Genomic DNA, 288,358 nt, shown 5'->3' on the forward strand with positions numbered 1-288,358 from the left:
CTGAAGAACCATTCTAAACATTAGCATGTCCAACAAACTTGATTCCTCACCATCACTGGGTGAGGTATTCTCCAAAATAATTACCTGATAACAAACTTTTTGGACTTATTCCATAAATGTAAATATTACATGGATCAGAAGGTCAATTCTTCATGAGGAATGTTTAGGTCTAAAAATGGCCTAAAATGAATACTTTAATGTGATAGAAATTTAGAAGGTGACAATTGTGTGTGAATTTGCCAGAACAATGAGATACCAAAAATATTTTATGTCCAAACTCACGTGGAATCGCCCTTATTATTTAAAGGGACAATCAGCAGTTGCTACATACATTTGGGGATTTATAAAAGAACGATATGTACCCATTTGATTGTTGAAGAATATAACTTAAATGTCTCATGAGCTTAGTTCAACTGTTGTACCCTATCAGAACACAATATGTACGGTTGTTTCACTCTGTTTGTAAAAAATGTAATGGGAGAAGTTAAAGGTCAGCAACACGTTGTATTATTCAGAGCCAATGACACCTTACTGAGTACTCACAACCCCACTTTTATATTGGCACAAAGAATCATATACACTGCTCAAAAAAATAAAGGGAACACATCCTAGATCTGAATGAATGAAATATTCTTATTAGTTACATTGTAACATTGTGTTGTTTAAGTGTTCCCTTTATTTTTTTGAGCAGTGTATACTTTTTCTATATATAATCTCAATATGGTCAACATACCAGTCTGAACATGTTTCTTAAACAAAAAATGTCGAGATCAGCCGAGACCAGCTGATTAAAAAAGGACAGCAACAGTAATACCAGCACACTCATGTACAGTGAGGGGGAAAAGTATTTGATCCCCTGCTGATTTTGTACGTTTAATCGCACCAACTGTTGTCACCTTCTCACCAAGCTGCTTGGCGATGGTCTTGTAGCCCATTCCAGCCTTGTGTTGGTCTACAATCTTGTCCCTGACATCCTTGGAGAGCTCTTTGGTCTTGGCCATGGTGGAGAGTTTGGAATCTGATTGATTGATTGCTTCTGTGGACAGGTGTATTTTATACAGGTAACAAGCTGAGATTAGGAGCACTCCCTTTAAGAGTGTGCTCCTAACCTCCGCTAATTACCTGTATAAAAGACACCTGGGAGACAGAAATCTTTCTGATTGAAAGGGGATCAAATACTGATTTCCCTCGTTAAAATGCAAATCAATTTATAACATTTTTGACATGCGTTTTTCTGGATTTTGTTGTTGTTATTCTGTCTCTCACTGTTCAAATAAACCTACCAATAAATTATAGACTGATCATTTCTTTGTCAGTGTGCAAACATACAAAATCAGTAGGGGATCAAATACTTTTTTCCCTCACTGTAGGAGGGGAAACACAAAGGGCCAGTGGTGTAGTGGAGGGTAAACACTAAGGGTCAGTGGTGTAGTGGAGGGTAAACACTAAGGGCCAGTGGTGTAGTGGTGTAGTGGAGGGTAAACACTAAGGGTCAATGGTGTAGTGGAGGGTAAACACTAAGGGCCAGTAGTGTAGTGGAGGGTAAACACTAAGGGCCAGTGGTGTAGTGGTGTAGTGGAGGGTAAACACTAAGGGCCAGTGGGGTAGTGGTGTAGTGGAGGGTAAACACTAAGGGCCAGTGGGGTAGTGGAGGGTAAACACTAAGGGTCAGTGGTGTAGTGGAGGGTAAACACTAAGGGTCAGTGGTGTAGTGGAGGGTAAACACTAAGGGCCAGTAGTGTAGTGGAGGGTAAACACTAAGGGCCAGTGGAGTAGTGGAGGGTAAACACTAAGGGTCAGTGGTGTAGTGGAGGGTAAACACTAAGGGCCAGTAGTGTAGTGGAGGGTAAACACTAAGGGCCAGTAGTGTAGTGGTGTAGTGGAGGTTAAACACTAAGGGTCAGTAGTGTAGTGGTGTAGTGGAGGGTAAACACTAAGGGCCAGTGGTGTAGTGGAGGGTAAACACAAAGGGCCAGTGGTGTAGTGGAGGGTAAACACAAAGGGCCAGTGGTGTAGTGGTGTAGTGGAGGGTAAACACTAAGGGCCAGTAGTGTGGTGGTGTAGTGGAGGGTAAACACTAAGGGCCAGTAGTGTAGTGGAGGGTAAACACTAAGGGCCAGTAGTGTAGTGGAGGGTAAACACTAAGGGTCAGTGGTGTAGTGGAGGGTAAACACTAATGGCCAGTGGAGTAGTGGAGGGTAAACACTAAGGGCCAGTAGTGTAGTGGAGGGTAAACACTAAGGGCCAGTAGTGTAGTGGAGGGTAAACACTAAGGGCCAGTAGTGTAGTGGAGGGTAAACACTAAGGGCCAGTGGTGTAGTGGTGTAGTGGAGGGTAAACACTAAGGGCCAGTAGTGTGGTGGTGTAGTGGAGGGTAAACACTAAGGGCCAGTAGTGTAGTGGAGGGTAAACACTAAGGGCCAGTAGTATAGTGGAGGGTAAACACTAAGGGCCAGTAGTATAGTGGTGTAGTAGAGGGTAAACACTAAGGGCCAGTGGTGTAGTGGTGTAGTGGAGGGTAAACACTAAGGGCCAGTAGTGTAGTGGAGGGTAAACACTAATGGCCAGTGGTGTAGTGGAGGGTAAACACTAAGGGCCAGTGGTGTAGTGGTGTAGTGGAGGGTAAACACTAAGGGCCAGTGGTGTAGTGGAGGTTAAACACTAAGGGCCAGTAGTGTAGTGGAGGGTAAACACTAAGGGCCAGTAGTGTAGTGGTGTAGTGGAGGTTAAACACTAAGGGCCAGTAGTGTAGTGGTGTAGTGGAGGTTAAACACTAAGGGCCAGTAGTGTAGTGGAGGGTAAACACTAAGGGTCAGTAGTGTAGTGGAGGGTAAACACTAAGGGCCAGTAGTGTAGTGGAGGGTAAACACTAAGGGTCAGTAGTGTAGTGGTGTAGTGGAGGGTAAACACTAAGGGCCAGTGGTGTAGTGGAGGGTAAACACTAAGGGCCAGTAGTGTAGTGGAGGGCAAACACTAAGGGCCAGTAGTGTAGTGGAGGATAAACACTAAGGGCCAGTAGTGTAGTGGTGTAGTGGAGGTTAAACACTAAGGGCCAGTAGTGTAGGAGGGTAAACACTAAGGGCCAGTAGTGTAGTGGAGGGTAAACACTAAGGGCCAGTAGTGTAGTGGAGGGTAAACACTAAGGGCCAGTAGTGTAGTGGTGTAGTGGAGGTTAAACACTAAGGGTCAGTAGTGTAGTGGTGTAGTGGAGGGTAAACACTAAGGGCCAGTGGTGTAGTGGAGGGTAAACACAAAGGGCCAGTGGTGTAGTGGAGGGTAAACACTAAGGGCCAGTGGTGTAGTGGTGTAGTGGAGGGTAAACACTAAGGGCCAGTAGTGTAGTGGAGGGTGAACACTAAGGGCCAGTAGTGTAGTGGAGGGTAAACACTAAGGGCCAGTAGTGTAGTGGTGTAGTAGAGGGTAAACACTAAGGGCCAGTGGTGTAGTGGTGTAGTGGAGGGTAAACACTAAGGGCCAGTAGTGTAGTGGTGTAGTGGAGGGTAAATACTAAGGGCCAGTGGTGTAGTGGTGTAGTGGAGGGTAAACACTAAGGGCCAGTAGTGTAGTGGAGGGTAAACACTAAGGGCCAGTAGTGTAGTGGAGGGTAAACCCTAAGGGCCAGTAGTGTAGTGGAGGGTAAACCCTAAGGGCCAGTAGTGTAGTGGAGGGTAAACCCTAAGGGCCAGTAGTGTAGTGGAGGGTAAACACTAAGGGCCAGTAGTGTAGTGGAGGGTAAACACTAAGGGTCAGTAGTGTAGTGGTGTAGTGGAGGGTAAACACTAAGGGCCAGTGGTGTAGTGGAGGGTAAACACTAAGGGCCAGTAGTGTAGTGGAGGGCAAACACTAAGGGCCAGTAGTGTAGTGGAGGATAAACACTAAGGGCCAGTAGTGTAGTGGTGTAGTGGAGGTTAAACACTAAGGGCCAGTAGTGTAGGAGGGTAAACACTAAGGGCCAGTAGTGTAGTGGAGGGTAAACACTAAGGGCCAGTAGTGTAGTGGAGGGTAAACACTAAGGGCCAGTAGTGTAGTGGTGTAGTGGAGGTTAAACACTAAGGGTCAGTAGTGTAGTGGTGGGTAAACACTAAGGGCCAGTGGTGTAGTGGAGGGTAAACACAAAGGGCCAGTGGTGTAGTGGAGGGTAAACACTAAGGGCCAGTGGTGTAGTGGTGTAGTGGAGGGTAAACACTAAGGGCCAGTAGTGTAGTGGAGGGTGAACACTAAGGGCCAGTAGTGTAGTGGTGTAGTAGAGGGTAAACACTAAGGGCCAGTGGTGTAGTGGTGTAGTGGAGGGTAAACACTAAGGGCCAGTAGTGTAGTGGTGTAGTGGAGGGTAAATACTAAGGGCCAGTGGTGTAGTGGTGTAGTGGAGGGTAAACACTAAGGGCCAGTAGTGTAGTGGAGGGTAAACACTAAGGGCCAGTGGTGTAGTGGAGGGTAAACACTAAGGGCCAGTAGTGTAGTGGAGGGTAAACACTAAGGGCCAGTAGTGTAGTGGAGGGTAAACCCTAAGGGCCAGTAGTGTAGTGGAGGGTAAACCCTAAGGGCCAGTAGTGTAGTGGAGGGTAAACACTAAGGGCCAGTAGTGTAGTGGAGGGTAAACCCTAAGGGCCAGTAGTGTAGTGGAGGGTAAACACTAAGGGCCAGTAGTATAGTGGAGGGTAAACACTAAGGGCCAGTAGTGTAGTGGTGTAGTAGAGGGTAAACACTAAGGGCCAGTGGTGTAGTGGAGGGTAAACACTAAGGGCCAGTGGTGTAGTGGAGGGTAAACACTAAGGGCCAGTAGTGTAGTGGTGTAGTGGAGGGTAAACACTAAGGGTCAGTGGTGTAGTGGAGGGTAAACACTAAGGGCCAGTGGTGTAGTGGAGGGTAAACACTAAGGGCCAGTAGTATAGTGGAGGGTAAACACTAAGGGCCAGTAGTGTAGTGGTGTAGTAGAGGGTAAACACTAAGGGCCAGTGGTGTAGTGGAGGGTAAACACTAAGGGCCAGTGGTGTAGTGGAGGGTAAACACTAAGGGCCAGTAGTGTAGTGGTGTAGTGGAGGGTAAACACTAAGGGTCAGTGGTGTAGTGGAGGGTAAACACTAAGGGCCAGTGGTGTAGTGGAGGGTAAACACTAAGGGCCAGTAGTGTAGTGGAGGGTAAACACTAAGGGCCAGTAGTGTAGTAGGGTAAACCCTAAGGGCCAGTATTTCTTGTCCAAACACAAGGACTCTTTCCCACTCTGTATTGCGATAGAATTTTCACAAATGCTTTACTATACATCATTCTCAAACATCAGAATTTAAGAAAATGTGAAAATGACCGTAAATAAGTGGTCAAGTATCAGATGTTTCTATTTTTTAAGAGTCACATTCTTCCTGGCGGTGTAAATGAACAGATTTGAATAAGATGTCATGTTGCTGAAATGCTGTCAGTTCCACTTTAAATGTAACAATGTTTCACACACAAGTTATTTTCAAAGAGATGGCTGACAGCAGCACTGCAGTAAGAATCAATCTCACCTTAAGTGGTTTCTGACACAACACTGTTCACCATAGTACCCTCAAAACGCATCACTAAGCTAAGGACCCTGGGACTAAACACCTCCCTCTGCAACTGGATCCTGGACTTCCTGATGGGCCACCCCCAGGTGGTGAGAGTAGGCAACAACACATCCGCCACACTGATCCTCAACACGGGGGTCTCTCAGGGGTGCGTGCTCTGTCCCCTCCTGTACTCCCTTTTCACCCACGACTGCATGGCCAAACATGACTCCAACACCATCATTAAGTTTGTTGACGACACAACAGTGGTAGGCCTGATCACCAACAACGATGAGACAGCCTATAGGGAGGAGGTCAGAGACCTGGGAGTGTGATGCCAGAATAACAACCTATCCCTCAACGTAACCAAGACTAAGGAGATGATTGTGGACTACAGGAAAAGGAGGACCGAGCACGCCCCCATTCACATCAACAGGTCTGTAGGGGAGCAGGTTGAGAGCTTCAAGTTCCTTGGTGTCCACATCCCCAACAAACTATCATTGTCCAAAGGCACTACAGAGGGTAATGGGTACAGCCCAGTACATCACTGGGGCCAAGCTTTCTGCCATCCAGGAACTCTATACCAGGCGGTGTCAGAGGAAGGCCCTATAGAGGGTAATGGGTACAGCCCAGTACATCACTGGGGCCAAGCTTTCTGCCATCCAGGAACTCTATACCAGGCGGTGTCAGAGGAAGGCCCTATAGAGGGTGGTACGTACAGCCCAGTACATCACTGGGGCCAAGCTTTCTGCCATCCAGGACCTCTATACCAGGCGGTGTCAGAGGAAGGCCCTAAAAATTGTCAAAGACTCCAGCCACCCTAGTCATAGACAATTTCTCTGCTACCGCACAGCAAGCGGTACTGGAGCACCTAGTCTAGGTCCAAAAGGCAGCTTCTTCTTACAGCTTCTATCCCCAAGCCATAAGACTGCTGAACAGTTATTCAAATAATTACCCAGACTATTTGCATTGACACCCCTCCCCCCCCTTTTTTTTACGCTGCTGCTACTCGCCGTTTATTATCTATGCAAAGTCACTTTACCCCTACCTACACCTACCATAGTGCCCTCAAAGCTCATCACAAAGTTAAGGACCTTGGGACTAAACACCTCCCTCTGCAACTGGATCCTGGACTTCCTGGTCATCCCACTATTCACATCGACGGAACAGCAGTGGAGAAGGTGGAAAGTTTTAAGTTCCTCTGCATACACATCACGGACAAACTGAAATGGTCCACCCACACAGACAGTGTGGTGAAGAAGGAGCAACAGTGCCTCGACATTTGGCTTGTCACCTTAAACCCTCACAAACCTTTACAGATGCACAATTGAGAGCATCCTGTCGGGCTGTATCACCGCCTGGCAAACTACCTGCCCCCCAGGACACCCACAAAACCCAATGTCACAGGAAGGCCAAAACGATCATCAAGGATCAACAACCACCCGAGCCACTGCCTGTTCACCCCGAGGTCAGTACAGGTGCATCAAAGCGGGGACCGAGAGACTGAAAAACAGCTTCTATGAAGGCCATCCAACTGTTAAACAGCCATCATCAACCCTGGCGTGCTGGCTAAATTCCCAAATTCCCAATACCATCATGGCCACCTAATCATCCCCAGTATACAAATGGCTCATTCATCCCCCCTCCTCTCCCCTGTAACTATTCCCCAGGTCGTTGCTGTAAATGAGAATGTGTTCTCAGTTGATTTACCTGGTAAAATACAAAATAAAAATCCATATATTTATATGTACATATTCTCCTTCCATCCCTTTAGATTTGTGTGTATAAGGCAGTTGTTGTGGAATTGTTAGATTACTTGTTAGATATTACTGCACTGTTGGAACAAGAAGCACAAGCATTTCGCTACACTCCATTAACATCTGCTAACCATGTGTATGTGACCATTAAAATTTAATTTGATGATTTAATTTGACATTTTACCTCAATTACCTTGACTAACCTGTACCCCCGCACATTGACTCGGTACCGGGGTGTATAGCCTTGTTATTGTCATTCAAAGACTCAATCATGGACACTCTTACTGACAGTTGTGGCTGCTTCATGTGATGTATTGTTGCCTTTACCTTCTTGCCCTTTGTGCTGCTACCATGTTGTGTTGCTACCATGCTGTGTTTATGTGTTGCTGCCTTGCTATGTTGTTGTCTTATGTCTCTCTTTAGGTGGTGTCTCTTGTCATGTGTGTTTCTCCTATATTTTTATTACATAAAAAAAATACCAGACCCCATCCCTGCACAAGTCCTTTTGTATTCTGGTAGGCCGTCATTGTAAATAAGAATGTCTTCTTAACTGACTTGCCCAGTTTTTTTTTTCATGTTTTGAAATACGGGCTTTTATTTTGAAGGTTTTCTCATTACCATAGGACAGTGACGTCATCGTTAGCGTTGCTAGTAGTCGAGAAGTTGTTGCATGAAGATTGCTAGCTATCATAATAAACAGTAACGGCAGAGAGCTAAAACAAATTAATTCATTGCAACGTCTTCTGATGCATGCAACGATTTCATTTCTCTAGTTTAGTATCATAACTTCAAGGGACGTGTTTTTAGGCCTTTACTCGTTGCTAACGCGTAGCTAGCTAGCTTCCACTGTTTCCACAGAATGAATTTCAACGCAACGGCCAGCTAATAAGCTGGCTAGCTAATTGAAAAAGATTTAGCTGGCACTATCCGACGATACAGCATCAAGAGTCCAGCTATCAATACATGCAGTTTCTTCGTTGGTGAATTTTACAGCACAGTGAATGTATTAGCTTGCTAACTAGCTAACGCTAGCCAAATTGGTCACAACAATGTCACAGGCGCACTGGACCAAATTCGAAAAGGAGACCGAGGAAGAGGTGAAGAACCTGGTCAAACACATCAGTGGGATTCAAGATGAAGAAGAGCAGAACTTTCAACTGGCACTGAAATTTACCTGGTCCAATTTCAGGTAAGGATGCCACATTTTAATTATGATTACACAGCTGCTTTAGAAAAGGTGATATGGTCAAAGATGAACTGTCAAGATGGTCATCGTGGGTTTGTCTCTGTGTTGGCAGGTTTCACCGTTTCCTAGATGCCAATAGTCATAAAGTTCAACGCAGTGTAAATGGGTGAGTTGGCAAACAGGTTCAACGCAGTGTGAATGGGTGAGTTGGCAAACAGGTTCAACGCAGTGTAAATGGGTGAGTTGGCAAACAGGTTCAACGCAGTGTGAATGGGTGAGTTGGCAAACAGGTTCAACGCAGTGTGAATGGGTGAGTTGGCAAACAGGTTCAACGCAGTGTGAATGGGTGAGTTGGCAAACAGGTTCAACGCAGTGTGAATGGGTGAGTTGGCAAACAGGTTCAACGCAGTGTAAATGGGTGAGTTGGCAAACAGGTTCAACGCAGTGTGAATGGGTGAGTTGGCAAACAGGTTCAACGCAGTGTGAATGGGTGAGTTGGCAAACAGGTTCAACGCAGTGTGAATGGGTGAGTTGGCAAACAGGTTCAACGCAGTGTAAATGGGTGAGTTGGCAAACAGGTTCAACGCAGTGTGAATGGGTGAGTTGGCAAACAGGTTCAACGCAGTGTGAATGGGTGAGTTGGCAAACAGGTTCAACGCAGTGTAAATGGGTGAGTTGGCAAACAGGTTCAACGCAGTGTGAATGGGTGAGTTGGCAAACAGGTTCAACGCAGTGTGAATGGGTGAGTTGGCAAACAGGTTCAACGCAGTGTGAATGGGTGAGTTGGCAAACAGGTTCAACGCAGTGTAAATGGGTGAGTTGGCAAACAGGTTCAACGCAGTGTGAATGGGTGAGTTGGCAAACAGGTTCAACGCAGTGTGAATGGGTGAGTTGGCAAACAGGTTCAACGCAGTGTGAATGGGTGAGTTGGCAAACAGGTTCAACGCAGTGTAAATGGGTGAGTTGGCAAACAGGTTCAACGCAGTGTGAATGGGTGAGTTGGCAAACAGGTTCAACGCAGTGTGAATGGGTGAGTTGGCAAACAGGTTCAACGCAGTGTGAATGGGTGAGTTGGCAAACAGGTTCAACGCAGTGTGAATGGGTGAGTTGGCAAACAGGTTCAACGCAGTGTGAATGGGTGAGTTGGCAAACAGGTTCAACGCAGTGTGAATGGGTGAGTTGGCAAACAGGTTCAACGCAGTGTAAATGGGTGAGTTGGCAAACAGGTTCAACGCAGTGTGAATGGGTGAGTTGGCAAACAGGTTCAACGCAGTGTAAATGGGTGAGTTGGCAAACAGGTTCAACGCAGTGTGAATGGGTGAGTTGGCAAACAGGTTCAACGCAGTGTGAATGGGTGAGTTGGCAAACAGGTTCAACGCAGTGTGAATGGGTGAGTTGGCAAACAGGTTCAACGCAGTGTGAATGGGTGAGTTGGCAAACAGGTTCAACGCAGTGTGAATGGGTGAGTTGGCAAACAGGTTCAACGCAGTGTGAATGGGTGAGTTGGCAAACAGGTTCAACGCAGTGTAAATGGGTGAGTTGGCAAACAGGTTCAACGCAGTGTAAATGGGTGAGTTGGCAAACAGGTTCAACGCAGTGTAAATGGGTGAGTTGGCAAACAGGTTCAACGCAGTGTAAATGGGTGAGTTGGCAAACAGGTTCAACGCAGTGTAAATGGGTGAGTTGGCAAACAGGTTCAACGCAGTGTAAATGGGTGAGTTGGCAAACAGGTTCAACGCAGTGTAAATGGGTGAGTTGGCAAACAGGTTCAACGCAGTGTAAATGTGATTTGTGTATGTAGAATTAACGTTACCTGTTCATTATGAGCATGATGAAATACCACTGTTTCAGGATCTATGAGAAACTGATGGTGCATTCAGACCTGAGTAAAGCAGAGAGCTGGGTCAGACTGACAGAAGAGTTCCTCAACTCACCTCTACCCAACACAGATGGAACTAAGGTATGGTTGGACAAGAAACATACTGCACACAGACTGTATAATTACAAGTGAGGTGGGGGGGCAGGAAGCATAGTGTGGCACCAGTTACTGAAAGGTCAACGTAAATAGTCTGGGTGGGCATTTGATTGGCTGTTCAGCAGTCTTCTGTCTTGGGGGTAGAAGCTGTTTAGGAACATTTTGATCTTAGACTTGGGGCTCCGGTACCACTTGCTGTGCGGTTGTAGAGAGAACAGTTTTTGACTTGCGTGACTGGAGTTTTTTGGGGCCTTCCTCTGACACTGCCTGGTATAGAGGTCCTGGATGTCAGGAAGCTTGGCCCCGGTTATGTACTGGGCCGTACGCACTACCCTCTGTAGAGCCTTGCGGACGGAGGCCAAGCAGTTGCCATACCAGGCAGTGATGCAACCAGTCAGGATGCTCTCGATGTTGCAGCTGTAGATTTTTTTTGAGGATCTGAGGACCCATGCCAAATTTTTTCAGTCTCCTGAGGGGGAAACGGTGTTGTCGTGCCCTCTTCATGACGGTCTTTGTGTGTTTGGAACATGACAGTTTGTGGTGTAAAAATGTCAGGGAAGACACTTGCTGGTTGGTCTGTGCTCTCAGTACACGTCCTGGTAATCTGACTGGCCCCGCGGCTTTGTGAATGTTGACCTGTTTAAAAGTCTTGCTCACATCGGCTACGGAGAGCGTGATCACACAGTCGTCTGGAACAGCTAGTGCTCTCATGCATGCTTCAGTGTTTCTTGCCTCAAAGCTAGCGTAAAAGGCATTTAACTCGTCTGGCAGGCCCGCATATGATCAACATAATGCACACAGCCTGTATCATAAAATGAACCTGTACGCTTAGTTTGCAGTGTAGTGAATGACCTACCTTGTGTCCTCCTATGTTTTGTTACAGACGGATGTTCATCACAGTCTCCTGGACCTTCTCCTACACCTCTCCGACTCTCCCCTTAACTCCAACTACAGCGAGACACCCAGACTGAAGGAGACTGGTGAGTACATAACCCCTTCCTTCCTCTGATGTTCCTCTTACTCCTGATGTGTTCTCAGTCTGGACTACATGATCTCCTGTGTCTGTGTAGAGAAAGAAGACGACTTTGACTGGTGTGGATATTTACAGGAAGGAGAGCTAGATACAGATCCATATCCTGACACCCCAGTGAGTAAAACTTGCTTCAACTCTTTCTTCTGCTTATTTTCCATTTCAAACATGTTCCGTGATGTTCAGCCCTTCATTTATATTATTACCAGAATCTACTGTACTGTTTTGAAACCGTGGTGCCGTCCAAATGCCACCCTTATTGACCAGAGCCATCTCTCTCCAAGCCCTCTGTCTGATTCAGGCAGTTCTAATGGGATGGCTGATTTGCTGTAGTGTGTAGTCCTTCCTCTTCCTGGCCTTGTTTTGATGCTAACTGTTAACTGTCTCTAACAGGAGTCTCTCTCTCTTACTACTGAGTGATTAGTGCTTTTTGAGGTCGGTTTGGTTTCAGTTCCAATATTAAAAAATTATAGATTTTTTTTACAACACCAAATGCATTATAAAATGACGACATTAAAATGATTTCAGAGCTTTTTAATTGAAATTTCAAAGCCAAAAATAGTGGAAGAAAATATCCCATTGTCTTTGTCAGGTCCACATTGGTTAGACATCAATTGAAAAATTGGAAATTCCTATGAAATAATACAATATTTCAGTTGTGTATATTGCATTTTGTATTTGATGACTTTATTATTTTTCATTCCTTAAAGTCATCATCTAATCTCTGCTAAGGCAGTAGCAGCCAGCCAGACCATCTAACGTTATCTCTGAAGACAGCACGGGGAGAACAGTCATCCTATTTAGCTAGCCTGCCTCAGTACGCTTCATAGCTGTCTGACCAAATTATTTGACTAGTTCTTCAAAGTAGATATGGCATACTTCCACGAACTGTCTCTATTCCTCGTCCTGGTGTACATTCCTCTCATGCGGTCTGTGTTCATCTACCTCTTTACCATAGGAGCGGTCTGTTAAACATCTCTACCATAGGAGTGGTCTGTTAAACATCTCTCTACCATAGGAGCTGTCTGTTAAACGTCTCTCTATCTAGGAGCGGTCTGTTAAACATCTCTATATCTAGGAGTGGTCTGTTAAACATCTCTACCATAGGAGCGGTCTGTTAAACATCTCTCTATCTAGGAGTGGTCTGAGGAGGAGAGCGAGGACGAGGACAGTCAGCAGCCGCTCAGCAGAGAGGATTCTGGGATACAGGTGGACCGTACCCCCCAGGAGGACCAGGAGAAGACGGTCCCTGTTACCTGGACAGGTACAGATCATATACTCTCAATACCTGAAGCCCAATCTTGTGATTACAGTGGGTTTATTGTGTTGTGGTTATAGCGGGTTTATTGTGATTACAGTGGGTTTATTGTGATTACAGTGGGTTTATTGTGACTACAGTGGGTTTATTGTGACTACAGTGGGTTTATTGTGATTACAGTGGGTTTATTGTATTGTGACTACAGTGGGTTTATTGTGATTACAGTGGGTTTATTGTATTGTGACTACAGTGGGTTTATTGTGGTTACAGTGGGTTTATTGTGATTACAGTGGGTTTATTGTGGTTACAGTGGGTTTATTGTCTTGTGATTACAGTGGGTTTATTGTCTTGTGACTACAGTGGGTTTATTGTGACTACAGTTGGTTTATTGTGATTACAGTGGGTTTATTGTATTGTGATTACAGTGGGTTTATTGTGACTACAGTGGGTTTATTGTGACTACAGTGGGTTTATTGTGATTACAGTGGGTTTATTGTGATTACAGTGGGTTTATTGTGACTACAGTGGGTTTATTGTGACTACAGTGGGTTTATTGTGACTACAGTGGGTTTATTGTGACTACAGTGGGTTTATTGTGACTACAGTGGGTTTATTGTGACTACAGTGGGTTTGTGATTTACAGTGGGTTTATTGTGGTTACAGTGGGTTTATTGTGATTACAGTGGGTTTATTGTGTTGTGATTACAGTGGGTTTGTGATTTACAGTGGGTTTGTGATTTACAGTGGGTTTATTGTGATTACATTGGGTTTATTGTCTTGTGACTACAGTGGGTTTATTGTGGTTACAGTGGGTTTGTGATTACTGTGGGTTTATTGTGTTGTGACTACAGTGGGTTTATTGTGTTGTGGCTACAGTGGGTTTGTGGTTACAGTGGGTTTATTGTGACTACAGTGGTTTATTGTGACTACAGTGGGTTTATTGTGACTACAGTGGGTTTATTGTGGTTACAGTGGGTTTATTGTGTTGTGACTACAGCGGGTTTATTGTGACTACAGTGGGTTTATTGTGTTGTGACTGCAGTGGGTTTATGGTCTTGTGGGTTTATTGTGGTTACAGTGGGTTTATTGTATTGTGATTACAGTGGGTTTATTGTGACTACAGTGGGTTTGTGACTACAGTGGGTTTATTGTGGTTACAGTGGGTTTATTGTATTGTGATTACAGTGGGTTTATTGTGACTACAGTGGGTTTATTGTGACTACAGTGGGTTTATTGTGGTTACAGTGGGTTTATTGTCTTGTGATTACAGTGGGTTTATTGTCTTGTGGGTTTATTGTGGTTACAGTGGGTTTATTGTCTTGTGACTACAGTGGGTTTATTTTGATTACAGCGGATTTATTGTTTTGTGATTACAGTGGGTTTATTGTGATTACAGTGGGTTTATTGTCTTGTGACTACAGTGGGTTTATTGTGTTGTGGTTATAATGGGTTTATTGTGATTACAGTGGGTTTATTGTGTTGTGGTTATAGTGGGTTTATTGTGATTACAGTGGGTTTATTGTCTTGTGACTACAGTGGGTTTATTGTGTTGTGGTTATAGCAGGTTTATTGTCTTGTGATTACAGTGGGTTTATTGTGGTTACAGTGGGTTTATTGTGGTTACAGTGGGTTTATTGTCTTGTGATTACAGTGGGTTTATTGTGGTTACAGTGGGTTTATTGTGGTTACAGTGGGTTTATTGTGTTGTGACTACAGTGGGTTTATTGTGTTGTGGCTACAGTGGGTTTGTGGTTACAGTGGGTTTATTGTGACTACAGTGGTTTATTGTGACTACAGTGGGTTTATTGTGACTACAGTGGGTTTATTGTGGTTACAGTGGGTTTATTGTGTTGTGACTACAGCGGGTTTATTGTGACTACAGTGGGTTTATTGTGTTGTGACTGCAGTGGGTTTATGGTCTTGTGGGTTTATTGTGGTTACAGTGGGTTTATTGTATTGTGATTACAGTGGGTTTATTGTGACTACAGTGGGTTTGTGACTACAGTGGGTTTATTGTGGTTACAGTGGGTTTATTGTATTGTGATTACAGTGGGTTTATTGTGACTACAGTGGGTTTATTGTGGTTACAGTGGGTTTATTGTCTTGTGATTACAGTGGGTTTATTGTCTTGTGGGTTTATTGTGGTTACAGTGGGTTTATTGTCTTGTGACTACAGTGGGTTTATTTTGATTACAGCGGATTTATTGTTTTGTGATTACAGTGGGTTTATTGTGATTACAGTGGGTTTATTGTGATTACAGTGGGTTTATTGTGATTACAGTGGGTTTATTGTATTGTGATTACAGTGGGTTTATTGTATTGTGATTACAGTGGGTTTATTGTGACTACAGTGGGTTTATTGTGACTACAGTGGGTTTATTGTGACTACAGTGGGTTTATTGTGACTACAGTGGGTTTATTGTGGTTACAGTGGGTTTATTGTCTTGTGACTACAGTGGGTTTATTGTCTTGTGACTACAGTGGGTTTATTGTGTTGTGGTTATAATGGGTTTATTGTGATTACAGTGGGTTTATTGTCTTGTGACTACAGTGGGTTTATTGTGTTGTGGTTATAGCAGGTTTATTGTCTTGTGATTACAGTGGGTTTATTGTGGTTACAGTGGGTTTATTGTCTTGTGATTACAGTGGGTTTATTGTGGTTACAGTGGGTTTATTGTGACTACAGTGGGTTTATTGTGATTACAGTGGGTTTATTGTAGGTTTATTGTCTTGTGATTACAGTGGGTTTATTGTGATTACAGTGGGTTTATTGTCTTGTGACTACAGTGGGTTTATTGTGTTGTGGTTATAGCAGGTTTATTGTCTTGTGATTACAGTGGGTTTATTGTGGTTACAGTGGGTTTATTGTGGTTACAGTGGGTTTATTGTGGTTACAGTGGGTATATTGTGACTACAGTGGGTTTATTGTGATTACAGTGGGTTTATTGTAGGTTTATTGTCTTGTGATTACAGTGGGTTTATTGTGGTTACAGTGGGTTTATTGTGGTTACAGTGGGTTTATTGTGGTTACGGTGGGTTTATTGTGGTTACGGTGGGTTTATTGTGACTACGGTGGGTTTATTGTGGTTACAGTGGGTTTATTGTGGTTACAGTGGGTTTATTGTGGTTACAGTGGGTTTATTGTGGTTACAGTGGGTTTATTGTGATTACAGTGGGTTTATTGTGACTACAGTGGGTTTATTGTGACTACAGTGGGTTTATTGTGACTACAGTGGGTTTATTGTGACTACAGTGGGTTTATTGTGACTACAGTGGGTTTATTGTGGTTACAGTGGGTTTATTGTGGTTACAGTGGGTTTATTGTGATTACAGTGGGTTTATTGTGACTACAGTGGGTTTATTGTGACTACAGTGGGTTTATTGTGACTACAGTGGGTTTATTGTGACTACAGTGGGTTTATTGTGGTTACAGTGGGTTTATTGTGGTTACAGTGGGTTTATTGTGATTACAGTGGGTTTATTGTGACTACAGTGGGTTTATTGTGACTACAGTGGGTTTATTGTGACTACAGTGGGTTTATTGTGACTACAGTGGGTTTATTGTGGTTACAGTGGGTTTATTGTGATTACAGTGGGTTTATTGTGGTTACAGTGGGTTTATTGTCTTGTGATTACAGTGGGTGAGCCTGATGCCAGGTCCTGGTTAGAGCAACATGTGGTTACTCCGTACTGGCAGGGCCACACTCCCCGCTTCCCTCACAGTCTCCATCTACACTCCAACCTGCTCAACGTCTGGTATGACCCCTGAACCCAGAATGCAACCTGGGTTACAGTCCAACCATGAAAACCTGAGTCCCAAATAGAACATGATTCCCTATATAGTACACTACTTTTGACCTGGCCCAAATGGCTCTGGGCAGACATGGTTATCTGTGCATGCTGTGTTGATGTTTGTGAAGAGGTTGTAATTGAAATCCTAAAGCTCTATTGCGTTGTTTTTTCTCCACAGGGACCAACACGTGTACAACACTGACCCATTGTATCTGCCTGAAGAGAAAGCCTTTGTCACCGAGACGCAAGTGATCCGGGAGACACTGTGGTAAGATGGGATGGGTGATCCGGGAGACACTGTGGTAAGATGGGATGGTTGATCCGGGAGACACTGTAGTAAGATGGGATGGTTGATCCGGGAGACACTGTGGTAAGATGGGATGGTTCTCTTGGTAGCGACTGTCGACATTTCCGTGCTGGCAGGTTGTGTAATTCCACTGAGACTTTTTGTTGTCATCGTGGTCCAATTTCCATGCTGATGCTCTCAGGCGTGACTCAGGATAGTCTTTGCCATGGTAACCTTCTTAGACAATGAGCTGTGGACTTCTCCTCCTTCAGCCTTTATACTGGATAGAATATTTTCTTTCTGGACTATATGAGCGGGAAAAAACTAATGATCAGGTGAATGGCCGATATAGTGGGGGCTGGTGAATGGCCGATATAGTGGGGGCTGGTGAATGGCCGATATAGTGGGGGCTGGTGAATGGCCGATATAGTGGGGGCTGGTGAATGGTCGATATAGTGGGGGCTGGTGAATGGCCGATATAGTGGGGGCTGGTGAATGGCCGATATAGTGGGGGCTGGTGAATGGCCGATATAGTGGGGGCTGGTGAATGGCCGATATAGTGGGGGCTGGTGAATGGCCGATATAGTGGGGGCTGGTGAATGGCCGATATAGTGGGGGCTGGTGAATGGCCGATATAGTGCGGGCTGGTGAATTGTCTATATAGTGGGGGCTGGTAAATGGCCGATATAGTGGGGGCTGGTGAATGGACGATATAGTGGGGGCTGGTGAATTGTCTATATAGTGGGGGCTGGTGAATGGCCGATATAGTGGGGGCTGGTGAATGGCCGATATAGTGGGGGCTGGTGAAAGGCCGATATAGTGGGGGCTGGTGAATGGCCGATTTATAGTGGGGGCTGGTGAATGGCCGATTATAGTGGGGGCTTGTGAATGGCCGATTATAGTGGGGGCTGGTGAATGGCCGATTATAGTGGGGGCTGGTGAAGGGCCTATAATGACTTCAACTGTAGCTAGACATCAGTCAGAGCTGTCTGTCAGAGCTGTCGGTCAGAGCTGTCTGTCAGAGTTGTCGGTCAGAGCTGTCTGCTGACAGAATGCCTGTTCTGAATTTTCACCCAAGTTTAGAAGTGCTACTGAAGAACAAAACGAGTCTGAAGCCGAGCAGAAATGACATTAAGAAGCTTTTTAGATCTGTGTTTACTAAACACAGCAAGATATTCGTTTTGCGGTTTTTATCTTTATCTCCTGCTTGAAAAACACGACCCCTCAGTTGAAGTTGCTATGTAAGTGGCTGAATTAATAAGGGGATGGGGCATCATCTTGTGTTCGCTTCCTGCCATGTTTGAGAAGTCAAAGCCCTTTGGATCAGTTATTTTACAATACTATGTAAATAGCCAGGAAACACCAGGACTGTCACTCTGGACTGGCAGGTAAATTAGACTTCTATGCCTGTGTGCTTCTAAAAATTCATCTTTCAGCACTTCACTCGCAGTTCACACAGGGCAGTACACACAGGGCAGTACACACAGGGCAGTTCGCACAGGGCAGTTTGCACAGGGCAGTTTGCACAGGGCAGTTTGCACAGGGCAGTTTGCACAGGGCAGTTTGCACAGGGCAGTTTGCACAGGGCAGTTTGCACAGGGCAGTTTGCACAGGGCAGTTTGCACAGGGCAGTTTGCACAGGGCAGTTTGCACAGGGCAGTTCACACAGAACAGTTCACACAGCGCAGTTCGCACAGGGCAGTTCGCACAGGGCAGTTCACACAGTCACACACCTGTTTTTAGTCACATGCGTTTAATATGGTCGCACTAGAGCCCTGGCTCCAGAACTTTGGCGTCTACGTAAGTATTTTTTAAAAACCTCACGCTTTGGGCTGGATATATCAATGTGTAGTTCATACATGCAGAATCTATGAACAGAATTACGGTTTTACCTTAATTAGCCACTAAATCCTTTGTTTGAAAGTGACTGTTTTCTGAAAGCAGTGCCGTTTCCCCCTCGTAAGCCAGCCCCCTAGCAATGCGAGTTCCAGCCAATGAGCTTCAGCCCCTCGCCATTTGAGTGACAGCTAGCAAGATGCACACACAGCAGAGAAAGAGGGAGCCGACGACGTAGTACTCCCGTTTTGGCTCATGAGCGCTATGGTCAGAGCTACTGGTTAAAAATGATGCAAATCTTACGGAAAGTCTCTTTTAGGGCTTCAGTTGATCCATGATTGTTTGTCCCCAGGCTGCTCTCTGGGGTGAAGAAACACTTTATATTCCAGCATCAGGATGGAAAAGTGGTGGTCAGGAATGATGTGGTGGTCACTCACCTGACTAACGTAAGACTACAGTCTAATCATTACATGTGTATATTAACAATCTGGAACAAATTGGTCTCATAAATTGGAATTCCCTGTCTAACCCCATCTCTCTCTCCTCTCTATCTGTCCTTCTTTCTCTCCTCTTTCTCGTGTCTCGGTCTCTCTCCTCTTTCTTCTCTCTCTCTCTCCTCTTTCTCCTCTCCTCTTTCTCCTCTCTCTCTCCTCTTTCTACTCTCTGTCTCTTTCTGTTTCTTTCTGTCTCTCTGTCTCTTTCTCTGCTCTCTCTCTCTCTTTCTCTGCTCTCTCTTTCTCTCTGTCTTTCTCTCCTCTCTTTCTCCTCTCTCTCTCTTTCTCCTCTCTCTCCTCTTTCTTCTCTCTCTCTGTCTCTCTCCCTGCTAGAACTGCCTACGGTCCGTGTTGGAGCACATAGCAGTCTATGGCCAGGCAGTGTTCCGGCTGCAGAGGTTTATAGACGAGGTAACGGGGTACGACACTGAGCCCTGCCCTCCAGGCTCCTACTCCTCCAAGCAGGGCACCGAGCCTCCCTTCAGGACTTACCAGGCTTTTGTCTGGGCTCTCTACAAATACTTCACCTCCTTCAAACAGGAGCTCACCACCATAGAGAGAGACCTCATAGGGAAAGGCAGGTTTACCTTTCATCGTTATACGTTGATGAGTTTCTTGTGGCTTTTGTCTGATGTATACTGTTATTACAGTTGCAAAATTCAGCTAACTTCCATGCCGTGGTCGGAGGTGACGCTGTTATAACCTCTAGATGAGACTGTGACCCTGTTATAACCTCTAGATGAGACGGTGACCCTGTTATAACCTACCTCTCTGTAGATGAGACGGTGACCCTGTTATAACCTCTAGATGAGACGGTGACCCTGTTATAACCTCTAGATGAGACGGTAACCCTGTTATAACCTACCTCTCTGTAGATGAGACGGTGACCCTGTTATAACCTCTAGATGAGACGGTAACCCTGTTATAACCTACCTCTCTGTAGATGAGACGGGGACCCTGTCATAACCTCTAGATGAGACTGTGACCCTGTCATAACCTCTGTAGAGGAGACTGTGACCCTGTTATAACCTCTAGATGAGACGGTGACCCTGTTATAACCTCTAGATGAGACGGTAACCCTGTTATAACCTACCTCTCTGTAGATGAGACGGTGACCCTGTTATAACCTCTAGATGAGACGGTAACCCTGTTATAACCTACCTCTCTGTAGATGAGACGGGGACCCTGTCATAACCTCTAGATGAGACTGTGACCCTGTCATAACCTCTGTAGAGGAGACTGTGACCCTGTTATAACCTCTGTAGATGAGACTGTGACCCTGTTATAACCTCTAGATGAGTCTGTGACCCTGTTATAACCTCTAGATGAGATGGTGACCCTGTTATAACCTACCTCTCTGTAGATGAGACGGTGACCCTGTCATAACCTCTAGATGAGACTGTGACCATGTTATAACCTCTGTAGATGAGACGGTGACCCTGTTATAACCTCTAGATGAGACGGTGACCCTGTTATAACCTCTAGATGAGACGGTGACCCTGTTATAACCTCTAGATGAGACGGTGACCCTGTTATAACCTCTAGATGAGACGGTGACCCTGTTATAACCTCTAGATGAGACGGTAACCCTGTTATAACCTACCTCTCTGTAGATGAGACGGGGACCCTGTCATAACCTCTAGATGAGACTGTGACCCTGTCATAACCACTGTAGAGGAGACTGTGACCCTGTTATAACCTCTGTAGATGAGACTGTGACCCTGTTATAACCTCTAGATGAGACTGTGACCCTGTTATAACCTCTAGATGAGACTGTGACCCTGTTATAACCTCTAGATGAGATGGTGACCCTGTTATAACCTACATCTCTGTAGATGAGCCGGTGACCCTGTTATAACCTCTAGATGAGACGGTGACCCTGTTATAACCTCTAGATGAGACGGTAACCATGTTATAACCTCTAGATGAGACGGTGACCCTGTTATAACCTCTAGATGAGCCGGTGACCCTGTTATAACCTCTAGATGAGACGGTGACCCTGTTATAACCTCTAGATGAGACGGTGACCCTGTTAAAACCTCTAGATGAGACGGTGACCCTGTTATAACCTCTGTAGATGAGACGGTGACCCTGTTATAACCTCTAGATGAGACGGTGACCCTGTTACAACCTTTGTAGATGAGACAGTGACCCTGTTATAACCTCTAGATGAGACGGTGACCCTGTTATAACCTCTAAATGAGACGGTGACCCTGTCATAACCTCTAGATGAGACGGTGACCCTGTTATAACCTCTAGATGAGACGGTGACCCTGTTATAACCTCTAGATGAGACGGTGACCCTGTTATAACCTCTAGATGAGACGGTGACCCTGTTATAACCTCTAGATGAGACGGTGACCCTGTTATAACCTCTAGATGAGACGGTGACCCTGTTATAACCTCTAGATGAGACGGTGACCCTGTTATAACCTCTAGATGAGACGGTGACCCTGTTATAACCTCTAGATGAGACGGTGACCCTGTTATAACCTCTAGATGAGACGGTAACCCTGTTATAACCTACCTCTCTGTAGATGAGACGGGGACCCTGTCATAACCTCTAGATGAGACTGTGACCCTGTCATAACCACTGTAGAGGAGACTGTGACCCTGTTATAACCTCTGTAGATGAGACTGTGACCCTGTTATAACCTCTAGATGAGACTGTGACCCTGTTATAACCTCTAGATGAGACTGTGACCCTGTTATAACCTCTAGATGAGATGGTGACCCTGTTATAACCTACATCTCTGTAGATGAGACGGTGACCCTGTTATAACCTCTAGATGAGACGGTGACCCTGTTATAACCTCTAGATGAGACGGTAACCATGTTATAACCTCTAGATGAGACGGTGACCCTGTTATAACCTCTAGATGAGCCGGTGACCCTGTTATAACCTCTAGATGAGACGGTGACCCTGTTATAACCTCTAGATGAGACGGTGACCCTGTTAAAACCTCTAGATGAGACGGTGACCCTGTTATAACCTCTGTAGATGAGACGGTGACCCTGTTATAACCTCTAGATGAGACTGTGACCCTGTTACAACCTTTGTAGATGAGACAGTGACCCTGTTATAACCTCTAGATGAGACGGTGACCCTGTTATAACCTCTAAATGAGACGGTGACCCTGTCATAACCTCTAGATGAGACGGTGACCCTGTTATAACCTCTAGATGAGACGGTGACCCTGTTATAACTTTTGTAGATGAGACAGTGACCCTGTTATAACCTCTAGATGAGACGGTGACCCTGTTATAACCTCTAGATGAGACGGTGATCCTGTTATAACCTCTAGATGAGACAGTGACCCTGTTATAACCTCTAGATGAGACGGTGACCCTGTTATAACCTCTAGATGAGACGGTGACCCTGTTATAACCTCTAGATGAGACGGTGACCCTGTTATAACCCCTAGATGAGACGGTGACCCTGTTATAACCTCTAGATGAGACGGTGACCCTGTTATAACCTCTGTAGATGAGACGGTGACCCTGGCAGGGGTGCTGGACAGACTGACCCCTCACCTGGCCCAGATCAAGGTGCTCCACAAGGTGTTCTGTACGGGTGTGGCAGAGGTCCCCCCTGAGACCCCTAACGTGGTGCGGGCCTCACACCTGCTCAACACACTGTACAAGGCTATCATAGAGTACGACAGCGTGGGAGAGGCATCCCAACAGGCCGTGAGTGTTTGTGTTTACGTGTCTGTGAGTGTGACCGTGTCTGTGAGTGTGACCGTGTCTGTGAGTGTGACCGTGTCTGTGAGTGTGACCGTGTCTGTGAGTGTGACCGTGTCTGTGAGTGTGACCGTGTCTGTGAGTGTGACCGTGTCTGTGAGTGTGACCGTGTCTGTGAGTGTGACCGTGTCTGTGAGTGTGACCGTGTCTGTGAGTGTGACCGTGTCTGTGAGTGTGACCGTGTCTGTGAGTGTGACCGTGTCCGTGAGTGTGACCGTGAGTGTGACCGTGAGTGTGACCGTGAGTGTGACCGTGACCGTGTCTGTGAGTGTGACCGTGTCTGTGAGTGTGACCGTGTCTGTGAGTGTGACCGTGTCTGTGAGTGTGTGTGTCTGTGACCGTGTCTGTGTGTGTGTTTGGTTTCGTGCATGTCTTTGAGTGAGAGTTAATCGACTCCAAACAGCCAGGTGTGTAACTGTCTAACTACCCTGACCTCTGACCTAGGTGGCTCTGTTATTCTCTCTGTGGACAGAGACAGTCAGACCATACCTAGAGATCGTGGATGAATGGATTGTTCATGGTCACCTGTTTGACCCCGCTAAAGAGTTCATCATTCAGAGGTATGGAACAAGCCTCGCTTCTGGCCATGTCATGAAAATATTTAGGCACTCAGGGTACATGGGCCGTTGATGAAGGCTCTCTTTTCATGTCCTGACAGTGTTGGGTGTCATCTGTCGTCACCCTATTCGCTATATAGTGCACTACTTTAGACCAGAGCCCTATTCCCTATATAGTGCACTACTTTAGACCAGAGCCCTATTCCCTATATAGTGCACTACTTTAGTACAGAGCCCTATTCCCTATATAGTGCACTATATACCAGAGCCCATAGGGAATAGTGCACTACTTTAGACCATAACCCATAGGGAATAGTGCACTACTTTAGACCAGAGCCCATAGGGAATAGTGCACTACTTTAGACCAGAGCCCATAGGGAATAGTGCACTACTTTAGACCAGAGCCCATAGGGAATAGTGCACTACTTTAGACCAGAGCCCATAGGGAATAGTGCACTACTTTAGACCAGAGCCCATAGGGAATAGTGCACTACTTTAGACCAGAGCCCATAGGGAATAGTGCACTTCAGGGAATAGGGTGCCATTTTAGAGACTTATTATATGTCTGTTAGTTGATCCTATTTTAACACTGAAAAGGCTTTTTCCAAAATGAGAATATCCATGTGACATGGCTATCATTGGGTTTACTTGATATCCACCTACACAAATAGCTCGCTAGAACAAAGTGTTAATAAGATAAATTCATTTAAAAAGATTAAAAGCAATACAAATAAGTTCTCCAGTAGGCATCTACTGAGGGAGCTAAGAGCTGTGTTGTCAGTCATTTATTCTGAATTAAATAAAACAACCAGGTTTTTAATGTGGTATTTATGATGTGATTTGTATATAAAAGCTCACATAGTATAATGTACAGTGTCTGTAATAGAATAAACATGGTATAAATGAATGTAGACCTTCATAAAGTGGGGAGGGTACCAAGATGGAGGCGTGTTCGCTTCAACACAGCACCCCCTATATTAGTCCTCTAGTGTGTATATATAAATGGTCCTGACCCCTACCTTGTCTGTATCTCCCAACCCAGGAACAAAGACGTACCAGTGAATCACAGAGACTTTTGGTACGCCACCTACACCTTGTACAGTATCTCCGAGACGGTGGAGAGCGAGGACAAGCTGAGTGACGCGGCCAGCGGGAGCAGCACAGGGGAGCAGGGATCGAAGTCTCAGCTCACCATGGTGTCCTTCCTCAAGCCGGTCCTCAAACAGATCATCATGGCTGGGAAGAGCATGCAGCTCCTCAAGAACCTGGACTGTAAAGAGGCAGAGCAGACCGATGGCTGCACTAGAGGTCAGTGTTGGTCTGTAGAGGCTGAGCAGACCGATGGCTCCACTAGAGGTCAGTGTTGGTCTAGAGGCTGAGCAGACCGATGGCTCCACTAGAGGTCAGTGTTGGTCTAGAGGCTGAGCAGACCGATGGCTCCACTAGAGGTCAGTGTTGGTCTGTAGAGGCTGAGCAGACCGATGGCTGCACTAGAGGTCAGTGTTGGTCTAGAGGCTGAGCAGACCGATGGCTCCACTAGAGGTCAATGTTCGTCTAGAGGCTGAGTAGACCGATAGCTCCACTAGAGGTCAGTGTTCGTCTGTAGAGGCTGAGCAGACCGATAGCTCCACTAGAGGTCAGTGTTCGTCTAGAGGCTGAGCAGACCGATGGCTCCACTAGAGGTCAGTGTTCGTCTAGAGGCTGAGCAGACCGATGGCTCCACTAGAGGTCAGTGTTGGTCTGTAGAGGCTGAGCAGACCGATGGCTGCACTAGAGGTCAGTGTTGGTCTGTAGAGGCTGAGCAGACCGATGGCTGCACTAGAGGTCAGTGTTGGTCTGTAGAGGCTGAGCAGACCGATGGCTCCACTAGAGGTCAGTGTTGGTCTGTAGAGGCTGAGCAGACCGATGGCTGCACTAGAGGTCAGTGTTGGTCTGTAGAGGCTGAGCAGACCGATAGCTCCACTAGAGGTCAGTGTTGGTCTAGAGGCTGAGCAGACCGATGGCTCCACTAAAGGTCAGTGTTGGTCTAGAGGCTGAGCAGACCGATGGCTCCACTAGAGGTCTGTGTTGGTCTGTAGAGGCTGAGCAGACCGATGGCTCCACTAGAGGTCTGTGTTGGTCTGTAGAGGCTGAGCAGACCGATGGCTGCACTAGAGGTCAGTGTTCGTCTGTAGAGGCTGAGCAGACCGATGGCTCCACTAGAGGTCAATGTTCGTCTAGAGGCTGAGTAGACCGATAGCTCCACTAGAGGTCAGTGTTCGTCTGTAGAGGCTGAGCAGACCGATAGCTCCACTAGAGGTCAGTGTTCGTCTAGAGGCTGAGCAGACCGATGGCTCCACTAGAGGTCAGTGTTCGTCTAGAGGCTGAGCAGACCGATGGCTCCACTAGAGGTCAGTGTTGGTCTGTAGAGGCTGAGCAGACCGATGGCTGCACTAGAGGTCAGTGTTGGTCTGTAGAGGCTGAGCAGACCGATGGCTGCACTAGAGGTCAGTGTTGGTCTGTAGAGGCTGAGCAGACCGATGGCTCCACTAGAGGTCAGTGTTGGTCTGTAGAGGCTGAGCAGACCGATGGCTGCACTAGAGGTCAGTGTTGGTCTGTAGAGGCTGAGCAGACCGATAGCTCCACTAGAGGTCAGTGTTGGTCTAGAGGCTGAGCAGACCGATGGCTCCACTAAAGGTCAGTGTTGGTCTAGAGGCTGAGCAGACCGATGGCTCCACTAGAGGTCTGTGTTGGTCTGTAGAGGCTGAGCAGACCGATGGCTCCACTAGAGGTCTGTGTTGGTCTGTAGAGGCTGAGCAGACCGATGGCTGCACTAGAGGTCAGTGTTCGTCTGTAGAGGCTGAGCAGACCGATAGCTCCACTAGAGGTCAGTGTTGGTCTAGAGGATGAGCAGACCGATAGCTCCACTAGAGGTCAGTGTTGGTCTAGAGGATGAGCAGACCGATAGCTCCACTAGAGGTCAGTGTTGGTCTGTAGAGGCTGAGCAGACCGATGGCTCTACTAGAGGTCTGTGTTGGTCTGTAGAGGCTGAGCAGACCGATGGCTGCACTAGAAGGCAGTGTTGGTCTGTAGAGGCTGAGCAGACCGATGGCTCCACTAGAGGTCAGTGTTGGTCTGTAGAGGCTGAGCAGACCGATGGCTCCACTAGAGGTCAGTGTTGGTCTATAGAGGCTGAGCAGACCGATAGCTCCACTAGAGGTCAGTGTTGGTCTGTAGAGGCTGAGCAGACCGATAGCTCCACTAGAGATCAGTGTTGGTCTAGAGGCTGAGCAGACCGATAGCTCCACTAGAAGTCAGTGTTGGTCTGTAGAGGCTGAGCAGACCGATAGCTCCACTAGAGGTCAGTGTTGGTCTAGAGGATGAGCAGACCGATAGCTCCACTAGAGGTCAGTGTTGGTCTGTAGAGGCTGAGCAGACCGATGGCTCCACTAGAGGTCAGTGTTCGTCTAGAGGCTGAGCAGACCGATGGCTCCACTAGAGGTCAGTGTTCGTCTAGAGGCTGAGCAGACCGATGGCTCCACTAGAGGTCAGTGTTGGTCTGTAGAGGCTGAGCAGACCGATGGCTCCACTAGAGGTCAGTGTTGGTCTGTAAAGGATGAGCAGACCGATGGCTCCACTAGAGGTCTGTAGAGGCTGAGCAGACCGATAGCTCCACTAGAGGTCAGTGTTCGTCTAGAGGCTGAGCAGACCGATGGCTCCACTAGAGGTCAGTGTTCGTCTAGAGGCTGAGCAGACCGATGGCTCCACTAGAGGTCTGTGTTGGTCTGTAGAGGCTGAGCAGACCGATGGCTCTACTAGAGGTCTGTGTTGGTCTGTAGAGGCTGAGCAGACCGATGGCTGCACTAGAGGTCAGTGTTCGTCTAGAGGCTGAGCAGACCGATGGCTCCACTAGAAGGCAGTGTTGGTCTGTAGAGGCTGAGCAGACCGATGGCTCCACTAGAGGTCAGTGTTGGTCTGTAGAGAATGAGCAGACCGATAGCTCCACTAGAGGTCAGTGTTGGTCTGTAGAGGATGAGCAGACCGATAGCTCCACTAGAGATCAGTGTTGGTCTGTAGAGGCAGAGCAGACCGATAGCTCCACTAGAGATCAGTGTTGGTCTATAGAGGCTGAGCAGACCGATGGCTCCACTAGAGGTCAGTGTTGGTCTGTAGAGGCTGAGCAGACCGATGGCTCCACTAGAGGTCAGTGTTTGTCTGTAGAGGCTGAGCAGACCGATGGCTGCACTAGAGGGCAGTGTTGGTCTAGAGGCTGAGCAGACCGATGGCTGCACTAGAGGTCAGTGTTGGTCTATTAAGGCTGAGCAGACCGATGGCTGCACTAGAGGTCAGTGTTGGTCTGTAGAGGATGAGCAGACCGATAGCTCCACTAGAGGTCAGTGTTGGTCTGTAGAGGCTGAGCAGACCGATGGCTGCACTAGAGGTCAGTGTTGGTCTGTAGAGGATGAGCAGACCGATGGCTCCACTAGAGGTCAGTGTTGGTCTATAGAGGCTGAGCAGACCGATGGCTGCACTAGAGGTCAGTGTTGGTCTGTAGTGGCTGAGCAGACCGATGGCTCCACTAGAGGTCAGTGTTCGTCTAGAGGCTGAGCAGACCGATGGCTGCACTAGAGATCAGTGTTGGTCTATAGAGGCTGAGCAGACTGATGGCTGCACTAGAGGTCAGTGTTGGTCTGTAGAGGCTGAGCAAACCGATAGCTCCACTAGAGGTCAGTGTTCGTCTGTAGAGGATGAGCAGACCGATGGCTCCACTAGAGGTCAGTGTTTGTCTGTAGAGGCTGAGCAGACCGATGGCTGCACTAGAGCTCAGTGTTGGTCTATAGAGGCTGAGCAGACCGATGGCTGCACTAGAGGTCAGTGTTGGTCTGTAGAGGATGAGCAGACCGATAGCTCCACTAGAGGTCAGTGTTGGTCTGTAGAGGCTGAGCAGACCGATGGCTCCACTAGAGGTCTGTAGCTGGTCTGTAGTTCATCTTTAGCTGTTTGGTACTTCATCTTTAGCTGATCTGTAGCTGGTCTGTAGTTCATCTTTACCTGGTGTGTAGCTGGTCTGTAATTGGTCACCTGGCTAGTGTTTCTAGTGCAGAGTGTGGTACAGAGAGATGTGTTTGAGATGGGAGACAGGGGAGTTTGAGTACTGCTTATGCCTGAAAAACAAGGTTTGTGTTTTTCAGAATATACAGTATTATGGAACCATAAAGTTGTTTCTATCATCCCTGAGCCTTGAGCTATAATCTAGCGAAGCATGGCCGTATGGTACAAAACACCTGCTTTCTGCTTGGGTTCCTAATGTTCTGTGTTTTAGATACTTACTGCTTGGATTCCTAATGTTCTGTGTTTTAGATACATACTGCTTGGATTCCTAATGTTCTCTGTGTTTTAGATGCTTACTGCTTGGATTCCTAATGTTCTGTGTTTTAGATACTTACTGCTTGGATTCCTAATGTTCTGTGTTTTAGATGCTTACTGCTTGGATTCCTAATGTTCTGTGTTTTAGATGCTTACTGCTTGGATTCCTAATGTTCTGTGTTTTAGATACTTACTGCTTGGATTCCTAATGTTCTCTGTGTTTTAGATGCTTACTGCTTGGATTCCTAATGTTCTCTGTATGTTTTAGATGCTTACTGCTTGGATTCCTAATGTTCTCTGTATGTTTTAGATGCTTACTGCTTGGATTCCTAATGTTCTGTGTGTTTTAGATGCTTACTGCTTGGATTCCTAATGTTCTCTGTGTTTTAGATGCTTACTGCTTGGATTCCTAATGTTCTCTGTGTTTTAGATGCTTACTGCTTGGATTCCTAATGTTCTCTGTATGTTTTAGATGCTTACTGCTTGGATTCCTAATGTTCTCTGTATGTTTTAGATGCTTACTGCTTGGATTCCTAATGTTCTCTGTATGTTTTAGATGCTTACTGCTTGGATTCCTAATGTTCTCTGTATGTTTTAGATGCTTACTGCTTGGATTCCTAATGTTCTCTGTATGTTTTAGATGCTTACTGCTTGGATTCCTAATGTTCTCTGTGTTTTAGATGCTTACTGCTTGGATTCCTAATCTTCTCTGTATGTTTTAGATGCTTACTGCTTGGATTCCTAATCTTCTCTGTATGTTTTAGATGCTTACTGCTTGGATTCCTAATGTTCTCTGTATGTTTTAGATGCTTACTGCTTGGATTCCTAATGTTCTGTGTGTTTTAGATGCTTACTGCTTGGATTCCTAATGTTCTCTGTATGTTTTAGATGCTTACTGCTTGGATTCCTAATGTTCTCTGTGTTTTAGATGCTTACTGCTTGGATTCCTAATCTTCTCTGTATGTTTTAGATGCTTACTGCTTGGATTCCTAATGTTCTCTGTATGTTTTAGATGCTTACTGCTTGGATTCCTAATGTTCTCTGTATGTTTTAGATGCTTACTGCTTGGATTCCTAATGTTCTCTGTATGTTTTAGATGCTTACTGCTTGGATTCCTAATGTTCTCTGTATGTTTTAGATGCTTACTGCTTGGATTCCTAATGTTCTCTGTATGTTTTAGATGCTTACTGCTTGGATTCCTAATGTTCTCTGTGTTTTAGATGCTTACTGCTTGGATTCCTAATGTTCTCTGTATGTTTTAGATGCTTACTGCTTGGATTCCTAATGTTCTCTGTATGTTTTAGATGCTTACTGCTTGGATTCCTAATGTTCTGTGTATGTTTTAGATGCTTACTGCTTGGATTCCTAATGTTCTCTGTATGTTTTAGATGCTTACTGCTTGGATTCCTAATGTTCTCTGTGTTTTAGATACTTACTGCTTGGATTCCTAATGTTCTCTGTATGTTTTAGATGCTTACTGCTTGGATTCCTAATGTTCTCTGTATGTTTTAGATGCTTACTGCTTGGATTCCTAATGTTCTGTGTATGTTTTAGATACTTACTGCTTGGATTCCTAATGTTCTCTGTATGTTTTAGATGCTTACTGCTTGGATTCCTAATGTTCTCTGTATGTTTTAGATGCTTACTGCTTGGATTCCTAATGTTCTGTGTATGTTTTAGATGCTTACTGCTTGGATTCCTAATGTTCTCTGTATGTTTTAGATGCAGAAAGGAAGAGCTTGTACACTCTTTTTCTGGAGTCTGTTCAGTCCCGCCTCCGTTGCCGGGACGACTCCCCCGTGGATACGGTCACCGAGCAACAGGCCACTAAGCAGAGCCTGATCAAGATGCAGTCGATTGTAGCTCAGCATCTACAGATGGATGACATACATGACCCTCTACTGGCCATCAACTTCGCCAGGTGAGTGGAGGAGAGTATACTTGGAGCGGGGTAGGGACCGAGGCGGCGTGGGGTAGGGACGAAACATTTCCAAGATGGCGTAGCAGTGGGGATGTCTGTTTTGATTGTCTTGTCCCGTCCCTTGTATACATCGTTTTTCTTCGTATATATTTTTTTGTCTCATTTTCCATCTACGGACTGAACATACTCTCCTGCAACCCGCCTCACGCAATGTGGTATGGATCTGCTATTTTTACACTTTTGAACCGGAACCCCCTTCAGGAGCTAGCCAATAACTAGATAGTAGTTAGCCTGGAGCTAGCCTCAAACTAGGCCCATCTCCCAGCTAGCCGAAGAGATTCCTTCAAGAAATCCTTGTGCTTCAATTACCTCTTTTGCCAATTGGCCTGGAACCTCAGCCCCGCCGATTCATCACAACTGGTCTACCGAGGTAACCGTCCGAGGGGTTTTCTGTCCTGAAGCAAGCGCCCTTATGTTCCACCCCCCACACATGCAGTGACGGCACCTGGCTTAAATGGTGCCTCTCGAGACAAAACCTCTCTCATCGTCACTCAATGCCAAGGTTTACCTCCACTGTATTCACATCCTACCATACCTTTGTCTGTACGTTGTCTTGAATTTATTATTCCCCCGCCCAGAAACCTGCTCCTTTTACTCCCTGTTCCAAACGTACTAGACAACCAGTTCTTATAGCCTTTAGCTGTACCCTCATCCTACTCCTCTGTTCCAAACGCACTAGGCGACCAGTTATTATAGCCTTTAGCTGTACCCTCATCCTACTCCTCTGTTCCAAACGCACTAGGCGACCAGTTATTATAGCCTTTAGCCGTACCCTCATCCTACTCCTCCTCTCTTCCTAACGTACTAGACGACCAGTTCTTATAGCCTTTAGCTGTACCCTCATCCTACTCTGTTCCAAAATCACTAGACGACCAGTTCTTATAGCCTTTAGCCGTACCCTCATCCTACTCCTTCTCTGTTCCAAACGTACTAGACGACCAGTTGTTATAGCCTTTAGCCGTACCCTTATCCTACTCCTCCTCTGGTGATGTAGAGGTGAATCAGGCCCTTCAGTTCCTAGCTCCACTCCCATTCCCCAGGCGCTCTCATTTGTTGACTTCTGTAACCGTAAAAGCATTGGTTTCATGCATGTTAACATTAGAAGCCTCCTCCCTAAGTTTGTTTTATTCACTGCTTTAGCACACTCTGCCAACCCAGATGTTCTAGCCGTATCTGAATCCTGACTTAGGAAGGCCACCAAAAATCCTGAATTGTCCATCCCTAAATATAACATTTTATGACAAGATAGAACTACCAAAGTTCTATCTTTGGTTTATAGACCCCCTTCAGCCCCGGTTACAGAGTTGCAATCTATTGCAGAGATAGCCAGCAGAGTTCTGTCTTACTATCCAGCTCTGTACCCAAACAATTCGATCTTCTACTTTTAGAAACAAGTCTCTCGCCGTTGCCGCTTGTTTATAGACCCCCTTCAGCCCCCAGTTGTGCCCTGGACACCATATGTGAACTGATTGCCCCCCATCTATCTTCAGAGTTCGTTCTGTTAGGTGACCTAAACTGGGACATGCTTAACACCCCGGCCGTCCTTCAATCTAAGCTGGATGCCCTCAAACTCACACAAATCATCAAGGAACCTACCGGGTACAACCCTAAATCTGTAACCATGGGCACCCTCTTAGATATCATCCTGACCAACCTGCCATCAATACACCTGTGCTGTCTTCAACCAGGATTTCAGCGATCATTGCCTGAGTGCACACTGGGTCCGCGGTCATACGACCACCCCTCGTCACTGTCAAATGCTCCCTAAAACACTTCAGCGAGCAGGCCTTTCTAATCGACCTGGCCCGGGTATCCTGGAAGGATATTGACCTCATTCCGTCAGTGGAGGATGCTGGTTATTCTTTAAAAGTGCCTTCCTCACCACCTTAAATAAGCATGCCCCGTTCAATTTTTTTTAAACTATGAACAGATATAGCCCTTGGTTCACTCCAGACCCGACTGCCCTTGACCAGCACAAAAACATCCTGTGGCGTTCTGCATTAGCATCGAATAGCCCCCACGATATGCAACTTTTCAGGGAAGTCAGGAACCAATATACACAGGCAGTTAGGAAAGTTAAGGCTAGCTTTTTCAAACAGAAATTTGCTTCCTGTTGCACTTATTCAAAAATGTTTTGGGACACTGTAATGTCCATGGAGAATACGAGCACCTCCTTCCAGCTGCCCACTGCATTGTGGCTAGGAAACACTGTCACTACCAATAAATCTACGAAAATCGATAATTTCAATAAGCATTTTTCCGCAGCTGGCCATGCTTTCCATCTGGCTACCCCTACCCTGGCCATCATCTCAGCACCCCCTGCAGCCACTTCAACACTCTACTCAGCAAACTGGATGTAGTCTATCACAGTGCCATCCGTTTTGTCACCAAAGCCCCATAATCTACCCACCACTACGACGTGTACACGCTCGTTGGCTGGCCCTCACTACATATCGGTCGCCAACCCCACTGGCTCCAGGTCATCTGTAAGTCTTTGCTAGGTAAAGCTCCGCCTTATCTCAGCTCACTGGTCACCATAGCAACAACCACCCGTAGCACATGCTCTAGCAGGTATATCTCACTGGTCATCCCCAAATCCAACACCACCTTTGGCCAACTTTCCTTCCAGTTCTTTGCTGCCAATGACTGGAACGAATTGCAAAAATCACTGAAGCTGAAGACTCATATCTCTCTAACTTTAAGCATCAGCTGTCAGAGCTGCTTACCGATCACTGTACCTGTACACAGCCCATCTGTAAATAGCCCATCCAACAACCTCATCCCCATATTATTACTTACCCTCTTGGTCTTTTGCACCCCAGTATCTCTTCTTGCACATTCATCATCTGCACATCTATCACTCCAGTATTAATGCTACATTGTAATTATTTTTGCCTCTATGGCCTATTTATTGGCTACCCCCCCCTCCCTTTCTACATTCTACACTCTACATAAATAGAAATAAATAGAAAAATCTTTTTCTATTGTGTTACTGACTGTACGCTTGTTTATTTGTGTAACTCTGTATTGCTGTCTGTTCACACTGCTTTTCTTTATCTTGGCCAGGTCACAGTTGTAAATGAGAACTTGTTCTCAACTAGCCTACCTGGGGGCGGCAGGGTAGCCTAGTGGTTAGAGTGTTGGAAATCTGTGTTACAAATCTGTCGTTCTGCCCCTGAACAGGCAGTTAACCCATTGTTCCTAGGCCGCCATTGAAAATAAGAATTGGTTCTTAACTGACTTGCCTAGTAAAATAAAGGTGAAATAAAATACAAATTGTTCAGAAGACCAATTAGTGGAAAAACTATAATTGAATTAAAATATCTTGATTATGTTAAGTTTTAGCTTGTTTGGTGGCTCCAGAAAGAGTAACCCAGCTCTGGTAACTCCTAATCCCCCCCCACCAGGCTGTACCTGGAGCAGAGTGACTTCCACGAGAGGTTCTCAGGCGGTGACGTGATCGTGGACCGTTCGTCTGAGTCGGTGACGTGTCAGACATTTGAGCTGACGCTGCGCTCCTGCCTCTACCCACACATCCAGAAGAGATACATTGAGTGCTGTGGCAACCTCATGACCACCCTGAAGAAGGACTACAGGTAAACTCAATACATCTGTCAGTCAGTACTCTGTCTCATGTCTCTAGTCCTCCAGGTGTCTGTCAGTCAGTACTCTGTCTCTAGTCCTCCAGGTGTCTGTCAGTCAGTACTCTGTCTCATGTCTCTAGTCCTCCAGGTGTCTGTCAGTCAGTACTCTGTCTCTAGTCCTCCAGGTGTCTGTCAGTCAGTACTCTGTCTCATGTCTCTAGTCTTCCAGGTGTCTGTCAGTCAGTACTCTGTCTCATGTCTCTAGTCCTCCAGGTGTCTGTCAGTCAGTACTCTGTCTCATGTCTCTAGTCCTCCAGGGCCAGGTGTTCATTCTTCCCTTGTACTTCATTCATCAATTAAGGTGATTGAAACATACCAGGTACCGTATCATTGAGTGGGTATAGGCTTCATCCCAAATGACACGCTGTTTCCTATATCAGGGCTGCCCAACTCTCTTCCTGGAGAACTACTGTCCTGTAGGTTTTCAGTCCAACCCTCTTCCTGGAGATCTACTGTCCTGTAGGTTTTCAGTCCAACCCTCTTCCTGGAGATCTACTGTCCTGTAGGTTTTCAGTCCAACCCTCTTCCTGGAGATCTACCGTCCTGTAGGTTTACAGTCCAACCCTCTTCCTGGAGATCTACTGTCCTGTAGGTTCTCAGTCCAACCCTTTTCCTGGAGGTCTACTATCTTGTAGGTTTTCAGTCCAACCCTCTTCCTGGAGATTTACCGTCCTGTAGGTTTTCAGTCCAATCCTAACTTAACACACATGATTCTACTAATTAGCTGCTCAACAAGACCTTAACTAGCTGAATCAGATATGCTAAATTAGGATTGGGCTGATAACCTACAGGACAGTAGATCTCCAGGAAGAGGGTTGGGCTGCCCTATAAAGTGCACCACAGCCCTAATGGCCCTGGTCAAAGTAGTGCTGAGGTCCCCCAGTATGACTTCTACAGCTGTTATAGGCCCTATACTCACCTTAACCTTTAACCCCCAGACTGCTGAGGTCCCCCAGTATGACTTCTACAGCTGTTATAGGCCCTATACTCACCCTAACCTTTAACCCCCAGACTGCTGAGGTCCCCCAGTATGACTTCTACAGCTGTTATAGGCCCTATACTCACCTTAGCCTTTAACCCCCAGACTGCTGAGGTCCCCCGGTATGACTTCTACAGCTGTTATAGGCCCTATACTCACCCTAACCTTTAACCCCCAGACTGCTGAGGTTCCCCAGTATGACTTCTACAGCTGTTATAGGCCCTATACCCACCCTAATCTTTAACCCCCAGACTGCTGGAGTACCTTCAGGCCATGAGGAACTACTTCCTGTTGGAGGCAGGAGACACCATGTATGACTTCTATACAGCCATCTTTGATAAGGTCCTGGAGAAGGAGAGCTGGCAGCAACTGGCGTTCCTCAACGTTCAACTGCAGGAAGCCGTGGGACAGCGGTGTCCAGAGGACAGCAGCAGGTACTGCAACACAACCTCCTCACACTGACTGGGCTCTCATTGGTTACACCCCACACTGACTGGGCTGTCATTGGTTACACCCCACACTGGCTGGGCTCTCATTGGTTACACCCCACACTGACTGGGCTCTCATTGGTTACACCCCACACTGACTGGGCTCTCATTGGTTACACCCCACACTGACTGGGCTCTCATTGGTTAGCCTTTGCTCTGTTTTTGAGAGATTTCAGTGAGTTGATAGGCTAACTGATCACACAGGATGTAATATCAACAACAGTGATAGGCTAATAGTTGTGATGTTTTTCCCATTTTGATGGCATTGAATTTATTGTCACAATAAAGTAAAAGAAAAATGTCTGTTTTCCAGGTTGTCCATCTTCCTGGAGACGATAGACCCAGTCAGAAAGAAACAGCCGATTAATAATCTGGATGGTTTGACCCTCAGTTACAAGGTGAGTCTCCTACCAACCTTATCCACATGATACCAGGTTGGCTGTGGTAGAAACAGACTTAATAATCTGGATGGTTTGACCCTCAGTTACAAGGTGAGTCTCCTACCAACCTTATCCACATGATACCAGGTTGGCTGTGGTAGAAACAGACTTAATAATCTGGATGGTTTGACCCTCAGTTACAAGGTGAGTCTCCTACCAACCTTATCCACATGATACCAGGTTGGCTGTGGTAGAAACAGACTTAATAATCTGGATGGTTTGACCCTCAGTTACAAGGTGAGTCTCCTACCAACCTTATCCACAATACTGATAACATTTTCGCTGCAGATCCGACTTTTCGGATTAAAGGTCCAGAAGCTTCTTCGCATGTGTTCTGTGTTTCTTTACCTCTACTTTAAACGTTTCTGTGGTGTCCTTCCCTACATGTTTCTGTGGTGTCCTTCACGTTTCTATGGTGTCCTTCCCTTCACGTTTCTGTGGTGTCCTTCCCTTCACGTTTCTGTGGTGTCCTTCCCTACACGTTTCTGTGGTGTCCTTCCCTTCACGTTTCTGTGGTGTCCTTCCCTTCACGTTTCTGTGGTGTCCTTCCCTACACGTTTCTGTGGTGTCCTTCCCTTCATGTTTCTGTGGTGTTCTTCACGTTTCTGTGGTGTCCTTCCCTACATGTTTCTGTGGTGTTCTTCACGTTTCTGTGGTGTTCTTCACGTTTCTGTGGTGTCCTTCCCTTCACGTTTCTGTGGTGTTCTTCACGTTTCTGTGGTGTTCTTCACGTTTCTGTGGTGTCCTTCCCTTCACGTTTCTGTGGTGTCCTTCCCTACACGTTTCTGTGGTGTCCTTCCCTACACGTTTCTGTGGTGTCATTCTCTTCACGTTTCTGTGGTGTTCTTCACGTTTCTGTGGTGTCCTTCCCTACACGTTTCTGTGGTGTCCTTCCCTTCACGTTTCTGTGGTGTTCTTCCCTTCACGTTTCTGTGGTGTCCTTCCCTACACGTTTCTGTGGTGTCCTTCCCTACATGTTTCTGTGGTGTCCTTCCCTACACGTTTCTGTGGTGTCCTTCCCTACACGTTTCTGTGGTGTCCTTCCCTACACGTTTCTGTGGTGTCCTTCCCTACATGTTTCTGTGGTGTCCTTCCCTTCACGTTTCTGTGGTGTTCTTCACGTTTCTGTGGTGTTCTTCACGTTTCTGTGGTGTCCTCCCCTTCACGTTTCTGTGGTGTTTCCCTACACGTTTCTGTGGTGTCCTTCCCTTCACGTTTCTGTGGTGTCCTTCCCTACACGTTTCTGTGGTGTCCTTCCCTTCACGTTTCTGTGGTGTTCTTCACTACACGTTTCTGTGGTGTCCTTCACGTTTCTGTGGTGTCCTTCCCTACACGTTTCTGTGGTGTCCTTCCCTTCACGTTTCTGTGGTGTTCTTCACATTTCTGTGGTGTCCTTCCCTTCACGTTTCTGTGGTGTTCTTCACGTTTCTGTGGTGTTCTTCACGTTTCTGTGGTGTCCTTCCCTTCACGTTTCTGTGGTGTCCTTCCCTACACGTTTCTGTGGTGTCCTTCCCTACACGTTTCTGTGGTGTCCTTCCCTTCACGTTTCTGTGGTGTCCTTCCCTACACGTTTCTGTGGTGTCCTTCCCTTCACGTTTCTGTGGTGTCCTTCCCTTCACGTTTCTGTGGTGTCCTTCCCTACACGTTTCTGTGGTGTCCTTCCCTTCATGTTTCTGTGGTGTTCTTCACGTTTCTGTGGTGTCCTTCCCTACATGTTTCTGTGGTGTTCTTCACGTTTCTGTGGTGTTCTTCACGTTTCTGTGGTGTCCTTCCCTTCACGTTTCTGTGGTGTTCTTCACGTTTCTGTGGTGTTCTTCACGTTTCTGTGGTGTCCTTCCCTTCACGTTTCTGTGGTGTCCTTCCCTACACGTTTCTGTGGTGTCCTTCCCTACACGTTTCTGTGGTGTCATTCTCTTCACGTTTCTGTGGTGTTCTTCACGTTTCTGTGGTGTCCTTCCCTACACGTTTCTGTGGTGTCCTTCCCTTCACGTTTCTGTGGTGTTCTTCCCTTCACGTTTCTGTGGTGTCCTTCCCTACACGTTTCTGTGGTGTCCTTCCCTACATGTTTCTGTGGTGTCCTTCCCTACACGTTTCTGTGGTGTCCTTCCCTACACGTTTCTGTGGTGTCCTTCCCTACACGTTTCTGTGGTGTCCTTCCCTACATGTTTCTGTGGTGTCCTTCCCTTCACGTTTCTGTGGTGTTCTTCACGTTTCTGTGGTGTTCTTCACGTTTCTGTGGTGTCCTCCCCTTCACGTTTCTGTGGTGTTTCCCTACACGTTTCTGTGGTGTCCTTCCCTTCACGTTTCTGTGGTGTCCTTCCCTACACGTTTCTGTGGTGTCCTTCCCTTCACGTTTCTGTGGTGTTCTTCACTACATGTTTCTGTGGTGTCCTTCACGTTTCTGTGGTGTCCTTCCCTACACGTTTCTGTGGTGTCCTTCCCTTCACGTTTCTGTGGTGTTCTTCACATTTCTGTGGTGTCCTTCCCTTCACGTTTCTGTGGTGTCCTTCCCTTCACGTTTCTGTGGTGTCCTTCACATTTCTGTGGTGTCCTTCCCTTCACGTTTCTGTGGTGTCCTTCCCTACACGTTTCTGTGGTGTCCTTCCCTACACGTTTCTGTGGTGTCCTTCCCTACACGTTTCTGTGGTGTCCTTCCCTACACGTTTCTGTGGTGTTCTTCACGTTTCTGTGGTGTCCTTCACATTTCTGTGGTGTCCTTCCCTTCACGTTTCTGTGGTGTCCTTCCCTTCACGTTTCTGTGGTGTCCTTCCCTACACGTTTCTGTGGTGTCCTTCCCTACACGTTTCTGTGGTGTACTTCCCTACACTTTTCTGTGGTGTCCTTCCCTACACGTTTCTGTGGTGTTCTTCACGTTTCTGTGGTGTCCTTCCCTACACGTTTCTGTGGTGTCCTTCCCTTCACATTTCTGTGGTGTCCTTCCCTTCACGTTTCTGTGGTGTCCTTCCCTTCACGTTTCTGTGGTGTCCTTCCCTACACGTTTCTGTGGTGTCCATCCCTACACGTTTCTGTGGTGTCCTTCCCTACACGTTTCTGTGGTGTCCTTCCCTACACGTTTCTGTGGTGTCCTTCCCTACACGTTTCTGTGGTGTCCTTCCCTACACGTTTCTGTGGTGTCCTTCCCTTCACGTTTCTGTGGTGTCCTTCCCTTCACGTTTCTGTGGTGTCCTTCCCTACACGTTTCTGTGGTGTCATTTGTGAAAGTTTTTCCGGGTTACGTTTTTTTCTAGTTTTTTTGACGGGGTATTTTCTTTAAACAGCGTTGTTGATTAAGGGCTTGTAAGTAAGCATTAAGGTTTGTTGTGTTTGGCGCATGTGACAAATAACATTAGATTTGAACTATGTAAAAATTGCATACATAAAGCCAACAAATAAAAAACATTTCAGCCTGCAGGTAGAAAATATCCTGATAAAAATAAATGTCCTTTAAATCACATTGGCTACACATGGCCTGTCTGCAACCAACTTGAAACATTGTATCTACTATTAACCTTGGTCAAACCTGAAGCTTGTGGAAGTGAAGTTGCAACATTGTATCAAATATTCTGGGCCCTCAGAGCTTCCTGCTCCAGTGAGATCAGGACAGACACAGCTGTAGACTATTTGATCAAGGGATAAGAAGCAGTGGTTGACTTGAGCAGGAGTTCAGCGGAGTAAATGCATCTCAAATTCTCCTGTTCCTCTTATTTATCGAATATTAGCTTTTTGTGGAGCTCCTGAACCTACTGAGTACTGAAACCTATTTCAGTCCAAGCCCAGCACTGATGAGAAGTAATTAGGTAGTCCTATTTTATGACATTTCCACTGGATCAGAGACATCTTTCCCTTTTCATGCTGAGTGGTTATCGGAAAGGGAGAGAACTGGAATGATATTTTGAAATACATTGAGGAACTATTGTAATTCTCAGTGGATGTGAAAACAGACGTTGTTTTCTTGATGTTTGAGGTGAAAACTTCACTTTGAGAAGCTCCACAGGTTATTGGTGGGGCGTTAAGCCAATCAGAAATACTATCAGATCGTCAAATGGGCACATTTTATATGCCTACCTGGCCTACATTTCCCTACTTCTCTGCCTGCGTGTCCTTACTCAACAGTGATAGGAGCGCTCCAAACAAAAGACAACGACTAAACTGACAAAACTCAGAAATGGAATGAAATAAACCAGAACTTGTTTCTCATAAGTGTATCATAGGTTGTACACTCTGCAAACCATGTGTCCACTCCAGACAATGAGAACAGGAAGACTGGAATAATAATATTGAAAGTGCTAAAATACATTACCATTGTAGATGTTTTTTAAATGATATGAATGAACGGTAAATGTCATACAGGTGATATAAGTAATTGGGAATTAATATACACTAACGATAAAACACAAACAATTCACACAGTGAAGTTATGAAACATTGTGTACAAATTGGCCGGGGAGAGGAAGTGTATTGTGCATCTGGTCGCGTGGTCAATCTGACGTCTCCATTGGCCGTGCAGCGTTCATGGTGATACGGCCTCAGCAGAAGGGATTTGATACTTCCTGCACTTTGCTGAGCATTGCAGAGCTGTTGTCAAGGAAGTGAGTTAGTGTTTTCTACAGGATGTAACGCCCCCAACAACCGTCCACCAATCACATCAATGCGGAGCTTTACAGCGCCATCCGCATTGTTACAATATTTGGGGGGGGGGGGGGGGGCATGGCGATGCGGGACGGAGCTCGAGTCTAGGCCTCCATAATGGATTAGTTCACTGAGATGGGCGCAAACATACACTACCGTTCAACAGTTTGGGGTCACTTAGAAATGTCCTTGTTTTTGAAAGAAAAGCTTTTTTTTTGTCCATTTAAAATAACATCAAATTGATCAGAAATACAGTGTAGACATTGTTAATGTTGTTAATGACTGGAAACGGCAGATTTTGAATGGAATACCTACACAGGAGTACAGAAGCCCATTATCAGCGACCATCACTCCTGTGTTCCAGTGGCACGTTGTGTTAGCTAATCCAAGTTTATCATTTTAAAAGGCTAATTGATCATTAGAAAACACTTTTGCAATTATGTTAGGAGAGCTGAAAACTGTTGTTCTGATTAAAGAAGCAATAAAACTGGCCTTTAGACTAGTTGAGTATCTGGAGCATCAGCAAAATGGCCAAAAACAAATAACTTCCTTCTGAAACTCATCAGTCTATTCTTGTTCTGAGAAATGAAGCCTATTCCAATACTCTATTATAGAACAGATGGTGGTAAACTGTAGCATAGCCTCTATTATAGAACAGATGGTGGTAAACTGTAGCACAGCCTCTATTATAGAACAGATGGTGGTAAACTGTAGCATAGCCTCTATTATAGAACAGATGGTGGTAAACTGTAGCATAGCCTCTATTATAGAACAGATGGTGGTAAACTGTAGCACAGCCTCTATTATAGAACAGATGGTGGTAAACTGTAGCATAGCCTCTATTATAGAACAGATGGTGGTAAACTGTAGCATAGCCTCTATTATAGAACAGGTGGTGGTAAACTGTAGCATAGCCTCTATTATAGAACAGATGGTGGTAAACTGTAGCGTAGCCTCTATAATAGAACAGATGGTGGTAAACTGTAGCATAGCCTCTATTATAGAACAGATGGTGGTAAACTGTAGCATAGCCTCTATTATAGAACAGATGGTGGTAAACTGTAGCATAGCCTCTATTATAGAACAGATGGTGGTAAACTGTAGCATAGCCTCTATTATAGAACAGATGGTGGTAAACTGTAGCATAGCCTCTATTATAGAACAGATGGTGGTAAACTGTAGCATAGCCTCTATTATAGAACAGATGGTAGTAAACTGTAGCATAGCCTCTATTATAGAACAGATGGTGGTAAACTGTAGCATAGCCTCTATTATAGAACAGATGGTGGTAAACTGTAGCATAGCCTCTATTATAGAACAGGTGGTGGTAAACTGTAGCATAGCCTCTATTATAGAACAGATGGTGGTAAACTGTAGCATAGCCTCTATTATAGAACAGATGGTGGTAAACTGTAGCATAGCCTCTATTATAGAACAGATGGTGGTAAACTGTAGCATAGCCTCTATTATAGAACAGATGGTGGTAAACTGTAGCATAGCCTCTATTATAGAACAGATGGTGGTAAACTGTAGCATAGCCTCTATTATAGAACAGATGATGGTAAACTGTAGCATAGCCTCTATTATAGAACAGATGGTGGTAAACTGTAGCATAGCCTCTATTATAGAACAGATGGTGGTAAACTGTAGCATAGCCTCTATTATAGAACAGATGGTGGTAAACTGTAGCATAGCCTCTATTATAGAACAGATGGTGGTAAACTGTAGCATAGCCTCTATTATAGAACAGATGGTGGTAAACTGTAGCATAGCCTCTATTATAGAACAGATGGTGGTAAACTGTAGCATAGCCTCTATTATAGAACAGATGGTGGTAAACTGTAGCATAGCCTCTATTATAGAACAGATGGTGGTAAACTGTAGCATAGCCTCTATTATAGAACAGATGGTGGTAAACTGTAGCATAGCCTCTATTATAGAACAGATGGTGGTAAACTGTAGCATAGCCTCTATTATAGAACAGATGGTGGTAAACTGTAGCATAGCCTCTATTATAGAACAGATGGTGGTAAACTGTAGCATAGCCTCTATTATAGAACAGATGGTGGTAAACTGTAGCATAGCCTCTATTATAGAACAGATGGTGGTAAACTGTAGCATAGCCTCTATTATAGAACAGGTGGTGGTAAACTGTAGCATAGCCTCTATTATAGAACAGATGATGGTAAACTGTAGCATAGCCTCTATTATAGAACAGATGGTGGTAAACTGTAGCATAGCCTCTATTATAGAACAGGTGGTGGTAAACTGTAGCATAGCCTCTATTATAGAACAGGTGGTGGTAAACTGTAGCATAGCCTCTATTATAGAACAGATGATGGTAAACTGTAGCATAGCCTCTATTATAGAACAGATGGTGGTAAACTGTAGCATAGCCTCTATTATAGAACAGATGGTGGTAAACTGTAGCATAGCCTCTATTATAGAACAGGTGGTGGTAAACTGTAGCATAGCCTCTATTATAGAACAGGTGGTGGTAAACTGTAGCATAGCCTCTATTATAGAACAGATGGTGGTAAACTGTAGCATAGCCTCTATTATAGAACAGATGATGGTAAACTGTAGCATAGCCTCTATTATAGAACAGGTGGTGGTAAACTGTAGCATAGCCTCTATTATAGAACAGATGGTGGTAAACTGTAGCATAGCCTCTATTATAGAACAGATGGTGGTAAACTGTAGCATAGCCTCTATTATAGAACAGATGGTGGTAAACTGTAGCATAGCCTCTATTATAGAACAGATGGTGGTAAACTGTAGCATAGCCTCTATTATAGAACAGATGGTGGTAAACTGTAGCATAGCCTCTATTATAGAACAGATGGTGGTAAACTGTAGCATAGCCTCTATTATAGAACAGATGGTGGTAAACTGTAGCATAGCCTCTATTATAGAACAGATGGTGGTAAACTGTAGCATAGCCTCTATTATAGAACAGATGGTGGTAAACTGTAGCATAGCCTCTATTATAGAACAGATGGTGGTAAACTGTAGCATAGCCTCTATTATAGAACAGATGGTGGTCAACTGTAGCATAGCCTCTATTATAGAACAGATGGTGGTCAACTGTAGCATAGCCTCTATTATAGAACAGATGGTGGTCAACTGTAGCATAGCCTCTATTATAGAACAGATGGTGGTAAACTGTAGCATAGCCTCTATTATAGAACAGATGGTGGTAAACTGTAGCATAGCCTCTATTATAGAACAGATGGTGGTAAACTGTAGCATAGCCTCTATTATAGAACAGATGGTGGTAAACTGTAGCATAGCCTCTATTATAGAACAGATGGTGGTAAACTGTAGCATAGCCTCTATTATAGAACAGATGGTGGTAAACTGTAGCATAGCCTCTATTATAGAACAGATGGTGGTAAACTGTAGCATAGCCTCTATTATAGAACAGATGGTGGTAAACTGTAGCATAGCCTCTATTATAGAACAGATGGTGGTAAACTGTAGCATAGCCTCTATTATAGAACAGATGGTGGTAAACTGTAGCATAGCCTCTATTATAGAACAGATGGTGGTAAACTGTAGCATAGCCTCTATTATAGAACAGATGGTGGTAAACTGTAGCATAGCCTCTATTATAGAACAGATGGTGGTAAACTGTAGCATAGCCTCTATTATAGAACAGATGGTGGTAAACTGTAGCATAGCCTCTATTATAGAACAGATGGTGGTAAACTGTAGCATAGCCTCTATTATAGAACAGATGGTGGTAAACTGTAGCATAGCCTCTATTATAGAACAGATGGTGGTAAACTGTAGCATAGCCTCTATTATAGAACAGATGGTGGTAAACTGTAGCATAGCCTCTATTATAGAACAGATGGTGGTAAACTGTAGCATAGCCTCTATTATAGAACAGATGGTGGTAAACTGTAGCATAGCCTCTATTATAGAACAGATGGTGGTAAACTGTAGCATAGCCTCTATTATAGAACAGATGGTGGTAAACTGTAGCATAGCCTCTATTATAGAACAGATGGTGGTAAACTGTAGCATAGCCTCTATTATAGAACAGATGGTGGTAAACTGTAGCATAGCCTCTATTATAGAACAGATGGTGGTAAACTGTAGCATAGCCTCTATTATAGAACAGATGGTGGTAAACTGTAGCATAGCCTCTATTATAGAACAGATGGTGGTAAACTGTAGCATAGCCTCTTATAGAACAGATGGTGGTAAACTGTAGCATAGCCTCTATTATAGAACAGGTGGTGGTAAACTGTAGCATAGCCTCTATTATAGAACAGGTGGTGGTAAACTGTAACATAGCCTCTATTATAGAACAGGTGGTGGTAAACTGTAGCATAGCCTCTATTATAGAACAGGTGGTGGTAAACTGTAGCATAGCCTCTATTATAGAACAGGTGGTGGTAAACTGTAGCATAGCCTCTATTATAGAACAGGTGGTGGTAAACTGTAGCATAGCCTCTATTATAGAACAGGTGGTGGTAAACTGTAGCATAGCCTCTATTATAGAACAGGTGGTGGTAAACTGTAGCATAGCCTCTATTATAGAACAGGTGGTGGTAAACTGTAGCATAGCCTCTATTATAGAACAGGTGGTGGTAAACTGTAGCATAGCCTCTATTATAGAACAGGTGGTGGTAAACTGTAGCATAGCCTCTATTATAGAACAGGTGGTGGTAAACTGTAGCATAGCCTCTATTATAGAACAGGTGGTGGTAAACTGTAGCATAGCCTCTATTATAGAACAGGTGGTGGTAAACTGTAGCATAGCCTCTATTATAGAACAGGTGGTGGTAAACTGTAGCATAGCCTCTATTATAGAACAGGTGGTGGTAAACTGTAGCATAGCCTCTATTATAGAACAGATGGTGGTAAACTGTAGCATAGCCTCTATTATAGAACAGATGGTGGTAAACTGTAGCATAGCCTCTATTATAGAACAGATGGTGGTAAACTGTAGCATAGCCTCTATTATAGAACAGATGGTGGTAAACTGTAGCATAGCCTCTATTATAGAACAGATGGTGGTAAACTGTAGCATAGCCTCTATTATAGAACAGATGGTGGTAAACTGTAGCATAGCCTCTATTATAGAACAGATGGTGGTAAACTGTAGCATAGCCTCTATTATAGAACAGATGGTGGTAAACTGTAGCATAGCCTCTATTATAGAACAGATGGTGGTAAACTGTAGCATAGCCTCTATTATAGAACAGATGGTGGTAAACTGTAGCATAGCCTCTATTATAGAACAGATGGTGGTAAACTGTAGCATAGCCTCTATTATAGAACAGATGGTGGTAAACTGTAGCATAGCCTCTATTATAGAACAGATGGTGGTAAACTGTAGCATAGCCTCTATTATAGAACAGATGGTGGTAAACTGTAGCATAGCCTCTATTATAGAACAGATGGTGGTAAACTGTAGCATAGCCTCTATTATAGAACAGATGGTGGTAAACTGTAGCATAGCCTCTATTATAGAACAGATGGTGGTAAACTGTAGCATAGCCTCTATTATAGAACAGATGGTGGTAAACTGTAGCATAGCCTCTATTATAGAACAGATGGTGGTAAACTGTAGCATAGCCTCTATTATAGAACAGATGGTGGTAAACTGTAGCATAGCCTCTATTATAGAACAGATGGTGGTAAACTGTAGCATAGCCTCTATTATAGAACAGATGGTGGTAAACTGTAGCATAGCATAGATAGCCTCTATTATAGAACAGATGGTGGTAAACTGTAGCATAGCCTCTATTATAGAACAGATGGTGGTAAACTGTAGCATAGCCTCTATTATAGAACAGATGGTGGTAAACTGTAGCATAGCCTCTATTATAGAACAGATGGTGGTAAACTGTAGCATAGCCTCTTATAGAACAGATGGTGGTAAACTGTAGCATAGCCTCTATTATAGAACAGGTGGTGGTAAACTGTAGCATAGCCTCTATTATAGAACAGGTGGTGGTAAACTGTAACATAGCCTCTATTATAGAACAGGTGGTGGTAAACTGTAGCATAGCCTCTATTATAGAACAGGTGGTGGTAAACTGTAGCATAGCCTCTATTATAGAACAGGTGGTGGTAAACTGTAGCATAGCCTCTATTATAGAACAGGTGGTGGTAAACTGTAGCATAGCCTCTATTATAGAACAGGTGGGTGGTAAACTGTAGCATAGCCTCTATTATAGAACAGGTGGTGGTAAACTGTAGCATAGCCTCTATTATAGAACAGGTGGTGGTAAACTGTAGCATAGCCTCTATTATAGAACAGGTGGTGGTAAACTGTAGCATAGCCTCTATTATAGAACAGGTGGTGGTAAACTGTAGCATAGCCTCTATTATAGAACAGGTGGTGGTAAACTGTAGCATAGCCTCTATTATAGAACAGGTGGTGGTAAACTGTAGCATAGCCTCTATTATAGAACAGGTGGTGGTAAACTGTAGCATAGCCTCTATTATAGAACAGGTGGTGGTAAACTGTAGCATAGCCTCTATTATAGAACAGGTGGTGGTAAACTGTAGCATAGCCTCTATTATAGAACAGGTGGTGGTAAACTGTAGCATAGCCTCTATTATAGAACAGATGGTGGTAAACTGTAGCATAGCCTCTATTATAGAACAGATGGTGGTAAACTGTAGCATAGCCTCTATTATAGAACAGATGGTGGTAAACTGTAGCATAGCCTCTATTATAGAACAGATGGTGGTAAACTGTAGCATAGCCTCTATTATAGAACAGATGGTGGTAAACTGTAGCATAGCCTCTATTATAGAACAGATGGTGGTAAACTGTAGCATAGCCTCTATTATAGAACAGATGGTGGTAAACTGTAGCATAGCCTCTATTATAGAACAGATGGTGGTAAACTGTAGCATAGCCTCTATTATAGAACAGATGGTGGTAAACTGTAGCATAGCCTCTATTATAGAACAGATGGTGGTAAACTGTAGCATAGCCTCTATTATAGAACAGATGGTGGTAAACTGTAGCATAGCCTCTATTATAGAACAGATGGTGGTAAACTGTAGCATAGCCTCTATTATAGAACAGATGGTGGTAAACTGTAGCATAGCCTCTATTATAGAACAGATGGTGGTAAACTGTAGCATAGCCTCTATTATAGAACAGATGGTGGTAAACTGTAGCATAGCCTCTATTATAGAACAGATGGTGGTAAACTGTAGCATAGCCTCTATTATAGAACAGATGGTGGTAAACTGTAGCATAGCCTCTATTATAGAACAGATGGTGGTAAACTGTAGCATAGCCTCTATTATAGAACAGATGGTGGTAAACTGTAGCATAGCCTCTATTATAGAACAGATGGTGGTAAACTGTAGCATAGCCTCTATTATAGAACAGATGGTGGTAAACTGTAGCATAGCCTCTATTATAGAACAGATGGTGGTAAACTGTAGCATAGCCTCTATTATAGAACAGATGGTGGTAAACTGTAGCATAGCCTCTATTATAGAACAGATGGTGGTAAACTGTAGCATAGCCTCTATTATAGAACAGATGGTGGTAAACTGTAGCATAGCCTCTATTATAGAACAGATGGTGGTAAACTGTAGCATAGCCTCTATTATAGAACAGATGGTGGTAAACTGTAGCATAGCCTCTATTATAGAACAGGTGGTGGTAAACTGTAGCATAGCCTCTATTATAGAACAGGTGGTGGTAAACTGTAGCATAGCCTCTATTATAGAACAGGTGGTGGTAAACTGTAGCATAGCCTCTATTATAGAACAGGTGGTGGTAAACTGTAGCATAGCCTCTATTATAGAACAGGTGGTGGTAAACTGTAGCATAGCCTCTATTATAGAACAGGTGGTGGTAAACTGTAGCATAGCCTCTATTATAGAACAGGTGGTGGTAAACTGTAGCATAGCCTCTATTATAGAACAGGTGGTGGTAAACTGTAGCGTAGCCTCTATTATAGAACAGGTGGTGGTAAACTGTAGCGTAGCCTCTATTATAGAACAGGTGGTGGTAAACTGTAGCGTAGCCTCTATTATAGAACAGATGGTGGTAAACTGTAGCGTAGCCTCTATTATAGAACAGATGGTGGTAAACTGTAGCGTAGCCTCTATTATAGAACAGATGGTGGTAAACTGTAGCGTAGCCTCTATTATAGAACAGGTGGTGGTAAACTGTAGCGTAGCCTCTATTATAGAACAGGTGGTGGTAAACTGTAGCGTAGCCTCTATTATAGAACAGATGATGGTAAACTGTAGCGTAGCCTCTATTATAGAACAGATGATGGTAAACTGTAGCGTAGCCTCTATTATAGAACAGATGGTGGTAAACTGTAGCGTAGCCTCTATTATAGAACAGGTGGTGGTAAACTGTAGCGTAGCCTCTATTATAGAACAGATGGTGGTAAACTGTAGCGTAGCCTCTATTATAGAACAGGTGGTGGTAAACTGTAGCGTAGCCTCTATTATAGAACAGGTGGTGGTAAACTGTAGCGTAGCCTCTATTATAGAACAGATGGTGGTAAACTGTAGCATAGCCTCTATTATAGAACAGGTGGTGGTAAACTGTAGCATAGCCTCTATTATAGAACAGATGGTGGTAAACTGTAGCATAGCCTCTGTGTATTTTGCCTAGTAGCTCGCGCTGTGGAGTTTCGGCTACATGATAACGTAGCGTTATACAATGCTATTGTATTGGGTTCTGTTATGTAGAACACGATCATTGTGTGAACTTGCAGACTGATTCAGCTTTGATCTGACTTGATTAAATGGAGCACCATTCATTGGCCAGAGCAGCCTGTTCTCCACGAGTAAAGCAGAGATGGTGTACAGAAGCTTCTGGATCTTTAGTCTGGGGGGGAAAGGTCAGGGGTTAGATGAATCAGCAGCCACACTATACTCTTACTCTGCAGTAGATGAAATGTGACTAGTGTACCTCCCCAAACAGCACCCTATTCCCTATATAGTGCACTACTTATGGGCCCTGGTCCAAATCCCTATTTTCAAGTTAATTTGACCATTTGTAGGTATCAGAAAACACAGGAATATGGGACTTAGTGCACTAAACAGTTCAGAGTGCCATTTGGGATTGATTCTATGTTTCTCTTGTGGGTTGTCCTGAAGGTGCCCTGGCCTGTTGACATTGTGGTCAGCTCAGAGTGTCAGAGGATCTACAACCAGGTGTTCCTGCTGCTGCTGCAGATCAAATGGGCCAAATACAGTCTGGACACGCTGGCATTCAGTGGTAGGTCTAGTATTACGCTGTCTCTGTCATTCTGCCCCGCACCTCTCTCTCTTTTTCTCCCCTCTTCTCTCTCTCTCTCTCTCTCTCTCTCTCTCCCCTCTCTCTCTTTCTCTCTTTCTCGCTCTCTTTCTCTCTGTCCCCCCCTCTGTCTCTCTCCTTGTCTTTCTCTCACTTTGAATTTCAATTCTATAAACTTTATTGATAATGGACACAAGGAAACATATAACAACACATAATGATTTGGAATAGTGAATTGATGTCCGTTCAAGAACAGGACCCTTCTTGACTGGAATATCTCCTGTTTTAAGATGACCTTAGAAAAGTTTCCCTACCTGGGAATTGAAAATTACAAAACTGTACTGTTATGTTTTTTAAGCTAATTTCCCCCCTCAGATGGATCAATTCAAAACCAACATACAGTTCCTCCCTACTGGGAAGAGTTAATGCCATCAAGATGGTTTTCCTTCTCCAACAGATATCTATTCCAGAACGTTCCCCTTATCCCTGCTGGGAAGAGTTAATGCCATCAAGATGGTTTTCCTTCTCCAACAGATATCTATTCCAGAACGTTCCCCTTATCCCTGCTGGGAAGAGTTAATGCCATCAAGATGGTTTTCCTTCTCCAACAGATATCTATTCCAGAACGTTCCCCTTATCCCTGCTGGGAAGAGTTAATGCCATCAAGATGGTTTTCCTTCTCCAACAGATGTCTATTCCAGAACGTTCCTATATTTCTGAACAAGTCCTTTTCATAAGCAACTGGACTATTATTAGAAACCGTTAATTTGGACTAAAAAACACATGGTAAAAAACAGTATGTGAATTGGAGTGGGTCCAGGGTTTCTGGGATGCTGGTGTTGATGTGAACCATGACCAGTCTTTTAAAAGCATTTCATGGCTACAGATGTTAGTGCTACGGGGGGGCGATGGTCATTTAGACAGGTTAGCTTGGCGTTCTTCGGCACAGGCACTATAGTGGTCTGCCTGAAACATGTTGGTATTACAGACTGGGACAGGGAGAGGTTGAAAATGCCAGTGAAGACACTTGCCAGCTTGTCAGCGCATCCTGGTAATCCGCCTGATTCACAATCAAATATATTCCAAATGTATAAAGGTCAAATAAGAAGATTCTCTCAAAACATCAGGGATTTGTGAACGTCATGACCACACCACGGGTGTTAATTAATGTTGGATTGTTTCCTCCTCTAGATTTGACAGTAGCAGCTAAGCGGTTGGAAGGGACACCAGAGGAGGTGAAGGCTAAAGAGCCAATCAACCAGCAGATCCACAGGATGTTTCTGCTGAGGGTCAAACTGATGCACTTTGTCAACAGCCTCCACAACTACATTGTGACCAGGGTAAGAGGTTGTCTGAGACCGTGAACATGACTAGGGTAAGAAGTCTGAGACATAGTGGACATGACTAGAGTAAGTGGACATGTATTACTCCTAGTCAAGTTCAAAGGTCATCATTGGAAGAGATAGAAGTAGCCAGTACTAGACTAGTTGTAGTTCTAGTCTAGGTGTAGTGCCAGTCTAGGTGTAGTGCTAGGCTAGTTGTAGTTCTAGGCTAAGTGTAGTGCTAGGCAAGGCTAGTTGTAGTGCTAGGCTAGGTGTTGTAATGTAGGTCTAGCGCTAGTTGTAGTGCTAGGCTAGGTGTAGTGCTAGTTGTAGTTCTAGTCTAAGTGTAGTGCCAGGCTAGTTGTAGTACTAGGCTAAGTGTAGTGCTAGGCAAGGCTAGTTGTAGTGCTAGGCTAGGTGTTGTAGTGTAGGTCTAGTGCTAGTTGTAGTGCTAGGCTAGGTGTAGTGCTAGGCTAGGTGTAGTGCTGGTCTAGTTGTAGTGCTAGTCTAGTTGTAGTGCTAGTCTAGTTGTAGTGCTAGTCTAGTTGTAGTGCTAGTCTAGTTGTAGTGCTAGTCTAGTTGTAGTGCTAGTCTAGTTGTAGTGCTAGTCTAGTTGAAAGGCTAGGTGTAGTGCTAGTCTAGTGCTAGGCTAGTTGTAGTTCTAGGCTAGGTGTAGTGCTGTTGTAGTGTAACTCGAGTTGTAGCGCTAGTTGTAGTGCTAGTCGAGGTGTAGTGCTAGGCTAGTTGTAGTGCTGTTGTAGTGTAGCTCTAGTTGAAGTGCTAGTCTAGTTGTAGTGCTGGTCTAGTTGTAGTGCTGGTCTAGTTGTAGTGCTGGGCTAGGTGTAGTGCTAGGATAGTTGTAGTGCTAGGCTAGGTGTAGTGCTGTTGTAGTGTAGCTCTAGTTGAAGTGCTAGTCTAGTTGAAGTGCTAGTCTAGTTGAAGTGCTAGTCTAGTTGAAGTGCTAGTCTAGTTGAAGTGCTAGTCTAGTTGAAGTGCTAGTCTAGTTGTAGTGCTAGTGTAGTTGTAGTGCTAGGTGTAGTGCTAGGATAGTTGTAGTGCTAGGCTAGGTGTAGTGCTGTTGTAGTGTAGCTCTAGTTGAAGTGCTAGTCTAGGTCTAGTGCTAGTCTAGGTGTAGTGCTGTTGTAGTGTAGCTCTAGTTGAAGTGCTAGTCTAGTTGTAGTGCTAGTCTAGTTGAAAGGCTAGGTGTAGTGCTAGGCTAGGTGTAGTGTTGTTGTAGTGTAGCTCTAGTTGAAGTGCTAGTCTAGTTGTAGTGTAGCTCTTGTTGAAGTGCTAGTCTAGTTGAAGTGCTAGTCTAGTTGAAGTGCTAGGTGTAGTGCTAGGCTAGGTGTAGTGCTGTTGTAGTGTAGCTCTAGTTGAAGTGCTAGTCTAGTTGTAGTGTAGCTCTAGTTGAAGTGCTAGTCTAGTTGAAGTGCTAGTCTAGTTGTAGTGCTAGTCTAGTTGTAGTGCTAGTCTAGTTGAAAGGCTAGGTGTAGTGCTAGGCTAGGTGTAGTGCTGTTGTAGTGTAGCTCTAGTTGAAGTGCTAGTCTAGTTGTAGTGTAGCTCTAGTTGAAGTGCTAGTCTAGTTGAAGTGCTAGTCTAGTTGAAGTGCTAGTCTAGTTGAAGTGCTAGGTGTAGTGCTAGGCTAGGTGTAGTGCTGTTGTAGTGTAGCTCTAGTTGAAGTGCTAGTCTAGTTGAAGTGCTAGGTGTAGTGCTAGGCTAGGTGTAGTGCTAGGATAGTTGTAGTGCTAGGCTAGGTGTAGTGCTAGGCTAGGTGTAGTGCTCGGCTAGGTGTAGTGCTCGGCTAGGTGTAGTGCTAGGCTAGGTGTAGTGCTGTTGTAGTGTAGCTCTAGTTGTCGCGCTAGTTGTAGTTCAGAAGTTTCCCATCAGGCATCTGTATGGAGCTCTAATCATATTACATGTCTAGATAGATTTCTGGTCAATATCTAAACGTTCTATCTAAACTTGGCGATATCCCTGTCTTGTTAGATTCTTCACAGCACTGGTCTGGAGTTCCAGCACCAAGTCCAGGAGGCTAAAGACCTGGACCAGCTGATTAAGATCCACTACAGATACCTGTCCACTATCCACGACCGTTGTCTATTGCGAGAGAAGGTAAGATGGATACCTGTCTTATAGATACTGATCCACTATATACACTATATTACCCAACAGTATGTGGACACCTGCTCGTCAAACATCTCATTCTAATGCCTATGGATTGGTGCCCCTTTGCTGCTATAACAGCATCCTTCTGGAAAGGCTTTCCACTAGATGTTGGAACATTGCTGAGGGGACTTGCTTCCATTCAGCCACGAGCATTAGTGAGATCGGGCACCGATGTTGGACGATTAGGCCTGGCTCACAGTCAGCGTTCCAATTCATCCCAAAGGTTTTGATGGGGTTGAGGTCAGGGCTCTGTGCAGGCCAGTCAAGTTCTTTCACACCGATCTCGACAAACCATTTATGTACGGACCAGGCTTTGTGCACGGGGCCATTGTCATGCTGAAACAGGAAAGGTCCTTCCCCAAACTGTTGCCACAAAGTTGGAAGCACAGAATCATCTAGAATGTCATTGTATACTGTAGCGTTAAGATTTCCCTTCACTGGAACTAAGGGGCCTGAACCATGAAAAACAGACCCAGACCATTATTCCTCCTCCACCAAACTTTACAGTTGGCACCATGCATTGGGGCAGGTAGCGTTCTCCTGGCATCCGCCAAAACCAGATTTGTCCTTCGGACTGCCAGATGGTGAAGCGTGATTCATCACTCCAGAGAACGTGTTTCCACTGCTCCAGAGTCCAATGGCGGCGAGTTTTACACCACTCCAGCCGACGCTTGGCATTGCTCATGGTGATCTTAGGCTTGTGTGCGGCTGCTCGGCCACGAAAACCCATTTCATGAATCTCCAGACTAACAGTTATTGTGCTGACGTTGCTTCCAGTGGCAGTTTGGAACTCTGTAGTGAGTGTTGCAACTGAGGACAGACTACTCTTAAGTGCTGCAGCATTCGGCGGTGCCGTTCTGTGAGCTTGTGTGGCCTACCACTTTGCAGCTGAGCCGTTGATGCTCCTTTACATTTCCACTTCACAATAACTGCACTTACTGTTGACCTGGGCAGATCCAGCAGGGCAGAAATGTAATCGAAATGACTTGTTGGAAAGGTAGCATCCTATGAAGGTGCTACCCATGTTGAAGGTCACTGAGCTCTTATAGTGCACATGTCCAACATAGTGGAAAGCCATCCCACAAGAGTGGAGGCTGTTATAGCAGCAAAGGAGGGACCAACTCCATATTAAAGCCTTCCCAGAAGAGTGGAGGCTGTTATAGCAACAACGGAGGGATCAACTCCATATTAAAGCCTTCCCAGAAGAGTGGAGGCTGTTATAGCAGCAAAGGGGGGGGACCAACTCCATATTAAAGCCTTCCCAGAAGAGTGGAGGCTGTTATAGCAACAAAGGAGGGACCAACTCCATATTAAAGCCTTCCCAGAAGAGTGGAGGCTGTTACAGCAACAAAGGAAGGATCAACTCCATATTAAAGCCTTCCCAGAAGAGTGGAGGCTGTTACAGCAACAAAGGAGGGATCAACTCCATATTAATGCCCATAATATTGGAATGAGATGTTTGACAATACCTGTCCACTCGATAGCTGTACTACTAGATACTGGTCTACCTTTGCTACAGATACCTGTCCACTCAATAGCTGTACTACTAGATACTGGTCTACCTTTGCTACAGATACCTGTCCACTCAATAGCTGTACTACTAGATACTGGTCTACCTTTGCTACAGATACCTGTCCACTCGATAGCTGTACTACTAGATACTGGTCTACCTTTGCTACAGATACCTGTCCACTCAATAGCTGTACTACTAGATACTGGTCTACCTTTGCTACAGATACCTGTCCACTCGATAGCTGTACTACTAGATACTGGTCTAACTTTGCTACAGATACCTGTCCACTCGATAGCTGTACTACTAGATACTGGTCTACCTTTGCTACAGATACCTGTCCGCTAGATGTATACCTGTCTGCTAGATGTATACCTGTCCGCTAGATGTATACCTGTCCGCTAGATGTATACCTGTCCGCTAGATGTATACCTGTCCGCTAGATGTACACCTGTCTGCTAGATGTATACCTGTCTGCTAGATGTATACCTGTCTGCTAGATGTATACCTGTCCTGCTAGATGTATACCTGTCCTGCTAGATGTATACCTGTCCTGCTAGATGTATACCTGTCCTGCTAGATGTATACCTGTCTGCTAGATGTATACCTGTCTGCTAGATGTATACCTGTCCTGCTAGATGTATACCTGTCCTGCTAGATGTATACCTGTCTGCTAGATGTATACCTGTCTGCTAGATGTATACCTGTCCTGCTAGATGTATACCTGTCTGCTAGATGTATACCTGTCTGCTAGATGTATACCTGTCTGCTAGATGTATACCTGTCCTGCTAGATGTATACCTGTCCTGCTAGATGTATACCTGTCCTGCTAGATGTATACCTGTCCTGCTAGATGTATACCTGTCCTGCTAGATGTATACCTGTCGTCCAGAGGTATAGCTGTCCCCCATGAGTAAGTGAAGCTGTCCCAGTCTCCCCATGGAGAAATGTTCCATCTCATGAGGGAAGGTGATGCAGTCCTGCTAGAGAAAACACAGAACCCCTGCAGAGATCAACACTGGAGCATTCAGAACGCATCACATTATTTAATGTTAGTTTTCATAATGTAACTGGGGATGTTTCGTCTCCAGGTGAGCTTTGTGAAGGAGGCGATCATGAAGGTTCTCAATCTGGTCCTCATCTTCTCAGACCGCTGGCAGGTTGGCTTTGGAGCGTGGAAGTGAGTGGTGTCATTTATTAGAGAAATCATCCATGATTAAAATCAATCTCATGTGTTTCTGTTAAGTAGAGTGTATATCTGTCTCGAAGGACCACTGATGGTCTTTGCTTTTCATTTTACAATGAATGTTATTCTGCTAATTAGTGTAAGAATCATCGCTGTACTCACCTTATGATGCCTGGAAACAACGGCGAGTCCAATTTTTTGCGATTGTTTTCCTCCTTCCAGCGATTTGAACATAGCTGGTGTTGCCGTTAAATTAAACTAAATATTAAACTATAAAATAACCTAAACAGAAATGTTAAGATATGGTTATCCTCTGGTCAGGGTATTTGTTTCCTTAAATGTAAATTGCATTTGTAAAAACTATTAGATAATCTTCACAGATTTTAAGATATCGTTATCCTCTCGTGAGGAAAATTATTTAAAAAATGTAAATGTTTGTTTTCATGTAGTTTACTCACTCGGTTGGAATATTACACTGAACAAAACTATAAAAGCAACAAAAATGTCTTAAGATTTTACTGAGTTCCAGTTCATATCAGGAAATCAATCAATTGAAATGAATGAATTAGGCCCTAATCTATGGATTTCACATGACTGGGAATACAGATATACATCTGTTGGTCACAGATACCTTTAAAATAAAAAGACGTGGATCAGAAAACCAGTCAGTGTCTGGTGTGACCAACATTTGCCTCATTGAGCGATCAGGTTGTTGATTGTCGACTGTGGAATGTTGTTCCTCTCAATGGCTGTGTGATCAAATTGTATTTGTCACATGCGCCGAATACAACCGGTGTAGACCTTACAGTGAAACGCTTACTTACAAGCCCTTAACCAACAATACAGTTTTGAGAAAATACCTTACATTTTTTTATTTTATAATGAGATAGGAATAACAAATGATTAAAGAGCCGCAGTAAATAACAATAGCGGGGCTATATACAGAAGGTACAGAGTCAATGTGGAGGCTATATACAGAAGGTACCGGTACAGAGTCAATGTGGAGGCTATATACAGAAGGTACAGAGTCAATGTGGAGGCTATATACAGAAGGTACCGGTACAGAGTCAATGTGGAGGCTATATACAGGGTGTTACGGTACAGAGTCAATGTGGAGGCTATATACAGAAGGTACCGGTACAGAGTCAATGTGGAGGCTATATACAGGGTGTTACGGTACAGAGTCAATGTGGAGACTATATACAGGGGGTACAGAGTCAATGTGGAGACTATATACAGGGGGTACCCAGTACAGAGTCAATGTGGAGGCTATGTACAGGGGGTACCGGTACAATTTGGAGGCTATATACAGGGGGTACCGGTACAATTTGGAGGCTATATACAGGGGGTACCGGTACAGAGTCAATGTGGAGGCTCTATACAGGGGGTACAGTTACAGAGTCAATGTGGAGGCTATATACAGGGGGTACCGGTACAGAGTCAATGTGGAGGCTATATACAGGGTGTTACGGTACAGAGTCAATGTGGAGGCTATATACAGAAGGTACCGGTACAGTCTAGGTCTAGTCTAGACCTAGTCTAGTCTAGGTCTAGGTAATATTTTCATGTAGGTTGAGTTAAGTGATTGCATAGATAATAACAGAGTATCAGCAGCTTAGAAGAGGAGTCTGGGTAGCCGATTAGCTGTTCAGGAGTCTGGGTAGCCGATTAGCTGTTCAGGAGTCTGGGTAGCCGATTAGCTGTTCAGGAGTCTTATGGCTTGGGGGCAGAAGCTGTTAAGAATCCTCTTGGACCTAGACTACGCACTACCCTCTGAAGTGCCTTGCTGTCGGAGGCCAAGCAGTTGCCATACCAGGCAGTGATGCAACACGTCATGATGCTCTCGATGGTGCAGCTGTAAAACCTTTTGAGGATCTGAGGACCCAAATCTTTTCACCAGATATGGGTGACATGTCTGGTGAGTCTGCAGGCCAAGGAAGAATTGGGAAACGTTCAGCTTCCAGGAATTGTGTACAGATCCTTGCGACATGGAGCTGTGCATTATCATGCTGAAACATGAGGTGATGGAGGCGGATGAATGGTACGACAATGGGCCTCAGGATCTCATCACGGAATCCTACTACGCCGGCTCTGACACTCGCCGGATGTGGCAGGGCTTGAAAACTATAATGGTCTACTAAGGGAAACCCAGCCGCTGACTTTCCAGTGACGCAACCAGACGAACTGAATGTATTTTATGCTTGCTTCGAGGCAAGCAACGCTGAAGCATGCATGAGAGCACCAGCTGTTCTGGACGACTGTCTGATCACGCTCTCCATAGCCGTTGTGAGCAAGACCTTTAAGGGCTTGTAAAGTAAGTGTTTTATGGTAAGGTGAAATGAGCGAATTGCAAAAATCAAGCTGGAGACTCATATCTCCCTCTAACTTTAAGCATCAGCTGTCAGAGCAGCTTACGGATCACTGCACCTGTACACATCTGTAAATAGCCCATCCAACTATCTCATCCCCTTGTTATTTATTTTTACTTTTTTGCACCCCAGTATCTCTACTTGCACATCATCATCTTGACATCTATCACTCCATTGTTAATCTGCTAAATTGATTACTTGGCCACTATGGCCCTATTTATTACCTTACCTCCCTAATCTTACTACATTTCCCCTACACACTGTACATAGATCGTTCTATGGTATTATTGACTGTTTCCCCTACACACTGTACATAGATTGTTCTATTGTATTATTGACTGTTTCCCCTACACACTGTACATAGATCGTTCTATTGTATTATTGACTGTTTCCCCTACACACTGTACATAGATCGTTCTATTGTATTATTGACTGTTTCCCCTACACACTGTACATAGATCGTTCTATTGTATTATTGACTGTTTCCCCTACACACTGTACATAGATTGTTCTATTGTATTATTGACTGTTTCCCCTACACACTGTACATAGATTGTTCTATTGTATTATTGACTGTTTCCCCTACACACTGTACATAGATCGTTCTATTGTATTATTGACTGTTTCCCCTACACACTGTACATAGATTGTTCTATTGTATTATTGACTGTTTCCCCTACACACTGTACATAGATCGTTCTATTGTATTATTGACTGTTTCCCCTACACACTGTACATAGATTGTTCTATTGTATTATTGACTGTTTCCCCTACACACTGTACATAGATCGTTCTATTGTATTATTGACTGTTTCCCCTACACACTGTACATAGATCGTTCTATTGTATTATTGGTCTGTTTCCCCTACACACTGTACATAGATCGTTCTATTGTATTATTGACTGTTTCCCCTACACACTGTACATAGATTGTTCTATTGTATTATTGACTGTTTCCCCTACACACTGTACATAGATCGTTCTATTGTATTATTGACTGTTTCCCCTACACACTGTACATAGATCGTTCTATTGTGTTATTGACTGTTTCCCCTACACACTGTACATAGATCGTTCTATTATATTATTGACTGTTTCCCCTACACACTGTACATAGATCGTTCTATTGTATTATTGACTGTTTCCCCTACACACTGTACATAGATCGTTCTATTGTATTATTGACTGTTTCCCCTACACACTGTACATAGATCGTTCTATTGTATTATTGACTGTTTCCCCTACACACTGTACATAGATCGTTCTATTGTATTATTGACTGTTTCCACACTGTACATAGATCGTTCTATTGTATTATTGACTGTTTCCCCTACACACTGTACATAGATCGTTCTATTGTATTATTGACTGTTTCCCCTACACACTGTACATAGATTGTTCTATTGTATTATTGACTGTTTCCCCTACACACTGTACATAGATCGTTCTATTGTATTATTGACTGTTTCCCCTACACACTGTACATAGATCGTTCTATTGTATTATTGACTGTTTCCCCTACACACTGTACATAGATCGTTCTATTGTATTATTGACTGTTTCCACACTGTACATAGATCGTTCTATTGTATTATTGACTGTTTCCCCTACACACTGTACATAGATCGTTCTATTGTATTATTGACTGTTTCCCCTACACACTGTACATAGATTGTTCTATTGTATTATTGACTGTTTCCCCTACACACTGTACATAGATCGTTCTATTGTATTATTGACTGTTTCCCCTACACACTGTACATAGATCGTTCTATTGTATTATTGACTGTTTCCCCTACACACTGTACATAGATCGTTCTATTGTATTATTGACTGTTTCCCCTACACACTGTACATAGATTGTTCTATTGTATTATTGACTGTTTCCACACTGTACATAGATCGTTCTATTGTATTATTGACTGTTTCCCCTACACACTGTACATAGATTGTTCTATTGTATTATTGACTGTTTCCCCTACACACTGTACATAGATCGTTCTATTGTATTATTGACTGTTTCCCCTACACACTGTACATAGATCGTTCTATTATATTATTGACTGTTTCCCCTACACACTGTACATAGATCGTTCTATTGTATTATTGACTGTTTCCCCTACACACTGTACATAGATCGTTCTATTGTATTATTGACTGTTTCCCCTACACACTGTACATAGATCGTTCTATTGTATTATTGACTGTTTCCCCTACACACTGTACATAGATTGTTCTATTGTATTATTGACTGTTTCCACACTGTACATAGATCGTTCTATTGTATTATTGACTGTTTTCCCTACACACTGTACATAGATTGTTCTATTGTATTATTGACTGTTTCCCCTACACACTGTACATAGATCGTTCTATTGTATTATTGACTGTTTCCCCTACACACTGTACATAGATCGTTCTATTATATTATTGACTGTTTCCCCTACACACTGTACATAGATCGTTCTATTATATTATTGACTGTTTCCCCTACACACTGTACATAGATCGTTCTATTATATTATTGACTGTTTCCCCTACACACTGTACATAGATCGTTCTATTATATTATTGACTGTTTCCCCTACACACTGTACATAGATCGTTCTATTATATTATTGACTGTTTCCCCTACACACTGTACATAGATCGTTCTATTATATTATTGACTGTTTCCCCTACACACTGTACATAGATCGTTCTATTGTATTATTGACTGTTTCCCCTACACACTGTACATAGATCGTTCTATTGTATTACTGACTGTTTCCCCTACACACTGTACATAGATCGTTCTATTGTATTATTGACTGTTTCCCCTACACACTGTACATAGATCGTTCTATTGTATTATTGACTGTTTCCCCTACACACTGTACATAGATCGTTCTATTGTATTATTGACTGTTTCCCCTACACACTGTACATAGATTGTTCTATTGTATTATTGACTGTATGTTTGTTTATTTTATGTGTATCTCACTGCTTTGCTTTATCTTGGCCAGGTCGCAGTTGTAAATGAGAACTTGTTCTCAACTAGCCTACCTGGTTAAATAGAGGTGTTCTCAACTAGCCTACCTGGTTAAATAGAGGTGTTCTCAACTAGCCTACCTGGTTAAATAAAGGTGTTCTCAACTAGCCTACCTGGTTAAATAAAGGTGTTCTCAACTAGCCACCTGGTTAAATAAAGGTGTTCTCAACTAGCCTACCTGGTTAAATAGAGGTGTTCTCAACTAGCCTACCTGGTTAAATAAAGGTGTTCTCTACCAGCCTACCTGGTTAAATAAAGGTGTTCTCAACTAGCCTACCTGGTTAAATAAAGGTGTTCTCAACTAGCCTACCTGGTTAAATAAAGGTGTTCTCTACCAGCCTACCTGGTTAAATAAAGCTGTTCTCAACTAGCCTACCTGGTTAAATAAAGGTGTTCTCAACTAGCCACCTGGTTAAATAAAGGTGTTCTCAACTAGCCTACCTGGTTAAATAAAGGTGTTCTCAACTAGCCTACCTGGTTAAATAAAGGTGTTCTCAACTAGCCTACCTGGTTAAATAGAGGTGTTCTCAACTAGCCTACCTGGTTAAATAAAGGTGTTCTCTACCAGCCTACCTGGTTAAATAAAGCTGTTCTCAACTAGCCTACCTGGTTAAATAAAGGTGTTCTCAACTAGCCACCTGGTTAAATAAAGGTGTTCTCAACTAGCCTACCTGGTTAAATAAAGGTGAAATAAAATAAAGCTACCTTTTGTGTTTTGCCGCATGTGACAAATCAAATTTGATTTGAATTAACATTGAAAATTGTGTTCCTCTGTCGTTTCCAGGATCGAATCCATTGATAAGATGGAATCTGATTTCAAGAACTGTCACATGTTCCTCGTGACTATACTAAACAAAGCTGTCTGCCGCGGGTCATTTCCACACTGTAAGTTACACACTGATCTGTTAAATTAAGATTTTTGTGTGAGGGGTGTCTGCTGTGAGGGGTGTCTGCTGTGAGGGGTGTCTGCTGTGAGGGGTGTCTGCTGTGAGGGGTGTCTGCTGTGAGGGGTGTCTGCTGTGAGGGGCGTCTGCTGTGAGGGGCGTCTGCTGTGAGGGGCGTCTGCTGTGAGGGGCGTCTGCTGTGAGGGGCGTCTGCTGTGAGGGGCGTCTGCTGTGAGGGGCGTCTGCTGTGAGGGGCGTCTGCTGTGAGGGGCGTCTGCTGTGAGGGGTGTCCTGACGGTCTTTTCTCTCTTCTCTCTAATAGTGGAGTCCCTTGCCCTGTCTCTGATGGCTGGCTTTGAACAGTGCTGAGAGAAGAACATCTCTTTCTGCTCGCCCACCAGACCCTTCGACCACCAGACCCCCCCCCCCCCCCCAAAAAAAAACACTGGCTGTGTCCCAAATGGCATCCCTTTCCCATCAAAGTGCACTAGTTTTGGCCCTATAGGGAATAGAGTGGCATTTGGGATGCATACACTTTAGTTGTGACTGTTGTTGTTCTGACTTCATAGCACACAAGACTGGTGAATAATGATGTCACACTCTCTCCCCGTTGCTAGTGGAGAAACAGAGTGTGTGTGAAGGGTCTATCCCTTCTCCTAAATCATGGATGCTCCTCCTCAATACCCTCAAGACAATCCAGAGTCTCAGAAGTATTACAGATGTGTGACTGCTTGTAAATATTGTTGATTTTGAAGCTGTTTTATGGTGTTGTCATCCATATGTAGGCTTCCTGCACAATCCTGCTGTTTAGTGTTTTACAACTATGGATTTACATTTGTTTGGCTTTTATTGGATTTAGATTTCTGGTGAGATAATTTTTGAATTGTTTTGCATTTGTGTATTTGTTAATTGAACTGTCAATCCAGAATATCATAATAATGCATGTTTAAATCTCTCTCGTATTTCCCTGGTGTTAGTTTAGTTCATTGAAATGTACGGATAATAAACATTAACTAAATATTCAATCAAACCTGGTCACATTATTACACAATATCATGTTACCGTGGAAACTATTCAGTCACGTTCACTGTTTATGTGTTACGTTACAGCCTTATTCTAAAAGGGATTGCATCATTTGTTTTCCTCATCAATCTACAAGCAATACCCCATAATGACAAAACAATAATAGGTCTATAAATGTTAGCAAATCTTTAAATAAAAAGCCGATACCTTATTTACATAAATATTCCGACCCTTTGCTATGAGACTCGAAATGGAGCTCGGGTGCATCCTGTTTCCATTGATCATCCTTGAGATGTTTCTACAACTTGATTGGAGCCCACCTGTGGTAAATTCAATTGATTGGACATGATTTGGAAAGGCTCACACACGTCTATATTAAAGGTCCTACAGTTGACAATGCATGTCAGAACAAAAACCAAGCCATCAGGTCAAAGGAATTGTCCATAGAGCTCCGAGACAGGATTGTGTCGAGGCACAGATCTGGGGAAGGGTACTAAAACATTTCTGCAGCATTGAAGGTCCCCAAGAACACAGTGGTCTCCATCATTCTTAAATGGAGGAAGTTTTGGAACCACCAAGACTCTTCCTAGCGCTGTCCGCCCGGCCAAACTGAGCAATTGGGGGAGAAGGGCCTTGGTCAGGGAGGTGACCAAGAACCCGTGGGTCACTCTGACCGAGCTCCAGAGTTCCTCTGTGGAGATGGGAGAACCTTCCAGAAGGACAACCATCTCTGCAGCACTCCACCAATCAGGTCTTTATTTTAGAGTGGCCAGACAGAAGCCACTCCACAGTAAAAGGCACATGAGAAGCCGACTTGGAGTTTGCCAAAAGGCACCTAAAGAAAGACCATGAGGAACAAGATTCTCTGGTCTGATGAAACCAAGATTGAACTCTTTGGCCTGAATGCCAAGCGTCACGTCTGGAGCGCTGCTCATCACCTGACCAATAACATCCCTATGGTGAAGCATGTTGGTGGCAGCATCATGCTGTGGGGATGTTTTTCAGCAGCAGGGACTTACGTAACATTGCAAAAATCTGAAACTTTCTGTCCCAAAATGATGCAGAAAAATTAATCCATGCTTTTGTCACTTCTAGGTTAGACTACTGCAATGCTCTACTTTCCGGCTACCCGGATAAAGCACTAAATAAACTTCAGTTAGTGCTAAATACGGCTGCAAGAATCCTGACTAGAACTCCAAAATTTGATCATAATACTCCAGTGCTAGCCTCTCTACACTGGCTTCCTGTCAAAGCAAGGGCTGATTTCAAGGTTTTACTGCTAACCTACAAAGAATTACATGGGCTTGCTCCTACCTATCTCTCTGATTTGGTCCTGCCGTACATACCTACACGTACGCTACGGTCACAAGACGCAGGCCTCCTAATTGTCCCTAGAATTTCTAAGCAAACAGCTGGAGGCAGGGCTTTCTCCTATATAGCTCCATTTTTATGGAACGGTCTGCCTACCCATGTCAGAGACGCAAACTCGGTCTCAACCTTTAAATCTTTACTGAAGACTCACCTCTTCAGTGGGTCATATGATTGAGTGTAGTCTGGCCCAGGAGTAGGAAGGTGAACGGAAAGGCTCTGGAGCAACGAACCGCCCTTGCTGTCTCTGCCTGGCCGGTTCCCCTCTTTCCACTGGGATTCTCTGCCTCTAACCCTATTACAGGGGCTGAGTCACTGGCTTACTGGGGCTCTCTCATACCGTCCCTGGGAGGGGTGCGTCACCTGAGTGGGTTGAGTCACTGATGTGATCATCCTGTCTGGGTTGGCGCCCCCCCCTTGGGTTGTGCCGTGGCGGAGATCTTTGTGGGCTATATCTGTAGTACTTCTCCTGTCCTATTCGGTGTCCTGTGTGAATTTAAGTGTGCTCTCTCTAAACCTCTCTTTCTTTCTCTCTCTCGGAGGACCTGAGCCATAGGACCATGCCATAGGACCATGCCCCAGGACTACCTGACATGATGACTCCTTGCTGTCCCCAGTCCACCTGGCCGTGCTGCTGCTCCAGTTTCAACTGTTCTGCCTTATTATTATTGCACCATGCTGGTCATTTATGAACATTTGAACATCTTGGCCATGTTCTGTTATAATCTCCACCCGGCACAGCCAGAAGAGGACTGGCCACCCCACATATGCTCTCTCTAATTCTCTCTTTCTTTCTCTCTCTCGGAGGACCTGAGCCATAGGACCATGCCTCAGGACTACCTGACATGATGACTCCTTGCTGTCCCCAGTCCACCTGGCCGTGCTGCTGCTCCAGTTTCAACTGTTCTGCCTTATTATTATACGACCATGTTGGTCATTTATGAACATTTGAACATCTTGGCCATGTTCTGTTATAATCTCGGCACAGCCAGAAGAGGACTGGCCACCCCTCATAGCCTGGTTCCTCTCTAGGTTTCTTCCTAGGTTTTGGCCTTTCTAGAGAGTTTTTCCTAGCCACCGTGCTTCTACACCTGCATTGCTTGCTGTTTGGGGTTTTAGGCTGGGTTTCTGTACAGCACTTTGAGATATCAGCTGATGTACGAAGGGCTATATAAATACATTTGATTTGATTTGTAACTCTGTTGTTTGTGCTGCACTGCTTTGCTTTATCTTGGCCAGGTTGCAGTTGTAAATGAGAACTTGTCTCAACTGGCCTACCTGGTTAAATAAAGGAGAAATAAACAACATTTTAAAAATTGAGGGGGAAAAAACAATTGAATCACTTTTGTAATGTATCATTCATTGAGGAGTGCGTTTAGTCCTTCCCTGGTAAGTTGTTTCCTTTCATCCCTAGTGGATGAAGTCCAAGATTGTCTGTTATATTGACACGAGTGACCGCTCTTAACAATGAAAATTACATGCCCTCATAGATGGAGGTCAGGTGGCATCCTTCTAGCCAATGAGTGGGCAGACATGCATATGAAGAACAGGCAATAAGAGACCCAGGACTCATCTTTGTATGTCATTAAGTCATAGCATGGGCAGCGCCATTGGGGCCATCTCCATTTTAAAGTAGTATTTTTTTTCTTCATTGGCAGATTTCTCCCAGCCCTTAAGAATCCCCACCCAGTTGACAACTTTAAAATGGTGCAAGCCCACATTGGCAATGTCCATGCTAAAACGGGTCCTTATGACAAGCACAACTAATAGTTGTTTTGGGGTAAATTGCTTTAATGCTTGCATCCAGCTTTAAATCAAATCAAATGTTATTGGTCACATACACGTGGTTAGCAGATGTTATTGGTCACATGGTTAGCAGATGTTATTGGTCACATGGTTAGCAGATGTTATTGGTCACGTACACATGGTCAGCAGATGTTATTGGTCACATGGTTAGCAGATGTTATTGGTCACATGGTTAGCAGATGTTATTGGTCACGTACACATGGTTAGCAGATGTTATTGGTCACGTACACATGGTTAGCAGATGTTATTGGCCACATGGTTAGCAGATGTTATTGGTCACATTCACATGGTTAGCAGATGTTATTGGTCACATACACATGGTTAGTAGATGTTATTGGTCACATACACATGGTCAGCAGATGTTATTGGTCACATACACATGGTCAGCAGATGTTATTGGTCACATGGTTAGCAGATGTTATTGGTCACATACACATGGTCAGCAGATGTTATTGGTCACATAAACATGGTTAGCAGATGTTATTGGTCACGTACACATGGTTAGCAGATGGTATTGGTCACGTACACATGGTTAGCAGATGTTATTGGCCACATGGTTAGCAGATGTTATTGGTCACATTCACATGGTTAGCAGATGTTATTGGTCACATACACATGGTTAGTAGATGTTATTGGTCACATACACATGGTCAGCAGATGTTATTGGTCACATACACATGGTCAGCAGATGTTATTGGTCACATGGTTAGCAGATGTTATTGGTCACATACACATGGTTAGCAGATGTTATTGGTCACATACACATGGTCAGCAGATGTTATTGGTCACATACAAATGGTTAGCAGATGTTATTGCAGGTGTAGCGAAATGCTTGTGTTTCTAGATCCGACAGTGCAGTAGTATCTAACAGGTAATATCTAACAGTTTCACAACATATACCCAAATACACGTAAATCTAAGTAAGGAATGGAATAAGAAAATATATACAGTTGAAGTCGGACGTTTACATACACCTTAGCCAAGTACATTTAAACTCGGTTTTTCACAATTCCTGACATTTAATCCTAGTAAAAATTCTGTCTTAGGTCATTTAGGATCACCACTATTTTAAGAATGTGAAATGGTAGAGAGTGATTTATTTCAGCTTTTATTTCTTTCATCACACTCCCAGTGGATCAAGAGTTTACACACTCTATTATTTGGTAGCATTGGCTTTAAATTGTTTAACTTGGGTCAAACATTTTGGGTAGCCTTCCACAAGCTTCCCACAATAAGTTGGGTGAATTTTGGCTCATTCCTCCTGACAGAGCTGGTGTAACTGAGTCAGGTTTGCAGGCCTCCTTACTTGCACATGCTTTTTCAGGGCTGTCCACAAATTTTCTATAGGAATTGAGGTCAGGGCTTTGTGATGGCCACTCCAATACCTTGACTTTGTTGTCCTTAAGCCATTTTGCCACAACTATGGAAGTATGCTTAGGGTCATTGTCCATTTGGAAGACCCATTTGCAACCAAGATTTAACTTCCTGACTGATGTCTTGAGATGTTGCTTCAATATATCCACCTAATTTTCCTACCTCATGCCATCTATTTTGTGAAATGCACCAGTCCCTCCTGCAGCAAAGCAAATCAAATCAAATTTATTTGTCACATACACATGGTTAGCAGACGTTAATGGAGTGTAGCGAAATGCGTGTGCTTCTAGTTCCGACAATGCAGTAATAACCAACAAGTAATCTAACTAACAATTCCCAAAAAACTACTGTCTTATACACAGTGTAAGGGGATAAGGAATATGTACATAAGGATATATGAATGAGTGATGGTACAGAGCAGCATAGGCAAGATACAGTAGATGATATCGAGTACAGTATAACATATGAGATGAGTATGTAAACCAAGTGGCATAGTTAAAGTGGCTAGTGATACATGTATTACATAAGGATGCAGTCGATGATATAGAGTACAGTATATACATATGCATATGAGATGAATAATGTAGGGTAAGTAACATTATATAAGGTAGCATTGTTTAAAGTGGCTAGTGATATATTTACATAATTTCCCATCAATTCCCATTATTAAAGTGGCTGGAGTAGAGTCAGTGTCATTGACAGTGTGTTGGCAGTAGCCACTCAATGTTAGTGGTGGCTGTTTAACAGTCTGATGGCCTTGAGATAGAAGCTGTTTTTCAGTCTCTCGGTCCCAGCTTTGATGCACCTGTACTGACCTCGCCTTCTGGATGACAGCGGGGTGAACAGGCAGTGGCTCGGGTGGTTGATGTCCTTGATGATCTTTATGGCCTTCCTGTAGCATCGGGTGGTGTAGGTGTCCTGGAGGGCAGGTAGTTTGCCCCCGGTGATGCGTTGTGCAGACCTCACTACCCTCTGGATAGCCTTACGGTTGAGGGCGGTGCAGTTGCCATACCAGGCGGTGATACACCCCACCAGGATGCTCTCGATTGTGCATCTGTAGAAGTTTGTGAGTGCTTTTGGTGACAAGCCGAATTTCTTCAGCCTCCTGAGGTTGAAGAGGCGCTGCTGCGCCTTCTTCACGATGCTGTCTGTGTGAGTGGACCAATTCAGTTTGTCTGTGATGTGTATGCCAAGGAACTTAAAACTTGCTACCCTCTCCACTACTGTTCCATCGATGTGGATAGGGGGGTGTTCCCTCTGCTGTTTCCTGAAGTCCACAATCATCTCCTTAGTTTTGTTGACGTTGAGTGTGAGGTTATTTTCCTGACACCACACTCCGAGGGCCCTCACCTCCTCCCTGTAGGCCGTCTCGTCATTGTTGGTAATCAAGCCTACCACTGTTGTGTCGTCCGCAAACTTGATGATTGAGTTGGAGGCGTGCGTGGCCACGCAGTCGTGGGTAAACAGGGAGTACAGGAGAGGGCTCAGAACGCACCCTTGTGGGGCCCCAGTGTTGAGGATCAGAGGGGTGGAGATGTTGTTGCCTACCCTCACCACCTGGGGGCGGCCCGTCAGGAAGTCCAGTACCCAGTTGCACAGGGCGGGGTCGAGACCCAGGGTCTCGAGCTTGATGACGAGCTTGGAGGGTACTATGGTGTTGAATGCCGAGCTGTAGTCGATGAACAGCATTCTCACATAGGTATTCCTCTTGTCCAGATGGGTTAGGGCAGTGTGCAGTGTGGTTGAGATTGCATCGTCTGTGGACCTATTTGGGCGGTAAGCAAATTGGAGTGGGTCTAGGGTGTCAGGTAGGGTGGAGGTGATATGGTCCTTGACTAGTCTCTCAAAGCACTTCATGATGACGGATGTGAGTGCTACGGGGCGGTAGTCGTTTAGCTCAGTTACCTTAGCTTTCTTGGGAACAGGAACAATGGTGGCCCTCTTGAAGCATGTGGGAACAGCAGACTGGTATAGGGATTGATTGAATATGTCCGTAAACACACCGGCCAGCTGGTCTGCGCATGCTCTGAGGGCGCGGCTGGGGATGCCGTCTGGGCCTGCAGCCTTGCGAGGGTTAACACGTTTAAATGTCTTACTCACCTCGGCTGCAGTGAAGGAGAGACCGCATGTTTTCGTTGCAGGCCGTGTCAGTGGCACAGTATTGTCCTCAAAGCGGGCAAAAAAGTTATTTAGTCTGCCTGGGAGCAAGACATCCTGGTCCGTGACTGGGCTGGATTTCTTCCTGTAGTCCGTGATTGACTGTAGACCCTGCCACATGCCTCTTGTGTCTGAGCCGTTGAATTGAGATTCTACTTTGTCTCTGTACTGGCGCTTAGCTTGTTTGATAGCCTTGCGGAGGGAATAGCTGCACTGTTTGTATTCGGTCATGTTACCAGACACCTTGCCCTGATTAAAAGCAGTGGTTCGCGCTTTCAGTGTCACACGAATGCTGCCATTAATCCACGGTTTCTGGTTAGGGAATGTTTTAATCGTTGCTATGGGAACGACATCTTCAACGCACGTTCTAATGAACTCGCACACCGAATCAGCGTATTCGTCAATGTTGTTATCTGACGCAATACGAAACATCTCCCAGTCCACGTGATGGAAGCAGTCTTGGAGTGTGGAGTCAGCGTTGGACAGACCTCAGCGTGGGAGCCTCTTGTTTTAGTTTCTGTCTGTAGGCAGGGATCAACAAAATGGAGTCGTGGTCAGCTTTTCCGAAAGGGGAGCGGGGCAGGGCCTTATATGCGTCGCGGAAGTTAGAGTAACAATGATCCAAGGTCTTTCCACCCCTGGTTGTGCAATCGATATGCTGATAACATTTAGGGAGTCTTGTTTTCAGATTAGCCTTGTTAAAATCCCCAGCTACAATGAATGCAGCCTCCGGATAAATTGTTTCCAGTTTGCAGAGAGTTAAATAAAGTTCGTTCAGAGCCATCGATGTGTCTGCTTGGGGGGGATATATACGGCTGTGATTATAATCGAAGAGAATTCTCTTGGTAGATAATGCGGTCTACATTTGATTGTGAGGAATTCTAAATCAGGTGAACAGAAGGATTTGAGTTCCTGTATGTTTCTTTCATCACACCATGTCACGTTGGCCATAAGGCATACGCCCCCACCCCTCTTCTTACCAGAAAGATGTTTGTTTCTGTCGGCGCGATGCGTGGAGAAACCCGTTGGCTGCACCACTTCGGATAGCGTCTCTCCGGTGAGCCACGTTTCCGTGAAGCAAAGAACATTACAGTCTCTGATGTCCCTCTGGAATGCTACCCTTGCTCGGATTTCATCAACCTTGTTGTCAAGAGACTGGACATTGGCAAGAAGAATGCTAGGGAGTGGTGCACGGTGTGCCCGTCTCCGGAGTCTGACCAGAAGACCGCCTCGTTTCCCTCTCTTTCGGAGTCGTTTTTCTTTGGGGTCGCTGCATAGGATCCGCTCCGTTGTACTGTTTGTAAGGCAGAACACAGGATCCGCGTCGCGAAAAACATATTCTTGGTCGTACTGATGGTGAGTTGACGCTGATCTTATATTCAGTAGTTCTTCTCGACTGTATGTAATGAAACCTAAGATGACCTGGGGTACTAATGTAAGAAATAACACGTAAAAAAACAAAAAACTGCATAGTTTCCTAGGAACGCGAAGCGAGGCGGCCATCTCTGTCGGCGCCATTATCAGGGTCATTGTCCATTTGGAAGACCCATTTGCAACCAAGATTTAACTTCCTGACTGATGTCTTGAGGCTGCCACCCCCGTGCTTCACGGTTGGGATGATGTTCTTCGGCTTGCAAGCCTCCCCCTTTTTCCTCTAAACATAACGATGGTCATTATGGCCAAACAGTTCTATTTTTGTTTCATCAGACCAGAGAAAATTTCTCCAAAAAGTACGATCTTTGTCCCCACGTGCAGTTTCAAACCGTAGTCTGGCTTTTTTATGGCGGTTTTGGAGCAGTGGCTTCTTCCTTGCCGAGTGGCCTTTCAGGTTATGTCGATATAGGACTTGTTTTACTGTAGATATAGATACTTTTGTACCTGTTTTCTCCAGCATCTTCACAAGGTCCTTTGCTGTTGTTCTGGGATTGATTTGCACTTTTCGCATCAAAGTACGTTCATCTCTAGGAGACAGAACGCGTCTCCTTCCTGAGCAGTATGACAGCTGCATGGTCCCATGGTGTTTATATATGCATACTATTGTACAGATGAACGTGGTACCTTCAGGCATTTGGAAATTGCTCCCGAGGATGAACCAGACTTGTGGAGGTCTACAATTTTTATTCAAATTTCTTTTGATTTTCCTGTGATGTCAAGCAAAGAGGCACTGAGTTTGAAGGTAGGCCTTGAAATACATCCACAGGTACACCTCCAATTGACTCAAAGTTGTATTTTTACTTATTCATTTAACCAGGTGGCTAGTTGAGAACACCTTTATTTAACCAGGTAGGCTAGTTGAGAACACCTTTATTTAACCAGGTAGGCTAGTTGAGAACACCTTTATTTAACCAGCTAGGCTAGTTGAGAACACCTTTATTTAACCAGGTAGGCTAGTTGAGAACAAGTTCTCATTTACAACTGTGACCTGACCAAGATAAAGCAAAACAGTTTGACACATACAAAAACACAGAGTTACACAAACATACAGTCAATAATACAGTAGAAAATAAGTCTATATACGATGTGAGCAAATGAGGTGAGATAAGGGAGGTAAAGGCAAAAAAAAAAGGCCATGGTGGCAAAGTAAATACAATATAGCAAGTAAAACACTGGAATGGTAGATTTGCAGTGGAAGAATGTGCAAAGTAGAGATAGAAATAATGGGGTGCAAAGGAGCAAAATAAATACAGTAGGGGGAGAGGTAGTTGTTTGGGCTAAATTATAGAAATTATGTCAATTAGCAGAAGCATTAATCAGAAGCTTCTAATGTCACGTTCGTCGTAATGAGGAGACCGAGGCGCAGCGTGGTAAGCGAACATAACTCTTTAATTAAAGAGAGAACACTGAAAAGAACAACGAACAGTGGAGCAATATGGCGAGTGCAGAACAGGCAACTAAACAGAATAACAACCCACAAACTATCCAAGGGATATGGCTACCTAAATATGGTCCCAATCAGAGACAACGATAAATAGCTGCCTTTGATTGAGAACCAATCTAGGCAACCATAGACATATAAACACATAGACTAAGTAAACCCATAAACATACAAAAAAAAACTAGACAATACAAAACTACACAAACCACCCTTGTCACACCCTGACCTAACCAAATCATAAAGATAACTAAGGTCAGGGCGTCTAAAGCCATGACATCATTTTCTGGAATTTTCAAATCGGTTTAAAGGCACACTCAACTTAGTGTATGCACACTCGACTTAGTGTATGCACACTCGACTTAGTGTATGCACACTCGACTTAGTGTATGCACACTCGACTTAGTGTATGCACACTCGACTTAGTGTATGCACACTCGACTTAGTGTATGCACACTTCTGAAACACTGGAATTGTGATTCAGTGAATTATACATGAAATAATCTCTTTGTAAACAACTGTTGGAAAAATGTCTTGAGTCATGCACAAAGTAGATGTCCTAACTGACTTGCCAAAACTATAGTTTGTTAAAAAGAAATGTGAGGAGTGGTTGAAAAACAAGCTTTAATGGCTCCAACAAGAATATGTCAATTTCCGACTTCAGCTGTAGATGCTAGTTGATGGTAGTTATTTTTATAGTTGGTGTTATCTAACAGTGGTACAGTTGGTGGTATTAATAGTGGTATATAGATGGTGGTGTGTAATAGTGGTATATAGATGGTGGTGTGTAATAGTGGTATATAGATGATGGTATATAGATGTTAGATGGTGGTATGTAATAGTGGTATATAGATGGGGGTATATAGATGGTGTTATGTAATAGTGGTATATAGATGGTGGTGTGTAATAGTGGTATATAGATGGTGGTATGTAATAGTGGTATATAGATGGTGGTATGTAATAGTGGTATATAGATGGTGGTATGTAATAGTGGTATATAGATGGTGGTATGTAATAGTGGTATATAGATGGGGGTATGTAATAGTGGTATATAGATGGGGGTATGTAATAGTGGTATATAGATGGTGGTATGTAATAGTGGTACATAGATGGTGGTATGTAATAGTGGTACATAGATGGTGGTATGTAATAGTGGTATATAGATGGGGGTATGTAATAGTGGTATATAGATGGGGGTATGTAATAGTGGTATATAGATGGGGGTATGTAATAGTGGTACATAGATGTTAGTTGGTGGTATGTAATAGTGGTATATAGTTGGTGGTATGTAATAGTGGTATATAGATGTTGGTGGTATGTAATAGTGGTATGTAATAGTGGTATGTAATAGTGGTATATAGATGGGGGTATGTAATAGTGGTATATAGATGTTGGTGGTATGTAATAGTGGTATATAGATGGTGGTAATTTGTAATAGTGTAATTTTTCACAAACCGTATCGTGATTAACCACACACTCCTGCACAGTAGGTGGCAGCAAGTACAAACAAATATACGAATTCCATGATAACAAAGAAGAAAAACATTTTCTTTGGTTCAGTCAATGGGACAGAAACTCCCTGCTCTGCACAAATCCTCGCCTGCTGCCTCTGTTACACTGACAAGGGAAGAAGATTTCACTGACTACAAACTGGGATATCCTCGCTTTTCATACACCATTGCGTCCCAGGAGCGTCCATATTGTGAATAGTAGTTTTAGAAGGGTTTTTAATTTGGTTAAGAGGACCAAATTCCCAGGAGAATAACTTGGGGTGAGTAGGTAGTTACTATACTATAGTCAGCTGGGGACATTTACACTGTGTTGTGACTGACGTTATCTATCGCCTCAAACTCTCTGGGATGTTTCTTTATGGGTGTTGTCTTTTGTGTATTCGCCTTGTTTTATTAGTTATGGGTTTTGTGCACAAGAAACGTAGCGTTTTATCTTATTTATACGGCAAAAAATAAATAGGTATGTGTTTATTGTGTTGATTCATGAAAGAAAAGGCATGTAGATAAACCGCACATTCATTTTCCTTGTCTAAAGCTCTACTGTGGGCCCGATTTACTGAGCGACTAATCAGACTAGTTAGGATCTTGGCACACGCAACAGGCTGCTCTCCTGCTCAGGAATCAGACGTATATCCGCACTTCAGGAGTCAGTCTCATACAGGCGAGTCAAACGGGCAGGAATCAGACACATATCCGCACTTCAGGAGTCAGTCTCATACAGGCGAGTCAAACGGACAGGAATCATTTTCAAACAAATCATGGTTGTTGACTGACAAACCAATGACAAAAGACAACGTTAAACCAGTTCTCCAAATAATTGACTGTTATATTGAGGATTAGAGATTTCAAAGTCAACATTTTATGATTATTTCTGAACTAAAGTCATGCCCATTGCTCTGCAAAATGAGATGTTAAAGGGGTGGAATGTATTTGAACCAGATCTCTGTTAGGTAAATGATGGAACTAAATGTCTTTGTTGATGTGTGTTGACAAGGGCTGTGCAGTAGGTCTTAGTTACCCTCCAGCAAGGATCTTAGTTTGTGTGTTTGCTCAGCGACTTCCTTCCTTGTATGATCAGGCAAAGCGCAGTAGAGAGAGGGGGGAGAGTTGCTGTTTTAGGAGAAGTGAAAGATTGCATCTGTAGATGGGGGAGGGGGCCGACAGGACCCCGGTATATCTGGGCCCCGGTATATATGGGCCCCGGTATATCTGGGCTAATCGGAATGGCCGATTAATTCGGGCCGAATTCAGGTTTTCATAACAATCGGAAATCGGCATTCCATTTTTTTTTTTTACACCTTTATTTAACTAGACAAGTCAGTTAAGAACACATTCTTTTTTTCAATGACGGCCTATGAACAGTGGGTTAACTGCCTCGTTCAGGGGCAGAATGACAGATTTCCACCTTGTCAGCTCGGGGGATTCAATCTCCAGTCACTTCTGTAGAACAGAACTTGCGCAGCTGCAATAAGTTAGCAGTATGTCAGAGTGAACGAACCCCCATGTCAGAAATATATAAGGTGTGAAATCACAATAAACTCCTGCTGTCAAAATAACCAGTATGAAACCCCTGTAAATGAATGGACGGACAAGCGGAGTATGTATCCTACCCTCCACCAAAACAAATCCAGAACCAGACCAAGCTGCAGTATAACCCAGGACCAGGCTTCACCAGAACCAGAGTCTTTGGGTGTGAGAGGAGAGTTTATTTCCAACAGAGCCTTTATCTGACCCTAACCCTGACCCTAACACTGACCCTAACCCTGACCCTAACCCTGACCCTAACACTAACCCTGACCCTAACACTAACCCTGATCCTAACCCTGACCCTAACCCTGACCCTAAACCTAACCCTATAACCTGACCCTATAACCCTAACACTAACCCTGACCCTAACCCTATAACCCTGACCCTAACCCTGATCCTATAACCCTGACTCTAACCCTATAACCCTGACCCTAACCCTATAACCCTGACCCTAACCCTAACCCTATAACCCTGACCCTAACCCTATAACCTGACCCTATAACCCTGACCCTAACCCTGACCCTAACCCTGATCCTAACCCTATAACCCTAACCCTATAACCCTAACCCTGACCCTATAACCCTGACCATAACCCTGACCCTAACCCTATAACCCTGACCCTAACCCTGATCCTAACCCTATAACCCTAACCCTGACCCTATAACCCTGACCCTAACCCTGATCCTAACCCTAACCCTATAACCCTGACCCTAACCCTGATCCTAACCCTAACCCTATATCCCTAACCCTGACCCTATAACCCTAACCCTAACCCTGACCCTGGCCCTAAGACAATCCACGTCCTGCTAGTGCAGTACTGCGTGTCTCTGCTTCCGTGCACAGGAATATGAATGAGTCATTTGACATATGTTCTAACCCTGACCCTAACCCTGATCCTAACCCTGACCCTATAACCCTGACCCTATAACCCTGACCCTAACCCTGACCCTATAACCCTGACCCTAACCCTAACCCTATAACCCTGACCCTATCTAGAGAGAGAGTCCTATCTAACCCAACTAGCCAGCTTTACTCCGGTTCCTGTCTGTTAAGGCGTCTGCGTGCTTCCCAGCCGAAACAGTTTGTGCGTTATGATGACATTTAGTGAAGTTCGGAAACAAGCTGAAGTCAGTAGTGGGAGGTCCACCCCCCTCCGTCTGTGATTGGTCAGCAGGGATTCTTCAATTAAGTATTTGTCATTCAATGAGAGACGGCTCATTTTCATGCACATGTTTTCATTGAGAAATACTGAACCAAACATTACTAGTTAGATGTCAAATTGAGCAACTAAGATCTCCTTGGCAAAAAGTTTTAAATGAATGGCAAATTTCTTGAGTTATCTTAGATTAATTCAGACTATTTTGGCTACGGTGTCTCAAAATGGACAAACAGCTTGAAAAACAACAATATAACTAAGGTCTTTTAAGGTAGTATGCAAGCACATTCGTTCAGGTCGCCAGCTGAACTGAAGCATGAGGACGCCTTTACTCTGCTCTGGGGCTGCTTTCCAAACTGCACGCTATTCCCTATATAGTGCACTACTTTACACCAGAGTCCTCTGTGTCCACAGAGCCTGTCTGTCTCAGTTAGGGCTAGCTGTGTCCCCAGAGCCTGTCTGTCTCAGTTAGGGCTAGCTGTGTCCCCAGAGCCTGTCTGTCTGTCTCAGTTAGGGCTAGCTGTGTCCCCAGAGCCTGTCTGTCTGTCTCAGTTAGGGCTAGCTGTGTCCCCAGAGCCTGTCTGTCTGTCTCAGTTAGGGCTAGCTGTGTCCCCAGAGCCTGTCTGTCTGTCTCAGTTAGGGCTAGCTGTGTCCCCAGAGCCTGTCTGTCTCAGTTAGGGCTAGCTGTGTCCCCAGAGCCTGTCTGTCTCAGTTAGGGCTAGCTGTGTCCCCAGAGCCTGTCTGTCTCAGTTAGGGCTAGCTGTGTCCCCAGAGCCTGTCTGTCTCAGTTAGGGCTAGCTGTGTCCCCAGAGCCTGTCTGTCTGTCTCAGTTAGGGCTAGCTGTGTCCCCAGAGCCTGTCTGTCTGTCTCAGTTAGGGCTAGCTGTGTCCCCAGAGCCTGTCTGTCTGTCTCAGTTAGGGCTAGCTGTGTCCCCAGAGCCTGTCTGTCTGTCTCAGTTAGGGCTAGCTGTGTCCCCAGAGCCTGTCTGTCTGTCTCAGTTAGGGCTAGCTGTGTCCCCAGAGCCTGTCTGTCTGTCTCAGTTAGGGCTAGCTGTGTCCCCAGAGCCTGTCTGTCTGTCTCAGTTAGGGCTAGCTGTGTCCCCAGAGCCTGTCTGTCTGTCTCAGTTAGGGCTAGCTGTGTCCCCAGAGCCTGTCTGTTTGTCTCAGTTAGGGCTAGCTGTGTCCCCAGAGCCTGTCTGTCTGTCTCAGTTAGGGCTAGCTGTGTCCCCAGAGCCTGTCTGTCTGTCTCAGTTAGGGCTAGCTGTGTCCCCAGAGCCTGTCTGTCTGTCTCAGTTAGGGCTAGCTGTGTCCCCAGAGCCTGTCTGTCTCAGTTAGGGCTAGCTGTGTCCCCAGAGCCTGTCTGTCTCAGTTAGGGCTAGCTGTGTCCCCAGAGCCTGTCTGTCTCAGTTAGGGCTAGCTGTGTCCCCAGAGCCTGTCTGTCTCAGTTAGGGCTAGCTGTGTCCCCAGAGCCTGTCTGTCTCAGTTAGGGCTAGCTGTGTCCCCAGAGCCTGTCTGTCTCAGTTAGGGCTAGCTGTGTCCCCAGAGCCTGTCTGTCTGTCTCAGTTAGGGCTAGCTGTGTCCCCAGAGCCTGTCTGTCTGTCTCAGTTAGGGCTAGCTGTGTCCCCAGAGCCTGTCTGTCTGTCTCAGTTAGGGCTAGCTGTGTCCCCAGAGCCTGTCTGTCTGTCTCAGTTAGGGCTAGCTGTGTCCCCAGAGCCTGTCTGTCTGTCTCAGTTAGGGCTAGCTGTGTCCCCAGAGCCTGTCTGTCTCAGTTAGGGCTAGCTGTGTCCCCAGAGCCTGTCTGTCTCAGTTAGGGCTAGCTGTGTCCCCAGAGCCTGTCTGTCTCAGTTAGGGCTAGCTGTGTCCCCAGAGCCTGTCTGTCTCAGTTAGGGCTAGCTGTGTCCCCAGAGCCTGTCTGTCTCAGTTAGGGCTAGCTGTGTCCACAGAGCCTGTCTGTCTCAGTTAGGGCTAGCTGTGTCCCCAGAGCCTGTCTGTCTCAGTTAGGGCTAGCTGTGCCCCAGAGCCTGTCTGTCTCAGTTAGGGCTAGCTGTGTCCCCAGAGCCTGTCTGTCTCAGTTAGGGCTAGCTGTGTCCCCAGAGCCTGTCTGTCTCAGTTAGGGCTAGCTGTGTCCCCAGAGCCTGTCTGTCTCAGTTAGGGCTAGCTGTGTCCCCAGAGCCTGTCTGTCTCAGTTAGGGCTAGCTGTGTCCCCAGAGCCTGTCTGTCTCAGTTAGGGCTAGCTGTGTCCCCAGAGCCTGTCTGTCTCAGTTAGGGCTAGCTGTGTCCACAGAGCCTGTCTGTCTCAGTTAGGGCTAGCTGTGTCCCCAGAGCCTGTCTGTCTCAGTTAGGGCTAGCTGTGTCCCCAGAGCCTGTCTGTCTCAGTTAGGGCTAGCTGTGTCCCCAGAGCCTGTCTGTCTCAGTTAGGGCTAGCTGTGTCCCCAGAGCCTGTCTGTCTCAGTTAGGGCTAGCTGTGGCTCTCTGTTTCCTGTGCTGCTTGCTCTCCCCCTCCTAGGGCTATTCCTGGTACCAGGGCAGTTAAGCCTCTTATGGGGGTAAATCCATTTGAATTCAATCACTTTTTGACAGCACCCTTTTTGATTTGAATGAAACCTTCCAGATATATTTGCTCGTTGTAGAAGTGCACAGAAAGTGACTAAAACACTAAGACCTATTTACCCCACTGTGCCATGAGATATGTCTTCATCACTGGAAAAGATACATGGTTGTGTTCGATATCATTTAAAAGCTAATCATTTATATATATATATATAAAATATATATATATATATACATTGTATTTGTCACATGCCCCGTATACAACAGTTGTAGACCTTACAGTGAAATGCTGAATACAACAGGTGTAGACCTCACAGTGAAATGCTGAATACAACAGGTGTAGACCTCACAGTGAAATGCTGAATACAACAGTTGTAGACCTTACAGTGAAATGCTGAATACAACAGGTGTAGACCTCACAGTGAAATGCTGAATACAACAGTTGTAGACCTTACAGTGAAATGCTGAATACAACAGGTGTAGACCTCACAGTGAAATGCTGAATACAACAGTTGTAGACCTTACAGTGAAATGCTGAATACAACAGGTGTAGACCTCACAGTGAAATGCTGAATACAACAGGTGTAGTAGACCTTACAGTGAAATGCTGAATACAACAGGTGTAGACCTCACAGTGAAATGCTGAATACAACAGGTGTAGTAGACCTCACAGTGAAATGCTGAATACAACAGGTGTAGTAGACCTTACAGTGAAATGCTGAATACAACAGTTGTAGACCTTACAGTGAAATGCTGAATACAACAGGTGTAGACCTCACAGTGAAATGCTGAATACAACAGTTGTAGACCTTACAGTGAAATGCTGAATACAACAGGTGTAGACCTCACAGTGAAATGCTGAATACAACAGTTGTAGACCTTACAGTGAAATGCTGAATACAACAGGTGTAGACCTCACAGTGAAATGCTGAATACAACAGGTGTAGTAGACCTTACAGTGAAATGCTGAATACAACAGGTGTAGACCTCACAGTGAAATGCTGAATACAACAGGTGTAGTAGACCTCACAGTGAAATGCTGAATACAACAGGTGTAGTAGACCTTACAGTGAAATGCTGAATACAACAGTTGTAGACCTTACAGTGAAATGCTGAATACAACAGGTGTAGTAGACCTTACAGTGAAATGCTGAATACAACAGGTGTAGACCTCACAGTGAAATGCTGAATACAACAGGTGTAGTAGACCTTACAGTGAAATGCTGAATACAACAGTTGTAGACCTTACAGTGAAATGCTGAATACAACAGTTGTAGACCTTACAGTGAAATGCTGAATACAACAGGTGTAGACCTCACAGTGAAATGCTGAATACAACAGGTGTAGTAGACCTTACAGTGAAATGCTGAATACAACAGGTGTAGACCTCACAGTGAAATGCTGAATACAACAGGTGTAGTAGACCTCACAGTGAAATGCTGAATACAACAGGTGTAGTAGACCTTACAGTGAAATGCTGAATACAACAGTTGTAGACCTTACAGTGAAATGCTGAATACAACAGGTGTAGACCTCACAGTGAAATGCTGAATACAACAGGTGTAGTAGACCTTACAGTGAAATGCTGAATACAACAGGTGTAGACCTCACAGTGAAATGCTGAATACAACAGGTGTAGTAGACCTCACAGTGAAATGCTGAATACAACAGGTGTAGTAGACCTCACAGTGAAATGCTGAATACAACAGGTGTAGTAGACCCTACAGTGAAATGCTGAATACAACAGGTGTAGTAGACCTTACAGTGAAATGCTGAATACAACAGGTGTAGTAGACCTTACAGTGAAATGCTGAATACAACAGGTGTAGTAGACCTTACAGTGAAATGCTGAATACAACAGGTGTAGTAGACCTCACAGTGAAATGCTGAATACAACAGGTGTCAATGTGGAGGCTATATACAGGGGTACAGAGTCAATGTGGAGGCTATATACAGGGTATTACGGTACAGAGTCAATGTGGAGGCTATATACAGGGGTACAGAGTCAATGTGGAGGCTATATACAGGGTATTACGGTACAGAGTCAATGTGGAGGCTATATACAGGGGATACAGAGTCAATGTATGGGGGTACCGGTTTCTCCGGGTAATATGTACATGTAGGTAGAGTTATTAAAGTGACTATGCATAGATAATAAACATTTGATTAGCTGTTCAGGAGTCTTATGGCTCGGGGGTAGAAGCTGTTGAGAAGCATTTTGGACCTAGACTCTGCGCTCCGGTACTGCTTGCCGTGTGGTAGTGGAGAGAACAGTCTATGACTTGGGTGGCTGGAGTCTTTGACAATTTATTAGGGCCTTCCTCTGACACTGCCTGGTATAGAGGTCCTGAATGGCAGGAAGCTTGGGCCCAGTGATGTTCTGGGCCGTACGCACTAGAGGTTATGTTTATGATTTTTCAATGCCGATACCGATTAATCAGCCCCGATTTTTACATGTATTTGTAACAATGACAATTACAACAATAAATGAATAAATAAACAATGAATGAACACTTTTATTTCAACATAAAACATATAATACATCAAGTAAATAATGAAACATTCCATTTGGTTTAAATAATGCAGAAACAGTGTTGGAGAAAAAAGTAAAAGTGCAATATGTGCCATGTAAAAAAGCTAACGTTTCAGTTCCTTGCTCAGAACATGAGAACATATGAAAGCTGGTGGTTCCTTTTAACATGAGACTTCAATATTCCCAGTTAAGAAGTTTTAGGTTGTAGTTATTATAGGAATTATGACGCTTAGACAATTGTTTCTATACCATTTGTATTTCATATACCTTTGACTATTGGATGTTCTTATAGGCACTTTAGTATTGCCAGTTTAATCTCAGGAGTTGATAGGCTTGAAGTCATAAACTGGAGACTCATATCTCCCCCGCTAACTTTAAGCATCAGCTGTCAGAGCAGCTTACAGATAATTGCATGTGTACATAGCCCATCTGTAAACAGCCCACCCAACTACCTCATCCCCATATTGTTATATATTGTTTTTGCACCCCAGTATCTCTACTTGCATATTCATCTTCTGCACATCTGTCACTCCAGTGTTTAATTGCGAAATTGTAATTATTTTGCCACTATGGCCTATTTATTACCTTACCTCCCTAATCCTACCTCATTTGCACACACTGTATATAGACTTTTCTATTGTGTTAGTGACTGTATGTTTGTTAATTCCATGTGTAACTTTGTGTTGTGTATGTGTCTCACTGCTTTGCTTTATCTTGGCCAGGTCGCAGTTGCAAATGAGAACTTGTTCTCAACTAGCCTACCTGGTTAAATAAAGGTGAAATAAAATAAATAAACTGTGCTGTGCTGTGCTTCAAGCATTGCTAAGAGCTGCTCGCAAACGCAGTAAAGTGCTGTTTGAATGAATGCTTACCAGCATGCTGCTGCCTACCACCGCTCAGTTAGACTGCTCTATCAAATCATATACTTAATTATAAAATAATAAACACAGAAATACAAGCCTTTGGTCATTAATATGGTCAAATCCGGAAACTATCATTTTGAAAACAAAACATTTATTCCTTCAGTGAAATACGGAACCATTCCATATTTTGTCGAACGGGTGGCATCCATAAGTCTAAATGTTGCTGTTACATTGTACAACCTTCAATGTTATGTCATAATTATGTAAAATTCTGGCAAATGAATTACGGTCTTTGTTAGGAAGAAACAGTTCGCAATGAGCCAGGCGGCCCAAACTGTTGCATTTCCCTGACTCCGCACATCCAACCCGGAAGCCAGCCGCACCAATGTGTCGGAGGAAACACCGTGCACCTGGCAACCTTGGTTAGCGTGCACTGCGCCCGGGCCGCCACATGAGTCGCTGGTGCGCGATGAGACAAGGATATTCCTACCGGCCAAGCCCTCCCTAGCCCGGACGACGCTTGGCCAATTGTGCGTCGCCCCACGGATCTCCTGGTCGCGGCCGGTTACGACAGAGCCTGGGCGCGAACCCAGAGTCTCTGGTTGCACAGCTCTGTATTTATTTTTGATGTTGATGTTTATGGTTTTTTCGCTAATGTGCTTTTGTTAAATCATCACCCATTTGGCAAAGTTGAAGTAGGCTGTGATTCGATGATAAATTAACAGGCACCTCATTGATTATATGCAACGCAGGACAAGCTAGTTAAACTAGTAATATCAGAAACCATGTGTAGTTAACTAGTGATTATGTGAAAATGTATCTTATAAAAAACTATCAGTTTAATGCTAGCTAGCAACTTACCTTGGCTCCTTGCAGCCACAAGGTCCTTTTGACGCTGCACTCGCATAACAGGTGGTCAGCCTGCCACGCAGTTTCCTCATGTAATCAGCCATAATCGGCGTCCAAAAAGGTTACCGATTGCTATGAAAACTTGAAATCAGCCCTAATTAATTGGCCATGCCAGGCAGTTGCCATACCAGGCAGTGATGCTCTCGATGGTGCAGCTGTAGAACTTTTTGAGGATCTAAGGACCCATGCCAAATCTTTTCAGTCGCCTGAGGGGGAATAGGTTTTGTCGTGCCCTCTTCTGTCTTGGTGTGTTTGGACCATGTTCGTTTGTTGGTGATGTGGACACCAAGGTACTTGAAGCTCTCAACCTGCTCCACTACAGCCCCATCGATGAGAATGGGGGCGTGCTCGGTCCTCCTTCTCCTGTAGTCCACAATCATCTCCTTTGTCTTGATCACATTGAGGGAGAGGTTGTTGTCCTTGCACCACACGGCCAGGTCTCTGACCTCCTCCCTTTAGGCTGTCTCATCGTTGTCGTGATCAGGCTTACCACTGTTGTGATGGTGTTGGAGTCTTGCCTGGCCGTGCAGTCATGAGCGAACATGGAGTACAGGAGGGGACTGAGCATGTACCCCTGAGGGGCCCCTGTGTTGAGGATCAGCGTGGCGGATGTGTTGTTACCTACCCTTACCACCTGAGGGTGGCCCATCAGGAAGTCCAGGTTCCAGTTGCAGAGGGAGGTGTTTAGTCCCAGGGTCCTTAGCTTAGTGATGAGCTTGGAGGGCACTATGGTGTTGAACCCTGAGCTGGAGTCAATGAAGAGCATTCTCACATAGGTTTTCCTTTTGTCCAGGTGTGAAAGGGCAGTATGGAGTGCAATAGAGATTGCATAATCTATGGATCTGTTGGGGCAGTATGCAAATTGGAGTGGGTCTAGGGTTTCTGAGATAATGGTGTTGATGTGAGCCATGACCAGCCTTTCAAAGCACTTCATGGCTACAGACGTGAGTGCTACGTGTCGGTAGTCATTTAGGCAGGTTACCGTAATGTTCTTGGGCACGGGCACTATGGTGGTCTGCTTAAAACATGCTGGTATTACAGACTCAGACAGGGACAGGTTGAAAATGTTAGTGAAGACAATTGCCAGTCGGTCAGCGCATGCTCAGAGTACACGTCCTGGTAATCTGCCTGGCCCTGCGGCCTTGTGAATATTGACCTGTTTAAAGGTCTTACTCACATCGGCTGCGGAGAGCGTGATCACATAGTCTTCCGAGAACAGCTGGTGCTCTCATGCATGTTACAGTGTTATTTGCTTCAAAGCGAGCATGGAAGTAGTTTAGCTCGTCTGGTAGGCTCGTGTCACTGTGCTTCCCTTTGTAGTCTGCAATGGTTTGCAAGCCCTGCCACATCAGACGAGCGTCAGATCCGCTGTAGTACGATTCGATCTCAGTCCTGTATTGACGCTTTGCCTGTTTGATGTTTCCTCGGAGGGCATAGTGGGATTTCTTATAAGCTTCCAGGTTGGAGTCCCACTCCTTGAAAGCGGCAGCTCTAGCCTTTAGCTCAGTGTGGGTTCTGCCTGTAATCCATGACTTCTGGTTTGGGGTATGTACGTATGGTTACTGTGGGGACGACGTCATCGATGCACTTATTGAAGAAGCCAGTGACTGATGTGGTGTATCCCTCAATGCAATCGGAAGAATCCCGGAACATATTCCAGTCTATGCTGCAAAATCAAATCAAAATCAAATCAAATCAAATGTATTTATATAGCCCTTCGTACATCAGCTGATATTTCAAAGTGCTGTACAGAAACCCAGCCTAAAACCCAAAACAGCAAGCAATGCAGGTGTAGAAGCACGGTGGCTAGGAAAAACTCCCTAGAAAGGCCAAAACCTAGGAAGAAACCTAGAGAGGAACCAGGCTATGTGGGGTGGCCAGTCCTGGAGATTATAACAGAACATGGCCAAGATGTTCAAATGTTCATAAATGACCAAAACTGTCCTGTAGATTAGCATCTGCTTCCTCTGATCACTTTTTTATTGATCTAGTCACTGGTGCTTCCTGCTTTAATTTTTGTGTGTAAGCAGGAATCAGGAGAATAGAATTATGGTCAGATTTGTCAAATGGAGGGTGAGGGAGAGCTTTGTATGCGTCTCTGTGTGTGAAGTAAAGGTGGTCTAGAATTATTTTCCCTCTAGTTGCACATTTATTATGTTCATAGAAATTTGGTAAAAGGGATTTAAGTTTCCCTGCATTAAAGTCCCCGGCCACTAGGAGCGCCGCCTCTGGGTGAGCGTTTGCTTATGGAAGAATACAGCTCATTCAATGCTGTCTTAGTGCCAGCCTCTGACTGTGGTGGTATGTAAACAGCTACGAAAAATAGAAGAATACAGATGAAAACTCTCTCAGTAGATAGTTGATCTACAGAATATCATTAGCTATTCTACCTCAGGCGAGCAATAGCTTGAGACTTCCTTAGATATCGTGCACCAGCTGTTATTTACAAAAATACATAGTCCTCCACCCCTTGTCTTACCAGACGCCGCTGTTCTATCCTGCCGGTACAGCGTATAACCAGCCAGCTGTATGTTGATAATGTCGTCGTTCAGCCACGGCTCCGTGAAGCATAAGATATTACAGTTTTGAATGTCCTGTTGGTAGTTTAATCTTATCTTCCGCGAGAAAGCAGTATATCTATCCTTCTCGTCGGGCTCGTCAGAGTCGTGAAAGGAAAAAAAGGATTCTGCTAGTCCGTGGTGAGTAATCACAGTCCTGATGTCTGGAAGTTATTTTCGGTCGTAAGAGACGGTCACTGCAACATTATGTACAAAATAGTAAAACAATAAGTTGCAAATAAACAAACCAAAAACACGATAGGTTGGGGACCGTCTTATCTGTGTGTTGTTGCAGCGGCATCATGTCTCTAACTCCTATATCTGTGTGTTGTTGCAGCGGCATCATGTCTCTAACTCCTATATCTGTGTGTTGTTGCAGCGGCATCATGTCTCTAACTCCTATATCTGTCTTGTTCCAGCAGCGGCATCATATCTCTAACTCCTATATCTGTCTTGTTCCAGCAGCGGCATCATATCTCTAACTCCTATATCTGTCTTGTTCCAGCAGCGGCATCATATCTCTAACTCCTATATCTGTCTTGTTCCAGCAGCGGCATCATATCTCTAACTCCTATATCTGTCTTGTTCCAGCAGCGGCATCATATCTCTAACTCCTATATCTGTTTTGTTGTTGTAGCATCATATCTCTAACTCCTATATCTGTGTGTTGTTGCAGCGGCATCATATCTCTAACTCCTATATCTGTGTGTTGTTGCAGCAGCATCATATCTCTAACTCCTATATCTGTGTGTTGTTGCAGCAGCATCATATCTCTAACTCCTCTATCTGTGTGTTGTTGCAGCGGCATCATGTCTCTAACTCCTCTATCTGTGTGTTGTTGCAGCAGCATCATGTCTCTAACTCCTCTATCTGTGTGTTGTTGCAGCAGCATCATGTCTCTAACTCCTCTATCTGTGTGTTGTTGCAGCAGCATCATGTCTCTAACTCCTATATCTGTGTGTTGTTCCAGCAGCGGCATCATGTCTCTAACTCCTCTATCTGTGTGTTGTTGCAGCGGCATCATATCTCTAACTCCTATATCTGTGTGTTGTTGAAGCATCATGTCTCTAACTCCTCTATCTGTATGTTGTTGCAGCAGCATCATGTCTCTAACTCCTATATTTGTGTGTTGTTGAAGCATCATATCTCTAACTCCTATATCTGTGTGTTGTTGAAGCATCATATCTCTAACTCCTATATCTCTTGTGTTCCAGCAGCATCATATCTCTAACTCCTATATCTGTGTGTTGTTGCAGCATCATATCTCTAACTCCTATATCTGTCTTGTTCCAGCAGCATCATGTCTCTAACTCCTATATCTGTGTGTTGTTGCAGCATCATATCTCTAACTCCTATATCTGTGTGTTCCAGCAGCATCATATCTCTAACTCCTATATCTGTATGTTCCAGCATCATATCTCTAACTCCTATATCTGTATGTTCCAGCATCATATCTCTAACTCCTATATCTGTGTGTTGTTGCTGCAGCATGGCGTCCACAGTGACCCTGGAGGATGCTCTGTCCAATGTGGACCTTCTGGAGGAGCTGCCTCTCCCAGACCAGCAGCCCTGCATCGAGCCCCTGCCCTGCTCCCTCATGTACCAGGTAAGAACTGTTCTCAGACCAGCAGCCCGGCATCGAGCCCCTGTCCTGCTCCCTCATGTACCAGGTAAGAACTGTTACCAGACCAGCAGCCCTGCATCGAGCCCCTGCCCTGCTCTCTCATGTACCAGGTAAGAACTGTTCTCAGACCAGGTAATTACAGTATTCATTTGCACCGTGTCTGTGCGCCGTGCACAGAGCAAACTGTTAGCCTTCCTTTGATTCCAATCTAACATCCCATCTCTTTGCAGCCCAACTTCAACACCAACTTCGAAGACCGTAATGCCTTTGTGACGGGGATCGCCAGATATATCGAGCAGGCCACCGTCCACTCTAGCATGGTAAGGACCTGTTCCCAGACACATCGAGCAGGCCACCGTCCACTCTAGCATGGTAAGGACCTGTTCCCAGACACATCGAGCAGGCCACCGTCCACTCTAGCATGGTAAGTACCAGTTTCCAGACACATCGAGCAGGCCACCGTCCACTCTAGCATGGTAAGTACCAGGTTCCAGACACATCGAGCAGGCCACCGTCCACTCTAGCATGGTAAGGACCTGTTTCCAGACACATCGAGCAGGCCACCGTCCACTCTAGCATGATAGGACCTGTTTCCAGATACATCGAGCAGGCCACCGTCCACTCTAGCATGGTAAGGACCTGTTCCCAGACACATTGAGCAGGCCACCGTCCACTCTAGCATGGTAAGTACCTGTTTCCAGATACATTGAGCAGGCCACCGTCCACTCTAGCATGGTAAGTACCTGGTTCCAGACACATCGAGCAGGCCACCGTCCACTCTAGCATGGTAAGGACCTGTTTCCAGACACATCGAGCAGGCCACCATCCACTCTAGCATGGTAAGTACCAGGTTCCAGACACATCGAGCAGGCCACCGTCCACTCTAGCATGGTAAGGACCTGTTTCCAGACACATCGAGCAGGCCACCGTCCACTCTAGCATGGTAAGTACCAGTTTCCAGACACATCGAGCAGGCCACCGTCCACTCTAGCATGGTAAGGACCAGGTTCCAGACACATCGAGCAGGCCACCGTCCACTCTAGCATGGTAAGTACCAGTTGCCATGTGTAGCCTCATGAATAGATTGAAAATGTATTCGTTATGCCTTTTGGAATGAATAAAATGAACTTCCTCTAAATTCTCTAGTCTGTTGATACTTCATGTGGGAAACGTAGTCCCCAGAACAGGGACAAAAGAGAGGGGTCGAGTTAGAGAGAGAGAGCTGGTGGGATGGTTTATTGGGTGAATAAGGATTTTTTAGGGTTTATATGGGTGAAATAAGGCTGAGGAGACTTGGCTGTGTCCCTGTGACAGGAACGAGGACCCAGGCCAAGCTCTTGGTCTGCATCACAAATGGCACCCTATTCCCTATATAGACCCCTATGGCTTTGGTCTAAAGCAGTGCACTATATAGGGAATAGGGCTCTGGTCTAAAGTAGTGCACTATATAGGGAATAGGGCTCTGGTCTAATGTAGTGCACTATATAGGGAATAGGGCTCTGGTCTAAAGTAGTGCACTATATAGGGAATATGGCTCTGGTCTAAAGTAGTGCACTATATAGGGAATAGGGCTCTGGTCTAAAGTAGTGCACTATATAGGGAATAGGGCTCTGGTCTGAAGTAGTGCACTATATAGGGAATAGGGCTCTGGTCTGAAGTAGTGCACTATATAGAGAACAGGGCTCTGGTCTAAAATAGTGCACTATATAGGGAATGGGGTGCCATTTGGGTGCCACGCATACCAGGTCTCTCTGCTGCACTGTGACATGTCTGCTTTAGTAGGGGAATAGTGGTGAATAGTGGTGCTTTGTACTCAATTAGTGAGGGGTAATTGATGTTGTAGAGCGCCTGCCCACCTGCCAAGGCTCTATCAAACAGCACTTTGCATGCAGCCAGCCAACCAACCAGGGACCAAGGCTGCTCTGAATGCACTGAAGCACTACAATACCTCAGCAACCTCTGAGAGAGAGGCTAGAATCTGTATTGTACCTCAGAGAGAGAGGCTAGTATCTGTATTGTACCTCAACAACCTCAGAGAGAAAGGCTAGAATCTGTATTGTGCCTCAACAACCCCAGAGAGAGGCTAGAATCTGTATTGTACCTCAACAACCTCAGAGAGAGAGGCTAGAATCTGTATTGTACCTCAGGAACCTCAGAGAGAGGCTAGTATCTGTATTGTACCTCAGGAACCTCAGAGAGAGAGAGGCTAATATCTATATTGTACCTCAACAACCTCAGAGAGAGGCTAGTATCTGTATTGTACCTCAACAACCCCAGAGAGAGTCTAGAATCTGTATTGTACCTCAGGAACCTCAGAGAGAGGCTAGTAGATGTATTGTACCTCACCAACCTCAGAGAGAGGCTAGTATCTGTATTGTACCTCACCAACCTCCAGAGAGAGAGGCTAGTATCTGTATTGTACCTCACCAACCTCAGAGAGAGAGGCTAGTAGATGTATTGTACCTCACCAACCTCAGAGAGAGAGGCTAGTAGATGTATTGTACCTCAGGAACCTCAGAGAGGCTAGTATCTGTATTGTACCTCAGGAACCTCAGAGAGAGAGGCTAGTATCTGTATTGTACCTCAGGAACCTCAGAGAGAGGCTAGTATCTGTATTGTACCTCAGGAACCTCAGAGAGAGAGGCTAGTATCTGTATTGTATCTCAGGAACCTCAGAGAGAGAGGCTAGTATCTGTATTGTACCTCAGGAACCTCAGAGAGAGAGGCTAGTATCTGTATTGTACCTCAGGAACCTCAGAGAGAGAGGCTAGTATCTGTATTGTACCTCAGGAACCTCAGAGAGAGAGGCTAGTATCTGTATTGTACCTCAGGAACCTCAGAGAGAGAGGCTAGTATCTGTATTGTACCTCAACAACCCCAGAGAGAGGCTAGTATCTGTATTGTACCTCAGGAACCTCAGAGAGGCTAGTATCTGTATTGTACCTCAGGAACCTCAGAGAGGCTAGTATCTGTATTGTACCTCAACAACCCCAGAGAGAGGCTAGTATCTGTATTGTACCTCACCAACCCCAGAGAGAGGCTAGTATCTGTATTGTACCTCACCAACCCCAGAGATAGGCTAGTATCTGTATTGTACCTCTGAGAGAGAGTGAGGCTAGTATCTGTATTGTACCTCTGAGAGAGAGTGAGGCTAGTATCTGTATTGTACCTCAGGAACCTCAGAGAGAGAGGCTAGTATCTGTATTGTACCTCAGGAACCTCAGAGAGAGAGGCTAGTATCTGTATTGTACCTCAGGAACCTCAGAGAGAGAGGCTAGTATCTGTATTGTACCTCAACAACCCCAGAGAGAGGCTAGTATCTGTATTGTACCTCAGGAACCTCAGAGAGGCTAGTATCTGTATTGTACCTCGGGAACCTCAGAGAGGCTAGTATCTGTATTGTACCTCAACAACCCTAGAGAGAGGCTAGTATCTGTATTGTACCTCACCAACCCCAGAGAGAGAGGCTAGTATCTATATTGTACCTCAACAACCCCAGAGAGAGGCTAGTATCTGTATTGTACCTCACCAACCCCAGAGAGAGGCTAGTATCTGTATTGTACCTCACCAACCCCAGAGATAGGCTAGTATCTGTATTGTACCTCTGTGAGAGAGTGAGGCTAGTATCTGTATTGTACCTCTGAGAGAGAGTGAGGCTAGTATCTGTATTGTACCTCTGAGAGAGAGTGAGGCTAGTATCTGTATTGTACCTCTGAGAGAGAGTGAGGCTAGTATCTGTATTGTACCTCAGGAACCTCAGAGAGAGAGGCTAGTATCTGTATTGTACCTCAGGAACCTCAGAGAGAGAGGCTAGTATCTGTATTGTACCTCAGGAACCTCAGAGAGAGAGGCTAGTATCTGTATTGTACCTCAGGAACCTCAGAGAGAGAGGCTAGTATCTGTATTGTACCTCAGGAACCTCAGAGAGAGAGGCTAGTATCTGTATTGTACCCCAGGAACCTCAGAGAGAGAGGCTAGTATCTGTATTGTACCTCAGGAACCTCAGAGAGAGAGGCCAGTATCTGTATTGTACCTCAGGAACCTCAGAGAGAGAGGCTAGTATCTGTATTGTACCTCAGGAACCTCAGAGAGAGAGGCTAGTATCTGTATTGTACCTCAGGAACCTCAGAGAGAGAGGCTAGTATCTGTATTGTACCTCAGGAACCTCAGAGAGAGAGGCTAGTATCTGTGTTGTACCTCAGGAACTTCAGAGAGGCTAGTATCTGTATTGTACCTCGGGAACCTCAGAGAGGCTAGTATCTGTATTGTACCTCAACAACCCCAGAGAGAGGCTAGTATCTGTATTGTACACCACCAACCCCAGAGAGAGAGGCTAGTATCTATATTGTACCTCAACAACCCCAGAGAGAGGCTAGTATCTGTATTGTACCTCACCAACCCCAGAGAGAGGCTAGTATCTGTATTGTACCTCACCAACCCCAGAGAGAGGCTAGAATCTGTATTGTACCTCTGAGAGAGAGTGAGGCTAGTATCTGTATTGTACCTCTGAGAGAGAGTGAGGCTAGTATCTGTATTGTACCTCTGAGAGAGAGTGAGGCTAGTATCTGTATTGTACCTCTGAGAGAGAGTGAGGCTAGTATCTGTATTGTACCTCAGGAACCTCTGAGAGAGAGTGAGGCTAGTATCTGTATTGTACCTCAGGAACCTCTGAGAGAGAGAGAGGCTAGTATCTGTATTGTACCTCACCAACCTCAGAGAGAGAGGCTAGTAGATGTATTGTACCTCACCAACCTCAGAGAGAGAGGCTAGTAGATGTATTGTACCTCAGGAACCTCAGAGAGTCTAGTAGCTGTATTGTACCTCAGGAACCTCAGAGAGAGGCTAGTATCTGTATTGTACCTCAGGAACATCAGAGAGGCTAGTAGCTGTATTGTACCTCAGGAACCTCAGAGAGAGGCTAGGATCTGTATTGTACCTCAGGAACCTCAGAGAGAGAGGCTAGTATCTGTATTGTACCCCAGGAACCTCAGAGAGAGAGGCTAGTATCTGTATTGTACCTCAGGAACCTCAGAGAGAGAAGCTAGTATCTGTATTGTACCTCAGGAACCTCAGAGAGAGAGGCTAGTATCTGTATTGTACCTCAGGAACCTCAGAGAGAGAGGCTAGTATCTGTATTGTACCTCAGGAACCTCAGAGAGAGAGGCTAGTATCTGTATTGTACCTCAGGAACCTCAGAGAGAGAGAGGCTAGTATCTGTATTGTACCTCTGAGAGAGAGGCTAGTATCTGTATTGTACCTCAGGAACCTCAGAGAGAGAGACTAGTATCTGTATTGTACCTCAGGAACCTCAGAGAGAGAGGCTAGTATCTGTATTGTACCTCAGGAACCTCAGAGAGAGAGGCTAGTATCTGTATTGTACCTCAGGAACCTCAGAGAGAGAGGCTTTTATCTGTATTGTACCTCAGAGAGGCTAGTATCTGTATTGTACCTCAGTGAGGCTAGTATCTGTATTGTGTTTGAGAGCCTTGTAACTGTCTTCCTTTTAGAATGAGATGCTGGAGGAGGGCCAGGAGTATGCTGTGATGCTGTACACGTGGAGGAGCTGCTCTCGAGCTATCCCACAGGTAATCACTGCATGGCTGACTGATATACTGTTCTCATGCTATCCCACAGGTAATCACTGCATGGCTGACTGATATACTGTTCTCATGCTATCCCACAGGTAATCACTGCATGGCTGACTGATATACTGTTCTCATGCTATCCCACAGGTAATCACTGCATGGCTGACTGATATACTGTTCTCATGCTATCCCACAGGTAATCACTGCATGGCTGACTGATATACTGTTCTCATGCTATCCCACAGGTAACCTCCATATAACTCACCTGACAAACCGTCTATACTGTGGGGTTCTAGTTGCTATCCCACAGGTAATCACTGCATGGCTGACTGATATACTGTTCTCATGCTATCCCACAGGTAATCACTGCATGGCTGACTGATATACTGTTCTCATGCTATCCCACAGGTAATCACTGCATGGCTGACTGATATACTGTTCTCATGCTATCCCACAGGTAATCACTGCATGGCTGACTGATATACTGTTCTCATGCTATCCCACAGGTAATCACTGCATGGCTGACTGATATACTGTTCTCATGCTATCCCACACGTAACCACTGCATGGCTGACTGATATACTGCTCTCATGCTATCCCACAGGTAATCACTGCATGGCTGACTGATATACTGTTCTCATGCTATCCCACAGGTAATCACTGCATGGCTGACTGATATACTGCTCTCATGCTATCCCACAGGTAACCACTGCATGGCTGACTGATATACTGCTCTCATGCTATCCCACAGGTAACCACTGCATGGCTGACTGATATACTGCTCTCATGCTATCCCACAGGTAACCACTGCATGGCTGACTGATATACTGCTCTCATGCTATCCCACAGGTAACCACTGCATGGCTGACTGATATACTGCTCTCATGCTATCCCACAGGTAACCACTGCATGGCTGACTGATATACTGCTCTCATGCTATCCCACAGGTAACCACTGCATGGCTGACTGATATACTGCTCTCATGCTATCCCACAGGTAACCACTGCATGGCTGACTGATATACTGCTATCATGCTATCCCACAGGTAACCACTGCATGGCTGACTGATATACTGCTCTCATGCTATCCCACAGGTAACCACTGCATGGCTGACTGATATACTGCTCTCATGCTATCCCACAGGTAACCACTGCATGGCTGACTGATATACTGCTCTCATGCTATCCCACAGGTAACCACTGCATGGCTGACTGATATACTGCTGTCATGTTATCCCACAGGTAATCACTGCATGGCTGACTGATATACTGTTCTCATGCTATCCCACAGGTAACCACTGCATGGCTGACTGATATACTGCTCTCATGCTATCCCACAGGTAACCACTGCATTGCTGACTGATATACTGCTATCATGCTATCCCACAGGTAACCACTGCATGGCTGACTGATATACTGCTCTCATGCTATCCCACAGGTAACCACTGCATGGCTGACTGATATACTGCTCTCATGCTATCCCACAGGTAACCACTGCATGGCTGACTGATATACTGCTCTCATGCTATCCCACAGGTAACCACTGCATGGCTGACTGATATACTGCTGTCATGTTATCCCACAGGTAACCACTGCATGGCTGACTGATATACTGCTCTCATGCTATCCCACAGGTAATCACTGCATGGCTGACTGATATACTGCTCTCATGCTATCCCACAGGTAACCACTGCATGGCGGACTGATATACTGCTCTCATGCTATCCCACAGGTAACCACTGCATGTCTGACTGATATACTGCTCTCATGCTATCCCACAGGTAACCACTGCATGGCTGACTGATATACTGCTCTCATGCTATCCCACAGGTAACCACTGCATGGCTGAGGCTGATCTGATACTCCACATAACTCTAACATTACAATCCATTTTTTCATTGTAGTTGCAAACTATTGTAGGTCTTCATGCAATGTATTGCTCCTGATCTCCCATGTGAATTGCTCCTGATCCCCCATGTGAATTGCTCTCTTCTCTCTTCCTCCCTCTACCAGGTGAAGTGTAATGAGCAGCCCAACAGAGTGGAGATCTATGAGAAGACAGTGGAGGTGCTGGAGCCTGAGGTCACCAAGCTCATGAACTTTATGTACTTCCAGGTAACACCAACCAGCCGGAGGCACCCTCACCTCTCTCTCTCTGTCACACCAACCAGACACCCTGACCCCTCTCTCTGTCCCACCAACCAGCCAGAGGCACCCTCACCTCTCTCGCTCTGTCCCACCAACCAGACACCCTGACCCCTCTCTCTGTCCCACCAACCAGACACCCTCACCTCTCTCTCTGTCCCACCAACCAGACACCCTCACCTCTCTCTCTGTCCCACCAACCAGACACCCTGACCGCTCTCTCTGTCCCACCAACCAGACACCCTGACCTCTCTCTCTCTGTCACACCAACCAGACACCCTGACCTCTCTCTCTGTCCCACCAACCAGACACCCTCACTTCTCTCTCTGTCCCACTAACCAGACACCCTGACCTCTCTCTCTGTCCCACCAACCAGACACCCTGACCTCTCTCTCTGTCCCACCAACCAGACACCCTGACCTCTCTGTCACACACACCAGACACCCTGACCCCTCTCTCTGTCACACCAACCAGACACCCTGACCTCTCTGTCCCACCAACCAGACACCCTGACCTCTCTGTCCCACCAACCAGACACCCTGACCTCTCTGTCACACACACCAGACACCCTGACCTCTTTCTCTGTCACACCAACCAGACACCCTGACCTCTCTCTCTGTCACTCCAACCAGACACCCTGACCTCTCTGTCACACCAGCCAGACACCCTGACCTCTCTGTCCCACCAACCAGACACCCTGACCCCTCTCTCTGTCCCACCAAATAGACACCCCTCCCTCTGTCACACCAACCAGACACCCTGACCTCTCTCTCTCTGTCACACCAACCAGACACCCTGACCCCTCTCTCTGTCACACCAACCAGACACCCTAACCCCTCTCTCTGTCCCGCCAACCAGACACCCTGACCTCTCTCTCTGTCCCACCAACCAGACACCCTCACCTCTCTGTCACACCAACCAGACACCCTGACCTCTCTCTCTGTCACTCCAACCAGACACCCTGACCTCTCTGTCACACCAACCAGACACCCTGACCTCTCTGTCCCACCAACCAGACACCCTGACCTCTCTCTCTGTCCCACCAAATAGACACCCTGACCTCTCTGTCACACCAACCAGACACCCTGACCTCTCTCTCTCTGTCACACCAACCAGACACCCTGACCCCTCTCTCTGTCACACCAACCAGACACCCTAACCCCTCTGTCTGTCCCGCCAACCAGACACCCTGACCTCTCTCTGTCCCACCAACCAGACACCCTCACCTCTCTGTCACACCAACCAGACACCCTGACCTCTCTCTGTCCCACCAACCAGACACCCTGACCCCTCTCTCTGTCCCGCCAACCAGACACCCTGACCTCTCCCTCTGTCACACCACCCAGACACCCTGACCTCTCTCTCTGTCCCACCAACCAGACACCCTGACCCCTCTCTCTGTCCCACCAACCAGACACCCTGACCTCTCTGTCACACCAACCAGACACCCTGACCTCTCTGTCACACCAACCAGACACCCTGACCTCTCTGTCACACCAACCAGACACCCTGACCTCTCTGTCACACCAACCAGACACCCTGACCTCTCTGTCACACCAACCAGACACCCTGACCTCTCTCTCTGTCCCACCAACCAGACACCCTGACCCCTCTCTCTGTCCCACCAACCAGACACCCTGACCCCTCTCTCTGTCCCACCAACCAGACACCCTGACCTCTCTGTCACACCAACCAGACACCCTGACCTCTCTGTCACACCAACCAGACACCCTGACCTCTCTGTCACACCAACCAGACACCCTGACCTCTCTCTCTGTCCCACCAACCAGACACCCTGACCCCTCTCTCTGTCCCACCAACCAGACACCCTGACCTCTCTGTCACACCAACCAGACACCCTGACCTCTCTCTCTGTCACACCAACCAGACACCCTGACCTCTCTGTCACACCAACAAGACACCCTGACCCCTCTCTCTGTCCCACCAACCAGACACCCTGACCTCTCTCTCTGTCCCACCAACCAGACACCCTGACCTCTCTGTCATCTCAACCAGACACCCTGACCTCTCTCTGTCCCACCAACCAGACACCCTGACCCCTCTCTCTGTCCCGCCAACCAGACACCCTGACCTCTCTCTCTGTCACACCAACCAGACACCCTAACCCCTCTCTCTGTCCCACCAACCAGACACCCTGACCTCTCTGTCACACCAACCAGACACCCTGACCTCTCTCTCTCTGTCACACCAACCAGACACCCTGACCTCTCTGTCACACCAACAAGACACCCTGACCCCTCTCTCTGTCCCACCAACCAGACACCCTGACCTCTCTCTCTGTCCCACCAACCAGACACCCTGACCTCTCTGTCATCTCAACCAGACACCCTGACCTCTCTCTGTCCCACCAACCAGACACCCTGACCTCTCTGTCTGTCCCACCAACCAGACACCCTGACCTCTCTCTCTGTCCCACCCACCAGACACCCTGACCCCTCTCTCTGTCCCACCAACCAGACACCCTGACCCCTCCCTCTGTCCCACCAACCAGACACCCTGACCTCTCTCTCTGTCACACCAACCAGACACCCTGACCCCTCCCTCTGTCCCACCAACCAGACACCCTGACCCCTCCCTCTGTCCCACCAACCAGACACCCTGACCCCTCCCTCTGTCCCATCAACCAGACACCCTGACCTCTCTGTCCCACCAACCAGACACCCTGACCTCTCTGTCCCACCAACCAGACACCCTGACCTCTCTCTCTGTCCCACCCACCAGACACCCTGACCCCTCTCTCTGTCCCACCAACCAGACACCCTGACCCCTCCCTCTGTCACACCAACCAGACACCCTGACCCCTCCCTCTGTCCCACCAACCAGACACCCTGACCTCTCTCTCTGTCCCACCAACCAGACACCCTGACCTCTCTCTCTGTCCCACCCACCAGACACCCTGACCCCTCTCTCTGTCCCACCAACCAGACACCCTGACCCCTCCCTCTGTCCCACCAACCAGACACCCTGACCTCTCTCTCTGTCACACCAACCAGACACCCTGACCCCTCCCTCTGTCCCACCAACCAGACACCCTGACCCCTCCCTCTGTCCCACCAACCAGACACCCTGACCCCTCCCTCTGTCCCACCAACCAGACACCCTGACCTCTCTGTCCCACCAACCAGACACCCTGACCTCTCTGTCACACCAACCAGACACCCTGACCTCTCTGTCACACCAACCAGACACCCTGACCTCTCTGTCACACCAACCAGACACCCTGACCTCTCTCTCTGTCCCACCAACCAGACACCCTGACCTCTCTCTCTGTCCCACCCACCAGACACCCTGACCCCTCTCTCTGTCCCACCAACCAGACACCCTGACCCCTCCCTCTGTCCCACCAACCAGATACCCTGACCTCTCTGTCCCACCCACCAGACACCCTGACCTCTCTGTCCCACCAACCAGACACCCTGACCTCTGTCCCACCCACCAGACACCCTGACCTCTCCCTCTCTGTCCCACCAACCAGACACCCTGACCTCTCCCTCTCTGTCCCACCAACCAGACACCCTGACCTCTCTCTGTCCCACCAACCAGACACCCTGACCTCTCTCTCTGTCCCACCAACCAGACACCCTGACCCCTCCCTTTGTCCCACCAACCAGACACCCTGACCTCTCCCTCTCTGTCCCACCAACCAGACACCCTGACCTCTCTCTCTGTCACACCCACCAGACACCCTGACCTCTCTCTCTGTCCCACCCACCAGACACCCTGACCCCTCCCTCTGTCCCACCAACCAGACACCCTGACCTCTCTCTCTGTCCCACCAACCAGACACCCTGACCCCTCCCTCTGTCCCACCAACCAGACACCCTGACCCCTCCCTCTGTCCCACCATCCAGACACCCTGACCTCTCTGTCCCACCCACCAGACACCCTGACCTCTCTGTCCCACCAACCAGACACCCTGACCTCTCTGTCCCACCCACCAGACACCCTGACCTCTCCCTCTCTGTCCCACCAACCAGACACCCTGACCTCTCCCTCTCTGTCCCACCAACCAGACACCCTGACCTCTCTCTGTCCCACCAACCAGACACCCTGACCTCTCTCTCTGTCCCACCAACCAGACACCCTGACCCCTCCCTCTGTCCCACCAACCAGACACCCTGACCTCTCCCTCTCTGTCCCACCAACCAGACACCCTGACGTCTCTCTCTGTCACACCCACCAGACACCCTGACCTCTCTCTCTCTCTCCCACCCACCAGACACCCTGACCCCTCTCTCTGTCCCACCAACCAGACACCCTGACCCCTCCCTCTGTCCCACCAACCAGACACCCTGACCTCTCTCTCTGTCACACCAACCAGACACCCTGACCCCTCCCTCTGTCCCACCAACCAGACACCCTGACCTCTCTGTCCCACCCACCAGACACCCTGACCTCTCTGTCCCACCAACCAGACACCCTGACCTCTCTGTCCCACCCACCAGACACCCTGACCTCTCCCTCTCTGTCCCACCAACCAGACACCCTGACCTCTCCCTCTCTGTCCCACCAACCAGACACCCTGACCTCTCTCTGTCCCACCAACCAGACACCCTCACCTCTCTGTCCCACCAACCAGACACCCTGACCCCTCCCTCTGTCCCACCAACCAGACACCCTGACCTCTCTCTCTGTCCCACCCACCAGACACCCTGACCTCTCTCTCTGTCCCACCCACCAGACACCCTGACCTCTCTCTCTGTCCCACCAACCAGACACCCTGACCTCTCTCTGTCCCACCAACCAGACACCCTGACCTCTCTCTGTCTGTCACACCCACCAGACACCCTGACCCCTCCCTCTGTTCCACCAACCAGACACCCTGACCCCTCCCTCTGTCCCACCAACCAGACACCCTGACCTCTCTCTCTGTCCCACCAACCAGACACCCTGACCTCTCTCTCTGTCCCACCAACCAGACACCCTGACCTCTCTCTCTGTCCCACCAACCAGACACCCTGACCCCTCCCTCTGTCCCACCCACCAGACACCCTGACCCCTCCCTCTGTCCCACCAACCAGACACCCTGACCCCTCCCTCTGTCCCACCCACCAGACACCCTAACCCCTCCCTCTGTCCCACCCACCAGACACCCTAACCCCTCCCTCTGTCCCACCCACCAGACACCCTAACCCCTCTCTCTGTCCCACCCACCAGCAACACCATGTCTGTGTGTAGATGTTCCTCCAGTGTTCTGTCACTGCAGTGTCTTCCAGAAGTACACAGAGTAGCCAGCACATTGATAAAGTAGGCTGCCAGGGAGTTGTTTTTGTTGAACAAGCTCTATTCTGGTGGCTTCTGGTACTTTCTAAGGGCTTGATTCCATCCGAAATACACAGTTAAATGATTGAATACTTTAAAGACTTAACCTGCACACCGACTTTACATTTGGTGTGTTATTGAGTAGAAAGACATGACTTTACAGTTCAAATCACTGAACATTTCTGTTTTCAGTGTTAGTTGTTTGGGTATCAACTAGGCCCAGATATGATCAGGACTATTCTCTAAGATCTCCTTTTAACCTGTTTTCTCTTGAGATTTAAGTCCTATTTGCCCTATGAATTGCCCCCAATGACGTCTGTTCTTCAAATGATGTATTTGATTGGCTCTGCTGATGTGGACACTTAGGAGAAGGAAACCAGGGTGGCATTTTGTATTGGGTGAATTATAGTTTTAACAGTTTGGCCTGATAACCATTCACTGTGGATGGGATTGTCAGGGGAGGGGCAAGATGTTTTTGAGACAGAGTTGGTAGGGTTTCAGAGCTGTCAATCAATCACTGTGGTTGGGACTTTGAGAGAAGGAGATAGGTTATTGATCTAGTCAGAAAAACTCTTTCAATTTAGTTTGTGGCAAAAACCTAAGAGAAAGGTTGTTCTGTCTGGTCAACATGGATTCCCTGTTGCGATAAACAATATAGATTTACAGGAAAGTAGTTTTTAAAATTCTAAAATGTTCAGACCCCCAGCCAGACCTTCCAGATAAAACCCTCTTGGGCCTCACTCCCCTCTATCTGAGATATCTACTGTAGCCCTCATTCTCCACATACAACCCCCGTTCTGCCAGTCACCTTCTGTTAAAGGTCCCCAAAGCACACACATCTCTGGGTCAAAAATGCAAGCCCTCGCATAATATATGGACAATTGTCGATTTTGCAAAAATAACAATTCTGTTATTGGTACTGCAGAATGAGGCTCTCTCTCCACTACCTATTGTCCTGCAGTGAGGATTCAACATCTTCATCAAATGTTTTTGAATTTATCTGGAGAGAATCGGCAAAAAGCAGTATCAGTACTTGTGAGCCAGACGCCGGATTGAGACATCATAGAGCCTTGATTTGTTTCCCTGGAGTTCTCCATGATCCAGGATACGAACAGGGGTTCAGTTCAATGTTTTAAATCAATTCTTAAATGCTTTATTGACAAATAACACTGTCATTCATGTAAGGAAAGCTGGGTAGTGTTTAATGATCTGTGAAGACTTATATTGAATGTAGGCGACCTGTTCTGTGGTGTGGTCTGGGCTACCTGTTCTGTGGTGTGGACTGGGCTACCTGTTCTGTGGTGTGGGCTGGGCGACCTGTTCAGTGGTGTGGTCTGGGCGACCTGTTCTGTGGTGTGGTCTGGGCGACCTGTTTTGTGGTGTGGTCTGGGCGACCTCTTCTGTGGTGTGGTGTGGTCTGGGCGACCTGTTCTGTGGTCTGGGCGACTTGTTCAGTGGTGTGGTCTGGGCGACCTGTTCTGTGGTGTGGTCTGGGCGACCTGTTCGGTGGTGTGGTTTGGGCGACCTGTTCTGTGGTGTGGTCTGGGCGACCTGTTCTGTGGTATGGTGTGGTCTGGGCGACCTGTTCTGTGGTCTGGGCGACTTGTTCAGTGGTGTGGACTGGGCTACCTGTTCTGTGGTGTGGGCTGGGCGACCTGTTCTGTGGTGTGGTCTGGCCGACCTGTTCTGTGGTGTGGTCTGGGCGACCTGTTCTGTGGTGTGGTCTGGCCGACCTGTTCTGTGGTGTGGTCTGGGCGACCTGTTCTGTGGTGTGGTCTGGGCGACCTGTTCGGTGACTGGCGAATTGCAAGTTTTAAATGAAAAGAAGCTGAGTTAAGTCATGAAGTGGAAATCACTGGTCACTGTGTAACATTTTATTCACATTATTACAGATTTTTCATGTCGCAGTCATGGCAGTTCTATTTAATGTGCTCTCTTTTGACATTGATATCGACCCTCTGTTTCTCCTCTTTCAGCGATTGGCTATAGACCGGTTCTGTGGGGAGGTGCGTCGTCTCTGCCACGCTGAGAGGAGGAAGGACTTTGTCTCCGAGGCCTACCTCCTGACCTTGGGGAAGTTCATCAACATGTTCGCTGTGCTGGATGAACTCAAGAACATGAAGTGTAGCGTCAAGAACGACCACTCTGCATACAAACGGTACCACACACACACACACACACACACACACACACACACACACACACACACACACACACACACACACACACACACATATCCAGGGAGACTACAGTAGTGAGTTATTTAGCAGACTCTTATCCAGGGAGACTATAGTAGTGAGTCATTTAGCAGACTCTTATCCAGAGACACTACAGTAGTGAGTCATTTAGCAGACTCTCTGATCCAGGGAGACTATAGCAGTGAGTCATTTAGCAGACTCTTATCCAGGGAGACTACAGTAGTGAGTTATTTAGCAGAATCTTATCCAGGGAGACTATAGTAGTGAGTCATTTAGCAGACTCTTACCCAGGGAGACTATAGTAGTGAGTCATTTAGCAGAATCTTATCCAGGGAGAATATAGTAGTGAGTCATTTAGCAGAATCTTATCCAGGGAGAATATAGTAGTGAGTCATTTAGCAGACTCTTATCCAGGGTGTTACGGTACAGAGTCAATGTGGAGGCTATATACAGGGTGTTACGGTACAGAGTCAATGTGGAGGCTACATACAGGGGGTACCGGTACAGAGTCAATGTGGAGGCCATATACAGGGTGTTACGGTACAGAGTCAATGTGGAGGCTATATACAGGGTGTTACGGTACAGAGTCAATGTGGAGGCTATATACAGGGGGTACCGGTACAGAGTCAATGTGGAGGCTATATACAGGGTGTTACGGTACAGAGTCAATGTGGAGGCTATATACAGGGGGTACCAGTACAGAGTCAATGTGGAGGCTATATACAGGGGGTACCGGTACAGAGTCAATGTGGAGGCTATATACAGGGTATTACGGTACAGAGTCAATATGCGCTGGTACAGGCTAGTTGAGGTAATGTGTACATGTTGGTGGGGGTGAAGTGACTATACATAGGTAATAAACAGCGAGTAGCAGCAGTGTACAACAGGGAGTCAATGTAAAAGGTCCGGTGGTGATTTTTATGAATTGTTCAGCAGTCTAATGGCTTGGAGGTAGAAGCTGTTCAGCAGTCTAATGGCTTGGGGGTAGAAGCTGTTCAGCAGTCTGATGGCTTGGGGGTAGAAGCTGTTCAGCAGTCTAATGGCTTGGGGGTAGAAGCTGTTCAGCAGTCTGATGGCTTGGAGGTAGAAGCTGTTCAGCAGTCTAATGGCTTGGGGGTAGAAGCTGTTCAGCAGTCTGATGGCTTGGGGGTAGAAGCTGTTCAGCAGTCTAATGGCTTGGGGGTAGAAGCTGTTCAGCAGTCTGATGGCTTGGAGGTAGAAGCTGTTCAGCAGTCTGATGGCTTGGAGGTAGAAGCTGTTCAGCAGTCTAATGGCTTGGGGGTAGAAGCTGTTCAGCAGTCTAATTGCTTGGGGGTAGAAGCTGTTCAGCAGTCTGATGGCTTGGGGGTAGAAGCTGTTCAGCAGTCTGATGGCTTGGAGGTAGAAGCTGTTCAGCAGTCTGATGGCTTGGGGGTAGAAGCTGTTCAGCAGTCTGATGGCTTGGAGGTAGAAGCTGTTCAGCAGTCTGATGGCTTGGGGGTAGAAGCTGTTCAGCAGTCTGATGGCTTGGAGGTAGAAGCTGTTAAGCAGTCTGATGGCTTGGAGGTAGAAGCTGTTCAGCAGTCTAATGGCTTGGAGGTAGAAGCTGTTCAGCAGTCTGATGGCTTGGAGGTAGAAGCTGTTCAGCAGTCTGATGGCTTGGGGGTAGAAGCTGTTCAGCAGTCTAATGGCTTGGGGGTAGAAGCTGTTCAGCAGTCTGATGGCTTGGGGGTAGAAGCTGTTCAGCAGTCTAATGGCTTGGGGGTAGAAGCTGTTCAGCAGTCTAATGGCTTGGGGGTAGAAGCTGTTCAGCAGTTTAATGGCTTGGGGGTAGAAGCTGTTCAGCAGTCTGATGGCTTGGGGGTAGAAGCTGTTCAGCAGTCTGATGGCTTGGGGGTAGAAGCTGTTCAGCAGTCTAATGGCTTGGGGGTAGAAGCTGTTCAGCAGTCTAATTGCTTGGAGGTAGAAGCTGTTCAGCAGTCTAATGGCTTGGGGGTAGAAGCTGTTCAGCAGTCTAATTGCTTGGAGGTAGAAGCTGTTCAGCAGTCTGATGGCTTGGGGGTAGAAGCTGTTCAGCAGTCTGATGGCTTGGGGGTAGAAGCTGTTCAGCAGTCTAATGGCTTGGGGGTAGAAGCTGTTCAGCAGTCTAATTGCTTGGAGGTAGAAGCTGTTCAGCAGTCTAATGGCTTGGGGGTAGAAGCTGTTCAGCAGTCTAATTGCTTGGAGGTAGAAGCTGTTCAGCAGTCTGATGGCTTGGGGGTAGAAGCTGTTCAGCAGTCTGATGGCTTGGAGGTAGAAGCTGTTCAGCAGTCTAATGGCTTGGGGGTAGAAGCTGTTCAGCAGTCTGATGGCTTGGAGGTAGAAGCTGTTCAGCAGTCTGATGGCTTGGGGGTAGAAGCTGTTCAGCAGTCTGATGGCTTGGAGGTAGAAGCTTTTCAGCAGTCTAATGGCTTGGGGGTAGACGCTGTTGAGGAGCCTTTTGGTCCTAGACTTGGCCCTCCGGTACCGCTTGACGTGCGGTAGCAGAGAAAACAGTCTACAACTTGGGTGACTGGAGTCTCTGACAGTCTCTGGATGTCAGGAAGCTCGGCCCCAGTGATGTACTGTAGTGCCTTACGGTCAGATGCTGAGCAGTTGCCATACCAGGCGGTGATGCAACAGGTCAGGAGGCTCTCAATGGTGCAGCTGTAGATCCTTTTGAGGATCTGGGGACCCATGTCTCCTGAGGGGGAAAAGGCATTGTTGTGCCCTCTTCACACCTGTCTTGGTATGTGGGGGGGGGAGTTGTCCTGCTCTGTGTATGGCCGGGGAGTTGTCCTGCTCTGTGTATGGCCAGGGAGTTGTCCTGCTCTGTGTATGGCCGGGGAGTTGTCCTGCTCTGTGTATGGCCGGGGAGTTGTCCTGCTCTGTGTATGGCCAGGGAGTTGTCCTGCTCTGTGTATGGCCGGGGAGTTGTCCTGCTCTGTGTATGGCCAGGGAGTTGTCCTGCTCTGTGTATGGCCAGGGAGTTGTCCTGCTCTGTGTATGGCCAGGGAGTGTTCTCCCTCCCTCTCATGCCCCCTGGAGGTGTAGCAGTGGTGATGCCACTCTAGTTTAGGCAGTTTTATAAAAGGAGGAGGCCATTTTGTCTGCTAAGTGGCAGTGTTGCAGCATTTTTGGTAGGTAATGCACAGAGTTCCTGTGATGATAAGAGGCCTGTCATTTCTCAGAGTCCGGGTCACCCTGTCTCCTCCATGTCCTTCTGTTCATCAGATAAACCTTCACGTCGGGGCAGTTCTCAGAGGCCCTGTCTCCTCCATGTCCTTCTGTTCAGCAGATAAACCTTCACGTCGGGGCGGTTCTCAGAGGCCCTGTCTCCTCCATGTCCTTCTGTTCAGCAGATAAACCTTCACGTCGGGGCAGTTCTCAGAGGCCCTGTCTCCTCCATGTCCTTCTGTTCAGCAGATAAACCTTCACGTCGGGGCAGTTCTCAGAGGCCCTGTCTCCTCCATGTCCTTCTGTTCATCAGATAAACCTTCACGTCGGGGCAGTTCTCAGAGGCCCTGTCTCCTCCATGTCCTTCTGTTCAGCAGATAAACCTTCACGTCGGGGCGGTTCTCAGAGGCCCTGTCTCCTCCATGTCCTTCTGTTCAGCAGATAAACATTCACGTAGGGATGGTCTTTTGGAACGTAGTCTTGTCCAGACAGAATGCAGGTGGATGTTCTCCACCCATCAGGCAGGAATGAAGAATTGTTATTTGAGTTTCCTGTAACTGGTGTCGGTCCTCTCATTGGTGTTCCATACCTCCATCTAGTGGTCCCACTCGCTCCCTACAACTACAATCCTGTCGTGTTTATTCTGAGGAAATGGTTCATGTATAAGCAATAATTTATGATATTTCTCTGTCCACTTTTGTATATTTGGTATTTAATCGAGGTTATGCATTCTCTTCTACTAGGTACTGATTCATAGGTTTTCAGTTTTTTTCTTGATTAATCGTGTGCATTTCTCCTTGAAACAGAAGCCAGGTGTGTGTGCTGATAATGGCCTGAGGACTTTTGTTTTCACCTCATACACTGATTTTTATGGGCACCATGATGCTTTAATAAACATTTAGATAGTGTATTCAAGCCTCAGTTTTGGATGTATTCCTTGTTTTTTGTCTCTTCATGTGGTGATTTCAATGACATGTCTGTGTTGGTTGAATAACCTCCCTCTGGGCTGATCTCTCTGTTCTCTATCACTCTCTCCCTCTCCCCTTCCGCTCTCCCCTTCCGCTCTCCCCTCTCTCCTCTCCTCTCCTCTCCTCTCCTCTCCTCTCCTCTCTCCTCTCCTCTCCTCTCCTCTCCTCTCCTCTCCTCTCCTCTCCTCTCCTCTCCTCTCCTCTCCTCTCCTCTCCTCCTCTCCTCTCCTCTCCTCTCCTCTCCTCTCCTCTCCTCTCCTCTCCTCTCCTCTCCTCTCCTCTCCTCTCCTCTCCTCTCCTCTCCTCTCCTCTCCTCTCCTCTCCTCTCCTCTCCTCTCCTCTCCCCTTTCGCTCTTCCTCTCCCCTTCCCTCCTCTCCTCTCCGTAGAGCTGCCCAGTTCCTCAGGAAAATGTCAGAACCCTCATCCATCCAGGAATCTCAGAACCTCTCCATGTTTCTGGCCAACCACAACAAGATCACTCAGGTAACACACACACCTGGACAACCGCAACAAGATCACTCGGGTAACACACACACCTGGCCAACCACAACAAGATCACTCAGGTAACACACACACCTGGCCAACCACAACAAGATCACTCGGGTAACACACACACCTGGACAACCACAACAAGATCACTCAGGTAACACACACACCTGGCCAACCACAACAAGATCACTCTGGGACATTCTACTCCAAAATGCTAATTAAATGATGTTCTCTTTCTTTGAAACTGTAAATCAGTTTAATTGTTTCATTTGATCTCTGTTAGAGGAATTCTAAATTCCTATATGTTTTGTAGCCAAAACCAAATTCACACTCTTATCTATTTCATAATAAGTTGTACATTTATTATTTTGCATGAAATAGAAAGGGACCAGTCAGCATTTATTCTTGATGAGTACTGACCCAAAATACAAAGAACATTACATTTTAAAGCGAGAACATAAAATGACGTCATCAGTTTCACACTCTCTCCGATCCCCACAATAGTCTTCAGGTCTGGAGATCTTCTTCTACTCCCCTCATAAAACAAACATTCCAATCTGTCTAAAAGACATTTTCTCCTCCACTAATGGAACATCAAAGATCATTCTTATCTGTCAGAAAAGATATACCATCCCTCTCCCTTAAAGCCGCAAGGTACAAATCAAATCAAATCAAATGTATTTATATAGCCCTTCGTACATCAGCTGATATCTCAAAGTGCTGTACAGAAACCCAGCCTAAAACCCCAAACAGCAAGCAATGCAGGTGTAGAAGCACGGTGGCTAGGAAAAACTCCCTAGAAAGGCCAATACCTAGGAAGAAACCTAGAGAGGAACCAGGCTATGTGGGGTGGCCAGTCCTCTTCTGGCTGTGCCGGGTGGAGATTATAACAGAACATGGTCAAGATGTTCAATGTTCATAAATGACCAGCATGGTCGAATAATAATAAGGCAGAACAGTTGAAACTGGAGCAGCAGCACAGTCAGGTGGAAGTTGAAACTGGAGCAGCAGCATGGCCAGGTAGACTGGGGACAGCAAGGAGTCATCATGTCAGGTAGTCCTGGGGCATGGTCCTAGGGCTCAGGTCAGTTGAAACTGGAACAGCAGCATGGCCAGGTGGACTGGGGACAGCAAGGAGTCATCATGTCAGGTAGTCCTGGGGCATGGTCCTAGGGCTCAGGTCAGTTGAAACTGGAACAGCAGCATGGCCAGGTGGACTGGGGACAGCAAGGAGTCATCATGTCAGGTAGTCCTGGGGCATGGTCCTAGGGCTCAGGTCCTCCGAGAGAGAGAAAGAAAGAGAGAAGGAGAGAATTAGAGAACGCACACTTAGATTCACACAGGACACCGAATAGGACAGGAGAAGTACTCCAGATATAAGGTACAGACAATTAATTCGTTTTACCTACATTTTCGGTCCTAGTTGAACCAAAAACCCATACATTTCATACCATAACATGATAGTATTAAAACTCAATGGTTCTAATAAAAATGTATACATAATTAATCATTTCAACTATAATTTCCTCCAACAATCTCTTGATCTCCATGACATCACAAGCCAACGTTACTGTTTTTTAGCTAACAATAATTACATACATATTTGAATAGGGTTGGCTACACTTCCACTATTAATAGCTAGCAATAGATAGCTAGCTATACTAAACACAAATATAAACGCACCATGTAAAGTGTTGGTTCCATGTTTACTGAGCTGAAATAAAACATCCCAGAAATGTTCTGTATGCACAAAAAGCTTCTTTCTCTCAAGTTTTGTGCAAAAATTAGTTTATATCCTTGTTAGTGAGCATTTCTACTTTGCCAAGATTATCCATCCAACTGACAGGTGTGGCATATGAAGAAGCTGATTAGACAGCATTATCATTATCATTACACTGGGTACAATCAGAGGCCACTTTTAAATGTGCAGTTTTGTCACACAACACAATGCCACAGGGGCCTGGCTCCCCAGTGGGTGGGCCTATGCCTTCCCAGGCCCACCCATGTCTGCGCCCCCCTACCCAGTCATGTGAAATCCATAGATTAGGGCCTAATGAATTTATTATAATTGACTGATTTCCTTATATGAACTGGAACTCAGTGAAATTGTTGCTTGTTGCGTTTATATTTTTGTTGGGTATAATTAACTTGGAGGTTTCGTGGCCGATCTGATTAAGATATAAGGAAGATATGGAAGTTGTTTTAACTTGTCGCTCTGATCTTAAAAGGCAGAAATGTTTCATTTCACTCTGACCAAATTAATATACGGGAAACACTGTGCCTGGTCGTTCTGGTGTGTTCCATCCCAACTCGACTGAGGAAACTGAAACACTGTGGCTGGTCGTTCTGGTGTGTTCCAACTCGACTGAGGAAACTGAAACACTGTGGCTGGTCGTTCTGGTATGTTCCATCCCAACTCGACTGAGGAAACTGAAACACTGTGGCTGGTCGTTCTGGTGTGTTCCAACTCGACTGAGGAAACTGAAACACTGTGGCTGGTCGTTCTGGTGTGTTCCATCCCAACTCGACTGAGGAAACTGAAACACTGTGGCTGGTCGTTCTGGTGTGTTCCATCCCGACTGAGGAAACTGAAACACTGTGGCTGGTTGTTCTGGTGTGTTCCATCCCAACTCGACTGATGGAACTGAAACACCAGTTACTAATAAACACCTATTCAGAAAAGGACTGTAAAAACGTTTAAATCCCCGTGGATTGGCAAACGTACATTTAGAAATCATGTGGCCAAACAAAGATACATTATATTTCAAGTATAGTAAAAAGCTTTGTAGCATAAATGTTGGGCAAAAAGACTAACTCAGCTCCATCTTTCATTGAATCAGATGGCTCATCACAAAACCCACTGATATTAAGTATTTTAATGATTTGTTTTTCATCGGCAACATTAGCGAACTTACCCATGACATGCTAGCAACAAACTCTAAACCTACACATTCATGCATAACTGACCAAATTCCGTAAACTGAGTGGGAAAGAGGTGAAACTATTATTGTCTATCAGCAGTGACAAATCATCTGTGACTGACAACCTGGATGGAAAATGACTGAGGATAATAGCGGACGATATTGACACTCCTATTGGCCATCTCTTCAATTTAAGCCTACTAGAGATTGTGTGCCCTCAGGCCTGGCGCTCGTCGTCAGATGAAAATGACCGGACCAAGGTGCAGCGTGGTAGGCGTACATTCTCTCTTTATTTGAAAACGTAACACCGGGGAAAAACAAAGAACACGAACCGAACGTAAAGCTAGTCGTGCAACAAACAAAGACAAGATCCCACAAAACCCAAAAGGAAACTGGCAACTTATATCTGATTCCCAATCAGAGACAACGATAGACAGCTGCCTCCGATTGGGAATCAAACACACCAACATAGAAACAGAAAACCTAGAAGGCCCAACCTAATCACACCCTGACCTAACCAAATAGAGAAATAAAAAGGCTCTCTAAGGTCAGGGCGTGACACCTAGAGGGTAGCAAAGTCATTCCGCTACCCAAGAATAGTAAAGCCCCCTTTACTGGCTCAAATAGCCGACCAATCAGCCTGTTACCAACCCTTAGTAAACTTCTGGAAAAAATTGTGTTTGAACAGATACAATGCTATTTTACAGTAAACAAATTAACAGACTTTCAGCACGCTTATAGGGAAGGACATTCAATAAGCACAGCACTTACACAAATTACGGATGATTGGCTGAAAGAAATTGATACAAATATTGTGGGAGCTGTTTTGTTAGACTTCCGTGCGGCTTTTGACATTATCGATCATAGTCTACTGCTAGAAAAACGTATGTGTTATGGCTTTACACCCCCTTCTACATCGTGGATTGAGAGTTACCTGTCAGAACACAGAGGGTGTTCTCTAATGGAGGCCTCTCCAACATAATCCGGGTAGAATCCGGGATTCCCCAGGGCAGCTATCTAGGCCCCTTACTTTTTTATATTTTCACTAATGACCTTCCACTAGCACTGAGTAAAGGCAGTGTGTCTTTGTTTGCGGATGGCTCAACACTATACACGCCAGCTACTACAGCAAGTAAAATCACTGCTATACTTAACAAAGAGCTGCAGTCAGTTGCAGAAGGTAATAAGAGTCCTAAATATTTCAAAAACTAAAAGCGTTGTATTTGGGACAAATCATTCACTAAACCTCATCTAAATCTTGTAATGAATAATGTGGAAATTGAACAAGTTGAGGTGCCTAAACTGCTTGGTGTAACCCTGGATTGTAAACTGTCATGGTCAAAACAAATTGATACAACAGTAGCTAAGATGGGGGGAGGTATGTACGTAATAAAGCGTTGCTCTACTGTCATGACATCGCTATCAACAAAACAAGTCCTACAGGCCCTAGTTTTATCACACCTGGACTACTGCCTAGTCATATGGTTTCACAGAGGGCATTAACCCTTTTCCCTCTGAAATCAAATTAACGTAATACAAAAATCTCAGTCGATATCCGTCGATATGGCCCTTCCACATCCGCGATGAAAGGCTGCCTTGACAGGAACTAATGGGATCCATAACAAACCCCAGGAAGAGTAGCTGCTGCCTTGACAGGAACTAATGGGGATACGTAATATATAATACTGAAGTCATCTAAACATCTCTCTCTCACTCTGTCTCTCTCTCTCTGTTTCACTCTTGCTCTGTCTCTGTCTCTCTGTGTCTCTCTCTCTCTGTCTCTCGCTGTCTCTCTCTTTCGCTGTCTCTCTTTCTCTCTGTCTCTCTCTCTCCCACTGTCTCTCTTTCTCTCTGTTTCACTCCTGCTCTGTCTCTGTCATCTTTCTCTCTCTCTGTCTCTCGCTGTCTCTCTCTCTCTCTCTCTGTTTCACTCCTGCTCTCTCTCTCTCTCTCTCTCTGTCTCTCGCTGTCTCTCTCTCTCTCTGTCTCTCTCTCTCTGTCTCCAGTCTCTGCAGCAGCAGTTGGAGGTGATTAACGGCCACGATGAGCTGCTGGCTGACATAGTCAACCTGTGTGTTGATTACTATGAGAACAGGATGTACCTGACCCCCAACGAGAAACACATGCTGCTCAAGGTACGCTACCGTCTGGCTGGCATGCTGGGCCGCGTTCCAAACGGCTCCCTATTCCCTATATAGTGCACTACTTACGACCAGGGCCTATAGGGAATAGGGTGCCATTTGGTATATTGGATAACATCTATTAAGTATGAATTATCTTCAATGTGTCTGTACCTGTCTGTTATCTCTAGGTGATGGGGTTTAGTCTGTACCTGTCTGTTATCTCCAGGTGATGGGGTTTAGTCTGTACCTGTCTGTTATCTCTAGGTGATGGTGTTAGGTCTGTACCTGTCTGTTACCTCTAGGTGATGGGGTTAGGTCTGTACCTGTCTGTTACCTCTAGGTGATGGGGTTAGGTCTGTACCTGTCTGTTACCTCTAGGTGATGGGGTTTGGTCTGTACCTGTCTGTTACCTCTAGGTGATGGGGTTTGGTCTGTACCTGTCTGTTACCTCTAGGTGATGGGGTTAGGTCTGTACCTGTCTGTTACCTCTAGGTGATGGGGTTAGGTCTGTACCTGTCTGTTACCTCTAGGTGATGGGGTTTGGTCTGTACCTGTCTGTTACCTCTAGGTGATGGGGTTTAGTCTGTACCTGTCTGTTACCTCTAGGTGATGGGGTTAGGTCTGTACCTGTCTGTTACCTCTAGGTGATGGTGTTAGGTCTGTACCTGTCTGTTACCTCTAGGTGATGGGGTTTAGTCTGTACCTGTCTGTTATCTCCAGGGGATGGGGTTAGGTCTGTACCTGTCTGTTACCTCTAGGTGATGGGGTTTAGTCTGTACCTGTCTGTTACCTCTAGGTGACTAGGTGATGGGGTTAGGTCTGTACCTGTCTGTTACCTCTAGGTGATGGGGTTAGGTCTGTACCTGTCTGTTACCTCTAGGTGATGGGGTTTAGTCTGTACCTGTCTGTTACCTCTAGGTGATGGGGTTAGGTCTGTACCTGTCTGTTACCTCTTGGTGATGGGGTTAGGTCTGTACCTGTCTGTTACCTCTAGGTGATGGGGTTTGGTCTGTACCTGTCTGTTACCTCTAGGTGATGGGGTTAGGTCTGTACCTGTCTGTTACCTCTAGGTGATGGGGTTAGGTCTGTACCTGTCTGTTATCTCTAGGTGATGGGGTTTGGTCTGTACCTGATGGATGGCAGTAACAGCAACATCTACAAAATGGACGCCAAGAAGAGGATCAACCTGATCAAGATTGACAAGTTCTTCAAGGTGAGAGTTTGAGACATTGGTGTTGCTGTATGTGTGTGCGTGTTTATCGTTATGCAGAGTTGTACGTTATCTAAAAAAAAACGTTTAATGTTGAGACTGGGATGGTCTGGAATGGCTCTGACAAACTGACTGGTCTTCATGTATCTGTCCCCAACAGCAACTGCAGGTGGTGCCTCTGTTTGGTGACATGCAGATTGAGCTGTCCAGGTACATCAAGACCAGCGCACACTTTGAAGAGAACAAGAACCGGTGAGGCCTTATCCCTCTATTCCTCCACCTCATCTTTCCTCATCTCTCCTATCTATTCTCCATCCACCTCCTCCTCTCTCTATTCTCATCTCTTCTCTCTCTCTCCTCTCTTTATCCTCATCTCTTCTCTCTCTATCCTCATCTCTTCTCTCTCTCTTCTCATCTCTTCTCTCTCTCTCCTCTCTCTTCTCCATCCACCTCCTCATCTCTCTTCTCTATTTCTTTCTCTCCTCTCCCTCCTCTCAATCATCATCTCTCCTCTCTATCTTCATCTCTTCTCTCTCTCTTCTCTCTCTCCTCGCTCTATCCTCATCTCTCCTCTCTCAATCCTCATCTCTTCTCTCTCGCTCTCTCCTCGCTCTATCCTCATCTCTCCTCTCTCTATCCTCATCTCTTCTCTCTCTCTTCTCTCTCTCCTCGCTCTATCCTCATCTCTTCTCTCTCTCTCTTCTCTCTCTCCTCGCTCTATCCTCATCTCTTCTCTCTCTCTCTTCTCTCTCTCCTCGCTCTATCCTCATCTCTCCTCTCTCCCTTCTCTCTCTCTCTCATCTCTCTTCTCATCTCTTTCCTCTCTATCCACCTCATCTCATCTCTCTCTCCTCCCCGTTCAAAGGTGGTCATGTACCTCAACAGGCAGCAGTCCTCAGTATAATATCTGTGAGCAGATGGTTCAGATCAGGGAAGACCACATGAGGTTCATCTCTGAGCTGGCTCGCTACAGTAACAGTGAGGTGAGCACCTAGCAACACACCTAGTCCTGTCTCAATCTCTACACCACACACACATAGTCCTGTCTCAATCTCTACACCAAACACACCTAGTCCTGTCTCAATCTCTACACCAAACACAACTAACACACCTAGTCCTGTCTCAATCTCTACACCAAACACAACTAGTCCTGTCTCAATCTCTACACCAAACACAACTAACACACCTAGTCCTGTCTCAATCTCTACACCAAACACACCTAGTCCTGTCTCAATCTCTACACCAAACACAAGTAGTCCTGTCTCAATCTCTACACCAAACACAACTAGTCCTGTCTCAATCTCTACACCAAACACAACTAGTCCTGTCTCAATCTCTACACCAAACACAACTAACACACCTAGTCCTGTCTCAATCTCTACACCAAACACAACTAGTCCTGTCTCAATCTCTACACCAAACACAACTAACACACCTAGTCCTGTCTCAATCTCTACACCAAACACAACTAACACACCTAGTCCTGTCTCAATCTCTACACCAAACACAACTAATACACCTAGTCCTGTCTCAATCTCTACACCAAACACAACTAGTCCTGTCTCAATCTCTACACCAAACACAACTAGTCCTGTCTCAATCTCTACACCAAACACAACTAACACACCTAGTCCTGTCTCAATCTCTACACCAAACACAACTAACACACCTAGTCCTGTCTCAATCTCTACACCAAACACAACTAACACACCTAGTCCTGTCTCAATCTCTACACCAAACACACCTAGTCCTGTCTCAATCTCTACACCAAACACACATAGTCCTGTCTCAATCTATACAACAAACACAACTAGTCCTGTCTCAATCTCTACACCAAACACAACTAGTCCTGTCTCAATCTCTACACCAAACACACCTAGTCCTGTCTCAATCTCTACACCAAACACACCTAGTCCTGTCTCAATCGCTATACCAAACACAACTAACACACCTAGTCCTGTCTCAATCTCTACACCAAACACAACCAGTCCTGTCTCAATCTCTACTCCAAACACAACTAACACACCTAGTCCTGTCTCAATCTCTACACCAAACACACCTAGTCCTGTCTCAATCTCTATACCATACACACATAGTCCTGTCTCAATCTCTACAACAAACACAACTAACACACCTAGTCCTGTCTCAATCTCTACACCAAACACAACTAACACACCTAGTCCTGTCTCAATATCTACACCAAACACACCTAGTCCTGTCTCAATCTCTACACCAAATACACCTAGTCCTGTCTCAATCTCTACACCAACCACAACTAACACACCTAGTCCTGTCTCAATCTCTACACCACACACACATAGTCCTGTCTCAAGCTCTACACCAAACACACCTAGTCCTGTCTCAATCTCTACACGAAACACACCTAGTCCTGTCTCAATCTCTACACCAAACACAACTAACACAACTAACAACTGAAGTTAGTGAGGTAAGAGTCTCCAACTCAGGGATTTTTGCAGTTCGTTCCAGTCATTGGCAGCAGAGACCTGGAAGGAAAGACGACCAAAGGAAGAATTGGCTTTGGGGGTGACCAGTGAGATATACCTGCTGGAGCGCGTGCTACGAGTGGGTGCTGCTATGGTGACCAGTGAGCTGAGATAAGGCGGGCCTTTACCTAGCAGAGACTTGTAGATGACCTGGAGCCAGTGGGTTTGGCGACGAGTATGAAGCGAGGGCCAGCCAACGAGAGCGTACAGGTCGCAGTGGTGGGTAGTATATGGGAATTTGGTGACAAAACGGATGGCACTGTGATAGACTGCATCCAGTTTGTTGAGTAGAGTGTTGAAGGCTATTTTATAGATGATATCGCCCGAAGTCGAGGATCGGTAGGATAGTCAGTTTTACGAGGGTATGTTTGGCAGCATGGGTGAAGGAGGCTTTGTTGTGAAATAGGAAGCCGATTCTAGATTTAATTTTGGATTGGAGATGTTTAATGTGAGTTTGGAAGGAGAGTTTACAGTCTAACCAGACACCTAGGTATTTGTAGTTGTCTACATACAGTGGGGCAAAAAAATATTTAGTAAGCCACCAATTGTGCAAGTTCTCCCACTTAAAAAGATGAGAGAGGCCTGTCATTTTTTATCATAGGTACACTTCAACTATGACAGACAAAATGAGAAAAGAAATCCAGAAAATCACATTGTAGGATTTTTTATTTTGTAATAAAAATTATTTAAAAAATCAATTTAAAGTTTTATTACGTTTTATTGTTTTTCAATCAACCAACAAAACATTCACAGATGTGACAGGCTTTAAAACACATTCCACATTCACAGATGTGACAGGCTTTAAAAACACATTCCACATTCACAGATGTGACAGGCTTTAAAACACATTCCACATTCACAGATGTGACAGGCTTTAAAACACATTCCACATTCACAGATGTGACAGGCTTTAAAAACACATTCCACATTCACAGATGTGACAGGCTTTAAAACACATTCCACATTCACAGATGTGACAGGCTTTAAAACACATTCCACATTCACAGATGTGACAGGCTTTAAAACACATTCCACATTCACAGATGTGACAGGCTTTAAAACACATTCCACATTCACAGATGTGACAGGCTTTAAAACACATTCCACATTCACAGATGTGACAGGCTTTAAAAACACAATCCACATTCACAGATGTGACAGGCTTTAAAACACATTCCACATTCACAGATGTGACAGGCTTTAAAACACATTCCACATTCACAGATGTGACAGGCTTTAAAAACACATTCCACATTCACAGATGTGACAGGCTTTAAAAACACATTCCACATTCACAGATGTGACAGGCTTTAAAAACACATTCCACATTCACAGATGTGACAGGCTTTAAAAACACATTCCACATTCACAGATGTGACAGGCTTTAAAACACATTCCACATTCACAGATGTGACAGGCTTTAAAACACATTCCACATTCACAGATGTGACAGGCTTTAAAACACATTCCACATTCACAGATGTGACAGGCTTTAAAACACATTCCACATTCACAGATGTGACAGGCTTTAAAAACACATTCCACATTCACAGATGTGACAGGCTTTAAAAACACATTCCACATTCACAGATGTGACAGGCTTTAAAACACATTCCACATTCACAGATGTGACAGGCTTTAAAACACATTCCACATTCACAGATGTGACAGGCTTTAAAAACACATTCCACATTCACAGATGTGACAGGCTTTAAAAACACATTCCACATTCACAGATGTGACAGGCTTTAAAAACACATTCCACATTCACAGATGTGACAGGCTTTAAAAACACATTCCACATTCACAGATGTGACAGGCTTTAAAAACACATTCCACATTCACAGATGTGACAGGCTTTAAAACACATTCCACATTCACAGATGTGACAGGCTTTAAAAACACATTCCACATTCACAGATGTGACAGGCTTTAAAAACACATTCCACATTCACAGATGTGACAGGCTTTAAAACACATTCCACATTCACAGATGTGACAGGCTTTAAAACACATTCCACATTCACAGATGTGACAGGCTTTAAAACACATTCCACATTCACAGATGTGACAGGCTTTAAAACACATTCCACATTCACAGATGTGACAGGCTTTAAAAACACATTCCACATTCACAGATGTGACAGGCTTTAAAACACATTCCACATTCACAGATGTGACAGGCTTTAAAACACATTCCACATTCACAGATGTGACAGGCTTTAAAAACACATTCCACATTCACAGATGTGACAGGCTTTAAAAACACATTCCACATTCACAGATGTGACAGGCTTTAAAAACACATTCCACATTCACAGATGTGACAGGCTTTAAAAACACATTCCACATTCACAGATGTGACAGGCTTTAAAAACACATTCCACATTCACAGATGTGACAGGCTTTAAAAACACATTCCACATTCACAGATGTGACAGGCTTAAAAACACATTCCACATTCACAGATGTGACAGGCTTTAAAACACATTCCACATTCACAGATGTGACAGGCTTTAAAAACACATTCCACATTCACAGATGTGACAGGCTTTAAAACACATTCCACATTCACAGATGTGACAGGCTTTAAAACACATTCCACATTCACAGATGTGACAGGCTTTAAAAACACATTCCACATTCACAGATGTGACAGGCTTTAAAACACATTCCACATTCACAGATGTGACAGGCTTTAAAACACATTCCACATTCACAGATGTGACAGGCTTTAAAACACATTCCACATTCACAGATGTGACAGGCTTTAAAACACATTCCACATTCACAGATGTGACAGGCTTTAAAAACACATTCCACATTCACAGATGTGACAGGCTTTAAAAACACATTCCACATTCACAGATGTGACAGGCTTTAAAAACACATTCCACATTCACAGATGTGACAGGCTTTAAAAACACATTCCACATTCACAGATGTGACAGGCTTTAAAAACACATTCCACATTCACAGATGTGACAGGCTTTAAAAACACATTCCACATTCACAGATGTGACAGGCTTTAAAAACACATTCCACATTCACAGATGTGACAGGCTTTAAAAACACATTCCACATTCACAGATGTGACAGGCTTTAAAAACACATTCCACATTCACAGATGTGACAGGCTTTAAAAACACATTCCACATTCACAGATGTGACAGGCTTTAAAAACACATTCCACATTCACAGATGTGACAGGCTTTAAAACACATTCCACATTCACAGATGTGACAGGCTTTAAAAACACATTCCACATTCACAGATGTGACAGGCTTTAAAACACATTCCACATTCACAGATGTGACAGGCTTTAAAAACACATTCCACATTCACAGATGTGACAGGCTTTAAAACACATTCCACATTCACAGATGTGACAGGCTTTAAAACACATTCCACATTCACAGATGTGACAGGCTTTAAAAACACATTCCACATTCACAGATGTGACAGGCTTTAAAACACATTCCACATTCACAGATGTGACAGGCTTTAAAACACATTCCACATTCACAGATGTGACAGGCTTTAAAAACACATTCCACATTCACAGATGTGACAGGCTTTAAAAACACATTCCACATTCACAGATGTGACAGGCTTTAAAAACACATTCCACATTCACAGATGTGACAGGCTTTAAAAACACATTCCACATTCACAGATGTGACAGGCTTTAAAAACACATTCCACATTCACAGATGTGACAGGCTTTAAAAACACATTCCACATTCACAGATGTGACAGGCTTAAAAACACATTCCACATTCACAGATGTGACAGGCTTTAAAACACATTCCACATTCACAGATGTGACAGGCTTTAAAACACATTCCACATTCACAGATGTGACAGGCTTTAAAACACATTCCACATTCACAGATGTGACAGGCTTTAAAACACATTCCACATTCACAGATGTGACAGGCTTTAAAAACACATTCCACATTCACAGATGTGACAGGCTTTAAAACACATTCCACATTCACAGATGTGACAGGCTTTAAAACACATTCCACATTCACAGATGTGACAGGCTTTAAAAACACATTCCACATTCACAGATGTGACAGGCTTTAAAACACATTCCACATTCACAGATGTGACAGGCTTTAAAAACACATTCCACATTCACAGATGTGACAGGCTTTAAAAACACATTCCACATTCACAGATGTGACAGGCTTTAAAAACACATTCCACATTCACAGATGTGACAGGCTTTAAAAACACATTCCACATTCACAGATGTGACAGGCTTTAAAAACACATTCCACATTCACAGATGTGACAGGCTTTAAAACACATTCCACATTCACAGATGTGACAGGCTTTAAAACACATTCCACATTCACAGATGTGACAGGCTTTAAAACACATTCCACATTCACAGATGTGACAGGCTTTAAAACACATTCCACATTCTCAGATGTGACAGGCTTTAAAACACATTCCACATTCTCAGATGTGACAGGCTTTAAAACACATTCCACATTCTCAGATGTGACAGGCTTTAAAACACATTCCACATTCTCAGATGTGACAGGCTTTAAAACACATTCCACATTCTCAGATGTGACAGGCTTAAAAACACATTCCACATTCTCAGATGTGACAGGCTTTAAAACACATTCCACATTCTCAGATGTGACAGGCTTTAAAAACACATTCCACATTCACAGATGTGACAGGCTTAAAAACACATTCCACATTCACAGATGTGACAGGCTTTAAAAACACATTCCACATTCACAGATGTGACAGGCTTTAAAACACATTCCACATTCACAGATGTGACAGGCTTTAAAACACATTCCACATTCACAGATGTGACAGGCTTTAAAACACATTCCACATTCACAGATGTGACAGGCTTTAAAACACATTCCACATTCACAGATGTGACAGGCTTTAAAACACATTCCACATTCACAGATGTGACAGGCTTTAAAAACACATTCCACATTCACAGATGTGACAGGCTTTAAAACACATTCCACATTCACAGATGTGACAGGCTTTAAAACACATTCCACATTCACAGATGTGACAGGCTTTAAAAACACATTCCACATTCACAGATGTGACAGGCTTTAAAAACACATTCCACATTCACAGATGTGACAGGCTTTAAAAACACATTCCACATTCACAGATGTGACAGGCTTTAAAAACACATTCCACATTCACAGATGTGACAGGCTTTAAAAACACATTCCACATTCACAGATGTGACAGGCTTTAAAACACATTCCACATTCACAGATGTGACAGGCTTTAAAACACATTCCACATTCACAGATGTGACAGGCTTTAAAACACATTCCACATTCACAGATGTGACAGGCTTTAAAACACATTCCACATTCTCAGATGTGACAGGCTTTAAAACACATTCCACATTCTCAGATGTGACAGGCTTTAAAACACATTCCACATTCTCAGATGTGACAGGCTTTAAAACACATTCCACATTCTCAGATGTGACAGGCTTTAAAACACATTCCACATTCTCAGATGTGACAGGCTTTAAAACACATTCCACATTCTCAGATGTGACAGGCTTAAAAACACATTCCACATTCTCAGATGTGACAGGCTTTAAAACACATTCCACATTCTCAGATGTGACAGGCTTTAAAAACACATTCCACATTCACAGATGTGACAGGCTTAAAAACACATTCCACATTCACAGATGTGACAGGGGCTTTAAAAATAAAAAATAAAAATAAATAAATAAAAAAGTAAACAAATATAGTAATAATACATTTGAAAAAAATACAATTAAAATAAAAGATTAAGAAAAATAAACGTTTTTTATTTTTTTATTTTATTTTTTTCCCTTGGTGCATATATATACACTGCTCAAAAAATAAATAAAGGGAACACTTAAACAACACAATGTAACTCCAAGTCAATCACACTTCTGTGAAATCAAACTGTCCACTTAGGAAGCAACACTGATTGACAAAACATTTCACATGCTGTTGTGCAAATGGAATAGACAACAGGTGGAAATTATAGGCAATTAGCAAGACACCCCCAATAAAGGAGTGGTTCTGCAGGTGGTGACCACAGACCACTTCTCAGTTCCTATGCTTCCTGGCTGATGTTTTGGTCACTTTTGAATGCTGGCGGTGCTTTCACTCTAGTGGTAGCATGAGACGGACTCTACAACCTGCACAAGTGGCTCTGGTAGTGCAGCTCATCCAGGATGGAACATCAATGCGAGCTGTGGCAAGAAGGTTTGCTGTGTCTGTCAGCGTAGTGTCCAGAGCATGGAGGCGCTACCAGGAGACAGGCCAGTACATCAGGAGACGTGGAGGAGGCCGTAGGAGGGCAACAACCCAGCAGCAGGACCGCTACCTCCGCCTTTGTGCAAGGAGGAGCAGGAGGAGTACTGACAGAGCCCTGCAAATGACCTCCAGCAGGCCACAAATGTGCATGTGTCTGCTCAAACGGTCAGAAACAGACTCCATGAGGGTGGTATGAGGGCCCGACGTCCACAGGTGGGGGTTGTGCTTACAGCCCAACACCGTGCAGGACGTTTGGCATTTGCCAGAGAACACCAAGATTGGCAAATTCGCCACTGGCGCCCTGTGCTCTTCACAGATGAAAGCAGGTTCACACTGAGCACATGACAGACGTAACAGAGTCTGGAGACGCCGTGGAGAACGTTCTGCTGCCTGCAACATCCTCCAGCATGACCGGTTTGGCGGTGAGTCAGTCATGGTGTGGGGTGGCATTTCTTTGGGGGGCCGCACAGCCCTCCATGTGCTCGCCAGAGGTAGCCTAACTGCCATTAGGTACCGAGATGAGATCCTCAGACACCTTGTGAGACCATATGCTGGTGCGGTTGGCCCTGGGTTCCTCCTAATGCAAGACAATGCTAGACCTCATGTTGCTGGAGTGTGTCAGCAGTTCCTGTAAGAGGAAGGCATTGATGCTATGGACTGGCCCGCCCGTTCCCCAGACCTGAATCCAATTGAGCACATCTGGGACATCATGTCTCGCTCCATCCACCCACAGACTGTCCAGAAGTTGGCGGATGCTTTAGTCCAGGTCTGGGAGGAGATCCCTCAGGAGACCATCCGCCACCTCATCAGGAGCATGCCCAGGCGTTGTAGGGAGGTCATACAGGCACGTGGAGGCCACACAGACTACTGAGCCTCATTTTGACATGTTTTAAGGACATTACATCATTTGGATCAGCCTGTAGTGTGGTTTTCCACTTTAATTTTGAGTGTGACTCCAAATCCAGACCTCCATGGGTTGATAAATTTGATTTCCATTGATCATTTCTGTGTGATTTTGTTGTCAGCACATTCAACTATGTAAAGAAAAAAGTATTTAATAAGAATATTTCATTCATTCAGATCTAGGATGTGTTATTTTAGTGTTCCCTTTATTTTTTTGAGCAGTGTATATATACATACACACCCACATATATACATGATGCTCTCTGCGCTTTTAACGGACCTCTGAGACTATCACAGTGCAGGTGCATTTATACGGAGACTTGATTACACACAGGTGGATTGTATTTATCATCATTAGTCATTTAGGTCAACATTGGATCATTCAGAGATCCTCACTGAACTTCTGGAGAGAGTTTGCTGCACTGAAAGTAAAGGGGCTGAATAATTTTGCACGCCCAATTTTTCAGTTTTTGATTTGTTAAAAAAGTTTGAAATATCCAATAAATGTCGTTCCACTTCATGATTGTGTCCCACTTGTTGTTGATTCTTCACAAAAAAATACAGTTTTATATCTTTATGTTTGAAGCCTGAAATGTGGCAAAAGGTCGCAAAGTTCAAGGGGGCCGAATACTTTCGCAAGGCACTGTATATATATATATATATACATACTCAAATTAATCAAATAAAAACACAAAAAAACATATATTTTTTATTATTATTATTTTTTCTTTAACCTTTATTTAACTAGGCAAGTCAGTTAGGAACAAATTCTTATTTTCAATGACGGCCTAGGAACAGTGGGTTAACTGCCTGTTCAGGGGCAGAACGACAGATTTGTACCTTGTCAGCTCGGGGGTTTGCGAAATAGGAAGCCAATTCTAGATTTAATTTTTGATTGGAGATATAACACTTGCAGCAGCACTATCAAGGTTCTTATTAGCTATTTCTAGCCTTCGCTGAGACGACGAGACAATAATTCATTTTTAGGTTTTACAGCACCTTACACAAGATGTATCTGCACATTTCCCTAGTCACCCCATTCACTCTGTCCAGTTTGAAATATTAATATATATATATATTAATAATTGAATAGTGGAGACCAGAGTCTATCAAACTTGGGCTGTCTCTTGTGGAGGTCATAAGTGAGCTTTTCAAGAGGGAGAAAGTCAACAATCTGGTCAATCCACATTTTAAATGTAGGAGGGGTATTAGAGGCCCACAATCGAAGAATACATTTCTTAGCAAAGTATGTAATAGTTATAAGCAAATTTCCTCTGTCAGGATCAAGAACAAAGTCCTGCTGGGCATTAAGAAGATAGATACACGGGGTCATATCAAACTGTACATCTAGTATTTTCTGTGCACCAGTATGTATAGAATCTGGCAATCTCTCTACAGCTCCAGAATACATGCATATAGGTTCCACTTTCAGAGGTACATCTTTTACAGTTAGGAGACATATCTGTTTTCATTCTATGGAGTCTCAAAGGAGTATAATAACATTTGTACAAAAATGTGTAATTAGATTCTTTCATTTTTACATTAGTAGAGGTGCAGTATACCCTGTTGCAAACCTCCGCCCATAACTCATCACTGATAGTCAGACCAAGGTCCTTTTCCAAGATTATTTTCAAAGGAGTAAAGGAGGAGCATCCTTTCTCAGAAAGGAGTCTATAGATGTAAGATATTTAGCCTTTAATGGATTGTGCTGTGACAAGAAGGGTTTCAACTTCATTCAACTGAGTTCTAAACCTCCTCTTGGAGGTAATTGAGGAAATTACATGTCTAATTTGAAGATATTGAAAAAAAAATGGGATCTTGGCACATTGAATTCACTGCAGAGCTCTTGAAAGGATTTCAGTGTAGTGGTTTTCTGATGAAATAGGTCTGAAAATGTCCTGATTCCTAGAGTATGCCAAAGATTAAAGTTGGCATCCCTCAGGGCTTTTGGCAAGTCTGGGTTGCCTACTATAGGCGAGTGAGAACATATTTGGGAGGAAGTGCCCAGGTATTTCTTACAGTCCCTCCACGCTACTAGGGTGCTGTAAATCACAAAGGTTTTGGCTATGTTGCCTACTTCACTAAAGTTATTAATGAATTATAATTGAGCTTAAGGGCAATGAACCACAGGATTGGGCTTCTATCTGAATCCACGTTGACTCTTGTCTGTTTGTGATCCATGTTAGCATGTTGCGGATTTGGGCAGACCAGTAGAACAATTGAAGGGAGGGAAGGGCAAGACCACCCTTAGATTCAGGTTTCGATAGAGTGGAAAAACTTGATCCCAGGTTTTTTATTGCCCCATATAAATTTGGTGATGCTTTGGTTAGTTGTTTTGAAGAAGGAAACTGGGAGATAGCATGGGAGCATCTGAAATAAGTAGTTCAGTCTAGGGAGGACGTTCATACGGATTACATTAATTCTTCCTACAAGCTAATTGGGAGGGAGATCCAGGTTTGGAGATCATTCTTGATTCGATCCAGGAGTGGAAGATAATTTTCCTTAAAAAGGCTATTCAGATCTGGTGTTATGAAGATCCCGAGGTATTGAAACCCCTGTGTTTTCCATTGGAAAGGACAAAGTGTCTTCATAGAGCTGGTGAGTGTAATATTGAGAGGACAGTGGATTTGTTAAAATTGATCTTATAACCTGAAAACTTGCCATACTGAGCAATTGTGTCTGAAATGAGAGGGAGGGATTACTCAGGGTTGGATATGTAGAGCAAGACATCATCCGCGTAAATCGAAATCTTGTGCTGCAGGCCGCCTGCAGAAACACCCATAATACTTGGATTGCTCCTTATCAGCTCTGCCAGAGGCTCCGCCCCCAACAAGTAGAGCAGCGGGGACAGCGAGCACCCTTGTCTTGTGCCCCGTTCCAGAGGGAATCTGTCAGAGTTCAGTCCATTCGTAGTCACCATGGCATTTGGATGAGAGTATAGTGATTTGATCCATTTAATAAAATTTGGGCCCATATTGAACTTTTCTAAGACTGAAAACAGAGAGCTCCACTCCATCCTGTCAAACGACTTCTCAGCATCCAGTGAAGCCAGCAGGACAGGGGTCTTCTGTGCATTTACTTGATCAATAATATCAAAAAGACAGCGAATGTTATCAGAGGAGTATCTGTCTCTAATAAATCCAGTTTGGTCCGCTTTTATTATTTTGGGAAGAAGAGTGTTTAGTCTTTTGGCAAGAAATTTGGTAATTATTTTATAGTCGAAATCCAACAAGCTTATGGGCTGGAAGGACGAGCAGGATAGGGGGTCCTTGTCCTTTTTTAGCAACACTGTAATGCGAGCTGTGTGCATTGAGTCTGGGAGAACTCCGTTTTTGCAAAAATCCTCCAGCATTGGCATGAAGATAGGGCTGAGCTGGGGCCAAAAAGCTTTGTAGAACTCTCTGGGGAATCCATCTGGGCCTGGGGACTTATTAGGTGGCATGTAGATAGGGCTGAGCTGGGGCCAAAAAGCTTTGTAGAACTCTCTGGGGAATCCATCTGGGCCTGGGGACTTATTAGGTGGCATGAAGATAGGGCTGAGCTGGGGCCAAAAAGCTTTGTAGAACTCTCTGGGGAATCCATCTGGGCCTGGGGACTTATTAGGTGGCATGTAGATAGGGCTGAGCTGGGGCCAAAAAGCTTTGTAGAACTCTCTGGGGAATCCATCTGGGCCTGGGGACTTATTAGGTGGCATGAAGATAGGGCTGAGCTGGGGCCAAAAAGCTTTGTAGAACTCTCTGGGGAATCCATCTGGGCCTGGGGACTTTTTAGGTGGCATGAAGATAGGGCTGAGCTGGGGCCAAAAAGCTTTGTAGAACTCTCTGGGGAATCCATCTGGGCCTGGAGACTTATTAGGTGGCATGTAGATAGGGCGGAGCTGGAGCCAAAAAGCTTTGTAGAACTCTCTGGGGAATCCATCTGGGCCTGAGGACTTACTAGGTGGCATGGAGGTAATTGCCTCCAGGATCTCCTCAGGAGTGAAGGGGGAGTTGAGATCTTCTTGGTCGGTCTCTGATAGTTTAGGTAGCGAGATTCCCTCTAGGAAAGAGTGGAGTTCTGCCTCCGTGTGTTTTCTCTCAGAGGTATATAGTTTGCAGTAAAAATCATGAAAAGTTAAATTGATCTTTTTTGGGTCATATGTGACCTCGTCCTCTGCTGTTCGGATAGCCATGATTGTACGCTCTGACTGCTCCTTTTTTAATTGGTAAGCAAGCAATCTACTAGGCCTATTGCTATACTCATGGTATTTCTGTTTAGTAAAGAAAACTTTTTTTTTAATCTCCCGAGTGTAGTCCAAATTCAGTTTGGCTTTGGCTGCTTTAAGATGACTCCATGAGGTGCTGTCTAGGGATTGTTTATGTATTTTTTCACAGCATTCCAGCTCCCTCTCAAGATCTAGCCTGTGTGCTTCCATTGCTTTTTTCTTAGAGGAAACATATGCAATTAGATGACCTCTTAGTGTGGCTTTAGCAGCGTCCCACATTGTGGCCGGAGAAACAGGAGAATCTTTGTTGTCTTGTGTGTAGCTGTCTATCCATGTAGTTACCAATGTATGGAACGCTTTGTTTGATAGCATGGAGGTGTTGAATTTCCAGCTCTTTGACCTCGGGATGTTTTTGCAGAGGTCAAAGCGGAGGTGGACAAAGGCGTGATCTGAAAGTGCTATGGGTCCGATTGTACATGTGGCTGAATTTATGAAACTCTTTGGGATAAAAATGTAATCTATACAGGAGTAGGTGTTATGGACATTAGAGTAGTATATATAGTCCATAGATGAGCTATTAGTCTCTCTCCAGATACCTATCAGTCCCATCTCTTTAGTAAGAGAGTTCAACATCTTTGCAGATCTAGGATTTGTGGTGGGGACTTGAGATGATTTGTCTAGGGTTGGGTTAAGGGTACAATTAAAATCTCCGGCCACCACGCCAAAGGAAACACAATGCTCATTGATCAAATATGTTTTTGTCAATTATGAATGGAACATTTTTATGGATAAGTATGGCTGTGCCTCTACTGTTTGATTTGAAAGATGAGAAATACACCTGTCCCACCCAAGCTCTGTGGAGTTTGGCATGTTCAGCATCACAGAGGTGTGTCTCTTGTAATAGCGCGATCTCTGCTTTTTCCTTTTTTAGAGCACATAGTATCTTTTTCCGTTTTATTGCATGCCCTAGACCATGGCAGTTCCATTTCCATGTCAATAGATTTAAGGTACTAGTCATCGTCATCGAACAGTAATCGAACTTTAGTGCAAGTCATCGCTGGGTAAAAGTGGATAGTAATTACAGCTGCGTTCACGTAAAAGGAAAATAAATGGTGTACATAAAATAATCATCTCTGAACACCCCAGCCGAGTTCCCAAACAACTCGACACATCCCGTTGGATCTATTACCCCCCCCCGCTCAGTCTCAATTCTGTGTTCCGAATAAAACAAAAACCGGGAACAGTTAGCAACGCACAACGTCTCCCTCTCCCCACCAAAGAAATGCCTTATCCTCTCCACCCCGCATTGAATAAATGACACAGTAGCCCCCGTCCAGGCCACACTAAAAGAGGGAGAAAAATAAAATCAATAGCCCAGCCTACATATAAAGGAAAATAAAATCACATTGTAGGATTTTTAATGAATTTATTTGCAAATTATGGTGGAAAATAAGTATTTGGTCAATAACAAAAGTTTATCTCAATACTTTGTTATATACCCTTTGTTGGCAATGACAGAGGTCAAACGTTTTCTGTAAGTCTTCACAAGGTTTTCACACACTGTTGCTGGTATTTTGGCCCATTCCTCCATGCAGATCTCCTCTAGAGCAGTGATGTTTTGGGGCTGTTGCTGGGCAACACAGACTTTCAACTCCCTCCAAAGATTTTCTATGGGGTTGAGATCTGGAGACCGGCTAGGCTACTCCAGGACCTTGAAATGCTTCTTACGAAGCCACTCCTTCATTGCCCGGGCGGTGTGTTTGGGATCATTGTCATGCTGAAAGACCCAGCCACGTTTCATCTTCAATGCCCTTGCTGATGGAAGGAGATTTTCACTCAAAATCTCACAATACATGGCCCCATTCATTCTTTCCTTTACACGGATCGGTCGTCCTGGTCCCTTTGCAGAAAAACAGCCCCAAAGCATGATGCTTCCACCCCCATGCTTCACAGTAGGTTTGGTGTTCTTAGGATGCAACTCAGCATTCTTTGTCCTCCAAACACGACGAGTTGAGTTTTTACCAAAAAGTTATATTTTGGTTTCATTTGACCATATGACATTCTCCCAATCTTCTTCTGGATCATCCAAATCCTCTCTAGCAAACTTCAGACGGGCCTGGACATGGACTGGCTTAAGCAGGGGGACATGTCTGGCACTGCAGGATTTGAGTCCCTGGCGGCGTAGTGTGTTACTGATGGTAGGCTTTGTTACTTTGGTCCCAGCTCTCTGCAGGTCATTCACTAGGTCCCCCCGTGTGGTTCTGGGATTTTTGCTCACCGTTCTTGTGATCATTTTGACCACACAGGGTGAGATCTTGCGTGGAGCCCCAGATCGAGGGAGATTATCAGTGGTCTTGTATGTCTTCCATTTCCTAATAATTGCTCCCACAGTTGATTTCTTCAAACCAAGCTGCTTACCTATTGCAGATTCAGTCTTCCCAGCCTGGTGCATGTCTACAATTTTGTTTCTGGTGTCCTTTGACAGCTCTTTGGTCTTGGCCATAGTGGAGTTTGGAGTGTGACTGTTTGAGGTTGTGGACAGGTGTCTTTTATACTGATAACAAGTTCAAACAGGTGCCATTAATACAGGTAACGAGTGGAGGACAGAGGAGCCTCTTAAAGAAGAAGTTACAGGTCTGTGAGAGCCAGAAATCTTGCTTGTTTGTAGGTGACCAAATACTTATTTTCCACCATAATTTGCAAATAAAATCATTAAAAATCCTACAATGTGATTTTCTGGATTTCTTTTGTGTACCTATGATGAAAATGACAGGCCTCTCTCATTGTAACGGTTCTCTTGTGGTGAAGGAGAGTCGGACCAAAATGCAGTGTGTAGATTGCGATCCATGTTTAATAAACAAACGTAAAACACAAATCAAATATAAACACTACAAAACAAAGAACGTAACGAAAACCGAAACAGCCTATACTTGTGTAAACTAACACAGAGACAGGAACAAGGACACTAAGGACAATCACCCACAAAACACTCAAAGAATATGGCTGCCTAAATATGGTTCCCAATCAGAGACAACGATAAACACCTGCCTCTGATTGAGAACCACTTCAGACAGCCATAGACTTAACTAGAACACCCCACTAAGCTACAATCCCAATACATACACACCACATACAAAAACCCATGCCACACCCTGGCCTGACCAAATAAAAGAAGATAAACACAAAATACTTCGACCAGGGCGTGACCAGTGGGAGAACATGCACAGTTGGTGGCTGACTAAATACTTGTTTTCCCCCACTGTAGCTATTCCTCCTGTTATTGTTTTTAATTAATATATAGCTGTTCTTGCTGTTAGTGTTTTAAATTAATATGTAGCTATTCCTGCTGTTAGGGTTTTTAAGGAGTGAGAGAGTACATCTCTTGTGGTTTTAATTTGTGAGAGACTAGACTACATCTCATGTGTTTTTAATGGGTGAGAGACTAGACTACATCTCATGTGTTTTTAATGGGTGAGCGACAAGACTACATCTCATGTTATTTAATGGGTGAGATACTAGACTACATCTCATGTTCCTCAATGGGTGAGATACTAGACTACATCTCATTCCTTGCCAGACCCACTGGCTCCAGGTCATCTATAAGTCTATGCTAGGTAAAGCTCCGCCTTATCTCAGCTCACTGGTCATGATAACAACACCCACCCGTAGCACGCGCTCCAGCAGGTATATCTCACTGGTCATCCCCAAAGCCAACACCTCCTTTGGCCACATTTCCTTCCAGTTCTCTGCTGACAGTGACTCGAACTAATTGCAAAAATCACTGAAGTTGGAGACTTATATTTCCCTCACTAACTTTAAACATCAGCTATCTGAGCAGCTTACCGATCGCTGCAGCTGTACACAGCCCATCTGTAAATAGCCCACCCTACCTCATCCCCATATTTACTTTTCTGCACACCAGTATTTCTACTTGCACATCATCATCTGCTTCTTTATCACTCCAGTATTAATGCTAAATTGTAATTACTTTGATACTATGACCTATTTATTGCCTTACCTCCTCACGCCATTTGCACACACTGTATACAGACTTTATTTTGTTCTACTCTATTATTGACTATGTTTGTTTACTCCATGTGTAACTCTGTGTTGTTGTTTGTGTCGCACTACTTTGCTTTATCTTGGCCAGGTCGCAGTTGTAAATAAGAACTTGTTCTCAACTGGCCTACCTGGTTAAATAAAGGTGAAATAAAAAATAAATAAAATAAAATAAAATTGCCATAGATAAAATGGAATTGTGTTCATTGGCCGCAGCTTATGCGGCCTGAGAGTGGCCTGAGAGTCACAGGGTTGTGATGGAGCTCATATAATTAAAGATGGACTTTATGATAACTCTGACTTGTGTGGTGGTTTGGTCTCATGATTTGGTAAATACAAGACATTTCCACTACAATGTTCACATTGTTGACATCAGCGAACTGCCCGCCCACACGACGCCATACACGTGGTCTGCGGCCAGTTGGACGTACTGCCAAATTCTCTAAAACGACATTGGAGGCAGCTTATGGTAGATAAATGAACATTCAATTATCTGGCAACAGCTCTGGTGGACATTTCTGCAGTCAGAATGCCATTTGCACTCTCGCTCAACTTTAGACATCTGTGGCATTGTGCTATGTAACAAAACTGCACATTTTAGTGGCCTTTTATTGTCCCCGGGACAAGGTGCACCTGTGTAGTGATCATGCTGTTTTATCAGCTTCTTGATATGCAACACCTGTCAGGTGGATGGATTATCTTGATAAAGGAGAAATATTCACTAACAGGGAGTTAATACAAATTTGTGCACAACATTTGGGAAATTTCTGGGATCTTTTATTTCAGCTCATGGAACATGGGACCAACACTTTTTGCACATCTGGAGCCCTGAGCTGGAGATATTTTATTTTGCACATCTTAGATAGTAACTTAAAGTTATAAGCAGTGGCGTAGCACTATGAGGCGAGGGGGCCATGAGCTTTAGGGCCCTCCCCAATAAAAGACACAAAACATGGGTTGTTGACAGTATTGAAAATCATACCGTGTATATTTCAGAATACCTCAGAATACAGTATACCGCCCAAGCGTAATGTCAAGTGTAACCTGTAATGTGAAGGGTTAGGATTAGTTAACCTGTTATGTGAAGGGTTAGGGTTAGTTAACCTGTTATGTAATGGGTTAGGGTTAGTTAACCTGTTATGTGAAGGGTTAGGGTTAGTTAACCTGTTATGTGAAGGGTTAGGGTTAGTTAACCTGTTATGTAATGGGTTAGGGTTAGTTAACCTGTAATGTGAAGGGTTAGGATTAGTTAACCTGTTATGTAATGGGTTAGGGTTAGTTAACCTGTAATGTGAAGGGTTAGGGTTAGTTAACCTGTAATGTGAAGGGTTAGGGTTAGTTAACCTGTTATGTAATGGGTTAGGGTTAGTTAACCTGTAATGTGAAGGGTTAGGATTAGTTAACCTGTTACGTGAAGGGTTAGGGTTAGTTAACCTGTTATGTGAAGGGTTAGGGTTAGTTAACCTGTAATGTGAAGGGTTAGGATTAGTTAACCTGTTATGTGAAGGGTTAGGATTAGTTAACCTGTTATGTGAAGGGTTAGGGTTAGTTAACCTGTTATGTGAAGGGTTATGGTTAGTTTACCTGTAATGTGAAAGGTTATGGTTAGTTTACCTGTAATGTGAAGGGTTAGGGTTAGTTAACCTGTTATGTAATGGGTTAGGGTTAGTTAACCTGTTATGTAATGGGTTAGGGTTAGTTAACCTGTTATGTGAAGGGTTATGGTTAGTTTACCTGTAATGTGAAGGGTTATGGTTATGGTTAGTTGAAGGGTTAGGATTATGGTTATGCTTAGTTAACCTTTTGTCCTAATAAAGGTGTCTCTCTCTAGGTGGTGACGGGGTCCGGTCGTCAGGATGCCCACAAGACAGACCATGAGTACAGGAAGCTTTTTGACTTGGCTCTGCAGGGGATGCAGCTACTGTCCCAGTGGAGCGCACATGTCATGGAAGTGGTGAGTGACCTCTAACCTTAACCCTGACCATAACCTGTTGTTTAGAAAACTTTTGTGTTATGGCTTTTCAACCTCAGCCATATTGTGGATTCAGAGCTGTCTATCTAATAGAACTCAAAGGGTTTTCTTTAATGGAAGCTGGTCTAATGTCAAACATGTAAAGTGTGGTGTACCGCAGGGCAGCTCTTTTGGCCCTCTACTCTTTTCACCAATAACCTGCCACTGGCATTAAACACAGCATGTGTGTCCATGTATGCTGATGATTCAACCATATACGCATCAGCAACCACAGCTAATGAAGTCACTGAAACCCTTAACAAAGAGTTGCAGTCTGTTTTGGAATGGGTGGCCAGTAATAAACGGGTCTTGAACATCTCTAAAACTAAGAGCAGTGTATTTGGTACAAATCATTCCCTAAGTTGTAGACCTCTGCTGAATCTGGTAATGAAGGCTGTTGAACAAGTTGAGGAGAGTAAATTACATGGGTTTTTATCTGTCTGTTTCGTTATGTGTCGGACCCCAGTAAGACTAGCTGTCACAGTTGGCTAATGGGGATCTTAATAAATCAGATCAAACCCTAACCAACACACTTCATGGAAGTGGTGAGGTCCTACATCCCAAGTGATGGTGCCTTTGACGACAAAGACTATAGTGGAGACGACCCTCACAGACAGACACCTGCCAGAGACTTACTATCAGGGTGGGCAAACTGATTTCTCTCCCATATCATCCCAGTTCACACTGTGACTATTGTCAGAGAGGAAGAGGAAGAGAGAGGCCCAAAATCTGTCTCCCTGCGGCAGGTGACGTTGTTTCGCCCACCAAGCAAGGAGTTTTTGTATGGAGGACAATGAGAGAGTGTCGAATTTGGCCAACAAACTGAATGGCTTATTTGATTGAATACAAGTTTAGTAATCTTAAGTTGTTACGAGTGTATTGATATACAGTAAGTGGGGCACGTGACATCCCGGAGTTATCTTGATGGCTATGCATATACATGACATGAGGCTAGGCATGAGGCTAGGCATAGCATCTCTCTCCAATGAATACAGGTGGTTGATGTCAACAACCCTCATCGAATAGTCAAAAAAGGATTACAAAAATGAGGTATCCACCAATCCAAAGAAAGGATAGGTGAGAGCTAGACCGCCTTCCATGCTGCTTTGTGGATAACCACTCCCATTTTTAGGGCGCAGAGACATCTTGTCAGTATATCCATGATCTTTGCTATTGTCTTCCCTATTGCCCACAGTCTCTCCTCAAGGTCTTTAAACACAAAATAATTTTTTTCAGTTCTCTCTTTCTGCTCTCTTTCTCCCTCTTTCTGTTCTTTCTCTCTCTTTCTGTTCTTTCTCTCTTTCTGCTCCACATTGACTCTGTACCGGTAACCCCTGTATATAACCTCCACATTGACTCTGTACCGGTACCCCCTGTATATAGCCTCCACATTGACTCTGTACCGGTAACCCCTGTATATAGCCTCCACATTGACTCTGTACCGTAACACCCTGTATATAGCCTCCACATTGACTCTGTACCGGTACCCCCTGTATATAGCCTCCACACTGACTCTGTACCGGTACCCTCTGTATATAACCTCTACATTGACTCTGTACCATAACACCCTGTATATAGCCTCCACATTGACTCTGTACCGGTACCCCCTGTATATAGCCTCCACACTGACTCTGTACCGGTACCCTCTGTATATAACCTCTACATTGACTCTGTACCGTAACACCCTGTATATAGTCTCCACATTGACTCTGTACCGCAACACCCTGTATATAGCCTCCACATTGACTCTGTACTGTAACACCCTGTATATAGCCTCCACATTGACTCTGTACCGTAACACCCTGTATATAGCCTCCACATTGACTCTGTACCGTAACACCCTGTATATAGTCTCCACATTGACTCTCTACCATAACACCCTGTATATAGCCTCCACATTGACTCTGTACCGTAACATCCTGTATATAGACTCCATATTGACTCTGTACCATAACATCCTGTATATAGACTCCATATTGACTCTGTACCGTAACATCCTGTATATAGACTCCACCTTGACTCTGTACCGGTTCGCCCTATATATAGCCTCCACATTGACTCTGTACCGTAACACCCTGTATATAGCCTCCACATTGACTCTGTACCAGTACCCCCTGTATATAGCCTCCACATTGACTCTGTACCGTAACACCCTGTATATAGCCTCCATATTGAATCTGTACCGGTACCCCCCTGTATATTGACTCTGTACCGTAACACCCTGTATATAGCCTCCGCATTGACTCTGTACGGGTACCCCCTGTATATAGACTCCGCATTGACTCTGTACCGGTACCCCCTGTATATAGCCTCCACGTTGACTCTGTACCGTAACACCCTGTATATAGCCTCCACATTGACTCTGTACCGTAACATCCTGTATATAGACTCCACATTGACTCTGTACCGTAACACCCTGTATATAGCCTCCACATTGACTCTGTACCGTAATACCCTGTATATAGCCTCCACATTGACTCTGTACCGGTACCCCCTGTATATAACCTCCACATTGACTCTGTACCGTAACACCCTGTATATAGCCTCCACATTGACTCTGTACCGTAACATCCTGTATATAGACTCCACATTGACTCTGTACCGTAACACCCTGTATATAGCCTCCACATTGACTCTGTACCGTAACACCCTGTATATAGCCTCCACATTGACTATGTACCGGTACCCCCTGTATATAGCCTCCACATTGACTCTGTACCGGTACCCCCTGTATATAGCCTCCACATTGACTCTGTACCGGTACCCCCTGTATATAGCCTCCACATTGACTCTGTACCGGTACCCCCTGTATTTAGCCTCCACATTGACTCTGTACCGGTACCCCCTGTAGATAGCCTCCACATTGACTCTGTACCGGTACCCCCTGTATATAGCCTCCATATTGACTCTGTACTGTAACATCCTGTATATAGACTCCACATTGACTCTGTACCGGTTCCCCCTATATATAGCCTCCACATTGACTCTGTACCGTAACACCCTGTATATAGCCTCCACATTGACTCTGTACCAGTACCCCCTGTATATAGCCTCCACATTGACTCTGTACCGTAACACCCTGTATATAGCTTCCACATTGAATCTGTACCGGTACCCCCTGTATATTGACTCTGTACCGTAACACCCTGTATATAGCCTCCGCATTGACTCTGTACGGGTACCCCCTGTATATAGACTCCGCATTGACTCTGTACCGGTACCCCCTGTATATAGCCTCCACGTTGACTCTGTACCGTAATACCCTGTATATAGCCTCCACATTGACTCTGTACCGGTACCCCCCTGTATATAACCTCCACATTGACTCTGTACCGTAACACCCTGTATATAGCCTCCACATTGACTCTGTACCGTAACATCCTGTATATAGACTCCACATTGACTCTGTACCGTAACACCCTGTATATAGCCTCCACATTGACTCTGTACCGTAACACCCTGTATATAGCCTCCACATTGACTATGTACCGGTACCCCCTGTATATAGCCTCCACATTGACTCTGTACCGGTACCCCCTGTATATAGCCTCCACATTGACTCTGTACCGGTACCCCCTGTATATAGCCTCCACATTGACTCTGTACCGGTACCCCCTGTATTTAGCCTCCACATTGACTCTGTACCGGTACCCCCTGTAGATAGCCTCCACATTGACTCTGTACCGGTACCCCCTGTATATAGCCTCCACATTGACTCTGTACCGTAACACCCTGTATATAGCCTCCACATTGACTCTGTACCGTAACACCCTGTATATGGCCTCCACATTGACTCTGTACCGGTACCCCCTGTATATAGCCTCCACATTGACTCTGTACCGTAACACCCTGTATATAGCCTCCACATTGACTCTGTACTGGTACCCCCTGTATATAGCCTCCATGTTGACTCTGTACTGGTACCCCCTGTATATAGCCTCCACATTGACTCTGTACCGTAACACCCTGTATATAGCCTCCACATTGACTCTGTACCGTAACACCCTGTATATAGCCTCCACATTGACTCTGTACCGGTACCCCCTGTATATAGCCTCCACATTGACTCTGTACCGTAATACCCTCTATATAGCCTCCACATTGACTCTGTACCGGTACCCCCTGTATATAGCCTCCACATTGACTCTGTACCGTAACACCCTGTATATAGCCTCCACATTGACTCTGTAATGGTACCCCCTGTATATAGCCTCCACATTGACTCTGTACCGTAACACCCTGTATATAGCCTCCACATTGACTCTGTAGTGGTACCCCCTGTATATAGCCTCCACATTGACTCTGTACCATAATACCCTGTATATAGCCTCCACATTGACTCTGTACCGTAACACCCTGTATATAGCCTCCACATTGACTCTGTACCATAATACCCTGTATATAGCCTCCACATTGACTCTGTACCGGTACCCCCTGTATATAGTCTCCACATTGACTCTGTACCGTAACACCCTGTATATAGCCTCCACATTGACTCTGTAATAGTACCCCCTGTATATAGCCTCCACATTGACTCTGTACCATAATACCCTGTATATAGCCTCCACATTGACTCTGTACCGTAATACCCTGTATATAGCCTCCACATTGACTCTGTACCATAACACCCTGTATATAGCCTCCACATTGACTCTGTACCATAATACCCTGTATACAGCCTCCACATTGACTCTGTACTGGTACCCCCTGTATATAGCCTCCACATTGACTCTGTACCATAATACCCTGTATATAGCCTCCACATTGACTCTGTAATGGTACCCCCTGTATATAGCCTCCACATTGACTCTGTACCATAATACCCTGTATATAGCCTCCACATTGACTGTGTACCGTAATACCCTGTATATAGCCTCCACATTGACTCTGTACCGGTACCCCCTGTATATAACCTCCACATTGACTCTGTACCGTAACACCCTGTATATAGCCTCCACATTGACTCTGTACCGTAACATCCTGTATATAGACTCCACATTGACTCTGTACCGTAACACCCTGTATATAGCCTCCACATTGACTCTGTACCGTAACACCCTGTATATAGCCTCCACATTGACTATGTACCGGTACCCCCTGTATATAGCCTCCACATTGACTCTGTACCGGTACCCCCTGTATATAGCCTCCACATTGACTCTGTACCGGTACCCCCTGTATATAGCCTCCACATTGACTCTGTACCGGTACCCCCTGTATTTAGCCTCCACATTGACTCTGTACCGGTACCCCCTGTAGATAGCCTCCACATTGACTCTGTACCGGTACCCCCTGTATATAGCCTCCATATTGACTCTGTACTGTAACATCCTGTATATAGACTCCACATTGACTCTGTACCGGTTCCCCCTATATATAGCCTCCACATTGACTCTGTACCGTAACACCCTGTATATAGCCTCCACATTGACTCTGTACCAGTACCCCCTGTATATAGCCTCCACATTGACTCTGTACCGTAACACCCTGTATATAGCTTCCACATTGAATCTGTACCGGTACCCCCTGTATATTGACTCTGTACCGTAACACCCTGTATATAGCCTCCGCATTGACTCTGTACGGGTACCCCCTGTATATAGACTCCGCATTGACTCTGTACCGGTACCCCCTGTATATAGCCTCCACGTTGACTCTGTACCGTAATACCCTGTATATAGCCTCCACATTGACTCTGTACCGGTACCCCCTGTATATAACCTCCACATTGACTCTGTACCGTAACACCCTGTATATAGCCTCCACATTGACTCTGTACCGTAACATCCTGTATATAGACTCCACATTGACTCTGTACCGTAACACCCTGTATATAGCCTCCACATTGACTCTGTACCGTAACACCCTGTATATAGCCTCCACATTGACTATGTACCGGTACCCCCTGTATATAGCCTCCACATTGACTCTGTACCGGTACCCCCTGTATATAGCCTCCACATTGACTCTGTACCGGTACCCCCCTGTATATAGCCTCCACATTGACTCTGTACCGGTACCCCCTGTATTTAGCCTCCACATTGACTCTGTACCGGTACCCCCTGTAGATAGCCTCCACATTGACTCTGTACCATAACACCCTGTATATAGCCTCCACATTGACTCTGTACCGTAACACCCTGTATATAGCCTCCACATTGACTCTGTACCGTAACACCCTGTATATGGCCTCCACATTGACTCTGTACCGGTACCCCCTGTATATAGCCTCCACATTGACTCTGTACCGTAACACCCTGTATATAGCCTCCACATTGACTCTGTACTGGTACCCCCTGTATATAGCCTCCATGTTGACTCTGTACTGGTACCCCCTGTATATAGCCTCCACATTGACTCTGTACCGTAACACCCTGTATATAGCCTCCACATTGACTCTGTACCGTAACACCCTGTATATAGCCTCCACATTGACTCTGTACCGGTACCCCCTGTATATAGCCTCCACATTGACTCTGTACCGTAATACCCTCTATATAGCCTCCACATTGACTCTGTACCGGTACCCCCTGTATATAGCCTCCACATTGACTCTGTACCGTAACACCCTGTATATAGCCTCCACATTGACTCTGTAATGGTACCCCCTGTATATAGCCTCCACATTGACTCTGTACCGTAACACCCTGTATATAGCCTCCACATTGACTCTGTAGTGGTACCCCCTGTATATAGCCTCCACATTGACTCTGTACCATAATACCCTGTATATAGCCTCCACATTGACTCTGTACCGTAACACCCTGTATATAGCCTCCACATTGACTCTGTACCATAATACCCTGTATATAGCCTCCACATTGACTCTGTACCGGTACCCCCTGTATATAGTCTCCACATTGACTCTGTACCGTAACACCCTGTATATAGCCTCCACATTGACTCTGTAATAGTACCCCCTGTATATAGCCTCCACATTGACTCTGTACCATAATACCCTGTATATAGCCTCCACATTGACTCTGTACCGTAATACCCTGTATATAGCCTCCACATTGACTCTGTACCATAACACCCTGTATATAGCCTCCACATTGACTCTGTACCATAATACCCTGTATACAGCCTCCACATTGACTCTGTACTGGTACCCCCTGTATATAGCCTCCACATTGACTCTGTACCATAATACCCTGTATATATCCTCCACATTGACTCTGTAATGGTACCCCCTGTATATAGCCTCCACATTGACTCTGTACCATAATACCCTGTATATAGCCTCCACATTGACTCTGTACCATAATACCCTGTATATAGCCTCCACATTGACTCTGTACCATAATACCCTGTATATAGCCCCACTATTGTTATTTACTGTTGCTCTTTAACTATTAGTTATTCTTATCTTTTACTTATTATTTTGTTGTTGGTATTTTCTTAACTGTATTGTTGGTTAAGGGATTGTAAGTAAGCGTTTCACTGTTGTATTCGGTGCATGTGACACCTTAAAAAAATATATATATAATGTTGATGATGTTGATAATGATGAGGATGATGAAGACAACTCTTCCTGCAGTACTCGTGGAAGCTGGTTCATCCAACGGATAAGTACTCGAACAAGGAGTGTCCTGACAACGCGGAGGAGTATGAACGAGCTACACGATACAACTACACCATTGAGGAGAAGTTTGCCCTTGTCGAGGTCAGTTTACTACCTTTTCCCCTCCACAATCTGTCTGTTGTCCAATCACCCTAGCCTGCTCTTTACCTAGCCTGGTCTTTACCTAGCCCGGTCGTTCGTTACCTAACCTGGTCGTTACCTAACCTGGTCATTACCTAGCCTGGTCATTACCTAGCCTGGTCATTACCTAGCCTGGTCCTGTATCTGTTTCTGCTGTCTAGCCAGCTGTTCTGGTCATTACCTAGCCTGGTCATTACCTAGCCTGGTCATTACCTAGCCTGGTCCTGTATCTGTTTCTGCTGTCTAGCCAGCTGTTCTGGTCATTACCTAGCCTGGTCGTTACCTAGCCTGGTCCCTAATCTGTTTCTGCTGTCTAGCCAGCTGTTCTGGTCATTACCTAGCCTGGTCGTTACCTAGCCTGGTCATTACCTAGCCTGGTCCTGTATCTGTTTCTGCTGTCTAGCCAGCTGTTCTGGTCATTACCTAGCCTGGTCCCTAATCTGTTTCTGCTGTCTAGCCAGCTGTTCTGGTCTTTACCTAGCCTGGTCATTACCTAGCCTGGTCATTACCTAGCCTGGTCATTACCTAGCCTGGTCCCTAATCTGTTTCTGCTGTCTAGCCAGCTGTTCTGGTCTTTACCTAGCCTGGTCATTACCTAGCCTGGTCGTTACCTAGCCAGGTCATTACCTATTCTGGTCATTACCTAGCCTGGTCATTACCTATTCTGGTCATTACCTAGCCAGGTCCTTACCTATTATGGTCATTACCTATTCTGGTCATTACCTAGCCAGGTCATAACCTATTCTGGTCATTACCTAGCCAGATCATTACCTAGCCTGGTCATTACCTATTCTGGTCATTACCTAGCCAGGTCATTACCTGTTCTGGTCATTACCTAGCCTGGTCCCATATCTGTTTCTGCTGTCTAGCCAGCTGTTCTGGTCATTACCTAACCTAGTCATTACCTAGCCTGGTTATTACCTAACCTGGTCATTACCTAGCCTGGTCATTACCTAGCCTGGTCATTACCTAACCTGGTCATTACCTAACCTGGTCATTACCTAGCCTGGTCATTACCTAACCTGGTCATTACATAGCCTGGTCATTACATAGCCTGGTCATTACCTAGCCTGGTCATTACCTAGCCTGGTCATTACCTAACCCGGTCATTACCTAACCTGGTCATTACCTAACCTGGTCATTACCTAACCTGGTCATTACCTAGCCTGGTCATTACCTAGCCTGGTCATTACCTAACCCGGTCATTACCTAACCTGGTCATTACCTAACCTGGTCATTACCTAACCTGGTCATTACCTAACCTGGTCATTACCTAACCCGGTCATTACCTAGCCTGGTCATTACCTAGCCTGGTCATTACCTAGCCTGGTAATTACCTAACCCGGTCATTACCTAGCCCGGTCATTACCTAGCCTGGTCATTACCTAGCCTGGTAATTACCTAACCCGGTCATTACCTAGCCTGGTCATTACCTAGCCTGGTAATTACCTAGCCTGGTCATTACCTAACCTGGTCATTACCTAGCCTGGTCATTACCTAGCCTGGTCGTTACCTAGCCTGGTCGTTACCTAGCCTGGTCGTTACCTAGCCTGGTCGTTACCTAGCCTGGTCATTACCTAACCTGGTCATTACATAGCCTGGTCATTACCTAGCCTGGTCATTACCTAACCCGGTCATTACCTAACCTGGTCATTACCTAACCTGGTCATTACCTAACCTGGTCATTACCTAGCCTGGTCATTACCTAACCCGGTCATTACCTAGCCTGGTCATTACCTAGCCTGGTCATTACCTAGCCTGGTAATTACCTAACCCGGTCATTACCTAGCCTGGTCATTACCTAGCCTGGTCATTACCTAGCCTGGTAATTACCTAACCCGGTCATTACCTAGCCTGGTCATTACCTAGCCTGGTAATTACCTAGCCTGGTCATTACCTAACCTGGTAATTACCTAGCCTGGTCATTACCTAGCCTGGTCATTACCTAGCCTGGTCATTACCTAGCCTGGTCGTTACCTAGCCTGGTCATTACCTAGCCTGGTCATTACCTAGCCTGGTCATTACCTAACCTGGTCATTACCTAGCCTGGTCGTTACCTAGCCTGGTCATTACCTAGCCTGGTCATTACCTAACCTGGTCGTTACCTAGCCTGGTCGTTACCTAGCCTGGTCGTTACCTAGCCTGGTCGTTACCTAGCCTGGTCTTTACCTAACCTGGTCATTACCTAGCCTGGTCATTACCTAACCTGGTAATTACCTAGCCTGGTCATTACCTAACCTGGTCATTACCTAGCCTGGTCATTACCTAGCCTGGTCATTACCTAACCTGGTAATTACCTAGCCTGGTAATTACCTAACCCGGTCATTACCTAACCCGGTCATTACCTAGCCTGGTCATTACCTAGCCTGGTCATTACCTAGCCTGGTCATTACCTAGCCTGGTCATTACCTAGCCTGGTCATTACCTAACCTGGTCATTACCTAGCCTGGTAATTACCTAGCCTGGTCATTACCTAGCCTGGTAATTCCCTAGCCTAGTCCCTTCTGTGGTCCTAGGACTTCTATAGGAGTTGGCTAGACGGCACATCTCTAACTCTACCGTTGACTGCTTTGGCCAACTGCTGATGTAACGAAGGGTTTATAAATGTATGTCTGAGGTGTGTTAGAGACTAACGAACCTGTCTCTAGGTGTGTTAGAAACTAACTAACCTGTCTCTGGGTGTGTTAGAGACTAACTAACCTGTCTCTAGGTGTGTTAGAGACTAACTAACCTGTCTCTAGGTGTGTTAGAGACTGACTAACTAACCTGTCTCTAGGTGTGTTAGAGACTAACTAACCGTGAGGTGGTCCTTCCCTCCAGGTGATGGCCATGATAAAGGGTTTATAAATGTATGTCTGAGGTGTGTTAGAGACTAACTAACCGTGAGGTGGTCCTTCCCTCCAGGTGATGGCCATGATAAAGGGTTTATAAATGTATGTCTGAGGTGTGTTAGAGACTAACTAACCTGTCTCTAGGTGTGTTAGAGACTGACTAACTAACCTGTCTCTAGGTGTGTTAGAGACTAACTAACCTGTCTCTAGGTGTGTTAGAGACTAACTAACCTGTCTCTAGGTGTGTTAGAGACTGACTAACTAACCTGTCTCTAGGTGTGTTAGAGACTAACTAACTGTGAGGTGGTCCTTCCCTCCAGGTGATGGCCATGATAAAGGGTTTATAAATGTATGTTTGAGGTGTGTTAGAGACTAACTAACCGTGAGGTGGTCCTTCCCTCCAGGTGATGGCCATGATAAAGGGTTTATAAATGTATGTCTGAGGTGTGTTAGAGACTAACTGACCTGTCTCTAGGTGTGTTAGAGACTGACTAACTAACCTGTCTCTAGGTGTGTTAGAGACTAACTAACCTGTCTCTAGGTGTGTTAGAGACTGACTAACTAACCTGTCTCTAGGTGTGTTAGAGACTAACTAACCGTGAGGTGGTCCTTCCCTCCAGGTGATGGCCATGATAAAGGGTTTATAAATGTATGTTTGAGGTGTGTTAGAGACTAACTAACCGTGAGGTGGTCCTTCCCTCCAGGTGATGGCCATGATAAAGGGTTTATAAATGTATGTTTGAGGTGTGTTAGAGACTAACTAACCGTGAGGTGGTCCTTCCCTCCAGGTGATGGCCATGATAAAGGGTTTATAAATGTTATGTCTGAGGTGTGGTCCTGTCTCTAGGTGTGTTAGAGACTAACTAACCTGTCTCTAGGTGTGTTAGAGACTAACTAACCTGTCTCTAGGTGTGTTAGAGACTAACTAACCTGTCTCTAGGTGTGTTAGAGACTAACTAACATGTCTCTAGGTGTGTTAGAGACTAACTAACCTGTCTCTAGGTGTGTTAGAGACTAACTAACCTGTCTCTAGGTGTGTTAGAGACTAACTAACCTGTCTCTAGATGTGTTAGAGACTAACTAACCTGTCTCTAGGTGTGTTAGAGACTAACTAACCTGTCTCTAGGTGTGTTAGAGACTAACTAACCGTGAGGTGGTCCTTCCCTCCAGGTGATGGCCATGATAAAGGGTTTATAAATGTATGTCTGAGGTGTGTTCCTGTCTCTAGGTGTGTTAGAGACTAACTAACCGTGGGGTGGTCCTTCCCTCCAGGTGATGGCCATGATAAAGGGTTTATAAATGTATGTCTGAGGTGTGGTCCTGTCTCTAGGTGTGTTAGAGACTAACGAACCTGCCTCTAGGTGTGTTAGAGACTAACTAACCTGTCTCTAGGTGTGTTAGAGACTAACTAACCGTGAGGTGGTCCTTCCCTCCAGGTGATGGCCATGATAAAGGGTTTATAAATGTATGTCTGAGGTGTGTTAGAGACTAACTGACCTGTCTCTAGGTGTGTTAGAGACTGACTAACTAACCTGTCTCTAGGTGTGTTAGAGACTAACTAACCGTGAGGTGGTCCTTCCCTCCAGGTGATGGCCATGATAAAGGGTTTATAAATGTATGTTTGAGGTGTGTTAGAGACTAACTAACCGTGAGGTGGTCCTTCCCTCCAGGTGATGGCCATGATAAAGGGTTTATAAATGTATGTTTGAGGTGTGTTAGAGACTAACTAACCGTGAGGTGGTCCTTCCCTCCAGGTGATGGCCATGATAAAGGGTTTATAAATGTATGTTTGAGGTGTGTTAGAGACTAACTGACCTGTCTCTAGGTGTGTTAGAGACTGACTAACTAACCTGTCTCTAGGTGTGTTAGAGACTAACTAACCGTGAGGTGGTCCTTCCCTCCAGGTGATGGCCATGATAAAGGGTTTATAAATGTATGTTTGAGGTGTGTTAGAGACTAACTAACCGTGAGGTGGTCCTTCCCTCCAGGTGATGGCCATGATAAAGGGTTTATAAATGTATGTTTGAGGTGTGTTAGAGACTAACTAACCTGTCTCTAGGTGTGTTAGAGACTAACTAACCTGTCTCTAGGTGTGTTAGAGACTAACTAACCGTGAGGTGGTCTTTCCCTCCAGGTGATGGCCATGATAAAGAGTTTATAAATGTTATGTCTGAGGTGTGGTCCTGTCTCTAGGTGTGTTAGAGACTAACTAACCTGTCTCTAGGTGTGTTAGAGACTAACTAACCTGTCTCTAGGTGTGTTAGAGACTAACTAACCTGTCTCTAGGTGTGTTAGAGACTAACTGACCTGTCTCTAGGTGTGTTAGAGACTAACTAACCTGTCTCTGGGTGTGTTAGAGACTAACTAACCTGTCTCTAGGTGTGTTAGAGACTAACTAACCGTGGGGTGGTCCTTCCCTCCAGGTGATGGCCATGATAAAGAGTTTATAAATGTTATGTCTGAGGTGTGGTCCTGTCTCTAGGTGTGTTAGAGACTAATGAACCTGTCTCTAGGTGTGTTAGAGACTAACTAACCTGTCTCTAGGTGTGTTAGAGACTAACTGACCTGTCTCTAGGTGTGTTAGAGACTAACTAACCTGTCTCTGGGTGTGTTAGAGACTAACTAACCTGTCTCTAGGTGTGTTAGAGACTAACTAACCGTGGGGTGGTCCTTCCCTCCAGGTGATGGCCATGATAAAGAGTTTATAAATGTTATGTCTGAGGTGTGGTCCTGTCTCTAGGTGTGTTAGAGACTAATGAACCTGTCTCTAGGTGTGTTAGAGACTAACTAACCTGTCTCTAGGTGTGTTAGAGACTAACTGACCTGTCTCTAGGTGTGTTAGAGACTAACTAACCTGTCTCTAGGTGTGTTAGAGACTAACTAACCTGTCTCTAGGTGTGTTAGAGACTAACTAACCTGTCTCTGGGTGTGTTAGAGACTAACTAACCTGTCTCTAGGTGTGTTAGAGACTAACTAACCTGTCTCTAGGTGTGTTAGAGACTAACTAACCCTGAGGTGGTCCTTCCCTCCAGGTGATGGCCATGATAAAGGGTTTATAAATGTATGTCTGAGGTGTGTTCCTGTCTCTAGGTGTGTTAGAGACTAACTAACCTGTCTCTAGGTGTGTTAGAGACTAACTAACCTGTCTCTAGGTGTGTTAGAGACCAACTAACCTGTCTCTAGGTGTGTTAGAGACTAACTAACCGTGGGGTGGTCCTTCCCTCCAGGTGATGGCCATGATAAAGGGTTTATAAATGTATGTCTGAGGTGTGTTCCTGTCTCTAGGTGTGTTAGAGACTAACTAACCTGTCTCTAGGTGTGTTAGAGACTAACTAACCTGTCTCTAGGTGTGTTAGAGACTAACTAACCTGTCTCTAGGTGTGTTAGAGACTAACTAACCTGTCTCTAGGTGTGTTAGAGACTAACTAACCTGTCTCTAGGTGTGTTAGAGACTAACTAACCGTGGGGTGGTCCTTCCCTCCAGGTTATGGCCATGATAAAGGGTTTATAAATGTATGTCTGAGGTGTGTTCCTGTCTCTAGGTGTGTTAGAGACTAACTAACCTTTCTCTAGGTGTGTTAGAGACTAACTAACCGTGGGGTGGTCCTTCCCTCCAGGTGATGGCCATGATAAAGAGTTTATAAATGTTATGTCTGAGGTGTGTTCCTGTCTCTAGGTGTGTTAGAGACTAACTAACCTGTCTCTAGGTGTGTTAGAGACTAACTAACCTGTCTCTAGGTGTGTTAGAGACCAACTAACCTGTCTCTAGGTGTGTTAGAGACTAACTAACCGTGGGGTGGTCCTTCCCTCCAGGTGATGGCCATGATAAAGGGTTTATAAATGTTATGTCTGAGGTGTGGTCCTGTCTCTAGGTGTGTTAGAGACTAACGGACCTGTCTCTAGGTGTGTTAGAGACTAACTAACCTGTCTCTAGGTGTGTTAGAGACTAACTGACCCGTCTCTAGGTGTGTTAGAGACTAACTAACCTGTCTCTAGGTGTGTTAGAGACTAACTAACCTGTCTCTAGGTGTGTTAGAGACTAACTAACCTGTCTGTAGGTGTGTTAGAGACTAACTAACCTGTCTCTAGGTGTGTTAGAGACTAACTGACCTGTCTCTAGGTGTGTTAGAGACTAACTGACCTGTCTCTAGGTGTGTTAGAGACTAACTAACCTGTCTCTAGGTGTGTTAGAGACTAACTAACCTGTCTCTGGGTGTGTTAGAGACTAACTAACCTGTCTCTAGGTGTGTTAGAGACTAACTAACCTGTCTCTAGGTGTGTTAGAGACTAATTAACCTGTCTCTAGGTGTGTTAGAGACTAACTGACCTGTCTCTAGGTGTGTTAGAGACTAACTAACCTGTCTCTAGGTGTTTTAGAGACTAACTAACTGTGAGGTGGTCCTTCCCTCCAGGTGATGGCCATGATAAAGGGTTTATAAATGTCTGTCTGAGGTGTGTTCCTGTCTCTAGGTGTGTTAGAGACTAACTAACCTGTCTCTAGGTGTGTTAGAGACTAACTAACCTGTCTCTAGGTGTGTTAGAGACCAACTAACCTGTCTCTAGGTGTGTTAGAGACTAACTGACCGTGGGGTGGTCCTTCCCTCCAGGTGATGGCCATGATACAGGGTTTATAAATGTATGTCTGAGGTGTGTTCCTGTCTCTAGGTGTGTTAGAGACTAACTAACCTGTCTCTAGGTGTGTTAGAGACCAACTAACCTGTCTCTAGGTGTGTTAGAGACTAACTAACCGTGGGGTGGTCCTTCCCTCCAGGTGATGGCCATGATAAAGGGTTTATAAATGTATGTCTGAGGTGTGTTCCTGTCTCTAGGTGTGTTAGAGACTAACTAACCTGTCTCTAGGTGTGTTAGAGACTAACTAACCTGTCTCTAGGTGTGTTAGAGACTAACTAACCTGTCTCTAGGTGTGTTAGAGACTAACTAACCTGTCTCTAGGTGTGTTAGAGACTAACTAACCTGTCTCTAGGTGTGTTAGAGACTAACTAACCGTGGGGTGGTCCTTCCCTCCAGGTTATGGCCATGATAAAGGGTTTATAAATGTATGTCTGAGGTGTGTTCCTGTCTCTAGGTGTGTTAGAGACTAACTAACCTTTCTCTAGGTGTGTTAGAGACTAACTAACCGTGGGGTGGTCCTTCCCTCCAGGTGATGGCCATGATAAAGAGTTTATAAATGTTATGTCTGAGGTGTGTTCCTGTCTCTAGGTGTGTTAGAGACTAACTAACCTGTCTCTAGGTGTGTTAGAGACTAACTAACCTGTCTCTAGGTGTGTTAGAGACCAACTAACCTGTCTCTAGGTGTGTTAGAGACTAACTAACCGTGGGGTGGTCCTTCCCTCCAGGTGATGGCCATGATAAAGGGTTTATAAATGTTATGTCTGAGGTGTGGTCCTGTCTCTAGGTGTGTTAGAGACTAACGGACCTGTCTCTAGGTGTGTTAGAGACTAACTAACCTGTCTCTAGGTGTGTTAGAGACTAACTGACCCGTCTCTAGGTGTGTTAGAGACTAACTAACCTGTCTCTAGGTGTGTTAGAGACTAACTAACCTGTCTCTAGGTGTGTTAGAGACTAACTAACCTGTCTGTAGGTGTGTTAGAGACTAACTAACCTGTCTCTAGGTGTGTTAGAGACTAACTGACCTGTCTCTAGGTGTGTTAGAGACTAACTGACCTGTCTCTAGGTGTGTTAGAGACTAACTAACCTGTCTCTAGGTGTGTTAGAGACTAACTAACCTGTCTCTGGGTGTGTTAGAGACTAACTAACCTGTCTCTAGGTGTGTTAGAGACTAACTAACCTGTCTCTAGGTGTGTTAGAGACTAATTAACCTGTCTCTAGGTGTGTTAGAGACTAACTGACCTGTCTCTAGGTGTGTTAGAGACTAACTAACCTGTCTCTAGGTGTTTTAGAGACTAACTAACTGTGAGGTGGTCCTTCCCTCCAGGTGATGGCCATGATAAAGGGTTTATAAATGTCTGTCTGAGGTGTGTTCCTGTCTCTAGGTGTGTTAGAGACTAACTAACCTGTCTCTAGGTGTGTTAGAGACTAACTAACCTGTCTCTAGGTGTGTTAGAGACCAACTAACCTGTCTCTAGGTGTGTTAGAGACTAACTGACCGTGGGGTGGTCCTTCCCTCCAGGTGATGGCCATGATACAGGGTTTATAAATGTATGTCTGAGGTGTGTTCCTGTCTCTAGGTGTGTTAGAGACTAACTAACCTGTCTCTAGGTGTGTTAGAGACCAACTAACCTGTCTCTAGGTGTGTTAGAGACTAACTAACCGTGGGGTGGTCCTTCCCTCCAGGTGATGGCCATGATAAAGGGTTTATAAATGTATGTCTGAGGTGTGTTCCTGTCTCTAGGTGTGTTAGAGACTAACTAACCTGTCTCTAGGTGTGTTAGAGACTAACTAACCTGTCTCTAGGTGTGTTAGAGACTAACTAACCTGTCTCTAGGTGTGTTAGAGACTAACTAACCTGTCTCTAGGTGTGTTAGAGACTAACTAACCTGTCTCTAGGTGTGTTAGAGACTAACTAACCGTGGGGTGGTCCTTCCCTCCAGGTTATGGCCATGATAAAGGGTTTATAAATGTATGTCTGAGGTGTGTTCCTGTCTCTAGGTGTGTTAGAGACTAACTAACCTTTCTCTAGGTGTGTTAGAGACTAACTAACCGTGGGGTGGTCCTTCCCTCCAGGTGATGGCCATGATAAAGAGTTTATAAATGTTATGTCTGAGGTGTGTTCCTGTCTCTAGGTGTGTTAGAGACTAACTAACCTGTCTCTAGGTGTGTTAGAGACTAACTAACCTGTCTCTAGGTGTGTTAGAGACCAACTAACCTGTCTCTAGGTGTGTTAGAGACTAACTAACCGTGGGGTGGTCCTTCCCTCCAGGTGATGGCCATGATAAAGGGTTTATAAATGTTATGTCTGAGGTGTGGTCCTGTCTCTAGGTGTGTTAGAGACTAACGGACCTGTCTCTAGGTGTGTTAGAGACTAACTAACCTGTCTCTAGGTGTGTTAGAGACTAACTGACCCGTCTCTAGGTGTGTTAGAGACTAACTAACCTGTCTCTAGGTGTGTTAGAGACTAACTAACCTGTCTCTAGGTGTGTTAGAGACTAACTAACCTGTCTGTAGGTGTGTTAGAGACTAACTAACCTGTCTCTAGGTGTGTTAGAGACTAACTGACCTGTCTCTAGGTGTGTTAGAGACTAACTGACCTGTCTCTAGGTGTGTTAGAGACTAACTAACCTGTCTCTAGGTGTGTTAGAGACTAACTAACCTGTCTCTGGGTGTGTTAGAGACTAACTAACCTGTCTCTAGGTGTGTTAGAGACTAACTAACCTGTCTCTAGGTGTGTTAGAGACTAATTAACCTGTCTCTAGGTGTGTTAGAGACTAACTGACCTGTCTCTAGGTGTGTTAGAGACTAACTAACCTGTCTCTAGGTGTTTTAGAGACTAACTAACTGTGAGGTGGTCCTTCCCTCCAGGTGATGGCCATGATAAAGGGTTTATAAATGTCTGTCTGAGGTGTGTTCCTGTCTCTAGGTGTGTTAGAGACTAACTAACCTGTCTCTAGGTGTGTTAGAGACTAACTAACCTGTCTCTAGGTGTGTTAGAGACCAACTAACCTGTCTCTAGGTGTGTTAGAGACTAACTGACCGTGGGGTGGTCCTTCCCTCCAGGTGATGGCCATGATAAAGGGTTTATAAATGTATGTCTGAGGTGTGTTCCTGTCTCTAGGTGTGTTAGAGACTAACTAACCTGTCTCTAGGTGTGTTAGAGACCAACTAACCTGTCTCTAGGTGTGTTAGAGACTAACTAACCGTGGGGTGGTCCTTCCCTCCAGGTGATGGCCATGATAAAGGGTTTATAAATGTATGTCTGAGGTGTGTTCCTGTCTCTAGGTGTGTTAGAGACTAACTAACCTGTCTCTAGGTGTGTTAGAGACTAACTAACCTGTCTCTAGGTGTGTTAGAGACTAACTAACCTGTCTCTAGGTGTGTTAGAGACTAACTAACCTGTCTCTAGGTGTGTTAGAGACTAACTAACCTGTCTCTAGGTGTGTTAGAGACTAACTAACCTGTCTCTAGGTGTGTTAGAGACTAACTAACCGTGGGGTGGTCCTTCCCTCCAGGTTATGGCCATGATAAAGGGTTTATAAATGTATGTCTGAGGTGTGTTCCTGTCTCTAGGTGTGTTAGAGACTAACTAACCTGTCTCTAGGTGTGTTAGAGACTAACTAACCTTTCTCTAGGTGTGTTAGAGACTAACTAACCGTGGGGTGGTCCTTCCCTCCAGGTGATGGCCATGATAAAGAGTTTATAAATGTTATGTCTGAGGTGTGGTCCTGTCTCTAGGTGTGTTAGAGACTAATGAACCTGTCTCTAGGTGTGTTAGAGACTAACTAACCTGTCTCTAGGTGTGTTAGAGACTAACTAACCTGTCTCTAGGTGTGTTAGAGACTAACTGACCTGTCTCTAGGTGTGTTAGAGACTAACTGACCTGTCTCTAGGTGTGTTAGAGACTAACTAACCTGTCTCTAGGTGTGTTAGAGACTAACTAACCTGTCTCTAGGTGTGTTAGAGACTAACTGACATGTCTCTAGGTGTGTTAGAGACTAACTAACCTGTCTCTGGGTGTGTTAGAGACTAACTAACCTGTCTCTAGGTGTGTTAGAGACTAACTAACCTGTCTCTAGGTGTGTTAGAGACTAACTAACCCTAAGGTGGTCCTTCCCTCCAGGTGATGGCCATGATAAAGGGTTTATAAATGTATGTCTGAGGTGTGTTCCTGTCTCTAGGTGTGTTAGAGACTAACTAACCTGTCTCTAGGTGTGTTAGAGACTAACTAACCTGTCTCTAGGTGTGTTAGAGACCAACTAACCTGTCTCTAGGTGTGTTAGAGACTAACTAACCGTGGGGTGGTCCTTCCCTCCAGGTGATGGCCATGATAAAGGGTTTATAAATGTTATGTCTGAGGTGTGGTCCTGTCTCTAGGTGTGTTAGAGACTAACGGACCTGTCTCTAGGTGTGTTAGAGACTAACTAACCTGTCTCTAGGTGTGTTAGAGACTAACTGACCCGTCTCTAGGTGTGTTAGAGACTAACTAACCTGTCTCTAGGTGTGTTAGAGACTAACTAACCTGTCTCTAGGTGTGTTAGAGACTAACTAACCTGTCTGTAGGTGTGTTAGAGACTAACTAACATGTCTCTAGGTGTGTTAGAGACTAACTGACCTGTCTCTAGGTGTGTTAGAGACTAACTGACCTGTCTCTAGGTGTGTTAGAGACTAACTAACCTGTCTCTAGGTGTGTTAGAGACTAACTAACCTGTCTCTGGGTGTGTTAGAGACTAACTAACCTGTCTCTAGGTGTGTTAGAGACTAACTAACCTGTCTCTAGGTGTGTTAGAGACTAATTAACCTGTCTCTAGGTGTGTTAGAGACTAACTGACCTGTCTCTAGGTGTGTTAGAGACTAACTAACCTGTCTCTAGGTGTTTTAGAGACTAACTAACTGTGAGGTGGTCCTTCCCTCCAGGTGATGGCCATGATAAAGGGTTTATAAATGTCTGTCTGAGGTGTGTTCCTGTCTCTAGGTGTGTTAGAGACTAACTAACCTGTCTCTAGGTGTGTTAGAGACTAACTAACCTGTCTCTAGGTGTGTTAGAGACCAACTAACCTGTCTCTAGGTGTGTTAGAGACTAACTGACCGTGGGGTGGTCCTTCCCTCCAGGTGATGGCCATGATAAAGGGTTTATAAATGTATGTCTGAGGTGTGTTCCTGTCTCTAGGTGTGTTAGAGACTAACTAACCTGTCTCTAGGTGTGTTAGAGACTAACTAACCTGTCTCTAGGTGTGTTAGAGACTAACTAACCGTGAGGTGGTCCTTCCCTCCAGGTGATGGCCATGATAAAGGGTTTATAAATGTATGTCTGAGGTTTGTTCCTGCCTCTAGGTGTGTTAGAGACTAACTAACCTGTCTCTAAGTGTGTTAGAGACTAACTAACCTGTCTCTAGGTGTGTTAGAGACTAACTAACATGTCTCTAGGTGTGTTAGAGACTAACTAACCTGTCTCTAGGTGTGTTAGAGACTAACTAACCTGTCTCTAGGTGTGTTAGAGACTAACTGACCTGTCTCTGGGTGTGTTAGAGACTAACTGACCTGTCTCTAGGTGTGTTAGAGACTAACTAACCTGTCTCTAGGTGTGTTAGAGACTAACTAACCTGTCTCTGGGTGTGTTAGAGACTAACTAACCGGTCTCTAGGTGTGTTAGAGACTAACTAACCTGTCCCTAGGTGTGTTAGAGACTAATTAACCTGTCTCTAGGTGTGTTAGAGACTAACTGACCTGTCTCTAGGTGTGTTAGAGACTAACTAACCTGTCTCTAGGTGTGTTAGAGACTAACTAACCTGTCTCTAGGTGTGTTAGAGACCAACTAACCTGTCTCTAGGTGTGTTAGAGACTAACTGACCGTGGGGTGGTCCTTCCCTCCAGGTGATGGCCATGATAAAGGGTTTATAAATGTATGTCTGAGGTGTGTTCCTGTCTCTAGGTGTGTTAGAGACTAACTAACCTGTCTCTAGGTGTGTTAGAGACTAACTAACCTGTCTCTAGGTGTGTTAGAGACTAACTAACCGTGAGGTGGTCCTTCCCTCCAGGTGATGGCCATGATAAAGGGTTTATAAATGTATGTCTGAGGTTTGTTCCTGCCTCTAGGTGTGTTAGAGACTAACTAACCTGTCTCTAAGTGTGTTAGAGACTAACTAACCTGTCTCTAGGTGTGTTAGAGACTAACTAACCTGTCTCTAGGTGTGTTAGAGACTAACTAACCTGTCTCTAGGTGTGTTAGAGACTAACTAACCTGTCTCTAGGTGTGTTAGAGACTAACTGACCTGTCTCTAGGTGTGTTAGAGACTAACTGACCTGTCTCTAGGTGTGTTAGAGACTAACTAACCTGTCTCTAGGTGTGTTAGAGACTAACTAACCTGTCTCTGGGTGTGTTAGAGACTAACTAACCGGTCTCTAGGTGTGTTAGAGACTAACTAACCTGTCCCTAGGTGTGTTAGAGACTAATTAACCTGTCTCTAGGTGTGTTAGAGACTAACTGACCTGTCTCTAGGTGTGTTAGAGACTAACTAACCTGTCTCTAGGTGTGTTAGAGACTAACTAACCGTGAGGTGGTCCTTCCCTCCAGGTGATGGCCATGATAAAGGGTTTATTAATGTATGTCTGAGGTGTATTCCTGTCTCTAGGTGTGTTAGAGACTAACTAACCTGTCTCTAGGTGTGTTAGAGACTAACTAACCTGTCTCTAGGTGTGTTAGAGACTAATTAACCTGTCTCTAGGTGTGTTAGAGACTAACTGACCTGTCTCTAGGTGTGTTAGAGACTAACTAACCTGTCTCTAGGTGTGTTAGAGACTAACTAACCGTGAGGTGGTCCTTCCCTCCAGGTGATGGCCATGATAAAGGGTTTATAAATGTATGTCTGAGGTGTGTTCCTGTCTCTAGGTGTGTTAGAGACTAACTAACCTGTCTCTAGGTGTGTTAGAGACTAACTAACCTGTCTCTAGGTGTGTTAGAGACTAACTAACCTGCCTCTAGGTGTGTTAGAGACTAACTAACCTGCCTCTAGGTGTGTTAGAGACTAACTAACCTGCCTCTAGGTGTGTTAGAGACTAACTAACCTGTCTCTAGGTGTGTTAGAGACTAACTAACCTGTCTCTAGGTGTGTTAGAGACTAACTAACCTGTCTCTAGGTGTGTTAGAGACTAACTAACCTGTCTCTAGGTGTTTTAGAGACTAACTAACTGTGAGGTGGTCCTTCCCTCCAGGTGATGGCCATGATAAAGGGTTTATAAATGTCTGTCTGAGGTGTGTTCCTGTCTCTAGGTGTGTTAGAGACTAACTAACCTGTCTCTAGGTGTGTTAGAGACTAACTAACATGTCTCTAGGTGTTTTAGAGACTAACTAACTGTGAGGTGGTCCTTCCCTCCAGGTGATGGCCATGATAAAGGGTTTATAAATGTTATGTCTGAGGTGTGTTCCTGTCTCTAGGTGTGTTAGAGACTAACTAACCTGTCTCTAGGTGTGTTAGAGACTAACTAACCGTGAGGTGGTCCTTCCCTCCAGGTGATGGCCATGATAAAGGGTTTACAGGTCCTGATGGGTCGTATGGAGTCGGTGTTTAACCACGCTATCCGCCATACCATCTACTCAGCCCTGCAGGACTTCGCCCAGCTCACCCTGAGAGACCCGCTACGGCAGGCCATCAAGAAGAAGAAGAGCGTGGTGCAGAGGTACGACGGAACACACAGGACCGCACAAAATGGGGGGGGCACAGAGTTCTCCAGCTAGTGCAGGTTTTTTTTCCCTACCTGCTTTATCATCTCCAGTGTCAGAGTGTCAGACCCCTGATGTGAACTGAGAGTTTTTCATGTATGTGGTGCTGTTCTCTCCCCAGTGTCCTGCAGGCCATCAGGAAGACCATCTGTGATTGGGAGACAGGGCGTGAGCCCCACAATGACCCTGCCCTGCGAGGAGAGAAAGACCCCAAGGGAGGCTTTGACATCAAGGTCCCCCGCCGTGCCGTCGGCCCCTCCAGCACACAGGTCTGTCACCGCTCTGTGTCTACGATTACTACTACAGACAGCCATCGCTGTAACCTGACTTTATTTCTCACACGTTGTCTCCTTTTTACCATCACAGCAAATGTATCAGCTGTACCATAGCATTAGCTTTTTCTAGATCACGAATGATCTGTTATGTTATAAATGACAGAGTTATCAGCCCAGTCCTGCCTTCTAGGAGTACATCACTAATGCTCTGTTATGTTATACATGACAGAGTTATCAGCCCAGTCCTGCCTTCTAGGAGTACATCACTAATGATCTGTTATGTTATAAATGACAGAGTTATCAGCCCAGTCCTGCCTTCTAGGAGTACATCACTAATGATCTGTTATGTTATAAATGACAGAGTTATCAGCCCAGTCCTGCCTTCTAGGAGTACATCACTAATGCTCTGTTATGTTATACATGACAGAGTTATCAGCCCAGTCCTGCCTTCTAGGAGTACATCACTAATGATCTGTTATGTTATAAATGACAGAGTTATCAGCCCAGTCCTGCCTTCTAGGAGTACATCACTAATGATCTGTTATGTTATAAATTACAGAGTTATCAGCCCAGTCCTGCCTTCTAGGAGTACATCACTAATGATCTGTTATGTTATACATGACATAGTTATCAGCCCAGTCCTGCCTTCTAGGAGTACATCACTAATGATCTGTTATGTTATACATGACAGAGTTATCAGCCCATTCCTGCCTTCTAGGAGTACATCACTAATGATCTGTTATGTTATACATGACAGAGTTATCAGCCCAGTCCTGCCTTCTAGGAGTACATCACTAATGATCTGTTATGTTATAAGTGACATAGTTATCAGCCCAGTCCTGCCTTCTAGGAGTACATCACTAACGATCTGTTATGTTATAAATGACAGAGTTATCAGCCCAGTCCTGCCTTCTAGGATTACATCACTAATGCTCTGTTATGTTATACATGACAGAGTTATCAGCCCAGTCCTGCCTTCTAGGAGTACATCACTAATGATCTGTTATGTTATAAATGACAGAGTTATCAGCCCAGTCCTGCCTTCTAGGAGTACATCACTAATGATCTGTTATGTTATAAATGACAGAGTTATCAGCCCAGTCCTGCCTTCTAGGAGTACATCACTAATGATCTGTTATGTTATAAATGACAGAGTTATCAGCCCAGTCCTGCCTTCTAGGAGTACATCACTAACCTCCGTTCTAAAGAGAGTGAACCCAGCTAGCACATAGCGTTCTGAGAACCATGTTTCTCAGAGCTTGGTGAGAACGTGATTGTCGATGATTATTTGGCATAGAACCTTCTCACAACTTTCTTTCACTTTCACTTCTGTTCTCAAAATGTTTTTAAAAAACCTGTCAGGAAACTTATGGCTTCGTTCCCACAACCAATGTCAAACCAAAAACATACGTTTCCACAACTTCTAAGCTGGGAGAGCTCTATGCAACGGGTGTTGATCCAGCCTGAAGCCATGTTATTTCTCGCTACACTTTGAAGCAGTCTAACGTAATCAAATCAAATGTATTTATAAAGCCCTGTCACGACTTCCACCGAGGTCGGTTCCTTTAACCTTCTGTTCTCCCCATGTCTTTGTGTGGAATTGTTTGTAGTAAGTGCTTGTGCACATGTTGACTGGTGCACGTCGGGTTTTGTATCCATGTTGGTTATTTCTTTATGCCGTTGAAATTAAACTGCTCCGGTTATTACCCAGTTACACACCCCTTTACAGAGTCTTGTTTCACTGCCACCAGTTACACACCCCTTTACAGAGTCTTGTTTCACTGCCACCAGTTACACACCCCTTTACAGAGTCTTGTTTCACTGCCACCGGTTACACACACTTCTTTACAGAGTCTTGTTTCACTGCAACACACCACTTTACAGTCTTGTTTCACTGCCACAAGTTACACACCCCCTTACAGAGTCTTGTTTCACTGCCAACAGTTACACACCCCTTTACAGAGTCTTGTTTCACTGCCACCAGTTACACACCCCTTTACATAGTCTTGTTTCACTGCCACCGGTTACACACCCCTTTACAGAGTCTTGTTTCACTGCCAACAGTTACACACCCCTTTACAGAGTCTTGTTTCACTGCCACCGGTTACACACCCCTTTACAGAGTCTTGTTTCACTGCCACCGGTTACACACCCCTTTACAGAGTCTTGTTTCACTGCCAACAGTTACACACCCCTTTACAGAGTCTTGTTTCACTGCCACCAGTTACACACCCCTTTACATAGTCTTGTTTCACTGCCACCAGTTACACACCCCTTTACAGAGTCTTGTTTCACTGCCACCGGTTACACACCCCTTTACAGATTCTTGTTTCACTGCCAACAGTTACACACCCCTTTACAGAGTCTTGTTTCACTGCCACCAGTTACACACCCCTTTACAGAGTCTTGTTTCACTGCCACCAGTTACACACACCTTTACAGAGTCTTGTTTCACTGCCACCAGTTACACACCCCTTTACAGAGTCTTGTTTCACTGCCACCAGTTACACACCCCTTTACAGAGTCTTGTTTCACTGCCAACGGTTACACACCCCTTTACAGAGTCTTGTTTCACTGCAACACACCCCTTTACAGAGTCTTGTTTCACTGCAACACACCCCTTTACAGAGTCTTGTTTCACTGCCACCAGTTACATACCCCTTTACAGAGTCTTGTTTCACTGCCACCAGTTACACACCCCTTTACAGAGTCTTGTTTCACTGCCACCAGTTACACACCCCTTTACAGAGTCTTGTTTCACTGCCACCGGTTACACACACTTCTTTACAGAGTCTTGTATCACTGCCACCAGTTACACACCCCTTTACAGAGTCTTGTTTCACTGCCACCAGTTACACACCCCTTTACAGAGTCTTGTTTCACTGCCACCATTTACACACCCCTTTACAGAGTCTTGTTTCACTGCCACCAGTTACACACCCCTTTACAGAGTCTTGTTTCACTGCCACCAGTTACACACCCCCTTACAGAGTATTGTTTCACTGCAACACACCCCTTTACAGCCTCTTGTTTCACTGCCACCAGTTACACACCCCTTTACAGAGTCTTGTTTCACTGCCACCAGTTACACACCCCCTTACAGAGTATTGTTTCACTGCAACACACCCCTTTACAGCCTCTTGTTTCACTGCCACCAGTTACACACCCCTTTACAGAGTCTTGTTTACAACAAAACCACCGGTTACACACCCCTTACAGAGTCTTGTTTCACTGACACCAGTTGCACACCCCTTTACAGAGTCTTGTTTCACTGCCACCGGTTACACACCCCTTTACAGAGTCTTGTTTCACTGCAACACACCCCTTTACATAGTCTTGTTTCACTGCAACACACCCCTTTACAGAGTCTTGTTTACAACAAAACCACCGGTTACACACCCCTTTACAGAGTCTTGTTTCACTGCAACACACCCCCTTACAGAGTATTGTTTCACTGCAACACACCCCTTTACAGAGTCTTGTTTCACTGCCACCGGTTACACACCCCTTTACAGAGTCTTGTTTCACTGCCACAGGTTACACACCCCTTTACAGAGTCTTGTTTCACTGCAACACACCCCTTTACAGAGTCTTGTTTCACTGCAACACACCCCTTTACAGAGTCTTGTTTCACTGCCACCGGTTACACACCCCTTTACAGAGTCTTGTTTCACTGCCACCAGTTACACACCCCTTTACAGAGTCTTGTTTCACTGCCACCAGTTACACACCCCTTTACAGAGTCTTGTTTCACTGCCACCAGTTACACACCCCTTTACAGAGTCTTGTTTCACTGCCAACAGTTACACACCCCTTTACAGAGTCTTGTTTCACTGCCAACAGTTACACACCCCTTTACAGAGTCTTGTTTCACTGCCACCGGTTACACACCCCTTTACAGAGTCTTGTTTCACTGCCACCGGTTACACACCCCTTTACAGAGTCTTGTTTCACTGCAACACACCCCTTTACAGAGTCTTGTTTCACTGCAACACACCCCTTTACAGAGTCTTGTTTCACTGCAACTCACCCCTTTACAGAGTCTTGCTTCATTGCCACCAGTTACACACCCCTTTACAGAGTCTTGTTTCACTGCCACCAGTTACAAATCCCTTTACAGAGTCTTGTTTTCACTGCCACCAGTTACACACCCCTTTACAGAGTGTTGTTTCACTGCAACACACCCCTTTACAGAGTCTTGTTTCACTGCCACCAGTTATACACCCCTTTACAGAGTCTTGTTTCACTGCCACCAGTTACACACCCCTTTACAGAGTCTTGTTTCACTGCCACCAGTTACACACCCCTTTACAGAGTCTTGTTCCACTGCCACCAGTTACACACCCCTTTACAGAGTCTTGTTTCACTGCCACCGGTTACACACCCCTTTACAGAGTCTTGTTTCACTGCCACCAGTTACACACCCCTTTACAGAGTCTTGTTTCACTGCCACCAGTTACACACCCCTTTACAGAGTCTTGTTTCACTGCCACCGGTTACACACCCCTTTACAGTGTCTTGTTTCACTGCCACCAGTTACACACCCCTTTACAGAGTCTTGTTTCACTGCCACCAGTTACACACCCCTTTACAGAGTCTTGTTTCACTGCCACCGGTTACACACCCCTTTACAGTGTCTTGTTTCACTGCCACCAGTTACACACCCCTTTACAGAGTCTTGTTTCACTGCCACCAGTTACACACCCCTTTACAGAGTCTTGTTTCACTGCCACCAGTTACACACCCCTTTGCAGCCCTTTTTGAACCTGTAGACCGATAAGCAGTACCAATCAAATGTATTTCCAGCGGTTAACCATTAACATTCCTAAGACTAACCAGAAGTTAGTTACATACAGAACAGTGTTGGTGGAGACCAACTAGAAGTTAGTTACATACAGAACAGTGTTGGTGGAGACCAAACAGAAATTGAATATAGAGGGGAGGAGGAGGAGGAGAAATTAGGTTTAAGGTTTAATAAAAACATTTTATTAAACCTTAAACCTAATTTCTCCTCCTCCTCCCTTCTGTACCTTTCCATTCCTCCTCCTCCCTCCTCTTCCTCTCCTCCTCCTCTGTAGCTGTACATGGTTCGTACCATGCTGGAGTCTCTGATAGCTGATAAAAGTGGTTCTAAGAAGACCCTCCGCAGCTGTCTGGAGGGACCCACCATCATGGACATGGAGAAGTTCCACAGAGAGTCCTTCTTCTATACTCACCTGCTCAACTTCAGCGGTAAGGAGACCGGTAGAGTCAGACTTCAGGGGTAAGGAGACCGGTAGAGACAGACTTCAGGGGTAAGGAGACCGGTAGAGTCAGACTTCATGGGTAAGGAGACCGGTAGAGACAGACTTCAGGGGTAAGGAGACCGGTAGAGACAGACTTCAGGGGTAAGGAGACCGGTAGAGTCAGACTTCAGCGGTAAGGAGACCGGTAGAGACAGACTTCAGCGGTATGGAGACCGGTAGAGACAGACTTCAGGGGTAAGGAGACCGGTAGAGACAGACTTCAGTGGTAAGGAGACCGGTAGAGACAGACTTCAGCGGTAAGGAGACCGGTAGGGACAGAGTCTACATCCCAGATGGCACCACTTTAGACCAGAGGACATAGGATGATGCAGCCGGTACCTCCTGCTCCCCCTGTCTGTCTAACCCTCCGTCTGTCCCCTCTCTAACCCTCCGTCTGTCCCCTCTCTAACCCTCCGTCTGTCCCTTCTCTAACCCTCCGTCTGTCGCCTCTCTAACCCTCCGTCTGTCCCCTCTCTAACCCTCCGTCTGTCCCCTCTCTAACCCTCCGTCTGTCCCCTCTCTAACCCTCCGTCTGTCCCTCCGTCTGTCCCCTCTCTAACCCTCCGTCTGTCCCTTCTCTAACCCTCTGTCTGTCCCCTCTCTAACCCTCCGTCTGTCCCCTCTCTAACCCTCTGTCCCCTCTCTAACCCTCCGTCTGTCCCCTCTCTAACCCTCCGTCTGTCCCCTCTCTAACCCTCCGTCTGTCCCCTCTCTAACCCTTCGTCTGTCCCCTCTCTAACCCTCCGTCTGTCCCTTCTCTAACCCTCCGTCTGTCGCCTCTCTAACCCTCCGTCTGTCCCCTCTCTAACCCTCCGTCTGTTCCCTCTCTAACCCTCCGTCTGTCCCTCCGTCTGTCCCCTCTCTAACCCTCCGTCTGTCCCTTCTCTAACCCTCTGTCTGTCCCCTCTCTAACCCTCCGTCTGTCCCCTCTCTAACCCTCCGTCTGTCCCCTCTCTAACCCTCCGTCTGTCCCTTCTCTAACCCTCTGTCTGTCCCCTCTCTAACCCTCCATCTGTCCCCTCTCTAACCCTCTGTCTGTCCCCTCTCTAACCCTCCATCTGTCCCCTCTCTAACCCTCCGTCTGTCCCCTCTCTAACCCTCTGTCCCCTCTCTAACCCTCTGTCCCCCCTATCTCTCTGTCCCCCCCTAACCCTCCCTCTGCCCCCTCTCTAACCCTCTGTCCCCCCCTAACCCTCTGTCCCCCCCTAACCCTCCGTCTGCCCCCTCTCTAACCCTATGTCCCCCCCTAACCCTCTGTCCCCCCCTAACCCTCCGTCTGTCCCCTCTCTAACCCTCTGTCCCCCCCTAACCCTCTGTCCCCCCCTAACCCTCCGTCTGCCCCCTCTCTAACCCCCTAAACCTCCGTCTGCCCCCTCTCTAACCCTCTGTCCCCCCCTAACCCTCTATCCCCCCCTAACCCTCCGTCTGTTCCCCCCTAATCCTCTGTCCCCCCCTAACCCTCTGTCCCCCCCTAACCCTCCCTCTGTCCCCTCTCTAACCCTCTGTCTGTCCCCTCTCTAACCCTCTGTCTGTCCCCTCTCTAACCCTCTGTCCCCCCTAACCCTCTGTCCCCTCCCTAACCCTCTGCCCCCTCTCTAACCCTCTGTCCCCTAACAGAGACCCTACAGCAGTGCTGTGACCTGTCTCAGCTGTGGTTCAGAGAGTTCTTCCTGGAGCTGACCATGGGGCGCAGGATCCAGTTCCCCATCGAGATGTCCATGCCCTGGATCCTCACAGACCACATACTGGAGACCAAGGAGGCCTCTATGATGGAGTAAGACACTGTTTAGACTACTGTGTGTGTCCGTTCATCTGTCCGTCCCCTGTAACCTCAAGGAGGCCTCTATGATGGAGTAAGACACCATGTTAGAGCAGTGTGTGTGTGTGTGTGTGTGTCCGTCCGACACTCCTGTTGGGTGGTTTCCCGATGTTCATACCGTCGAAACTAAAATAAATGAATTGTCTCATCAAGTTATACAAATACAGGTAGGAGCCACATGTAATTTCAAAATAAATCTAACTTTGTCTCCTTCACCCAAATCCAGATAGATATCAAGCCTTCCCCATTTCTCCTTCACCCAAATCCAGATAGATATCAAGCCTTCCCCATTTCTCCTTCACCCAAATCCAGATAGCAGGTGTTCTTAAAGAACTGCAAAATCTGGACCCCTACAAATCAGCAGGGCTAGACAATCTGGACCCTCTCTTTCTAAAATTATCTGCCAAAATTGTTGCAACCCCTATTATTAGCCTGTTCAACCTCTCTTTGTATTGTCTGAGATCCCCAAAGATTGGAAAGCTGCCGCGGTCATCCCCCTCCTCAAAGGGGGGGACACACTAGACCCAAACTGCTACATACCTATATCTAGTGATTCTCTGATCCACCTCTACGCAGACGACACCATTCTGTATACTTCTGGCCCTTCTTTGGACACTGTGCCATACAACTCTCCTTCCGTGGCCTCCAACTGCTTTTAAATACAAGTAAAACTAAATGCATGCTCTTCAATCGATTGATGCCCACACCTGCTCGCCCGTCCAGCATCACTACTCTGGACGGCTCTGACTTGAAAATGAATATGTAGACAACTACAAATACCTAGGTGTCTGGTTAGACTATAAACTCTCCTTCCAGACTCACATTAAGCATCTCCAATCCAAAATTAAATCTAGAATCGGCTTCCTATTTCGCAACAAAGCATCCTTCACTCATGCTGCCAAACATACCCTTGTAAAACTGACCATCCTACCGATCCTCGACTTCGGCGATGTCATCTATAAAATAGCCTCCAATAATCTACTCAGCAAATTGGATGTAGTCTATCACAGTGCCATCCGTTTTGTCACCAAAGCCCCATATACTACCCACTACTGCGACCTGTACACTCTCGTTGTTTGGCCCTCGCTTCATACTCATCGCCAAACCCACTGGCTACAGGTTATCTACAAGTCTCTGCTAGGTAAAGCCCTGCCTCATCTCAGCTCACTGGTCACCATAGCAGCACCCACTGCCTTTCCTTCCAGTTCTCTGCTGCCAATGACTGGAACGAATTGCAAAAAATCCCTGAAGCTGGAGACTCATATCTCCCTCACTAACTTTAAGCATCAGCTGTCAGAGCAGCTCACAGATCACTGCACCTGTACATAGCCCATCTGTAAACAGCCCATCCAACTACTTCATCCTCATATTGTTGTTTGTGCTGCACTGCTTTGCTTTATCTTGGCCAGGTCACAGTTGTAAATGAGAACTTGTTCTCAACTAGCCTACTGGTTAAATAAAGGTGAAATTAATTAATGAATTAAAAAACGGTGAAATATTTACTTGCCCTTAACCAACAAAGCAGTTCAAGAAAGAATTAAGAAAATATTTACTGAATAAACTAAAGTAAAAAATATATAAAAAGTAACAGAATAAAATAAAAATAACGAGGCTATATACAGGGGGTACCGGTACAGAGTCAATGTGGAGGCTATATACAGGGGGTACCAGTACAGAGTCAATGTGGAGGCTATATACAGGGGGTACCGGTACAGAGTCCATGTGGAGGCTATATACAGGGGGTACCAGTACAGAGTCAATGTGGAGGTTATATACAGGGGGTACCGGTACAGAGTCAATGTGGAGGCTATATACAGGGGGTACCGGTACAGAGTCAATGTGGAGGCTATATACAGGGGGTACCAGTACAGAGTCAATGTGGAGGTTATATACAGGGGGTACCGGTACAGAGTCAATGTGGAGGCTATATACAGGGGGTACCGGTACAGAGTCCATGTGGAGGCTATATACAGGGGGTACCAGTACAGAGTCAATGTGGAGGCTATATACAGGGGGTACCAGTACAGAGTCAATGTGGAGGCTATATACAGGGGGTACCGATACAGAGTCAATGTGGAGGCTATATACAGGGGGTACCGGTACAGAGTCAATGTGGAGGCTATATACAGGGGGTACCGGTACAGAGTCAATGTGGAGGCTATATACAGGGGGTACCAGTACAGAGTCAATGTGGAGGCTATATACAGGGGGTACCGGTACAGAGTCAATGTGGAGGCTATATACAGGGGGTACCGGTACAGAGTCAATGTGGAGGCTATATACAGGGGGTACCGGTACAGAGTCAATGTGGAGGCTATATACAGGGGGTACCGGTACAGAGTCAATGTGGAGGCTATATACAGGGGGTACTGGTACAGAGTCAATGTGGAGGCTATATACAGGGGGTACCGGTACAGAGTCAATGTGGAGGCTATATACAGGGGGTACCGGTACAGAGTCAATGTGGAGGCTATATACAGGGGGTACTGGTACAGAGTCAATGTGGAGGCTATATACAGGGGGTACCGGTACAGAGTCCATGTGGAGGCTATATACAGGGGGTACCGGTACAGAGTCCATGTGGAGGCTATATACAGGGTGTTACGGTACAGAGTCAATGTGGAGGCTATATACAGGGGGTACCGGTACAGAGTCAATGTGGAGGCTATATACAGGGGCTACCGGTACCGAGTCAATGTGGAGGCTATATACAGGGGCTACCGGTACCGAGTCAATGTGGAGGCTATATACAGGGGGTACCGGTACCGAGTCAATGTGGAGGCTATATACAGGGGGTACCGGTACCGAGTCAATGTGGAGGCTATATACAGGGGCTACCGGTACCGAGTCAATGTGTGGGAGTACAGGTTAGTCCAGGTCATTTGTACATGTAGGTAGAGGTAAAGTGACTATGCATCGACAATAAATAGTGAGTAGCAGCAGTGCAGAGTCAATGTGGAGGCTTTATACAGGGGCTACCGGTACAGAGTCAATGTGGAGGCTATATACAGGGGCTACCGGTACAGAGTCAATGTGGAGGCTATATACAAGGGCTACCGGTACCGAGTCAATGTGGAGGCTATATACAAGGGCTACCGGTACCGAGTCAATGTGCAGGCTATATACAAGGGCTACCGGTACAGAGTCAATGTGGAGGCTATATACAAGGGCTACCGGTACCGAGTCAATGTGGAGGCTATATACAGGGGCTACCGGTACAGAGTCAATGTGGAGGCTATATACAAGGGCTACCAGTACCGAGTCAATGTGGAGGCTATATACAGGGGCTACCGGTACCGAGTCAATGTGGAGGCTAAATACAGGGGGTACCGGTACAGAGTCAATGTGGAGGCTATATACAAGGGCTACCGGTACCGAGTCAATGTGGAGGCTATATACAGGGGCTACCGGTACAGAGTCAATGTGGAGGCTATATACAGGGGCTACCGGTACCGAGTCAATGTGGAGGCTATATACAAGGGCTACCGGTACCGAGTCAATGTGGAGGCTATATACAGGGGCTACCGGTACCGAGTCAATGTGGAGGCTATATACAGGGGCTACCGGTACCGAGTCAATGTGGAGGCTATATACAGGGTGTTACGGTACAGAGTCAATGTGGAGACTATATACAGGGTATTACGGTACAGAGTCAATGTGGAGGCTATATACAGGGAGTTACGGTACAGAGTCAATGTGGAGACTATATACAGGGTATTACGGTACAGAGTCAATGTGGAGGCTATATACAGGGGCTACCGGTACCGAGTCAATGTGGAGGCTATATACAGGGGCTACCGGTACCGAGTCAATGTGGAGGCTATATACAGGGGGTACCGGTACCGAGTCAATGTGGAGGCTATATACAGGGGGTACCGGTACCGAGTCAATGTGGAGGCTATATACAGGGGGTACCGGTACCGAGTCAATGTGGAGGCTATATACAGGGGGTACCGGTACAGAGTCAATGTGGAGGCTATATACAAGGGCTACCGGTACCGAGTCAATGTGGAGGCTATATACAAGGGCTACCGGTACCGAGTCAATGTGGAGGCTATATACAGGGGCTACCGGTACAGAGTCAATGTGGAGGCTATATACAGGGGGTACCGGTACAGAGTCAATGTGGAGGCTATATACAGGGGCTACCGGTACAGAGTCAATGTGGAGGCTATATACAGGGGGTACTGGTACAGAGTCAATGTGTGGGAGTACAGGTTAGTCCAGGTCATTTGTACATGTAGGTAGAGGTAAAGTGACTATGCATCGACAATAAATAGTGAGTAGCAGCAGTGTAAAGACAAAGGGGGGTCAATGTAAATGGTCCGCGTGGCCATTTGATTAAATGTTCAGCAGTCATATGGCTTGGGGATAGAAGCTGTTAAGGAGCTTTTTGGACCTAGACTTGGCACTCCGGTACCGCTTGCTGTACGGTAGCAGAGAAAACAGTCTATGACTAGGGTGACTGGAGTCTTTGACATTATTATATAGGTCCTGGATTGCAGGAAGTTTGCCCCCAGTGATGTACTGGGCCGTTCGCACTACCCTCTGTAGCGCCTTACTGTCAGATGCCGAGCAGTTGCCATACCAGGCGGTGATGCAACAGGTCAGGATGCTCTCGATGGTGCAGCTGTAGAACTTTTTGAGGATCTGAGGACCCATGCCAAATATTTTCTCCTGCCCTCTTCACGACTGTCTTAGTGTGTTTGGACCATGATAGTTTGTTGGTGATGTGGACACCAAGGAACTTGAAACTCTCGACCCGCTCCACTACAGCCCCGTCGATGAAACTTGGGGGCCTGCTCGGCCCTCTTTTTCCTGTAGTCCATGATCATCTCCTTTGTCTTGATCACGTTGAGGGAGAGGTTGTCTGACAAAATCTATGTCCTGTCCTCTCTCATTGCTACAAAATGAAATGTATTTTTCGTCCCCCAGGTATGTGCTGTATCCTCTGGACCTCTATAATGACAGTGCCCACTACGCCCTGACCAAGTTCAAGAAGCAGTTCCTCTACGATGAGATAGAAGCAGAGGTATGTAGTTAACCATTAGACTAGTCATCACTACAGCAGAGGTAACTAGTTCACCATTAGACTAGTGATCAATACAGCAGAGGTATGTAGTTAACTAGTTAACCATTAGACTAGTGATCACTACAGCAGAGGTATGTAGTTAACTAGTTAACCATTAGACTAGTCATCACTACAGCAGAGGTATGTAGTTAACTAGTTCACCATTAGACTAGTGATCAATACAGCAGAGGTAACTGGTTCACCATTAGACTAGTGATCACTACAGCAGAGGTAACTGGTTCACCATTAGACTAGTGATCACTACAGCAGAGGTATGTAGTTAACTAGTTAACCATTAGACTAGTCATCACTACAGCAGAGGTATGTAGTTAACTAGTTAACCATTAGACTAGTCATCACTACAGCAGAGGTATGTAGTTAACTAGTTAACCATTAGACTAGTCATCACTACAGCAGAGGTATGTAGTTAACTAGTTCACCATTAGACTAGTGATCACTACAGCAGAGGTAACTAGTTCACCATTAGACTAGTCATCAATACAGCAGAGGTATGTAGTTCACCATCAGACTAGTGATCACTACAGCAGAGGTAACTAGTTCACCATTAGACTAGTCATCAATACAGCAGAGGTAACTAGTTCACCATTAGACTAGTCATCACTACAGCAGAGGTAACTAGTTCACCATTAGACTAGTCATCACTACAGCAGAGGTAACTAGTTCACCATTAGACTAGTCATCACTACAGCAGAGGTATGTAGTTCACCATTAGTCTAGTCATCACTACAGCAGAGGTAACTAGTTCACCATTAGACTAGTCATCACTACAGCAGAGGTAACTAGTTCACCATTAGACTAGTCATCACTACAGCAGAGGTAACTAGTTCACCATTAGACTAGTCATCACTACATGAGTCTTGATCATTAATGCCCATGTCTTTGTTCCTTGATTCTTGCAGGTCAATCTGTATGATGACTGATACTGTACTTCCTCTATGACATCCTCTGCAGGTCAACCTGTATTAATCTGTATGATGACTGATACTGTTCTTCCTCTATGACATCCTCTTCAGGTCAACTTGTATTAATCTGTATGATGACTGATACTGTTCTTCCTATATGACATCCTCTGCAGGTCAACCTGTATTAATCTGTATGATGACTGATACTGTTCTTCCTCTATGACATCCTCTGCAGGTCAACCTGTATTAATCTGTATGATGACTGATACTGTTCTTCCTATATGACATCCTCTGCAGGTCAACCTGTATTAATCTGTATGATGACTGATACTGTACTTCCTATATGACATCCTCTGCAGGTCAACCTGTATTAATCTGTATGATGACTGATACTGTACTTCCTATATGACATCCTCTGCAGGTCAACCTGTGTTTCGATCAGTTTGTCTACAAGCTGGCTGATCAGATATTTGCCTACTACAAGATTCTAGCTGGAAGGTACGTGGACTATATCAACGAGAGGTCGATTAGTAACCTAAATACTAGAGGTCGACTAGTAACCTAAATACTAGAGGTCGACTAGTAACCTAAATACTAGAGGTCGACTAGTAACCTAAATACTAGAGGTCGACTAGCAACCTAAATACTAGAGGTCGACTAGCAACCTAAATACTAGAGGTCGACTAGTAACCTAAATACTAGAGGTCGACTAGTAACCTAAATACTAGAGGTCGACTAGTAACCTAAATACTAGAGGTCGACTAGTAACCTAAATACTAGAGGTCGACTAGTAACCTAAATACTAGAGGTCGACTAGTAACCTAAATACTAGAGGTCGACTAGTAACCTAAATACTAGAGGTCGACTAGTAACCTAAATACTAGAGGTCGACTAGTAACCTAAATACTAGAGGTCGACTAGTAACCTAAATACTAGAGGTCGACTAGTAACCTAAATACTAGAGGTCGACTAGTAACCTAAATACTAGAGGTCGACTAGTAACCTAAATACTAGAGGTCGACTAGTAACCTAAATACTAGAGGTCGACTAGTAACCTAAATACTAGAGGTCGACTAGTAACCTAAATACTAGAGGTCGACTAGTAACCTAAATACTAGAGGTCGACTAGTAACCTAAATACTAGAGGTCGACTAGTAACCTAAATACTAGAGGTCGACTAGTAACCTAAATACTAGAGGTCGACTAGTAACCTAAATACTAGAGGTCGACTAGTAACCTAAATACTAGAGGTGAGGTCGACTAGTAACCTAAATACTAGAGGTCGACTAGTAACCTAAATACTAGAGGTCGACTAGTAACCTAAATACTAGAGGTCGACTAGTAACCTAAATACTAGAGGTCGACTAGTAACCTAAATACTAGAGGTCGACTAGTAACCTAAATACTAGAGGTCGACTAGTAACCTAAATACTAGAGGTCGACTAGTAACCTAAATACTAGAGGTCGACTAGTAACCTAAATACTAGAGGTCGACTAGTAACCTAAATACTAGAGGTCGACTAGTAACCTAAATACTAGAGGTCGACTAGTAACCTAATACTAGAGGTCGACTAGTAACCTAAATACTAGAGGTCGACTAGTAACCTAAATACTAGAGGTCGACTAGTAACCTAAATACTAGAGGTCGACTAGTAACCTAAATACTAGAGGTCGACTAGTAACCTAAATACTAGAGGTCGACTAGTAACCTAAATACTAGAGGTCGACTAGTAACCTAAATACTAGAGGTCGACTAGTAACCTAAATACTAGAGGTCGACTAGCTAACTAAATACTAGAGGTCGACTAGCAACCTAAATACTAGAGGTCGACTAGCAACCTAAATACTAGAGGTCGACTAGCAACCTAAATACTAGAGGTCGACTAGCAACCTAAATACTAGAGGTCGACTAGCAACCTAAATACTAGAGGTCGACTAGCAACCTAAATACTAGAGGTCGACTAGTAACCTAAATACTAGAGGTCGACTAGTAACCTAAATACTAGAGGTCGACTAGTAACCTAAATACTAGAGGTCGACTAGTAACCTAAATACTAGAGGTCGACTAGTAACCTAAATACTAGAGGTCGACTAGTAACCTAAATACTAGAGGTCGACTAGTAACCTAAATACTAGAGGTCGACTAGTAACCTAAATACTAGAGGTCGACTAGCAACCTAAATACTAGAGGTCGACTAGCAACCTAAATACTAGAGGTCGACTAGCAACCTAAATACTAGAGGTCGACTAGTAACCTAAATACTAGAGGTCGACTAGTAACCTAAATACTAGAGGTCGACTAGTAACCTAAATACTAGAGGTCGACTAGTAACCTAAATACTAGAGGTCGACTAGCAACCTAAATACTAGAGGTCGACTAGCAACCTAAATACTAGAGGTCGACTAGCAACCTAATACTAGAGGTCGACTAGCAACCTAAATACTAGAGGTCGACTAGCAACCTAAATACTAGAGGTCGACTAGCAACCTAAATACTAGAGGTCGACTAGCAACCTAAATACTAGAGGTCGACTAGCAACCTAAATACTAGAGGTCGACTAGCAACCTAAATACTAGAGGTCGACTAGCAACCTAAATACTAGAGGTCGACTAGTAACCTAAATACTAGAGGTCGACTAGTAACCTAAATAACTAGAGGTCGACTAGTAACCTAAATACTAGAGGTCGACTAGTAACCTAAATACTAGAGGTCGACTAGTAACCTAAATACTAGAGGTCGACTAGTAACCTAAATACTAGAGGTCGACTAGTAACCTAAATACTAGAGGTCGACTAGTAACCTAAATACTAGAGGTCGACTAGCAACCTAAATACTAGAGGTCGACTAGCAACCTAAATACTAGAGGTCGACTAGCAACCTAAATACTAGAGGTCGACTAGTAACCTAAATACTAGAGGTCGACTAGTAACCTAAATACTAGAGGTCGACTAGTAACCTAATACTAGAGGTCGACTAGTAACCTAAATACTAGAGGTCGACTAGTAACCTAAATACTAGAGGTCGACTAGCAACCCTAAATACTAGAGGTCGACTAGCAACCTAAATACTAGAGGTCGACTAGCAACCTAAATACTAGAGGTCGACTAGCAACCTAAATACTAGAGGTCGACTAGCAACCTAAATACTAGAGGTCGACTAGTAACCTAAATACTAGAGGTCGACTAGTAACCTAAATACTAGAGGTCGACTAGCAACCTAAATACTAGAGGTCGACTAGCAACCTAAATACTAGAGGTCGACTAGCAACCTAAATACTAGAGGTCGACTAGTAACCTAAATACTAGAGGTCGACTAGTAACCTAAATACTAGAGGTCGACTAGTAACCTAAATACTAGAGGTCGACTAGCAACCTAAATACTAGAGGTCGACTAGCAACCTAAATACTAGAGGTCGACTAGTAACCTAAATACTAGAGGTCGACTAGTAACCTAAATACTAGAGGTCGACTAGTAACCTAAATACTAGAGGTCGACTAGTAACCTAAATACTAGAGGTCGACTAGTAACCTAAATACTAGAGGTCGACTAGTAACCTAAATACTAGAGGTCGACTAGTAACCTAAATACTAGAGGTCGACTAGTAACCTAAATACTAGAGGTCGACTAGTAACCTAAATACTAGAGGTCGACTAGTAACCTAAATACTAGAGGTCGACTAGTAACCTAAATACTAGAGGTCGACTAGTAACCTAAATACTAGAGGTCGACTAATTATGATTTTTCAACACTGATACTGTTTATTGGAGGACCAAAAAAAGCCGATACCGATTAATCGGCTAATTTAAATAAAATAAAAAAGTATATATTTGTAATAATAACAATTACAACAATACTGAATGAACAATGAACACTTTTATTTTAACTTAATATAACACATAAATAAATAATGAAACATGTTCAATTTGGTTTAAATAATGAAAACATAAATTGTTGGAGAAGAAAGTAGAAGTGCAATATGTGCTATGTAAGAAAGCTAACGTTTCAGTTCCTTGCTCAGAACATGAGAACATATGAAAGCTTGGTGGTTCAATATTCCCAGGTAAGAAGTTTTAGGTTGTAGTTATTATAGGACTATTTTTCTCTATAACATGTGTATTTCATATACCTTTGACTATTGGATGTTCTAATGGGCACTTTAGTATTGCCAGCCTAATCTCAGGAGTTGATTGGCTTGAAGTCATAAACAACGCTGTGCCTCAAGCATTGCCAAGAGCTGCTGGCAAACGCAGTAAAGTTTGAATGAATGCTTACAAGCCTGCTGCTGTCTACCACCGCTCAGTCAGACTGCTCTATCAAATATCAAATCATAGACTTATTTATAACATAATAAACACAGAAATAGGAGCCTTTGGTCATTAATATGGTCAAATCCAGAAACTATCCTTTTGAAAACAAAACATTTATTCTTTCAGTGAAATACAGAACCATTCCATATTTTGTCGAACGGGTGGCATCCATAAGTCTAAATGTTGCTGTTACATTGTCCAACCCTTCTATGTATGTCATAATTATGTAAAATTCTGGCAAATTAGTTTGCAATGAGCCAGACGGCCCAAACTGTTGCATATACCCTGACTCTGCGTGCAATGAACGCAAGAGAAGTGACACAATTTCACCTGGTTAATATTGCCTGCTAACCTGGATTTCTTTTAGCTAAATATGCAGGTTTAAAAATATATAATTCTGTGTATTGATTTTAAGAAAGGCATTGATGTTTATGGTTAGGTACATATGTGGAAAGATTGTCCTTTTTTCGGCAATGCTCTTTTGTTAAATCATCCTCCGTTTGACAAAGTAGGCTGTGATTCGATGATAAATTAACAGGCACCGCATTGATTATATGCAACGCAGGACATGCTAGATAAACTAGTAATATCATCAACCATGTGTAGTTAACTAGTGATTATGATTGATTGTTTTTTATAAGATAAGTTTAATGCTAGCTAGCAACTTACCTTGGCTCCTTGCAGCCACAAGGTCCTTTTGACGCTGCACTCGCATAACAGGCAGTCAGTCTGCCATGCAGTTTCCTCGTGGAGTGCAATGTAATCAGCCATAATCGGCGTCCAAAAAGGCAGATTACCGATTGTTATGAAACCTTGAAATCGACCCTAATTAATTGGCCGATTAGTCTGTCGACCTCTAGTATCAACTGTTGAAAAACAAGCACTTGAATCGCTCAGAGACAAGAAGGGCCTCTAACTGTTTAGTCCACCAGCCACTGTCAGGTAGATCTTCTTACATTGTTCTTGAAAATGTTTGGGCCGGAAACTAAAAAACAAACACAATTGATGAGCATTCTTTGTAAAGTTTCTATAAAATAGACATTCTTACCCGCCAATGCCAAAATTGGCCCACATTGTACGAGTGGCGGATGTTAATTTTCTAGAGGCGAGACTCTGATTGGAACATGTGTCAGATAAAAGCTTGATTCCTTGTGTTGCTCAGTCTGTTGCTGGACAAGCGTCTGAGAGCGGACTGTAAGAACCAGGGAGCCAACATCCCCTGGCCTGCGTCCAACCGCTACGAGACCCTGCTGAAACAGCGCCATGTACAGGTAACCCTCTGACCCCTGACCCCTAACCCTACCAACCACTACGAGACCCTGCTGAAACAACGCCATGTACAGGTAACCCTCTGACCCCTGACCCCTAACCCTCCAACCACTACGAGACCCTGCTGAAACAACACCATGTACAGGTAACACCTGACCCCTAACCCTCCAACCGCTACGAGACCCTGCTGAAACAACGCCATGTACAGGTAACCCTCTGACCCCTAACCCTCCAACCGCTACGAGACCCTGCTGAAACAACGCCATGTACAGGTAACCCTCTGACCCCTGACCCCTAACCCTCCAACCGCTACGAGACCCTGCTGAAACAACGCCATGTACAGGTAACCCTCTGACCCCTGACCCCTAAACCTCCAACCGCTACGAGACCCTGCTGAAATAACGCCATGTACAGGTAACCCTCTGATCCCTGACCCCTAACCCTCCAACCACTACGAGACCCTGCTGAAACAACACCATGTACAGGTAACCATCTGACCCCTGACCCCTAACCCTCCAACTGCTACGAGACCCTGCTGAAACAACGCCATGTACAGGTGGCCCCTGACCCCTAACCCTCCAACCACTACGAGACCCTGCTGAAACAACGCCATGTACAGGTAACCCTCTGACCCCTGACCTCTAACCCTCCAACCGCTACGAGACCCTGCTGAAACAACGCCATGTACAGGTAACCCTCTGACCCCTGACCCCTAACCCTCCAACTGCTACGAGACCCTGCTGAAACAACGCCATGTAGAGGTAACCCTCTGACCCCTGACCCCTAACCCTCCAACCGCTACGAGACCCTGCTGAAACAACGCCATGTACAGGTAACCCTCTGACCCCTGACCCCTAACCCTCCAACCGCTACGAGACCCTGCTGAAACAACGCCATGTACAGGTGACCCCTGACCCCTATAACCCTAACCACTACGAGACCCTTCACTGTGGTAATTCAATGATTCTTCTTCTTCTGGCATTCTCTGCAAATAAATAAATAAATAAATACGTACATACATACATACCACAATTAATGCACCTGTGGAACGGTCGTTAAGACACTAACAGCTTACAGACGGTAGGCAATTAGGGTCACAGTTATTAAAACTTAGGACACTAAAGAGGCATTTCTACTGACTCTGAAAAACACCAAAAGAAAGATGCCCAGGGTCCCTGCTCATCTGCATGAATGTGCCTTAGGCATGCTGCAAGGAGGCATGAGGACTGCAGATGAGGCCAGGGCAGTAAACTGTGAGACACCTAAGACAGCACTACAGGGAGACAGGACGGACAGCTGATCTTCCTCGCAATGGCAGACCACGTGTAACAACACCTGCACAGGATCAGTACATCCGAACATCACACCTGCGGGACAGGTACAGGATGGCAACAACAACTGCCCGAGTTACACCAGGAACGCACAATCCCTCCAGCAGTGCTCAGACTGTCCACAATAGGCTGAGAGAGGCTGGACTGAGGGCTTGTAAGCCTGTTGTAAGGCAGGTCCTCACCAGACATCACCGGCAACAACATTGCCTATGGGCACAAACCCACCGTCGCTGGACCAGACAGGACTGGCAAAAAGTGCTCTTCACTGACGAGTCGCGGTTTTGTCTCACCAGGGGTGATGGTCGGATTCGCATTTATCATCGAAAGAATGAGCGTTACACCGAGGCCTGTACTCTGGAGCGGGATCGATTTGGAGGTGGAGGGTCCATCATGGTCTGGGGTGGTGTGTCACAGCATCATCGGACTGAGCTTGTTGTCATTGCAGGCAATCTCAACGCTGTGTGTTACAGGGAAGACATCCTCCTCCCTCATGTGGTACCCTTCCTGCAGGCTCATCCTGACATGACCCTCCAGCATGACAATGCCACCAGCCATACTGCTCGTTCTGTGCATGATTTCCTGCAAGACAGGAATGTCAGTGTTCTGCCATGGCCAGCGAAGAGCCCGGATCGCAATCCCATTGAGCACGTCTGGGACCTGTTGGATCGGAGGGTGAGAGCTAGGGCCATTCCCCCCAGAAATGTCTGGAAACTTGCAGGTTCCTTGGTGGAAGAGTGGGGTAACATCTCACAGCAAGAACTGGCAAATCTGGTGCAGTCCATGAGGAGGAGATGCACTGCAGTACTTAATGCAGCTGGTGGCCACACCAGATACTGACTGTTACTTTAGATTTTGACCCCCCCTTTGTCCCCCTTTGTTCAGGGACACATTATTCAATTTCTGTTAGTCACATGTCTGAACACTGTCATGTTCAGTTTATGTCTCAGTTGTTGATTCTTGTTATGTTCATACAAATATTTACACATGTTAAGTTTGTTGAAAATGTAACGCAGTTGACAGTGAGAGGAGGTTTCTTTTTTTGATGAGTTTACATTTTTGTATGACTGCACGACTCTTCCTAACAGTCCTGGGTTGTGTCTGTCTGTCATGTTGGTTCCTCTCCTCTCTCTAGCTGCTGGGTCGTTCCATAGACCTGAACCGTCTGATCACCCAGAGAGTGTCTGCTGCTCTCTACAAGTCTCTGGAGCTGGCCATCAACCGCTTTGAGAGCGAGGACCTCACATCCATCGTGGTACGACCTGCTTTAAGTGTGTCTGTGTTATTTATTGACTGTACACTGTGTAACAGGAACGAGAAGGTCTGATTGGACATCATCCGTATGACCCACAAGCTGTCTTCTCCTCCTTCCTTGTAACAGGAACTAGAAGGTCTGATGAACATCAACCATATGACCCACAAGCTGTCTTCTCCTCCTTCCTTGTAACAGGAACTAGAAGGTCTGATGAACATCAACCGTATGACCCACAAGCTGCTGTCTAAGTTCCTGACGCTGGACAGTATGGACGCCATGTTCCGGGAGGCAAATCACAATGTCTCCGCCCCCTACGGACGCATCACACTCCATGTCTTCTGGGAACTCAACTACGATTTCCTCCCCAACTACTGCTACAACGGATCTACTAACAGGTAACACAACTACACACAACTACGGCTACAACTACACACAACTAATACTACACAACCACTGCTACAACGGATCTACTAACAGGTAACACAACTACACACAACTACTGCTACAACTACACCCAACTACTGCTACAACTACACACAACTACTGCTACAACTACACACAACTACTGCTACAACTACACACAACTAATACTACACAACTACACACAACTACTGCTACAACGGATCTACTAACAGGTAACACAACTACACCCAACTACTGCTACAACTACACACAACTACTGCTACAACTACACACAACTACTGCTACAATGGATCTACTAACAGGTAACACAACTACACACAACTACTGCTACACACAACTACTGCTACAACTACACACAACTAATACTACACAACCACAGACAACTACTGCTACAACTACACACAACTACTGCTACAACTACACACAACTACTGCTACAACGGATCTACTAACAGGTAACACAACTACACACAACTACTGCTACACACAACTACTGCTACAACTACACACAACTACTGCTACAACTACACCCAACTACTGCTACAACGGATCTACTAACAGGTAACACAACTACACACAACTACTGCTACAACTACACACAACTACACACAACTACTGCTACAACTACACACAACTACTGCTACAACGGATCTACTAACAAGTAACAACTACACACAACTACTGCTACAACTACACACAACTACAACTAGACACAACTACTGCTACAACTAGACACAACTACTGCTACAACTACACACAACTAATTCTACACAACCACACACAACTACTGCTACAACGGATCTACTAACAGGTAACACAACTACACCCAACTACTGCTACAACTACACACAACTAATACTACACAACTACACACAACTACTGCTACAACGGATCTACTAACAGGTAACACAACTACACACAACTACTGCTACAACTACACACAACTACTGCTACAACTACACACAACTAATACTACACAACCACACACAACTACTGCTACAACTACACCCAACTACTGCTACAACTACACACAACTAATACTACACAACTACTGCTACAACGGATCTACTAACAGGTAACACAACTACACACAACTACTGCTACAACTACACACAACTACACACAACTACTGCTGCAACAGATCTACTAACAGGTAACACAACTACACACAACTACTGCTACAACTACACACAACTAATACTACAACTACACACAACTACTGCTAAAACTACACACAACTACTGCTACAATGGATCTACTAACAGGTAACACAACTACACACAACTACTGCTACAACTACACACAACTACTGCTACAACTACACACAACTAATACTACAACTACACACAACTAATACTACGCAACCACACACAACTACTGCTACAACTACACACAACTACTGCTACAACTACACACAACTAATACTACAACTACACACAACTACTGCTACAACTACACACAACTACTGCTACAATGGATCAACTAACAGGTAACACAACTACACACAACTACTGCTACAACTACTGCTACAACTACACACAACCACTTATAGCTACACACAACTACTGCTACACACCTACACACACACACAACTACTGCTACACAACTACACACACACACAACTACTGCTGCACAACTATTGCGACAACGAACAGGGAATTAGAGCCAATCAGAAATCTCAGTGTATCACACCATCATTTCTCATTTTCTAAATGGTGACATTTGGAACATTAGCATTTCCACCTTTTCTTGTTAATAGCAGAGGGGGTTATGAAGGATTTACACCTGTTAACAGCAGAGGGGGTTATGAAGGATTTACACCTGTTAACAGCAGAGGGGGTTATGAAGGATTTGTACCTGTTCTTGTTAACAGCAGAGGGGGTTATGAAGGATTTACACCTGTTACCAGCAGAGGGGGTTATGAAGGATTTACACCTGTTCTTGTTAACAGCAGAGGGGGTTATGAAGGATTTACACCTGTTCTTGTTTACAGCAGAGGGGGTTATGAAGGATTTACACCTGTTAACAGCAGAGGGGGTTATGAAGGATTTACACCTGTTAACAGCAGAGGGGGTTATGAAGGATTTACACCTGTTACCAGCAGAGGGGGTTATGAAGGATTTACACCTGTTCTTGTTAACAGCAGAGGGGGTTATGAAGGATTTACACCTGTTCTTGTTTACAGCAGAGGGGGTTATGAAGGATTTACACCTGTTAACAGCAGAGGGGGTTATGAAGGATTTACACCTGTTAACAGCAGAGGGGGTTATGAAGGATTTACACCTGTTCTTGTTTACAGCAGAGGGGGTTATGAAGGATTTACACCTGTTCTTGTTTACAGCAGAGGGGGTTATGAAGGATTTGTACCTGTTCTTGTTTACAGCAGAGGGGGTTATGAAGGATTTACACCTGTTCTTGTTAACAGCTGAGGGGGTTATGAAGGACTTCTTCATTACATATCAGAGCAGTCTGTCTGACACGTGTACAGCTAGCTGTGATGAGGATGTTTCATCTGATGTAGTCAGAAATCCGAGGGGGGGGGGTAGAAATCAGCTGGATCCCTGATGGGGGAGAGAGAGGGGGGGGGTAGAAACCAGCTGGATCCCTGATGGGGGAGAGAGAGGGGGGGGGTAGAAACCAGCTGGATCCCTGATGGGGGAGAGAGAGGGGGGGGGGGGGTAGAAACCAGGTGGATCCCTGATGGGGGAGAGAGAGAAGGGGGTAGAAACCAGGTGGATCCCTGATTGGGGAGAGAGAGAGGAGGGGGTAGAAACAAGGTGGATCCCTGATGGGGGAGAGAGAGGAGGGGGTAGAAACCAGGTGGATCCCTGATTGGGGAGAGAGAGGAGGGGGTAGAAACAAGGTGGATCCCTGATGGGGGAGAGAGAGGAGGGGGTAGAAACCAGGTGGATCCCTGATTGGGGAGAGAGAGGAGGGGGTAGAAACCAGGTGGATCCCTGATGGGGGGTAGAAACCAGGTGGATCCCTGATGGGGGAGAGAGAGAGGGGGTAGAAACAAGGTGGATCCCTGATGGGGGAGAGAGAGGAGGGGGTAGAAACCAGGTGGATCCCTGATGGGGGGTAGAAACCAGGTGGATCCCTGATGGGGGAGAGAGAGGGGGGGGTAGAAACCAGGTGGATCCCTGATGGGGGAGAGAGAGGAGGGGGTAGAAACCAGGTGGATCCCTGATGGGGGGGATAGAAACCAGCTGGATCCCTGATGGGGGAGAGAGAGAGGGGGTAGAAACCATGTGGATCCCTGATGGGGAGAGAGAGAGGGGGGGTAGAAACCAGGTGGATCCCTGATGGAGGAGAGAGAGAGGGGGGGGGGGTAGAAACCAGGTGGATCCCTGATGGGGGAGAGAGAGGAGGGGGTAGAAACCAGCTGGATCCCTGATGGGGGGGGGGGGTAGAAACCAGCTGGATCCCTGATGGGGGAGAGAGAGAGAGGGGGGGGTAGAAACCAGGTGGATCCCTGATGGGGGAGAGAGAGGAGGGGGTAGAAACCAGGTGGATCCCTGATGGGGGGGATAGAAACCAGCTGGATCCCTGATGGGGGAGAGAGAGAGGGGGTAGAAACCATGTGGATCCCTGATGGGGAGAGAGAGAGGGGGGGTAGAAACCAGGTGGATCCCTGATGGAGGAGAGAGAGAGGGGGGGGGGGTAGAAACCAGGTGGATCCCTGATGGGGGAGAGAGAGGAGGGGGTAGAAACCACTGGATCCCTGATGGGGGGGGGGGGGTAGAAACCAGCTGGATCCCTGATGGGGGAGAGAGAGAGAGGGGGGGGTAGAAACCAGGTGGATCCCTGATGGGGGAGAGAGAGGAGGGGGTAGAAACCAGCTGGATCCCTGATGGGGGGGAGAGAGAGAGGGGGTAGAAACCAGCTGGATCCCTGATGGGGGGGGGGGGGTAGAAACCAGCTGGATCCCTGATGGGGGAGAGAGAGAGGGGGTAGAAACCAGCTAGATCCCTGATGGGGGAGAGAGAGATGGGGGGTAGAAACCAGGTGGATCCCTGATGGGGGGGGTGGGTAGAAACGAGCTGGATCTCTGATGGGGGGGGGGGGGTAGAAACCAGGTGGATCCCTGATGGGGGGGGGTAGAAACCAGGTGGATCCCTGATGGGGGAGAGAGAGGAGGGGGTAGAAACAAGGTGGATCCCTGATGGGGGAGAGAGAGGAGGGGGTAGAAACCAGGTGGATCCCTGATTGGGGAGAGAGAGGAGGGGGTAGAAACAAGGTGGATCCCTGATGGGGGAGAGAGAGGAGGGGGTAGAAACCAGGTGGATCCCTGATTGGGGAGAGAGAGGAGGGGGTAGAAACCAGGTGGATCCCTGATGGGGGGTAGAAACCAGGTGGATCCCTGATGGGGGAGAGAGAGGGGGGGTAGAAACCAGGTGGATCCCTGATGGGGGAGAGAGAGGAGGGGGTAGAAACCAGGTGGATCCCTGATGGGGGGGATAGAAACCAGCTGGATCCCTGATGGGGGAGAGAGAGAGGGGGTAGAAACCATGTGGATCCCTGATGGGGAGAGAGAGAGGAGGGGGTAGAAACCAGGTGTATCCCTGATGGGGGGTAGAAACCAGGTGGATCCTGATGGGGGAGAGAGAGGGGGGGTAGAAACCAGGTGGATCCCTGATGGGGGAGAGAAAGGAGGGGGTAGAAACCAGGTGGGTCCCTGATGGGAGGGATAGAAACCAGCTGGATCCCTGATGGGGGAGAGAGAGAGGGGGTAGAAACCATGTGGATCCCTGATGGGGAGAGAGAGAGGGGGGGTAGAAACCAGGTGGATCCCTGATGGAGGAGAGAGAGAGGGGGGGGGGGGTAGAAACCAGGTGGATCCCTGATGGGGGAGAGAGAGGAGGGGGTAGAAACCAGCTGGATCCCTGATGGGGGGGGGGGGGGTAGAAACCAGCTGGATCCCTGATGGGGGAGAGAGAGAGGGGGTAGAAACCAGCTAGATCCCTGATGGGGGAGAGAGAGGGGGGGTAGAAACCAGGTGGATCCCTGATGGGGGAGGGAGAGGAGGGGGTAGAAACCAGGTGGATCCCTGATGGGGGGGATAGAAACCAGCTGGATCCCTGATGGGGGAGAGAGAGAGGGGGTAGAAACCATGTGGATCCCTGATGGGGGAGAGAGAGGGGGGGTAGAAACCAGGTGGATCTCTGATGGAGGAGAGAGAGGAGGGGGTAGAAACCAGGTGGATCCCTGATGGGGGGGATAGAAACCAGCTGGATCCCTGATGGGGGAGAGAGAGAGGGGGTAGAAACCATGTGGATCCCTGATGGGGGAGAGAGAGAGGGGGGTAGAAACCAGGTGGATCTCTGATGGAGGAGAGAGAGAGAGGGGGGGGTAGAAACCAGGTGGATCCCTGATGGGGGAGTGAGAGGAGGGGGTAGAAACTAGCTGGATCCCTGATGGGGGGGGGGTAAGAAACCAGCTGGATCCCTGATGGGGGAGAGAGAGGAGGGGGTAGAAACCAGGTGGATCCCTGATGGGGGAGAGAGAGGAGGGGGTAGAAACCAGGTGGATCCCTGATGGGGGGATAGAAACCAGCTGGATCCCTGATGGGGGAGAGAGAGAGGGGTAGAAACCATGTGGATCCCTGATTGGGGAGAGAGAGGAGGGGGTAGAAACCAGGTGGATCCCTGATGGGGGTAGAAACCAGGTGGATCCCTGATGGGGGAGAGAGAGAGGGGGTAGAAACAAGGTGGATCCTGATGGGGGAGAGAGAGGAGAGGGTAGAAACCAGGTGGATCCCTGATGGGGGGTAGAAACCAGGTGGATCCCTGATGGGGGAGAGAGAGAGGGGGTAGAAACCATGTGGATCCCTGATGGGGAGAGAGAGGGGGGGTAGAAACCAGGTGGATCCCTGATGGAGGAGAGAGAGAGAGGGGGGGGGTAGAAACCAGGTGGATCCCTGATGGGGGAGAGAGAGGAGGGGGTAGAAACCAGCTGGATCCCTGATGGGGGGAGAGAGAGAGGGGGTAGAAACCAGCTGGATCCCTGATGGGGGGGGGGGTAGAAACCAGCTGGATCCCTGATGGAGGAGAGAGAGAGGGGGTAGAAACCAGCTAGATCCCTGATGGGGGAGAGAGAGATGGGGGGTAGAAACCAGCTGGATCCCTGATGGGGGGGGTAGAAACCAGGTGGATCCCTGATGGGGGGGGGGGTAGAAACGAGCTGGATCTCTGATGGGGGGGGGTAGAAAACCAGGTGGATCCCTGATGGGGGGGGGGTAGAAACCAGGTGGATCCCTGATGGGGGAGAGAGAGGAGGGGGTAGAAACAAGGTGGATCCCTGATGGGGAGAGAGAGGAGGGGGTAGAAACCAGGTGGATCCCTGATTGGGGAGAGAGAGGAGGGGGTAGAAACAAGGTGGATCCCTGATGGGGGAGAGAGAGGAGGGGGTAGAAACCAGGTGGATCCCTGATTGGGGAGAGAGAGGAGGGGGTAGAAACCCGGTGGATCCCTGATGGGGGGTAGAAACCAGGTGGATCCCTGATGGGGAGAGAGAGGGGGGTAGAAACCAGGTGGATCCCTGATTGGGGAGAGAGAGGAGGGGGTAGAAACCAGGTGGATCCCTGATGGGGGGTAGAAACCAGGTGGATCCCTGATGAGGGAGAGAGAGGGTGGGTAGAAACCAGGTGGATCCCTGATGGGGGAGAGAGAGGAGGGGGTAGAAACCAGCTGGATCCCTGATGGGGGGGTAGAAACCAGCTGGATCTCTGATGGGGGAGAGAGAGAGGGGGTAGAAACCAGCTAGATCCCTGATGGGGAGAGAGGGGGGGTAGAAACCAGGTGGATCCCTGATGGGGGAGAGAGAGGAGGGGTAGAAACCAGGTGGATCCCTGATGGGGGGATAGAAACCAGCTGGATCCCTGATGAGGGAGAGAGAGGGTGGGTAGAAACCAGGTGGATCCCTGATGGGGGAGAGAGAGGAGGGGGTAGAAACCAGCTGGATCCCTGATGGGGGGGGGGGGTAGAAACCAGCTGGATACCTGATGGGGGAGAGAGAGAGGGGGTAGAAACCAGCTAGATCCCTGATGGGGGAGAGAGAGATGGGGGGTAGAAACCAGCTGGATCCCTGATGGGGGGGGTAGAAACCATGTGGATCCCTGATGGGGGGGGGGGGGGTAGAAACGAGCTGGATCTCTGATGGGGGGGGGGGTAGAAACCAGCTGGATCCCTGATGGGGGGGGGGTAGAAACCAGCTGGATCCCTGATGGGGGAGAGAGAGGAGGGGGTAGAAACCAGGTGGATCCCTGATGGGGGAGAGAGAGAGGGGGGGTAGAAACCAGGTGGATCCCTGATGGGGGAGATAGAGGGGGGGGGTAGAAACCAGGTGGATCCCTGATGGGGGAGAGGGGGTAGAAACCAGGTTGATCCCTGATGGGGGAGAGAGAGAGGGGGTGTAGAAACCAGCTGGATCCCTGATGGGGGAGAGAGGGGAGGGGGTAGAAACCAGGTGGACTTGTTTTAAGTTCTTAATCAACCATTATGAAATGTATTCCTGTCTCTCTCCCTGTCGTTGTGAGGGCTCTCTGTGGTTAATGGAAAAATATTTATTATTAATGGGAATATCCAATCTCTCTCTTCTCTCTAGGTTTGTCCGCACGGTCCTGCCCTTCTCTCAGGAGTTCCAGAGGGACAAGCCGCCCAACGCCCAGCCCCAGTACCTGTACGGGTCAAAGGTCAGTATAACCCTACCCAGCCCCAGTACCTGTACGGGTCAAAGGTCAGTATAACCCTACCCAGCCCCAGTACCTGTACGGGTCAAAGGTCAGTATAACCCTACCCAGCCCCAGTACCTGTACGGGTCAAAGGTCAGTATAACCCTACCCAGCCCCAGTACCTGTACGGGTCAAAGGTCAGTATAACCCTACCCAGCCCCAGTACCTGTACGGGTCAAAGGTCAGTATAACCCTACCCAGCCCCAGTACCTGTACGGGTCAAAGGTCAGTATAACCCTACCCAGCCCCAGTACCTGTACGGGTCAAAGGTCAGTATAACCCTACCCAGCCCCAGTACCTGTATGGGTCAAAGGTCAGTACAACCCTACCCAGCCCCAGTACCTGTATGGGTCAAAGGTCAGTCTAACCCTACCCAGCCCCAGTACCTGTACGGGTCAAAGGTCAGTATAACCTTACCCAGCCCCAGTACCTGTACGGGTCAAAGGTCAGTATAACCCTACCCAGCCCAGTACCTGTACGGGTCAAAGGTCAGTATAACCCTACCCAGCCCCAGTACCTGTACGGGTCAAAGGTCAGTATAACCTACCCAGCCCCAGTACCTGTACGGGTCAAAGGTCAGTATAACCCTACCCAGCCCCAGTACCTGTATGGGTCAAAGGTCAGTACAACCCTACCCAGCCCCAGTACCTGTACGGGTCAAAGGTCAGTATAACCCTACTCAGCCCCAGTACGGGTCAAAGGTCAGTATAACCCTACTCAGCCCCATTACAGGTCAAAGGTCAGTACAACCCTACCCAGCCCCAGTACCTGTACTGGTCAAAGGTCAGTATAACCCTACTCAGCCCCAGTACGGGTCAAAGGTCTGTATAACCCTACTCAGCCCCAGTACGGGTCAAAGGTCAGTATAACCCTACTCAGCCCCAGTACGGGTCAAAGGTCAGTACAACCCTACCCAGCCCCAGTACCTGTACGGGTCAAAGGTCAGTATAACCCTACTCAGCCCCAGTACGGGTCAACGGTCAGTATAACCCTACTCAGCCCCAGTACAGGTCAAAGGTCAGTACAACCCTACCCAGCCCCAGTACCTGTACTGGTCAAAGGTCAGTATAACCCTACTCAGCCCCAGTACGGGTCAAAGGTCAGTATAACCCTACTCAGCCCCAGTACGGGTCAAAGGTCAGTATGACCCTACTCAGCCCCAGTACATGTACGGAAAACTGTCTGTTTGACTCCAAGTACCTTGGGGAGGGCCCTGACCTTAAAGATCTCCTCCAGGCCTGTCTGTTTGACTCCAAGTACCTTGGGAGGAACCTGACCTTAAAGATCTCATCCAGGCCTGTCTGTTTGACTCCAAGTACCTTGGGGAGGGCCCTGAGCTTAAAGATCTCATCCAGGCCTGTCTGTTTGACTCCAAGTACCTTGGGGAGGAACCTGACCTTAAAGATCTCATCCAGCCTGTCTGTTTGACTCCAAGTACCTTGGGGAGGGCCCTGAGCTTAAAGATCTCATCCAGCCTGTCTGTTTGACTCCAAGTACCTTGGGGAGGGCCCTGAGCTTAAAGATCTCATCCAGGCCTGTCTGTTTGGCTCCAAGTACCTTGCTGAGGGCCCTGACCTTAAAGATCTCATCCAGGCCTGTCTGTTTGACTCCAAGTACCTTGGGGAGAGCCCTGACCTTAAAGATCTCATCCAGGCCTCTCTGTTTGACTCCAAGTACATTGGGGGAGGGCCCTGAGCTTAAAGATCTCGTCAAGGCTGGTCTGTTTGAATCCAAGTACCTTGGGGAGGAACCTGACCTTAAAGATCTCATCCAGGCCTGTCTGTTTGACTCCAAGTACCTTGGGGAGGGCCCTGAGCTTAAAGATCTCATCCAGGCCTGTCTGTTTGGCTCCAAGTACCTTGCTGAGGGCCCTGACCTTAAAGATCTCATCCAGGCCTGTCTGTTTGACTCCAAGTACCTTGGGGAGAGCCCTGACCTTAAAGATCTCATCCAGGCCTGTCTGTTTGACTCCAAGTACCTTGGGGAGAGCCCTGACCTTAAAGATCTCATCCAGGCCTCTCTGTTTGACTCCAAGTACATTGGGGAGGGCCCTGACCTTAAAGATCTCATCCAGGCCTGTCTGTTTGACTCCTAGTACCTTGCTTGCTGTGGTGATAATCATTCTCAGCATATTTCTCTGGCTGACGTATTCATTACCAAACCAACAAACAATACAAAAAGTTAAAATACTCTCAATGAAAGATTTCAAGCCCCCAGCGTCAAGCCCACTACAGTGTAGTGGAACACTTCTCCAGTCCCCTACAGTGTAGTGGAACACTTCTCCAGTCCCCTACAGTGTAGTGGAACACTTCTCCAGTCCCCTACAGTGTAGTGGAACACTTCTCCAGTCCCCTACAGTGTAGTGGAACACTTCTCCTCCAGTCCCCTACAGTGTAGTGGAACACTTCTCCTCCAGCCCTCTACAGTGTAGTGGAACACTTCTCCTCCAGCCCCCTACAGTGTAGTGGAACACTTCTCCTCCAGTCCCCTACAGTCCCCTACAGTGTAGTGGAACACTTCTCCTCAGTCCCCTACAGTGTAGTGGAACACTTCTCCTCCAGTCCCCTACAGTGTAGTGGAACACTTCTCCTCCAGTCCCCTACAGTGTAGTGGAACACTTCTCCTCCAGTCCCCTACAGTGTAGTGGAACACTTCTCCTCCAGCCCCCTACAGTGTAGTGGAACACTTCTCCTCCAGCCCCCTACAGTGTAGTGGAACACTTCTCCTCCAGCCCCCTACAGTGTAGTGGAACACTTCTCCTCCAGTCCCCTACAGTGTAGTGGAACACTTCTCCTCCAGTCCCCTACAGTGTAGTGGAACACTTCTCCTACAGTCCCCTACAGTGTAGTGGAACACTTCTCCAGTCCCCTACAGTGTAGTGGAACACTTCTCCTCCAGTCCCCTACAGTGTAGTGGAACACTTCTCCTCCAGTCCCCTACAGTGTAGTGGAACACTTCTCCTCCAGTCCCCTACAGTGTAGTGGAACACTTCTCCTCCAGTCCCCTACAGTGTAGTGGAACACTTCTCCTCCAGCCCCCTACAGTGTAGTGGAACACTTCTTCCTCCAGTCCCCTACAGTGTAGTGGACACTTCTCCAGTCCCCTACAGTGTAGTGGAACACTTCTCCTCCAGCCCCTACAGTGTAGTGGAACACTTCTCCAGTCCCCTACAGTGTAGTGGAACACTTCTCCTCCAGTCCCCTACAGTGTAGTGGAACACTTCTCCTCCAGTCCCCTACAGTGTAGTGGAACACTTCTCCTCCAGTCCCCTACAGTGTAGTGGAACACTTCTCCTCCAGTCCCCTACAGTGTAGTGGAACACTTCTCTCAGTCCCCTACCAGTGTAGTGGGAACACTCTCACCCTCCAGTGTAGTGGAACACTTCTCCAGTCCCCTACAGTGTAGTGGAACACTTCTCCAGTCCCTACAGTGTAGTGGAACACTTCTCCTCCAGTCCCCTACAGTGTAGTGGAACACTTCTCCTCCAGTCCCCTACAGTGTAGTGGAACACTTCTCCAGTCCCCTACAGTGTAGTGGAACACTTCTCCAGTCCCCTACAGTGTAGTGGAACACTTCTCCTCCAGTCCCCTACAGTGTAGTGGAACACTTCTCCTCCAGTCCCCTACAAGTGTAGTGGAACACTTCTCCAGTCCCCTACAGTGTAGTGGAACACTTCTCCAGTCCCCTACAGTGTAGTGGAACACTTCTCCTCCAGTCCCCTACAGTGTAGTGGAACACTTCTCCTCCAGTCCCCTACAGTGTAGTGGAACACTTCTCCTCCAGCCCCTACAGTGTAGTGGAACACTTCTCCTCCAGCCCCCTACAGTGTAGTGGAACACTTCTCCTCCAGCCCCCTACAGTGTAGTGGAACACTTCTCCTCCAGCCCCCTACAGTGTAGTGGAACACTTCTCCTCCAGTCCCCTACAGTGTAGTGGAACACTTCTCCTCCAGTCCCCTACAGTGTAGTGGAACACTTCTCCTACAGTCCCCTACAGTGTAGTGGAACACTTCTCCAGTCCCCTACAGTGTAGTGGAACACTTCTCCTCCAGTCCCCTACAGTGTTAGTGGAACACTTCTCCTCCAGTCCCCTACAGTGTAGTGGAACACTTCTCCTCCAGTCCCCTACAGTGTAGTGGAACACTTCTCCTCCAGCCCCCCTACAGTGTAGTGGAACACTTCTCCTCCAGCCCCCTACAGTGTAGTGGAACACTTCTCCTCCAGCCCCCTACAGTGTAGTGGAACACTTCTCCTCCAGTCCCCTACAGTGTAGTGGAACACTTCTCCTCCAGTCCCCTACGGTGTAGTGGAACACTTCTCCTACAGTCCCCTACAGTGTAGTGGAACACTTCTCCAGTCCCCTACAGTGTAGTGGAACACTTCTCCTCCAGTCCCCTACAGTGTAGTGGAACACTTCTCCTCCAGTCCCGTACAGTGTAGTGGAACAGTTCTCCTCCAGTCCCCTACAGTGTAGTGGAACACTTCTCCTCCAGTCCCCTACAGTGTAGTGGAACACTTCTCCTCCAGCCCCCTACAGTGTAGTGGAACACTTCTCCTCCAGTCCCCTACAGTGTAGTGGAACACTTCTCCAGTCCCCTACAGTGTAGTGGAACACTTCTCCTCCAGCCCCCTACAGTGTAGTGGAACACTTCTCCAGTCCCCTACAGTGTAGTGGAACACTTCTCCTCCAGTCCCCTACAGTGTAGTGGAACACTTCTCCTCCAGTCCCCTACAGTGTAGTGGAACACTTCTCCTCCAGTCCCCTACAGTGTAGTGGAACACTTCTCCTCCAGTCCCCTACAGTGTAGTGGAACACTTCTCCTCCAGTCCCCTACAGTGTAGTGGAACACTTCTCCTCCAGTCCCCTACAGTGTAGTGGAACACTCCTCCAGTCCCCTACAGTGTAGTGGAACACTTCTCCAGTCCCCTACAGTGTAGTGGAACACTTCTCCTCCAGTCCCCTACAGTGTAGTGGAACACTTCTCCAGTCCCCTACAGTGTAGTGGAACACTTCTCCTCCAGTCCCCTACAGTGTAGTGGAACACTTCTCCTCCAGTCCCCTACAGTGTAGTGGAACACTTCTCCTCCAGCCCCCTACAGTGTAGTGGAACACTTCTCCTCCAGTCCCCTACAGTGTAGTGGAACACTTCTCCTCCAGTCCCCTACAGTGTAGTGGAACACTTCTCCAGTCCCCTACAGTGTAGTGGAACACTTCTCCTCCAGTCCCCTACAGTGTAGTGGAACACTTCTCCTCCAGTCCCCTACAGTGTAGTGGAACACTTCTCCTCCAGTCCCCTACAGTGTAGTGGAACACTTCTCCTCCAGTCCCCTACAGTGTAGTGGAACACTTCTCCTCCAGTCCCCTACAGTGTAGTGGAACACTTCTCCTCCAGTCCCCTACAGTGTAGTGGAACACTTCTCCAGTCCCCTACAGTGTAGTGGAACACTTCTCCAGTCCCCTACAGTGTAGTGGAACACTTCTCCTCCAGTCCCCTACAGTCTAGTGGAACACTTCTCCTCCAGCCCCCTACAGTGTAGTGGAACACTTCTCCTCCAGTCCCCTACAGTGTAGTGAAACACTTCTCCTCCAGTCCCCTACAGTGTAGTGGAACACTTCTCCTCCAGCCCCCTACAGTGTAGTGGAACACTTCTCCTCCAGTCCCCTACAGTGTAGTGGAACACTTCTCCTCCAGTCCCCTACAGTGTAGTGGAACACTTCTCCAGTCCCCTACAGTGTAGTGGAACACTTCTCCTCCAGTCCCCTACAGTGTAGTGGAACACTTCTCCTCCAGTCCCCTACAGTGTAGTGGAACACTTCTCCAGTCCCCTACAGTGTAGTGGAACACTTCTCCTCCCGTCCTGAGCATCACCACTGAGCGATTACAGCAACAGCAACAGCAACTCAGATCTGACAGACAGACAGGGAGCGAGAAAGTGAATATTGTAGGGGAAAATTCTGGCATAACTCCCTGTTTCCCTCTCTCTCGCTTTCTTTTCTATCCCTCTGTCTCCCTCTCTCCACCTTCTTCAGGCTCTGAACCAGCAGTTGGTTTCTACAGGCCCTTAACTTCCTGTCTCCCTCTACCTCTCCCATCTCTACAGGCTCTGAACCTGGGGTACAGCAGTATCTTTGGTTTCTACAGGCCCTTAACTTCCTGTCTCCCTCTACCTCTCCCCTCTCTACAGGCCCTTAACTTCCTGTCTCGCTCTACCTCTCCCCTCTCTACAGGCTCTGAACCTGGCGTACAGCAGTATCTTTGGTTTCTACAGACACTTTGTTGGTCCTCCTCACATCAAGGCCATGTGTCGTCTGCTGGGGTACCAGGGCATCGCTGTGGTTATGGAGGAACTGCTCAAAGTGGTCAAGAGCCTGGTGAGAAAGGAGAAGGGATGGAGGAGGGGTGGGATGAGTGAAGGGTTGGAGGGTAAGTGGGCGAGAGGGGGATGGAGAGTGAGGGTGGGAGGGAGGGAGGGTGAGTAGAGGGAGGGTGGGAGGGAGAGTGGAGGGAGGAGGAATGGGCAGTGAGGGTGGAGAGAGGGAGGAGGAATGGAGAGAGGGAGGAGGAATGGAGAGTGAGGGAGGAGGAGTGGAGAGAGGGAGGGAGGAGGAATGTAGAGTGGAGAGAGGGAGGAGGAATGGAGAGAGGGAGGGAGGGAGGAGGAATGGAGAGAGGGAGGGAGGGAGGAGGAATGGAGGAGGAGTGGAGAGAGGGAGGGAGGAGGAATGTAGAGTGGAGAGAGGGAGGAGGAATGGAGAGAGGGAGGGAGGGAGGAGGAATGGAGGAGGAATGGAGAGAGGGAGGGAGGAGGAAAGGAGAGAGGGAGGGAGGAGGAATGGAGAGAGGGAGGGAGGAGGAATGGAGGGAGGAGGAATGGAGAGTGGAGAGAGGGAGGAAGGAGGAGTGGAGAGTGGAGAGAGGGAGGGAGGAGGAATGGAGAGAGGGAGGGAGGAGGAATGCAGTATGTTATTAACCCTGCCTCCCCCCCCCCCCCCTCAGCTCCAGGGGCACCACCATGCAGTATGTTATTACCCCCCCCCCCTTCAGCTCCAGGGCACCATCATGCAGTATGTTATTAACCCTGCCCCCCCCCCCCCCCCCCCCCCCCTCAGCTCCAGGGCACCATCATGCAGTATGTTATTAACACTGCCCTCCCCTCAGCTCCAGGGCACCATCATGCAGTATGTTATTAAACCCCCCCCCCCAGCTCCAGGGCACCATCATGCAGTATGTTATTAAACCCCCCCCCCCCCCCCCCCCCCCCCTCAGCTCCAGGGCACCATCATGCAGTATGTTATTAACCCTGCCTCCCCCCCCCCCCCCCAGCTCCAGGGCACCACCATGCAGTATGTTATTACCCCTCCCCCCCTTCAGCTCCAGGGCACCATCATGCAGTATGTTATTAACCCTGCCCCCCCCCCCCCCCCCCCCCCCTCCCTCAGCTCCAGGGCACCATCATGCAGTATGTTATTAACACTGCCCTCCCCTCAGCTCCAGGGCACCATCATGCAGTATGTTATTAACCCCACCCCCCCTCCTCTCAGCTCCAGGGCACCATCATGCAGTATGTTATTAACCCTGCCCCCCCTCCCTCCCTCAGCTCCAGGGCACCATCATGCAGTATGTTATTAACCCCACCCCCCCTCCTCTCAGCTCCAGGGCACCATCATGCAGTATGTTATTAACCCTGCCCCCCCCCCCCCCCTCAGCTCCAGGGCACCATCATGCAGTATGTTATTAACCCTGCCCCCCCCCCCCCCCTCAGCTCCAGGGCACCATCATGCAGTATGTTATTAACACTGCCCTCCCCTCAGCTCCAGGGCACCATCATGCAGTATGTTATTAACCCTGCCTCCCCCCCCCCCTCAGCTCCAGGGCACCACCATGCAGTATGTTATTAACCCTGCCCCCCCCCCCCCCCATCAGCTCCAGGGCACCATCATGCAGTATGTTATTAACCCTGCCCCCCCTCCCTCCCTCAGCTCCAGGGCACCATCATGCAGTATGTTATTAACCCCACCCCCCCTCCTCTCAGCTCCAGGGCACCATCATGCAGTATGTTATTAACCCCGCCCCCCCTCCTCTCAGCTCCAGGGCACCATCATGCAGTATGTTATTAAACCCCACCCCCCCTCCCCTCAGCTCCAGGGCACCATCATGCAGTATGTTATTAACACTGCCCTCCCCTCAGCTCCAGGGCACCATCATGCAGTATGTTATTAACCCCACCCCCCCTCCTCTCAGCTCCAGGGCACCATCATGCAGTATGTGAAGACCCTGATGGAGGTGATGCCTAAGATCTGCCGTCTCCCTCGCCACGAGTACGGCTCGCCGGGTGAGTCTGGAGAGACAGGGAGCTCCCTTCAATGTCTGTTAGATATTTATATAATTAAAGGTTTTAGCAAGGCAAAGTAGACTACAGTAGCTAGCCATTTAGAGTGTCCTTAATCGATCCCTTGATTTGTTTAGCTGACGTAGCCGTCTCCCGTCTCTCCTCCCCGCAAGGTATCCTGGAGTTTTTCCACCACCAGCTGAAGGACATAGTAGAGTACGCCGAACTGAAGACCGTCTGCTTCCAGAACCTCAGGGAGGTGGGAAATGCACTGCTCTTCTGTCTGCTCAGCGAACAGAGCCTGGTAAGAACCACGACCACAACATGTCTACACAACCACGACCCCAACACGTCTACACAACCACGACCCCAACACGTCTACACAACCACGACCCCAACAGGTCTACACAACCACAACACGTCTACACAACCACGACCCCACCACGTCTACACAACCACGACCCCACCACGTCTACACAACCACGACCCCAACACGTCTACACAACCACGACCCCAACAGGTCTACACAACCACAACACGTCTACACAACCACAACACGTCTACACAACCACGACCCCAACACGTCTACACAACCACGACCCCACCACGTCTACACAACCACGACCCCAACACGTCTACACAACCACGACCCCAACACGTCTACACAACCACGACCACAACACATCTACACAACCACGACCCCAACACGTCTACACAACCACGACCACAACACGTCTACACAACCACGACCCCAACACGTCTACACAACCACGACCCCAACACGTCTACACAACCACGACCCCGACACGTCTACACAACCACGACCTCAACACGTCTACACAACCACAACACGTCTACACAACCACGACCCCAACAACTGAATCACCTTTTTTCACCAAGTACATTTAAACTCAGAATGTTACCTGGTGATATGGTGCTGCTAGTAATAGACAACATACTCAGAATGTTACCTGGTGATATGGTGCTGCTAGTAATAGACAACATACTCAGATTGTTACCTGGTGATATGGTGCTGCTAGTGATAGACAACATATTCAGATTGTTACCTGGTGATATGGTGCTGCTAGTAATAGACAACATACTCAGAATGTTACCTGGTGATATGGTGCTGCTAGTAATAGACAACATACTCAGAATGTTACCTGGTGATATGGTGCTGCTAGTAATAGACAACATACTCAGATTGTTACCTGGTGATATGGTGCTGCTAGTGATAGACAACATATTCAGAATGTTACCTGGTGATATGGCAATAGACAACATACTCAGAATGTTACCTGGTGATATGGTGCTGTTAGTGATAGACAACATACTCAGAATGTTACCTGGTGATATGGTGCTGCTAGTGATAGACAACATATTCAGGATGTTACCTGGTGATATGGTGCTGTTAGACAACATACTCAGAATGTTACCTGGTGATATGGTGCTGATGGACAACATACTCAGAATGTTACCTGGTGATATGGTGCTGCTAGTAATAGACAACATACTCAGATTGTTACCTGGTGATATGGTGCTGCTAGTAATAGACAACATACTCAGATTGTTACCTGGTGATATGGCGATAGACAACATACTCAGATTGTTACCTGGTGATATGGCGATAGACAACATACTCAGATTGTTACCTGGTGATATGGCGATAGACAACATACTCAGATTGTTACCTGGTGATATGGTGCTGCTAGACAACATACTCAGAATGTTACCTGGTGATATGGCGATAGACAACATACTCAGATTGTTACCTGGTGATATGGTGCTGCTAGTAATAGACAACATACTCAGATTGTTACCTGATGATATGGCGATAGACAACGTTTACAGACAGCGGAGTTGAAACAGTTTCCATACATTATATACAACTAGGTAGAGTGAGATACAACTAGAGGAGAATTTAGCAATGTACGCTGACTATACAAAACATTAGGAACACTTGCTCTTTCCATGCTAGACTGACCCAGGTAAATGGGCAAGATAAAAGATTGAAAGGTGCACAGTGCAGAAATCGATCCGTCATTTCCTGGTTGCTAAAATTTTAATAGTTCACCTAATTTCAGTTTACTTGACTAAACAAGCAAGTGTAGTGTAAAAGCATTGTACAATCTTAACTGCTGTGAAGTATATTTTCAGCTGGTGTAAAAGACGCAAAAGATACATTTAAGAATGGGAATCTCCCTTGAGTTCCCCAGGGGAGCGCGGTTCGAGTTCCCCAGGGGAGCGTAGGGGGACAGCACGGTCTGAGTTCCCCAGGGGAGTTGTTGGCAAGTGAACTCACATTGGAAAGTAAAAGTCCGGAAACTGAAAAGCTCAAATCACTGTTGCTGCCTCACTGGGTGCCAGTTATTCATACAATGAACACAACATGACACAATCTCTGACCAGCAGCTTGTCAGCAACACTTTGTTTCAGTGGAACATCTCTGACCAGTAGCTAGCAGCAACACCTTGTTTCAGTGGAACATCTCTGACCAGTAGCTAGCAGCAACACCTTGTTTCAGTGGAACATCTCTGACCAGTAGCTAGCAGCAACACCTTGTTTCAGAGGAACATCTCTGACCAGTCCAGTAGCTAGCAGCAACACCTTGTTTCAGTGGAACATCTCTGACCAGTAGCTAGCAGCAACACCTTGTTTCAGTGGAACATCTCTGACCAGTAGCTAGCAGCAACACCTTGTTTCAGTGGAACATCTCTGACCAGTAGCTAGCAGCAACACCTTGTTTCAGTGGAACATCTCTGACCAGCAGCAACACCTTGTTTCAGTGGAACATCTCTGACCAGTAGCTAGCAGCAACACCTTGTTTCAGAGGAACATCTCTGACCAGCAGCAACACCTTGTTTCAGAGGAACATCTCTGACCAGTAGCTAGCAGCAACACCTTGTGTCAGTGGAACATCTCTGACCAGTAGCTAGCAGCAACACCTTGTTTCAGAGGAACATCTCTGACCAGTCCAGTAGCTAGCAGCAACACCTTGTTTCAGTGGAACATCTCTGACCAGCAGCAACACCTTGTGTCAGTGGAACATCTCTGACCAGCAGCAACACCTTGTGTCAGTGGAACATCTCTGACCAGCAGCAACACCTTGTGTCAGTGGAACATCTCTGACCAGTAGCTAGCAGCAACACCTTGTGTCAGTGGAAAATACGATGGCTGCTAAAAAAGACTATTTAAACAATCTTCTCTTTCACTCTCAGTCTCAGGAGGAGGTGTGTGACCTGCTACATGCCGCACCATTCCAGAACATTCTTCCCAGGGTCCATGTCAAGGGTAAGATTTTCTGCCTGTCTGTCTGTCTGTCTGTCTGTCTGTCTGTCTGTCTGTCTGGATCAGTGACTCTGTTATCTCTTCTCATTGTAGAGGGTGAGCGTCTTGATGCCAAAATGAAACGTCTGGAGACTAAATACACAGCCCTGCATCTGGTTCCTCTGATAGAACGCCTGGGAACCCCACAGGTACCATCACACTGCCTTAGTGAACCCCACAGGTACCATCACACTGCCTTAGTTAACACCAGCCCTGGGAACCCCACAGGTACCATCACACTGCCTTAGTGAACCCCACAGATACCATCACACTGCCTTAGTGAACCCCACAGGTACCATCACACTGCCTTAGTAAACACCAGCCCTGGGAACCCCACAGGTACCATCACACTGCCTTAGTGAACCCCACAGGTACCATCACACTGCCTTAGTAAACACCAGCCCTGGGAACCCCACAGGTACCATCACACTGCCTTAGTAAACACCAGCCCTGGGAACCATCACACTGCCTTAGTAAACACCAGCCCTGGGAACCCCACAGGTACCATCACACTGCCTTAGTAAACACCAGCCCTGGGAACCCCACAGGTACCATCATACTGCCTTGGTAAACACCAGCCCTGGGAACCCCACAGCTACCATCACACTGCCTTAGTAAACACCCGCCCTGGGAACCCCACAGGTACCATCACACTGCCTTAGTAAACACCAGCCCTGGGAACCCCACAGGTACCATCACACTGCCTTAGTAAACACCAGCCCTGGGAACCCCACAGGTACCATCACACTGCCTTAGTAAACACCAGCCCTGGGAACCCCATAGGTACCATCACACTGCCTTAGTAAACAACAGCCCTGGGAACCCCACAGGTACCACCACACTGCCTTAGTAAACATCAGCCCTGGGAACCCCACAGGTACCATCACACTGCCTTAGTAAACACCAGCCCTGGGAACCCCACAGGTACCATCACACTGCCTTAGTAAACACCAGCCCTGGGAACCCCACAGGTACCATCACACTGCCTTAGTAAACACCAGCCCTGGGAACCCCACAGGTACCATCACACTGCCTTAGTAAACACCAGCCCTGGGAACCCCACAGGTACCATCACACTGCCTTAGTAAACACCAGCCCTGGGAACCCCACAGGGACCATCACACTGCCTTAGTAAACACCAGCCCTGGGAACCCCACAGGTACCACCACACTGCCTTAGTAAACATCAGCCCTGGGAACCCCACAGGTACCATCACACTGCCTTAGTAAACACCAGCCCTGGGAACCCCACAGGTACCATCACACTGCCTTAGTAAACACCAGCCCTGGGAACCCCACAGGTACCATCACACTGCCTTAGTAAACACCAGCCCTGGGAACCCCACAGGTACCATCACACTGCCTTAGTAAACACCAGCCCTGGGAACCCCACAGGTACCATCACACTGCCTTAGTAAACACCAGCCCTGGGAACCCCACAGGTACTATCACACTGCCTTAGTAAACACCAGCCCTGGGAACCCCACAGATACCATCACACTGCCTTAGTAAACACCAGCCTTGCACCTGGGAACCCCACAGGTACCATCACACTACCTTAGTAAACACCAGCCCTGCACCTGGGAACCCCACAGGTACCACCACACTGCCTTAGTAAACACCAGCCCTCCCTCTTCCCCACCCATTCTCCTCCCCCTCTTTTACTTCCCCCCTTTCATTCCCCACTCTTTCTCCCCCCTCTCTTCCACTGTAGCAAATAGCCATTACCCGTGAAGGTGACCTGCTGACCAAAGAGCGTCTGTGCTGTGGCCTGTCCATGTTCGAGGTCATCCTCACACGTGTCCGCGGTTTCCTGGACGACCCCATCTGGCGCGGCCCGTTGCCCAGCAACGGCGTGATGCACGTGGACGAGTGTGTGGAGTTTCACCGGCTGTGGAGTGCCATGCAGTTTGTTTACTGCATCCCTGTAGGAGCACACGAGTTCACCGTGGAGTGAGTAGTGACACATCATCGGTCTAGAAGGATCCCTGAGGGGTTTACTCTGCTCTGTATAGAGGGGGGGGGGGGGGTGATCTCTGCTCTGTATAGAGGGGGGTGATCTCTGCTCTGTATAGAGGGGGGTGATCTCTGCTCTGTATAGAGGGGGATGATCTCTGCTCTGTAAAGAGGGGGGGGTGATCTCTGCTCTGTATAGAGGGGGGGGGGTGATCTCTGCTCTGTATAGAGGGGGATGATCTCTGCTCTGTAAAGAGGGGGGGGGGTGATCTCTGCTCTGTATAGAGAGGTGTGATCTCTGCTCTGTATAGAGGGGGGGGGGGTGATCTCTGCTCTGTATAGAGGGGGATGATCTCTGCTCTGTATAGAGGGGGGGGGTGATCTCTGCTCTGTATAGAGGGGGATGATCTCTGCTCTGTATAGAGGGGGGGGGTGATCTCTGCTCTGTATAGAGGGGGGGTGATCTCTGCTCTGTATAGAGGGGGGGGTGATAGTAGTTAGTATATTCATATATCTAGATGAGACAACCACATATCACAGTAGTTTGTATATTCATCTTCAGATAGCTAGGTGAGACAACCGCATATCACAGTAGTTAGTATATTCATATATCTAGATGAGACAACCGCATATCACAGTAGTTAATATATTCAGATAGCTAGGTGAGACAACCACATGTCACAGTAGTTAGTATATTCAGATAGCTAGGTGAGACAACCACGTCACAGTAGTTAGTATATTCAGATAGCTAGGTGAGACAACCACATGTCACAGTAGTTAGTATATTCAGATAGCTAGGTGAGACAACCACATGTCACAGTAGTTAGTATATTCAGATAGCTAGGTGAGACAACCACATATCACAGTAGTTAGTATATTCATCTTCAGATAGCTAGGTGGGACAACCACATATCACAGTAGTTAGTATATTCAGATAGCTAGGTGGGACAACCACATATCACAGTAGTTAGTATATTCAGATAGCTAGGTGAGACAACCACATGTCACAGTAGTTAGTATATTCAGATAGCTAGATGAGACAACCACATGTCACAGTAGTTAGTATATTCAGATAGCTAGGTGGGACAACCACATGTCACAGTAGTTAGTATATTCAAAATCGAGCCTGAGACACCCAGCCCTGAGAGGGTGGAGAGGAGGATCTGATAGAGCCTGAGACACTCAGCCCTGAGAGGCTGGAGAGGAGGATCTGATAGAGCCTGAGACACCCAGCCCTGAGAGGGTGGAGAGGAGGATCTGATAGAGCCTGAGACACTCAGCCCTGAGAGGCTGGAGAGGAGGATCTGATAGAGCCTGAGACACTCAGCCCTGAGAGGCTGGAGAGGAGGATCTGATAGAGCCTGAGACACCCAGCCCTGAGAGGGTGGAGAGGAGGATCTGATAGATCCTGAGACGCCCAGCCCTGAGAGGGTGGAGAGGAGGATCTGATGGTTCATGGTGTTGGAAGGCAGTGGATAGATCTAGGAGAATGAGAACAGAGGAGAGAGTCAGCTTTGTGGAGAGCCTCCGTGACACAGAGCAGAGCAGTCTCAGTTGAGTGACTCGTCTTGGAGCCTGATTGGTTAGTGTCAAGAAGATTGTTCTGAGAGAGATAGCGAGGGAGTTGATCAGAGACAGAACGCTCAAGTGTTGTGCATAGAAAAGAAAGAAGGATACCGATCTGTCGTTTTTTGACATCAGATGAGTCAAGTGTTGGTTTCTTAAGGGGGGGAGCAACTCGGGCCATGTTGAATGGCCAGTGGTCAGGGATGAGTTAATGAGGGAAGTGAGGAATGGGAGAAGGTCTCCAGAGATGGTCTGGAGAAGGGAGGAGGGGATGAGGTCGGGTGGGCAGGTTGTCGGGCCGTCAGACCTCACTAGTCGCAGGATGTCATCTGGAGTGAGAGGGAGAAAGAGGGCGTTAGGAGTAGGGTAGTTCTGGAGAAAGAGGGAGAAAGAGGTCAAGGAGTAGGGTAGTTCTGGAGAGAGAGGGAGAAAGAGGGCATAGGAGTAGGGTAGTTCTGGAGAGAGAGGGAGAAAGAGGGCATAGGAGTAGGGTAGTTCTGGAGAGAGAGGGAGAAAGAGGGCAAGGAGGAGGGTAGTTCTGGAGAGAGAGGGAGAAAGAGGGCATAGGAGTAGGGTAGTTCTGGAGAGAGAGGGAGAAAGAGGGCAAAGGAGTAGGGTAGTTCTGGAGAAAGAGGTCAAGGAGGAGGGTAGTTCTGGAGAGAGAGGGAGAAAGAGGGCAAAGGAGTAGGGTAGTTCTGGAGAGAGAGGGAGAAAGAGGGCAAAGGAGTAGGGTAGTTCTGGAGAAAGAGGTCAAGGAGTAGGGTAGTTCTGGAGTGAGAGGGAGAAAGAGGTCAAGGAGTAGGGTAGTTCTGGAGAGAGAGGGAGAAAGAGGTCAAGGAGTAGGGTAGTTCTGGAGAGAGAGGGAGAAAGAGGGCAAAGGAGTAGGATAGTTCTGGAGAGAGAGGGCATAGGAGTAGGGTAGTTCTGGAGTGAGAGGGAGAAAGAGGTCAAGGAGTAGGGTAGTTCTGGAGAGAGAGGGAGAAAGAGGGCAAAGGAGTAGGGTAGTTCTGGAGAGAGGGGGAGAAAGAGGGCATAGGAGTAGGGTAGTTCTGGAGAGAGAGTGAGAAAGAGGGCATAGGAGTAGGGTGGTTCTGGAGAAAGAGGGCATAGGAGTAGGGTAGTTCTGGAGAGAGAGTGAGAAAGAGGGCATAGGAGTAGGGTAGTTCTGGAGCGAGAGGGAGAAAGAGGGCATAGGAGTGGGGTAGTTCTGGAGAGAGAGGGAGAAAGAGGGCATAGGAGTAGGGTAGTTCTGGAGAGAGAGGGAGAAAGAGGGCATAGGAGTAGGGTAGTTCTGGAGAGAGAGGGAGAAAGAGGGCATAGGAGTAGGGTAGTTCTGGGGAGAAAGAAGTCAAGGAGTAGGGTAGTTCTGGAGAGAGAGGGCATAGGAGTAGGGTAGTTCTGGAGAAAGAGGGAGAGAGAGGGAATAGGAGTAGGGTAGTTCTGGAGAGAGAGGGAATAGGAGTAGGGTAGTTCTGGAGAGAGAGGGAATAGGAGTAGGGTAGTTCTGGAGAGAGAGGGAATAGGAGTAGGGTAGTTCTGGAGAGAGAGGGAATAGGAGTAGGGTAGTTCTGGAGAGAGAGGGAATAGGAGTAGGGTAGTTCTGGAGAGAGAGGGAGAAAGAGGGCATAGGAGTAGGGTAGTTCTGGAGAGAGAGGGAATAGGAGTAGGGTAGTTCTGGAGAGAGAGGGAGAAAGAGGGCATAGGAGTAGGGTAGTTCTGGGGAGAAAGAAGTCAAGGAGTAGGGTAGTTCTGGAGAGAGAGGGCATAGGAGTAGGGTAGTTCTGTGTGAATGAGACCAGTGGACTCAACAGGTTGAGTGAATGAGACCAGTGGACTCAATATGCTGAGTGAATGAGACCAGTGGACTCAACAGGCTAAATTAATGAGACCAGTGGACTCAATAGGCTGAATGAATGAGACCAGTGGACTCAATATGCTGAATGAATGAGACCAGTGGACTCAATAGGCAGAGTGAATGAGACCAGTGGACTCAATAGGCTGAGTGAATGAGACCAGTGGACTCAACAGGCTAAATGAATGAGACCAGTGGACTCAATAGGCTGAGTGAATGAGACCAGTGGACTCAATATGCTGAATGAATGAGACCAGTGGACTCTATAGGCTGAGTGAATGAGACCAGTGGACTCAATAGGCAGAGTGAATGAGACCAGTGGACTCAATAGGCAGAGTGAATGAGACCAGTGGACTCAATAGGCTGAGTGAATGAGACCAGTGGACTCAACAGGCTGAGACCAGTGGACTCAATAGGCTGAGACCAGTCGACTCAATAGGCTGAGTGAGGAGCGATTGATAAAGTGGTTGACAGTAGTCCACTGAGAGGGAGTTGGGGGGTGGAGGATTAAGGATGGAGCAGGAGGAGGAGGAAAAGGGTTAGAGGCAGAAGGTTCAAATGTATAGTATTAGAAAGTGGCTTAAGCACCAGATACGGGACTGGAAGGATGATAGGTCCTCTGAAAGTTTAGTTTTCCTAGATTTTCACTCAGCTGCCCCCCGTCCTGTTCTGTTAGCTCACAATGAGTCACTCGGAGCAGGAGGGGAGGGGCTGACCCGGCCGGGAGGAGAGGGGACCGTGTGAGTCATAGGATGTGGAAAGGGAGGAGTAGGGTCGAAGAGGCAGAATCAGGAGACAAAAGGAGAAGGATTTAGCAGAAGGGAGAGATGATAGGATAGAAGAGGAGAGAGTAGTGGGAGAGAAAGAGAGCCCCTTAAATTGAAATTGAATTGAGAGAGAGCTGAGATTGCGACGGTGTTTCAGGGACGGTCTCCACTGGGCTGGGTATATAACCAGTGTTTCAGGGACTGTCTCCACTGGGCTGGGTATATAACCAGTGTTTCAGGGTCTGTCTCCACTGGGCTGGGTATATAACCAGTGTTTCAGGGTCTGTCTCCACTGGGCTGGGTATATAACCTGTGTTTCAGGGACAGTCTCCACTGGGCTGGGTATATAACCTGTGTTTCAGGGACTGTCTCCACTGGGCTGGGTATATAACCAGTGTTTCAGGGTCTGTCTCCACTGGGCTGGGTATATAACCAGTGTTTCAGGGTCTGTCTCCACTGGGCTGGGTATATAACCTGTGTTTCAGGGACAGTCTCCACTGGGCTGGGTATATAACCTGTGTTTCAGGGTCTGTCTCCACTGGGCTGGGTATATAACCTGTGTTTCAGGGACAGTCTCCACTGGGCTGGGTATATAACCTGTGTTTCAGGGACTGTCTCCACTGGGCTGGGTATACAACCTGTGTGTCGGGGACTGTCTCCACTGGGCTGGGTATATAACCAGTGTTTCAGGGTCTGTCTCCACTGGGCTGGGTATATAACCTGTGTTTCAGGGACAGTCTCCACTGGGCTGGGTATATAACCTGTGTTTCAGGGACTGTCTCCACTGGGCTGGGTATACAACCTGTGTGTCGGGGACTGTCTCCACTGGGCTGGGTATATAACCTGTGTTTCAGGGACGGTCTCCACTGGGCTGGGTATATAACCTGTTGTATTTTCCAGGCAGTGTTTCGGAGACGGTCTCCACTGGGCTGGGTGTATGATCATCTCCCTACTGGGTCAACAGAGACGCTTTGACATCCTGGACTTCAGCTATCACCTGCTGAAGGTGCAGAAACACGATGGAAAGGATGAGATCATCAAGAGTGTGGTGAGTGGAAGGTCAGGGGTCAGCAACACTGGAACCTTCAGACCCCAAACATCTGAGTTGTCATTAGCACAAACAGTAGCAAAAGTGGTTCTTAATGAATACAACCATGGGTGTCATGTTTAGGGTAATCTCTGCCAGACGGTCTTTTAGACCCGGCCAAAACAATGATTTAGATTATCATTAGTCTGAATGATGTCTCTCCTTCCTCAGCCTCTTAAAAAGATGGTGGACAGAATCCACAAGTTCCAGGTTCTCAACGATGAGATCTACGCCATTCTGAACAAGTACCTGAAGTCAGGCGACGGGGAAAATATGCCTGTGGAGCATGTCCGGTGTTTCCAGCCTCCTATCCACCAATCCCTGGCCAGCAACTGAGATTGACCATCCAATAGCATGAATCAGCAATACATTTCCAATAGCACCATCCACTTATGTTTAACTAAGCACAAAGGATGCATCTCAAACGTTTTATATAAGTGCACTACCTAGGGAATAGGGTGCCTTTTTGGAGGCACTTATCAAATATTCTTCCACCTTTTAAACTAGATGATAGGAACACTGTGGACCATTTTCAGCAAGTTGAAATCATGAACAACAGAAATAAACGAGGTCTAAATCATGTTTGATCTGTAGCTATATATATTTCAGAACTGTTTAAAGCAGCAATGGCCCAACTTTCCTTAGCTCCCTGTTTGTCAGGATGATTTTTGTGCCTTAAGTAATCAATCGCAAAACTGTGTTTCATATATCTGGAACACTGTAGACCAGGGAATGATTTATTTAAGGGGTTTGGGGGTGGTGGGATATCATGTACTCAATGAAGGGGAATTGGACAGAGTAGAGTATATTTGGTGCTAAAAACCTATAAATCTGTAAAGTAACCAAGTTTCTTAATGATAAAGCATTTATTCACTTTGCCTTTTTGTGTTGGAATTATTTTAATCATTTTCATTCAATAAATATGTAACAAATATCGTCTGGTTCTTGAATGCATTTATGTAAAAGATACAAAAAAAAACAGTTGGTGATTTAACTCTTCAGGTATCACAATTAAGAACACGTATCAGTTTACGTTCCAAATGACCCCCTATTCCCTCTAGAGTGCACTACTTCTGACCAGATCCATAGGGGTAGTGCACTATGTAGGGAATAAGGTGCCACATATCCTTATTGACCTGCCAAACTCAGAACTGGAGCCAAAATTAAAAATCTGACCTGGGATCTCCATCAAGAATATTACAAAATCAAAGCTGTTGATTTGTAGAAGGAAACTCTGTGCAGGTTTAAATACAGAATGTATAACATAGTATGAATATTGCCTGCTTCTGAGGATGAGATGAACCCCTGTCTCCATGTCGTCAGAGAACAGAAGGCAAATCTAATCCAAGTACAATCAGTGGGTCCATCTAAGTCAAGAGTTGGTTGTTTTAATGTAAAAAACAACCATCCACACCAGTGTAGTCCTAGGCAAGTCCCCAAACAGCACCCTATCCTTTATAGTGCACTAGTTTTGACCAGAGTATTGCACTATAAAGGGGAAAGGGTGCCATTTGGGACGTAATCCTAGTCAGTCAGTGGGGGGGGGGGTCTGCAGGACCTGGCAGCTAGGTCCTCTAAGAGGCTGTCAGTAGGATGGGGGGGGGTCTGCAGGACCTGGCAGCTAGGTCCTCTAAGAGGCGTCTGCTGCTAGGTCCTAAGAGGCTCAGTAGGAGGGGGGGGGGGGGGTCTGCTGCTAGGTCCTAAGAGGCTCAGTAGGAGGGGGGGGTCTGCTGCTAGGTCCTCTAAGAGGCTGTCATGGTACCATTCCTCCTGGACAGGCTGTCAAATGGCAGGCCCACCTCCCTCTCCTCCAGGTTCATGTCTGTGGAGTCATTGCGCAGCAGTTCGTAGCTGCCGTGTGTTGCCACTCCGTTAGCTGCCGGCCCGGGCCTCTCGTCCTTCCTGATGGACACCGCCAGCGTGGACAGGCTCACACTAAGGTCCTTGAAGGCATGGAGCAGAAAGATACCAACTATAATGGTCAGGAACCCACTCAGAGTCCCGATAACATCAGCAGTAGCCATGTGCTCCCACTCCTTGAAGAGGATGGCAGAGCAGGAGAGGACTGAGGTGGTGAAGAACACGTAGTAGATGGGTGTGACCAGGGAGGTGTTGAAGATATCCAGAGCCTTGTTCAGGTAGTTTATCTGAGTGGAGACGCAGGCCACCAGCCCAAGCAGTAACACCCAGGCTAAAGGGTTCCCCACCACGGACCTCCCAGCTATGGCCTCTTTGATGGCGATGCCCAACCCCTTCACACACGACACCGACAGAGCTCCTATCACAGAGCAGATGGTAATATACACCATGATGTTGGTCTGGCCGTGCCGAGGGCCCACCACCAAGATGAAGATGAGCGCTACGATGATGACGAAGGTGGCAAACACCAGGAAACCTGAGGGAGACAGAGGATGGCTTAGCTCACACGAAGTTAAACAGAAGAATGAAGTGTCTGAAGTTAGTCATCAAAGAGCAGTAGAGGAGAGAATAAAGTCTCAGACCACCTCCTCCAAAGAGCTTTAAGGAGGACTTGAGGAAGCAGCTTTTCAGAGTAACTCTTGTAGTTGAGGGGAGGGTCTGTCCGGTACCGACCTGGGTCCACCAGTTTCCGAGCCATGTGGTCCAGACTGTTGATCTCTTCCTCCTGAGGGGCGTGGATCACCATGGTAGTAGAGCCCAAGATACTGAGCAGACAGCCCAGCTTCCCGTGCAGGTTCAGACGCTCGGACAGGAAGTACGAGGACAGCACCGCACTGCCGCAAAACATAGAAAACACACAGTTATATTACAGTAACTCAGTTAACCTAAAATACAGAACCGCAACATAACCAATGTTCCCTCAATATTAACAGGCACTGAGCAAATTTTAGGTCTGCTGAGCGCAAAGTTGAAAGCAACTTCCAGCGAGCGTTTACTGTGAATACTGAGGCTGCACCCGCTTTAAGTTAGTTTTAACAGCGGTCAAGTAGGCTACTGTGGCTGTTTGATCATAATGTAGGGCCTACCATCAGAAACAATGGAGAAAATGCATCCCATAATATTTTTATCATTCAGCCTTCAGTAGCAGCCAATGTGTGGTGTTAAATGTAGGGCAACATTCCATGAGACTTTTGAAAAAAACATGCAGGGCTTTACATGAACCTGTTTATCCACTTGTCCTTCAGACAAGGAAGTGAATGAAAATGTTGTTTGATGCAATAAACAACATCATTGTTTCATACCATTACAGAGAATCAGACAAATCATGCTACTTCGCTTATTCAAGCCCGTCTCCAAACACAACACTGCTAATAACTCACTAGCAACGGATAAGAACAAACGAGCACACATGGCTACATGTAGCTCTCACTTTGATCTCAAAACAAGCACAAGTACTCATGACCACTCATGCTGTACACACAGTCCAGTTCACAATGAATGGCACAGAGCCATATATGGTCTATTTGCAGATCTGATTGGTTATACTGGCTGAGTCAGGCGTGTCAATGCTGTAGAATCCTACTCCGATGAGTTCTGCCTATAACAAAATCTCTTGCATAGTTCGTTTGGTTTCGGTATGTTGCATTAAAAGTGGCTAATATTGCGTTGATTTAATCCATGTTCCCACAGTAAAGGAAAACATTGAATCTTGTTCTTCACTCTGTGGGATGCTACAGTATTTATATTGCAGTCTCAGGGAACATGGGTTATAACCTAAAATACAGTACCACACAGTTAACCTAAAATACAGTAGCACACAGCAATGAGATAAAGCATACATCAAACCCACAGCCCCACACTGAACTAACATACACTGAACAAAAATAAAACGCAACAGTTGGTCCCGTGTTTCATGAGCTGAAATAAAAGATCTCAGAAATGTTCCATATGCACAAAAAGCTTATTTCTCTAAAATGTTGTGCACAAATTAGTTTCTCTCTCTGTTAGTGAGCATTCCTCCTTTGCCAAGATAATCCATCCACTTGACAGGTGTGGCATTTCAAGAAGCTGATTAAACAGCATGATCATTACATAGTTGCACCTTGTGCTGGGGGCAATAAAAGGCCACTCTTAAATGTGCCGTTTTGTCACAACACAGTGCCACAGATGTCTCAAGTTTTGAGGGAGCGTACAATTGGCATGCTGACTGCAGGAATGTCCACCAGAGCTGTTGCCAAATAATTTTATGTTAATTTCTATACCATAAGCAACCGCCAACGCCGTTTTAGAGAATTTGGCAGCATCTCCAACCGGCCTCACAACCGCAGACTAATTTCTGCATAAACTGTCAGAAACCGTCCCAGGGAAGCTCATCTGCATGCTCGTCATCCTCACCAGGGTCTTGACCTGACTGCAGTTCAGCGTCGTGACCGACTTCAGTGGACAAATGTTCACCTTTGATGGCCACTGGCACTTTGGAGAAGTGTGCTCTTCACAATGAATCGCGGTTTCAGCTGTACTGGGCAGATAACAGACCGTGTGGGCGAGCGGTTTGCTGATATCAACGTTGTGAACAAAGTGCCCCATGGTGGAATGGTATGGACAGGCATAAACTACGGACAACAAACGATTGCATTTTAGCGATGGCAATTGGAATGCACCGAGATCCTGAGGCCCATTGTCGTAACATTCACCCGCCTCCGTCGCCTCATGTTTCAGCATGATAATGCACGGCCCCATGTCGCAAGGATCTGTACACAATTCCTGGAAGCTGAAAATGTCCCAGTTCTTCCTTGGCCTGCATCCTCACCAGACATGTCACCCATTGAGCATGTTTGGGATGCTCTGGTGGAACTACTCAAATGTTTGAAATTGTTGCATGTTGTGTTCATACAGTGGGGAGAACAAGTATTTGATAACACTGCTGATTTTGCAGGTTTCCTACTTACAAAGCATGTAGAGGTCTGTAATTTTTTAACATAGGTACACTTCAACTGTGAGAGATGGAATCTAAAACAAAAATCCAGAAAATCACATTGTCTGATTTTTAAGTAAATAATTTGCATTTTATTGCATGACATAAGTATTTGATACATCAGAAAAGCAGAACTTAATATTTGGTACAGAAACCTTTGTTTGCAATTACAGAGATCATGTGTTTCCTGTAGTTCTTTACCAGGTTTGCACACACTGCAGCATGGATTTTGGCCCACTCCTCCATACAGACCTTCTCCAGATCCTTCAGGTTTCGGGGCTGTCGCTTGGCAATACGGACATTCAGCTCCCTCCAAAGATTTTCTATTCGGTTCAGGTCTGGAGACGGGCTAGGCCACTCCAGGACCTTGAGATGCTTCTTACGGAGCCACTCCTTAGTTGCCCTGGCTGTGTGTTTCGGGTCGTTGTCATGCTGGAAGACCCAGCCACGACCCATCTTCAATGCTCTTACTGAGGGAAGGAGGTTGTTGGCCAAGATCTCGCGATACATGGCCCCATCCATCCTCCCCTCAATACGGTGCAGTCGTCCTGTCCCCTTTGCAGAAAAGCATCCCCAAAGAATGATGTTTCCACCTCCATGCTTCACGGTTGGGATGGTGTTCTTGGGGTTGTACTCATCTTTCTTCTTCCTCCAAACACGGCGAGTGGAGTTTAGACCAAAAAGCTCTATTTTTGTCTCATCAGACCACATGACCTTCTCCCATTCCTCCTCTGGATCATCCAGATGGTCATTGGCAAACTTCAGACGGGCCTGGACATGCGCTGGCTTGAGCAGGGGGACCTTGCGTGCGCTGCAGGATTTTAATCCATGACGGCGTAGTGTGTTACTAATGTTTTTTTTTGAGACTGTGGTCCCAGCTCTCTTCAGGTCATTGACCAGGTCCTGCCGTGTAGTTCTGGGCTGATCGCTCACCTTCCTCATGATCATTGATGCCCCACGAGGTGAGATCTTGCATGGAGCCCCAGACCGAGGGTGATTGACCGTCATCTTGAACTTCTTCCATTTTCTAATAATTGCGCCAACAGTTGTTGCCTTCTCACCAAGCTGCTTGCCTATTGTCCTGTAGCCCATCCCAGCCTTGTGCAGGTCTACAATTTTATCCCTGATGTCCTTCCACCCTCTCTGGTCTTGGTCATTGTGGACAGGTTGGAGTCTGTTTGATTGAGTGTGTGGACAGGTGTCTTTTACACAGGTAACGAGTTCAAACAGGTGCAGTTAATACAGGTAATGAGTGGAGAACAGGAGGGCTTCTTAAAGAAAAACTAACAGGTCTGAGAGCCGGAATTCTTACTGGTTGCTAGGTGATCAAATACTTATGTCATGCAATAAAATGCAAATTAATTACTTAAAAATCATACAATGTGATTTTCTGGATTGTTGTTTTAGATTCCATCTCTCTTCCAAGTCTCTTCCAAGTGTACCTATGATAAAAATGACAGACCTCTACATGCTTTGTAAGTAGGAAAACCTGCGAAATCAGCAGTGTATCAAATACTTGTTCTCCCCACTGTATCTTTGTTCAGTGTTTAACAGTTCACACACACACAGCTCAATCACAGACAGAAGACAAACATTGTCACACCTCTACAGGACAGCATGGCAACAACACACACACGGTTCAGTCATTCACACACCTGGTACAACTTCAAAAACATAAACTATAACATCTATTATATACTGTAAGGTCAAACATGTAGAACCAGTGGGCCCCCAGAGGAGTGACCTACCTGACCAGCACAGATGGCCCCCAGAGGGGTGACCTACCTGACCAGCACACTGTGGGCCCCCAGAGGGGTGACCTACCTGACCAGCACACTGTGGGCCCCCAGAGGGGTGACCTACCTGACCAGCACACTGAGGGCCCCCAGAGAGGTGACCTACCTGACCAGCACACTGAGGGCCCCCAGAGGGGTGACCTACCTGACCAGCACACTGTGGGCCCCCAGAGGGGTGACCTACCTGACCAGCACAGAGGGCCCCCAGAGGGGTGACCTACCTGACCAGCACACTGAGGGCCCCCAGAGGGGTGACCTACCTGACCAGCACAGATGACCCCAGAGGGGTGACCTACCTGACCAGCACACTGTGGGCCCCCAGAGGGGTGACCTACCTGACCAGCACACTGTGGGCCCCCAGAGGGGTGACCTACCTGACCAGCACACTGAGGGCCCCCAGAGAGGTGACCTACCTGACCAGCACACTGAGGGCCCCCAGAGGGGTGACCTACCTGACCAGCACACTGAGGGCCCCCAGAGGGGTGACCTACCTGACCAGCACACTGAGGGCCCCCAGAGGGGTGACGAGAGTAGCAGGAGCGAAGGCATACGCTGCAAAGTTCGCCCCTTCTCCAGCCGCCACTGTGAAAACACACAGAACAGGAACACAAGCCCACATGTTTTTATGTTACCAGGTAAGTTGACTGAGAACAGAACGACCTGGGGAATAGTTACAGGGGAGAGGGGGGATATAGAAACTGAGGTGAACTGAATCACATATTAAGAGGTACATTTTATCCATAGTCCTCACTTACTTGATAATAAGCCAGCCCACCAGAGACATTCTTTAAGATATGCGTGTCCACCTTGTCCTAGACAAAGAAGAAAACAAGTTCAGTAGCTAGCAACGTTTCAGATCACTAGCTTTAATTAGTTACTCAAACATTCTAATGTGTGTTCAATAAAATGTCTCGCAGTCACACCATATAATCACTGAGGTAATTCTAGGGCGTTATGGTAACAACCAGTGGTACATGTTCTGATGTTACACACTGTAGGTTTAACAACCGTACACTTTGACCCTATATGACACGAGATGGCATGTGTCCTTTCTGCTTGTTCTAGGGCTGTGTCCCAAATGACAGTACACTACCCCTATGGGCCCTGGTCAACAGTACCCCCTATGGGCCCTGGTCAACAGTACCCCCTATGGGCCCTGGTCAACACTACCCCTATGGGCCCTGGTCAACACTACCCCTATGGGCCCTGGTCAACACTACCCCTATGGGCCCTGGTCAACACTACCCCTATGGGCCCTGGTCAACACTACCCCTATGGGCCCTGGTCAACACTACCCCTATGGGCCCTGGTCAACACTACCCCCTATGGGCCCTGGTCAACACTACCCCTATGGGCCCTGGTCAACACTACCCCTATGGGCCCTGGTCAACACTACCCCTATGGGCCCTGGTCAACACTACCCCTATGGGCCCTGGTCAACACTACCCCTATGGGCCCTGGTCAACACTACCCCTATGGGCCCTGGTCAACACTACCCCTATGGGCCCTGGTCAACACTACCCCTATGGGCCCTGGTCAACACTACCCCTATGGGCCCTGGTCAACACTACCCCTATGGGCCCTGGTCAACACTACCCCTATGGGCCCTGGTCAACACTACCCCTATGGGCCCTGGTCAACACTACCCCTATGGGCCCTGGTCAACACTACCCCTATGGGCCCTGGTCAACACTACCCCTATGGGCCCTGGTCAACACTACCCCTATGGGCCCTGGTCAACACTACCCCTATGGGCCCTGGTCAACACTACCCCTATGGGCCCTGGTCAACACTACCCCTATGGGCCCTGGTCAACACTACACCTATGGGCTCTGGTCAACACTACCCCTATGGGCCCTGGTCAACAGTAGAGCACTACCCCTATGGGCCCATAATGATTGGGTGTGTATATAAGACAAGGTGCAGCAGAGAGTCTACTAGTTAATGATTGGGTGTGTATATAAGACAAGGTGCAGCAGAGAGTCTACTAGTTAATGATTGGGTGTGTATATAAGACAAGGTGCAGCAGAGAGTCTACTAGTTAATGATTGCTGTGTGTACATAAGACAAGGTGCAGCAGAGAGTCTACTAGTTAATGATTGCTGTGTGTACATAAGACAAGGTGCAGCAGAGTCTACTAGTTAATGATTGCTGTGTGTACATAAGACAAGGTGCAGCAGAGTCTACTAGTTAATGATTGGGTGTGTATATAAGACAAGGTGCAGCAGAGTCTACTAGTTAATGATTGCTGTGTGTAATAAAAGCAGAAGGGTGACAAACTGATCAAGTGTTCAACTCTGCCGCACCCTTCTGCATCTTAGCACCAGTCAGTTACTACCACATTCTGAGCTGAACTCGCGAGACAAGTTGTCAACAATTCCATTCACACCCAGTTACACAGCCACACCTGGCAGATCCTTAAGATATTCATGTGTGAATTGGAAATGTTTTTTTTTGCATATCCCAACTCCCCCTGAGACACCCTCAGAGTGCTCATGGCCAGCTATTATCCCACCCCTCAGAGTGCTCATGGCCAGCTATTATCCCACCCCTCAGAGGGCTCATGGCCAGCCATTATCCCACCCCTCAGAGGGGTCATGCCAGCCATTATCCCACCCCTCAGAGGGGTCATGGCCAGCCATTATCCCACCAACCTGCGAGGGCACATGTCCAGCCATTATCCCACCCCTCTGTGAGGGCTCATGGCCAGCCATTATCCCACCCCTCTGTGAGGGCTCATGGCCAGCCATTATCCCACCCCTCTGTGAGGGCTCATGGCCAGCCATTATCCCACCCCTCTGTGAGGGCTCATGGCCAGCCATTATCCCACCCTTCTGTGAGGGCTCATGGCCAGCCATTATCCCACCCCTCAGTGAGGGCCCATGGCCAGCCATTATCCCACCCCTCAGTGAGGGCCCATGGCCAGCCATTATCCCACCCCTCAGTGAGGGCTCATGGCCAGCCATTATCCCACCCCTCAGTGAGGGCTCATGGCCAGCCATTATCCCACCCCTCAGTGAGGGCTCATGGCCAGCCATTATCCCACCCCTCAGTGAGGGCTCATGGCCAGCCATTATCACACCCCTCAGAAGGGTCATGGCCAGCCATTATCCCACCCCTCAGAGGGGTCATGGCCAGCCATTATCCCACCCCTCAGAAGGGTCATGGCCAGCCATTATCCCACCCCTCAGAGGGGTCATGGCCAGCCATTATCCCACCCCTCAGAGGGGTCATGGCCAGCCATTATCCCACCCCTCTGTGAGGGCTCATGGCCAGCCATTATCCCACCCCTCTGTGGGCTCATGGCCAGCCATTATCCCACCCCTCTGTGAGGGCTCATGGCCAGCCATTATCCCACCCCTCTGTGGGCTCATGGCCAGCCATTATCCCACCCCTCAGTGAGGGCTCATGGCCAGCCATTATCCCACCCCTCAGTGAGGGCTCATGGCCAGCCATTATCCCACCCCTCAGTGAGGGCTCATGGCCAGCCATTATCCCACCCCTCAGAAGGGTCATGGCCAGCCATTATCCCACCCCTCAGAAGGGTCATGGCCAGCCACTATCCCACCCCTCAGAGGGGTCATGGCCAGCCATTATCCCACCCCTCAGAAGGGTCATGGCCAGCCATTATCCCATCCCTCAGAGGGGTCATGGCCAGCCATTATCCCACCCCTCAGAGGGGTCATGGCCAGCCATTATCCCACCCCTCAGAGGGGTCATGGCCAGCCATTATCCCACCCCTCAGAGGGGTCATGGCCAGCCATTATCAACGGCGACATTGGAGCAATGAGGGTTAAGCGCAGATTGTTTTCGCCTGGCTCAGGGATTCAAACTAGCAACCTTTCGGTTACTGTCCAAATACTTTAACAGCTAGGCTACCTGACATCAATCTATGCGTACAGTACATATAAACAAAATGACCTGCTCTCTTGATCTCTTTCTCAAATGTACAAATTCACCCAAACGATACTGTGTACTCTACTTTACATATTAGTAATTTAGTAGACACTCTTATCTAGAGCAGCAGTTGGTGACAGAACATAAACATGACCTTACCTGCCCTACACTGTCCCTTCCTGGCCAGGCGGAGTAGTCCTTTCTTCTTGAGAATGAAGCTTCCTCCTATGAAGATGCTGGAGCTGATGGCTAGTCCCAGGCCGATGTAGAAATCATACTTCCCTCTGTCCTGGCCCATGGTGACGCTGGATGTGTTGTTCGTACTGTTTGTTACATTGACCACAACACACAGGAGTTGCTGACCAGCCGAACACCTGTCACCAACCTGTGTCACCACTCTACCTTTAGTAAGACAGCAAAACGACAAGAGAAAAACAAATATTCAACTCATACATCAATGTACCGAGGAAATAATGTACTTACTATGACTGTGATATGTGGCCTCACCTAGCTTTAAGACGAATGCACTAAGTTGCTCGGGATAAAAGTGTCTGCTAAATTACAAATGTAAATTGAAATCGATATGCCTAGGTAAAATACCTAAAGTTTACAACTGTTAGTAATTCAATTGTAGAATCTGATTCCTCCCAGTTAGGCTAACTTACTATTTCGACAAGTTACATCACAGAGTGAACAACCCTGATCCAAAATAGTTGGCTCCATTATAGAAATGGCACATTGACAATCCGTATTCTAGGTAGACCAAACCCTGTCTACCACTTCCGCAACCTGAGTCAAGAACTCAGCAGGTGACTAAGAATGCAGTAATCAAAGATTCAATGTGGCGCTGCAAGACCCATAAATCTTCAGGCCAAAGCAATGTTGCCGTCATGAAATACCGGGTTGTCATTCACACCTGCACGATGACAACAATAACATGATCTGATTTGTGATGTGTTCATATGATAACTAGGTACTGTAGCTAGCTAACGTTCACTGGCATGGCTATTGCTAACGTAACGTTAGCCAGTTAGCTAATTAGGCAACTAGCTAACTAAATGACTACCTTCAATTTCCTAGCATCGCTATCAGTTTACTAACTAGCATAGCTATCATTTTGAGATTAAGCTCAAGCCTTCTTTTGTCCATCTCAGAGTCAGATCAAAACTAGCTAGCTTGTTAGCATAAGGGCTAATGTGCCCTAACTCGGTTGGTAATTGTACCAGCTAGCTAGCTATGTGAAAACCTGCGGCCAAATAACTAACTAGCAAGCTGGCATGCTATCGTAAACATGAATATCATCTGTATGTTTCCATGCGAAATACCTGGTAAAAAGATCCCTGGTTTTTCCAGGAAAACAGTGGTAGTTAGCTAGCTATGTGATAAATAGCAAGTTATAGCTATGTAGCTCTCTCATTTTGTTACGACCTAATTTGAAGGCAAGGTTGACGCTGTCCGCCCACACATGGTGAACGGCCGATTCTTCACGCATGCGTACAAATAGGTCCTGAGAAGTTAGACTCGTTCTACCAGAAATTCTCTAGATGAATATTTTAGTGAAAACTTTAATGAAGTGCCCTATTTGATTGCCACATTCTAAATGGACTGTTACACCTCGAAATGGTTTAACGCATTTTTAACTACGCCTATACAGTTTAGTGAAATGTTCTTGTCAGTCTTATCATACCGTATCAAACTGTATCATATTATACTACATCATATCATACTGTATCATATCAAACTGTATCATATCATACTCTATCATATCGTACTATATCATACTGTATCATACTGTATCATATCGTACTGTATCGTATCATACTATATCATATCATACTGTATCATATCATACCATACTGTATCATATCGTACTGTATCGTATCATACTATATCATATCATACTGCATCATATCATACTGCATCATATCGTACTGTATCGTATCATACTATATCATATCATACTGTATCATATCGTACTGTATCATATCAAACTGTATCATATTATACTATATCATATCATACTGTATCATGCGGTATCATATCATACTGTATCATATCAAACTATCATATCATACTGTATCAAATCATACTCTTATCATATCATACTGTATCATACTGTATCATATCATACTGTATCGTATCATACTTGTATCACACTATCACATCATACTGTATCATATCATACCATCATATCATACTATATCATATCATACTGTATCACATCATACTGTATCACATCATACTGTATCATATCATACCATCATATCATACTATATCATATCATACTGTATCATGCTATCATATCATACTGTATCATAATATCATATCATACCATCATATCATACTGTATCATATCATACTATATCATATCATATCATACTGTATCATACCATCATATCATACTGTATCGTATCATACTGTATCATATCATACTGTATCATACTATCATATCATACTGTATCATATCATACTGTATCATACTGTACCGTATCATACTATCATATCATACTGTATCATACTATCATATCATACCATCGTATCATACTATTATATCATACTGTATCATACTATCATATTTTTTATTTTATTTATTTTTTTACCTTTATTTAACCAGGTAGGCAAGTTGAGAACAAGTTCTCATTTACAATTGCGTCCTGGCCAAGATAAAGCAAAGCAGTTCGACAGATACAACGACACAGAGTTACACATGGAGTAAAACAAACATACAGTCAATAATACAGTATAAACAAGTCTATATACAATGTGAGCAAATGAGGTGAGAAGGGAGGTAAAGGCAAAAAAGGCCATGGTGGCAAAGTAAATACAATATAGCAAGTAAAACACTGGAATGGTAGTTTTGCAATGGAAGAATGTGCAAAGTAGAAATAAAAATAATGGGGTGCAAAGCAAAATAAATAAATAAATAAAAATTAAATACAGTTGGGAAAGAGGTAGTTGTTTGGGCAAAGTTATAGGTGGGCTATGTACAGGTGCAGTAACCTGTGAGCTGCTCTGACAGTTGGTGCTTAAAGCTAGTGAGGGAGATAAGTGTTTCCAGTTTCAGAGATTTTTGTAGTTCGTTCCAGTCATTGGCAGCAGAGAACTGGAAGGAGAGGCGGCCAAAGAAATAATTGGTTTTGGGGGTGACTAGAGAGATATACCTGCTGGAGCGTGTGCTACAGGTGGGAGATGCTATGGTGGCCAGCGAGCTAAGGGGGGACTTTACCTAGCAGGGTCTTGTAGATGACATGGAGCCATTGGGTTTGGCGACGAGTATGAAGCGAGGGCCAGCCAACGAGAGCGTACAGGTCGCAATATCATACCATCATATCATACTATATCATATCATAATGTATCATACTATCATGTCATACTGTATCATATCATACTGTATCGTATCCTACTATCATATCATACTGTATCATACTATCATATCATACTGTATCATATCATACTGTATCGTATCCTACTATGATATCATACTGTATCATACTATCATATCATACTGTATCATACTGTATCGTATCCTACTATGATATCATACTGTATCATACTATCATATCATACCATCATATCATACTGTATTTTTATGTAAAACATATAGTTGCTCTGATATTCAACAAACAGTGCTTCTTCAGAGCTGCAATGTATTTTCCAAGCAGTAACACAAAACCAAATATAATACCTACAGTTATTGAATTAGTGAGAATAATATCTAACATTACCTGCCGAGATGCAACCAAAATGTTGTCACTTTTCTCTCCAGCCTTTGTGAGTCCTTCGATCCAACGTTACAAAAAAAGAGTCCCAGTTCCCCACCACACTGTTGTGACTGTCTAGAATTACTCTCTAAATAATTAAATGACCCACAATGCTTATGTGAATAGGCATAGTTCTAAGGTTTACAAATGGACTGAATGGTCATTGGACATGAAGGGAGTCCAAACTGACTGAAGAAGACTCTAAAAGAATGAAATGTTATTTTGGTAGTTTCTCACAGAGGACGTGTGGGTAGCTGTCATAATAACCTGTTATGTGTGTTAGAACACATCATCAGGTCCACATTTAGAAGGCCTGCTGTAGTGAAATGGTGGTTGAACTACTCTCCCCCGTGAAGGGGATTCGTAGTCAGTTGCAGAGTGCATTTAACCAACTCTCTGAATAAGAGATGCAGGGGGCTGCCTAATCGACAGCCACGTCATCGGCATAGTTGTTGGAGGTTAACTGCCTTGCAAACACGTCACAAGATAAGAAGACTTTTTTTTTTTGTCTTTTATTTTAGAAAAATACAAAATCATTGAGTTAATTTCATTTAATTTTAAAAGACGACCCCATACTGACAAAGTTGACCACGTTGTAAGTTGTAATGAAATTAGACTTTTCAATCGGACACCCGAGTTAGGTTCTTTGGTTACAGCCAGTCCACGTGGATTGACAGTGTTAGAATAGCAAACATCTAGCACATTATACAGCAACAATGCTGCTTAGTGTGTTTGAACACAACAGGACATGACTATCATTGAGCCCTTGAGAATGGCGAGCAACAAATATTGCACAACAGATATGTTGTTCGCAAAATCCACAGTAAGATTCTTCAACTTATATTCAAGTATTTTATTAGATACAAATGCAATTCACAATATATATGTTATTCAAGATTTTAAAAAAGATGGCCCCAAATGAACCAATAAACACTGCATTAATCTCCCTGAGACTGACAAGCCTCTGATTAATCCATTTTATCTGGTCCTCTAGCAGCTGGTTTCCAGGTGAGTGAGGCCTCTGAGGAGATACGGAGCAGCAGGACCCCAACAGCCACAGTGGTTAGCCCACACAGCATGCCCAGGCAGTCTACTAAACCCACTGTGGTCCACTCTCTGAACAAGATGGCTGAAGCTGTGAGGACTGTAGATGTGAAGGTCACATAGTAAATGGCTTCAAACATGTTGGAGCTGTAGTGCTCCAGAGCCTTGTTGATGAAGGTGAACTGGATGAGGATGCTGACGGACAGGGTTCCCAGTAGACCCAGGAAGAGACCTAGGGCTCGGCTGCTGGAAGGCCCCCCGCTGAAGGCATCCTGAGCAGCCAGGCCCAGCCCCTTACAGCTGGTGACTGTGAAACTCCCCAGGAGGGAGCAGATGGACACGTACACCATGATGTTGGACGTGCCGTGAGCTGGGGCCACCCACACCATCAGCACAACCAGAAGTAGGACCACCAACAAGGAATAGGCCACGAACACTGCATGGAGAGAAAACATTCAACCACCTCAGAATTACTCTCCATTGAACTTAGATGTAAAGTTCTTATTTAGAGGACTTTGAGCAGTTCTGGGCTGGGTCAAACTAACATGTCCGTGTACAGAGCACTCTGAACAACGTCAATGGAGTTCACAGCAATGGACTTTGCACCGTATATATAGGGAATAGGGCTCTAGTCTAATGTAGTGCACTATATAGGGAATAGGGCTCTAGTCTAATGTAGTGCACTATATAGGGAATAGGGCTCTGGTCTAAAGTAGTGCACTATATAGGGAATAGGGCTCTGGTCTAAAGTAGTGCACTATATAGGGAATAGGGCTCTAGTCTAATGTAGTGCACTATATAGGGAATAGGGCTCTAGTCTAATGTAGTGCACTATATAGGGAATAGGGCTCTGGTCTAATGTAGTGCACTATATAGGGAATAGGGCTCTAGTCTAATGTAGTGCACTATATAGGGAATAGGGCTCTAGTCTAATGTAGTGCACTATATAGGGAATAGGGCTCTAGTCTAATGTAGTGCACTATATAGGGAATAGGGCTCTGGTCTAAAATAGTACACTATATAGGGAATAGGGCTCTAGTCTAATGTAGTGCACTATATAGGGAATAGGGCTCTAGTCTAATGTAGTGCACTATATAGGGAATAGGGCTCTAGTCTAATGTAGTGCACTATATAGGGAATAGGGCTCTGGTCTAAAGTAGTGCACTATATAGGGAATAGGGCTCTGGTCTAAAGTAGTGCACTATATAGGGAATAGGGCTCTGGTCTAATGTAGTGCACTATATAGGGAATAGGGCTCTGGTCTAAAGTAGTGCACTATATAGGGAATAGGGCTCTGGTCTAAAGTAGTGCACTATATAGGGAATAGGGCTCTGGTCTAAAGTAGTGCACTATATAGAGAATAGGGTGCATTTGGGATGTAATAACCATGTCCAGGTCCCACCCACCTGGATCAGCAAGCCTCTCTTCCAGCTCCAGACTAGAGGTGACACTCTCTGATTTAGGGGAGTGAATGATGAGCACGACAGAACCACAGCAACACAACACACAGCCAAGCTTCCCCAGGACATTCAGCTGTTCCTGGAGGATATAGGAGGCCAGAACAGCCCTGGATCACAAAGCAAACATTTCAGTGATCAAAACAGGGAGGCATGCAGTTAGCTAGCTAGGCAAAGATCACATCACTGTAAACACCCCTGTACTGTAGCAAACATCACTGTAAACACCCCTGTACTGTAGCAAAGATCACATCACTGTAAACACTCCTGTACTGTAGCAAAGATCACATTACTGTAAACACCCCTGTACTGTAGCAAACATCACATCACTGTAAACACATCCTGTACTGTAGCAAACATCACTGTAAACACCCCTGTACTGTAGCAAACATCACTGTAAACACCCCTGTACTGTAGCAAACATCACATCACTGTAAACACTCCTGTACTGTAGCAAACATCACATCACTGTAAACACTCCTGTACTGTAGCAAACATCACTGTAAACACCCCTGTACTGTAGCAAACATCACTGTAAACACCCTTGTACTCTAGCAAACATCACATTACTGTAAACACCCTTGTACTGTAGCAAACATCACATCACTGTAAACACCCCTGTACTGTAGCAAACATCACATCACTGTAAGCACTCCTGTACTGTAACAAACATCACATTACTGTAAACACTCCTGTACTGTAGCAAACATCACATCACTGTAAACACTCCTGTACTGTAGCAAACATCACTGTAAACACCCCTGTACTGTAGCAAACATCACTGTAAACACTCCTGTACTGTAGCAAACATCACTGTAAACACCCTTGTACTGTAGCAAACATCACTGTAAACACCCTTGTACTGTAGCAAACATCACATCACTGTAAACACCCCTGTACTGTAGCAAACATCACTGTAAACACCCCTGTACTGTAGCAAACATCACATTACTGTAAACACTCCTGTACTGTAGCAAACATCACATTACTGCAAACACTCCTGTACTGTAGCAAACATCACATCACTGTAAACACTCCTGTACTGTAGCAAACATCACATCACTGTAAACACTCCTGTACTGTAGCAAACATCACATCACTGTAAAAACTCCTGTACTGTAGCAAACATCACATTACTGTAAACACTCCTGTACTGTAGCAAACATCACATCACTGTAAACACTCCTGTACTGTAGCAAACATCACTGTAAACACTCCTGTACTGTAGCAAACATCACATCACTGTAAACACCCCTGTACTGTAGCAAACATCACATCACTGTAAACACTCCTGTACTGTAGCAAACATCACATCAATGTAAACACTCCTGTACTGTAGCAAACATCACATCACTGTAAACACTCCTGTACTGTAGCAAACATCACTGTAAACACCCCTGTACTGTAGCAAACATCACATTACTGTAAACACCCTTGTACTGTAGCAAACATCACATTACTGTAAACACCCTTGTACTGTAGCAAACATCACATGACTGTAAACACCCTTGTACTGTAGCAAACATCACATGACTGTAAACACCCTTGTACTGTAGCAAACATCACATTACTGTAAACACCCTTGTACTGTAGCAAACATCACATCACTGTAAACACTCCCACCAGAAAACAAAATACAATAGTAGTCACACACTGAATGATAACATGCCAATCAATAACTCACCCAAACAGCACCCCCAGGGCTCCTAAAGGTGTGACCACCACAGCAGGGGCTTCGTTATAGGCCAGAAAGTTCCCAATCTGTCCCACAATCACTTGTTCAGAGGAGTTCAGAGGTCAATTGAATTCATGAAATATGATCAATCACATAAACGCAATCGGTGAGTAGTGATAGTTAATGTAGTAGTAAAATGTCTTTATTATTAGGAGAATCCTGTGTGTGACAGAAATATCCATGAGGATGTAATACAGTTAATAAATGACAGGTGGCGCTGTTAACTCGGCTACTTACTGGAGAGAGTACCGCTCCACCATACGCCATCTTTTAGATAGGACCCACCTAAAAAATAATGACATTACATGCAGTGTTTGTGTTATTAACAGTACAGTAGTCACCCACTGATTTCCATGTCCAATTCTAGTTATGCCACGAAAGCAGCATTCATTTTTTTTTGCAGAAAAATCACGAAAAGTCAAAGAGGAACCGAATGAAGTTAAGAGATGGTGCATTTACTGTACAGTAGTAATGTTACTGTGTCTGAGGATATTACAACATTGTAGCCAACAAATGACCCTACAAACATGATAATACATGGGATTCTTTCCCCCCAGCTCTCTACCTCTTTTACGTGATCGTAATATTCCCTTTTTTTGAAGCACAAACGTCGATCCATTGATGAAACTTGATATGACAGCTATCCATACACCAGCAGCAATTGGTGGCGAAGCCTCTCTAATTTCTGAAGTCATCATTAATCACACATTTCCCCATAAGTGACACAAATGGTGGGCTTAAATTAAATTTGTGACTAGGCGAGGCAAGTCCAAAGCACACTGTATATATATATATATATATATATATATTAGACGCAGGTTGATTTGTTACTAAAAGTTGCTAGATGACGTTGTGATGTCATTGCGTGATAACGTAAAACTGCGTCATTACGTAGAATAAACAATAACGTTACTCAAATTGACTGGCAAGAAAAACATGATTTGACATTTGTTCAGGTACAGACAGACTCCTACTCTGTTCTGTACACTTTTGATTGAAGACATGTTGATTGATGTTGTAAATTCTGTTCAAGATCAAGATTATATTCATTGAGTTTGCCTCGTCGAAACCGTACTACTGCTGCTGCAGTCAGCCAACAATGATGTGCAATTTACTGAAATTGCTGCAGATGTCACTCACAATACACTTTTGCAGCCAGGTACATGTGTTGTGACAGAAAATGTTTGTTTTTTGTGTCATTTTAGCGTTTGAGTCACTTTTCAAAAGTTGCTAAAAGTTTCCTTCTTTAAAAAAAAAAAAGTAGCTAAATTTGTTGCTAGGTGCTGCATATAGCGCCCTCCATAGGTTGTAGTCGACAATGCAGGTAAAGAGGTTTATTCTGGATGATTTAAAGCGAGAATATCAGTGAAAAGACGAACCGGCAGGTACGTATCAGTCACATAATGGCACATTGATATCTATTCAAAAGTCTATTAAACATTTAGGGCTACACATCTACAAAGTCAGGGAGAGGATAGCAAATCAATATATGTATCAATTCATTTATAATGATACCATTTCCGATATGGGATGCACCTGTTGGTTGATGGATAGGTGAAAGTTGTGTGCTTACACCTACAGCAGATCAATCATTAAGCTTCTTCAAGGGAGGAATGCAGGATGCTTTCAATTCGAAAACGCCCCGTGACAAGGCTAAAAATCTATCTACGTCATCTGTTTTCATGCCTTGTTTAGCTGTCAATCATTTGGGTCCAACGTGGAGGATTTATAAAGGCAGCAACGCCGCTAATAGAAATAAGAACAACTCACACGATTATTTCAGGAGGCTGTTGCTGAGAGAGAGGTGTGTGTTGAGACTGAGCGCTGTAGGAGGCAGCAGAGTGTGAGCAGTGTTGCCAACTCCTCAGTAAGGAAAGTAGCTATTGGCTGTCCTAAAAGTCGCTAAATTGGCAACACTGAGTGTGAGTGAGAGGAGACAAGGCAGCACGAGTGCACATCGTGACAACATTTGACCAGTTGTAGGTAGGCTATTTAGATTGTCATTATGGAAACACCTACTTTCAACCACTTTTCCATAAAACGTATTATCGGGCCAGAACCGATGTGCAAGTTGTAAGACATTTCCTAACCCATTGTAAGCTTCGATACAACTACACGAAACAGTTGATACCGTCCTGGTTGAGGGCAGTGTCTCAAACATACCACATTGAGCTCTGAATGTCTGAATGAGCATTAATCTATGTTTATGAGAGTTTAATTGAGAAGTTATCTTCTGATTGCTGATACGTAACGTGTTGACTTCATGGTGTACGACTGCAACCAATTAGATGAGTATAAAATCTTATGTTTATGATGAAAAAGTCATCAAATAATTGTTGATACATGTGCTGACTGACCTCATGGCTGTCCTGTTGTCATAGCAGTTTGTTGGGCGGGGAGGGGTCATGTTGTGGGGTTAGGGTTCATGTTATTTTATTGTCATGACTGGCCCGGTCGAGTCAGGTCGAGTCAGGTTACCGTGGACCACAGTCCGACAGAGATATCTCTCACACCCACCAGAGGTGGGGAGATAGACAGGTGGGGGTTTTATAACACCTCACGCCCATTGTAAATCTTAAGGCAGCAGACACAATCAAATCAAATGTTAATGGTCACATATACATGGTTAGTAGATGTTATTGGTCACATATACATGGTTAGCAGATGTTATTGGTCACATATACGTGGGTGGGGTTATATCCTTCCTGTTTGGCCCTGTCCGGGAGTGTCCTCGGATGGGGCCACAGTGTCTCCTGACCCCTCCTGTCTCAGCCTCCAGTATTTATGCTGCAGTAGTTTATGTGTCGGGGGGCTGGGGTCAGTTTGTTATATCTGGAGTACTTCTCCTGTCCTATTCGGTGTCCTGTGTGAATCTAAGTGTGCGTTCTCTAATTCTCTCCTTCTCTCTTTCTTTCTCTCTCTCGGAGGACCTGAGCCCTAGGACCATGCCCCAGGACTACCTGACATGATGACTCCTTGCTGTCCCCAGTCCACCTGGCCATGCTGCTGCTCCAGTTTCAACTTCCACCTGACTGTGCTGCTGCTCCAGTTTCAACTGTTCTGCCTTATTATTATTCGACCATGCTGGTCATTTATGAACATTTGAACATCTTGGCCATGTTCTGTTATAATCTCCACCCGGCACAGCCAGAAGAGGACTGGCCACCCCACATAGCCTGGTTCCTCTCTAGGTTTCTTCCTAGGTATTGGCCTTTCTAGAGAGTTTTTCCTAGCCACCGTGCTTCTACACCTGCATTGCTTGCTGTTTGGGGTTTTAGGCTGGGTTTCTGTACAGCACTTTGAGATATCAGCTGATGTACGAAGGGCTATATAAATAAATTTGATTTGATTTACATGGTTAGCAGATGTTATTGTGAGTGTAGTGAAATGCTTATGCTTAGATCAAACAGGTCATATCTAACAATTCCACAACAAAACCTAATATCTAACAATTCCACAACAAAACCTAATATCTAACAATTCCACAACAAAAGTAATCCGTAGTAGAGGCCAAGGTACAGGGCGGCAGGCCCAGGGTCAGGGCAGACAGAGGTCGGTAATCCGTAGTAGAGGCCAAGGTACAGGACGGCAGGGTCAGGGCAGACAGAGGTCGGTAATCCGTAGTAGAGGCCCAGGGTCAGGGCAGACAGAGGTCGGTAATCCGTAGTAGAGGCCCAGGGTCAGGGCAGAGGTCGGTAATCCGTAGTAGAGGCCCAGGGTCAGGGCAGACAGAGGTTGGTAATCCGTAGTAGAGGCCCAGGGTCAGGGCAGACAAAGGTCGGTAATCCGTAGTAGAGGCCCAGGGTCAGGGCAGAGGTCGGTAATCCGTAGTAGAGGCCCAGGGTCAGGGCAGACAGAGGTCGGTAATCCGTAGTAGAGGCCCAGGGTCAGGGCAGACAGAGGTCGGTAATCCGTAGTAGAGGCCCAGGGTCAGGGCAGAGGTCGGTAATCCGTAGTAGAGGTCGACCAATTATGATTTTTCAACGCCGATACTGATTATTGGAGGACCAAAATAAGACGATACCTATTAATCGACCGGAAAAAATGTGTAATAATAACAATGACAACAATACTGAATGAACAATGAACACTTTTATTTGAACTTAATATAATACATCAATGAAATCTATTTAGTCTCAAGTAAATAATGAAACATGTTCCATTTGGTTTAAATAATGCAAAAACAGTGTTGGAGAAGAAAGTAAAAGTGCAATATGTGCTATGTAAGAAAGCTAACGTTTCAGTTCCTTGCTCAGAACATGAGAACATATGAAAGCTGGTGGTTCAATATTCCCAGTTAAGAAGTTTTAGGTTGTAGTTATTAAAGGACTATTTCTCTCTCTACCATTTGTATTTAATAAACCTTTGACTATTGGATGTTCTAATGGGCACTTTAGTATTGCCAGCCTAATCTCTGGAGTTGATAGGCTTGAAGTCATAAACAGCCCTGTGATTCAAGCATTGAATGAATGCTTACAAGCCTGCTGCTCTCTACCACCGCTCAGTCAGACTGCTCTATCAAATATCAAATCATAGACTTATTTATAACATAATAAACACAGAAATAGGAGCCTTTGGTCATTAATATGGTCAAATCCAGAAACTATCCTTTTGAAAACAAAACGTTTATTCTTTCAGTGAAATACAGAACCATTCCGTATTTTATCCATCAGTCTAAATATTACTGTTACATTGTACAACCTTCAATATTATGTCATAATTATGTAAAATTCGGACAAATTAGTTCACAAAGAGCCAGGCGGCCCAAACTGTTGCATATACCCTGACTCTGCGTGCAATGAACGCAAAAGAAGTGATACAATTTCCCTAGTTAATATTGCTTGCTAACCTGGATTTCTTTGAACTAAATATGCAGGTTTAAAAATGTATAATTCTGTGTATTGATTTTAAGAAAGTCATTGATGTTAATGGTTAGGTACATTCGCGCAACGATTGCGCTTTTGTTAAATCATCCTCTGTTTGACGAAGTAGGCTGTGATTCGATGATAAATTAACAGGCACCGCATTGTTTATATGCAACGCAGGACAAGCTAGATAAACTAGTAATATCATCAACCATTTGTAGTTAACTAGTGATTATGATAAGATTGATTGTTTTTAATAAGATAAGTTTAATGCTAGCTATCAACCTACCGTGGCTCCTTGCTGCACTTGCGTAACAGGCAGTCAGCCTGCCACTCAGTTTCCTCGTGGATTGCAATGTAATCGGCCATAATCGGCATCCAAAAATGCAGATTAACGATTGTTATGAAAACTTGAAATCAGCCCTAATTAATCAGCCATGCCGATTAATCGGTCGATCTCTAATCCAGAGTAGGGGCAAAGGCACAGGACGGCAGGCAGGCTCAGAGTCAGGACAGACAAAAGACAAAACCAGGAGGACGCGAAAAAGAGAGACTGGTGAAAAACAGGAGCTGAGACAAAAAGCTGGTTGACTTGAACAAACAAGACAAACAGACAGACAGAAAAAACTGCTATAAATACACAAGGGGATAATGGGGAAGATGGGCGAAACCTGGAGGGGGTGGAGACAATCACAAAGACAGGTGAAACAGATCAGGGCGTTCCACCTGGGCGCCTACCTGGTTGAGCGGGATGTTGGAGTTGGAACTCAGAGATGAGGCCTAGGTCCAGGTGACCCAGCACCTCTCCTCCGAAGACATGGCTTTAATTCTAAACACAGGAAAGGTAGGAAGTATACGGAGGGTACGGGGCAACAGAGGGGCTAATAATCTTGGAACAGGGGGGAAGTGTCTCGGCTTCAGAGGGTGTAGCTGCGGGGCTATAGCGGCATGCCATATCTGGCTTGACCATCTTGGATACCGGTCGGTGCAGTGGAAGCGAAGTGGCCCGAGCCTTACTGAACCCCTACCGGAGGTCCTGGTACTCAGTGAGGCTGGAGGAGAGATCCGGGGTCATTTCCAAGCCCCCAGGAAGACGCCCAGGGGCAGGCAGAGCTGACTTCAGGCAATGAGTGTGGCAGGACGGGCTCCAGTAGCCCAGTCAATAGGGGAATTGTGTTGCTGGAGCCAAGTGAATCCCAATACCACGGGATCCTGCGGAGACTCAATTAGCAGGAACTGGATCGTCTTGCTGTGGTTCCCCAACACTCATAGGTTGATGGGGGTGGTCGGGTGGGTGATCCAGCCTATGGAGCGCCCGTCCAGCACTCTAACATCCATAGGAATGGAGAGAGTTTGAGTGGGGATACACAGGGGATAATGGGGGTGATGGGTGACACCTGGAGGAGGGTGGAGACAAGCACAAAGACAGGTGAAACAGATCAGGGTGTGACAATAATGCTGTAATTATCAATGCTAAGATAATGGAGTAATTATGGATGATACGCTAATGCAGTAAGGATCAATGCTAAGATAATAGAGAAAGTGTGGATGGAAAGATAATGCAGTAAGGAGCAATGATAAGGTAATAGAGTAATTATGGATGGAAAGATAATGCAGTAATTATCGATGATAAGATAATTCAATGCTATCAAAGATCAAACAAATATTTTTCATCCCTTTGACTTTCTGACTGCCTTTAAGAAATTACATGTTGAGGTTGATCTCTATAGAACCACTGTAAATTACATGAACCCACTACACATTCAGCAACTTTAGGTTGATCTCTATAGAACCACTGTAAATTACATGAACCCACTACACATTCAGCAACTTTAGGTTGATCTCTATAGAACCACTGTAAATTACATGAACCCACTACACATTCAGCAACTTTAGGTTGATCTCTATAGAACCACTGTAAATTACATGAACCCACTACACATTCAGCAACTTTAGGTTGATCTCTATAGAACCACTGTAAATTACATGTTGAGGTTGAGAAACTCAAAACCACTTTAAAAAAAATGTGATAAAACAAAATGTAGATGATAAATCCCTTTTGTTTTATTCAAGATCGTCCGTCATTTCCAAACGAATTATCTGACAAATACTGGTTTCTATTAGCAGAGGGAGTGGTCCTCTAAACATGGTTGACTCTCAGAGCTGTGGAATGACTCAGTGTGGTTGTTCCTGGAATCAGACCAACGGCTCCATCTTTTCCAGAGGCACTCATATAAGCACATTAGTCCTCTACACTAATGGAGTGTGTATAGGGACTTAGATGGTCTCTACTCTGAGCCACTTCTCTGTCTGTCTGGTCCACACAGCAATGCCCATGCAGTCTGACAATTATCAACTAAAGTCATTCAAATGAACACAAATCGACTTACTGTAGCAATATTGGTGCTCTGTGCTAAATGTTCAGGATTTCAAATCAAGCCATTTCATGAAAGTTGAATACCCAGTGAAATGTCTCTGTTAGAATCTGATGGATTGTTGTCTCTCTTGTCCTGATGTGAGTTTTGTCCTATATTTGTATTTAATAAATTTTTCATCCCAGGCCCCGTCCCTGCAGGAGGCCTGTTGGTAGGCCGTCATTGTAAATAAGAATGTGTTCTTAACTGACTTGCCTCGTTAAATAAAGGGTAAATAAATACATAAAATAATGACATGGTCTGGAGACATAGACGTTCAATATCCAACATGACCTCATCAACAGTCTATTGATGGTACTTGGTTTGATCACTGAGACCATCACTGAGACCATCACAGAGCAGAGACCATCACTAAGACCATCAGAGGCCATCACAGAGACCACCACCGAGACCATCACAGAGACCACCACAGAGACCACCACTGAGACCATCACTAAGACTACCACAGAGACCACCACCGAGAACATCACAGAGACCACCACAGAGACCATCACAGAGACCATCACTAAGACCATCAGAGACCATCACAGAGACCACCACCGAGACCATCACAGAGACCATCACAGAGACCACCACTGAGACCATCACTAAGACTACCACAGAGACCACCACAGAGACCATCACAGAGACACTGCTACATAGTAGTGTGGAGGACTGGCAGCATATTGGACTTTACACTGCTACATAGTAGTGTGGAGGACTGGTAGCATATTGGACTTGACACTGCTACATAGTAGTGTGGAGGACTGGTAACATATTGGACTTTACACTGCTACATAGAAGTGTGGAGGACTGGTAACATATTGGACTTTACACTGCTACATAGTAGTGTGGAGGACTGGTAGCATATTGGACTTGACACTGCTACATAGTAGTGTGGAGGACTGGTAACATATTGGACTTTACACTGCTACATAGTAGTGTGGAGGACTGGTAGCATATTGGACTTTACACTGCTACATAGTAGTGTGGAGGACTGGTAGCATATTGGACTTTACACTGCTACATAGTAGTGTGGAGGACTGGTAGCATATTGGACTGCTACATACTGTGATGTCTGTCTGTCTTACTGTCTGTCTGTTTGTAATGTGATGCTGCTAGACCCCCCATTAGTGCTCAGAATCAATATGATGGCTCCCTATCTCTCACAGTGTCCCCTGTCTGCACTTTGACATCCAAATGGCACCCTATTCCCTATTTAGTGCACTTTTTTCCAGGGGCCATAGGTTTAAAGTAGTGCACTATAGGGAATAGGGTGCCATTTGGGACACAGCCTTAGGATACTACCTCGTTGAATGATAGACTACTACCTCGTTGAATGATAGGATACTACCCCGTTGAATGATAGGATACTACCTCATTGAATGATAGACTACTACCTCGTTGAATGATAGGATACTACCTTGTTGAATGATAGGCTACTACCCCGTTGAATGATAGGATACTACCTCATTGAATGATAGGTTACTACCTCGTTGAATGATAGGCTACTACCTCGTTGAATGATAGGTTACTACCTCGTTGAATGATACGCTACTACCTCGTTGAATGATAGGCTACTACCTCGTTGAATGATATGATACTACCTCGTTGAATGATAGGCTCATCTATCACACACAGAGTCACGGGCAAGAGAGCAGTACTTCACTGAGCTGACATATCTTATCTAGGTTAACACACATAACATAGATCTGATCAAGGTTAACACACACAACTGATCTAGGTTAACACACAGAACTGATCTAGGTTAACACACAACATAAATCTGATCTAGGTTAACACACACAACACAGAACTGATCTAGGTTAACACACATAACACATAACTGATCTAGGTTAACACACAACATAAATCTGATCTAGGTTAACACACATAACACAGAACTGATCTAGGTTAACACACAGAACTGATCTAGGTTAACACACATAACATAAATCTGATCTAGGTTAACACACATAACACAGAACTGATCTAGGTTAACACACATAACATAGAACTGATCTAGGTTAACACACATAACACAGAACTGATATAGGTTAACACACATAACATAGATCTGATCTAGGTTAACACACACAACATAAATCTGATCTAGGTTAACACACATAACACATAACTGATCTAGGTTAACACACAGAACTGATCTAGGTTAACACACATAACACAGATCTGATCAGGTTAACACACATAACACATAACTGATCTAGGTTAACACACATAACACATAACTGATCTAGGTTAACACACATAACACAGATCTGATCTAGGTTAACACATATAACACAGATCTGATCTAGGTTAACACACATAACACAGATCTGATCTAGGTTAACACACATAACACAGATCTGATCTAGGTTAACACACATAACACAGATCTGATCTAGGTTAACACATATAACACAGATCTGATCTAGGTTAACACACATAACACAGATCTGATCTAGGTTAACACACATAACACAGATCTGATCTAGGTTAACACACACAACATAAATCTGATCTAGGTTAACACACATAACACATAACTGATCTAGGTTAACACACAGAACTGATCTAGGTTAACACACATAACACAGATCTGATCTAGGTTAACACACATAACACAGATCTGATCTAGGTTAACACATATAACACAGATCTGATCTAGGTTAACACACATAACACAGATCTGATCTAGGTTAACACACACAACACAATATAAAACGGCAACACACTGTAATGAACCAGAGATTTACTACACAGCTAGCTTGACATTTTGCGGATGGAGCCACCAATTGGTACCTATTGGGTGACTCAACCCGCTGGAATGTTGTCAAGGAGGGCGTGTGTTAGCAAACCAGAGGTCCGGAGTTTGAGCCAGGTACATGCTAGGCAGAACTAGAAAACATTGAAATTGTTTGTGTATCCCATGCTTTCGGTGTTGTACACCAGATGAAAATGCACTAATTCTGGTTGTGGAAAATATATTTCAAAGCGGGTTAGACAGTGCAATGATTCTCTACACTGGACTTGCTTGTTTTGTCACAAAACTGAAATGGTCAAACTATTAGAATTTTAACAACCAGGAAATGGAAGAGTGATTTCTGAATAGTACATCTTTAACTAGTTTGCTGGAAGACAATCAACCATAGGCTAAATATTGCCAATAAGATGCAAAACCTCATAATTAAGCAATAAAGTCCCGAGGGGGTGTGGTATAAGGACAATATACCAAGGCTAAGGGCTGTTCTTAGGCACGACGCAACGCTGAGTGCCTGGACTTTAGCCGTGGTATATTGGAGATGTTATAGCAACGTGCATTAGGTGAACACCAAACATGGTATATTGGCCATACATCACAAACCCCGGAGGTGCCTTATTGCTATTATAACCTGGTTATCCAACTTAATTGGAGCAGTTCAAATAAATGTTTTGTCATACCCGTGGTATACGGGCTGCTATACCATGACTTTCAACCAATCAGCATTCAGGGCTCGAACCACCCAGTTTACAAATAGTAATTCACACTATGTAGCAGAAAGCTTTATCCAAAGTGTCCTACAGGGAATCGAACCCATAACATTTACTGTTGTACACGCCCTGCTCTACCGACTGAGCCGCATAGGACCACCACATTACCTTGTGGAATATTAAACTAATGATGTCAGGGCATATACATTTAACAGTTTTACCCATGTAGATAATAGATATATTTCCGTTTAGTGAATTGTTGCTGGCTGGCCCCCGAGTCAATATGAATTCTGCTGTTCTACCAATCAGCAAAATGCTCCAACGAGCTCGCAAACTGTACTATCACGTAACCAGGTCCATTTAGCTGCTCTGTCATACAGAGAGCCAGTTTCTTCAGACTCCGGACAACGTGGTGGTGGTGAGTCTCGTCTAAGGGAGAGGAAAACCTGGCAAACACCTGGTAACAACATGGATAATGTAGGCTAGATGAGTTTTGCGCACTCGAAAACGAATTGGTCTCTAATTCAACCCCCCCCCCCCCCAAAAAACCAACAGAAGTGACATTTGGACTTCTACATTGCCGTGGGTGTGATAGTCTAAGAACCAATGAATGCCACGGCTTGGATAATGGAGGTTTGGATGAGTTCAAACCACGACGGGTCTCGCCGCCGCAACTGGTAACGGTTTAGGCTAAATGTTTGGTGTTCACCTAATGCGCGGTGCTATAACATCTTCCGACTCCAACAGAAACAGAAAGATTTCCGACTGATGTGAAACATTTCAACTGATCTAAGATCTCGGGAGCTGTTAGGTTAATATCAGAGAGCTGCTGATGAAATATAGCCATAGATACGTGGTTTTATAACGGGTTTTGTTTTTTTAACGCTGGAAAACCCGTTAAACACCTGTTTAGAGTCGAGACGCGTAATCCCATGTTGGAGAGATCACAAGAAATGTTTGGGTTGCAGAGAAGAGGGGAATTTGACATTCTCTCTGTGTCACTCATAGTGGCGTTGATGTGCTGTGCGCAGAGGTGAGTGTTGGGGAAGAGACCCCGTCGTAAAGAAGGGATGGTCCCGTCCTATTGGAAAAAAGTTAGTTTAATGGTCTCTCTCTTGTATTTCAGCGCCAACGAACCGGGGAATATGTCTTTCGTAAAGGAGACGGTGGACAAACTGTTGAAGGGGTATGATATCCGCCTTCGACCAGACTTCGGAGGTACATCTACACTTTTTTTTTGCACGTTGATGATGGTGCAAATTATTGCCCAATAATATTACTATAATGAATATAATAATATACGTTATTTGTCATGTTCATGGTAATTTGATTATTGTTCCTATTTCTCAGGCAAACCGGTTTCTGTTGGCATGAGTTTAGATGTGGCAAACATCGACATGGTGTCAGAGGTCAACATGGCAAGTAGTATAAATCCATATACTTACATTTGACCATTGATTGACTGTGGATGTTGCATAATTTTTATTATTTTTTTATTTCACCTTTATTTAACCAGGTAGGCTAGTTGAGAACAAGTTCTCATTTACAACTGCGACCTGGCCAAGATAAAGCAAAGCAGTGTGACACAGACAACAACACAGAGTTACACATGGAATAAACAATAAACAAGCCAATAACACAATAAACAAATCAATGACACAGTAGAAAAAAGAAAGTCTATATTCAGTGTGTGCAAAAGGCATGAGGAGGTAGGCAATAAATAGGCCATAGGAGCGAATAGTTAGAATTTAGCAGATTAACACTGGAGTGATAAATGAGCAGATGATGATGTGCAGGTAGAGATATTGGTGTGCAAAAGAGCAGAAAAGTACAAAAAAATAAAAACAGTATGGGGATGAGGTAGGTAGATTGGGTGGGCTATTTACAGATAATGTTGACATATTTCAGACATTCGTATGGTTTACCTTTTCCTTATTGACAATGTTGTCTTCATGTTGTTTGAAAGGTTGTTTGAAAGGTTGAGCGGTCGCTTTATGTTGACCGACAGTATTTCAGACATCAGTATGTATTACCTTTCTGTCTGTCTGTCTTCACTGTCTTCACTGTCTTCACGCGTCAGAAGTGAAAACCTTTTGGTTGAGAAGTTAGTGGCAGATTGTTGTATTTTGTGTCTTGCTGAGCAGGATAAGGATGATACTTAATCAGCGTTTCTATATAGAAATACATGTTTCACATTGCAATGCATGGTCATATAAAGTCGTTGCTTTTCACAGGGCAACGCTCACATTACTTTTGATATGATTCTCTTCTCATTTGTTAAAATACATTTTACCGTTACTTAATCCTACTGCTCGTCATTGATAATCATTAAACCATTTGGTAAAACATATATATTTTTCTACTGGCTACTACAGATTTACATAATGAAAATGTAAGTTTGTAAAGTATAAACATTTAAAGTATGATACAGTGTATATATACTGTAATGTATTATTATGGAGTATAAAAACAATCTGATATTGACAAGATCAGAGATGTTAGTTTATTGGTCACATACACATATTAGCAGATGTTACAACCGGTGTGACGGAATGCTTGTGTTTCTAGCTCCTACAGTGGAATAGTTGTGTTTCTAGCTCCTACAGTGGAATAGTTGTGTTTCTAGCTCCTACAGTGGAATAGTTGTGTTTCTAGCTCCTACAGTGGAATAGTTGTGTTTCTAGCTCCTACAGTGGAATAGTTGTGTTTCTAGCTCCTACAGTGGAATAGTTGTGTTTCTAGCTCCTACAGTGGAATAGTTGTGTTTCTAGCTCCTACAGTGGAATAGTTGTGTTTCTAGCTCCTACAGTGGAATAGTTGTCTTTCTAGCTCCTACAGTGGAATGCTTGTGTTTCTAGCTCCTACAGTACAGTGGAATAGTTGTGTTTCTTGCTCCTACAGTACAGTGGAATAGTTGTGTTTCTTGCTACTACAGTGAAACGCTTGTGTTTCTAGGTCCTACAGTGGAATGCTTGTGTTTCTAGCTCCTACAGTGGAATAGTTGTGTTTCTAGCTCCTACAGTGCAGTGGAATAGTTGTGTTTCTTGCTCCTACAGTGAAACGCTTGTGTTTCTAGGTCCTACAGTGGAATAGTTGTGTTTCTAGGTCCTACAGTGGAATAGTTGTGTTTCTAGCTCCTACAGTGCAGTGGACTGCTTGTGTTTCTACCTCCTACAGTGCAGTGGAATGCTTGTGTTTCTAGCTCCTACAGTGGAATGCTTGTGTTTCTAGCTCCTACAGTGGAATGCTTGTGTTTCTAGGTCCTACAGTGGAATAGTTGTTTCTAGCTCCTACAGTACAGTGGAATACTTGTGTTTCTAGCTCCTACAGTGGAATAGTTGTGTTTCTAGCTCCTACAGTGGAATAGTTGTGTTTCTAGCTCCTACAGTGGAATGCTTGTGTTTCTAGCTCTTACAGTGGAATGCTTGTGTTTCTAGCTCCTACAGTGGAATGCTTGTGGTTCTAGCTCCTACAGTACAGTGTAGGTCCTACAGTGCAGTGGAATAGTTGTTTCTAGCTCCTACAGTACAGTGGAATAGTTGTGTTTCTAGCTCCTACAGTACAGTGGAATAGTTGTGTTTCTAGCTCCTACAGTACAGTGGAATAGTTGTGTTTCTAGCTCCTACAGTACAGTGGAATAGTTGTGTTTCTAGCTCCTACAGTGGAATAGTTGTGTTTCTAGGTCCTACAGTGCAGTGGAATAGTTGTGTTTCTAGGTCCTACAGTGCAGTGGAATAGTTGTGTTTCTAGGTCCTACAGTGCAGTGGAATGCTTGTGTTTCTAGCTCCTACAGTGCAGTGGAATAGGTGTGTTTCTAGCTCCTACAGTGCAGTGGAATAGTTGTGTTTCTAGCTCCTACAGTACAGTGGAATAGTTGTGTTTCTAGCTCCTACAGTACAGTGGAATGCTTGTGTTTCTAGCTCCTACAGTACAGTGGAATGCTTGTGTTTCTAGCTCCTACAGTACAGTGGAATGCTTGTGTTTCTAGCTCCTATAGTACAGTGGAATAGTTGTGTTTCTAGCTCCTACAGTACAGTGGAATAGTTGTGTTTCTAGCTCCTACAGTGGAATGCTTGTGTTTCTAGCTCCTACAGTGGAATAGTTGTGTTTCTAGCTCCTACAGTGCAGTGGAATAGTTGTGTTTCTAGGTCCTACAGTGCAGTGGAATGCTTGTGTTTCTAGCTCCTACAGTGCAGTGGAATAGTTGTGTTTCTAGCACCTACAGTACAGTGGAATGCTTGTGTTTCTAGCACCTACAGTACAGTGGAATGCTTGTGTTTCTAGCTCCTACAGTACAGTGGAATTCTTGTGTTTCTAGCTCCTACAGTACAGTGGAATGCTTGTTTCTAGCTCCTACAGTACAGTGGAATGCTTGTGTTTCTAGCTCCTATAGTACAGTGGAATACTTGTGTTTCTAGCTCTTACAGTGAAATGCTTGTGTTTCTAGCTCCTACAGTGCAGTGGAATGCTTGTGTTTCTAGCTCCTACAGTGCAGTGGAATAGTTGTGTTTCTAGCTCCTACAGTACAGTGGAATAGTTGTGTTTCTAGCTCCTACAGTGGAATAGTTGTGTTTCTAGCTCCTACAGTGGAATGCTTGTGTTTCTAGCTTCTACAGTACAGTGGAACAGTTGTGTTTCTTGCTCCTACAGTGGAATAGTTGTGTTTCTAGCTCCTACAGTGGAATGCTTGTGTTTCTAGCTCCTACAGTGGAATGCTTGTGTTTCTAGCTCCTACAGTGCAGTGGAATAGTTGTGTTTCTAGCTCCTACAGTGCAGTGGAATAGTTGTGTTTCTAGCTCCTACAGTGGAATGGTTGTGTTTCTAGCTCCTATAGTACAGTGGAATGGTTGTGTTTCTAGCTCCTATAGTACAGTGGAATAGTTGTGTTTCTAGCTCCTACAGTACAGTGGAATAGTTGTGTTTCTAGCTCCTACAGTACAGTGGAATAGTTGTGTTTCTAGCTCCTACAGTACAGTGGAATAGTTGTGTTTCTAGCTCCTACAGTACAGTGGAATAGTTGTGTTTCTAGCTCCTACAGTGGAATGGTTGTGTTTCTAGCTCCTACAGTGGAATAGTTGTTTCTAGCTCCTACAGTACAGTGGAATACTTGTGTTTCTAGCTCCTACAGTACAGTGGAATAGTTGTGTTTCTAGCTCCTACAGTGGAATGCTTGTGTTTCTAGCTCTTACAGTGGAATGCTTGTGTTTCTAGCTCCTACAGTGGAATGCTTGTGGTTCTAGCTCCTACAGTACAGTGTAGGTCCTACAGTGCAGTGGAATAGTTGTGTTTCTAGCTCCTACAGTACAGTGGAATAGTTGTGTTTCTTGGTCCTACAGTGCAGTGGAATAGTTGTTTCTAGCTCCTACAGTGCAGTGGAATGCTTGTGTTTCTAGCTCCTACAGTGCAGTGGATTGCTTGTGTTTCTAGCTCCTACAGTGCAGTGGAATAGTTGTTTCTAGCTCCTACAGTGCAGTGGAATGCTTGTGTTTCTAGCTCCTACAGTGCAGTGGAATGCTTGTGTTTCTAGCTCCTACAGTGCAATGGAATAGTTGTTTCTAGCTCCTACAGTGCAGTGGAATAGTTGTGTTTCTAGCTCCTACAGTGCAGTGGAATAGTTGTGTTTCTAGCTCCTACAGTGGAATAGTTGTGTTTCTAGCTCCTACAGTGGAATAGTTGTGTTTCTAGCTCCTACAGTGGAATGCTTGTGTTTCTAGCTCCTACAGTGGAACGCTTGTGTTTCTAGCTCCTACAGTGGAATAGTTGTGTTTCTAGCTCCTACAGTACAGTGGAATAGTTGTGTTTCTAGCTCCTACAGTGGAATGCTTGTGTTTCTAGCTCCTACAGTGGAACAGCTGTGTTTCTAGGTCCTACAGTGCAGTGGAATAGTTGTGTTTCTAGGTCCTACAGTGCAGTGGAATGCTTGTGTTTCTAGCTCCTACAGTACAGTGGAATAGTTGTGTTTCTAGCTCCTACAGTGGAATAGTTGTGTTTCTAGCTCCTACAGTGCAGTGGAATAGTTGTGTTTCTAGCTCCTACAGTGCAGTGGAATGCTTGTGTTTCTAGCTCCTACAGTGCAGTGGAATAGTTGTGTTTCTAGCTCCTACAGTACAGTGGAATAGTTGTGTTTCTAGCTCCTACAGTACAGTGGAATGCTTGTGTTTCTAGCTCCTATAGTACAGTGGAATACTTGTGTTTCTAGCTCTTACAGTGAAATGCTTGTGTTTCTAGCTCCTACAGTACAGTGTAGGTCCTACAGTACAGTGGAATAGTTGTGTTTCTAGCTCCTACAGTACAGTGGAATAGTTGTGTTTCTTGGTCCTACAGTGCAGTGGAATAGTTGTTTCTAGCTCCTACAGTGCAGTGGAATGCTTGTGTTTCTAGCCCCTACAGTGGAATAGTTGTGTTTCTAGCTCCTACAGTGGAATGCTTGTGTTTCTAGCTCTTACAGTGGAATGCTTGTGTTTCTAGCTCCTACAGTGGAATGCTTGTGGTTCTAGCTCCTACAGTACAGTGTAGGTCCTACAGTGCAGTGGAATAGTTGTGTTTCTAGCTCCTACAGTACAGTGGAATAGTTGTGTTTCTTGGTCCTACAGTGCAGTGGAATAGTTGTTTCTAGCTCCTACAGTGCAGTGGAATGCTTGTGTTTCTAGCTCCTACAGTGCAGTGGATTGCTTGTGTTTCTAGCTCCTACAGTGCAGTGGAATAGTTGTTTCTAGCTCCTACAGTGCAGTGGAATGCTTGTGTTTCTAGCTCCTACAGTGCAGTGGAATGCTTGTGTTTCTAGCTCCTACAGTGCAATGGAATAGTTGTTTCTAGCTCCTACAGTGCAGTGGAATAGTTGTGTTTCTAGCTCCTACAGTGCAGTGGAATAGTTGTGTTTCTAGCTCCTACAGTGGAATAGTTGTGTTTCTAGCTCCTACAGTGGAATAGTTGTGTTTCTAGCTCCTACAGTGGAATGCTTGTGTTTCTAGCTCCTACAGTGGAACGCTTGTGTTTCTAGCTCCTACAGTGGAATAGTTGTGTTTCTAGCTCCTACAGTACAGTGGAATAGTTGTGTTTCTAGCTCCTACAGTGGAATGCTTGTGTTTCTAGCTCCTACAGTGGAACAGCTGTGTTTCTAGGTCCTACAGTGCAGTGGAATAGTTGTGTTTCTAGGTCCTACAGTGCAGTGGAATGCTTGTGTTTCTAGCTCCTACAGTACAGTGGAATAGTTGTGTTTCTAGCTCCTACAGTGGAATAGTTGTGTTTCTAGCTCCTACAGTGCAGTGGAATAGTTGTGTTTCTAGCTCCTACAGTGCAGTGGAATGCTTGTGTTTCTAGCTCCTACAGTGCAGTGGAATAGTTGTGTTTCTAGCTCCTACAGTGCAGTGGAATAGTTGTGTTTCTAGCTCCTACAGTACAGTGGAATGCTTGTGTTTCTAGCTCCTATAGTACAGTGGAATACTTGTGTTTCTAGCTCTTACAGTGAAATGCTTGTGTTTCTAGCTCCTACAGTACAGTGTAGGTCCTACAGTACAGTGGAATAGTTGTGTTTCTAGCTCCTACAGTACAGTGGAATAGTTGTGTTTCTTGGTCCTACAGTGCAGTGGAATAGTTGTTTCTAGCTCCTACAGTGCAGTGGAATGCTTGTGTTTCTAGCCCCTACAGTGCAGTGGATTGCTTGTGTTTCTAGCTCCTACAGTGCAGTGGAATAGTTGTTTCTAGCTCCTACAGTGCAGTGGAATGCTTGTGTTTCTAGCTCCTACAGTGCAGTGGAATGCTTGTGTTTCTAGCTCCTACAGTGCAGTGGAATAGTTGTTTCTAGCTCCTACAGTGCAATGGAATAGTTGTTTCTAGCTCCTACAGTGCAGTGGAATAGTTGTGTTTCTAGCTCCTACAGTGCAGTGGAATAGTTGTGTTTCTAGCTCCTACAGTGGAATGCTTGTGTTTCTAGCTCCTACAGTGAAATACTTGTGTTTCTAGCTCCTACAGTGGAATGCTTGTGTTTCTAGCTCCTACAGTGGAACGCTTGTGTTTCTAGCTCCTACAGTGGAATAGTTGTGTTTCTAGCTCCTACAGTACAGTGGAATAGTTGTGTTTCTAGCTCCTACAGTGCAGTGGAATGCTTGTGTTTCTAGCTCCTACAGTGCAGTGGAATAGTTGTGTTTCTAGCTCCTACAGTACAGTGGAATAGTTGTGTTTCTAGCTCCTACAGTACAGTGGAATAGTTGTGTTTCAGCAATAGAGTAATACAGGCCAATAGAGTAATGTAATATAGGCCAATACAGTACTGTAATATAGGCCAATACAGTACTCTAATACTGTGATATAGGCCAATACAGTATTCTGATACTGTAATATAGGCCAATACAGTACTCTGATACTGTAATATAGGCCAATACAGTATTCTGATACTGTAATATAGGCCAATACAGTACTCTGATACTGTAATATAGGCCAATACAGTACTGTAATACTGTAATATAGGCCAATACAGTACTCTAATACTGTGATATAGGCCAATACAGTATTCTGATACTGTAATATAGGCCAATACAGTACTCTGATACTGTAATATAGGCCAATACAGTACTCTGATACTGTAATATAGGCCAATACAGTACTGTAATACTGTAATATAGGCCAATACAGTACTCTAATACTGTGATATAGGCCAATACAGTATTCTGATACTGTAATATAGGCCAATACAGTACTCTGATACTGTAATATAGGCCAATACAGTACTCTGATACTGTAATATAGGCCAATACAGTACTCTAATACTGTAATATAGGCCAATACAGTACTCTGATACTGTAATATAGGCCAATACAGTACTCTAATACTGTAATATAGGCCAATACAGTACTGTAATATAGGCCAATTCAGTAATATATTCCATTTACACAGCAGCAAATGTTTTCCAAAATGACAGCAGTCCATACATTTAGCTATGTAACCCCAGTGGGAATTCAACCCACAACTGTGGTGTTGCCAGGGCCATGCTCTATTGAACCCAGCTACGGACAGGACCACTACAATACATTCCTACAATACCAAAGTGCTTGGTTATGTTGCTGACTTCTTAACTTTGTAACCACTATTTTAGGAGTTTCATAATGAGTCAGCAGAGCACAGCTAAGTGGTCGAGCCCACAGAGGGCCATTTTAAAAGCATTACCCTCAACAGTAGAACCGGTCATAGAGGCTGTGTCCCAAATGACACCCCGTTTCCTATACTGTTGCACTACTTTTGACCACGGCCCCATAGGGCTCTGGTGAAGAGTAGTGCACTATGTAGGGAATAGGTTGCCATTTGGGACAGATGATCAGAATGGTTTCTGAATAATTCACAGCCTGACTGTTGCTTGATGTGTGGCAGGTTGTTATAACCCTGTCCTAGCCTGCTTCAGGTTGCTATAACCCTGTCCTAGCCTGCTTCAGGTTGCTATAACCCTGTCCTAGCCTGCTTCAGGTTGTTACAAAGTTATTATTTTTATTTGAAGATTCAGTTTGTAGCAGTGTCTTGGCATGGCGCTTTAGAGCGACTAAGTGGATACATTTTTTCATTTTTTTACTGGTCGCCCATGGGAATCAAACCCACAACCCTGGCATTGCAAGAGCCATGCCTCACCAACTGAGCCACAGCATCGACACTACTGTCTGTTTCAGTTTTGGCATGGCGAGGTTATCGGCCATCCTTACAAACTGAAACAGACAGTAGTGTCGATGCTGTGGCTCAGTTGGCGAGGTTATCGGCCATCCTTACAAACTGAAACAGACAGTAGTGTCGATGCTGTGGCTCAGTTGGCGAGGTTATCGGCCATCCTTACAAACTGAAACAGACAGTAGTGTCGATGCTGTGGCTCAGTTGGTGAGGCATGGCTCTTGCAATGCCAGGGTTGTGGGTTTGATTCCCATGGGCGACCAGTAAAAAAATGAAAAAATGTATCCACTTAGTCGCTCTAAAGTGTCTGCTAAATAACAAAAATAGCTCCCTTTATAGTTCCATATGTTTGACCAGGGGCTCTGGTGAAAGGTAGTAGGTATACCCCCAGCCTGGGTCTGCTATACTAGACACCCCCTGCCGGGGTCTGTGCTATACTAGACACCCCCTGCCTGGGTCTGTGCTATACTAGACACCCCCTGCCTGGGTCTGTGCTATACTAGACACCCCCTGCCTGGGTCTGTGCTATACTAGACACCCCCTGCCTGGGTCTGTGCTATACTAGACACCCCCTGCCTGGGTCTGTGCTATACTAGACACCCCCTGCCTGGGTCTGTGCTATACTAGACACCCCCTGCCTGGGTCTGTGCTATACTAGACACCCCCTGCCTGGGTCTGTGCTATACTAGACACCCCCTGCCTGGGTCTGTGCTATACTAGACACCCCCTGCCTGGGTCTGTGCTATACTAGACACCCCCTGCCTGGGTCTGTGCTATACTAGACACCCCCTGCCTGGGTCTGTGCTATACTAGACACCCCCTGCCTGGGTCTGTGCTATACTAGACGCCCCCTGCCTGGGTCTGTGCTATACTAGACGCCCCCTGCCTGGGTCTGTGCTATACTAGACGCCCCCTGCCTGGGTCTGTGCTATACTAGACGCCCCCTGCCTGGGTCTGTGCTTGAATAATGGCTGTGGAGGAGGGTGTCTATACTAGACAGGTCCTGAATAATGGCTGTGGAGGAGGGGGTCTATACTAGACAGGTCCTGAATAATGGCTGCTGAAGGCATGTTGTTGGGAGGAATATAGAGTTGTTTGACACTTCAATAAATATCAACCTGACTACAGGAAATCTATTTCCACTGTCAGACTGTGATGAATATCTCTGTCCATTGGTTGTCTCTTCTCCTGTGAGGAGAGGAGGAGCCTCCTGAACCTGACGCTAGTGAGAGAGTGTAGTTCTCCCAAAGAAATGCCATATTTGGGCGTTGGTTGAAACAATGTAAAATACAGTGTTTTATTTGATACACCTTATCGTAACCCTGCTCTATGTCTATATATACAGACGCATACAGTTTGACACACTTACTCATTCCTCATGGGTTTTTCTTTATTTTTACTATTTTCTACATTGTAAACTAATAGTGAAGACATCAACACTATGAAATAACACATATGGAATCATGTAGTAACCAAAATAGTGTTAAACAAATCTAAATATATGTTATATTTGAGTTTCTTCAAAGTAGCCACCCTTTGCCTTGATGACAGCTTTGCACAAGCTTGGCATTCTCTCAACCAGCTTCATGAGGTAGTCACCTGGAATACATTTCAATTAACATGTGTGCCTAGTTAAAAGTTAATTTGTGGAGTTTCTTTCCTTCTTAATGTGTTTGAGCCAATCAGTTGTGTTGTGACAAGGTAGGGGGGATATACAGAAGATAGCCCTATTTGGTAAAAGACCAAGTCCATATTATGGCAAGAACAACTCAAATAAGCAAAGAGAAATGACAGTCTGTCATTGCTTTTTAAGACATGAAGGTCAGTCAATCCAATTTCAAGAACTTTGAAAGTTTCTTCAAGTGCAGTTGCAAAAACCTTCAAGCGCTATGATGAAACCGGCTCTCATGAGGACCGCCACAGGAAAGTAAGACCCAGAGTTACCTCTGCTGCAGTACATTAGAGTTAACTGCACCGTAGATTGCAGCCCAAATAAATGCTTTTCAGAGTTCAAGTAACAGACACATCTCAACATCAACTGTTCAGAGGAGACTGCATGAATCAGGCCTTCATGGTTGAATTGCTGCAAAGAAACCACTACTAAAGGACACCAATAATAAGAAGAGACAATGGACATTTGACCGGTGGAAATCTGTCCTTTGGTCTGATGAGTCCAAATTTTAGATTTTTGGTTGGAAACATCGTGTCTTTGTGAGAAAGAGTAGGTGAACGGATGATAACTGCATGTGTGGTTTCCACCGTGAAGCATGGAGGAGGAGGTGTGATGGTGCTTTGCTGGTGACACTGTCTGTGATTTATTTAGAATTCAAGGAACACTTAACCAGCAGGGCTATCACAGCATTATGAAGCGATACACCATCCCATCTGGTTTTCCCTTACTGGGACTGACATTCGTTTTTTAATAGGACAATGACCCAAAACACAACTCCAGGCTGTGTAAGGTCTAGTTGACTAAAGAGGAGAGTGATGGAAAGGGGGATACCTAGTCAGTTGTACAACTGAATGCCTTCATCTGAAATTTGTCTTGTGTTTTTAATCCAACCCCTTTGAATCAGAGAGGTGTGGGGGGCTGCCATAATCGACATCCACGTCTTCAACGCCCGGGGAGCAGTGGGTTAACTGCCTTTACTTATGGGCTGAAGGACAGATTTTTACCTTGTCAGCTCGGGAATTCGATCCAGCAACCTTTCGGTGACTGGCCCAACGCTCTAACCACTAGGCTACCTGCCGCCCTGCTTCAGATGACCTGGCCTCCACAATCATTCGACCCTAACCCAATTGTGATGGTTCGGGATGAGTTAGACAGCAGAGTGAAGGAAAAGCAGCCAACAAGTTGTTAGCATATGTGGGAACTCCTTCAGACTGTTGGAAAAGCATTCCTCATGAAGCTGTTTGAGAGAATGTCAAGAGTGTGCAATGCAGTCATCAAGGCAAAGGGTGGCTACTTTGAAGTATCTCAAATATAAAATACATTTTGACGTGTTTAAAACTTTTTTGGTTACTACATGATTCCATATGTGTTATTTCATAGTTTTGGTGTCTTCACTATTATTCTACAATGTGGAAAATAGTTAAAATAAAGAAAAACCCTTGAATGAGTTGTTGTATCCAAACGTTTGACTGGTTCTGTAGGTGGGAAACCATGATACGACTGCTCTAATTCTCTGTGCGTCTCCAGGACTACACGTTGACCATGTACTTCCAGCAGTACTGGAGGGACAAGAGGCTGGCGTACGCTGGGATCCCCCTCAACCTGACGCTGGATAACCGGGTCGCCGACCAGCTCTGGGTCCCCGACACCTACTTCCTCAATGATAAGAAGTCCTTTGTGCATGGGGTCACCGTGAAGAACCGTATGATCCGACTGCATCCGGACGGCACCGTGCTCTACGGACTGAGGTTAGTACTGTCTCTCCACATATATATATATATATATATATGTCTCATCTGAGGTTAGCACTGTTGTCACGCCCTGGTCTAAGTATTTTGTGTTTTTTCTTCATGTATTGGGTCAGGCCAGGGTGTGGCATGGAGTTTTTGTATTGTGGTGTGTTTTGTCTTGGGGTTTTGGTGTGTATATATTTGGGATTGTAGCTAGTGGGGTTTTCTAGCAAGGTCTATGGCTGTCTGGAGTGATTCTCAATCAGAGGCAGGTGCTTATCGTTGTCTCTGATTGGGAACCATATTTAGGCAGCCATATTCTTTGAGTTTGTCGTGGGTGATTGTCCTATCTGTTCTATGTGTACTCTATGTTAGTTTTACACAAGTATAGGCTGTTTCGGTTTTTGTTTCGTTCTTTGTTTTGTAGTGTTTGTTTATTTCGTGTTACGTTTTGTTCATTAAATATGGATCGCAATCGACACGCTGCAGTTTGGTCCGACTCTCATTCATCACCACTAGAAAGCCGTAACAACTGTCTCTCCACATATATATATATATATATATATATATGTCTCATCTGAGGTTAGTACTGTCTCTCCATATATACGTAGCAGTATATTGTATATGTAGCAGTATATTATATATGGTATATGTAGCAGTATATTGTATATGTAGCAGTATATTATATATGGTATATGTAGCAGTATATTGTATATGTAGCAGTATATTATATATGGTATATGTAGCACTATATTATATATGGTATATGTAGCAGTATATTATATATGGTATATGCAGCAGTATATTATATATGTAGCAGTATATTATATATGGTATATGTAGTAGTATATTGTATATGTAGTAGTATATTATATATGGTATATGTAGTAGTATATTATATATGTAGCAGTATATTATATATGGTATATGTAGTAGTATATTATATATGTAGCAGTATATTATATATGGTATATGTAGTAGTATATTATATATGGTATATGTAGCAGTATATTGTATATGTAGCAGTATATTATATATGGTATATGTAGTAGTATATTATATGGTATATGTAGCAGTATATTGTATATGTAGCAGTATATTATATATGGTATATGTAGTAGTATATTGTATATGTAGCAGTATATTATATATGTAGTAGTATATTATATATGGTATATGTAGCAGTATATTATATATGGTATATGTAGTAGTATATTATATATGGTATATGTAGCAGTATATTGTATATGTAGCAGTATATTATATATGTAGTAGTATATTATATATGGTATATGTAGCAGTATATTATATATGGTATATGTAGCAGTATATTATATATGTAGCAGTATATTATATATGTAGCAGTATATTATATATGTAGCAGTATATTATATATGGTATATGTAGCAGTATATTATATATGGTATATGTAGCAGTATATTATATATGGTATATGTAGCAGTATATTATATATGGTATATGTAGCAGTATATTGTATATGTAGCAGTATATTATATATGGTATATGTAGCAGTATATTGTATATGTATCAGTATATTATATATGGTATATGTAGCAGTATATTATATATGGTATATGTAGCAGTATATTGTATATGTATCAGTATATTATATATGGTATATGTAGCAGTATATTATATATGGTATATGTAGTAGTATATTATATATGTAGCAGTATATTATATATGGTATATGTAGTAGTATATTATATATGTAGCAGTATATTATATATGGTATATGTAGTAGTATATTATATATGTAGCAGTATATTATATATGGTATATGTAGCAGTATATTATATATGGTATATGTAGCAGTATATTGTATATGTAGCAGTATATTATATATGGTATATGTAGTAGTATATTGTATATGTTGCAGTATATTGCAGTGAATATATTGCAATATAATACATTGTGTACTCAGGTTCTCCCTTAGTTAAAGAGGCACAGACCAGTTACACTTTTTTAAGTAAAAATATGTTTTTTTTACTGATGAAGAGGCAAAGTGCAATCACTTGGTAGCAGACCAGTAGCAGACCAGAATTACATCATTTAGGAAAAGTGCTTAATGTTGTTCCCCGGGCGCTGAAGATGTCGATTATGGCAGCCCCCCCTCCCCACCCACCTCTATGATTCATAGGGGTTGGGTTAAATGCAGAAGACACATTTCAGTTGAAGGCATTCAGTTGTACAACTGACTAGATATCCCCCTTTTCCCTTTTCCTATCAGAAGCTTGTATTAGCAATAGGCCATCGGATGCATCATGGCATCCCAACAGAGTACTAACAACTCAGGAAGAGAAGAGATCAACCTATCCAGGAAGGAAGAGACGGATCTGATTTAATGGATAGCGGAAGAGAGGATTTGCTGTTCTGTTAGGAGGCCGTTAATGGAGAAATGCTCATGTGTTTTCCTGGTAAAGTGGTCGTATTGCTACATTCAGAGACTCCCACACATCTCTCCATCCTGGACATCTAACTGATGCTGGCTAAACCACCACAGTCGGGGAGTCTCTCAGACCGAGGCTAAACCACCACAGTCGGGGAGTCTCTCAGACCGAGGCTAAACCACCACAGTCGGGGAGTCTCTCAGACCGAGGCTAAACCACCACAGTCGGGGAGCCTCTCAGACCGAGGCTAAACCACCACAGTCGGGGAGCCTCTCAGACCGAGGCTAAACCACCACAGTCGGGGAGCCTCTCAGACCGAGGCTAAACCACCACAGTCGGGGAGCCTCTCAGACCGAGGCTAAACCACCACAGTCGGGGAGCCTCTCAGACCGAGGCTAAACCACCACGTTTAGTGAACCTAGTCTCTGCCCCGTTTAGTGAACTTAGGTAAAATTTGGCTCAGACGAGGCTTACTTATGCTTCCAATACAAGGCTTACTTATGCTTCCAACATTCCCTGCAGTAATGAGTGTGTTGGCTCATTTAAACAGGCCACATCGGACCAGCCAGACAGTGTGCTGGCTGATTGAGACCAGGCCACATCGGACCAGACAGGCAGTGTGTTGGTTCATTTAAACAGTCCACGTCGGACCAGACAGGCAGTATGTTGGTTCATTGAGAACAGTCCACGTCGGACCAGACAGGCAGTGTGTTGGCTCATTTAAACAGTCCACGTCGGACCAGACAGGCAGTGTGTTGGCTCATTGAGACCAGGCCACATCGGACCAGCCAGACAGTGTGCTGGCTCATTGAGACCAGGCCACATCGGACCAGACAGGCAGTGTGCTGGCTCATTGAGACCAGGCCACATCGGACCAGACAGGCAGTGTGCTGGCTCATTGAGACCAGGCCACATCGGACCAGACAGGCAGTGTGTTGGCTCATTGAGACCAGGCCAATGGCTCTCTATTAACGTATGTGTTGTCTTAGTGAGTCAGACCAGTGCCAGGGCACACCTCCAGAAGAGACTGCTGTAGTGGGTTCATGTTTCAACCAGAGGTTTCTTCAGGACCTGCGTGTTCAGGGCTTGACGTTGTTGGTTCAACACAGACAAATAGAACCCACACAGCTCTTTCTAGCTCTGGAGGTGGCAGCTGGGAAAGGGCTGACATTCTCATTGATGTGTGTGTGTGGGGGGGGTCATAAGTGTGTGTGTGTGTGGGGGGGGGGGGTCATAAGTGTGTGTGTGGTAATAAGTGGGTGTGAGCATGTGTGCTAAGGTACGGAGAATCTGAGCATGTCAGTCCTGTTCAGGAGGCCGGTCCTGTTCAGGAGGCCAGTCCAGAATTTTTACTCTGTCTATCAGGGCTCCCGAGTGGCGCAGCAGTCTAAGGCACTGCATCTCAGTGCTTGAGGCGTCACCACCGGCCGTGATTGGGAGTCCCATAGTTGTGGGAACCCACAATTGGCCTAACGTAGTCCGGGTTTGGCTGGTATTGTAAATAAGAATTTGTTCTTAACTGACTTTCCTGGTTAAATTTAAATAAATAAATATCAGCATGTCTTTACCTTTTCTGTAGGATGTGTTTGCTTATCTTTTATTCAGTCCCAAATGGCATTCTATTCCCTAGTGTACTAGTTTTCACCAGAGCCCTATGGGCCTTGGTCCGAAGTAGTGCACTATAAAGGGAAACGTTTATGGACTCGCACCATGCCTGTTTCTTAATCTGTGTCATAATGTTGGTCTGTTTGATGTAGGATAACAACGACTGCTGCCTGTATGATGGACCTGAGGAGATACCCACTGGACGAACAGAACTGTACTCTGGAGATAGAGAGCTGTGAGTAAACTAGATATCAAACCAAATCAAATCATTGGTCACATACACATATTTAGCAGATGTTATTGCGGGTGTAGGGAAATGCTGTAGTGTTCCTAACTCCAACAGTGCAGTAGTATCTAACAATTCACAACAATACACACAAGATAAAAGTAATATCATGAAATTAAGAAATATATAAATATTAGGACAAGCAATGTCGGAGTCCGGTGTATAAAAAATATATATATGTGATGCGATGTATAGACACTATACTATATATTCTATCCACATACTGTCCATATCTGTAGGATCGAATAGTACATTTCCAGCTATAGTTGAATAGGATGAGCATTGACAATAATACAGTATATACATATGAAATGAGTAAAACAGTATGTAAACATTATTAAAGTGACCAGTGATTCCATGTCTATGTACATAAGGCAGCAGCCTCTAAGATGCAGGGTTGAGTAACCGGGTGGTAGCCGTCTAGTGACGGTGACTAAGCTCAGGGCAGGGTACTGGACGGGGGCCAGCTAGTGACGGTATAATTGAGCCGGAGGGGATGGCTGTCATTTTACTGGCTCCTAACCAACTGTGCTGTTTTTCCACATTGTTTGTAACTTATTTTGTACATAATGTTGCTGCTATCGTCTCTTATGACCGAAAAGAGCTTCTGGACATCAGAACAGCGATTACTCACCTCAAACTGAATGAAGAGTTTTTTTTCTTTAATGAGTCTAACTCGAAGGATATACTGCTTTGTCAAGACAAGGCCCAAATCCCCATCATCAGCGTGAGGAAAAGACGGAGGAAAAGCGGGAGGAGGGCGGGTGCAAGGATTTCGCCGACGAATAGGTAAACCACCACTGCCCTCCGTACTATTGGCCAACGTGCAGCCAATCATTGGAAAACAAACTGGACGATCTACGATTAAGACTATTCTACCAACGGGATATTAAAAACTGTCATCTTATGTTTCACCGAGACATGGCTGAACGACGACACGGATAATATAGAGCTGGCTGGCTTCTCCATGCATCGGCAGGACAGAGAAGCTACATCTGTTAAGACGAGGGGCGGGGGTGTGTATTTGTCAATAACTGCTGGTGCATTCTACCTCGAGACTTAAAGAAGTCTCGAGGTAGAATACCTCATGATAAGCTGTAGACCACATTATCTACCAAGAGAGTTCTCATCTATATTATTCGTAGCCATCTATTAACCACCACAAACCGATGCTGGCACTAAGACCACATTCAACCAACTCTATAAGGCCATAAGCCAGCAATGCAATGCTCATCCAGATGTGGCACTCCTAGTGGCCGGGGATGTTAATGCAGGCAAACTTAAATCCATTTGACCTCATTTCTACCAGTATGTTACATGTGCAACCAGAGGGAAAAAAACTCTAGACCACCTTTACTCCACACACAGAGACTCATACAAAGCTCTTCCCCCGACCTCCATTTGGCAAATCTAACCATAATTCTATCCTCCGGATTCCTGCTTACAAGTAAAAACTAAAGCAGGAAGTACCAGTGACTTACTCAATACGGAAGTGGTCAGATGAAGCGGATGATAAACTACAGGACTGTTTTCCTGCACAGACTGGAATATGTTCCTGGATCCATCCAATTGCATGCTAGTCACCGGCTTCATAAATAAGTGCATCAACAACGTCCCCACAGTGACTGTACGTACATTTCCCAACCAGAAGCCATGGATTACAAGCAACATCCGCACCAAGCTAAAGGCTAGAGTGGCAAGTAACCTAGTGGTTAGAGCATTGGGCCAGTAACTGAAAGTTTGCTGACTCGAATCCTTAAGCTTATAAGAATCCCGCTATGCCCTCAGACAAATCATCAAACAGGCAAAACGCCAATACAGGACTATTATGGGCTACAAAGGGAAACCGAGTCGCGAGCTGCCCAGTGATGCGAGCCTACCAGACTAGCTAAGTGTCTTTTATGCTCGCTTCGAGGCAAGCAACACTGAAGCATGTATGAGAGCACCAGCTGTTCTGGATGACTGTGTGATCACACTCTCCGTAGCTGATGTGAGCAAGACCTTTTAAATAGGTCAACATTCACAAAGCTGCGGGACCAGACAGATTACCAAGACATGTACTCAAAGCATGCATGGACCAACTGGCAAGTGTCTTCACTGACATTTTCAACCTCTCCCTGACTGAGTCTATAGTACTTACATGTTTCAAACAGACTAGCTCGGTGCCCAAGAAAGCGAAGGTAACCTGCCTAAATGATTACCGCCCCGTAGCACTCACATCGGTAGCCATGAGGTGTGTTGAAAGGCTGGTCATGGCTCACATCAACACCATCATGCCGGAAACCCTAGACCTACTCCAATTTGCATACTGCCCCAACAGATCCACAGATAACAAAATCTCAATCGCACTCCACACTGCCCTTTCCCACCTGGACAAAAGGAACACCTATGTGAGAATGCTGTTCATTGACTACAGCTCTGTGTTATGGTGCCCACAAAGCACCATAGTGCCCACAAAGCTCATCACGAAGCTAAGGACCCTGGGACTGAACACCTCCCTCTGCAACTGGATCCTGGACTTCCTGACTGGCTGCCCCCAGGTGGTAAGGGTAGGCAACAACACGTCTGCCACGCTGATCCTCAACACTGGGGCCCTTCAAGGGTGCGTGCTCAGTCCCCTCCTACTCCCTGTTCACCCATGGCTGCATGGCCAAGCACGACTCCAACACCATCATTAAGTTTGCTGACGACACAACAGTTGTAGGCCTGATCACTGACAACGATGAGACAGCCTATAGGGAGGAGGTCAGAAACCTTGCAGTGTGGTGCCAGGAGAGCAACCTATCCCTCAACTTGAACAAGACAAAGGAGCTGATCGTGGAGTATAGGAAAAGGAGGGCCGAACAGGCCCCCATTAACATCGACGGGGCTATAGTAGAGCGGGCCGAGTTTCAAGTTCTTTGGTGTCCACATCACCAACAAACTATCATGGTCCAAACACACCCAGGCAGTTGTGAAGAGGGCACGACCACACCTTTTCCCCCTCAGGAGACTGAAAAGATTTGGCATGGGTCCCCAGATGCATCATTGAGAGCATATTGACTGGCTGCATCACCGCCTGATATGGCAACTGTTCTACATCTGACCGTAAGGCTCTTGCCTTTCTAAGGTCTTCGAAAGCCAAGTCAACAAACAGATTACCGACCATTTCGAATCTCACCATACCTTCTCTGCTATGCAATCTGGTTTCAGAGCTGGTCATGGGTGCACCTCAGCCACGCTCAAGGTCCTAAACGATATCTTAACCGCCATCGATAAGAAACATTACTGTGCAGCCGTATTCATTGATCTGGCCAAGGCTTTCGACTCTGTCAATCACCATATCCTCATCGGCAGACTCGACAGCCTTGGTTTCTCAAATGATTGCCTCGCCTGGTTCACCAACTACTTCTCTGATAGAGTTCAGTGTGTCAAGTCGGAGGGTCTGCTGTCCGGACCTCTGGCAGTCTCTATGGGGGTGCCACAGGGTTCAATTCTTGGACCGACTCTCTTCTCTGTATACATCAATGAGGTCGCTCTTGCTGCTGGTGAGTCCCTGATCCACCTCTACGCAGACGACACCATTCTGTATACTTCCGGCCCTTCTTTGGACACTGTGTTAACAACCCTCCAGGCAAGCTTCAATGCCATACAACTCTCCTTCCGTGGCCTCCAATTGCTCTTAAATACAAGTAAAACTAAATGCATGCTCTTCAACCGATCGCTACCTGCACCTACCCGCCTGTCCAACATCACTACTCTGGACGGCTCTGACTTAGAATACGTGGACAACTACAAATACTTAGGTGTCTGGTTAGACTGTAAACTCTCCTTCCAGACCCATATCAAACATCTCCAATCCAAAGTTAAATCTAGAATTGGCTTCCTATTTCGCAACAAAGCATCCTTCACTCATGCTGCCAAACATACCCTTGTAAAACTGACCATCCTACCAATCCTCGACTTTGGCGATGTCATTTACAAAATAGCCTCCAATACCCTACTCAACAAATTGGATGCAGTCTATCACAGTGCAATCCGTTTTATCACCAAAGCCCCATATACTACCCACCATTGCGACCTGTACGCTCTCGTTGGCTGGCCCTCGCTTCATACTCGTCGCCAAACCCACTGGCTCCATGTCATCTACAAGACCCTGCTAGGTAAAGTCCCCCCTTATCTCAGCTCGCTGGTCACCATAGCATCTCCCACCTGTAGCACACGCTCCAGCAGGTATATCTCTCTAGTCACCCCCAAGACCAATTCTTTCTTTGGCCGCCTCTCCTTCCAGTTCTCTGCTGCCAATGACTGGAACGAACTACAAAAATCTCTGAAACTGGAAACACTTATCTCCCTCACTAGCTTTAAGCACCAACTGTCAGAGCAGCTCACAGATTACTGCACCTGTACATAGCCCACCTAAAATTTAGCCCAAACAACTACCTCTTTCCCAACTGTATTTAATTTTTATTTATTTATTTATTTTGCTCCTTTGCACCCCATTATTTTTTTATTTCTACTTTGCACATTCTTCCATTGCAAAACTACCATTCCAGTATTTTACTTGCTATATTGTATTTACTTTGCCATCATGGCCTTTTTTTGCCTTTACCTCCCTTCTCACCTCATTTGCTCACATTGTATATAGACTTGTTTATACTGCATTATTGACTGTATGTTTGTTTTTACTCCATGTGTAACTCTGTGTCGTTTTATCTGTCGAACTGCTTTGCTTTATCTTGGCCAGGTCGCAATTGTAAATGAGAACTTGTTCTCAACTTGCCTACCTGGTTAAATAAAGGTAAAATAAATAAATAAAATAAAAAACAGAGTGCCATCATTGGGTCCAAGCTTCCTGCCATCCAGGACCTCTATACCAGGCAGTGTCAGAGGAAGGCCCTAAAAATGGTCAAAGACTCCAGTCACACACAGACTGTTCTCTCTGCTACCGCACGGCAAGCGGTACCAGAGCACCAAGTCTAGGACCAAAAGGCTCCTTAACAGCTTCTACCCCCAAGCCATAAGACTGATGAACAATTAATAAAATGTCCACCCAGACTATTTACACATTGACCCCTCCCCCCTCTTTGTTTTTACACCATCATGCCGGAAACCCTAGACCCATTCCAATTTGGGGGTGGGTCCAATTTGCATTTTTGAATGTTCCAAATAGAAATTCCCTTTTTAATAGAGTCAATGTTATTTCTTATTCAACAAGTCAGAAGCATTTTTGTTCTACATAGCCTACGTTTTTACCTATTTTTCTGTTACTACTCGCTGTTTATTATCTATTCATAGTCACTTCACGAATTACCTTGACTAACCTGTATCCCCGTTAACTCGGTACCTGTACCACCTGTAAATAGCCTTGTTATTGTTATGTATATTTTTTTTATCACTTTAGTTTATTTAGTAAATATTTTATTATGAACTGCACTGTTGGCCTGTAAGCATTTCATGGTCTACACCTGTTGTATGGCTATTTAACAGTCTGAAATGTAAGGTGTTTTTCAGTCTCTCGGTCCCATCTTTGATGCACCTGTACTGACCTCGCCTTCTGGATGGTAGCGGATTGAACAGGCCTTTTCTCGGGTGGCTGAGGTCCTTGATGATCTTTTTGCCCTTCCTGTGACATCCAGTGCTGTAGGTGTCCTGAAGGGCAGGTAGTGTGCAGTTGGCATACCAGGCGGTGCAGTTGGCATACCAGGCGGTGCAGTTGGCATACCAGGCGGTGCAGTTGGCATACCAGGCGGTGCAGTTGGCATACCAGGCGGTGCAGTTGGCATACCAGGCGGTGCAGTTGGCATACCAGGCGGTGCAGTTGCCATTCCAGGCGGTGCAGTTGCCATACCAGGCGTTGATAGAGTCCTCTGAAGAGGAGATCGATAGAGTGGACTCTGTACTTGTCCAAAATGGCACACTATTCCCTATATAGTGCAATACTTTAGACCAGAACCCTATTCCCTATATAGTGCACTACATTAGACCAGAGCCCTATTCCCTATATAGTACACTACTTTAGACCAGAGCCCTATTCCCTATATAGTACACTACTTTAGACCAGAGCCCTATTCCCTATATAGTACACTACTTTAGACCAGAGCCCTATTCCCTATATAGTACACTACTTTAGACCAGAGCCCTATTCCCTATATAGTGCACTACTTTAGACCAGAACCCTATTCCCTATATAGTGCACTACTTTAGACCAGAACACTATTCCCTATATAGTGCACTACTTTAGACCAGAACCCTATTCCCTATATAGTGCACTACTTTAGACCAGAACCCTATTCCCTATATAGTGCACTACTTTAGACCAGAGCCCTATTCCCTATATAGTGCACTACTTTTTATCTGGAATAGGGTGCCATTGGGGACACAAACACATTGTCAGCTAGACATCAGGCTAATAGTAGATTTACGTCAGCCTCATGTTACCCACGATCTATTACCCACGAGCCTCTGCTCTTTCTGTGATTCACAGGACTTCATCATACTCTGTCATCACGAGCCACAAATATCACTTAGCCTGAATGCTAATGAAATAGATGAGTCATCTTAATGTGTCAACTAAATTCATGACAAAGCTAGTGTAAGTTAGTGCTTTAGTGTGTTGTCTTGGGTTACATAACCTATATTTTACTTTCATTCGCACATATTTAGTAGTTCACTGCATTCAATAGCGGGGATAACCTAAAATACGTTATTTCTCATCAGACTCGCATAGTTAACTCGATTCAACTATGATTTCTATTATGTTGAGTAATGAACTAAGTATGGCGCATGCCTGTGTGTTTCTGTGTGACAGATGGCTACACCACAGATGACATCGAGTTCTACTGGAAAGGGGGGGAGAATGCTGTGACAGGAGTGACTCGCATCGAGCTGCCTCAGTTCTCCATCGTGGACTACAAACTGGTTTCCAGGAATGTGGTCTTTTCCACAGGTACAGTAACGGCCATGGAGAGCCATGATTAGGGTTGCTTTTACAGAAAACGTAGGTTTGACGATTCCCGGAATCAGGAGGGAATCTAGGATTTCAAGGGAAACCTGGGAGTTTTGTGGAAGTTAATGTAACACTGCAAAACTTATCATGATCATATTATACAGTCCCCGTGTTTGGTATCATTATCCAAAAAATTGGCGCACTCTTTTGTGATTCGTTTTTTGTTTGTTAGACAAAACCAGACCAACAGCCTCTGATGAAGTTTCCGTTGTTTGTTAGAGAAACCAGACCAACTGCCTCTGATGAAGTTTCTGTTGTTTGTTAGAGAAACCAGACCAACAGCCTCTGATGAAGTTTCCAGAAACCAGACCAACAGCCTCTGATGAAGTTTCCGTTGTTTGTTAGAGAAACCAGACCAACTGCCTCTGATTAAGTTTCTGTTGTTTGTTAGAGAAACCAGATCAACAGCCTCTGATGAAGTTTCCGTTGTTTGAGAAACCAGACCAACAGCCTCTGATGAAGTTTCCGTTGTTTGAGAAACCAGACCAACTGCCTCTGATGAAGTTTCCGTTGTTTGAGAAACCAGACCAACTGCCTCTGATGAAGTTTCCGTTGTTTGAGAAACCAGACCAACAGCCTCTGATGAAGTTTCCAGAAACCAGACCAACTGCCTCTGATGAAGTTTCCGTTGTTTGAGAATCCAGACCAACTGCCTCTGATGAAGTTTCCGTTGTTTGAGAAACCAGACCAACTGCCTCTGATGTTTCCATTACCTCAAACTTTATTGTTACTTTTATTTTTACTACGCAACAATCTCTCTCCCAGCTCCCACCAAAATGTTATGTTCCTGTGCATTGTATTGTGATGTAGTTTTCAGGTACTCAAACACTCCAACAAACACCCTGAACCTTATTGAAGAGTGATCCAGAATAATAGTTATTGTCTGGGGTCCTGTAGTGTAGTGTAGTGGTCCTGTGATCCAGAATAATAGTTATTTTCTGGGGCCCTGTAGTGTAGTGGTCCTGTGCTGTGATCCAGTATAATAGTTATTGTCTGGGGTCCTGTCGTGTAGTGGTCCTGTGATCCAGAATAATAGTTATTGTCTGGTGCCCTGTAGTGTAGTGGTCCTGTGCTGTGATCCAGTATAATAGTTATTGTCTGGGGTACTGTAGTGTAGTGGTCCTGTGCTGTGATCCAGTATAATAGTTATTGTCTGGGGTCCTGTAGTGTAGTGATCCAGTATTAGAGAGTTGTTGAAGCTATAGACTACTGTCTACTCTATTACTGAAGCTATAGACTACTGTCTACTCTATTACTGAAGCTATAGACTACTGTCTATTCTGAGTATTTGATGAATGTATTTGCAATTTTGATGGTATAATATAGTTTTGATGAACTTATTTATGTTTTGAGAAGGCAACTACATTTTGGAAATGCATTGACTGTTTAGCAAAAGGCCAGAGTTCTTTGTCTAGTGCACTCTGTTTTGAAAATCGATTGTTCCAGAAAATGATTGTACGCGATTGAGAAACTGTAATGTCATCGAAGCATAAACATTTATTATTATTATACTGAGAAATGTAAATTTCCATTTCCATTGTGGTCTCAATGCTAAGTTGCGAACAAATCATTTGGACTTTGGTCCAGCCTTGCTTGTTACCATGGTGACACAAACTGCCGTTGCTATGGGAACGTGAAACAAGCCACAAAATAGGCCTATCACTGTGTTTGTGCCGCTTGAGCTAAAGCAGTACTGTCACCTTTTTCCATCTTCTTCCACTTTTTTACTACGTTGTGTTCCTATAGACAGGTGCCTACCCAAGACTGTCTCTAGGTAGTACAGTCTAGTCCAGTCCATTCTGTATGTCTGTCTTGAAATAAGACGCAATATTGTATTCCCTACAGGTGCCTACCCACGTCTGTCTCTGAGCTTCAAGCTAAAGAGGAACATCGGCTACTTCATCCTGCAGACGTACATGCCCTCCATCCTGATCACCATCCTGTCCTGGGTCTCCTTCTGGATCAACTACGACGCCTCCGCTGCCAGAGTGGCTTTAGGTACTGCGAGACGGGGATAGTGTGACTGTCCCCTATGAGCAAGTGCATTGGGACACAGAATGCCAGGGGGGTGCTGTGGGGTTATTTAAGGTACTCTTTGAAGAGGTAGGGTTTTAGGAACAAGGGCAGGGACTCTGCTGTCCTAGCTTCAGGGGGAACCTGGTTCCACCAGAACGGAGTGCTCGGGTTGGGGTGTAGGGTTTGATCATAGCCTGAAGGTAGGGAAGGGCAGTTTCTCTTGCTGCTCCGTAGGTAAACACCATGGTGTTGTAGTGGATGTGAGTTTCAACTGGAAGCCAGTGGAGTGTGCGGTAATATGGGAGAATTGAGGAAGGTTGAAAACCAAGTGGATTGCAGCGTTTTGAATAAATTGCAGGGGTTTAATGGCACAAGCTGGCAGCCCAGACAACACTGAGTAGAGCAGGAACCTGCAGGAGTGAATCACTGGTTTGATGTTTGCAGAGAATTACAGAGTGTTATCCAGGGTCATGCCAGGTTCTTTGCACTCTGGGAGGACAACACTGTGGAGTTGTCAACTGTGATGGCAAGGTCTTTGAACGGGCAGGCATTCCCCGGGAGTAAGAGCAGCACTGTCTTGTCGATATTGACCTTGACGTGGTGGACCGACATCCAAGTTGAAATATGCGTGCCGCCACCTGGGAGTCAGAGGGGAGGAAGGAGAAAAGTAGTTGTGTCATCTGTATAGTAGGAGAGACCATGTGAGGACATGACAGAGCTGAGGGACTTGGTCTATAGAGAGGAGAGGTCCATCCTCATAGGAGAGACCATGTGAGGATATGACCAGTGACTTGGTATATAGAGTGTTACGTGGAGTAGGGAAACCAAAGAGCAGACTCAGACGAGGAGACTGGGATCAAGTCACCAAGGTATTTATTAAAACGAAGCAGGAAGATGGAGAGAAGTCCAGGAGAAGCTCGGGTGGGTTGCAGGAAACCAGGTGTGAAGGCTGAGGCTGGAGCGAGAGGGGTTGGCACAGGGTAAGCAGGTCTGGAGGCTGAGGCTGGAGCGAGAGGGGTTGGCACAGGGTAAGCAGGTCTGGAGGCTGAGGCTGGAGCGAGAGGGGTTGAGACAGGGAAAACAGGTGCTGAGGCTGGAGCGAGAGGGGTTGAGACAGGGTAAGCAGGTCTGGAGGGGAATCCAAGGGAGTAGTAGAGTGGGGATTCCAGGACAGAGTAGTAGAGTGGGGATTCCAGGACAGAGTAGTAGAGTGGGGATTCCAGGACAGAGTAGTAGAGTGGGGATTCCAGGACAGAGTAGTAGAGTGGGGAATCCAGGACAGAGTAGTAGAGTGGGGAATCCAGGACAGAGTAGTAGAGTGGGGATTCCAGGACAGAGTAGTAGAGTGGGGAATCCAGGACAGAGTAGTAGAGTGGGGAATCCAGGACAGAGTAGCAGGATGACGAGACATGGGACTGGAGACAGGGACCAGAGTCAGAGAGGGCAGAACTGTAGCGGAGAGGAAAACAGTGTCAGGCAAGGAAAACATAACAGGATCTAAATAGTAATAAACGGCTAGAAACGTAGACTGACTGAGCAGAGATTACGATCTGGCAGTGTGGAAGTGACAGGACTGAGTATTTGTAGAGGTCTTGATTATGGAACAGATTGCAGCTGGTGGGGATCTGCTCTGACTCCAGCACACCTGTCTCCAACCACACAATCACACAGAGAGGGAGAGGGAGAGCACTGGGGGAGTGGCGGCAGGTAAAGGAGACACAGGATGAGCAGTAGAGGGCGTGGCAGGAGCAGATGTAACATAGAGCAAAGAGGATAGGCCTAGAACCGAGTCCTAGGGGACACCAGTAGTGAGACTATGTGGTGCAGTCATAGATCCTCTCCATGTCACCTGGTAGGAGCGACCTGCCAAGTAGGATGCAATCCAATAGTGTGTAGAGCCTGAGACGCCTAGCCCTGAGAGGGTGGAGAGGAGGATCGAAGACAGCGGCTGGATCTAGGAGGATGAGCACAGAGGAGAGAGAGCAGAGAGTCTCCATGACACAGAGAAGATCAGTCTCAGTTCAGTGACCCATCTTGAGGAGGAGGTCAGAGACCTGGCCTTCTGGTGCCAGGACAACAACCTCTCCCTCAACGTGATCAAGACTAAGGAGAAGATTGTGGACTACAGGAAAAGGAGGACCGAGCACTCCCCCATTCTCATCGACGGGGCTGTAGTGGAGCAGGTTGAGTTGTTCAAGTTCCTTGGTGTCCACATCACCAACAACATATAATGGTCCAAGCACACCAAGACAGTTGTGAAGAGGACACGACAAAACCTATTCCCCCTCGGGAGACTGAAAAGATTTGGCATGGGTCCTCAGATACACAAACAGTTCTACAGTTGCGCCATTGAGAGCATCCTGTTGCGGTTGCATCACCGCCTGGTATGGCAATTGCTCTGCATCTGACCGTAAGGCTCTCACAGAGTGCCATCACTGGGGCCAAGCTTCCTGCCATCCAGGACCTCTATACCAGGCGGTGTCAGAGGAAGGCCCTAAAAATTGTAAAAGATTACAGCCACCCCAGTCATAGACTGTTCTCTCTGCTACCGCACGGCAAGCGGTACCGGAGCGCCAAGTGGTCCAAGAGGCGTCTACCCCCAAGCCATAAGACTCCTGACCATCTAATCAGACTATTTGCATAACCCCCCCCCCCCCCCCCTTTTGCGCTGCTGCTACTCTCTTTTATGCATAGTCACTTTAATAACTCTACCCAAATCAAATGTTATTTGTCACATACACATGGTTAGCAGATGTTAATGCGAGTGTAGCGAAATGCTTGTGCTTCTAGTTCTGACAATGCAGTAATAACCAACAAGTAATCTAGCTAGCAATTCCAAAACTACTACCTTATAGACACAAGTATAAGGGGATAAAGAATATGTACATAAAGATATATGAATGAGTGATGGTACAGAGCGGCATAGGCAAGATGCAGTAGAGTACAGTATATACATATGAGATGAGTACGTAAACAAAGTGGCATAGTTAAAGTGGCTAGTGATACATGTATTACATAAAGATGCAGTAGATGATATAGACTTACAGTATTTACGTATACATATGAGATGAATAATGTACATATTACCTCAACTAACCAGTGCCCCCACACATTGACTCTGTACTGGTACCCCCTGTATATAGCCTCCACATTGACTCTGTACCGGTACCCCCTGTATATAGCCTCCACATTGACTCTGGACTGGTACCCCCTGTATATATCCTCCACATTGACTCTGCACTGGTACCCCCTGTGTATATAGCTTCCATATTGACTCTGTACTGTTACCCCCTGTATATAGCCTCCACATTGACTCTGTACTGTTACCCCCTGTATATAGCCTCCACATTGACTCTGTACTGTTACCCCCTGTATATAGCCTCCACATTGACTCTGTACTGTTACCCCCTGTATATAGCCTCCACATTGACTCTGTACCGGTACCCCCTGTATATAGCCTCCACATTGACTCTGTACCGTAACACCCTGTATATAGCCTCCACATTGACTCTGTACTGGTACCCCCTGTATATAGCCTCCACATTGACTCTGTACTGGTACCCCCTGTATATAGCCTCCACATTGACTCTGTACCGTAACACCCTGTATATAGCCTCCACATTGACTCTGTACTGGTACCCCCTGTATATAGCCTCCACATTGACTCTGTACTGGTACCCCCTGTATATAGCCTCCACATTGACTCTGTACCGTAACACCCTGTATATAGCCTCCACATTGACTCTGTACTGGTACCCCCTGTATATAGCCTCCACATTGACTCTGTACTGGTACCCCCTGTATATAGCCTCCACATTGACTCTGTACTGGTACCCCCTGTATATAGCCTCCACATTGACTCTGTACTGGTACCCCCTGTATATATCCTCCACATTGACTCTGTACCGTAACACCCTGTATATAGCCTCCACATTGACTCTGTACTGGTACCCCCTGTATATAGCCTCCACATTGACTCTGTACTGGTACCCCCTGTATATAGCATCCACATTGACTCTGTACTGGTAACCCCTGTATATAGCCTCCACATTGACTCTCTACTGGTATCCCCTGTATATAGCCTCCACATTGACTCTCTACTGGTATCCCCTGTATATAGCCTCGCTATTGTTATTTTTCATCTGTCAACACATCCTCCCCTCTCTATTTACAGCATCCTCAACATCTCATCTCTCAACACATCCTCCCCTCTCTATTTACAGCATCCTCAACGTCTCATCTGTCAACACATCCTCCCCTCTCTATTTACAGCATCCTAAACGTCTCATCTGTCAACACATCCTCCCCTCTCTATTTACAGCATCCTCAACGTCTCATCTGTCAACACATCCTCCCCTCTCTATTTACAGCATCCTCAACGTCTCATCTGTCAACACATCCTCCCCTCTCCATTTACAGCATCCTCAACATCTCATCTGTCAACACATCCTCCCCTCTCCATTTACAGCATCCTCAACATCTCATCTGTCAACACATCCTCCCCTCTCCATTTACAGCATCCTCAACATCTCATCTGTCAACACATCCTCCCCTCTCCATTTACAGCATCCTCAACGTCTCATCTGTCAACACATCCTCCCCTCTCCATTTACAGCATCCTCAACATCTCATCTGTCAACACATCCTCCCCTCTCCATTTACAGCATCCTCAACGTCAGTATTTGCTGCTACCGTATATATCAGGATGTGCAGTATGTTACTGTTACAGTATATATCAGGATGTGCAGTATGTGACTGCTACAGTATATATGAGGCTGGGAGGATGTGCAGTATGTGACTGTTACAGTATATATGAGGATGTGCAGTATGTAACTGTTACAGTATATATGAGGATGTGCAGTATGTGACTGTTACAGTATACATGAGGATGTGCAGTATGTGACTTACAGTATGCATGAGAATGTGCAGTATGTGACTGTTACAGTATGTATCAGGATGTGCAGTATGTGACTGCTACAGTATATATGAGGATGTGCAGTATGTGACTGCTACAGTATACATGAGGATGTGCAGTATGTGACTGTTACAGTATATATGAGGATGTGCAGTGTGACTGTTACAGTATACATGAGGATGTGCAGTATGTGACTGTTACAGTATATATGAGGATGTGCAGTGTGACTGTTACAGTATACATGAGGATGTGCAGTATGTTACTGTTACAGTATGCATGAGGATGTGCAGTATGTTACTGTTACAGTATATATGAGGATGTGCAGTATGTGACTGTTACAGTATGTATCAGGATGTGCAGTATGTGACTGCTACAGTATATATGAGGCTGTGCAGTATGTGACTGCTACAGTATACATGAGGATGTGCAGTATGTGACTGTTACAGTATATATGAGGATGTGCAGTGTGACTGTTACAGTATACATGAGGATGTGCAGTATGTTACTGTTACAGTATGCATGAGGATGTGCAGTATGTTACTGTTACAGTATACATGAGGATGTGCAGTATGTGACTGCTACAGTATATATGAGACTGGGAGGTGGGAGGCATTCTAGGCTACTGCATTTCAATTATATTGATTTTCTTTTGATTAACAATAAGCTTCAAACGATTAGAAATAGCTTTTCATTGATGCTATTACTCTCAAAGTTACTGTTAGTTTAGTTTGTGTTATGTCCTCTATTTACTTCATGTGAATAGATCATTCTAATTCTAAAGCTCAAGTTTGATTACCTTATTAGATTACTATAATGACTGGTCAACCAAATAACACACTTTACTTCACTACCTGGAATGTAAAAGGGCTCAATCACCCTGTTAAGAGAAACAAAATCTTTGCTCACCTTATTTGAACGGCTCTACTTAGAACCCACTTGTGTAAATAAGATTATTTCCAGATAAATAGGATCTGGGTATTGGCCATCTCTATACTGACCAAGTTTATTAGATTTAGTTTAGTCAATAAACCCCAATATCCCAGAGGTAGAGCAAATCAGATATTTTCTTATAGGTGGGCGAACTCCGCTCTTGTGCCATGATGCCTATTGTTTCAAACCAAGGAACTGTCCGCTCCAGGTATCACCACGGTGTTGACCTTGACCACCATCAACACCCATCTGAGAGAGACGCTCCCTAAGATCCCCTACGTCAAGGCCATAGACATGTACCTGATGGGCTGCTTCGTGTTCGTCTTCCTGGCTCTGCTGGAGTACGCCTTCGTCAACTACGTCTTCTTCGGACGGGGCCATCGGATGCAGAAGAAGTTGGCAGAGAAGGTCAACAATGACAGGGCGGCCAAGTTCGACGGCAACAGGGTAACGTTTACCCCCTCAGAAATGGTCAGTAGGTTTCTTTTTTTATTATTCTGTAATTGGACATCTTGGATTGTTAACTGTGGGTCCCTGTTTCATCTACAGTACATTTTCAGTCACATAACAACGAACAGAGATTGAGACTAATTGTACTCAACGATATGCTGATTGGTCAAATCAAATTGTATTGGTCACATGCGACGAATACAACAGGTGTAGACTTTACCGTGAAATGCTTACTTACGAACCCATTCCCAACAGAGTTTATATATCAAAACATTGTTTTCTGGGGGACTCTTCCCATTGACCTCCACAGACCTGTAAGTACTAGTACACTATACACAGCATTAGGAGGGCCCTAGGTGAAATGATGATATTGCCACTAAGGTAAACTGACATATAGCATCATAGAGATGAAAGTAACATTGATAAGTCCAGACGTGGATCTTCACAGTAACAGTGTTAGAGTCAGTTCAGTATTAAGTTCCTATATTCAGTTATTCTTCTCTAGGAGAGTGCTGTCAAATGGGTGGATATCAATCAGATTCACATGCAGTGGTAGATTCAGTTACAGCATCTAGGTATGAATTCCAAATGGAACCCTATTCCGTATATAGTGCACTAGCTGACAAGGTAAAAATCTGTTGGTTTGACCCTGAGCAGGGAAGTTAACCCACTGTTCACCACTGTTCCCCGGGTGCCGAAGACGAGGATGTCCATTAATGCAGCCCCCCCCCCCCCCGGCACCTCTCTGATTCAGAGGGGTTGGGGGTTAAATGCGGAAGACACATTTCAGTTGAATGCATTCAGTTGTACAACTGACCAGGTATCCCCCTTTCCCCTTTCCCTTACTTTTGACCACAGCCCAATGATCCCTGGTCAAGAGTAGTGCACTATATAGAGACTACTGTGCCATTTGGGATTCATTCCTAGTATTCTCCAACACTTTCAACATACCTAGTATTTTCCAACACCTTCAACATACCTAGCATTAGTATTCTGGCTGCCCTGGTCCAGTATTCATTATTAGATGTCTGAAACTGAGGTCCAGTATTCATTATTGGATGTCTGGCTTAACTTGCCATAGATTTTCAAGCCTTTAAGTCTTGAAAATGGCTGTCAAGCAATAATCAACAACCAACTAGACACTATGGAACACAAAGCTTTTACTATCTCATCCTGGAACTTAAAAGGTCGGAGGTCATCTGACTTTGTCCTAAAGAGCAGGATCCTGGACTTCAGTACAGACATTGTCATCCTACAAGAAACCTGGTATAGAGGAGATGGACCCAGTGGGTTACAGAGAGCTGGTAGTCCCATCCACCAACCTACCAGGTGTGAAACAGGGAAGAGACACAGGTGGTATGATAACTAGGTATAAAGCAGACCTAACCCACTCTATCAATTAATCAAAACAGGAACATTTTACATCTGGTGAGAAATAAATACAGAAATAATCTCAACTGAGAAAAATGTCCTCCTGTGTGCTACCTATATGCCCCCCACTAGAATCCCCATACTTTAACGAAGACAGCTTCTCCATCCTGGAGGGGGAAATCAATCATTTCCAGGTCCAGGGACATGTACTAGTCTGTGGTGACCTAAATGCCAGAACCGGACATGAACCTGACACTTTCAGCACACAGGGGGACAAACACCTGCCTGGAGGTGACAGCCTTCCCTCCCCTGTATGCCCCCTAGACACAACTACGACAACATAACCAACAAAAACAGGTCACAACTGCTGCATGTCTGTCGCATGCTGGTTCTGTACATAGTGGATGGTAGGCTTCGAGGGGACCAAGTTGTTTACGTTCCCCTCTTTGTCACAATCAGCAAATAGTGTCTCTGGAACTTATTTGTACTTATTCCTTGTAGTGTTCTTTTAATTTTTTTATATCCAAGGGGAAGTGGGATGATCTCTACACATGGGGAGACATGGAGCCTCAGAGGCCCCTGCATTTGGGTGGGGGAGGCCGTGACGCTCTGCTGCCATTGTTGAGATCAAGGGGCTTTCATATCTCTCACTTCACATCTGTGCAAATTGTCGTTGCAGCCGCAATGCCCGTCCTGTCCTAGCAATCTTGGTAGCTTAGTAGCCTTACCTTAAATCAAATCAAATTTATTTATATAGCCCTTCGTACATCAGCTGATATCTCAAAGTGCTGTACAGAAACCCAGCCTAAAACCCCAAACAGCAAGCAATGCAGGTGTAGAAGCACGGTGGCTAGGAAAAACTCCCTAGAAAGGCCAATACCTAGGAAGAAACCTAGAGAGGAACCAGGCTATGTGGGGTGGCCAGTCCTCTTCTGGCTGTGCCGGGTGGAGATTATAACAGAACATGGTCAAGATGTTCAATGTTCATAAATGACCAGCATGGTCGAATAATAATAAGGCAGAACAGTTGAAACTAGAGCAGCAGCACAGTCAGGTGGAAGTTGAAACTGGAGCAGCAGCATGGCCAGGTAGACTGGGGACAGCAAGGAGTCATCATGTCAGGTAGTCCTGGGGCATGGTCCTAGGGCTCAGGTCAGTTGAAACTGGAACAGCAGCATGGCCAGGTGGACTGGGGACAGCAAGGAGTCATCATGTCAGGTAGTCCTGGGGCATGGTCCTAGGGCTCAGGTCCTCCGAGAGAGAGAAAGAAAGAGAGAAGGAGAGAATTAGAGAACGCACACTTAGATTCACACAGGACACCGAATAGGACAGGAGAAGTACTCCAGATATAACAAACTGACCCCAGCCCCCCGACACATAAACTACTGCAGCATAAATACTGGAGGCTGAGACAGGAGGGGTCAGGAGACACTGTGGCCCCATCCGAGGACACCCCCGGACAGGGCCAAACAGGAAGGATATAACCCCAACCACTTTGCCAAAGCACAGCCCCCACACCACTAGAGGGATATCTTCAACCACCAACTTACCATCCTGAGACAAGGCTGAGTATAGCCCACAAAGATCTCCGCCACGGCACAACCCAAGGGGGGGGGGGGGCGCCAACCCAGACAGGATGACCACAACAGTGAATCAACCCACTCAGGTGACGCACCCCCTCCAGGGACGGCATGAGAGAGCCCCAGCAAGCCAGTGACTCAGCCCCTGTAATAGGGTTAGAGGCAGAGAATCCCAGTGGAAAGAGGGGAACCGGCCAGGCAGAGACAGCAAGGGCGGTTCGTTGCTCCAGAGCCTTTCCGTTCACCTTCCCACTCCTGGGCCAGACTACACTCAATCATATGACCCACTGAAGAGATGAGTCTTCAGTAAAGACTTAAAGGTTGAGACCGAGTTTGCGTCTCTGACATGGGTAGGCAGACCGTTCCATAAAAATGGAGCTCTATAGGAGAAAGCCCTGCCTCCAGCTGTTTGCTTAGAAATTCTAGGGACAATTAGGAGGCCTGCGTCTTGTGACCGTAGCGTACGTATAGGTATGTACGGCAGGACCAAATCAGAGAGATAGGTAGGAGCAAGCCCATGTAATGCTTTGTAGGTTAGCAGTAAAACCTTGAAATCAGCCCTTGCTTTGACAGGAAGCCAGTGTAGAGAGGCTAGCACTGGAGTAATATGATCAAATTTTTGGGTTCTAGTCAGGATTCTAGCAGCCGTATTTAGCACTAACTGAAGTTTATTTAGAAAGCCTCTTTTTCAAGAGAGGCTTTATTACTGCCACTTTTAGTGAGTTTGGTACACATCCAGTGGATAGAGAGCCGTTTATTATGTTCAACATAGGAGGGCCAAGCACAGGAAGCAGCTCTTTCAGTAGTTTAGTTGGAATAGGGTCCAGTATGCAGCTTGAAGGTTTAGAGGCCATGATTATTTTCATCATTGTGTCGAGATATAGTACTAAAACACTTGAGCGTCTCTCTTGATCCTAGGTCCTGGCAGAGTTGTGCAGACTCAGGACAACTGAGGTTTGGAGGAATACGCAGGTTTAAAGAGGAGTCCGTAATTTGCTTTCTAATAATCATAATCTTTTCCTCAAAGAAGTTCATGAATTTATCACTGCTAAAGTGAAAGTCATCCTCTCTTGGGGAATGCTGCTTTTTAGTTAGCTTTGCGACAGTATTAAAAAGGAATTTCGGATTGTTCTTATTTTCCTCAATTAAGTTAGAAAAATAGGATGATCGAGCAGCAGTAAGGGCTCTACGGTACTGCACGGTACCGTCCTTCCAAGCTAGTCGGAAGACTTCCAGTTTGGTGTGGCGCCATTTCCGTTCCAATTTTCTGGAAGCTTGCTTCAGAGCTCGGGTATTTTCTGTGTACCAGGGAGCTAGTTTCTTATGAGACATTTTTTTTGTTTTTAGGGGTGCAACTGCATCTAGGGTATTGCGCAAGGTTAGATTGAGATCCTCAGTTAGGTGGTTAACTGATTTTTGTCCTCTGGCGTCCTTGGGTAGGCAGAGGGAGTCTGGAAGGGCATCAAGGAATCTTTGTGTTGTCTGTGAATTTATAGCACGACTTTTGATGTTCCTTGGTTGGGGTCTAAGCAGATTATTTGTTGCAATTGCAAACGTAATAAAATGGTGGTCCGATAGTCCAGGATTATGAGGAAAAACATTAAGATCCACCACATTTATTCCATGGGACAAAACTAGGTCCAGCGTATGACTGTGACAGTGAGTGGGTCCAGAGACATGTTGGACAAAACCCACTGAGTCGATGATGGCTCTGAAAGCCTTTTGGAGTGGGTCTGTGGACTTTTCCATGTGAATATTAAAGTCACCAAAGATTAGAATATTATCTGCTATGACTACAAGGTCCGATAGGAATTCAGGGAACTCAGTGAGAAACGCTGTATATGGCCCAGGAGGCCTGTAAACAGTAGCTATAAAAAGTGATTGAGTAGGCTGCATAGATTTCATGACTAGAAGCTCAAAAGACGAAAATGTCATTTTTTTTTGTGTAAATTGAAATTTGCTATCGTAAATGTTAGCAACACCTCCGCCTTTGCGGGATGCACGGGGGATATGGTCACTAGTGTAGCCAGGAGGTGAGGCCTCATTTAAAACAGTAAATTCATCAGGCTTAAGCCATGTTTCAGTCAGGCCAATCACATCAAGATTATGATCAGTGATTAGTTCATTGACTATAATTGCCTTTGAAGTAAGGGATCTAACATTAAGTAGCCCTATTTTGAGATGTGAGGTATCATGATCTCTTTCAGTAATGACAGGAATGGAGGTGGTCTTTATCCTAGTGAGATTGCTAAGGCGAACACCGCCATGTTTAGTTTTGCCCAACCTAGGTCGAGGCACAGACATGGTCTCAATGGTGATAGCTGAGCTGACTACACTGACTGTGCTAATGGCAGACTCCACTATGCTGGCAGGCTGGCTAACAGCCTGCTGCCTGGCCTGCACCCTATTTCATTGTGGAGCTAGAGGAGTTAGAGCCCTGTCTATGTTGGTAGATAAGATGAGAGCACCCCTCCAGCTAGGATGGAGTCCGTCACTCCTCAGCAGGTCAGGCTTGGTCCTGTTTGTGGGTGAGTCCCAGAAAGAGGGCCAATTATCTACAAATTCTAACTTTTGGGAGGGGCAGAAAACAGTTTTCAACCAGCGATTGAGTTGTGAGACTCTGCTGTAGAGCTCATCACTCCCCCTAACTGGGAGGGGGCCAGAGACAATTACTCGATGCCGACACATCTTTCTAGCTGATATGCACGCAGAAGCTATGTTGCGCTTAGTGATTTCTGACTGTTTCATCCTAACATCGTTGGTGCCGACGTGGATAACAATATCTCTATACTCTCTACACTCGCCAGTTTTAGCTTTAGCCAGCACCATCTTCAGATTAGCCTTAACGTCGGTAGCCCTGCCCCCGGGTAAACAGTGTATGATCGCTGGATGATTCGCTTTAAGTCTAATACTGCGGGTAATGGAGTCGCCAATGACTAGAGTTTTCAATTTGTCAGAGCTAATGGTGGGAAGCTTCGGCGTCTCAGACCCCGTAACGGGAGGAGTAGAGACCAGAGAAGAATCGGCCTCTGACTCCGACCCGCTGCTTAATGGGGAAAACCGGTTGAAAGTTTCTGTCGGCTGAATGAGCGACACCGGTTGAGCGTTCCTACAGCATTTCCTTCCAGAAACCGTGAGAAAGTTGTCCGGCTGCGGGGACTGTGCCAGGGGATTTACACTACTATCTGTACTTACTGGTGCCACAGACGCTATTTCATCCTTTCCTACACTGAAATTACCCTTGCCTAACGATTGCGTCTGAAGCTGGGCTTGCAGCACAGCTATCCTCGCCGTAAGCCGAGTACAGCGGCTGCAATTAGAAGTCATCATGTTAATGTTACTACTTAGCTTCGGCTGTTGGAGGTCCTGACGAATCGTGTCCAGATAAAGCGTCCGGAGTGAAAAAGTTGAGGAAAAAATAAATAAATATATGAACGGTAATTAAAAAGTGAAAACCGTAAAGTTGTCAGGTAGCAAAACAGGTTAGCAACAAAACGCACAGCAACTCGAAAACAAGCCTGCAAGTTGTGACCGGAAATGACGTCAGGAAATATACAGACCCCTTAGCATGAGGTCTGTATATAACAAAATATTTACAGATGATTTAACTTTTTGGATTCAGAAGTAGGTTCAGACTGAACTCACTCGGTTTTGTGTTGGATATTATCTCCAGGTTTCTGCTTTTGCAGGTTTTGGTTTGTTAGGAAAAAAAATCTGGATAGTTCTTCCAGGTAATCTGGTTCAAAATAAGGTTTTAGGTTTGAAATGTAGATTTGGAGTCAAGGTTTTGATGTAGAGGTTTGTATCCTATATTTTTAAAAATCTATGTTTTCAAAGTTCATCCAAATAATTAATTTTTTGCAGAAAGGTTCAGAAGCCCATGAACTCATGACCTCTCTTCTCTTGCTGTCCTTTCCTCTGATAGGTTGACTCTCAGGGCAACATCCTCCTGACAACCCTGGAGATCCACAATGAAGTTGGCGCCGGCAATGAGATCACAACCAGCATCACTGAGACAACCACACGGAACTCCACCTCCATGATATTAAACCAATCAGGCCTCCAGTACCGAAAACCGAGTGCTCTGAGTGGCCGGGAGAGAAACGCCCATGCTCACGTGAAGAAGACACGGCTACGCAGGCGGTCCTCTCAATTCCTTATCAAAATCCCCAACCTGACGGACGTGAACTCCATCGATAGATGGTCACGGGTTGTCTTCCCCTTCACCTTTACCCTCTTCAACTTCATCTACTGGCTTTACTACGTCAACTAGTGGTTCTCAAGCCTCTCCTCAGTGGCCCCACAGCCGTTCATCTACTGGCTTTACTACGTCAACTAGTGGTTCTCAAGCCTCTCCTCAGGGGCCCCACAGCCGTTCATCTACTGGCTTTACTACGTCAACTAGTGGTCTTCAAGCCTCTCCTCAGGGACCCCCAGCCGTTAAATTTTAGAACCACTGACCTAAGTAACAGAAGGGATTTTCACTCCTTAAACTTCTTGTTTCTCTAAAGAGTAAAGAAACCCATCTGTATTCGGAGGACATATGACTACGCAGTCCATACTGAGTGCAGAGAGACACTACACTGAGCAACACTGAGTTGTGGGGGTCTCTTGAACTGTACGTTCAGACGAGCAGAGACAGACGCTTTGTGGAAATACTATCATTCTGAACACTCCTCTGTACAAACAAGAGGGGGACACAGTAAATGGTATGGGGTTTTCAGAAGCGTTATTTACTTTGGTTTATGCCAATTATTGTGACTCTACCCCTTATTTTAGTGTGAGAAATTCATTGAGCTAAAACTCATTATAAACTGAATGGGAAATGAATACTTTTTTGCTTTTTATCATAGTAGCCCGTTATAAACTGAATGAGAAATTAAATGCACAGCCTTTGAGTCAGGATATGTCTGGTTTATCTGTTGGGATATTCCCATTCCAGTCATGTCTATGTTCTATGGACTGTCAGAACAGGATCATATGTACTGTATAGGGTTGCATATGAGCTGAATATTATAGTCGTGAATAGTCATTAACAGTCATGAATAACCATGACTAGTCATGTACTGAATCACTTTTGGATACTAATTCCATTGGCTTGGGTCTGACTATTCTGCAAACGATTTACTTGGTTTAAAATATATAAGTGCTGAAGTAACGTCTATGTAATCTTGATCTATATTTCACTGTACATTGGAGGCAACGTAATGTAAACTCTGCTCTCACCAACCCACACCTCAGTATCACTGTAGTTCATAGGTCACGCCTAACATCCACACTGCCAAGAGAAGCATGTCATGGAACCCGAATCATCCATTTTTATTCATAAAACGAGACTTACTTTTATTCATTATACAATAATCAATGTAAGTCATTTACCTTCCCTGAGTGAAATTGTGTTTTCTGATCACAAGAAAACGTGTGTTATGATCTGCTGTCATGCAATGCTCAATCAAGTCTTTGATGTGGACCTTACATGTGTTGGCAATACAGTAGGCTCTGACCTTCGTCTGACCTAAACTGTACCCATATCTTTATGAATAGCCGAATGAATTTTGACTGTTATTTTTTACAATGTACATACACACCGTAGGCATAGAAAACACAACTCAGGTTCTGAATGGAGAAGTTCCTTATCACAATACACATGATCTATTGTCTGATTGTGTTATTACACAGTATTCCTATACATTTCCCTATGATTGGTTTGTAATGTAGCCATACTATATACTACACATGACTACTACTTTATGTTTCTCAGTGAAGTATCCTGTCCTTTAAGACCTCAGAGAACTGACACTAGGGGTTCTGCTCATACACACTACAACAACATCCCCCTGGTCCAAGACAGACATTACACATTAGAGGCTCTGTATAGGGAATAGGGTGCTGTTTGAGATGCAGACAGACTTTAAACTAGACCCCCCTACAGAGTCTAGACCCCCCCCCTACAGAGTCTAGACCCCCCCTACAGAGTCTAGACCCCCCCCCCTACAGAGTCTAGACCCCCCCCTACAGAGAGTCTAGGCCACCCTACAGAGAGTCTAGGCCACCCTACAGAGAGTCTAGGCCACCCTACAGAGAGTCTAGGCCACCCTACAGAGAGTCTAGGCCACCCTACAGAGAGTCTAGGCCACCCTACAGAGAGTCTAGGCCACCCTACAGAGAGTCTAGGCCACCCTACAGAGAGTCTAGGCCACCCTACAGAGAGTCTAGGCCCCCCTACAGAGAGTCTAGGCCCCCCTACAGAGAGTCTAGGCCCCCCTACAGAGAGTCTAGACCCCCTACAGAGAGTCTAGGCCCCCCTACAGAGAGTCTAGACCCCCCTACAGAGAGTCTAGACCCCCCTACAGAGAGTCTAGACCCCCCTACAGAGAGTCTAGACCCCCCTACAGAGAGTCTAGACCCCCCTACAGAGAGTCTAGACCCCCCTACAGAGAGTCTAGACCCCCCTACAGAGAGTCTAGACCCCCCTATAGAGAGTCTATAACCCCCCCCCCCCCCCCCCCCCCCCCCCCCCCCTACAGAGAGTCTCATTTTGAGTGCGATTCCATATTTAGGCTAGTTGAGCTGGGAGCATTGAGCATGATTGCAGAGAGAGTAAGCATGCCATAGAACTGTAATCATCTGTTTTTATCCACAACAGAGACTTCCCTTCATTCATTTCACATAATCTTAATAATTTACCTTCCCTGATTGAGTAGGACATGAAAACACTTTCGGGCAAATCTTTTAAATTAAACTTAGTGTTTAAAAAAACATCATGAAACATGTATACAAATGGTTATTTTGTCAATAGTACAACAATTTGAATAAAGAAAGGTGAATGAATCCCCCATGAGTCATGTGTTTCTACTCTGTACCTGACTATGTGTGTGCATCCACACCACATATTACAGTATGCTGTTACTGACCCACATACAGTAGGAAGGGCTGTTACTGACCCACATACAGTAGGAAGGGCTGTTACTGACCCACATACGTGCTTCTACACCTGCATTGCTTGCTGTTTGGATCTGGGTTTGTCCTGTGGAATAAATATTGTAGATCTAAACGTTTTTTTCTCATAATCCTGGACTATCAGACCAGCATTTTATTATGTTTGCAATCTCAACAAATAATCTGCTCAGACGGCAACCAAGCATTATCAAAATCTGCACTATACATTCTCAGACAACCCAAAAATGCCCTTCCAGACTCCCTCCCCCTCCCCAAGGACGTCGAAGTTAACCACCACTTTGATTCCCTAACCCTAACCACTTTGATGCCCTAACCCAGACCACTTTGATGACCTAACCCTGACCACTTTGATGCCCTAACCCAGACCACTTTGATGCCCTAACCCTGACTACTTTGATGCCCTAACCCTAACCACTTTGATGCCCTAACCCTGACTACTTTGATGCCCTAACCCTAACCACTTTGATGACCTAACCCTGACCACTTTGATGACCTAAGCCTGACCACTTTGATGACCTAACCCAGACCACTTTGATGCCAAGACCACTTTGATGACCTAACCCAGACCACTTTGATGCCCTAACCCAGACCACTTTGATGCCCTAAACCTGACCACTTTGATGCCCTAACCCTGACCACTTTGATGCCCAGACCACTTTGATGACCTAACCCAGACCACTTTGATGCCCTAACCCTAACCACTTTGATGACCTAACCCAGACCACTTTGATGACCTGACCACTTTGATGCCCTAACCCTGACCACTTTGATGCCCTAACCCTGACCACTTTGATGCCCTAACCCTGACCACTTTGATGCCCTAACCCTGACCACTTTGATGCCCTAACCCTGACCACTTTGATGCCCTAACCCTGACCACATTGATGCCCTAACCCTAACCACTTTGATGCCCTAACCCTGACCACTTTGATGCCCTAACCCTAACCACTTTGATGACCTAACCCTGACCACTTTGATGCCCTAACCCTGACTACTTTGATGCCCTAACCCTGACCACTTTGATGCCCTAACCCTGACCACTTTGATGCCCTAACCCTGACCACTTTGATGCCCTAACCCTAACCACTTTGATGCCCTAACCCAGACCACTTTGATGCCCTAACCCAGACCACTTTGATGATCTAACCACTTTGATGTCCTAACCCTGACCACTTTGATGCCCTAACCCTGACCACTTTGATGCCCTAACCCTGACCACTTCGATGCCCTAACCCAGACCACTTTGATGCCCTAACCGTGACCACTTTGATGTCCTAACTCTGACCACTTTGATGACCTAACCCTGACCACTTTGATGCCCTAACCCTGACCACTTTGATGCCCTAACCCTGACCACTTTGATGCCCTAACCCTGACCACTTTGATGACCTAACCCTGACCACTTTGATGCCCTAAACCTGACCACTTTGATGCCCTAACCCAGACCACTTTGATGATCTAACCACTTTGATGTCCTAACCCTGACCACTTTGATGCCCTAACCCTGACCACTTTGATGACCTAACCCAGACCACTTTGATGCCCTAACCCTGACCACTTTGATGCCCTAACCACTTTGATGACCTAACCCTGACCACTTTGATGCCCTAACCCTGACCACTTTGATGCCCTAACCACTTTGATGTCCTAACCCTGACTACTTTGATGCCCTAACCCTAACCACTTTGATGACCTAACCCTGACCACTTTGATGACCTAAGCCTGACCACTTTGATGACCTAACCCAGACCACTTTGATGCCAAGACCACTTTGATGACCTAACCCAGACCACTTTGATGCCCTAATCCAGACCACTTTGATGCCCTAAACCTGACCACTTTGATGCCCTAACCCTGACCACTTTGATGCCCTAACCCTGACCACTTTGATGCCCAGACCACTTTGATGACCTAACCCAGACCACTTTGATGCCCAGACCACTTTGATGACCTAACCCAGACCACTTTGATGACCTAAGCCTGACCACTTTGATGACCTAACCCAGACCACTTTGATGCCAAGACCACTTTGATGACCTAACCCAGACCACTTTGATGCCCTAACCCAGACCACTTTGATGCCCTAAACCTGACCACTTTGATGCCCTAACTCTGACCACTTTGATGCCCTAATCCTGACCACTTTGATGCCCAGACCACTGTGATGACCTAACCCAGACCACTTTGATGCCCTAACCCTGACCACTTTGATGCCCTAACCCTAACCACTTTGATGACCTAACCCAGACCACTTTGATGACCTAACCCTAACCACTTTGATGCCCTAACCCTGACCACTTTGATGACCTGACCACTTTGATGCCCTAACCCTGACCACTTTGATGCCCTAACCCTGACCACTTTGATGCCCTAACCCTGACCACTTTGATGCCCTAACCCTGACCACATTGATGCCCTAACCCTAACCACTTTGATGCCCTAACCCTGACCACTTTGATGCCCTAACCCTAACCACTTTGATGACCTAACCCTGACCACTTTGATGACCTAACCCTGACCACTTTGATGCCCTAACCCTAACCACTTTGATGCCCTAACCCTGACCACTTTGATGACCTAACCCTGACCACTTTGATGCCCTAACCCTGACCACTTTGATGCCCTAACCCTGACCACTTTGATGCCCTAACCCTAACCACTTTGATGCCCTAACCCTGACCACTTTGATGCCCTAACCCAGACCACTTTGATGATCTAACCACTTTGATGTCCTAACCCTGACCACTTTGATGCCCTAACCCTGACCACTTTGATGCCCTAACCCTGACCACTTTGATGCCCTAACCCAGACCACTTTGATGTCCTAACTCTGACCACTTTGATGACCTAACCCTGACCACTTTGATGCCCTAACCCTGACCACTTTGATGCCCTAACCCTGACCACTTTGATGCCCTAACCCTGACCACTTTGATGACCTAACCCTGACCACTTTGATGCCCTAACCCTGACCACTTTGATGCCCTAACCCTGACCACTTTGATGCCCTAACCCAGACCACTTTGATGCCCTAACCCTGACCACTTTGATGTCCTAACTCTGACCACTTTGATGACCTAACCCTGACCACTTTGATGCCCAGACCACTGTGATGACCTAACCCAGACCACTTTGATGCCCTAACCCTAACCACTTTGATGACCTAACCCAGACTACTTTGATGACATGACCACTTTGATGCCCTAACCCTGACCACTTTGATGCCCTAACCCTGACCACTTTGATGCCCTAACCCTGACCACTTTGATGCCCTAACCCTGACCACTTTGATGCCCTAACCCTGACCACATTGATGCCCTAACCCTAACCACTTTGATGCCCTAACCCTGACCACTTTGATGCCCTAACCCTAACCACTTTGATGCCCTAACCCTGACCACTTTGATGACCTAACCCTGACCACTTTGATGCCCTAACCCTGACCACTTTGATGCCCTAACCCTGACCACTTTGATGCCCTAACCCTAACCACTTTGATGCCCTAACCCTGACCACTTTGATGCCCTAACCCAGACCACTTTGATGATCTAACCACTTTGATGTCCTAACCCTGACCACTTTGATGCCCTAACCCTGACCACTTTGATGCCCTAACCCTGACCACTTTGATGCCCTAACCCTGACCACTTTGATGCCCTAACCCAGACCACTTTGATGCCCTAACCGTGACCACTTTGATGTCCTAACTCTGACCACTTTGATGACCTAACCCTGACCACTTTGATGCCCTAACCCTGACCACTTTGATGCCCTAACCCTGACCACTTTGATGCCCTAACCCTGACCACTTTGATGACCTAACCCTGACCACTTTGATGCCCTAACCCAGACCACTTTGATGATCTAACCACTTTGATGTCCTAACCCTGACCACTTTGATGCCCTAACCCTGACCACTTTGATGACCTAACCCTGACCACTTTGATGCCCTAACCCTGACCACTTTGATGCCCTAACCACTTTGATGACCTAACCCTGACCACTTTGATGCCCTAACCCTGACCACTTTGATGATCTAACCACTTTGATGTCCTAACCCTGACTACTTTGATGCCCTAACCCTAACCACTTTGATGACCTAACCCTGACCACTTTGATGACCTAAGCCTGACCACTTTGATGACCTAACCCAGACCACTTTGATGCCAAGACCACTTTGATGACCTAACCCAGACCACTTTGATGCCCTAATCCAGACCACTTTGATGCCCTAAACCTGACCACTTTGATGCCCTAACCCTGACCACTTTGATGCCCTAACCCTGACCACTTTGATGCCCAGACCACTTTGATGACCTAACCCAGACCACTTTGATGCCCAGACCACTTTGATGACCTAACCCAGACCACTTTGATGCCCTAACCCTGACCACTTTGATGCCCTAACCCTGACCACTTTGATGACCTAACCCTGACCACTTTGATGCCCTAACCCTGACCACTTTGATGCCCTAACCCTGACCACTTTGATGCCCTAACCCAGACCACTTTGATGCCCTAACCCTGACCACTTTGATGTCCTAACTCTGACCACTTTGATGACCTAACCCTGACCACTTTGATGCCCAGACCACTGTGATGACCTAACCCAGACCACTTTGATGCCCTAACCCTAACCACTTTGATGACCTAACCCAGACCACTTTGATGACCTGACCACTTTGATGCCCTAACCCTGACCACTTTGATGCCCTAACCCTGACCACTTTGATGCCCTAAACCCTGACCACTTTGATGCCCTAACCCTGACCACTTTGATGCCCTAACCCTGACCACATTGATGTCCTAACCCTGACCACTTTGATGCCCTAACCCTGACCACTTTGATGCCCTAACCCTGACCACTTCGATGCCCTAACCCAGACCACTTTGATGCCCTAACCGTGACCACTTTGATGTCCTAACTCTGACCACTTTGATGACCTAACCCTGACCACTTTGATGCCCTAACCCTGACCACTTTGATGCCCTAACCCTGACCACTTTGATGCCCTAACCCTGACCACTTTGATGACCTAACCCTGACCACTTTGATGCCCTAAACCTGACCACTTTGATGCCCTAACCCAGACCACTTTGATGATCTAACCACTTTGATGTCCTAACCCTGACCACTTTGATGCCCTAACCCTGACCACTTTGATGACCTAACCCAGACCACTTTGATGCCCTAACCCTGACCACTTTGATGCCCTAACCACTTTGATGACCTAACCCTGACCACTTTGATGCCCTAACCCTGACCACTTTGATGCCCTAACCACTTTGATGTCCTAACCCTGACTACTTTGATGCCCTAACCCTAACCACTTTGATGACCTAACCCTGACCACTTTGATGACCTAAGCCTGACCACTTTGATGACCTAACCCAGACCACTTTGATGCCAAGACCACTTTGATGACCTAACCCAGACCACTTTGATGCCCTAATCCAGACCACTTTGATGCCCTAAACCTGACCACTTTGATGCCCTAACCCTGACCACTTTGATGCCCTAACCCTGACCACTTTGATGCCCAGACCACTTTGATGACCTAACCCAGACCACTTTGATGCCCAGACCACTTTGATGACCTAACCCAGACCACTTTGATGACCTAAGCCTGACCACTTTGATGACCTAACCCAGACCACTTTGATGCCAAGACCACTTTGATGACCTAACCCAGACCACTTTGATGCCCTAACCCAGACCACTTTGATGCCCTAAACCTGACCACTTTGATGCCCTAACTCTGACCACTTTGATGCCCTAATCCTGACCACTTTGATGCCCAGACCACTGTGATGACCTAACCCAGACCACTTTGATGCCCTAACCCTGACCACTTTGATGCCCTAACCCTAACCACTTTGATGACCTAACCCAGACCACTTTGATGACCTAACCCTAACCACTTTGATGCCCTAACCCTGACCACTTTGATGACCTGACCACTTTGATGCCCTAAACCCTGACCACTTTGATGCCCTAACCCTGACCACTTTGATGCCCTAACCCTGACCACTTTGATGCCCTAACCCTGACCACATTGATGCCCTAACCCTAACCACTTTGATGCCCTAACCCTGACCACTTTGATGCCCTAACCCTAACCACTTTGATGACCTAACCCTGACCACTTTGATGACCTAACCCTGACCACTTTGATGCCCTAACCCTAACCACTTTGATGCCCTAACCCTGACCACTTTGATGACCTAACCCTGACCACTTTGATGCCCTAACCCTGACCACTTTGATGCCCTAACCCTGACCACTTTGATGCCCTAACCCTAACCACTTTGATGCCCTAACCCTGACCACTTTGATGCCCTAACCCAGACCACTTTGATGATCTAACCACTTTGATGTCCTAACCCTGACCACTTTGATGCCCTAACCCTGACCACTTTGATGCCCTAACCCTGACCACTTTGATGCCCTAACCCAGACCACTTTGATGTCCTAACTCTGACCACTTTGATGACCTAACCCTGACCACTTTGATGCCCTAACCCTGACCACTTTGATGCCCTAACCCTGACCACTTTGATGCCCTAACCCTGACCACTTTGATGACCTAACCCTGACCACTTTGATGCCCTAACCCTGACCACTTTGATGCCCTAACCCTGACCACTTTGATGCCCTAACCCAGACCACTTTGATGCCCTAACCCTGACCACTTTGATGTCCTAACTCTGACCACTTTGATGACCTAACCCTGACCACTTTGATGCCCAGAACCACTGTGATGACCTAACCCAGACCACTTTGATGCCCTAACCCTAACCACTTTGATGACCTAACCCAGACTACTTTGATGACATGACCACTTTGATGCCCTAACCCTGACCACTTTGATGCCCTAACCCTGACCACTTTGATGCCCTAACCCTGACCACTTTGATGCCCTAACCCTGACCACTTTGATGCCCTAACCCTGACCACATTGATGCCCTAACCCTAACCACTTTGATGCCCTAACCCTGACCACTTTGATGCCCTAACCCTAACCACTTTGATGCCCTAACCCTGACCACTTTGATGACCTAACCCTGACCACTTTGATGCCCTAACCCTGACCACTTTGATGCCCTAACCCTGACCACTTTGATGCCCTAACCCTAACCACTTTGATGCCCTAACCCTGACCACTTTGATGCCCTAACCCAGACCACTTTGATGATCTAACCACTTTGATGTCCTAACCCTGACCACTTTGATGCCCTAACCCTGACCACTTTGATGCCCTAACCCTGACCACTTTGATGCCCTAACCCTGACCACTTTGATGCCCTAACCCAGACCACTTTGATGCCCTAACCGTGACCACTTTGATGTCCTAACTCTGACCACTTTGATGACCTAACCCTGACCACTTTGATGCCCTAACCCTGACCACTTTGATGCCCTAACCCTGACCACTTTGATGCCCTAACCCTGACCACTTTGATGACCTAACCCTGACCACTTTGATGCCCTAACCCAGACCACTTTGATGATCTAACCACTTTGATGTCCTAACCCTGACCACTTTGATGCCCTAACCCTGACCACTTTGATGACCTAACCCTGACCACTTTGATGCCCTAACCCTGACCACTTTGATGCCCTAACCACTTTGATGACCTAACCCTGACCACTTTGATGCCCTAACCCTGACCACTTTGATGATCTAACCACTTTGATGTCCTAACCCTGACTACTTTGATGCCCTAACCCTAACCACTTTGATGACCTAACCCTGACCACTTTGATGACCTAAGCCTGACCACTTTGATGACCTAACCCAGACCACTTTGATGCCAAGACCACTTTGATGACCTAACCCAGACCACTTTGATGCCCTAATCCAGACCACTTTGATGCCCTAAACCTGACCACTTTGATGCCCTAACCCTGACCACTTTGATGCCCTAACCCTGACCACTTTGATGCCCAGACCACTTTGATGACCTAACCCAGACCACTTTGATGCCCAGACCACTTTGATGACCTAACCCAGACCACTTTGATGCCCTAACCCTGACCACTTTGATGCCCTAACCCTGACCACTTTGATGACCTAACCCTGACCACTTTGATGCCCTAACCCTGACCACTTTGATGCCCTAACCCTGACCACTTTGATGCCCTAACCCAGACCACTTTGATGCCCTAACCCTGACCACTTTGATGTCCTAACTCTGACCACTTTGATGACCTAACCCTGACCACTTTGATGCCCAGACCACTGTGATGACCTAACCCAGACCACTTTGATGCCCTAACCCTAACCACTTTGATGACCTAACCCAGACCACTTTGATGACCTGACCACTTTGATGCCCTAACCCTGACCACTTTGATGCCCTAACCCTGACCACTTTGATGCCCTAACCCTGACCACTTTGATGCCCTAACCCTGACCACTTTGATGCCCTAACCCTGACCACATTGATGCCCTAACCCTAACCACTTTGATGCCCTAACCCTGACCACTTTGATGCCCTACCCTAACCACTTTGATGCCCTAACCCTGACCACTTTGATGACCTAACCCTGACCACTTTGATGCCCTAACCCTGACCACTTTGATGCCCTAACCCTGACCACTTTGATGCCCTAACCCTACCACTTTGATGCCCTAACCCTGACCACTTTGATGCCCTAACCCAGACCACTTTGATGATCTAAACCACTTTGATGCCCTAACCCTGACCACTTTGATGCCCTAACCCTGACCACTTTGATGCCCTAACCCTGACCACTTTGATGCCCTAACCCAGACCACTTTGATGCCCTAACCGTGACCACTTTGATGTCCTAACTCTGACCACTTTGATGACCTAACCCTGACCACTTTGATGCCCTAACCCTGACCACTTTGATGCCCTAACCCTGACCACTTTGATGCCCTAACCCTGACCACTTTGATGACCTAACCCTGACCACTTTGATGCCCTAACCCAGACCACTTTGATGATCTAACCACTTTGATGTCCTAACCCTGACCACTTTGATGCCCTAACCCTGACCACTTTGATGACCTAACCCTGACCACTTTGATGCCCTAACCCTGACCACTTTGATGCCCTAACCACTTTGATGACCTAACCCTGACCACTTTGATGCCCTAACCCTGACCACTTTGATGATCTAACCACTTTGATGTCCTAACCCTGACCACTTTGATGCCCTAACCCTGACCACATTGATGACCTAACCCTGACCACTTTGATGACCTAACCCAGACCACTTTGATGACCTAACCCAGACCACTTTGATGCCCTAACCCTGACCACTTTGATGCCCTAACCCTGACCAATTTGATGCCCTAACCCTAACCACTTTGATGACCTAACCCAGACCACTTTGATGATCTAACCACTTTGATGTCCTAACCCTAACCACTTTGATGCCCTAACCCTGACCACTTTGATGACCTGACCACTTTGATGCCCTAACCCTGACCACTTTGATGCCCTAACCCTGACCACTTTGATGCCCTAACCCAGACCACTTTGATGACCTAACCCTGACCACTTTGATGCCCTAACCCTGACCACTTTGATGATCTAACCACTTTGATGCCATAACCTTAACGACTTTGATGCCCTAACCCTGCCCACTTTGATGCCATAACCCTGACCACTTTGATGCCCTAACCCTGACCACTTTGATGACCTGACCACTTTGATGCCCCTAACCCTGACCACTTTGATGCCCTAACCCTGACCACTTTGATGCCCTAACCCTGACCACTTTGATGCCCTAACCCTGACCACATTGATGCCCTAACCCTAACCACTTTGATGCCCTAACCCTGACCACTTTGATGCCCTAACCCTAACCACTTTGATGACCTAACCCTAACCACTTTGATGACCTAACCCTGACCACTTTGATGCCCTAACCCTGACCACTTTGATGCCCTAACCTAGACCACTTTGATGATCTAACCACTTTGATGCCCTAACCCTGACCACTTTGATGCCCTAACCCTGACCACTTTGATGCCCTAACCCTGACCACATTGATGCCCTAACCCTAACCACTTTGATGCCCTAACCCTGACCACTTTGATGCCCTAACCACTTTGATGACCTAACCCTGACCACTTTGATGCCCTAACCCTGACCACTTTGATGATCTACCCACTTTGATGTCCTAACCCTGACCACTTTGATGCCCTAACCCTGACCACTTTGATGACCTAACCCTGACCACTTTGATGACCTAACCCTGACCACTTTGATGACCTAACCCAGACCACTTTGATGACCTAACCCAGACCACTTTGATGCCCTAACCCTGACCACTTTGATGCCCTAACCCTGACCAATTTGATGCCCTAACCCTAACCACTTTGATGACCTAACCCAGACCACTTTGATGATCTAACCACTTTGATGTCCTAACCCTAACCAC

At 45.7% G+C, this 288,358-nt stretch overlaps 5 protein-coding genes across 14 annotated transcripts; 3 read left to right on the forward strand and 2 right to left on the reverse strand.

Moving 5' to 3' along the window:
* Nucleotides 1–7,897: 7,897 nt before the first annotated feature.
* Nucleotides 7,898–63,687, forward strand: tubgcp5 (tubulin gamma complex component 5). 4 transcript variants are annotated; one of them, XM_031822265.1, is made up of 23 exons: nucleotides 7,898–8,468; nucleotides 8,578–8,631; nucleotides 10,317–10,425; nucleotides 11,324–11,420; nucleotides 11,511–11,587; nucleotides 12,608–12,734; nucleotides 16,367–16,484; nucleotides 16,699–16,788; nucleotides 18,995–19,088; nucleotides 19,470–19,713; nucleotides 22,624–22,826; nucleotides 23,325–23,440; nucleotides 24,480–24,745; nucleotides 30,506–30,704; nucleotides 34,172–34,360; nucleotides 35,639–35,821; nucleotides 36,189–36,273; nucleotides 50,056–50,176; nucleotides 51,386–51,534; nucleotides 53,503–53,628; nucleotides 56,284–56,372; nucleotides 62,563–62,663; nucleotides 62,985–63,687. In XM_031822265.1, exons 1-23 carry the CDS (start codon nucleotides 8,329–8,331, stop codon nucleotides 63,029–63,031), a joined length of 3,024 nt encoding a protein of 1,007 aa, XP_031678125.1. In that variant the 5' UTR covers nucleotides 7,898–8,328; the 3' UTR covers nucleotides 63,032–63,687. The 4 variants fall into 4 exon arrangements, with proteins under 4 accessions (XP_031678125.1, XP_031678126.1, XP_031678127.1 ...); XM_031822266.1 differs by having other exon boundaries at nucleotides 8,399–8,468; nucleotides 8,578–10,215; XM_031822267.1 differs by having other exon boundaries at nucleotides 8,399–8,468; nucleotides 8,578–9,999.
* An 11,128-nt stretch (nucleotides 63,688–74,815) lies between these two features.
* Nucleotides 74,816–206,973, forward strand: LOC109886001 (cytoplasmic FMR1-interacting protein 1 homolog). 4 transcript variants are annotated; one of them, XM_031822269.1, is made up of 31 exons: nucleotides 74,816–75,033; nucleotides 88,357–88,474; nucleotides 88,723–88,812; nucleotides 94,000–94,077; nucleotides 96,090–96,191; nucleotides 103,481–103,662; nucleotides 108,232–108,328; nucleotides 113,262–113,390; nucleotides 114,487–114,591; nucleotides 114,749–114,840; nucleotides 115,454–115,571; nucleotides 134,401–134,523; nucleotides 142,121–142,246; nucleotides 157,259–157,425; nucleotides 157,590–157,737; nucleotides 162,822–162,975; nucleotides 164,646–164,802; nucleotides 169,783–169,879; nucleotides 171,263–171,339; nucleotides 176,312–176,420; nucleotides 178,882–179,001; nucleotides 179,197–179,396; nucleotides 187,029–187,116; nucleotides 193,384–193,527; nucleotides 195,398–195,488; nucleotides 195,659–195,789; nucleotides 198,704–198,776; nucleotides 198,867–198,961; nucleotides 200,526–200,764; nucleotides 205,853–206,000; nucleotides 206,211–206,973. In XM_031822269.1, exons 2-31 carry the CDS (start codon nucleotides 88,358–88,360, stop codon nucleotides 206,373–206,375), a joined length of 3,762 nt encoding a protein of 1,253 aa, XP_031678129.1. In that variant the 5' UTR covers nucleotides 74,816–75,033; nucleotide 88,357; the 3' UTR covers nucleotides 206,376–206,973. The 4 variants fall into 4 exon arrangements, with proteins under 4 accessions (XP_031678129.1, XP_031678130.1, XP_031678131.1 ...); XM_031822270.1 differs by lacking the exons at nucleotides 74,816–75,033; nucleotides 88,357–88,474 and adding an exon at nucleotides 88,509–88,538 and having other exon boundaries at nucleotides 206,211–206,917; XM_031822271.1 differs by lacking the exons at nucleotides 74,816–75,033; nucleotides 88,357–88,474; nucleotides 88,723–88,812 and adding an exon at nucleotides 89,516–89,539 and having other exon boundaries at nucleotides 206,211–206,917.
* Nucleotides 206,891–218,128, reverse strand: nipa2 (NIPA magnesium transporter 2). Of its 3 annotated transcripts, none has more exons than XM_031822274.1 (6): nucleotides 217,952–218,128; nucleotides 216,786–217,028; nucleotides 213,485–213,541; nucleotides 213,221–213,311; nucleotides 208,632–208,792; nucleotides 206,891–208,434 (listed from the first exon to the last, which is right to left on the reverse strand). In XM_031822274.1, the coding sequence occupies exons 2-6, from the start codon at nucleotides 216,922–216,924 to the stop codon at nucleotides 207,782–207,784; spliced, it is 1,101 nt and encodes a 366-aa protein (XP_031678134.1). In that variant the 5' UTR covers nucleotides 216,925–217,028; nucleotides 217,952–218,128; the 3' UTR covers nucleotides 206,891–207,781. The 3 variants fall into 3 exon arrangements, with proteins under 3 accessions (XP_031678134.1, XP_031678133.1, XP_031678135.1); XM_031822273.1 differs by lacking the exon at nucleotides 217,952–218,128 and adding an exon at nucleotides 217,292–217,404; XM_031822275.1 differs by lacking the exon at nucleotides 217,952–218,128 and adding an exon at nucleotides 217,134–217,369.
* Nucleotides 218,129–221,225: 3,097 nt separating this feature from the next.
* Nucleotides 221,226–226,475, reverse strand: nipa1 (NIPA magnesium transporter 1). 2 transcript variants are annotated; one of them, XM_031822277.1, is made up of 5 exons: nucleotides 226,394–226,475; nucleotides 224,861–224,908; nucleotides 224,573–224,663; nucleotides 222,838–222,998; nucleotides 221,226–221,867 (listed from the first exon to the last, which is right to left on the reverse strand). In XM_031822277.1, coding segments are annotated over exons 2-5 (765 nt in total). In that variant the 5' UTR covers nucleotides 224,862–224,908; nucleotides 226,394–226,475; the 3' UTR covers nucleotides 221,226–221,355. The 2 variants fall into 2 exon arrangements, with proteins under 2 accessions (XP_031678137.1, XP_031678136.1); XM_031822276.1 differs by lacking the exon at nucleotides 226,394–226,475 and adding an exon at nucleotides 225,189–225,481.
* A 9,133-nt stretch (nucleotides 226,476–235,608) lies between these two features.
* On the forward strand, nucleotides 235,609–276,936 carry gabrb3 (gamma-aminobutyric acid type A receptor subunit beta3). The gene is made up of 9 exons (XM_020476632.2): nucleotides 235,609–236,409; nucleotides 236,503–236,594; nucleotides 236,727–236,794; nucleotides 248,224–248,444; nucleotides 252,595–252,677; nucleotides 259,519–259,656; nucleotides 261,562–261,714; nucleotides 267,786–268,048; nucleotides 274,904–276,936. Exons 1-9 carry the CDS (start codon nucleotides 236,309–236,311, stop codon nucleotides 275,249–275,251), a joined length of 1,467 nt encoding a protein of 488 aa, XP_020332221.1. The 5' UTR covers nucleotides 235,609–236,308; the 3' UTR covers nucleotides 275,252–276,936.
* The last annotated feature ends 11,422 nt before the right edge of the window (nucleotides 276,937–288,358 follow it).

Source organism: Oncorhynchus kisutch, linkage group LG4 (genome assembly GCF_002021735.2).
Source record: "Oncorhynchus kisutch isolate 150728-3 linkage group LG4, Okis_V2, whole genome shotgun sequence".
In the NCBI taxonomy this organism is placed as follows: Eukaryota; Metazoa; Chordata; class Actinopteri; order Salmoniformes; family Salmonidae; genus Oncorhynchus; species Oncorhynchus kisutch.

Bases quoted from the DNA above. Each gene is read 5' to 3' on its own strand.
- nipa1 (XM_031822276.1), bottom strand. From the start codon at position 225,321: ATGATGACTTCAGAAATTAGAGAGGCTTCGCCACCAATTGCTGCTGGT. The intron at 224,664-224,860 runs GTAAGTAGCCGA...CCTCTGAACAAG, and splicing joins GTGGAGCGGTACTCTCTCCA to TGATTGTGGGACAGATTGGG. The intron at 222,999-224,572 runs GTGAGTTATTGA...TTTGTGATCCAG, and splicing joins GCCCTGGGGGTGCTGTTTGG to GGCTGTTCTGGCCTCCTATA.
- nipa2 (XM_031822273.1), bottom strand. From the start codon at position 217,349: ATGGAGCCAACTATTTTGGATCAGGGTTGTTCACTCTGTGATGTAACT. The intron at 208,793-213,220 runs GTAGGTCACCCC...GTTTTGCGGCAG, and splicing joins GCCCTCAGTGTGCTGGTCAG to TGCGGTGCTGTCCTCGTACT. The intron at 208,435-208,631 runs GTCGGTACCGGA...TGTCTCCCTCAG, and splicing joins TCGGAAACTGGTGGACCCAG to GTTTCCTGGTGTTTGCCACC.
- LOC109886001 (XM_031822269.1), top strand. From the start codon at position 88,358: ATGGCGTCCACAGTGACCCTGGAGGATGCTCTGTCCAATGTGGACCTT. The intron at 187,117-193,383 runs GTCAGTATAACC...CCCTCTCTACAG, and splicing joins AGTACCTGTACGGGTCAAAG to GCTCTGAACCTGGCGTACAG. The intron at 195,790-198,703 runs GTAAGAACCACG...TTTCACTCTCAG, and splicing joins TGCTCAGCGAACAGAGCCTG to TCTCAGGAGGAGGTGTGTGA.
- tubgcp5 (XM_031822265.1), top strand. From the start codon at position 8,329: ATGTCACAGGCGCACTGGACCAAATTCGAAAAGGAGACCGAGGAAGAG. The intron at 19,714-22,623 runs GCAGGTTTACCT...TAACCTCTGTAG, and splicing joins GAGAGACCTCATAGGGAAAG to ATGAGACGGTGACCCTGGCA. The intron at 35,822-36,188 runs GTACTGCAACAC...TCTGTTTTCCAG, and splicing joins TGTCCAGAGGACAGCAGCAG to GTTGTCCATCTTCCTGGAGA.
- gabrb3 (XM_020476632.2), top strand. From the start codon at position 236,309: ATGTTGGAGAGATCACAAGAAATGTTTGGGTTGCAGAGAAGAGGGGAA. The intron at 236,595-236,726 runs GTACATCTACAC...CCTATTTCTCAG, and splicing joins CCTTCGACCAGACTTCGGAG to GCAAACCGGTTTCTGTTGGC. The intron at 259,657-261,561 runs GTACAGTAACGG...TATTCCCTACAG, and splicing joins GAATGTGGTCTTTTCCACAG to GTGCCTACCCACGTCTGTCT.